Source organism: Dromaius novaehollandiae, chromosome 4, assembly GCF_036370855.1.
Source record: "Dromaius novaehollandiae isolate bDroNov1 chromosome 4, bDroNov1.hap1, whole genome shotgun sequence".
Classification (NCBI taxonomy): Eukaryota; Metazoa; Chordata; class Aves; order Casuariiformes; family Dromaiidae; genus Dromaius; species Dromaius novaehollandiae.
In genome coordinates this window covers 44948101-45236458 of record NC_088101.1, presented here as the reverse complement: position 1 = coordinate 45236458, position 288358 = coordinate 44948101, and the positions used below count along the sequence as shown (strand labels likewise).

General features: G+C 38.0%; 1 protein-coding gene across 2 annotated transcripts; it reads right to left on the bottom strand.

Annotated features, from left to right (window-relative positions):
* Nucleotides 1-127857: 127857 nt before the first annotated feature.
* TLL1 (tolloid like 1) lies at nucleotides 127858-270382 on the bottom strand. 2 transcript variants are annotated; one of them, XM_026122905.2, is made up of 22 exons: nucleotides 269580-270382; nucleotides 268701-268926; nucleotides 209315-209425; nucleotides 205169-205249; nucleotides 202610-202762; nucleotides 200133-200250; nucleotides 188614-188792; nucleotides 186694-186799; nucleotides 183454-183578; nucleotides 176605-176720; nucleotides 168996-169098; nucleotides 166989-167105; nucleotides 165766-165911; nucleotides 159196-159391; nucleotides 157625-157750; nucleotides 154465-154625; nucleotides 151144-151324; nucleotides 144558-144683; nucleotides 143006-143133; nucleotides 138057-138270; nucleotides 132055-132305; nucleotides 127858-129854 (listed from the first exon to the last, which is right to left on the bottom strand). In XM_026122905.2, exons 2-22 carry the CDS (start codon nucleotides 268855-268857, stop codon nucleotides 129720-129722), a joined length of 3030 nt encoding a protein of 1009 aa, XP_025978690.1. In that variant the 5' UTR covers nucleotides 268858-268926; nucleotides 269580-270382; the 3' UTR covers nucleotides 127858-129719. The 2 variants fall into 2 exon arrangements, with proteins under 2 accessions (XP_025978690.1, XP_025978691.1); XM_026122906.2 differs by having other exon boundaries at nucleotides 269616-270382.
* Between the last annotated feature and the right edge of the window lie 17976 nt (nucleotides 270383-288358).

Here is a 288358-nt window from a genome sequence, read left to right as displayed (position 1 = left end):
ATCATTAGTGCATGTGAACAGAAGAGGGCTCTTGTCCTAGATATTGTGAACTTGTTTACACTTCACATAGACCCCGTTAGTTTGGACGTACGCTTCTTATGTTTCTGCCCCATGAAACTTGACCCTGTGACCTACCTTGTACACTCCATTTAAGGGTTTATGCTGCAGCCCTTTGGTGGCTGCTCCAATGTTGCTGAGAGACAATTGCCCGTTGAGTCAGGTAAGGTCTTCGTCTCGGAGAAAACCTTCCCCCCATGCCAGCATCCACATTCAGGAAGCAAGGAGTCAAACAAAGGTACAGTTCTCTCTATAGCTGCTGTCTGCCCTATTCACAATATTGTCTCCCTTCCCTTAAACAGCAGGTTGGAGGAAGAAACCTATGCTCTCCTGGAGGCTCCACACATTATCATTTTTCCCTTCACACAATGGTGAGTGCAAAACTGTCAGGGTCTTGAGCAGTCCAACAGGCTCTAATTGCCCTGAGCAGTCTATAATCCTCTTTCCTCCATTTCTCTTACCCTCTCCTGGGTGTTTAGCTGCCTGTGTTCAAGATCTACTTTGATATGGCAGAGCTGTGTAAGCTTAGATCCAACTGCTGTTGTGGATCAGGTTCAGGCCCTAGCCCTTGGGCCTTGCCTGAGCTGCAACGTTGGTGTGCTCTGCCTGGTGTCCTACTTCCCCAGTCTTGACCTTGCCTTGCTGACTTGACATCCTGGCCTGACCTCAGACCTGCCTCATCACTACAGATGTGCCTGGTGATCACAGGACTGTTAACTGAACCCAGTTACTATCACCAGCCCTTCTCTGCTTTTTTTGTGTACTGTAGGCCTGCGCCCTGAGGGAGAGGGCACTGCCCTGCTGGCCTGGCTGCTGCCCTCAGGTCCCAGCTTGCCCTCGCTTGCAGAGCAGCCTGACAAAACCCTTCAGGGCAAGAGGGCCATCTGCGATGCCCTGAGACAGGTGTTGTTTCGTTTGTGCGTGCCACACTGCAGTGACATCCCACATCCGTCAGTCTGTTCTGGTACCCAGATGGGCTCCACCCTTTGCAGCATGAGCTTTGAAGCATGAAGCATGAGGTGGCTTTGTAAAGCTATGTAACATCCCAGTTTTATCCACAGCTTTGCCATCTATTGAACTCCTCAGAAATCCATGACCTGCTGCTTCTCTGTGAGGTCAGGAGGGATTTGTTTCACCAGGACTGGGTGTAGCAGGACACTATTACAAGCAAACACTATTTGTGCTTTGACCAATACAGTTAGAGAAAAGTAGACCCAGACCCCACAGAGAAAAAGCAGTCCAAAACTGTGCTCATTAGATTTTAGGGATATGAAATCAGAGATTCATCAGTACTGGTACTGTGTGGAATTTTTCACTCAATATTTTCTAAGTGACTAACTGTTTTGGAACTTACTTTGACTTTTAATCTTTATGGCATTGAAAATTGCAAATGTACAAAAAGAATTTCTTTTAAAAAACTCATAAGGAATATTTTTTACCTTTTCAGTTGTGCAAATTATTTTTAGTATATTCTGATAAATCTTTAACATTTTTAACTGAAATGGTGGTGAGCTAAAAAAAAGATATTTACTTAGCTATTACTCATTAAGTCTCACTACATCCCATGGATATATAAAATATAGTTTCTGATACAACTGAAACCTTTGATCCTTTGACAGAGAATGGAACTGTTATTAATATAAAGATAACAGTTCAGAAAGCAGAGTAAAATTGTTTAATCTGCAAAGTACCACACATATTAGAACTACAAAGACATTTTCAAGAGAAAAAAATATTAAGAATTCAGTGAAAGAAAAGCCTCCTCACACAGTATTTCCACCCATGCATAAGCAGGTGAGGCTATATATACATATATATTTCAGAACTGCCTTAATGTATTTGTATGGGAAAGACAAAGAACTGCTGCAGGAAATAATGAACCCTTTTCAAAAACATTTTTCCACGGAGCAGTTTTTGCCATAATGATTCAGTTTAAATGAACAAATCTGAATCAATCTGTATCAGCTTGGTGTTCAATTACAATTTTTTGCTATCTTTATGTTTGAGAATATCATAATGAACTTAATGAAGAAATAAGCTCCATTTTACATTAACAATTATGAAAACTTGCCACTGGATGTGGCAGTTTTATTAATCAATGCTTGTAATGATCTACATTCTAGGGCTATATACTTGCTAATGGGGGATAACAGTTTCTAAAATGTAAAGAAAGCAGCATATAGTCCTGGGGGAAGATAATTAAGTTACCAGCTGAGAAATGAGATACCCACGAAGACCAAAAACCTAGGGATTACTAAATTATGGCCTATGACTGAAAATTCAAACACTGAAAATACAACTGTGATGTAGGATAAGATGTCGGAACATTTTGCTCAGTCTTGATCTTTCATTGCAAAGCCTGTCTCCTTATGTCAGGCATGGGATTATAGAGCTTGCCTGAATAGAGATGTATTTAATTGCTCTTCTGAAATGGTGCCAAAGAGAAACATAAAATTACAGAGAACTGTTGAAGAGCTATAGAATTTGAGAAACTAATCATTTTATAAAGCAGTTTATTCATAAATGTGCCATTTGTAACTTTAAAAAAATACAGTTAAAGCCTGTCTCTTCTTTTGGGTTATAACCCTATCTTGTTGTCCGGCAATATGCAAGGTATAGATTACTGATTTTGAGTGAAAGCATTGAGCATAACCTAATTTATTTTATTTTAATTTGTTCTGTTCTTGATAAAAATATAAAGCATATTTGTTTGAGATGGTATTAACTAATGTAAAAGAGATTTATTCATTTTTCTTGGGTGATTGATACTTCACTTACCTCTAAGGCTGCTTCAAGTTATATTCAGGTATAGCAACACACCTGGAGTTGAAAAGCTTTTGCAATTATGTAGATGGTATTAATTAATGATATTGTTTACTGTGGAAGCCAATGCTACATTTCAGCAAGGGACATCTTTTGGCCTTCCTCATACTCTGTGGCTGAAAATTGTTTATTTGACTGGAAAGCTAAATACTAATTCTATATTAAATACATTTTCCTCATTCACCTTCTGAAGTGCAAATCAAAAAAAAAATCAAAAAAGTGTGTACTGTCTTCTGCTGGCAAACTGTCAAAATGTCCACTTCTTTCTTCCCACTCCCCAGACTTCCAGTGTTTACTATCTGTGCCAAGGAAGAAATAACAAAACTTCTCTTTTTTCTTTTAAAAGTGGTATTTAGAAATTGCAAGGCCCAGCCCTTTGAAGGTCCCTTACTAAACAGTCTGAAAACCATTTCTGGACTAAAACTCTTTCTGGAGAATTTTGTGTCTTCATCACATAAATTTATTTAAACTGAAAACACAAGCATCAGCAAGCAAGCTGGGGGAAAAAAGTCAACCAAAAGGTGCATAATTTGTCTTAGTTACTTAAGAAAACAAGTAAAAGATAGTTGACATGATAGGCCAGCCCAAAGGTCTGTCTAACACAAGATGTTGTCTTCAGCAATGGCTTGTAACAGATGTTTAGAAAAAAATATAAGAAAAAGTATGCATTCGTGAATCTTTCCTAGCACACCTTGCCAGTTTATTGTGGTTTGTGCTTTGCTGAAGAGAATGTTAAAAATGTCCTCTGTAGGTTGGAATCCAAAGTACAAACCTACTGTTGTTCTTGAAAGGGTGGGATTTCTTGCTTTTGAAAAAGATATCCCTAGATTTATTCCACAAAGGCCCTGGGGCATCTGTATTTTGCAGGTAGACATGAACTTGATCTGAATGGATGAAAACTTTCCTTGCTATACTTAGAGAAGACCAGAAGCCTACTGAGAAGGAGGGTATATTGGCACAGACAGGATCAATGCCAGAATAACTGCATTCGCATGGCTCCCTGCTGGTTTGGACTGTGAACAGAGTGACTGCAGTCTGGCTGTAAGACACCATGTAAAGATGGACTTTTCTGTTTGATTTAAAGACAGATTCTTACCTTTGAAAAGATTGGGGGGGTGGGGTGGGGGGGAAAAGCTACTCTCTGAAATATAAGGCACAAACCCCAAAAACTCCAGACTCTAACAGTGAAGCTCGGATATCAGGCGATTAACACTAGGAAAAGAAGGTTTTACATTTTAGAGGGTAAAAATTCTGCTAGCATTCTTCTTAGATACCAAGGACAAATAGCTTGCTCAAGGACAAAGAAGAAATCTGTGGCAACACCACCAGAATAATCAAGATATTTATCCAGGTTCTCAGCTTTAACAGCAGACAGTCTTCCATGTCTCATTTAGTGTGACTAAAGTATTATTTTAGAGCTTTCTAGCTGACCTCTTCTGAAACCCTGTAGATTTTAATAATTTATTTGCAGTAAATGCAATGCACTACTGAATTTATTCAAACATCATCAAGAAATTGGTTAATACGTAGTTTGGTCTGGCTATAAGTCAGATTATATAGAGAACAAAGGTGTTCCAAAGCATCTTCTCTCTCCCGTGCTTAACTACCAAAAATGCTGCACAATGAGAAAAGCAAAATGATAGGAGTGAGTCCTTAACTCTGGCCCATATGTAAGCGTTGAAAATCTTCAGAGAGCTATTGGCTCAGTAATGGGTACTTTCTTGTTTAGTGTAGGGCAAAGCAAGCAGGCAGATTGTGGATTCTTAATCTTTCATGTGGCTGTCTTTGTTTGGGGCAGCAAAGCAGCAGTTCTTTGCTTAGGGCAAAGCCACAGTTGAGTCCAAATCCAACAAAGTCCATCTGTCTTATGTGTAACAGATTGGCCAAGTATTGTAGTGCAGATTTACTCCATGGGCTACAACAGTAAAGAGACACTGAAATATAATGCTATTCATTAGTTTAAAATTGCAACTCTAAAATAAACACGCTAAAATATTTTTTTCAGTTTTGGAAATATTAATTCAGGTACCAATGATTCAAGAATCAATGGACAGGTTGCAAAAGTTGTCAGACTGGCATATGATTTTCACATTTAACCACTTGCCTACATAGTCCTGCTGATTCTTACTCTATTTTTGCCCGGAATAGAGATAGTACCAACTTATCTCTTGTGATCAACTCCAGAATAACCAGTGGAACTCCAAGGACGGGGGAATTGGAGTTAAAATGTATCAGAAGAAGGGGGCAACCGAATCAGGGCATCTCATGGCCTGGGTGAATAATTTAAACACTTTGCTACAGAGTCAAAGGAGTTTGTCCATTTCTCTGCCATGTGAGTTTCAAGAGGAAAGGTCACTCCCGCTTTGGAGCCCCTCTGAAGAAGTGGAGTTTTAGGAGACTCTCACTGCAGTCTTGAAGTCATACCTCCCCTCTAGAAAGCAGCAATTTGAAGTCAGGTTCTTGTCGTTAGCAGTTCTTCCTGGCAAGCCTAATTGCTCTAAAAAAAACATGCTAATTTTAGGTAGCTCCTTATCCAGTCTAACATCCGCCCTGAAACACCTAACCTTCCCCATTTACTGAGTGGCATATACAAAAAGGTTTTGGAATTAATCACTCTTGTGATTGTTTTTTGTATTTTATATTTTTGTAAGTGGGGAAAGGGATCATTATTTTTTATTATGCTTAATATTATTTTCAGTCCCCATAGTTTCTACTTGATCCAGGCAATCAGAACTTTGTTTTATTTCCTGTATCTGCTCTATTGCCAAGCCTGTCAATTTTTCTTAATAATTGCCAGCTGCAAAGACCTAAATATAGATGGCATTCCTTTGCTTCTCTAGCACTCTGCTTTTTCCTCTTCTTTCTCATGACCTCTCATGAAGGCCAGAGTTCTATAAAGAAAAAGATGAGAAAGTGGGAGAAATTATATCGAAGTCCTGATACCAGTTGCTACCATTCAAAGAGAGGGGTTGCAGCAGACAGTTGCAGAGGGTACTACGAGCAGCTTCAGATGGATGTACATGGAGTCTAAGGCCGTGGAGACTCAAGAAGGGACCAAAGTGTCTCTGCATTTATCTGCTTTATTTCTCTGCAAATTTTCATCTCTTTGCCTCTTCTCTTTCCCACAGGATCAGCTGCCCTTCTCTGCTTCCTTGTGAGTTTGTGTGATATTTCTGTGTTTACCATCCTCTTCCTGCAATGTAGTAAGTCCATTTCTCTTCTGCATTACTAGCAAACCTTTTGCCTTGACTCTGTGTATTTCTTTCTGCTATGGTAAGATTGACCCTGCAGGTCTACTTCTTCCAAGAATATCTGCCAATGTTGAAATGCTTGAGCAATATTTTACCCTCATTCTCCATCATATCCCTTTTTGTCCCATAAGCAGTATCTGTTGAACAAGTGACCTGTTCTTCTATGAGATCTCCCAGGTCACACTTTATGTATTAATACCGGCTGTTAGATATCACCCAAAGATAGCATACCTTCAGCATTTTGTGCATGCAGGCATCCTTCTGGTCTCTGTGCTCTGTGCTCCCTTTGGTTGCTGTTGTTGTCTCAGTTGCCAACGCTGTCTTCTATTTTATGTACCTAATTTAAAAGAAAAAAGAAAAACCTGAAAACACTCCTTGTTACTGCACCCCTAGTGCTGGTCACAGTGACTTTGAAACTTTCCGCCTAGGTCAGGCTTTGTTCAATTAACTGTCCGTCAGCTACGACTGCAACTACTTGTCCTCTGTCCTGTCCGAAAACACACACTCAACAAGCCTCAACCAAACACTGTCATCCTGTAGACAGTCAATTTACTTCACTCCAGGAAGAGTGAAGCTCCATCCGCATCGGGGACAAGATGCCAAAATGCTAATTCCTTTAAAAGGTTTTTCCTCAAGGCAGGCTTTTCCCTTTATTTAGGCTGTTGACTATCAGATCCTGTAAGTCCTTGAGCAAAGTCAGGAATTCTGTTTACTGTCACATGAACTGTACTGAGCTTGACAGACTTTGTCAGAGTCTGACAGGCTCTGCAATGGCAAGTATTACAAACTGCAACCACAAAAATCTAGCAAAGCAGTAGACAAACAAACAACACACACAAGTCCTTTCTCCCCTTCCTTAATCTGGACTTGTAGATAGTGTTTCCATTTCCACTGAGTTGCAGCTTGGCCCCACACGGGCCTTAACTGTATCATCCATCACCCATGCCTGAGTGGGGATGGGGGTGTGTACAGTCACCACAACATGACCTGTAACTCGTTTGGTGTCCTGCAAAACCCACACTGCAACCAAAAGCTGTTTTTTCCAGAAGTGTATAATTTGCTGTGGCCCCTTGCAAGGAATGGGACCTGAATCCTATACGTTCCCGCCTTGCATGTGCACATTGCTGCCACAACCTCCAAAACACCATTTCCTCCATAACCATTACCTCCAGCTCCAAGAGGCTGTCCCTCACATGGAATGAATAGTTCAGAATGTTGGACCACCGCCTCCTTGCACAGGTCAAAGGCTTGCTGCTGTTCTTTAGTCCAATGCCACTGGCTACTTGTTTTGGTCAAATGCTGTAGCGGTCACATTAAATAGGCTAAGTGGGGTAGAAACATCTGCCAGAACCCCAAAAGGCCCCAAAAAGCTTGTAGTTGTTTTACAGCAGTGGGAACAGGGTACTGTTGAATAGCTTTGCACACCTTCTCAGGGATAGTTTTCATCTCCCCCCTCCAGACTATCCCTAAGAATTGTACACTGATGTCCAGCCCCTGTAGCTTCTTATGGTTTAAGACCACCCCCTTAATAACTGGGTTTTCATCTGCCATGTTATTTCCACATCAACCAGTCCATCTCCATCTGCTAATCCAATTGCTACCCCTAGCTGCCACAACACGTTGATCCCTTCCTCAAAAGTACACTACGCTCCCACTGTAGCGGCTAACGCACCAGCAGATGGGTAAGCACCTACCACAGCGGCGCATAACCATTGATATAATGTTGGAGCTACAATAAAATTTCCTGCCCCATCCTGTGCAGAAGTTAATTGAGTAAAATAATACTGTATTTGAACATCGGTTGATAGGGGGCTCATTAAATTCAGCTCCTCTCCTATGAGAGTAAGCAGTCCAGCACCTGCATCCCATGCTCTCACTAACCAGGCTAACAAAGATTCCCTGGGCTGCTGCTGGAAAGTAGTTAAAAATTCATGCAATTCCTTTGGGGTATACGTCCTGGATTGCTCCACTGTATTCCCATCTACTTGCCTCTCCCCCTTCAATTGCACAAGAGGTCGGACCTGGGGAGTAGCCCCTTCTTCTCCTAATCCAAATTCAAGCTCTGAGTCAGATGACGTACTCCAAATATTACCGTCCCACTCCTCTGGGTGCCAGGAGGGTCTGGTTATTATTGCTCTCAGCTGGGCAACTGTAGCTAGGGCTTTACCATAGCATGCATGGTGTTTGTTAGCCACTCATAAAGCTAATTGCTCTACCCTATGGGTTAATTCCTGACTCTTTTCAGTTTGGGTTGTCATGAACTCCTGTGCTACCACCTCTGTGTCATGTAAATCTCCAGTCTCCTTCTCCAGGTCTTTTATTTGTTGCTGCAAAGACAATACTGCCTTATCTAAGGCTCAAATGCCTGTCAACAGTGCCCACCCTAATTGTCTGGCTAGCTTCTGAAGGGGTGTGGAAGGGCATAGCCTATAAAGCAGATTCAGCTGCCTTTGGGGTAACATTTTCCCCATGTGCTAACTCTGGCCAGTGCTCAGGGACTGCCAGAGTGGCAAGCAATGCAGCTACCAGCCCCCCACTGCTCAGCCTGGGGCCATCCTGACAGCTGCAGGTGAGCAGTCCCCTCTTGGCAGTCTCTTCTCTTCGCTCTCCTTGACCACGGCATTGTCATTTGTGTATCCTGCTGACTATGCCAATTGTAAGGGTGAGGGGGAGCACCACCTGGGCTCCCAGCAGGGACAGATACACAAACCCGAAGCACACTGTGATCGATATGGAGCGTTTATTACCTCTGCGTCTGAGCAGGGGTTCCCCAGCGATTTCCCGATCGAGGCAATAATGAAGTGAGAGATCCCTGGCACTGCTGAGCATTGGTCCAGGGTGAGAAACACTGGGGTGGGGGTGGGGGGATTAGATGAAGTTTTTATGTACTATACACATGCGCAGTAAGCGTATTGAGCTCGTCGTTATTCTGAATTCAAAGCCCAGGTTCAGCGCCACACTGGCACAGGCTCAACCATGTGACTATGGGTCAATGTGCCCTGTTGCTGCTCCTTTTCCCATGGAACGGTCTGGCTAGCTTCCATTGCCTATCTCCTCGATATTCTTCTGCATTTTCCCATACACTGTTATATTCCAGCAGATTAAAACACAAGCTATTGCTAAACATAGCTATAAAATTGAAAATATAACTCATTTCCTGGCCAGACTTGCAAGATGAAAAAGGAAAGAAAATGACAATAAGGTCCATATGAAATGGAATCCAAGCATGGATATTCCTCTAAAAAGAGGGCTTCAATGCTGTATACACCCATACTTTAGACAAAACTGAGCCAAAAGAGATACGTCAGAGAAGCCTATATTAAAAATGAAAGTCCTTCTTTTTCTACATGGCAGGAGCTCTGAGATACTTTATTAGAATTGTTTCAGTAGATCAGGGCAGGAGGAAACTCTAGTATCTCTGTTGTTACAGCAGGATACTGGCACATTATTAGTCTTCCTTTCTATTACCAGCGAGTATTTCTATACAAAAAAGAGGTTTCTCTTTTTGCTGGTGATGTGGCTGCTGCATTGTTTCACTTGCATATATTTTTCTCCAGCTTTAATGAATATATTTGACTCTTGGCAGGTGTATATGCATATTTTTGTTCTGAATATATGCTTGATAATTCTTTTTCCATTGGTATAAATTGAATGCTTGAGAGTGGATGTGGTAGTTTTCAGTCTGAGAGCCCAGGGAGTAAATGCTTTCTGACTGAGAAGTCTTGGTATCCCTTTGAAAAAAGCAGAAACAAAACGAAACCACAAAAACTATACATTTCAAATTATAAGACTGAAGTTTCAACTTTCAGCTCTATGTTGGATGTTTTAAAGGAACAAAAACCCTGCTTCCTAAAAGTGCTTAGATGCCTCTTTCTTGAGAACCATTATAAACATTAGTTAAAAAGACAGAGGAAGCAAAATGAAGGCAGTGTTGTTATTTCTCTTAACACACTGTGGTCATTATTTGGTCTACAAATCTGCAATCAAGTCCAGCCTCTTAAAATTAAAATTGTTCTGAAGAACTTTTGCAGTCCCTAGTCTTTGGATTCAGCTGAAATAACAAAAGAGACTGTTCAAAAAGCCATGACGTCTTAAAAGCATGAATTGTTCCTTCACTGAAATTTATGAGTTTTATTATTTGTTTCAGCTGAAGTAGGATCATATTGGAGGGGAAAAAAGCTTGTCACAGAGGTCAGAAGAGAAGGTAAAAAAGTAGTCACGAACCTGACCAGCTATTCCTTTAACATTTTATATAGCATAATTCAGTGCTATGTATACCTTATCTTATGCTAGAAACAGTTTCAAGGGTGCTTTCCTAGGGTGGCCTACTAGCCCACACTAACGCAGTTATACCATTCCTCATAGTTATATATCTCTGTATAGAGTGATAGAGTGCCATTTAAGCACACTGGCCCAAGTGTACTGAGTTGACCTTACTTTCCACAGGGAAAATAACACTATGAATGTTTCTGAGAGCAAAAACCCTCTCCAGATCTTAGAGAAGACTAGAGAAAGAAGCAGCTGCATGATAGACATCATAATGCATTTCTGAGAGAGTGTGATGGGCTTTCCAAATGCTGTCAGAAAGAGAAATAGTCAATGTGTCACCAATAGGCAGGCAAGGAAGGAACACAATTATAAGGGAAAAAAAGTGCTCGGGAGGATAGAGGTCATCAAAGGGGTTTAGGTGAAGCATATAGGAGAACACCATAAAAGAGGTGCAGGGACCTGCACTGATAAAGAGAAAGAAAATGGCACCTGCTGTATGATAAAATGGAAGGACTGTAGATAAAAGGACTGGAGTTTTTTGGAGGAACGGCCATAAGACCAGAGAGTCAAAACTAAAGCTTTGAGGAAATAGGAAACTTCACTAGAGAAGGCAAATACTGAAGGCCTCCATCTATTCAAATCTTATACTAGGAGTGGGATTTGCAAGTATCAGGAGTAACTCTTTTCTCTTCCCTCACATGTAGACTTCAGGGTATAGACAGAGAAAGAATGGAACTTTGGCTTAGAATTAGACCATCACTCTGGAGCTGCAACAGGCCTTGGAGAAAGTCTCAAAGGCTTTGAAGAGAGGCTCTGCTGCCTCAACAGCAACTGCTCCTGGAGACACACTTGAACCAGCAGCAACAGAAGTGACACACTGAAGCAGCTGAGCAACAGGAATGGGTTGGGTAATGCAAACACCGAAAATGAGCTTACTTATAAGCAAGGTGTGGGGCAGTGTAACTCCTTCTGTGGATGCTCTAGCAGAGGTGCAGTATGCAGTCTGGGATGGGAACAGTCCAGAAACAGCACTGCAGAAGACTTTGGAAGGAGAGAAGTATGTGAGCAGGAAGGCATTCAGAAGAGGAGAGAAAGACCAAAGGAGACCCACTAAGCAGGGGAGAAGAGAAAGAAGAAACTCTCCCTCACAGAGGTGGCAGAGGAGGGAACCTGAGCCTTGACAAAGAAAGATGCTTTGGCTTGAGACAGTACTGTGATAGACTACACCCCTGCCTTTGTAGGAGGGTGTCTCATTGGAGAAGAAGGCTTAATTTACTGAAGGGCTGCTACTGTTTTAAGATGTAATATGGTTACTAAAGAATCTAAGGTATAGGAGATGTCATTTTCATTACATGTAGAAACCAATAAAGTAATCTGCCACTAAAAGCATATGAGTGACAGAAGCATGGAAAGCAGACAGCAATAGCAGCTGCTACTACAAATGTACATGAGCTCACAGATTCTTGGCTTCATTAAAATCAATAACAAAATACTGATTTTATTAGTGTTGGATTTCCCAAGCGAAAATGTTTGCCCAGATCCTCAGTGCAAGGCCAGTCTAACCAGATAACATATAACTGGCTTGTGACACCACAGAAATGAGAGGTAAAGTAAATGGAAAGAAAAAACAAAACGAACAAAACCCTGAGCTTTACCAGACACAGACTTTCACATGACGTGACTCTCACTTCTATGAATATCAAGAGAACAATCAACGTTAGTACATGAAAATAATAGAAGTAATTGTTAATACTAATCTTTATGGCTTTATGGCAGGACTGTGAGGAGCAATAAATGGCTTTTGTAGGTGACTAACTGTTAATGTGCAGCTGACATTTAATAATCTCACATGTTCATTATAACTATACTCCAGTGCCATGAACATTCTTTCTCGTATCTGCTAAGACTGAAAAAAGGGCGCACAAGGAGATATTAACAAAGAAAAATATTTCTTCTGTTAAGATAATGGTGTTGCCTAATCTTAGTGATGATCTTCTTGAAATATTTAGCATATTTTGTAAAGCAGCATATGTCAAACTGTCCTCCAAAAGCCACTTCCACAGAGAGCACTTCCATTTCCATTCAAGTTTGCACTAGTCTAATTCAGTAAGTTGAAATATTAAATAAAATTTATGCTGTCACAATTTTGAAAAGACCCAAGATATTGAGTATAGAGACAAGTAATTTTATTTTTCTTCTTGAAAAGGTCCTGTCACCAGTTTAACATGCTGATGTTGATCAAATAAATCTTGTGGGGGTTTTTTGTCTTTTCACAGGTGTTTTACCGTACATCTATCCAGTTTTTTCTAAGCCTTTTCCTGAGGATTTGTGCCTTCTGTTATCTCAAGCATATGTTAAGAGGTAAGTTACTTGCCTTACAAAATCTTTTAGATCTTAATGTATCCATCTAACAGAGTGTATGGATTCTTGTAGAAGAAGCAGCAGTTGGATCTGTTCTATAAGACAAATAGGTTTAGATGTTGGGATCAGAGGTTTGATTTACAACTGGCTGATTTAAATAGGCTGCCACATATTTTTTCTTCAATACTCATTCAGCTAGCTGGCTTTAAGTATCCTAACCCAGAGACAGCAGCACAGTTTTGTTGCAGTCACTGGGCCTTTCTTTAACTAGAAATGATATTGGCTCTTTTTATCACAATCTTCCAGCCAAACATAACATAGCTGTTAATACTGGGAGTTGGATGGTCACACCTCAGAATGAGCTCTCATTCTTTGGCCTGCTCTGGCATAATTGAAGTGTTATGGTTGTCCACTGTCAGAAAACCCTGTTGTTAGAAATTCTGTGGCATTGCAACTGCATGCACTCAGCTCATTTTCACAGCTTTTCTGGGGCAGGTGGCGTGGGACACATCAGGTCCACCACTCCTGGGTCTGGTAGCGCTGGCCAGCTCTCAGTCTTTCCCACAGACTGTCATAGGCAAGACCCATGAACCACCTAGCGACAGGATAATGTTGATGCTCTACATAAATTAAGGTCAAAACTGTGTGTGATTTAGTTTAAGTCTTCCCTGTTACCACCTCCCCTAAAAGACAGGGAAATTAATTCAGGATGTTCTTTTAGTTAGAATTAAAACTACAATTATTTGATTAAAACTACAATTATTTCCTGAACGCAGCAATAAGAAATGGAATTAACATAATGGAAAGTAGTTTAACACATTAAAATAATAATACAAATAAAAACTGTTTCGCACACGTAAAGAGATGGGTAGTAAAAATGGGTTATAATTAAAACATAATTGAGATTCAGGAAGTCTGAATGTGACTTATTACAAGAAGTTTGTCTGACATTGGAGCATGTGTTTCAATTTAACAATCATCATCCATAATTGCACATGGCCATTAAAGTTCACATGAATTTAAGAAAAGAATCATGTTCTTAATTTAAAATTAGCTAAACTATGTGAAGGACCTTCATTTTGCAGTTTTGACTTCGGAACTGGCTGGAAAGAAAACGCGGCAAGGGTTTTGTGATTTTCAGAGATGCATTTAGCTCCAGGAGGTGCCTTTGTAAAATGTCAGCCACTGGGAACATGATAAATCCAAGGATTTACATAAAGAAAAGGAGGATGTAACATTTAGAGACTGTTGATAGAGAAAGTAACAAGGATATAAATAAAAATAGGGCCTTTCCATTCATGACTTTTGTCATGAAGGAAGTTTGAAGGGCAACATAACTTGCTGTGTTAAAAAGTCATAAAATCATTCTTCAGAGCACAAAAGCTACATTTTTGCTATTTAAAACTAACAGCACATTCTCCCCTGTCCACAAAGCTTCCTTACATCACCAGGAACACAACTTCAAGATTACATATGTGCTTTCTAGATCTGCAGAGAAATATTTTTTGGGAGGAAGATATGCTGATGTCCTTCCTCTTTATGCATCAAATCATTTTAATTTCATCATTTACTGAAATCACCTTTCTGGCATATCAGCCAAAATGAGCTTCCCAGAAAACACCTGACCAGAAAACATCATGCAAACAGAGAAAAAAAAGTGTAAGAAAATTTCCCTGAAAGAAAATATAAATGAACTGTATTTCTGCTATGCCTAGCTCAAAGTATGCCAATATGTGTAGTCCATTTAGAGGACATATTTCTGGATGTTAAACACCATCAGGTGAAAGAAAGAAAGAAAGAAAAAAAAAGAAGTACAGAATTACTATTTAAGGGAATGAGTTAATTCCAGATGAAAATATCTCCTTGAAAAATAGGATGTACACATACAGATGCCTAATCTGACAAATAGATTTATGGCAAACACATACAGGAAAGAATGTTTTTTTCCATGTTTTGTGAAAACATGAACAGCCTGGTGGAATCAGAATAAAAATGGAATTATTTTGCCAGGCAGATTGAAATATGAGAAATTCATTAACTATAGAAACCTGTCAGCACAGAAGTTCTTATCTACATCAAAAATATCAGAATAATGGTCTCTTTACTGTAAATATTTATCACAGTGATATTATAACACTGTTACAATGACTGCAATATAATCAAAGAAAAGTAAACTCCTAAACCCAGAGCTATTATTGATTTGATTTTATGGTACTTGGCAGAAAAAAAGAGCAAATATTACACAACAAATACCAATCTTTTTCCTCTCGAGTGCCAAAATGTAGTGATGACATAACTGAAGAAAACAGAAGAATGCCACACAGTTAACTTTAATGCTTTTCTAGTCTTAATGATAATAGGACCTAGCATTTTAAGGAATAAAGCAGATTTTGTAATGAAAGTAACAGTCATATATGGAATATCTGGAATATGGAATCTGACGAGATACAGAATCTCAGAGGCAGGAATGTGACAGCTCTATAGTGAAAATGTTCATTATCTTTTCTTTCTCCAAGTCAGGCCTTTATCTAAAGACTACTTAAAATTATAGGAATACCACAGTCATAGTCGTAGTCATAAATGCGTCTGTGCACAAGCACAGTTCTGTTATTCTCTAAAGACAATGAATATAATTGCTCATGCACATTGTACTTTCAGAATCTGTAATTTAGGATTTTTTTTTTCCCTTTCTGTATTCTCAAATTTATTTTGTTACTGGGTATTCAAAGTATTTAGACATCCACAGAGCAAAGACCAACCAAGGACTTAGATTTTCAAATCCCATTTAACTTGGACACTGGCCACCTAAATTCAAAACTGATTCTTGAAATCTTCTTTCAGCTGCAACATAGGCCAGAAGGCACTAAAGTCTAAGGTGCAGCTGTATTTGCCACTTAAATATGTCACATAACAAGACACAGTTCTGGGTGTGGGTCTTGAGTACCAAGTAGCAATGTAGGTAGTTTATGCCTAAAAAGTCAGAATCCGCAGAGGAATGCTGTTTGCCTATCTTTTCTCCAGCTGTTAAAGGTTCTTATACAACATGTGCAAGACCTGCATACATACAGTTATCCTTTCCCCCTGATGAAGTTCAAACCCATATTATTCATCTCTTGGAAGTGAGCCATAAAGACCTCTGTAGTGGAGTATTGAAGCTCAGACACTGACTGCTCAGACTAAATTTCATTTACATCCCACTATAGTACCTCAGTACTTTGGGGGCTCTTCAAATATATACCAAAGATCAAAGCCTTCATTTCCTGATGATCCATTCATGAACATGATGATCAGTTCATGATAAATATACATTACTGCATTTTAAACAGATTCTTATACTTCTGTGGCATATTTCAAGTTTAACTCACATTAAAACAAAAACCTTAGAACATCTGAAAGATAACTGTTGTAAGCAAATATAAGAATAGCTATTTTTCTTTAATCATTAAATAGTTCCTTACTAGTCAATTGGATTATACTAAACACAGCTTGATTACTTGATGAATAAAAGTGGTTCTCAAGATATATACATATGTGTATATATATATGTATATATATACACACACACACGAAAATAACTCCCACGCTGCAAATGAACATATGCAAAAGCAGTATTTAATGACTAAGTCAGATTAACTTGTTACCAGCATCCAGCCAAAAGATTCAAATCCTTGCACATTTGTAATTTTCTCATAATAGTCTTCTCAGATTTCAGTCAGTTCCTATATTTAATCATTGAGCTTTGTTGTGTTTGAATTATCAGTGATTCTTTCCTTGCTTCAACATGGAAAAAAAAAAAGATTTTTTTAAGTTTTGAATTTCATCATATTCCTTTTGGCAGAATTATACACTGGATACTTTCAATCCCTTAACATAATTACTGTTCTCATTTATCTTCTAGTTACGTAGGAAGTGAATCCATTGTCACTGCATTTGATCAGCTTCAAGGCAGTGCCTCTTCCAGACTACCTCACAAAAACATCACATTTAAAAGTGTGGAAGATTTAGATGCTTGAACCTGGGAGTATTTTCTTCCTCTCCTCCAAGGTGCATGGGGTCTCCAGTCAAGACTCAACCATAGTATAAATAATTCCAGCACTGTTTACCAGTACTTTATGGATTTGAGTATTGGAAAGACATATGTTTGTTCTCTTCTAATGGGCTTGGAAGAAATTTGGGCTCCAAACAAGGCTTGTAAAAACTCAGTTATGAACAGAATCATGCTGCCTCGTACATCCTCCACAGGAATGTCAGTTATTCACAAATTGGATCTCTGGCTGTGTTTTACACAACTTTCAGTTTTGTTGCATAACTTCTTAATTATGTTCCTCAGAGATAGGCAATATGCTTCACACAAAAGCCATACTGTCTTCTGTACGCCTGTTGTGCTCAAGCCAAATTTTTCATGCCATGTGTCTCTTGTGCACACCTGAACACTCATTTTTACATCCAAATTTTAGAACTATTTTTTTGCATTTCCACAGCTGACCTCTTCATGTATAACTGCTACAAAAATCGTGTCTTTTCATAGCAGTTTTTACTAGGAGGGATATGTTTGTTCTGTAATTGCTTTCTTAGCAGAAAGTTTGTTTGTGTGGTTGGGAGAGTTTGCTCTAGCTCCCAGACTTTTTCATGGCATGAATCTACATTTGATTGCTGGCATGTGTTAATCCCAGCCACTTTGATCAATCAGGTGAGATTTCATAACTAGCAATTCAGAAGCAGCAGCTTCTCAAAACATTTCTCAGTCATGATTACTTGTAGTCAAAGGTGGGTTGGAGGTGCCGCCTTCAGCAGTCAGTTCAGCTACTCAGTTCAACATTGCCCCCGAAATATAACAAGAGCTTTGCTAAGTCAGGTATGTATTTCAGTTGAGCACATGAAGCATAGGGTCAGTTACAGTAAGAATCACTGAGCCACATCTATCCCTCATTGCTCTGGAGTCTTAACTTCAGCCTAACTCTACGAACACATTTTCCTTGTAGATATGTGATGTATTAAAATGCTATTGTAGGCTTTAAACCATTTTATGCTATTGGAATAAACATACTCTATTTGCTTTTAAGATCATAAAGTTTTGAATACAGAAATTAAGTTTGCTTTCCATTAACTTAGCTTGACCTGAAAACATTGCACATGAAAATGTAATGGTCTTCATATTTAGTTCTCATTTATATAGGCCAATTAGATAAGATTTGTAAAGTGACAGCATCAGGGTCATTCTAATCAGTTAGGCCCAGCCTCAATAGGTGTTTCATGTGAGCAAACCCCAGGACTCAGTCAGCAAGCCCACAGATAAAACAGTTGCATGTGGTGAAACAACTGAAAAATGTGTTTGTGCTCAATTCCTTTAATAGGCACAACGGTGAATGGTAAAATAGCCTTTTGAAAGGCTATTTTGTGCTATTAATATTTTCTATAATCATTATTTCCTTGACCATTTATTAAAAAAAGCAAAGTTGAACTACAGCAAAACAGCTCTTCCATCTATATGTTGTCATTAATCTTGCTTTGGAACAACAATTGGCTTGCTTGGGTCTCATTTTTGACCGGGTCTGGACTTAAAGAGTTCACTAAATCACTGTATTCTTTTAAAAAAGATAAAAGTTTTTCAATGTAGTTTTAACACCTTTTGTAAAACATTGAGTTTTAAAAATCAAAATATTTGTAAATATTTATGCAAGCTAGAAAGGGAAACATGCAGGTTCTACTTGTTCATACAAATGAACTCATCCTCTCCCTTTGTATATCACATAGAACTTGAATTACATTCCTTGACACTTTGCAAGTCGTCGTCATATACAAGTCATTATACACAGCTTTATTGACTACATGTAGAACGCGACAGAAGCAGAACTTTTTCCCCCTCCCATTCTACATAGGTGTAAAATGACTCCCAGCAGAACCATGGTATCAGGCAGTGGAGAATTTACACAGAATGACCACAGGAAAAGAACCTTTGTAATGTTTTGTCAGAAGGAATTTAATCACCTACCACTCTGCATTGATCAAATGTGGCACTAAATAGCTCTACCATTTCTTTAGTTATTTCAGTTGGATCACATCATGAAAAATAACCTTTCTTACTCTCTACTACAGTTAGAATCAGGTCTTACTTAACTTCTGGCTCATCCGCATTTTTAATATTGTCTATAGTTGAGGTATAAAACTGTTATTCTAGCATTAAAAGTAAAAAGTTTTTTCTTCTGTTTTTCCAGATAAAGTTCCAGACTTTCTAATTCAGTTTTCAAAGAAGATGCATAGATTTGAACAGGTATACCCTTCAAGTACCCAAATCTGAACAACTGCTCACTTAAGAAAGAATAGAGGAAATATCTGAAACTCTCACAGCTGTCTAAAATCAATGCTTACAGCAGCTGTGTGGAGTGGGAGTGAGACAGTATGTGCTGCAGAAAGGGAGGTGTGTGGGTAAGCACATATCTCTATGCCACTAATAGAGCTGGATTCAAAGCAATCTCCTTCAAAATCATCTTATGCAGAGCAGGAAAGTGAATGTAGTGTCTCCTAGAGGCTGGAGGTTGGCCTTGAAATTCTGGAAAAAAAGATGGGGTTTGAGGCATTCACCAGTCCTCACTGCTCTTCTTTAGCTAGCTTACCTCCCCAGTTAGTGTGTGGTGTTTTGAGCACAATTTGGATGTCCTTTGGTCTTACTGCATAGTTAGTGAGGGGGCTAACTTGGATCTTGTGAAAGCTTCTGGGACCTGGTATTCAAACACCATTTCACCGGCATTGTGACAGCTAATTCCCATTTGTCAACTAGTCTGGCAGCTGACTAAGCATTAACCTTTTCTTCTGTATTGAGTGCACAGAGTGTGCTCATTCAGGATTTCTCTTCATCAAGAAAAACAGATTGGATGATGTCCTTGGCAATTCCCATGAAACAGGAAAAAACAAAACCAACAAAACCCAGAAAAATTTTGAACAATCTACTTCTGCCACAGGATGGGGCAATATTTTATAGAAAATGTGGGATTTGGTGTAGCAGAGTTTACAGATTATTAAACACTTACTAAACTGATCAGCCATCCTCTTCAATTTTTTTTGTTTCTATCTCAATACAGCTGCGATGAATTCCATTTCTTTCTTTTTTTCTTTTTTTCTCCTTCTTAATGACTTGGAATATGATTATCCCTCAGAGAAAAGCTTTCAACCAAACCAGCATCTTAGCAGAAGTGCTTTTATGTGGTGTCTACAAACTATTGCATGAGCATGTTAATGTGCTGCTGTAGCGACAGATAAGGATAGAAGCGTGTGGTCAGACAGGCCAGAGCTGTTTATAAAGACTCTTCGGGGACTAAGAAACAATCTGCTTGCTAATATAAATCATGAGCTGTTAAAGTAAAAAACAGTATCTCCTTCACAGAAATGAAGAAATCATCAGACATCAATGGAATTACATTTGGTACACTTATGTATAATGCAGTAGACAATAGGGAATACAGTAACTGATTTTGCAGAGGATCAGATTTGTCCACATGAATCTTCTGAAGACAGTTAAGTCCCTTTCACCCCATTAGTATCCCTAGCAGCAAAGCCACAATCACAGGAAAGTGCTCTAATGAAGGTAAGTTTAAAGACCCCTACTCAGGATGGTTTAGGACATTCATAGCAGTGCTGGTGTAGTATTTTCAATGTTTTTCTAGAGATAATAAAAAACTTTCTCACTCTTCTTAAGTGTTCTGTTTAATCACAATTGCCATAGTCATTCCGGGGAAAAATAAATAAATAAATATTTTCACTTGCCTTTCCTGGATATTAAGAAGACACCCCCACCCACAGATAGTATCCTTTTAGCTTACTTGCCTTCCTCCATAAAAGCTGGGATTTCTGAAATAAGACTCTATGTGTATTTGCTTCACTGTAAAATGAAATCTTCTCTCCCTTAAAGGGAAGATAGAAAAGATTATATTTTCTGACTCCCTTGTGAAAATATTCTATGGTGCTCAAACACCGTTACTCAGTATCAAAGAGATTAGCCGCCTCTCTCCACCCTTTCTAATCCAATTTATCAGATGCAATATTTTTCTGTCGTAATGAAAGCTAATACAAGACTGAAATCCACTTTTAAAACTTGCCAGTTTTAAAGAAAGTATATGAAAAGAAAAATCTACAAAGAAATTGACACCAAAGCCTGGCATGATAGATAAGTACTGTAGACTACTTATACCTGAGCTGGGACATACCAATTTCTTATTCCACTATTAGGTCCCAGAGAAGTATTTTTTTCCTCTTATGATTAATCTTTTTACTACCAAATATCTATTTCTCATTCTGAACCCATTTAGTGGAGAGGAAGCTACATTGCAGTGACTATGTATAAATGAAGCCCTCACTTCTTTGCAGAGGGAAATAGAGGCACTGAAATATGGTGTCTGCACAGCTATAGAACAGCCCAAATGGGCTGTTTAAGAAATGCTGAGGATATGGGTGTTTCCTATGTCTCATTTGTGAGAAGTATCTGAGAAAAATAACTATTTAGCTCTGCTTCTGATTCATAACTGCAACCATAGCTCATAATCCATTACTTTCCATATTCAGGCACCTCAGCTAAGACTACTTTTTCATTAAGAATAAAAGGTTAATTTTGCTTTTCCACTCAAGAGCAAAATTGTTTAGGAAACTCAGAGATTCTGAGATTTAAGGCATAAATCTTACTCTTTCTGAGGCTTGAACCAGTCTATAGAGTTGGACTATTCTCAGCTTTTCCTGTTTGAGCAACTCTGGGCTATGTGTAACTCAGTAAAATTTACTGTGGAACAACAAATACGCAAATCTTCTCTCTTTTAGGGTGGCCAGACAAACTGTTACTCTGGTTTAGTAACTATGTACTTATTTAATGCAAGTATAAAAGATTAAGACTCACACCTCAGAATATACCTGAACTCTATGATAAAGGCAATCTCAGAGGAGGAAGATGATGTGGGTTCAGGTCCACTGTGCTAGAAGAGGAGGTTGGATGTTGGTCTCCCATAGCCCAGACGAATTATTTGAAAATGCCTTCTTTTTTCCTCAGTTTTGAGAGGCCTGATTGAGCAGATATTTTTTAAAAGTATTTCCTAGACTGTCTTGCAGCCATGAGAAGAGCAGAAAAGAGTGATTCAAAACTAGGATTATTAACAAAAAAGACATTCCTCACCACTGCCAAGGCCGATGGATGTATTTCTGATGGTTAACAAGTGCACAGCTGTAGGTGCCTGGATTTAAACAGAGTAGACTTACAAGAGAATTTGGTTGCTTTTCTGGTACAAGGCAACAGCATTGGATTTATGTGACTAATATGGCAGCTAGTTACCATGATACTTTCCTGAGCACAGCCCAGCTTCTTCTCATCTAATCCATCTACTTCAGGCCACAACTGTCAAGCAACTACAAATCTAACAACCCTCTTGCTAATTTTGACTGGGATAAAAAGGCAACAGTGTGGGCCCACTGAGGTACATAAATTTGAAAGGATCTCTTATGACATACAGCTTTAGTAATTCTAATTTTATCACAACCTGTCTCATTCACCATTGTTATTGAAACCACCACAACAATCCTCAGCTGTGAACATGCAATCAATTTTGCATTTGATGGACCTGTGTTAAAAGAGAAGTGTTTTGCTGAACATTTTTTTTTCCCCCACTATCTTTTCCCTCTTCCGCAATGTCCTTCCAGATTTTTATCCATCATTCTTGCTTCTCAAAATACAACAGCTTTTGGAAATGTAGACCTGAGATTTTTCTCTCTCTCTTTTGTGCTAAAAAGATCAACGTGTTTGTAACACATCTGGCTTCATTGTCTATAGTCTTGCAAGCTCAAAGATTGGCTTTCATGAGTTTCTGTGAGTTTTATCTTTGAATCTTGCAGGCCAATTCTCCTGCCCTATGTAAGGCTACAGAACAGATTGTCTTATAGATAGAGTCACCTTGTAGCTGAAACTATAAGCCTTACAGATGAGACTACAGAACAGATAGGAACGAAGTGTTACACTTTTGAGTAAAGAATATTCACTGCAACACTTGGTGGAAATGTATGTTCTGCTATAAGATAGCTCAGTTTCCTAATAGGGCATTGCATTCCTGGCCTTTCTTGTGCACTGAAAACTAACTTTATCATAAGGGCTGTTTATGCCTAGATGATTCCATACATTAATCAGTACATAAGCTTTCCATAACTGAACTGGTTTTCCCCAGTTCTGATCACATACCATTGCTATTACAAGGAGTCATGCCTATAAAAAATGAATCCTGAAGCTGCAAGGTGAGATGACAATGTTCTGGAAGAATCTAAGGCAAGGCAATTTTTTTAAAAAAAATGCTGCTTGCTGTTAACAGTTTGACAATTACAGTAATGTTTATCAAACACAAAACAGTACACTCTCTACACTACAAACCAGAGAGCATGATAGGAAGGACGTGATTTCACTGGTAACAATAATGATCACATTGAAATTGGAACTATGTTAAATAACTATTTCCATATTAAAAACATATCAGGTATCCCTGACTTATAATTTCAGAAACACCTGGGAAAATTTAGCCTGTTACATAATGTAGAAATATTGTAATATGCTGTGTAAATAATTTTCAAAATAATCCCACTTGTGAACCAACTTCTTTACACATTCAATGAGTTTGTCTGCTAGAATGTAATAATAATTGCAGCTCAAGCAGCTTGCTTATTATGAAGTAAGTAATATCGTCTCCTGAACACCAAGTGCAATAAAAGAAGATTTAGCCTCAGGCTGGTACTGTATAATCATTATAGTTCTAACTCACAGTATACACATACTGTGAGGTTCCTAATTATCCTAATATACTATATTGTCCATTGTCTCCATGTGTTAAATTCTGTAGCATCTTAAATAAAAACAAAAAAAATTGGGGAGGGGGAATCCGAAGAAATAGGGAAAGAATATTTGCTTTCCAAGATGTTGACCTGCAAATTATTTTTAAAAACGAGTTGTGTCCTGTTTTCCCCCCCCCCACCTTTGATGTATAAATACAGCCTAAGCATTATATAGGCAAAAACAAACAAACAAACAAACAAAAAAAAAAAAACCAAAAAACCCCACACACCACCCACACACCTCTTGAAGATTTCTGGAAGTATTCTAAATATTTTTCCAGTGATTTTTCATATCTTGACTTAGGGTTTGACTGTGCTGAATCAAAGCTTTTTGCAATCCCCTTCTTTCTTACTATCTCAAATATCACTTCTTTTCCTTTTTTTAATCCTCCAAATTCACTAGTCTTTTTACCATAGATACAAAAATTTTGAATAGTGGAAAAAAGCAAATGAAGAAACAAGACTACATAGAATATGTTTGTGTAGCACAGATTAAGCAACACAAGCCCTCTCCTTTGGAAATGGTACTTTATTTTTTACATCAAGTCTTCTTAATTGTTAATGACAAGTACACTAGTTTTCATAACATAGAATTCTTTGAGATATGGAAAATTAAGATTTTAAGTTAATTTTGAACTGAAGGGTGATGTGGAGTTACAAGAAAATTATAACTTGTGCTTCGTAGTGTTTAAGATGATGGAACTGGTAAGAAAATTAGATAGAGACAGCAACAGAAATGGGGCAAAGCAGAGAGGAGAAGAACTAATAATTTCTCCTGACAGGGATGGGTTGGCAGCTGTTCATGATCATGATTATTCAGCACATCTCTAACTGTGATCCAGATTCAAGTGTTCATTTTTCCCTTTTGACCTATATAACACATTATTAATAAATACCCTCAAAAATTGGTATTCATTATTAATGATGTTATATTGCCTTGTATTTCTGAAGGTTTTGTTTTTAGAGATTAAGAAATAATGTAGTTTTCTATTATCTGCAATAAGAGATGAATACCCATGAACAAGTACCTAGTAAAATTTACTAGTATTTTTCATTAGAATTACTCACTATTGGAAATTCAGTTATGGATCCCCATAAGGTAATTTTAAAACTGTGATTTGAACTTCACATATTGAATATGGTAGAGAAAATAAGATCTCACTACTGTGCAATACCCTGGGACACATGACCCAGCAGAATCAGCTGCGAAATATTTTGTGTGTCAGATAGGCATATTATTGTCAGTTCTAGCATAGGAGGCATATTGGCACAGAAGGCATAAGCCAAGGTGCTCCATGAAAACCATCATAATAGGCTAAACTGAAGGTCCATCCTTCTCCAGCTCTGGATAATAACAGATACTTAAAGGATGAGCAGAGAAACATGTTGTAAATAATATCTTTCCCATATTGTACCTTCTTAGCTGCTTCTTATAGCTGTTCAGAGTATTCTTGAGCCAGATGTTGAATAGCCTCTACTTGGCCCATTGTATATGAGCTTTGTGTTCACTGACTCCATGAGGGAATACTGACTGATTTTTGACATTAAGATCTTCTACCAGTGACTCTTGCCACATGGACTCTTATCCAATATATTTAGTCAGATGTCTGCTAATTCTACTCTTTCTACTATACTACTTTCTAGCAATTCTCATTATAGTTCTTAAAGGAGCTCAGCCAGCTAGCGTAGCTTCTGCTGCTTCACGATTTAGAACAAAGGGTCAAGTCTGGACATACAGAAAGCTGTAAATAGTTCTGTCACCCCATCTCTTATCCTTCCTGGGCTGTGTCAGTGCACAGTCACCTAGTTAGCAATGCAAATTTGAAGCATCTTCTCACTCCCACTGAGATACTGCTCAAGCCTCTGCTTTCTGCTTATAGGCTCACCATATATTGGAGATGTTTCCAACCTGGAATCCTTTTAAGGTGTCTTTAGATGTCTTTTTAAAGCAGCACCTAATGACACACTTCAGAATTAGGCATTATGGTTCCCAGCATATCTAGTGAACTGTTCTGTGAGGAATCACTCCTTTCTTGTGTATCTGATTAGCACTGCATCTATCATTAACATAAAAGGAAAGAAAATGAATAAACTAATTCCAGAAGAGGAGTGAAATTAAAAATATGACTAAAGGAATAATATGTGGGTTTGGACAAGTTTAAGGTTACTAGTAAGTGCTGATTATTAAATGGATTTTCTAGCATTTTTCTCTCAATCCCTGGATTGCCTTAGGAGAATGATGGATGGTGGAAATAAAATGGCATTCCCTGAGATTTCTGTGATGCTTGCTGACTTGAACCAAAATCCTTTCTTCCTTTGTGGGTCCCTGAACCTCTCTGGCCTTTGTTTTCATCTACCTTGGCCTGGAGCTGCCCTGGTTTCTCAGCTGGTTCATAACAAAATGTACAAGCCTTGAACTTATCCTTTTTCTGGATCCTGGATCCTACAGTAATGGAGCTCCTGGATGGACCACACTTTCCCTTCAGGCGAGATTCTCCTGTCCTATTGTATTGTTCTCTTTGATTCACATATCCTACCTCTCCCTGTCAGGCTGCCTGTGCCTTCATTAATTCACTGGGCAGGACTCCACCACAGGAACTTATGTCAGCCCAGCCACTTGTGCACTGAGCTCAGAAGCTTCCTAATTAGCTCAGCTCAGGTTTCACCTTTTTTGCTCCCTGGAAGTCACACTAGACCTGCTAGAGGTGAAGTCAAAGGGCTTCCTGCGGTCATCCTCTGTGTTAGCCTTTAATAGCAACCCCTGGAAATTCTTATAGGAGCTAAAAGACTGTGAGTGTACAAATACTTACACTACAGTCTGACACACCTTAAAAATAACTTAAAATCATTCTGTGCTCCTATAAAATTACCTCAAGCCTTATCTGATTTAAGGACAGGAATGTAAATCACTTCTTACTTTTGGCTAGTAAAAAGTTCCAGGAATTGAATCTATTTTCACCCTAAACCACTATGATGGGACAAGTCTGCAGTTTATGTGAGAGAGAAAAGCAGTATTAGCAACAGGCAAGGTTTCTTGATGTGCTCTAATATATGTGGTGAATCTCCATAGCAGCAAGTATATAATACTTTTCAGGCAAAATAACATCAACATAACCACAGATGTTACCTCTACCACAGGGCTATCATCTACAATTCAAATATAGCATCCTTTACTTACATAAGCAGTGTTCTTGCCTTAGTGATGCTTACAGGAGGAGTATGGCAGTGTCAAAATCCTTGATCCTCAGCTGATAAAACTGATAAAGCTCAGCTCAGATCAACTTAAACTCATACCTGGTGAAGATTTGGTCTACAGTGGGCCACAGAAGGCCATTTAAAATTATCTTAATTAGAACGGGAAATACCTGTGGTGATTCCTGTAGTCAATCAGAAAATAAAAGACTTTGGCAACCCCAGCAGGATCAACCCCACACCTGCAGTCCTTTGGGTTCTCTGAGTGAGTTGCCCTGTTATCCTGACAGATTTGAGGGTCTGATTCTGTCTTCCTTCGGGTGATATTTACAAAACGATCAACTGCTTCAGTCCTCTAAGCAGGGGACAGCAACTCAGCAGGATGGAAGAATCAAAGAGAAGGGAAAACATCTAAGTCACTGGGACATGACAACACCTGTCAAGGTCATTTGCACGTACCTTAATTTCAAAAGATCTTTATGGTGTATAGAAATGGGAATAAAGAGTTTGTCCTTTCCTGCCTTAGAGAACTGTATGCATGTTCAGTGTGCCAGCCTGGGTGCACAGGCAGCTTGGGGGCCTGCATGCACATTCACCTCTTTGCTGTGAACACTGCAAAAAGACAAGTCCGTTTACACTCTTCATTGAGGCAATATGGTTTTTGGTACTGTTGTCTCTTTTCTATTTTCCTCTCCCCTTCTCTTTTGCATTTTCTCTAGAGTGCTGCCTTAGCAGAGTTTGTGTGTTGCAGTACAATGAAACTGTTCTTCCATCTTTTTCATGTAGTTTCCTTAAGATCTCCCTCTATATGCTACCATATACAGCCCTCAGGTTTTCATACATGGTACCATGCCCATCCAACTCAGTTATCTTTCTCAAAGAAATGATTTTTGTCATCTATATAACTGGAAGTGAAACGAGGATTAAAATCTGATGAAGACCACACAGAGAAAAATAGAACACAGATCAAATGTTTCAGCTGATCCAAAATCAGATGTTTTGTGTTTTTTTTCATTCATTACATTTTTAAAACTTAAAACTGCAGTAAATTTTGAAGTTAAATTTCAAACAGAAAACAAGATGTAGATCATGAATCTTTGCTAAGCTTCTGTTTTTACAATAGATCAACTCAATATTATGAATTAGCACAATATTTCAGTCAACCTGAATCTTATGATTTTTTGGCATTTACTGTCAACAGCATTCAGGTCAAAGACTATGCCCTGCTCTACAAGCAACCTCTATTTACTTTTCTAGCTTTCTAGACACTGACGTTACGGACTAAATTTTGCCTACCATATGCCCCAAATTTGAACAAACTGCATATAGAAGATAAACAAGAAAAACCTCTCTGAATTTCTATCTTTTTTTTTAATGCAAGTCGTTGCTTTAAACTGTTGCAAAAGTGAGGAGGTCAAAACCTGGTGAATGCAGTCAATCATACATATGGAGCTCCACAAATTATTAGGTACCCACACTGTATATTGTTAGGGAGGTATGTTGGAATAGGCACTTACATTTTCATATGAGTGTTTGTATGTATAGATGCACTGCCAAATAAATATCCTTTACTGACAATTGTAGTGCATATTTCCTTTTATATGTGTAGAATAAAGCTGCGTTTCAGTCAGCTACTACTCTGTAATAGGTGATGGGAACAGTTGATTTCTGAGTCACGTCAGTCAGTGTGTGCGTGCGTGCGTGCATGCACAGGTGTTTGAATGTGTCAAATTTTAATCTAAACTTTCTGCTTATTATTGCTGAATAGGAAAAAATGAGTCAGCAGTTTAGGTGTGGTACAAAGAAAGCCACTTTAGGAGATTATTTAAAAGAAACGTAGTCTACAGAGGAACCTGGAGGAGAAAAATGCCTTAAATCTTTGACCCTTTTCGTTTGTTTAGTTCTTTACAGGCTCTTTTAGGATCAGTAACATTTGATAAGACTGTATTCTGTTTCATGTACTGCTCTAGTATGAATATATGCATATGTTAATTTTCTTTATAACTGGTAGGTGACAAGTCAAGAAGACAGAAATATTTTACAATATAGAATCTTTTTTCTGTCTTCTAGAAGCTGCTCTTACCTTCTTGTAAACAAGGTACAAGGAATCTATTTTGAGAAATGCTTATCTTTCTCCATTACAAACATTAACTCACCTTTCTGTATACATAAGATGGCAATAACCAGACTTTTGCAATAAGCTTTTAAGAACAAAAACAACTTAAACACACCCTTGTCAAGACCAAGATAAGCTTTCAGGAAAAGAGAGGAATTTCAGTGTATATTGGTAATTTCAAAACCATTACTGACCTTTCAGACTGTTAGACAAACTGACTCTATAGAGGTATTCCAATTTATTTCATTAATATTAATCCAAAAACATGTCCTTTGAATTCCAATGCAGCTCAGGCTCAAGAAACAGGATCTGTAATAACAACACACAGTTTTATTAAATCAGACTGCCTGGACTTATAAACCTAAGTTTATAATTTGTCTATAACCAGTTTAATCTCTATAGGGTAGCATTTGATTATTCAACAAAACCAGACTATGTGAGGAAAATAGTTGTTTCAAAGGTCTCACCAGGAGTGATGAAGTCCCTTCTGTGTAGTCCCTCCAGGGTTTCCCAAAAGCCATCCTCATACAGGGAGGGGGAGCTCTCCAGAAGCGCACAGCCCTACCGGCCGCTCAGCTGTGCCCCTCTCTGCCCTGGTCCCTTTAGTTTGCTCAAAGATCCTAGTAGCAACCTGCCTGCAACCCACTGCAGCACTTTTAGAATGGAGCTCTTTGGAAAACTAAAAGCAGTACCAGTATTTCTTTTTCTACTACATAGTTTGCTTAGGAACATAGAAACGCACTTTTATTCTTCTGGCCTGAACTCTGTGGCCCATACACCTACCATGGACCCTGGATCATATTTAACTCAAGCCCTAATTTTTTATGTCAAATCAAAGACAACTTTATTCTTTCATATCCTTTTAAGTTCTGTTTTCCCTGAGTTTTACTCCCCATGCAGCTCAGTGCTTGGCATAAATGAATAAGGTGTTTAAGACCTTCCGCTTCAAAGAACACAGAGTTGCCAGACTGGCATCTGGATAAGGTTACAGATCTCAAGGACGCTTTCAAGTTGCATGAGATGAATGAACATCTAATGAGAGGTGATAATAGAATAATATGAGGCAGAAATGCCAAAATAATATTACAATCCTCATATGCTTTTTTTGTAAAATTTCAAGCACCTTGCACCTTTTTCCTTTCCCGTACTCAAAAAATTAAAAACACAATTTCAAAGGCAAGAAAACAATTAGAAACTACTTGGAGTATTAATATTTTATGTTTTTGTAACAGAATGTGTACCATAATAATCACTGCATTTTCAAATAGGAGTATATTGACTTCTTTATAATGGAGAGCTTTATAATTAACTCTGATAGAACTCTAAAAATGGAGAACAATGTAAAGTAACTGTTGTATTTAATGTAGGAATAGCCAGAAAATGATTTTTCTTTTCTGAAAAACACATTTTCTCTCAGAGTAACACACAAGAAAACAAACACGTATTTTAAGGAAAAAATCTCCAAGAAATTTTGACTTGGAGACTGAGCTGAAGCATCCTGGCCCACAGGTTACTCTTGGGAGAAGCAAATTATTCCTTCCTTTTCAGCAAAAAGGTGAACTAGCGACAGTCTTCACTTGTGGTCAGGTTGCCCTGAGCTGAATGCTCTGGCTCACTTTCATGCTAGCCTTACTGTCAGGCTTGCAAATGTATGGGGAAGTGGAGTATTTCATGCATCAGCTACTCCCAAATCAGGCTGTTTCACCACACAAACACTCACAGCCTGGCTGAGTCCTTCTTCCACAAGCCTAGGGAAAGAGACAACCCCAACCTGCAAAGTCTGTGAGTGCCAACAGGAGATTCCCTGGCTTCACCAAGGTTCCTACTGTCCTACAAGGCTTTGATTAGTCTAGTTCTGCTCCTACAAAAGAAAATAACCATCCTGAGGAAAACACAGAATATGACTGGAATTTGACTACTGTAGTGGAAAATGAGGCCTTTTATGACTGAAATTTTCCTACAGGGGGAATAAAAAAGATTCTGTGGAAAGATCATTTTGCTACCAGAAAATTGTTCCAGTGAGATGGTTTTAACTATCTTCTGTATATGTAAGGGATATTATAAAAACTTTCTCGCCTTTCCCAGAATAAACTTGATTAATGCTATGCAACACCTGTGATCAATAAATACACAAAATACTAAGTAAGGAGAAAAAATATCTTTGTTTTGCCATGGCCTGTTAAAATGAGTAGTGATTTTACATAAAGAAAGGCATCAAGGTTTGCCCATAATTGTTCTTTAATGCAAAACTCGTATGATCTATGATTCACCCTGTAGCATCGTATGAGAGGTCGACATGGAAAGTGAAGGGAAAAAAAACCTTGGGGTTACATTGCCCTACACATGGGCTCCAGAGTACACCTCAGTCCTGCTAATTTCTCACCGGTTTGCCCAGCCAGCTAACCCAAAGCACTATTCACTGTCTTTGCAAATAAACTACAGGAAACCCTTCGTATTACTGAAGCGTCCACTTTAACATAGAAACAACAGGGCTCCTACCACCAAGGAGATTTCCACTAGAACAAGTAAATCTTATTTAAGATTCCTACTAGGAAACCATTATGAGAGAGGGCATGAATGGAGCCAAACTTTGCCTTATCCCATAGAAGTAAAAGCCGAGAAGGCACCTTTTGATAGGCAGACCAAACTACAGTAGATTAATTCCCTGACTTTTGGAGCAGTAAGACACTGGTCTCTCTTCGACCAGCGTCACTGTCTCCTCTAATGGGGAACCACAAACAAATATCCAGTTCCGCCTAACAACCAGCATGACATTGATCAGCCCCATACCAAGCGTTGCGTATCTCTGTAGCATTTGAGTATCTGCTCAGTTTACCAACAAGCAAAGGAGGCTGCTGCAGGCTGTGGCACCGCTGCTGAGCACTTCCCACAGTCAAGCTGGAGGTTGTACAGATCCAGCATTACCATGCCCTCACCCTCACGCTGCTGTATCCCCTCTTCTCCCGTCCCCAACAGGCAGTGCAGGCGTAGCAGGACAACCCAATTCCATGTGCTCCTGCATGGGGCTGCCTTGCCTGCGTGTTGGCACTGTGTAGCCTTACCTGGGAGCACAAATTGAGGACACTGTTCAAGGCCGCTATCCCATAGCCCTCTCTCAGGCAGGCAGCACAGGATACTCATGGCCCTTGCTTAAAAATCTGCATTGTGCCAAAGCTAACAGAGAAGTAGAAAAAGAATCCACTGACTTGTTATTTTCACCATAGGATCTGGTTTCCATTTAAAATCAATAGCAAAACTTATATTGATATTTGTGGAAACTGAATTACATCTCAAGTATTACCCTGGGAATCATGGGCAAAGAATTCAAAATAAGAACAACTATAACAGCATTTTTGAACTCATTAATATCTACTTCTATTTCCTTTGTAATTTTACCCTTTTCTTTCCTTCTGTTATTTGGTCTTCCTTAAGACAGATGTTACAAATTTACAAAGCAAGTTACGATTTTACAGTGAAAACACATTTTAATCAGTAACATCAGAATCCTTTGTAGTTCTGTGTTTATCATTAACACTATACCATTTATTAGTAATGGCTGGATAAATATTTTTAACTAAAATTTTTTTAGCACTTCTTAAAAACCAAAGAATTTCAAGATAAATGTCATTATTTTGTTCTTACTTAGAGGAGTATTCTCAGATATTTATTTTCTGTATAAAAATCTAGGAAGAAAAATAAAGACTTAGAAATACTAGATCCCATATATACGTACAACATAAAGCTTTTGTCTTTATTGTATTTTGGCATGTGGCTATACTTTTTCAGCAAGGAAAGAGAGTACCCTTCTAGAAGGCAGAAGGCCTTGTATGGTTAAAAATACAATAATCAATGTTTTCTCAGTGATATTCAATTTGAATTTGTATCCACACTTCTCCTGTTATTTGCTTCAGGAATGTTTAACACACCAGGCATAAGCTCTGAACCATATGTTTTAAAATGTTTATACCAGGAAATTATAGTGGATTGTTTCATGACTGTGAAAAGCAAACAGTCTGGCTTTGGTGCAAAGAGAAAAGCAAATAGTCAAATTAGGAGAGTAACTTTTAATAAAGAAGGAGGCCCTTTTTTCCTCTTTGGTCACAAAGCAGCCTGTTTGCTTTTGCAAACAGGTCAGGAAAAATTATTAACAGACTATTGTATAATGTAAGTAGTCATTGAGCAGCTATTCCAGCAGTGGTTCCATACACTGCTTTCTTGCTCTCAGAAACTGCAGAAAGATGTGCTATTACATAACTTGTGGTTGGCAAGCTCACTCAGGGTTAGAGTTACATAAGGCACATGTGTCTATTACTTTCCATAACACATCTGTGACAAATACAGGTTTTTAAAGCTGAGGGTGCAACTGCTGGTTTTCTTTGCTTGGAAAAAATTAATGAGCAAAGTGAACATAATCTGGATTATAAGCATAAGTACAGATACCTTAATCAACAACATAGAGGTAATAAAGAAAGTAACAGACAGTAAATCTTTCTTCATGTGGAAGAGTATGCAGTTTTTAAACTATATTGTTTCTCTTACCTCTAAACACATTTCCTGCAAGTTTTATTAACTACATAAAAGTAAATGGTTTTTTTCACCATCTATCTACTCATTAGTTATTTCTTGGATGATTACGAGAAATTTAAAGATAGTTTTGCAGAAAGCAAGCAAGTGGCTTTGTATTTTATTATCAAGATGGTCTCCCAGCTATAAAGGACAGCATGGGAGAAAGAATAAAAGTAACTACCGGGCAAGTAAAATTGTTAGCTAGCAACTAAGTAAATGTTGCGAGGGCAGATAATAAAAGGCAAGAAGGAAAGGTGGCATTTGGTGTAGTGAAGGAAATTCAAAGGGAAGAAATGACAAGATCAGAGGAAGGAGCAATAAATTCTTCTGACAACTTCAAAGTGAACAGAGTTAAGAGGAAGATGTACAAATGAGTTTTCATTTTACTGCAATGTAATAATTTTCACAGTCTTTTTCAGTTATGCCCTTCTTAATTGCTATCTGTAAATGCATTACCAGCATGGAGATTCCAATCGCTATGGGAACTTGTTAAAATTTACTTTTTTACATACATTCCTATGATGCTGAGACACTTTAGTCTCCAAATAGAGTAGAACCCTAAGGTTGGAAATGGTGTGGACCATTTTTGGGATTCAGGCCACTTACATGCACACGTGGTATCACATTGATACTGAACATCAATCTGCTTTATTATGTGCTATTTTGGAGAAAGAAAATATATGGATAGGTTATTCTAAGGTGTAGTCTTCAAGCTAGATAGTGAATCAGTAAAACAGATGATAGGATGTTTTTTTCCTCTCTGTAGAAGGTGGAAAGAGTGGGTTTGGAAAAAACAGTGACCATGCTTGTCTTTCCCCCTCTACTTTCCATAACATTTGGAGAAAACCTTGTAAAAAAATATTCATACAATATCCTAGTTTCTGTGCAGATTTTTACATAAGATTTAAACAACAGATGTTAAATGGAGGCTTTCCTGGCAAGTGCAGGAAGAGAGAATGTATTCTACATTATTTAAATGCTGTTGAATAAAAAATGTATGATTTATGCTGAAACAGATAAGATGATACAGGTCAGACTCCCTCGTGTGACTTCCCATGCCTGCACAGGAACCTTTCCACATTTGATGCCTCAAATGTATCTATGCTGCTGTCCAACTGCCTGCCAGAAAAAGCCCGTGGGACAGAACTAAGGGAAATGATCTGTAACTTTCCTTTTGCATATCAAATGGTTGTAGATCTTTCTCTAAGAAACGTAATGAAACTGAGCAGCCCGCTGACTGGCAAAATGGATAAAGAAGAGATGATAATAGGGAGGAAAAAGAAAAATTAGACATACATATGTTTATAAAATAAATTACAAATACTCTTATAAATTACATATATATATATCTCTAATTGTATACATATGTACAAGTAGCTGGGCAGTTGCTTAGAATAAGATGCAATGAAAGGTAGGATTTTAGGGGAGAATTCCACTGTTAAATTTATGGAAAACAGGTAATTTGGTAACGGAAACACAGCTAGGGCAGTAAGTTGCATTACTTTCATATTTTTTAAGCTATGCACAAGAAAAAGGTTGAACATTCAATATACAAGGAGCTCATGCAGTGAGTACAGAACTAGCAGCTTACCTTAGTACTTACAATTATTGTTGACATACAGATGGTGACTATGTTAATTCTTGTGTCAGAGGTGCCTCAAACTGAGCTTGCATTGAGTAGACATATGAGTCAGCCTGAAAGTAACAGACTGAATCCAATGGGCTATAAAAGTATGGTCATTCCTGTTTGATGAGCTACAGAGATCACTTAAGTTTTTCCCTTTGCTATGTTGGCAGAAATTTACATGTTGCAAACACTCACATGTAAATCCTATCACCCAATAAACACACCTACACAGGAACAGGCCTGAACTATTGGTGACACATAAATTCAGTAGGATATTTGACGATGATTTTGTACCAGGATAAGGATAAAATTACTCCCATCTATTTTTCAGGAAGAAACATGCATTGTAAGTTTGATTCTATTCCTTCATTTCAATACTGAAACAGTTAGACTATTTTCTCTCCGTACCATTCACAGGGAGAAAACAAAGAAAAACAGACTTACAGCATATCTAATATTTTGCTTTCTTTCCAGCTATGTCATCTCCTTTCAGTTCAATATAGTATATAAAAATGGGTCCAGATAACTGAAGAAGAATGGGAAGTGGAGAACTTAGAGAATCACTTTGTCAGTCTTGATTCTGTCCTCAAGACTGCACTATCCTTAGTGTTTGTCTGAACAGCAACATCACTGTCTCACAGCAAACTAAGGCTAAATCTAATACCTTTTCTTAAAACTGTGTGTCAATTCTCAAGACCTCATTAGCAACAAAGGCATACCAAAAAAAAAAAAAAAAAAAAAAAAAAAAAAAAGTAGTTGTTCCACAACAGCAACCCTTGGTATTATTCCTGATATCAGATCTCACCTTTTGGTGGTGGTGGTGAGCTCATTTCTTCATTGTGGTCATTGTTTAACTTTTTAAATATGTATAACAGTATATTATTATTATTCCTCATATTTTAAAAGTAAGTTTTGTGCTCTTTCGGCAAAACATTTAACACTGGAAACTGAAGCTTTACTTAGAAAAAAGTATTACTTGCAAGTTTTATCGAGGCTGGTTTGTCAATGTGTTCTAACATAGAAAAATCACTAGGAGTACAGAAACACTGGAAAATGTACTTTTCATCTTTCTCTCCAGTTATAACTTCCTTTCCCTTTTTCTGTACTTACAATTTTAAATTTTTGATACTAAATACCATAAAAGTCAGGGAGAACATTTAGGACCATATAGGAAATATCAACTTTCCCAGGGACCCCAGTGAACATATTATGAATCTCTGAGGTCTTCTATTCTCTTTAGAAAGCTACTATTATATATTTCACCTGCCAAATGCTTTGAACTGACAACTTGCTAAAGTGAGTTATATCTCAGCTATGTTTATAAGATTTTTGTGATTACAAAACAATCATTTCCACTGTCAGCAGGAAGCCTGTATGACAGTCTCACTTGAAAACCCAGAAAATGAATCAGCATTGCAACTGAACTATCCACTGCAACATGGAAAAAAACTGCATTGCCAGTATAACGTCTGTTATAAACAGTGAAATTCAGTCTTCAGTATTAGCTATAGTGCAACTGTCTACTGCCCACAATGTATTTTTAAACTCTCAAAAACATAGCAGTATGGAATTGCATTTAATAAAGAATCTAGAGACCACATTGGAAAGCTGGCTCAACAACAGAAGCTCAAAAGGGGAAGATTTTAAAAGAAAAACAATATTGAAGATCACAGGTACTGATTTTTTTAAAATCTGCATTGATTTTTCTCATTTCTATTACTTTATCTAATAAACCCTTCATCTGGAATGAGAAGTCAAAAAAGACTTACAGTCTTACAGTACTGTTTCATCTAATTCCACTTAAGAGAAAGAGGTAGGTGGTTTTCACAAATATCTCTGTATCATAATGAAAAGATGGTTTCTCTTAAAGGGACATCAGCCTGTACCTAAATACCAACAATCACGATTTATGTCAACATTTAGTAACAGCCTTGTTAAGTCTTTTTTGTAATATAAAGATGACATACATAGAAGATCAATAAATCAGAGAAAAATCCACAAATCCTGTACCACCATAATTCCTTCTCCAATGCTTTTTTGGGGGGAAAATCTGCCACATGAAAGACTATCGATGTTTTAGGAGAGTAAGCAACATGAAAATTTGCCACGACATAGTTATATGTTCTTTATCATGTCATGTCAGCAGTTTTCTGACAAAATGCGAATCGCAGTTGCAAGTCTTATTAGGGGTGTTTGGGGCCTTAGAAGTACTGGCAGTTCTCAAAATGAGTGAATTTCTGAAATGCCAAACCTGAAATACTGTTATTTAGTCCATAAAAGTCAATGAAACTAGGAGACAAAGACATAGATCAGGTTCAAGCAGAACATTAGGTCTTTACACATGTAAATTATTACTATCATAAATATTTTTGTTGCCATGCATGACATAGTTATTCAATTCTTCTGCATCAAAATTTTTCAATGGCTGGACTTGTGCAAAGTTTGGAGAAGAGAGAAGTAAATGGTTCCTTTTTTAAAATATGTATGGAAAGGTATTATTGTAAAAGAAAAGTTTAAAATCTGAATTTTTGGGGAAAATTACTATTTAAGCAGGTTTGGGTAAAAAAATTTTTTATTTGCTTAATTTTTGTATAATCTGTTCATAAATATGAATCAAATTTATCTTAAATTTCATGTAAATAAAATTTTATGTTTTTTTCTACTGGTGCAAAGGACTATGCATTAAAACCCACAGCTGGCTCATAAGTTTGTTTTATGAGGCTGACATAGCTAACTTTAATCACTACTTAGTAAACAATCAATCAGTCTCACTGCCTTTTATCACAATATGCAAGTATATCAAATATGCCTGCCTCTAAACTTTGGTTATTGTGGTGGAACATGAATTACACACACCAGGAACTTCCAATAGCTACACACTGACTTTTTTACTGGTAACAGAACATCTAACTTTTAAGAAGCAGAAATGTGAGAGCAATGTATTCTGACCAGTTAAAAGATTTTAAAAATAACATTAATAGAGAAAAAATATATTTCTTAATCAAATTTTTAGTATATTTATAAATATGATATAATGGGGAAAATGATAGCAGAAAGTGATACCAGATGAATATGTTAAATATGGTGGGGCTACAGTATGCTTTTAATTTGCTCTGTTAAAAGCCTGTATTCATGTTACTTGGTAAATGGCAATTAAAGAAAATAGAAATATTTTGACAATTACAAACCATATTTTAACCATTTTTGTTAAATTTGTTGTGGTTTCCAGTTAGTGCTTAAAATCACAAGCAGGCTGAAAATCACTATATAAAGAAAGGTATTAATTTTGAACAGATGGCTAATTTTGAATAGATAGTTAAACGAGATTCTTAGAAGAAAACAGTGAAAAATATGTTATAAGAAATACGTTATGGCAGTAGGAGTACAGTGGACATGTACAGGATGTCTTCTTCCTATTCTTAATAGCCTTGCCAACGTGGCTTTTCCAGGTACACAAAGCAAATGTGGTTCTCTCTCCCAGATGCTTAAGAGAATATAAAACCATTTTCTCTTACATTTAGACTAAAAAATATACTGAAATCAATTTGAAAAATCGTGTTTAACTCACTAACAATCCTAGAAGCTCATCACAGATAGTATAAGATATTGATGAATATGACTTTTTGTAGTCTACTGCCACAAAGTCCAGAGGATAATTATCAAGGAGATGTGTATAAATACCTGTGATTTGTCAGCCATCACTAAAGGTAACTTACTGTGTAGGAAATAAAATAAGGATCCATCTTCAGCTGATTGGTACTTCCCTTCTGTCTCCATACTTCATCAGTGAAATGAGCTGGGCACATATGAAGGTCTCTAAAGAATGATCTGGAAAGAGGTCGGATCCCTGTTAATACCTGTTCACTGTCCTCACAGCTCAGCTACTGCATTACCCAAGCCACATAAAATTATGGTGGAAAAGTAGCAAAAAGGAAAGCATACAAAAATTTTACTGTTAGGAACAAACAGTACCAGATAATCAAAGTGGTCCTTTCCAAAAGATCTGCAGGATAGTTTCTCAGTCTGTGAGAACTGTCTTTTCTCTGCTGATGTCAAAGTAAATGCCGATTAGAACACTGCCATGGAGCAGTGCTGCTGTGCATTTGCGTGATGGTTGTGACCCCCCTCCCCGCCCCCAGCAGGGTTATGAATCTGTGAAATCATTTAAAGGGGAACTTTTATACAAAATCAGGAATTATTAAACCATATAAACATTTTTAATCTAAGCCTTTTCTCTTCACTACACAGTATTTTATTATTACCTCTAAGCATTAAAAAGAAATCATAAATGGACTCAGTGCTCAATTTCAGATCAGATGGGTTCCTGCACAGATACTCGTGGCGAGGAATTAGTAGGGGCTGTGATTCACAGAGGTCTTTCTTGGTGGCCGTTCCCAAGGTTCAATCATTGATTTTCTTACCAGATAGAAGATACCTTCCTGGAGAATATATACAAAATTTTACTATTGCAAAATAATACTTAAGAATAAATTTGGTATGATTCTGCTACAATTTTTGCTATCTAGAGAGATAACTCAGTATATCTGAAGAATTCCTACAGTATTTAATTTGATGACAGTATCTTGTAGCACATTTTCTTTCTAAGGCTCCATTTCAGAAAGAGTCTTAAAAAGCTTTGAGTAAATTTCCATTCATGACAGTATACTCATGTGCCAATACAGATTAATTACAATTAAAGTATAATGGGGAAAAACTAAGTTGCCCTTCCAAACATGACAAGGGTTTTTTTGTTCCTCACAGCAAAAAAAAAAAGCCCAAGAAAACAGAGAGACTGACAAGCAACAAGCCAATGGCAGATTCTTTGCTGATACAAAGCGTGGCAGAAATAGAGAGAATTGAGGACTGATATTCTACATTACTTTTATAGTCATTTCTAATCTTCTCGACTTCAACATTTTTATTAATACACTTGTGTTAATTTCATCAGCTTCCAATTACCTTAAGTTGTATAACATCCTAAAAAAGTTAGGCAACTCTTCTCTAAAGAGCTTGAAAATAACTTCGTAATTGGTATCTTTATTACATTTCTTTTACATTGTGTTGGCTCAGCAAGTTGGTGATCTCAGCTAAAGCATTATTGGAAGTCTTCTGTTTGCTTTATGAAAACAGCAAGTTATTGAACAATGGGAATGACTTTCAGAGTATCTCTTACTGAGAAGTTAAAATGGACAACCATCTTTCATTAAATACTTTATCCTTTTGGAGGTCTCACAGGTGGGCTTACTCTCTTACTTTATACTGGTAGCACTGAACTTTTTTCACTTATGAGGGTGTAAACTAAAAGATACTATAGTAAGTTTTGTAGTAAACATAGGCATTGCTTTACTTTCTTGATACATTCTCCAGTGAGGTTAATAGGAGAATTGCTACTGAATTAGTAAAAATCAGAGCAGTTACCAAGCAGGGATCAGGCCTAGATAATTCACCAAGATGTGCAAAAATCTCCCCATATTGATAACATGCAAGGTGATCTACTGCCATTTAACCTCAAATACTTAAGAGTTTGATGAAAAACCTTTATCAAAAAAACAAAGCATGGGAAGTCATTTCTCAGGACATGTGGGTTGGTTTTATGACAAAGTCTCTCTTCTCTACCACTTGGTTTTTGTGACTGCTCTTATTGTAGTTTTTAGCTTCTCTTTAATGAGGGAACGCAGTAATAACTAAACTTACTGCTATAAAATTCTTTTGTCCCTGGACATACACATATTATCTATAATCGTATCTATTTGTATTAATAATTGACTGAACATCATATTAAATATGTAAGTAATAAAATGATACACATATTTATATATTCACGTGTTTTTAAACGTAAATGTGAGGAGAAGGAAGCATTCTGGAAGAAGAAAACCCTTAGTTTTAACTCACTTGAAAACTCTTAGAACAACTTTCATTTTAAAAACACCATATTAAAATAAGCACATTGTTTGTTCTGTGATTAGTTTATAACCTGAGTTGCACAGCAGCAGGGAATATGTTATGCTTTTGCACAAAACTGTGCTTTGGAGGAGGGTTGCTTTCTCTGTCTGTGTCCCCACTGATTATTCAGGACGCCTACAGAGACTAGTGTCCTAGATGAGGGGCTTAGTCTGTGTGGTTATACATCTGTCTGCTTCCTCCCATCAGATTTCCTGCCTATCCTGTGCAGGAACCAGAGCACTCTGAAGACTGGGGCCCAGTCAGAGGGCTCCTCCCTCTCCTTTCACTTCCAACAACTTTTGCTTGCATATGCACGTTCTTTTTCCCTTAAAATTACCCTGCACTCTGCAGTAATTATGAGATAGAAATACAAAAAGGTGAGAAGCACTGTGTATTATCTGAAATACACAGAAAGTGTTTGTCTATTCTAAATAGTCCCCTCTAAGCAAGGAGAAGACAGCACTCTGCTGCCAGCCTCTAGACACTGTGAGTGACAACAGTTTCTCAATGTAAATACTGCTTTCTGTCCATTCTCAGCCTGTCTATAGTTAGAGCATGAGCCCTTTGAGTCATGTACATTTCTGATCAAGTCCTCAGCAGTAACAGAATCTGAGATTTAGATGGGATTCTGGTGAGATACTTTTGCCGTGCATTTTTATTTAATGAATAATTTGTAAAGATATAGCTGCAAAAAAAAATACTTATCTTTTAGGACTTCAGAGTTGTGTCATATTTAAGCAAATCTAGAGAATTTCTTGTGTTTACAGAGCACAATGGGTAAACAAGCTGCAGAAAGTTACAAGGGAAGTGTGTTTTTACTGAAGCAGATTAAAAAAAAAACATACCTACATAAATGCCTGAATTTCATCATATAGCGCACACCTTTCACTAGCTTCAGATTAGCCCCATTTAGGAGACTCATGAGACAGCACTGAAAAGCATAAACATGCAAGCTACAGGCAGAGACACAGAGAGATAGATAACCCACAACAGTGTCTTCTAAAGAAACTACATAGCAACAGCCTCAATTATCACACAGAGAGGCAGAAAATAGAACATGAGAAACAGAAGCTACTGTGAACCATTTATCTCTGATATAGCTAAAGAAATTAGAAAATGTGAACTCAAGGTATTACAATCACTGATTTCCATAGAATCATGTATGAAAAATTTCAAAGGCTCTATGGTAAGGGATGAATATCCCACAGTAAGTCAGAGCTCCCACTCTACTCTGTGGGAAAAAAAGTGAGGTGTGGCAGATTCAGGAAGAGAACAACCTGCAGGAATTTTAAAAAATGCTATTTAAAAAATGCTCTGCTTGGGGGGTGTTTTTGGTCAACCTGTGTCTCCATATTCCTTTTGTGGTTGTAGATTATTGCTTTTATCTTAGATACCCTACAATACTTACCACTGTAATAAGTTATTTACTTAGTAAATAGTCAGAGCAGACATTATGAAGGACAGTTATTCCATCTGTTTCTGCATTGCTTTCTCTACTGCTTCCAGAGCCTTGTAATGACTCTCTCCACATCCATGATGCAGATGAAATTTTGTGTATTTCGTATTTTTTCATGTCACTGCATTTGATCATTGTAACATAACAAATAATACCTTATGCATTCAAAAGGCACAGCAAAAGTACTCATCTCTTCCTCAAAATACTTTAAATCTGTTCTAACATAGTCATACCAAGCCATACCAAGTTATTTGGAACAGGCATCTCATAAATATATCACAGCCCCTTTAAACAGATGTGTAGAAAGTCACATCTACCCCACAGTAAATGTATTCATATTCTTGCTATGTCTTTCAGACTACCTGAATTATGGAGAAATGCTACTTGTTTGCGCTCTCTTCCTAACATCCTCCTTACACAACATATGTCAATAACTACTAAGACTATTATCAGCACTTTTTTTCCAGGACCAACATAGCATACTATTTGCATTTGTCCTTTCACATTACAATACTCACATTCTATAAAATACCAGGCTGTGTTTTTCAAAAAACATATTGCCCCAATGTAATACAGCCCAAAGTATTGAATACATTTCAGCCATTAGAGCATGTAAACTGTGGGGCCTACAAGATTCCTAATAATCACAAACATGGCAATCAGATAAAGGGTTTATTTAAAAAGGTCAACAGAAATCACAAATTGTTAATACCTGTGGGAATTACAGACACAGGTATTTGGGCATAATCGAGTTATAATCAATCATAATATTGTGCCTGTTTCTGCACACTGATCGGTTAAAATCCACTGACTGATGCTGGCCTCTGCAAGTGATTGTTTTTGAGCAATCATTTTAAGATATTCTAAGATTTCAGAATGATTTGATTTGCCATTTATCTTAACAGCAACTCTGCAGGGCAACCCTTTTTTTGTTTATATTGTATACTTAATTAACATCAAACCTCTGTAACAATAGACTAGACCTTGGAAGTATGTAGAGCGAATGACACATTGTTCATGACTGTACCAAATCATTGTCTTTTGATTACATTTATACTCTTGATTAATAGGAGTACAATAAAGAACCATCAAAAGAGACTTTGTTAAACCTAAATACCACCCCCCAAATGCCTCCAAATGCAGAACTTCTCTTGAATAGGAAGATTTCTGTATGGACCATAAATGGGATTGAACAAAGTTGTCCCTTAGTCTGCTCTGAAATATTTGTCTTGTTTGGACATTTTACTTTATTTGCTTCCCAATGATAAAATGAGGATAGTAATATTTGCATACTGCACAGAATCCTCATTAAGCGAGAAGTGCTCAAATATGATGCTGTATGTGCTACAGAAAAGTCTATCTGCATCTGAAAGTCTTGTCCTGTGTAAGAGACAACAGCATCCTTGGCTAATGATCCTTTTCATAGACAGCATGGAACAAGCAATTACTTTGAGCTCCGTTATCTGAATTATGGTCGAGATAGTAAATTTGTATTAATAATGTATATTTCCCATCTATAAATTTCTCAACACACTATAAAATGAGTTTGAAATGGCAAGGGGAAGCACAGAAGGAAATCTGACTCTTAACTAATTAGTCTTTATAACACTCCCACAAGACATTTCTTACTTATTAAAGTGGGATTGGAGGCATGCTGCTCATCTTGATGTTAATTGGAGCTGTAGATGCTCAGAACCCTGAAAACTAGATCACTACTTCTGGTGCCTCAACTAGGTCTGAGTACAAATATTGGTCATCTCTGCTGAGCAAATTGGCCTTAGTGCCTATCCCTGAGTCATATATTGAGTTAGTGGCAGAAGTGTGTGTGGTTGGGCGGGGGGGGGCGGGGAGAGGAATCCTCTATTTTCCTATCACTGTTCCAAACTGAAAGATTCTGTTCCTGGGAGGAAGGGCAGAAGCCAAGGCATCCTCTGCCAGCTGGTCCACAAAGATGCAGTAATGTCAACTCATTTGGGAGCCAAATGGCCAGATGGTGAGGGAGACCAGATCTTTGAGTAGATTCCCATTCTCATTGCTTTAATTGCTTTACAGCAGTAGTGGGGCCGAGCCAGCTCATTTCTGTCCATCTTTCCAAGTGCAACTGGTCAGCCCATTACTACTACTTGGAAATAAAACTGAATGATGAGCTACTAAAATTTATGAAGTGAAATCTCAGTGTTTCTCCTTGGCATTTTTGGATCCAGTAATCTTGTGTATTCATACCACTCAACCAGTATTTCAGCTTACTGTTTACAACTCTGTTCTCTTCTCTCTATTTCCTTTCCAAAGCAGCTGTATGCAGCCCCACTTCTAATTAGCTTAGTGCCCACCTGCTTCTCATTGTGGCTGACAATAAAGCCTTGCTCTGGATGAGAGGGTAAGGAAAGATCCAGTTACAGTTTCTCCCTATATGAAACTCAATGCTTTTTTCCACCACAATGGTCCACATTCACCATAACAGTAGGTATGAATTGCATCATTGCCCAGCTCCACCAAGAGCAGGGCTCCTAAAAACAGTGGCCATAAGAAAAAAACTGAGATATCGCATAGTTTAAATTACAACGTACATATTGCTATTATCATTGAAAAGCTTCATCTTTTCTTCATCCTATTGTCTTTCTCACTGCTGACAACAATCCTCAGGAAACTTTTTCACTTTAAAATATCTTGCATTTGTTCTCATGATATTGTTATGTTCCTGTAACTGCAGTGTCCACTGCGTAAGTTTTATAATACTGTTCTCCTTTCTGAGGAGTATACAGCAGCCTGGAGAAATATATGGACCATTGTAACAGGACAAGCACCTCCCTTGCACTGGACTCAGACAACTTCTGTCACAGACAAGCACATCATATATTGCCATTTGTAAATTTATTCAACTCCTCAGCAGGAAATAGATGTTTTGGCCCTGCTTCTATTATTTGGAACTATAACCTCTCTCTGAGGGTTAGAAACTTGATGCAATTTTCAGCCTAACTGTATTCACATGCATGTTATGCCTATTTGTTTTGATGCAGGCTTTGTTCTTAGCTTATGTAATTCTCTTACCTCCAGCGTGTTTATCAGTTTCCAGTACTCACAGGAAGCAATGATACCTCCCTTTAGACTTTCGCAAACTGTGTTCTCCAGTGCTTTGAATTCCAACCTAGAATCCAGGCTGATTTCTTTCTGTCTTGTTAAGTACTACACTGTACACTGAAATTATGAATTCTTTATTTAATAGATGTAATACTCCCAGTCTTCAATGGAGATACTTCACTTGATATATCCTAGGGTCACACTTGCCTTTTTCAGACTAGATTTAATGTAACTGTGAGTCAGTGATTTAGAAGCACAGACTTTCTCTTTCCTTCTTGATGAGCTGTTTCCTCTTAAAGAAATTTTTGTTCTTTGTCTTATATTTAAGTTGTGAGATTTTATTCCATCAACCACCATTCTGACCTAGTTCCTCCTTAAGTATATTCTGTCCCTCCTCAGTATTAATGATATGTGCTCAGTACAGAAAATACAAAGAGAAGCTAAAACTGAGGCCTTTCTTCAAGCAGCTGCACTACTGGCACAACCTGCTGCTGTCTTGCCTGTAACCAGTTTCGTAGCTAGAGGTCTTATACTCACTCCACCTCTCTCAGTCTGAGTATTTTGCAAATGGAGCTATACCAAATCTTGGACTCATAAAATAGCTTTATATCATTTTCTTGGTTAAAAAAATTCAAGAACGCTATCAGATTGTTCTGGTATAACTTATCTTTTGTAAAAACATGTTACAGTTCACAGCATTTTCAATTTACTTCATCTCACCTGGAGTTATGGCAAAGAAACCAACAGCTCTAATACTTAATCTCTTGCTCTCTCTATTAAGTCGCATTGCATAGGATGGATTTCTGGAACATAAAAGAAACTGGTTCAAAAATTAGTCTCATGTTTCAGTAAAACAGAAGAGAAAAAAAAACTTTTTAAGGTCTCTATAAGCTGTCATGCAGATTTTTGTTGTCAGAGATTTCTTAATTCCAAATGACAACAAAATGGTTAAAAGAAACTCCATAGCATTGATGCTTTTTTTCCTGACTTAGGATGTGACATTTCTCCATCTAATATTATACACCCTAGTTTTTATCCAGTGCACACAGGTGTTCCATTATGTTTAGCATAAATTAAATCAGGTTTACTCATGAGAAATGCAAAAGAGCTAACATTAAAGTGCTGTTTTATATTCAGAGAAGAATGAACTCATTAAAAAAAAGTTTGTTCTTAGAACTATATTCAAAACATTTACATTCACCTGTTTCCAAAAGAGGCAGTCCAGGGAAACAGAGTTTCTAATGCCTCTTGAAACACAGGAATCAATTTCAAAAGCCTGCAGACAGAAATAATGAGCCCCCTTAGTTAAAGAAAAGCAAAGATCTTAAAATAAAAGGACTTTTACATGCTGATGCAAGAATTCTGCGCAGACTATAAGGACAAAACAAAGATTGGGAACATGTTATTGAAACAAGAAGCTAGGAAAGCTTTGCAGGCTCTGCAGCACACCAGGCATATCCCTGAGTCCTTTATCTATTCACTGCCAATGTAACAGAAATGCAACTTGAACCTCTGAAATGCAGTATCTGCATTTAAATATTAATACCAAAGAGCGTGTAATGCTTTTCTGAGCTATCAGAGCTAAAGGCATAGCTTTGGTTCACAAACTCACTAATTTAAAGAAGTTCCTTATAACAATGAGGGCAATCATTGTTAATCTGTTTGAAATATAGAAATCCAAATATCCCTAAAATGAAAAACTTACATCAATGTAAACACCTACAGTATGTTTGTACCACTGTGATACTGTCAATCCAGGGCAATACATAAAAATAAGAAAAAACTGTCCTGCAATATCATTATAAATAAAGGTCTGGATTTTTGTATCTTTATTTTCCAAACAAAATAAAACAGATCTCACTACTGGTAATGTCTAATAGTTTCAATCTTTCAGCGTTAATGAACATTGACTTAGATAAACTCATGAGTGATTATCAAGAAGATGGACATGTAAGAAATGATTTCTCATTTGTTCAATCAGCGTATTTGAAGCTAATCCCTGTATCTGGGGGAAAAAAAAGAGCAACTGAATTCCCATTGTTCTCCACTGAACTGGAACTTTTACATTTCCTTTAAATATATTATTTCTGAATACAATTTGAAAAACAACAAAATATGTAGTGCTTGATCATATGTTAGAGAAGCAATTTATTGTATGGCCATTTTGGCCAATATTATTAAAAGATATCCACCAACATTCATCAGAAATCTAGGTATCTATGGCAGTACAGGAGATCTGATTTCTCCTGGTAACATTCCCATGAACAAATCAAAGACGACTAGCAAATCTGAAAGCTGCTAGATGACTGGTTTGTGTTTGTTTAGCTTAGGAGTTAGTTACGGACAAGTTTTAACATTAACTAACAGTTCATTAGATTTTTTTCATCCTTACAATGTGAGTGGACATAGGTTTCTTCTGACATGAGAATACTTACTTTTGCTCAAAAACAAATTTAATCCCAAGCCGCCTAACTCGCTTCCACTAAATAAAACTTCAAGAATTACAACATCAGAGTCTGATGTGACGGCAATAATTAGACTGTTGGAAACACAAATATACTGGAGATCTCCTTTCAAGTTAGGCATATTTCAGGAGTTTAGATAGTACTATTCTTTAAAAATTGCTGTGGATCAAAGGAAGTGAGTGCAAAAATTCAGCTTCAGATGGGTGAATCCAAAAACCTTACCTTAGTGTTTTAGAAAACACGTTAATTGAAAAGTTAAGGCAGAAGTCAGGGAGCTGAATCTTTCTTACAAAATCAGAAAGAGTTTAGGAATAGGCTTTATTAAGTTCTAAAAAATTAACTTTTATAGCAAACAAACAGCTGGCGTGATAAGCCTGCTGGAAGGGTGGCAGGATAGCCTTTTTAATATCTGAAAAACACCACATCTGAAGAGCCTGTTCCTGTGCAAGGAAACAAACCTGAATATAAATACTGTGGTACTAAACAAAACCAGTGACAATCCTTGTGGTGGTACGACCCTGTAAGCACAAACAGGGAATAATATTGCTCCAACAGAAAGCAAGAGCTTTCAGCAAACAACACAGGAGAATCCCAGAGGCTCCGAAGTCCAGAGGTTTGCGCTTCTCCGACAATCACATATTTTTATTCCCCAACCATATCAGTCCTACACAAAGTTTTGAAAAGCCCATAATAAATCTTCAGCCACTGTTATCAGGGCTTCTTTGGGGTTACTCTGTGCTATTTTGACAGGTTAGCTCTGGGTACATGGTGACAGTAACACATCATCAGGCTTTCTCCCCCTCAAAGTCAGCAACATCTTTTCCCTCAAAAATTCAATCACCAGAGGTAGAAGGTGAGATGCAAGAGAAATGCTTTCTTTTCCCCTGTTATTTCTTTACTCTTACCTCCCTCAGTACACTTGGAAATAAAAGATATGCGTGCATTTCAATCCTTAGAACTAAAAAAAATGTATCTCAGATATTTATACATTTGTGTATATATATACACACATGTATCGTGTGTGTATATGTGTGTGTGTGTATATATATATACAGACAAGGAAATACAAAATACATATATAGTCATTTATCAGTTCAATTCTCTTAAATAAATCATTTTTTCTCCCAGTGGGAAAGAGGAGAGAAGAAATATCTGAAACAGTGCAAATAGCCTCATAAAACCTTTTCTAGAGTTCCATTCTATGGCATACCAAAACTTCCCTCAAGGGAAGATCACCACCATGACTTTTATAAATCAAGCATCATTAATAAGGATACCTGGGAAAGGGAAATTGTGTTACTTCAAATTTGAAACTTCTGAATTAAAAGTTTCAGTCGAAGAGTACTGTTATTACTTAAGAATAAACAGGATAGAGAGTTAAGCTAGAGTGAGTTAATGAGAGAAAAAATGAACAATAAAAGAAGGGAAATATTTTAAAATTTATAATATTTATGTTATAAAATGTATGTATTTTATCAAATAAAATTTGAAAAAATTCAAGCATGAGATCATTGAATAATTAATCTATCAATCAACTTATTTAATTATCTAGTTATAAATTTGCAATGTGCTCATTCCTAGGGAGCAGAGCATCTGAAAATCTGAAACCACATATCCAAGATTAAAGTCTGATTTAGGTCCATTCATATTAAACCATTCTTCTGCAGAACTATGCAAAATCAAAATCATTATTTCAGTTTTCATAAGATATATTCAATGTCTGTGTCCTTATGCTAGCTTGTGTTTTACTAATATCACTGCTTTTACATTTTTCTCCTATGGACCTCAGGATCTCTTATGATCAAAAACTCTTCAAAATCAACAATTTCAAAGTGATTTAGATCTGCCATATTCCCTTCCTTCCACACCTTTGGTAATACTGTTTCAATTTAATAAGCAACAAGAAAACCTATACTTTGCACAGATGCAAAAATGTTTTTAAAAAGTTAAGAGATGTACCTGGGGAGATGATGAAATCTGTGAGAAACTGAAAACTTTTGAAGAGTGGAGGACTGGCTAAAATTACAGAGTAGGTAAACAAAACTGAAACAAAGACAACCACAAATGTTGTCCCTTCTGAACTAAGGAGGAAAAAAACCCCCATACATTGAAGAACAAGGCCTGGAACTACTTGCTGTGGAACTTAAAAACAATGAGCCTTGGAATGAGAAAGGAGCTATCCCACACTGGTTTTTGTCTTCTCCATATCTCAGTTTTGCTGAAAAGTGAAACTGGGTTGGGGGTATTTAGCAGTTTTTATGGGGCTTGGTTACTTTTTGGAAACTTTGCTACCAACTTGTACGCATATGGAATGAAGAGGGGGAAGAGAAGCAGGGAAATCAGCTGAACCTTTCCAAGTAATTAGTTATGCATAAGATAAGTTGTTTTCTACAGCTGCATAACTGAACTTCTTTCTTGATTTGAGATTCAAATGAACTCATAAATATTGAAAGTATAAGCTTAAGGAAATGGTACTATTTAATGCATGGCCTATTTCTAAGAATTAGTCTAATGAAGAAATCATGGCTGAAGTGTTACCACTCTAGTATGGCCGTACTTCTGCTATTCTACTAAAACTTGACAGACCCTCTTAATAGAAGACCCATGTTGTGATTATGGTGCAACTGTGCACTACTGCCTTCATGCTACTCTTGTACAGTTCACAGCAGTGCATTAGGATGGATTTTCAGACAGAAATGTTTTGTTTGCTGTTAACTACTGGAGTGCTAAAGCACCTAATGTCGGTGATAGTTGGTCTGTTTCACAAGACACTTGAAACAGAATATATAATACTGGTTCTGAATATTTTAGGGTTTTTTACCATTATGGACAGGAAACAAGCTGTGTAATTCAGTCTTCCTTTTACAGTCCACTTTTCTGTTTACCTCTGCAGCTACTTGAAGACAGACCCCTTTTATGTACATCATAATTAATTTTCCCTTTTCCTCAGAGCATATTATTCCCAGAGCACAGTGGTTATATCTTTAGGAAAAATCACAGTCTCTTTCAGCAGCCACAGCTTGTGTCCAAGATGCTGCAGAGTTAAACAGAATCGAACCGCAACAGACTTCTTCCATCTCCAGACTATAAGTTGTGGTCTGTTGATTCCACATGTGTATTACTGCAGTAATAAAAATAATCAAAGGATGATGATTCTATTTCCTGATGAATTTTGAAAACTTGAAATTTGGTTTCATTTCATTTTAGAACAAATCCATTGAAAAATTTTAGTATAAGTAATACTGAAATTCAATCTTTCCATTAAGAATAAGCTGGAGGGTAGTGCTGTGTAGCCTTATTTAGGATACTGGAATCTAAAGGTCAGGTATCTTCCCCACCCTGTTTCCAGTATTGCTTTACGTGGTAGGTGACAAAGCAAGGACTTTAATTTCCATCTGTCATTCAATCCAAAGCCAATTCTCATGCTGTCAAATCTCTGTGTATCCTTACTACTTCCTACCAAAAACTCCACTAACCAGTAATATCACTGTGAAATACTCAAAGTGAAAATTCAGTCCAAAAATATCTTAACCTGTTTTTTCTCACAGTCAAACATTCCAGTTGCTTCTACTGGACCCCCTTGCTAATGAGATTCCCAGTTTTATGGCATTCATGGAAGCACAGAGGCTCTGTTTATGTGTTTAATTCCACATATTCTATGGAGAAAATCTTACACTATGTGAATAATTTGCTACCAAGCTATCTCACAGCTAGTGTTCATATCAACATTACCTTTCGTAGAGGCACTCAGTAACATTTTGTTGAGCTTCTAGCAGTCTAGAACCATGATCTATGGCATGCACCAAATTTAATTATGATTCAGATTGTAATACAGAGTTAGCTCTCCTTTTCTATGATCTGCTTTAACGACACCTTATTTCTTACTCCTGCCATTCCAGATCACTTCTGCCTCTTGACCCTGAGAATGAAGGGCTCCATTAACATGTTTCTGCAGATCTTTCTAGCACTGCTTTTATTAACTGTTTTTCTATCTGGTTGGTTTGTCTGAGCTACTTATTTTTTTAACCCACAGCATGCCAGCCCATGCCAGTGTTCCTGCTAATGGGTAACAGTTCTCATCTATCAAGGTTTTCAAACTCTCATCACTGCTGAACATCTAATTCTCAGGCACGTTCACTGTTCTCATTGATCTTTGCATATCCTTTGCTCTGTGCCATCAACCTGCCTCCATGAAACCTGCTTATAGACATGTATCACATATTATAACACCGTTAAGAGTAGAATCTGATTAAGGACACCACCATTTCCCCATCTCATCTCTTTGTTCTGAGCTGTCTGATCTTTCTACCTATGTTAAAAGTTCGATTGTTACTGTGACTCTCTCTTTTGATCATATCTGCTCATTACCAAGCGTTTTCTTTCACCATTGTTGATAACTGGTATCTGAAAAAGGCATTGCAGCAGATGCTAGAGCTTGTTAAAATACATGTTTCACAATGTTCCTGAAAAAAATAACCGTTAGTATATTACAACTTGTAGTAAATGTTACTGCTACCAGAATCGTAACTCTCAAAACTAATTCAGTATGTTCCTTTCCACCCAGAGAATGTTAAAACACTAGCATCCTGCTAATCAACTGTTTAAAAAATTACCTTAATGACTTTTAAAACTGTTCTGGGAACAGCATCAGAGCTGTCATACGAGATCATAAAAGTCAGTTGCATTAAAGTAGATCATCTAACGCAGAATTGTTCCCTGAAGAATTTTGTCAGGAGTCTAACGATTACTGGGAGACTTTAGACTACTGAAAGTATGATTATAACACTGAGGCACAGGTAACCAGCCAAAGTGGAGGTTTGCAAGCCAGGTTTGGGTGTACTGAGTCCTCCTCTTCTAAGCCGCCTCTTTCCAGGCACTGTTCATAGGACCAGTGCCAGTCAAGCTGTCACCCAGACAGGCAGATAGCTCTGTGGCTGGTGCATTACAAAAATGTCTGGCCATTGCACTGCTTTTAAAGGTGCACATCACTTTTAAAGATTACCAGTAAAACTGCTGCACAGTGCCTTAGGTGCCTTAATTTTTTTGCATTCCTAAGGGCCTTCTGTAGCTTACCTTCCACTTGCAGCTCTGAACCCAGGCTCCTGCAGTAGTGGTTTGCAGAGCCTCTGGATCAGTTTTTTTCATTTGTTCTCTGTTACAACCGACCCAAGGTCTTAAGAGATCCAGGTTTTGTGATTAGCTTGGGCTAAATTAAGGTGAAATGACACCAAAGTGTCAGTCACACCCTTTATTCATTAACATGGACTTAGAAACAACATTAACTTGGAGGCAACCTGAACCTGAAAAGCATAAATGGTTGGCAATGGGTTCTACTGAAATGTCTATAAGAAGAAACAAAGAGAGAAAAGGAGTGAAAGATAGAGAAAGAGATAGTCACCACTCTTGGATCCAGCAGTGTCAATGACTGGCGTGGCAATCCTCCACTGGTGGGCGTACACGTGCTTCATGGAGTCTGCGGTTTTTATAGGCTCTTGGCCTGCCTCTGGGAGGGCGCTTCCTTGCTTCTCAAATTAGCTGTCATGCGCAGTCGGCCCTCCTGGAACCTTCCAGAAACGGTCCAGGGGCTTCTCAGGGTCTCTGGTGGTCTCTGCTCCCACGGTTGCGATGTCAGGGCCAATCAGAAAGCGGGCTGTGCGCCCTCCGGCGCACCTCCCCCCCGTCCTGTGTTGCCCAACAGCACTGCGCTACCGGGTTCTAGAAGCTTCTGCGGGGCGTGGGCAGCCGTGTGCTGTGTTTTTTTGCATGCTTCCTTTATGGTTTGCCACTGCCATGCAGAACTTGTTTGCAAAAATTTGCCTTGTGACAATGTTTGAGACATTAACAGCTCGTATGCCCTTAATGGTCTCTTACACCACCCCATGGCTGAAACATTGTCTAAATAATCTTAGTCCAAGGTGGTGATTTTAACATAGCAGATAGAGAGGATAAAAGTTGAGAGATCATACATCTCACAATAGCAATGCCAACTATCAGAAACAGGAACCCACAGCCTAAAATCAGAGCAATATTTACAAGCCATTTTCCCCAATTGGTAAGTCCCAACGAATCCAAGAGGGAGCTAAGCCATGATCCAGGACTCTAGCCATCAAACCAGTCCTTCAGCTGCATCACCTGGAAAAGCTCTCCAGTCTGCTCCGATACCTCTCTCATCTTCTTTCACGCTTCTTCTATTGTGGTAGCTGCGTTATGTATGGTAAGAAAACACTCCAATCTAGGTGAGATTTAACATTTCACATACTCCTTGCTCTTTTAACAATATCATATCTAAAGGCAGGCGGTTTTGTAAAGCCATCTTAGACACCTGTTGCACTGGTAGGTTTAATTCGCCAAAGGCATACCTAGTCCAATTGCTTAACACATGTAATTGCCAAGTAATGTTTTCTAAGTCAAATTAGTGTCTTTTAAGGGTTACATATGGGGCAAATATATTTTCTAACATCAGGGATGTTGTCATGCCCCAGGTGTAATAATCAGGTATTTGGACTCCATGTACTGCCCACTCGGGTTGTGCCTGAGGTTTATCACTTTATCTGTGCCTTCTTTTATGTTCTAGAGTAAAGGTGAAGATCCTCTCAGGACACAGGGTGGGAATACCTATTCCACACTTCAATCCAGCATGGTCATACACATTTAGGTGGGAATATAGTTTTCCATCCAAACATCCCCACACTGTACCAGCCAGAGGTGGATACCTTGTCGTGGAGCAGGTTTCACCCCTGTGGGAGATTGGTATTGCACATCCCCCCTACTTCAGTTCTATACCCGGTTTGATTTACAATTTCATTGCAATCATGGTATGTGTTGCAGAAACCACGGGAAGGGTATCCCTAACAAGTACACATAACTTGTAAAAAGGTTCGGAGTTCAGGGATATACCATGTTTTGATCGGATTACCTGGTCTGGTGGTACAGTTTACAATGTGGGTATAATTAAAAAACGGGGATCTTTCCTTATCACGGTTTAATACTTCTCTTTTTTCTAAGTCATCTGGATTTTCCTTTTCAATACCTGGAATGTGTCTCCATGACCAGGCCCAATTGTGATATGAGTGGTTTCTCACACTGCTATTACCCCGTTGATTTGGGATCTCCAAGCACCATGATGGGGTCTATGGCACATTATACCCCAGCTCAAAACAGTTATTTTCAATGGGTGAATCTCCTGATTTTATATGGGTACAGGAGACACACTTTGGGTCTGGCGCACTAGTGATATTTAAACAAATATTTTCCCAGGTACTGTTAGAGATCATCCAAGGAATCCTAGATACGTTACACTTAGAGGAGTTTGCGTGTTTTTTTCCACCAGTTTACTACAGTGTCATTATACTCCCCCCATAGACAATTCCCATTATTTGGGAGCTGATACTGGTTCCCGGTGTGATCCACCACTGTATTATTTTTATCTATTTCCTTTATCAGGAATTTTGTGAAATTCAGGCTAATTAACGCCATTTTGAATCATCCTTTGGCGGAGCCAGGGAGAGTAATACATATTCCTTGGTCAGTATGGTTCCAAATGTGCATAAAGGTATATTGCACCCCTTCCCAGGTAAAGGCAAAACAATCTCTATCTGTAGCTGGCATCTGGGCTCCTGTGTCTACTAAGAATGTGCCTAGAGTCTTGAAGGGGCCCAGAGGAAATGTAATTAACAAGTCTCCCTTATTATTTTCTGTGAGCCTTCTTAAATAGATCCACCAGCCATCCCCGCACTCACTTACTGGGGACGGTGGAGGTGGTTTCCCAACTCAGGGACATTCAAATCAATCAACTCAGTCTCCCCTGGTGCAGATGGGGTTATTGTTTCGGGCTTCCAGCCTAGGAGAGAAAGGTCCTTGGGGCTCAAGGGGGATGGAGTTTCCTTTATTTTGTCCCAGTCTTTCACCAAATTCTCCAGTTTGGGAGTGGGTAATCTGTCCATGACCTGCTGTGGGATTCCTTTTGAAACGCCCTCTGTCCATAGTGTGTATCTTCTATTAGCGGCTCATGTTGGTCTCCCTGGGGGGGAGGGGGGGAGGTTGAGGATTGCGTGAGGGCGTAGCTTTTGTCCCCCCATCTCCTTCCACCCTTCTAATGTCTTCCTTGGATTTTCTCTCTCCGTGACCGGTAAAACCCATTCGTCTCCCGTAATTAATCAACTCTTGTGCTACTTCTCCCCATGTCATGTCCAGAAGACCTCCCCTTCTACGGGGTCGGGGTGCCCTCAACCAATCTTGTAGTTGCACTGTGTATAATTTTAAGGCCTCAGGTAGTCCTCTAATAAGAGGATGCATTCTGTCGGGTTCTGCTACATATTGCATGGGAGAGGGCTGTTGCGGAACCAGTAATCAGTCATACATCAGCTGGAGACACGCAGTTTTCTCTATGCTCTCTAAAATGTGACATGCCATAGGTGTTTTAATCAAAAAAAAAAAAAAAAAGAAAAAGAAAAGAAAAATCAAAAAGGGGTCTCCCCTTTCCATAGGATCCAGTTCACCTGCCCAAAACGCTACTCTTTGGGTCAGGGACCAGGGTTCTCTATTGTCATTTGTGGTTATGAAAACCCCCGGTCCCCAATATCCTCTTGCCTTATGCTCACTCAGCAAAATGTGGTCGCCCCCCCGCCCCCCCCAAAACAGATACTATCCATACATATTCAGTTTCCGTTTCTTGGAGTCCTTGAGAATATTTTGCCTGAATTTTAGCCAAATCAATGGGGGAATAGGGTTGAGAGCAGGAGAAAGCCTGGAGGTGCCCTTGGCATGGGTGTGGGAAGGGGCTGCCCAAAGAAGGCATTTGCTGCCAGCAGAGCTGCCCAGTGAGGAGCTCCTCGTCTATGTCAGAAACGGGGGTCTATGTCCCAGCTTGGGTCTGCAAAACGCTCCTACCATTAGGGTCAGGGTTAGGGTTGAGAGCAGGAGAAAGCCTGGAGGCACCGTTCACATGGGAGTGGAAAGGGGCTGCCCAAAGAAGGCATTTGCTGCCAGGAGAGCTGCCCTGTGAGGGGTTCATCTTCCAGGTCAGAAATGGGGCTCTACATCCCAGCCTGGGACTGCAAAACGCTTCTATGATTAGGGTTAGGGCTAGGGCTGAGAGAAGGAGATAGCCTGGAGGTACCCTTGGCATGGGTGTGGGAAGGGGCTGCCCAAAGAAGGCGTTTGCTGCCAGCAGAGCTGCCCTGTGAGGAGTTCCTTGCCTGTGCCAAAAATGGGATCTATGTCCCAGCCTGGGCCTGCAAAAACCTCCTCCGATTAGGGTTAGGGTTAGGGTTGAGAGCAGGAGAAAGCCTAGAACCAAGGTTGGCATGTTATGGAAAGGGGCTGCCCAAAGAAGGCATTTGCTGCCAGCAGAGCTGCCCTGTGAGGAGTTCCTCATCTGTGCTAGAGACGGGCTTCTACGTCCCAGTCTGGGCCTGCAAAATGCTCCTCCGATTAGGGTAAGAGATGAGAGCAGGAGAAAGCCTAGAACCAAGGTTGGCATGTTCAGGGAAGGGGCTGCCCAAAGAAGGCATTTGCTGCCAGCAGAGCTGCCCTGTGAGGAGTTCCTTGCCTGTGCCAGAAATGGGGCTCTACGTCCCAGCCTGGGCCTGCAAAAAGCTCCTGGTGTTAGGGTTAGGGTTAGGGTTGAGAGAAGGAGAGATCCTGGAGGTACCGTCGGCATGGGTGTGGGAAGGGGCTGCCCAAAGAAGGCATTTGCTGCCAGCAGAGCTGCTCTGTGAGGAGTTCCTTGTCTATGTCAGAAATGGGGGCCTGTGTCTCAGTCTGGGCCTGCAAAAAGCTCCTCCGATTAGGTTTAGGGTTAGGGTTGAGAGCAGGAGAAAGCCTGGAGGTGCCCTTGGCATGGGTGTGGGAAGAGGCTGCCCAAAGAAGGCATTTGCTGCCAGCAGAGCTGCCCTGTGAGGAGTTCCTTGTCTTTGCCAGAAACGTTTCTCATCTATGTCTGAAATGCAGCTCTACATCCCAGCCTGGGCCTGCAAAACGCTCCTATGATTAGGGTAAGGGTTAGGGTTGAGAGCAGGAGAAAGCCTAGAACCAAGGTTGGCATGGGTGTGGGAAGGGGCTGCCCAAAGAAGGCGTTTGTTGCCAGGAGAGCTGCCCTGTGAGGAGTTCCGCATCTGTGCTAGAAATATGGTTGTATGACACAGCGCTGGCCTGCTAAAGGCTCTTAGGGTTACGATTAGGATTAAGGCCAGGGTTGAGAGCAGGAGAAAGCCTGGAGGTGCCATTGGCATGGGGGTGGGAAGGGGCTACCCAAAGAAGGCATTTTCTGCCAGGAGAGCTGCCCTGTGAGGAGTTCCTTGTCTGTGCCAGGAATGAGGCTGTACGTCTTAGCCTAGGCGTGCCAAAAGCTCCTGCGGTTAGGGTTAGGTTTAGGGCTGAGAGAAGGAGAAAGCCTAGAAGCACCGTTGGCATGGGTGTGGAATGAGGCTGCCCAAAGAAGGCATTTGCTGCCAGGAGAGCTGCCCTGTGAGGAGTTCCTTGCCTGTGCCAGAAATGGGGCTCTATGTCCTAGCCTGGATCTGCAAAAAGCTTTTAGGATTAGGGTTAGTGTTGAGAGGAGAGAGCTTGGAGGTGATCTTGGCATTCCTGAGGTACTGTATATATGTATGTATTTATATTTGAATGGTTACATACCAAATACCCATATTTAAGAATTGAAGGAAGGATGCATTTTAGAAAAACAGGCTTTTTAAACCTCAGGTGCTGAGAGCCTTAACATTAGACCAGTTTTGGGCACTTACCACTTCTGAAATAATATGATATGCGTTTACTTATGTCTGTTCTCTTTCCTTAAGATTCACTCTTAGTTCTTAACATGTACTACACATTGCTTATACTACTATTTTGAGAGATGAAGCTTAAATTTTCATCCTATTACAGTATTATTAGTCTAGACACTGACATGCTGTTTTCAGAAAGGAACAATTCTGATCCTGACTGGAAACACTGAGAAGATGAGAAGGGAAGTGGGATCTCTCAACTATCTTTGCATGGTAGAGTCCTTTGAGTGTTATGAAAAACTAGCACCTTTGAAGACAAAGAATTGTAGAGCTAGGATCATATAAGTTACCTTTTTGTAATTGGACTGTGTTAAACACTTGAGGGATATAGGGTGGATATGCACTTCTCTCAAAGACAAGCAGCTAGAGAGAGACAGCTCTCTAAAACTAGACAGAAAGTTTCTGGCTAAAAATGATTCAAGTTGGATCTGAGTTAGTTTATTCAGAGTTTAAAGACTAGATACACTGCATATAATTTTTCTTTTGTTTCAACAGTCTTTTTCCTGTATTCAAAAAGATCTTTGAGAAATCTAAATTTAAACTAACTTCTGTAATATAGACAATTCTTAGGCAATTTCATGCAGACTTCGGAGGAAGGAAAAAGCCTTATGGTAATGGTTACAGAAAAAAAGATAGGTACTTAATATGCACTCAACAGCCTCAGGAAAAAGATAAAGTAGGAAAATGGCTTCTGCTAAAGCCTTCTGGCTGCCTGAGAAATGCCTAATGCTCAGGGAAGAGAAGCAGTTTCATGAAATGGTACTCCAAAACCCTTCCGAACACGTTACCATCCACTTTCAGATCTACTAGCAGAAAACCAGCAAATAGATATTAGTTTCCTGACCAAAGTGCAAGCTGACTCATGTCTATCCTGGTAAAGTCTCAGAGCCTTGCAGTGGGCATACGCACTGCTTTTTGGCAAAATTCTCTGACAGAAGCACAGTACTGTAACCTTTTGCATCTGGACAGCAAGGTGCCTCCAGTACACAAACTCCCCTGTCTCACTTGCCTAATACATAACATGTGATCACACCAGCATGCTCTTTATAAGACTTTAGGCTTGATAAAAGTCCCTGAGGAAGGGAAAGGAACAGGGAAGAGGGGGATGCTCAGGAGAGTTTCCCCTGCATCCTGGCCACTATATCAAGTTCACATACCCTAAACACAGCCCATGAATTTGCCTTAACCTCTCCTTCTATCCCTACTGATACGTATATTCACATTAAGACATAGTCCTTGCAAGTGTTTACCAAGGCAGAGTCTATTTTCCTGAGCAAGTATTATAACTTCATAAGGACACATGCAAGCAAAACATATCATATATCAACATACCGTAGCGCAATATCACAGCAGGCTGAGAGCTTTGGGGTAGGGAAAAATATGTAAAGCCATGAGACTTTGTGAAATACGTCCTGCATAGACTACATGGTCTAGAAAAGCCAAACGTAGTGCAAGCCTTATTCATACTGTAAGCAGGGGCAAGAGCATATACTTTATCACTTAGTCTATGCCCAGATTTTCTTGGCCAATGAACTATTTAGTCCACCCCAAAATGCATATTAGCAAGAATTCGGTATGGATGATCAGGAACCATAGTATCCACTGAGAGAAATACCAGAATAAATTTACCAATAGTGAGCTTTTTGCTTGGCATTCATCTGCTTAAAACTGGTGTGGGTTTCCAGACCAAGACAGACAGAGGTGAGGAAAATGCATGAAGAAGTTTCTATCCAGTAACTATGATGCTCCCACTTTTCTATGACAGGTGGAAAGGGAACAGATCTTCAGAACATTAGCTGCCTAAGGATAGAAAGAATATGAAATAGTTCATCAATTGTTTTGAAATGTAGGTTGAAAGGGATTAGGGTATTATAAAAGGCTGTTAATTCTAAAATATCTGAATACTTTAATGTGAATCTGAGTGCTTTCAAGCCTGCACATCTGCATCATAAACTTTTGAAAATGGTTCATAACAGCAATAATCCCAGAGAGATTTACCATTACTGCAGTTCCTCCCTACTTTAGAAGAACATTCTCTACTCTCAGTCTTGCCTCAGGCCATTAAATAATAAACCAATAATTACTAGCAAATTCCTTGGGAACTGTTGCTTCATTATTAAAGTGGAATATGGTTAAAAAAATGTGGAATTTCAAAAATGACTTCACATTAAAAAAAACAAGCAGAAGTTGATTTCTTTCCAATGCAAATCTTGTGTTTGCAAGTCAACTCATGCACTGCAAAGGCCAAATAACCTCAAACGTAACGGGTCATATTAAAGCAAGGGTTGCAGCCTAAGGGAAAAACAGCCTGCAACGAAATTCCTAGATCAGTCAGAGACTACAATGTGGATGAAGCATACAGTGTGCAGGTAATGAATGGAGGTCCACAATTGCTAGGTTTTAGCTAAGTACAGCCTAGCAGAGTCTGTTTTTCCTTTTGTCCCTTCAGCTGCTCGTTTATTTGCCTTGCCGCGAATTCTCTTCCTACACATTTCTCAAAGATATGCTATATGGGATTCAGCTACCGTCAAATAAGTATATAGGGCCAGCTGAGGTGCTGTGGTGCATTCTGCTAGGCAGCCAGCTAGCATCTGGAAAGGTGCAGCCCTCTGCTATTCCTGTATCTGCCTGCTCTTGCTGATATTTCAGCTGTCCTGAGCACCCTAAATGTTACTATATGTCTCTGTTTAGGCATCTGAACCCTTCCCAAGTTGTCTGGTCCTCAATTCTTCAATGAGGCAAGGGGTCCCAAAAGTGAATGAGGCAGCTGGATAGCTGAATATAGCTGAACTGTTCTGACACCATGTCAGAAAGAACAACGAGGCTGCTTTGAGATGACTGTTCCTGATATTACGCAGTCTCACAAGTACTCTTCAGATGGCTGCTTGACCATTCCAAGCACAGGAGGAGTGTGGGTATGTTTCTGATTTTCTTTTAGCTGAAAATCAAATATTTTTAATCATAGAAAATATAGAAAGACCTGCTAGATGAGTCAAAATACAATCTAACAGCAGAGTGTATAGGCACTTTTATTTGAAGAGAAGCCTGCTGTAGACAAGAGTCTCAAGTTTACCTTTGCGAATTAGGTGAGCTCTTGGAAGATACAAATTATGTATTGACTCTGAGAAAATGCAAGCCAGCTAAAGGTAAATAAAATTGGCTAGACATAAGTTAAGACAGGAACATTTTCTTTTAAAGGCTGCAAATGAAAAAAAGATGAAAGATAATATTTTCAGCAGTTTTGCACAATGGACCAGCTCTGATCTCTTAAATTCCATACAAATGTTATCGTTTACTTGTTGTAAACATGATACTGCAAACTATTAAATGCTGGGGAATCACAGATTTGTTTCTAAGTAAATGTAATGAGAAGCAAAATATTAAGGATGTCTAATTGCATTACTGCATTAGGATTGTTTATTTATTCAGTAACAAAAACCTAAACTTTTTGGTTTAGACTACTAAAAAAATTCTTTCTCTTCCTTCTCATTGAGCTTGTAGCTTAAAACGCACAACATAAGGTGGTACCAGTAAAATAATCTGGAGTTCATTGAGGATAACTAATCAAATATTCCACAGTAGAATTAGGACTAAATACCTACTGATGTCATATCCTACTACATGTTCTATGCCTATGTGTATTCATAAACATATCATACGGAAAAAATGAAGTTTAGTATCTTTTCAGTATACACACAAAAATATCACTGGTCTCCTCATATATAATCTGGTGAAAGTACTCCATAAAAATATGATGGCAAAGGAATGTTGCCCCAGCATAAAAAATGTCCAGAAACAGTTTATTAGATAAATAACCATAGTCATCTGAGTTTTTTTTGCCAAAGAATACTCACCCATGTCAGAAATTGTTCTAACATGTTCTAAGGTTTATGAATGAGCTCTCTATGTAGCATTCATTGCACTACACAATTAAATCTATTACTGTAAAATGCAGGAAGTTGCATTCATGCACAATTCATGAACTTAGACAAAGTGTGGGCTTGGTAAATATGGGAAATTTCTCAATCAACTCAAGTAGAATAAAAAAGGAAAATGTACTATTGTTGAAGTTCTATATAGAAAATAAACACTGAGTGGAGGAATGCTTTTTTTAAAAATTCTCATTTAATGTTGTGGGAAAAGCAGTCATGCATACTATAAAAATAAACCAGAACTACCTGGATGTTTTTGTTTTCCTGTTATGGTGGAGCTGGAAATATTCAAAGATTTCAACTAGTTGTTCAATCTAGTGTTGATTAGCTTGACTTACAAAGCACCTAACTGAAAAAGTTGATAGCACTGTACACTCATTTACATTGTCATTACTTTTGATAGGAGCAAGACATGAAATAGGAATAAGTAACCATCTCTGAGGTACGAATGTCTTTGAATGGTTAGAATTCAATATTAAATAGAATATACAAGTCTGAGCCGTTAAACTGCTTTTGTAACATTTCCTCTATCTTTCCAAATTATGTACAAGCTGATCATATATAAACACAGAAAGAAATAAATCTTCATTCAAAAGACAAAGAAATATTTTAGCAATATACTAGTGATCTTTCCAGGCTTGGTCATTTAAGCACTACGGTATAACCTTATGGCTATTACTGGTGGGAAACCAATATTCATTTAGGATGCTTAAAACTTCTATTACAGAAGGTGGTGGGTTTTTTAACCTTCTGGAAGGGAACTAAAGAACACCACTATTGTTTACAGCAAGCTTTTAATCCAAACAAAAGGAAAACTTTCAAGATAGGCAAATGCTTTGTCTGTATTCACATTTTGTTCACACTTTTGCTGCCATTTCCCTTTCACATCTGGATTTATCAGGAATGTGCTGGTAGCCAGCCAAAACAAAGCACAAACATGAATATTCTAAGAGGCTGACTTCATACTTGTGCCAAAGCACAGCCAACACGTTACAGGTATCAATCTCCAGAAATAATGGAACATCTGCAGGACAGCTGGGCTGCAGTCTTGGGGAGAAAGCTAGTGCTCATCCACCTCTCTGTAACCTTCAAAATGCAATTCAAACTTCATAGAAGAACATAAGAGATGGTAGTAATCCGCTGCTGAGCCTCACAATAAATGTGAATTACAAATCATAGCATGTGTGACAGAGTTGCCACATAAGGAATACAATAGTGTTTATTACTGTTAATGGTTCCAAGAATCTATTCTGCAGATAATGCAATATTCTGTAACAGACATGAAGACTTCAAAAAATTGGTCAAAAACTTTCTTAGCTTAACAGTTTCCTAGTCTAACAATATCAAATTCTGACTGTTATCAGTATGATGCAGCAAACTGCACAATCGCTGGTTTTACCAGCTGTTCTGATCAACTTTCAGAGCTCCTGGTAAGTATGCTAGTAGAGTTTCTAGCACAATGAGTTATAAATGCAAAATATTGAAAAACAGTAGGAAACGAAAGATTTCATTTTGCTTTATAAAATACCATTGACTAAGAATGAAGGCCAGGTCTTTCAGCAACCAGAATACCCTCACTTCATTTTTTAAAAAGAATGGTAAAACATAATAAACAGAATTTTGCAACAATAAAACTAGTAACTGTGAAAGAGAGACTAACAGTCCTCAATGACATTAGAGCATCCATTAATAAAATGACACACATTTAAGGAATTTGGAAAATTGGGCAATAAAAAAAAGTGAATATCCCCCAAAAGTGCCAAAAAAAAAATAAATTCGCTCAAGAGACAACTTACTGGTTCAACACATTACAAAAACTGAGTTTTTCCTTTTCTGTTCAGCCCGAGTCCCACATTCTGTCAGACAATGCCTCTGTCTGGACAAGAGAAAAAAAGCAATTTACCCTTTCCTGGAGAAAAAAAAAATCACAGTTGGGAATGACAGTTTTCTGCTTTTTCAGATTTGCTTACCTGGAATTTCCATGCTGAAGGTTTGAAGGAATTTTTCTTGTTAACCTCTAACCACTGAAGGTGTTGTCATGTCCTTTCCTAATAGCTGTGGCAGCAATGGCTTCATAAGAAGTTGTACACAGCTTGCGATTCAACAAAATTTTGTTGTTCTCTTCTAGGTCCTTATTATCTGCCAAAACAACTGCCTGTTCAGTGCCACTGAAGACATAAAATGAAAACTGCCCTGATATAAAGGTTTTCCAGTCTAAAATTGTTAATGCAAGCCCAATGCATAATCATTCTGTAAATAATGTAAAATCCTGCCAGGGACCCTCAACTGTGAAATGAGCCTTAGGTATTCTATGGAGAATGTAATTATAGGTAATATAGTCAGAGACTTAGAGCTGACATTGTGGAAGAATACATTTATATGGAAAGGCCAGAGACAGGATTAACAGAGCCTTAGGTTTTATTCATTTGTAACAGCACAGGATAGAATAAGGCAAGGTAGAAACAAGATATTCAAAATAGTGTTTAAGGCAAATGAGAGTAGGAAAAGATGAGATGTTGGGATGGGAGGGAGGAAAAGATAGTAGCTAAACTAAAGGCCACAAAAACACAGATCAGAGTTGTAGCTAATAAAGTAAAGAACAGCTTTTTAATAATCGTGCATAGAAAGAAAAGACTTATAGGACTTTAAACAGAGGACTGAACTAAATCAATAACTGGAGGTAATTTAAAATTAACTTTAAAGTAGGCTTAATATTTGTTGTATTAAATCTGGCATCTAAAACACAATCTATATATTTTATAAAACATGTTGTTAATGTTAACATGTTACCAAGCCTAATACTATTTCAGAACAGTTCTAATTTTAGCATTCTCCCTAATTCATATAGTGTGGTATAAAACCGTAACTAAACTCTGTATTTGAAAACTTAAGGGAGTTGCACTGCATAAATCTTTACCTCATGTAAAAACGGAAACATAAATAAACTGAATATAATCTACAGACAGGTGAACATCTGAAGCTAACGTACTTGAAAGAGATTAACGGTTTGAAAAACAGAACTGTGTTACTTACCAGGACATCAAATGGTAACCCTCCAAATGAAATGCAAATAAATTGTTATTTCAAATGCATTTTATACAAATGAAGCAAAGACTAAAGTTCAGTGTTAACTGCTAAAATCCTGGAAACAGCTATCAAGCCAAAGTTCATCATATAAATGACAAGTCCTGCAATTTCTCTTTAACAAGACATAATGAGTTTACATCTGGAAGTTCCTCCTGAGAACAGAAAACTTATCCTTTTGTGAGTTATCTGCCATTTTATGTCTCATGAATCCACAATTAATTCCTCCAAAAGTTAACTTTTCAATGGAACTTCACACTTTGCTCTGCTTTGTCTCTTGCTATAGAATAACTAGCATACAATTTTAAAACTCTGTGTATTTCATGACAGTAAAAACTGATTATTCTCAATGGGAATTTTTATGTATTCACTATGCTTGAAATTAAATAATAACCATCATTTTTACATGACTCATCAGAGAACTCAGGACTAACCAGTACTTAAGCCATCTTTTTATTATTAAAAGACAGGATTAAACAAAGGTTTCTTCACAGAAACAAGCAAACAATGTGGACAATATGCACATGCAGATATAAACCTAAACAATGTTCAGTGTTTTTAAATGAAGGGATTATATGCAAAAACATGTGCAAGGCATGACTGAAGCATGATGCTTGCATACACATAAAAAGTAATTGAAATATTTCAAAAATTCTGGGCCACGGTATAGCTGGTAGAGTTGTTTTGAGACCCATGGCTACATTCTGGTCAGTGATACTCTACATTTTGGTGGCAATTGTATGTGTTTATCAGCAGAAAGAATTTTATCATTTAACAAAGAAGGGAAAAGTTGTATTGACAAATGACATGATTCCATTACATACCAACTAAAGCACTAAATAAAGAGGCCAGTCTTTTTTTTCTCCTGCCTGTTCCTCCAGATGTTTCCCTGCAACCTATTCTCAATCCTATTGTTGATGTTTGGGCTCAGCCATACTTATAACACTTTTACCACTTTTCATATTGATCTTCATCCTCTATTTTCTTTCAAAATGAACTTAAGTGGATATGTTGCTCCTGGCAGGCAAGCACGTTCAGTGCTTCAGCCTATTGTCTGGCAGTAACAAAGTGATATACCAAGAATTAAGTATCACTCAGAAACCCTTTATCTGAACTTTCATCTTGGCAGAATCCTTCTAATTGGTGATTTGGGAATTTTCTTTTCTTTTTTTCCATTTACATTTCCACAGAGTTAAGAATGTATGAAGATCTCCTCCAACTCATAGCAAAAGGCCATGATAAAGGTGGCTGTTAAAGTACTTTAGAAACCGTGGAGCAGTTCTTGGGAAAAACATGCACATGAGCTATTGTCAAGAGCAAGGTATCTTGACATATGACCATAAAAATAAGATGTCGTCTTCCAAGAGCAAACCTCCACATTCAAAATTGTTGCTCTGAGTTGTAATTATGGGAACTCCGAAAATCAGAACTCAGGCTAAATTAGTTTTTGCCACAATTTCTGTGGAAATAGGAGAAGATATAAGTTTTTACTTATAACTGATTTAATTTCAGGGAAGGCTTCTATAACATATAATCATTATGATTTTTCTTCCTTTGCAAGGTGAAAATTGGGACCCTTGTAATTCTACCATTTAAATGCTGTTTCCCAAGCCATGTTGCATATTCCAAACCATTAAAGAAATTGGCTTATTATTGTGCTAGTGGACATCACTATGCCTACACCCATGCCAGTGACATTGGTGTTTCCATAGTAACTACTGTACTTCAGATGGAAAACAGCAAAGGAAAACTGAAAAAGAGGCAACTGAAAAATAGCTAGAATAAATCAGATTTCTGTTATTATGGCATGCTCCAGCAAAATGTTCATTATGCCCCTGGCTCAGGAAAAAGCTTCATCTCTCACCAGACTCCCTGAAAATCAAAAGCAATGCTAACTCTTCCTATTCTTGAGAATAAGCTGTTCCTGATGCATGTTCTATTGCCTAGTGAGAAAACTTATTGTGGAGTGGAAAGCTACTGCACTGTCAGTCACTAAAGACAGTTAAGGTCCTGTCTGTGCTTTCTAGAAGAGCGACATGACCAAAGTCTGTCACAGTTAGTGTCTCCACAGTTCCACTTCCATATTTATAATCTGAAATAAGAAGGGACTCACTACTATTTCACAAAGGCCTCCGTGATGGAGAGTTAAACCATTTAGCTTGGGTACTACAGCAGTCCAGATGCAGTAACGCAAATTTGAGTCCAGGCTAATGCATGTGTCTCTTCAGCCTATTTGGCTTCCTCCCTCCATACTTTGGCACCTAAAAGCCAAGCACATAGTCTAAACCAATCTTTGCCTGTGATCAGCAAAGGGGCCCCAGTTACCATTGCTGTGAAAATGTTATTCTTGGCAGTCATGGAAAGGAAAGAAAGGAAATCCACTTTCCACATCCATTTATTTCAGTGCTGCAGACTGCAAGGCGATCTGCAACACAGATAGTACAGAGGAGCCTGCTGACAAGGCATGTTAGTTTAGATAGATACTGCATTAGCTTGCCAGTCCTGAGCAGAAATCAATTTGTCTCTGATCAGGGCAGAAGGAACAAGTACCTGTCTGAGCACCTGGGCAAACATAACCCAAGTAGGCTTCTGGATTCCCTTCTGGGGGTCAAAGACCAAGGCTCCTACATCTCTTATTTTATGCAGTCCTACTTCCTTAGCTCCATCTAAAGCTATGTTGTTCTGTTCCTGTCTGTTGCAGACAGGCAGAACTGAAGGCAGGTAGAAGTCTCTACTGACAGAAACTTAAGCATTGAAAGACTTCAGAATCTGAAAATTAAACTTAGGTGGCAGCTTCATGGAGATTATGCAAATACCAGAAGTAACTGTATGGTGAAAGCAAGCCTGTAGAGTCCCAGTTAAAAGCCAAGTCCTCTTTGTAAATATACCCGTTAAGTTGGTCTTAAGCTCATCTTAATGAGTTGCACTGATTTAGTTATGCCTTAATAACATCAGAATTAAATCTCTGGTAGAAGCTTTACCACAACAGTTTCTTAACCATGTAGTGGTGGTGTTACAAAAACTGAGGTGATACCAGTCTTTAAGAATTTTGACATTTTACCTAGAGATTTTAAAGGTTTATGATGAGGGAAAGATAATTCAAAGGTGATTACGACATTGAAATGGGAAATGAAGAAAAAAATCCTGGAGAAGGAGAATGAACAGGGAAAAGGAAGAAAAAAAGTAAAAAATGGCTTAATTCAGAGTTGAAGAAAACTTTAAGAATCTTACATGTGGAACAGATTCATCTATCCCTGATTGTTTTGCCCAGAGAACTTTGATTAAATTTTATACATGTTAAATCAGAGCTGTAAGGGCAGCTGGCAAGTACAGCTGCTATGGAGGAGCTGAACAGACCATGTTCCCTCTTAAATAATTTTCCATAAGTCATGTCAACTTTCCTTAGCTAAAATAAACACTACAAGTGTTTCCAACAGAACAATCAGAGTAATGACAATTGTTTGTGTTCCCACATTCCAAGAAGCTTGAACATCAGAAAGCAATAGATTTACATACATTTCCAGTAGTATCCCTCCAGAAGGAAAAAGAAATCCTGTGTTCACTGAGTTGAAAGTGAATGTAAATCAAAATGAAACTTTAAGAAAAAAGGGAAAAATCAGAAATGGTTAGTACTCATACACAATGTTATTTACTCTCCTGAATCTTTCTGCTAGGGTTCCAATAAAGATGTAATGCCTTTGACACAAATACTAACTACCATAATGACATTCCTTTTACCATCAAGCTACAGTTTTTCTTGCCTACAAGATTAAGTTAGCTGAAAACTGTAATTCCATAAATCATGCAAAAAACATGACATTATTTCCATACAAATAATAAATACTAAAATAATGGTTAAGGAACATATATTCCTAGTTTGTTTGTCAAGAGCACACCCATGCATTTCAAAGTGCTTATGCAGTATTCTGCAAAGATACTCTGGTCTATGTCATTGGACTTCCTTATCTAGTAGGTCATTTTCATTAAATATGTTTACTGAAGAATGATTACAAAAGAATGACTAATTTCAGAAGTATCTGCTTCCATCCGTGTGATGACATACCTATACATGGATAGCTATAAGAAGAAAAGAGATTGTTCATCTTCTACAACAGTATATTCAAAACCACTGACCTCCTCCCATATATTGCCTTTTATGGCAACTCTTTAAAGGCTCATCAGCAATAGTTTAACAAATAAATTTCTACCATTTTTACAGCACTTTACACATTAACCACACCTTTAAGTAGCTACATGCAGTCCTAAAAGATGCATTAGAAACCTCACTTGTTTGATCATTGGCTGCATAGCTTCACTGAAAAACAATGGTGTCAAATATAAACATCAGAGCTTGTCAAAAATGAGCAAAGAATGAGCACCAATGTTGTTTATTAAATGCCAGCTTGCTATCAAGCAGTAATGAGCACAGATCTAGTAAGTTTTTATTTTTTCTATCTAGAACCAGATGAAATAATCAAAGTGCACACTGAAGATACTTACACATGCCAGAGCAAAGAATCCTTGAGAAAATGAGTATCATGTGAAATGTAAGATAGTCAACATATACAGCTGATGTCCCTGTCCAGTGAGTTTTACAAGAACATTTTGAAGGACTGCGAGACACATATTTCTCTGGGCATGAGAAAATATCTGAATTATAGTTTCCAAAGTTTTATCCTTAACATGATGATTGAAGAGACTTAATGTCAATAATGGAAATTTTTTTATATAAGATTGGAAATGAAAGACTGGCTATTAGACAATTCATGCTGCATGTTACTACTAGTTTCTGTGCTTCAGCAACTTGATAACTCATGCATGCTCTTCAAAAATACTATCAGTACTAGCCTCACCTTTACTCCATTGTACATCTTGACTTTGAAGTACTTCCATTTGATCAAATATATCATAGCCACTACTAAAAAACCAGAAAGTATATTTTGTGAACTTTTGTTGCAAATGATTTTTCAAGGCTCAAAGAAAAAAAACACTTCAGCAAAATAATCAAATCATAAGCATGCAAAACAGAATGTCTGTTCTCCATCAAGGACATACATAAGTTAATGCATAAGCTTTTCCATAAGCTTTTCTTTTGATTTACACTATTTTGCATTCTCCACTATAACTGCCTCTTAAAAGTTTTAATGTATGGAGTACCTGATTATGGAAAAATCACATTCAGAATTCTGACTCTAACTTGGTTCCAGCAGCTAAAAGTTGATGCAAATATTGCTATTGTTTTATATGGACCCTGTGACTGCAAAGAAAAGTCATTAGAAACAGATTCCATAAAGGCAGCTCACAGTTTTTCTGATATTTATATCAGGTTTGACTTCTAAAGGTGTATATATTCTATAATTTACTCACCATTCTTAGAAAGTAAACATCCTTGTCTTAACTTCATTATTTTCTTTCTTCTCCGCATTACACATCAGTGTACCATTCCCAGTTTACTTACCCTTTCCTGCAGCAACATAAATATGCATTTAGCAAATTGCTTTTTTTTTGCTGATACTCTAGATAATGGCAAGCACAAAACAATAAATCAGATACATTATTGAAGTGCCCCTACCAGTTCTAAGAGGATTAATCCAAAAGACTAGCAATATTTATAGGAACGCAGTAGGAATATGATCCAGTTTGCACAGAATCAGTGGGAATCTTTTAATTTGAATCTTATTAGCCACATGGCTCTTAGAAGATTTACCATTTTATAATCAATCCTGGCTCAGCTGCAAAGAATGGTGTAACTGCTTTCTAACAGTGTAGCTTTCCTGCTCAGTAGATTTTTGTCACCGGAGGCTTGTCTTTTGTCTGAGCTTTCTAAAATGCAGGATGAATGAAGTCTCCTGACTGCTTGGTATTTTTTCTAATGGAAAAAAAAAAAGAAAAAAAAGCTTTGTTGAAGAATTCATGTCCAGCTCCACCACAAAGTCAGATCCTTAATATGAAATACTAAATACAACTCTGATCTTATCTTCTACATAACAGAATATAGAATTTAAGTCTATATTAAAATTATGATCTACGGATCCTGCAAACTATTATCTGTGGATTTAGCAGATCATGTAACGTATTTCTGAAAGGGCTTTCACCTCCATTGTTGCTTCAAACATTTGTTTTAGCGCTACATAGAACTCAGAACTTGCTGCGTTCAGCACAATTACTGCCTACATAGTGTACATTGCTGAGCTATTCGTCTGAAAAAGGGCATTTAAATATGTTCAGTTTTTTCCCTATTGTATTTCAACTATAATTATATGATCCACTAGCTTTTATAGTTTGTCTGTTTTACAGTAAGGTGCAATGGCCTGGCACAAATACTGAAATAAAGGGTCATCATTTATTTTCTACATTAGGAATGCATTTTCATTGTTCGGATAGTTAACTGTACAAAAGTCAGAATTCAATGCCTTCATGATGTTTCAGCCAGAATAACGATGAGTACTTTAAGAAACTGAATGGCTGGTGTTTCTTAACCTATCCATTTGCAAATGAATGATAGTAAAATGTGCAATGAAATGTTTCCATTAACAGGAATGTAGATAGAAACAAATATTGATGTGGGTGTAAAATTGTGGATTCATAGTATCTGCCCACTGAAGAAAGGCTGAAACATACTGCTAGTTAATGGTGGTTACCATGTTATTTAGTAATGGCTTTAGATGGTAATTTATGCCAAACATTAGTTAAGTTGTACCATAAATTATCATGACTAACATGTTTAATATTATAGCAAGATGTGATGCATCTTCACTCATTTATTTTGTCAGCTGATTTCATGGTTGGAATACTGGCTTGTCATTATCCCCCATGCGTACCTGAACTAATTTTTATAATGCAGCTTGCTAAATATCTGAGGCCTGACCATATGTCATCTAATAGCAGTGGAGATAGCCTTTGGACCCAAAAGTCCACCATAAAGGTATAGAAACCTTGGAAAAGAAGAATTTTTAAAAGTATCAGTATTAAATGTGTGGGAAGCCAAAGCTTAGGTCAATAATAAATAAATGTGCATCTTTGAACACCTTACTCAAATTTACCTCCATGAGAAAACCAGAGCATAGTTGGGGCAGTGTGAGGTATCTCATAAAAGACCCGCAGAAAACTTCCCCTTCCAAAAATAGTGAATTTTATCTGAACCCAGAAAACAAATTAACCCTTGAATAACCCTTTCTTCACCACAAGGTTTCTGCCTTTTCTGTTTTTCATTATTTACTGGCTGGTTTACTATTATAGACTGAAAAAAATCTTTGTCCCACACAGATGAGATGTGGCTAAATACTCAACAAAATGCCAGATTAATAGAGTCTCTATTTGAAGGCAAATCTTTGAAACAGTTTTCAGAGAAGTATATATGTGTTACAGATACATTACTTTTATAAGACTCTTCCATGAAGATTGATACAGAAACGGTATTTCTGTCTTAATAACAAAACATTGGTATCATAGATCTAGAATAATTACGGTAATGATTTCTCACTAAAAATTCCCCTATCTCTAGACTAAAATAGTCCTTCATCATGGTCACAGATTGTTTCCAAAACACTCATGTTGGAAATGCTGTTCTCTCCTGAGTAATGGTGATATGATATATCAAGTTTTCCACTGAAACAGAGCAATTAAACCTTGAGAAAATCCTACATCCCTTATTTCAGCAAACTAATCATTTCTACACATTAACTGGTGCTCGCAATAACAATATTTTCAGCAGGCCTTCCTAATAGCATCTGAGTTGGTTATGAATTAAATTGCTATGCAAATTTCAGTTTGTGAAAGCAGTTCTATGAACGGTGAACACTTTCGACTCAGCTAATCAATTTAAAAATACTTTGCCCACAGAACTCTTTATGCACTGAATACTGTAAAAGTGGCTAGGATGTACATTCAGTTGCAAGCCATGGTTAATAGAGGTGATAAAGTATCAAGCAAAAGGAGTTCACTGACCAAAAGACAAACAGAAGGAATTACCATTGAAAAGATACAATTAGTGTTAGTCAGATGGTCAAATTCATGTTTTCAAACTATAGGTGTTATATATATATTATTTGGGAACACTATTCTTCTCTGTTGACCAACTTAATCTTATATTCTGTGGCTCTAGGTGTCACCCAAGAAGTCATGGCAGATGTGAAAAAGTCTTCCATCCATTAAAGTTGATGTAACCTTTGTCCCACCTATAAATGAGAATGTAGAAAGATAAACTAACTCTCCACTATCTGTCTATAACTGATGTATCAAGACTGGCTAACCAAACATAATATTTCTGTTTTCTATGAATAATAAAGAATCCACTTCTAAGTATTAATTTTGCTCATGTTTAAAACTCCTGACAATCTGCCCAGTTTTTCAAACAGGTAGTTCCATCTACGTTTCGAAATCTTGAATATAATCACATAAACAAGAATACAGAAAGAATGTTGCTTATACCTATAGAAAAAAATTAAATTGCAGTTTATCATTTGCAATGATCTCTTCATTCTATTAAAAAGCGGCAACCTGTAGCACATTTTAACAGTTACTTTAAAAGTTTTTCTTAGCAAGCAAATATTCTTTTAACAGCTCCATATTTAGCCTAGCTTAGCTTTAAAAGTATGGCTAAATACATGAGTAAAGTTTAAGTATAACCTTAAATTCTTTATGAAGTGAGATTGGACTTCAGCATGTAATCAAATGCATAGCTGAATGCCTACCTGAAGTAAAGATAAAAGAGGGCAACAGAGAGAAATACCTTTGTAAAGCTGCTCCTATGATATTTCGTAGCACAGGCACAAAAGCAGTTTTCAAAACTATTTGAAAGGAAAAAAATTAAGAAATCAACTTGTCTAAAACGTACTAGGTAAAATGATGATGGCTCAGATATTATGCTATAAGGGAACTAATACACTAAAGTACTCTAAGGTTCATTTTTCTTCCTGCTGGGATAGCAGACATTTGTTTCTTTCCTGACAGAAGATTGCGCAATAAATAAAAACTCATCTTCAGTGTAAAATTGAGAACTAGCCCTTCTAATATATCTCCCAGATGAGCTTCGCAGGAGAATATCGAACTGAGGACTTGATCAGTTATGGAGGTATTGGTTGGGTGAGATTATCTGAAAGAAACTTGTCCCCAACTGATTTGTCATGCTGCCTTAGTCTATGTAAGTGCCTTCCTGGATAACAGTTGAGTACTTTAGTATTATTATGCCTGCATTTCAAAAAAGCATATTTCCTCTGAAAGAATACTTCTAAGCTGCTGAATGTGAAGATTTGCTGGTATCATATAAGAGAATCCATTAATGCAAATACTTTTTATGATAATCTCAGTATTTCATCATTAGCATTGATGGAGAGTTGTCATTCGCCAAATATTTCCTCGTTTCTGACAAAATGATGACAACTATAGGTGGGTTTTGTTAGGAGGGGAATGATCTTTTTGAAGCAGGCACCGTGGTTTTCTTTTTATATGCGCAGAACTGACGCAGAGAGGCCAAGCATTTCACTGTCCTAAAATGCACGTTTGGTTGGCCTACTTTCTGCACCAAGGTCTCAGCACAGCCAGACAAGAGAATTGCACCAACTCAGCAACCGAGAAGGCAGCATCACTATGACATGTAAACGAGAAATTAGTCTGAGCTATACTATGATGACTTTCAGGATAGGGACTTCTAACTTTATTTTCGTTACACCCTAAGTTTCTTAATTACTATACATCTTAATGGGGCGGCGGGTGGATAGTTAATGTATTTAAAGTAGGTGGTCATTCTCTTTGTTTTGCTCTCTCTCTTCTTTTTGTGTTTTGTCTGTTTTCTGAAGGAAAGCAAGGAGAAAGAATAAGATATAATGGTGCTCCTCCGGTCCATTTCCTTTTGCTGAAGTAGAAGGAGAAGCCTTCTAGATTCATTTTCCCAGAAAGCAGTTTCTAGTATGGGGAAGCTCCCAACTGCAGAAATGCTAGCCAGAAGGTAAGGAGAGTGACATCTACCTCATTCCACTTATTCAAGGCTGACAGTCCTTTATTATCTGTTATTATCAGCTTCAGAGCAAGTATCAATCACATGTATTTTCTCTCTCAGCCTCTGGACTACTGAGTTCACTTTAGTGCAACAGAAAATCCTGGTTTTGTGACACCTGAAGTATTTCAGAATACCCAAAGTGTTAAAAATCGAAAGACTAGTAAAAAATACATCCATTCTGACATGCTAGTCACTTTTGATCACTACCCAGCAGCAACTGCTAATGCATGAAACTGTCAGAGCTACTGGTTCCTGCTCACATACCCTAAAAGACCGTCCTTTTTACTATATATAGATATATATATATGTATATATACACACACAGCACACCCCCACTTGCAACTGCTCAAACTGGACACTTTAATATCTAGCAACTGGTTGCTCAAATGGAAACTACCTGGATTTTTACATAGGCAGGAGAGAATGGATCCTACCTTTCCACATAAAGATAGTATCTAGGAAGGTAACTGCAGTATATTAATAAATGTTCATCCTCAAATTAATTAAAACAACAAAGGCTCGGTGTTGTACATCCTTTTTGTCTCATCCACTGTATGCTACTGACATTTATAACCTCTCTATCAGAGCTTTTGTATCAACAACATATATCAGTGAGAGTCTTTGCATTACAGCAAAAGGAAATATAAACTCTTTGGGGAAGAGATTTCTTATATTTAATTTGAAGATGACTGGGCACTCTGGTCGCTGCTGTAAGAGAAATCATAAGCAATAGGAGACAGCAGCAATAAACAAGGGTCTGACTCTAAGTTCAGACAAATGAAAACGAGGAGCGACTCAAAATTCATTGACATAAAAGGCTTATACATTCTGTTAAAAAGGAACCATTCTGTTTACAGGGAACCTGCAAAATTTTCTCAAAAGGATTTTATGTTTTCTTCCTACCATCTTTGCTCTTGCACCTTCTCTGAAGGTACTCTGCTCTAAAGCACCAAGTGCTGATGTGACCACAAAATTCCTTCCAGAGATCAATAGATAACTGTCCTTCTAGCCATAAGAACTCAGGCTGGTTAATGATTTTTTTTCCTTCTCCCAAACTTTAAGGAAATTATCTCAGAGGAAAAGGCTCCCCCAGATACATCTTTTACCTTCCCCTCGCCCTTGAACAAGAGTATAGAAATGGATAGCCCCATCAGTGATACAATCCCTGCCCCAGGGCTCACAGGCCAGAGTTCTCCAGCTGCTAGACTATGCAGATGGCAGAAGCCAGTGTCCAGGATTGCTGAGCAGGGAACAACATTTAACTCCTTGCACCAGAGCCCATTTTTACCTGTGCTATGCCACTATATCTAAATGCAATCATTATTAAAGCGCTCATCATTAAAGTGTTCCTAAATGCAATGAGCAACTACAAACTCTACAAATTTGCCACTACCACTAAAACTACAAAATCAGATTTGTATTTGAAAACTAAAGGTTCAAATCAGTCAGGGGAAAAAAAATGTAATGCTCCCCATTTCCAAACTGTTTCAGACTGTTTTCCTACAAAAGCATCAGATTTGGATTAAATTTAATCTTATAAATAGTAAATAAGCATTAAAAATGTCTTTTCATATTTTCAAAACTCCAATTAAATGACCTTTTTCAACAAGAAGTATAAGATGGATGGGGGGAGAAGGAAGAGAAATTGTGCAACATTACTAGAGAAACATTTAAAGAGAAACTATAACATTTCAAGGTAAGAATATAGAAGACACTTCAGCTGAATTCATGCTCTGTATGCTCTTTACAAGCGCAAAGAAAAAATTTGTTAACAAAGAATGGGGGTTAACGAAGAATACTATGACATAAATCACCATGGTAAAAAATAGACAGATGATAAACTGAAACACTGGTGATTGTGAAACTGAGATTAGCTATATTGAGATATAAGGTTTAACTCATCACAGAAAAGGCTTTCAGGAGACCACCAGTGACAGGGCATACCTTATATATAGTAGCACTTTTCATAAGGGAGTATCTCAACACACTCTGCTGTGCAAAACAGTGACTTAGATTAGCATAATTCAGTGGGAGATGTAGAGAAATGCAATCTCATGGTTAATATCATACAGCCCAAGACACTATATCCAGTTTGACAAGACAGAGTATATTGACAATGATTCAGAAGTTATTGCTTTCTGGTATAGTATGGCTCTCCCTTGACAATAGCCAGGAACGGGAGTACCTGAATTTTAAAATTTTGGCCAGAGGTCAATGTGCCTGAAAGTATAGAGCATTTGCTAGCAGAGCTTTTTGAAGTACATATAAGTCTTGAACCAATATGGTTTGGGTTTCTAAATGAACAGAATGACCATCACTAGAGTATATAAAATGTGAGTCATATGAAAAGTACATTTCTTGCATTCCTCAGTGAATTATAGTACTTGGAATAATGTCCAGTTAACACACTTGTGTATCACTGCCCTCTACTAGACAGAACATCAGATGTTCTCATATGTGTTATTTGTAGGCATGGTGAAGATAACCAGTTTTTTTTATAACTAAAAATGTGCTATCAAAGTCATGAATATATGCTGAACTAAAGATATGGTAATTATTATTCTTTATATACCATATTTGTTCTTAGAACTGAGATACTGGTGAGATTCCTCCTCCTGAAAATCTATGTTCACCAAATTTCAGGAATTTTCTTTAAAATATACCCATTCAAACAGAGGTTAGCCAGGACAAATATGGTCTCTTCAAAAACTCTTGGGAAGGAGTATGTTTGTGCTTAACCCTACAAGTCAGTTTATTCTCAAGAGATATTCTGCAAAGCTCACACAGCCCCACTCTTAAACCTTAATTCTGTGCAGGCTAAATGAGATTCCATAGATCAAGGACTTGTACTCTTCTGAGAAAAATGTGTTAGCTTCTTCCACCAAAAGCAGAGAAAATTAGACTTCTAAAGGCAGGTTTGTTCACAAACTTGTAACAAAACAATGAATTTGAATTTAACTGACATATAGCTCTATTTCAAGTGTTTATGAAAATGCTCCTATCATCCTATTCCAAAAAAAAGTATCCTATTTTGATTCTAATTAGATATTAGGAAACCATTTTTTTGTGTATGATGTGAAACTTCATTAAAATTAAGAAATAAAGACAGTAACATTAAAGCCAAGTTGAAATATTAACAAAATAGAAGTTGGAAATGTATTCCAGAAGTAGTACTGAAAAATATGTATTTGTACATATTACAACAAACAAGCTCTTGCTTCTTCTGATGTCAGACCAAACATGCTTTCAAATTTCTACTTGTAGAAGTATTGTCTAAGTATGCTTCAGTACTAGAGAGGAAAATAAATTGGGCATTTTAATATTCTTATCTTATAGAATGAGTGATCATCACATTCTCAATGCTGCAACCATTGTTTGCAAAAATGTAAGGAAGTATTGCAAAAAAAAAATATATATATAAAAAAATTATAATAATTATATATAAACAAACATCTGAAGTAGCAAAGAGCCCACTAGCAACATATCTATTTCTTTTCTTCTGACAGAATCTGTTCTTTCATAATCCACATTTAAAGCCAAATTTGACGTCACAACAGCCTCCTAAAAATGTAAAACAAGACTTAGCTGACTTTACCAGCATTGAAGCAAACTGTATCAAGGCTGTAATGTTAGATATATAGCATTTCAGACAGAGACAGAGAGAAACAGAGAAAGAGCGAGCGAGCAATTTGGGAACTAATCAAGATAGTAGCTTACAAAACAAAAAAATTGTATTTTCTGGATTTGCATTAATGCATTTTTAATATGGCAAAAAACCCACAATGATTTGCAGTCTTCTAATTCCTTGGGCATTTCTATTTCATTTCAGTTTAAAAAGTCATTCTATTAATATCTAACATGTTGAGGCAGAGAAAGAGGGAAAGTCTGAAGTTGCTGCTTATTAACCCCTTTTGCCAGATTTTTTCTTTATTAAAAAAATAAGCAGCCACAGGATAAAAGAGCCTTCAGATAATGAATCAAAACCCTGTCTTCTTAAGACACAGTTCCGTCTTTATCCAGTCTGAGGTTTCAAACAGTCCCATTCTGAGCGAGTAGGGCTTGCATCCCATTTTTCCACTTCTTGGATAAAAGACAGGCGACAATTTCATGGGACACTCTAATCCTGCTCTGGTCTTGGAAAAAAAACAGATGCTCTTTACTTCTGGGAAGACTTCACTCCTGAAGCCTGATCATGTGAAAATGTATCCTGGGAGCCTTGACACCGTTACATCATTCTGACAGCTTGACGGTCAGCAGGATGATAATTTGGGAATCGCATCCTGGGAGGCAAGGTTCTGGAAGCCACTCCAAGAAGTAGGCGCCTAAGGTATTTTGGCCTAATGTCACTCTCTTAAATTGCAAAGTTTCTCTTTCAAAATCATATTTAAACAACTTTTTAGTGGGCAGAGTTGAGATTTCACAGCACCATCAAAAAATGAAGTAATTTATATTTGGTATACTAAACACAGGAATCAAGATTTAACATTTTGGTCAACAGATATTCCTGTGCGAAACCTGCTATAGAGATTAGAAAAACTTAGATGAACAAGATAAAACTTACTGTGGATTGATCCAGTCTTTGCTGAAGCAGTCTAGGAAGCCTGATACAAGACATGATCTCTTAGAAGATAGAATGTCCTTTTTCTCTCTATCTGTGTAAAAACTAATCCTGAGCTGATATCTCCAGATTTAGTATGCCTGGCCAGTCAGCTAAGTTCTTAATTACTCCTTCATTAACCTTTAGCTCTTAGTTTCCATCTTCTGAATGTCCCAAATGGTAGTGGTTGACTATCTAGTCATTACTGCCTAACAACGCAGGAGCCTTTAGAGAACATAGAACAACATTGCCTAATGACTGCGGAATGTGGATGGGTGAATTCAGTGCCATATTACTGCTATTCATGACACACAGGTTCCAATGACTACTCAAAATGTTATTAGCTTTTGAAGAAACTTCTGCTATCAAACTGCAGAAGATCCTGGGGTGGAAAGCTGTTCATGGCTTGGCAAGTTACTGGGCAGAACTAGAAACACTTCATTCTGCACCAGAACTTGAGAGGTATAAGCCTCTGGTTTCCTCATCCAAATTTATAAGTATTTCTAAAATGCAGAGAGATGAAGGAAATCAATCATATGTAACTATTGAATTTGTTTTGAATTATTTAATAAGGATAATGTTCTAATAAGCTCACTGACACCTCTTACTCAGGAAAGTACTTTGAAGTGTAAAGATAGATGAACCATTTTTTGCTTGAAATATTTAGTAATCATAGCACAGTGTATACAACCACATCTCATACAGAAATATTCAGGGGACTCTTCAGCTGCTGCTTACTAGTGTCTCTGAAAGAAGGTGGAACTCTGCTCTGTGTTTACATGTGTCTAACTCAGAAAGCTCAATGAACTCATCTGGAGTATAATTTAGTAATATTACTGCTTAGGGCCAGTTTGTTTTTTTTTTTTAACCTGTATAGATTTTTTTTAATACAAGTGGCTTATTGCAACTCATTTTAAAGCAAGAAAACACAGGATTTTAATGTAGCTTGTCTATACATAAAAATAGTCAATAAGTTATTTGGAACAGGTGTGTCTTATCCATATTTTAGTTTGATACACCTTCAAAGTAGTCCTGTAAGTGTCTCTGAATAACTCCAGGTGGGAACGGGGCCTTGGAGTTTGATACTAAAGCAATTTTTCTCTTGAAAGAACTGCACAATTAATTAAATCTCAGAATATTTCCACGAGTTAGATGCTGTATGCTTACCCATCCTGAACACAGAGATAAGAAATTTCAAGCACAGATAAAAACACATGGATTTTCACATGGCAAATCGCAAGCAGTGGCAGAATCACAATGGAGGGATTTTTAGCTTCCTGGCACTTGACTTCATTGCCCCTTTCAAGTGCATTTACCTGTAATATGGTCACTTGAAGGGGAGGAGGGAGAAATGGTCTGTAATGGAATTCTGAGGCTCTTAAATGTCCTATATATCAAAGGCTTGTTCAAATCATTCCAGCGTCTTCGCGCCACGCCCCTTGCAGCCGTGCGGTGCCAACCGCCGCCCAGCGCCAACAGCCAGCGGAGCGAGGAGCACCTCGCCCGGCACCCAGGTGATCCCGGCCGGGGGCGGGGGACACAGGCAGTACTGCGGCGGGAAGCGGGGGCTGGGGGAGCCGCAGCTCCTCGGGATGCACCCGGGTTCTCCTCAGCGGTTTGGATGGTTTTTGCAACATCTTCTGCCAGGCCAGAAGTACCACCGAAAGGTGTTCCCAGATTTCCAGAAAATTCTACCCATGTGGGGTGGCCTGAAGTGCTGCTGTGCTGCAGTGTATCCCCCTCAGCCCATGCACAGGGGGAAGGCTAGCTGCTGAGGGCCCTAATTTTAAAAGTATGGCATACAACACATCCATGAGTGACTATAAGCTATCTACTCCTATTCAGTTCAAAAATGTGTTTCTTCTACGCATCCCATGAGTGAAAGTTGTACCTAAACCTAAATGCATCCTCTAAGATGTATGGCACCCACAGACATCTTAGGTAAGAATTATGTATGAGCATGAGATCTCCGAAGGGTTCTAACTGGCTTTGAAAACAACAGTGCAGAGGCTATTAAGAGTAATGAAAGATGACAGAAATGGAAAGATGAGAATTGTGACATTGTTACTGATTTTGGCAAAAATTGAATAAAATAAAGCCAAGATCACCTAATCTAACCTTCACTGTTTAATTATAAACCACTTATGTTTCAAACAACTAAGAAACAGGGCTATTACCAAACTAGACAAAGCCCATGCTAAACATTTCATACTAAGAATGAAATGTTTACTTTCCTATAAAAACAGTACCTAAGACTGTCCATTATGTCCAATGTGTAAGACATTACTGTGCTCCTTCTTCAGCTGTTGTCTACCAGCCTTCTGCTGAAGAGTATATCCCTACTGCATTTGCATACTTCCTAACTTCTTCAGCCAAAATCAGCCAGGTTAGTCTTCACAATTTAAATAGGTGGTTTATGTTAATTCAGATTATTTTTCTTCAAGTGGTTAAGGAAATGCTCAGGAAGACTGCTCTGCATATCAGTATGTGAAGACAGTCATTTTGGCAGATGAGCACAAAGGAGCAGATCCCATCCATTGCCTAAAATAAACCGATTTGCCATAGCACAGATTAACTAATATCATCATACTGGTCCTAGCCTACCAGCCTCTATTATCGTGATACTACCCTATCTTAATCCTATATCAAAGTGAGAATTCTTGTTGTTTCACATCTATTTATTGGATTTATAAAGCTTTGATGACAATGTATACAAACTCAAAGGAAATAAAAGGCAAAGGAAGAAAAAAAAAACTTGCATTTTCTCAACTGTTTCTCAGCTTCAGTATGTCTTTAAATATATCCTAATCTAGATACCTTGGAAAACAAAACACAAATCAGAACACAGCTTCCCTCAAAGCCATAACAGATCACAGTTAAAACAACCTGATCACACAGGAACACTGAATGATTTAACATACATGGATTACATTAACTTATTTGAATCAAAGTATCATTAATTGTTAGTGTGCTGGCATAGCATAGGGAGAAACAGAAAGATTGATTCACTCTGGTAACCAGACAGCAAGTAAGACACACTTCAAATTCCATTTAGAATTGTAGAGAATTTTATGGGTGGGCCTTATAGAGAGGCTATTCTCTCTGGAAGGAAGTATATTCTGATAATTTTGTTTTGAAGTTATCAGAATAAAAATATTTGCTGTAAAGCCCAAGTTTGTATAGGAAATTTGCTTTGTTTTCACCAGCTGTGAATGGCAAAATATACTCATGTGCTAGCCAGGCTGTAGTCAGGCATGTGATGACCTGTATGCTCTGAACCTGTATTAAAATAGCACTTTCATTTCATCAATCACAGGAGCTAATAAAATGCTCTTCTGCTTTCTTTGTTTTTTTAATGTACCTGCTTTATGGAAATGTACTTTGGGTAGAGTCTCAGGCAATTAACCCTCACACAGATATTGATCCTATCCAGATACGACCTCACTCATTCCCTGTAAATTCAAGCAATGTCACCCTTAATAATCATCATAGTTATTCACAGTCATGTTGAACAGGCAAAGATGGGACACTTGTCCAGAAGCATTTTCTAGCACAGTGTTTCTTAACCTCTTTTAGTCCAAAGTCTACCTAACCTTTTTGAAAAAATCTGCAGCCCATCCTGCCATTATGCCAGCCCGTAGTGCTGCCGTAATGATTTTCACTGTTTTAGCTAAATATTTAGGCTAAATTTCAAATAGTTGTTTAGCATTATTTTTTCATGTGTGGAAATAGCTGTAGTGGTTGTTTTCTGACCTACCTTCTGATGTTGGATTCATCACCAGCACTTCATTGATCTAGAGCATTTTTCAGTCTCTCACTTTGCAACTCAATCTAGATTGCATAAGCTGCAGGCATGCCAGCAATAACCAGGTCTATATTAACAGGTACTGCAGCTTATTGGGATTGGATCTGAAGAACAAAAGATGGTGCCACCATTTTGGCTATGACTGTTTCAGCTCTGGGCCAGTCTTATGGACTGAATGCTTGTTAGCTCTCAGAGCGTGCTTGGTGTGCCCTTCAAACACTTCCAGGTTAGGTGCATAGGAAAAGCATCTAATTTGTGCAGTCCAAGACCTCTCACGGGTGTAATACCAAAGTGTGGGAAGAGGGGCTGATCAGCAGAATAGCTTTAAAAATGCAACCCTATTCTGAACTGGTACAGTGTTTCTTCATCAACAGTATTGGGGCAAATAATCTATTTGAAAGAGAAACTGAGAAACCCTGCTCCTGTCAGTACAGCCCTACCAGAGGACTACCATGGGGACAATGGGAGAGTCATAGCAAATATCAACTAAAATAACTATTTCAATAAATCTTAGTAAAATCTTCTGTAGAAAATCTCCATTTTGCATTGTAGACCCCCAAATGAATACACTAAGTCAAACTGCTATGCAGACAGCAACCATTTCAAAAGAAAAATTTCCAAGAAATATTCTCACTAGTCTTAGGAATGATAAAAAGGAAAAAAAGAACAGCTTTCTAGATGTCATAGAAGGGACTTGTGAGTCTGTAAATCTTAACCTTGTGCCTGGTTCCTTTATTACACAGCTGTGTAAGCTTATATAGCACCCATTTGTCTTTCAATTAATACATTTGGAAGCTATAGATTACTCTATACTTTCTGTTCCTTAATATTCCAGGTTAATTGAAAAACACCTATATGCTTTAAAGAAAACTGTATGAACCTTATTCACTCTGGCAGAAATACCTGTAAGAGTTTAGCTTTAGTGAAACTTAAAATTGAAAAACTTGAATTGTCTTAAATAGTCAAATGTTACTAGTTTTGTATGCAGAGAACTCTCAGAATTCCTTTGTGAAACTTGAAGAAGAATGTTAAGCATGATTAGGCTTAGAAGATACTTTACTTCATGGAGTAGACTTTCAAAAAGTATGGCCAGCATCATCTCTAAAATTTTATGGGAGCAACTGTTTCCATTCTACTTCTTAAACAGTGATCAGAGAATAGCACCAGGTGATGCAATGTTTCAGGAAGCCTGGGAATAAGTGAAGTGAGAACAGTATTTCTTCTCTTGTTGTTATTGTAATGAGGAATCTTTTTGTTGTGTTCAGCATAAGGGTTTTTTTGTTTATTTCTTTTAGGGAGGATGTGCAGATCTCTGATAAGCAATGATAGCTGGTTGAAGTATGTGTCACTCAGTACCCAAGTAACTACTGGAGGAGATACTTCTTGTAAACAAACTGGAGATCAGATTCCATGTAAGAAAAGGTCAGAACAGCATTGTTTACCATCCAAGTGTACTATAGACTAAATGAAATTGAACAGTGTCTCTAAAAACAAGCTATGTGGAGTCAATCAACATATCTGAGAAAACAGCTTTCATTAAAAGCAACTTTAACATAACTCTTTACTTTTAAAGTATCATGTATAAGTAAACCATAGAGATTCATTTTTATGCCTAAACATTGGGAATTTTTCCATCTTGGGGTTATGGATACTTTAGTCTTTTTCAAAGTCCCTCTGATTCTTTTGGCATCATTCTAAGAGGCTTACAAGGGGAAAATACTTTTTTCCTTCTCAAAATACAGTGAAAAAACATACATGAGTGATTGCTATACTTTTCTAAGTAGAAATCCTATTTATTATACAACGAGGCAGTGATACAAGGCAAAAACCTAGAGGAAGTAGCACACACAAATCCATACTTCGGTTAGCATCAATATTAAATAGGACTTAATGTGCAGCTGTTTCTTTCAGCTTTAATCTAATTTTATTTTGGTTAGAACAGACACTCCACAGTTGTAACCCCAAAATGCCATCTTTAATTATTCTCTGTTCATATTTTTCCCATTGTGGATGCCCAATTTCAACTCAGCACCTTTGCATTTTTGAAACAGCCATGGCATCTCCCCACCCCCACCGCTTTTCTCTCTGTTCTTTCTCCAGAATTCATGGCAGCTTTGGAGTGAGCTGACATGCTAAAGATTAATTATCTTTCACACACAGTCTGCATGAGGAATTAAGACATCATTGTCGATTGGAAATCCAGCACTAGCCTAACCATCAATTTGTGCCCAAGCACTTGGCCCAGCTGTAGTGTATGAAGATTAGACATGATATCCATTAGTGTTTTAGTTGGGCTGATTGACAGTCAGGCCTTTTGTGCATGAATCAGTGTTTGGGTACTGACAGATAGAGAACAATTACTCTTATTAATTGATATAATGTTAGTTAAAATGTTAGTTTGTAAAAAATAAAAGAAAGGAAGATAAAAGCAGGAGAGGAGGAGAAGTCTCCCATGTACTGTAATTTTTTGTGTGTGTCAAAGTGTCAAATGCAGGGGTTTTTTAGATATATTTACTTTTTCTAATTACCCTATTATTTCCTGAGTGATTGCGTGTTTAAACTTGCTTGAAAGAATTAAACCCTTTATTTTACTGCTCTTAAATCTATCTGGCTCATGGTGGCTGTTGACAATTGTCTTGCTTGAGATATTAGCCCCAAGACACCCTATAACAAGATACTAAGTGACACCACAGATAGCAGGAGAAGCCCTTACTACTCTGAAAACTGAAGGTGATTAATGATTGATGGGAATCATGCCTAACTATTCTAACAGAAGGAAGGAACAAATAGCTCTGCTAGAAAGGTATGCTTCATTTCAACAGCCTCCAACCTTACACAAAAACACAGTATCTTAGATAATTATCATATTATCTAAGCTCAGTTACTAGGATGGTGCATTCAGTCGACCTGTGATAATTCCCAGTCAAAAATTATGACCAGAGATACAAATCAGCCTTATTCAGGAGTTTGTTTTCTTCAATAAAAGAATCCCCAGCAAGACCTTTTAATGCTAAGTACAGATTGATAAAGATTCCTAAGTACTGACCATTACAAAACAAAAGGAATTGTCAAGTGAAAAGAGAAGAAAACCTTAGTGCTATGCCAAAGGAAATAAAGAAAAGTAATTTTAATTGATGTGATTGGGGTGAGGATTGCATCCAGAGGCTTTATCACTGAGCAGCTAGACAAGACGTCATAGCAGCCTTGCAGCACAGATGTTCACCATAGTAATAGGTATTAACTAAAAGTGACATAGACTGCTTGCAAACACACAAAACGTACAGCCAAAAAATATTTAATTACATCCTTTAACCAGCTATTCAAACTTGGCTGATATTCTGTGTGGGTAAATTATATTTTCCTTTGTGGAAAAAAGCAGCTAAAGGGTTCAGATAGCATAGGCCTGGAGATGAGACTCAGAACAAGACTGACTTTCACCCTTTTAGTCTAACAGCAGAGAAACAGAGTCCAAAACATCTTTAGTTTTCTGTGCTATATATTGACCAATGCATCATTATGATACTTAGTTAGAAACTCTACATCCTTATGCATCTTCTCATAGTCCAAACTTAAATACTGGTGACAATATTTTTCTGATTTTTTTTTTCTTTTGGCACTTCTGTGGACTTGGCTTATTATCCTACTGCTGACTTCCTCACATATAAAGCTGCAGATTTTGCAGTTTACTTACTTTCTCATGTATTAGCATCATCTAAAACTGACTTGGTTTGGAAAGGGGGTTGTTTAGGGTTTTCTTTGTCTTAATTTTTGAGATAAGACTAGCTGATGCAGCAATGTATTGTTTCACTACCAAAAGCAGATATTTGCCTTTTAGTTGTTGTTTTACAAGTGCCATAAGAAAAAAAGTTTCACAGTGTCTTTTCGGGTGCCACACAGATATGGGGAAGCATTAAGACATGGCTGGAGCACTCTACATATAGTAAAACCACAAATATAGCAGCACTGTCATAAAATATTTGCTAACAACCTTTTCTTCAAGTTTTTGATGTTTATGCTATGGAATAAAGGAAGAGGACATAATAATGAAAATGAAAATGCTTATGCTGCAGCAGACAGAAAGAAGCAATGTCCTGAAGACACCTAAAGCTTTTACAGGTATTTCCTTAACAGTAATAGGTAGAGGAAACATAATTATATTAAAGATTCAATATGTATTTGTCAGAAAGTCAGCATTCAGCAAATCTGATTCCTAGTAAATCCTGTATCTATAGGCATAATAAAAGATATGTGGTTTCCTACCAGGGAAATTCTTAATCATATATATGGCACATCATAAATAGTTCAGGCATCTGTCCAGAGAAGGCTGACAAAAAACAGACAATAATAAATCTATGGCTTTGGTACTCTAATGTAATCAAGAGTGGCTGTTCAGCCTAGGGCATAGCTTCTAATGACCTTGTGGCATGACATTAGGCAGCAGAGACTGTTTTCTTTGTCAGGAAACTAAAGAGCAGGAGAGCCATGGTTCACCTCCTACGCACTGTAAACTTCCCTTCCTATTAATTATGATCTAAATGGACAGTGTTTCATTCTTTACTACACAGTAACCTCTCCAAACTCTTAATCTTCAAAAAACTAATAACTAAGAATGCTCTGTATTTGTATATATGTACATAAAACGCAAGATGTCATAGTGATGAAGAGCATGGAAGTGACAAGATATATAAATTTACTGTATGTCCAACATGCAGCAAGCTGAATTTGCTGGGTTGGAACTGAATATTTAAAGAATGAGTATTATGTGGCTAATGGACACCTACCAGCTAGATTTTTATCAGATTCTACTTTATTAATAAAAGACAAACAGACTAAACTAACCAAAAGATTTGTAATTAGAAGTACCAGCCAAGTAGATTAATATCATCTAGCAATTGGTTAATCCCTTAGGGCTTGAAAAAGACCTTGAAGGGCACTGTGAGGAGAAACAAAAACTAACCCTCGGTTCTTTGAGCTCACTGGAACTTAGGGAGAGCTCCTTTTCTTAGGGGATCTTTTCCATTTCCATGCCTTGCTCTCTTTTCATGAAGTGTCTTATTTTCCCTTGTCCCCCCAGGGTCAAAACTAAAGTGTGACAAACAGCGTATAGCAAAAGCTAAAACTGAGGGCAGAGCAGAAATGTCAAGGCACTTGTTTCATCTAACAGATAACACTAAAGCTTCCTGCTTGCGGGAATAGGCCCTATTTCAGTGGGAGAGCTGTGACTAGCAAAAGTACCGGACAGCGTAGTGTGGCATATGGACCATTTTAGTTCTAGGTCACTTAGTTCTAGGTCACTGGGTTCAAATCTGACCTAGCTTTTAGTAACCAGTAGTAATTACCATCTGTTGACTATTAGTGGATATGTGAATTGGTCCTCTGTCTAAATAGTAGTAAAGCTATTTCCTTTTACAGATAAAGACAATATCCCCAGTTTCATTAAGTACCCCTCCTCCCTTTCATCCACCTGTAGGATGGCCACCTCTCAAGAAATCATCCTCTTTTCCATGGAACTGGGCCCTGAAGGAAGGAGTCAGGCTTATTAGAGAGGATGTGTGCACTGGTGCTTATCATGTGGTACCTGCTGTGCAGATAAAGAGAAACTTTCATGCTCCAGGGCTGCCAATCTGGGCACCCTTCATAAAATCTGAATTTTAAGGCTAAAGAAGAGCACAAAAATCATCTTACCAAACCTCATTCATTTCACAAGCCGTAGAGCACAGTCCAGTATGTCCTGCACTCCTCAATATTGTTTTGAACTATAGCATTCCTATCACTCCTGTTTTGTCCCCTTCCACTCTTAGTGATCCAAGAGAGTATAAAAAAAACAGTACTTTCCTAAGTAAAATGATAAATGAATTAGTGTCACCACTGATATTAATTTGAGTCTCATTTTCTCTAACTTCAGCTTTCAACCAGGTAATTTTTTTTTATAAAGAGACAAACAGCATCAGAGATTTCTTCTTCAGGTAGGTATTGCATGCCATAATCAACTCCCTATTTAATTCTTAGCTTCTGAAATTGGGTGCCTTTCAAATCATAAAGCATTCCTGGATGCTTTGAAAAGCATTTTAATGAATCAAGGAAAATTTTCAACTTTTATTCTGCAGACAGATTTCTGTCTGCTGGGATTTCTCTTGCTGTGAACAGAGAAAATGTCATCTCCTTACTTGATGTCTCCTGGCTTTCTTTTTGGGACTGATATTTGAGTATTTTAGTAACATCAATGCACTAGAAATTAATTTCACATTATCTTAAAACCTGCAAGACATTGTAATTCATGTTGTAAGGGAAACCTATGGTCTTCACTACCAGATACATTAATTTGCATTTGGCCTCTTTACATGTTCATCAGATGAGGTCCCCCTACAAAGAAATCCAAAAGAATGGACTTTGTCCAGCGCTATTGACCTGGCCACAGAAATCTTACCAGGATTACAGCTTTTTAAAGGATTCTTCCACTCTATGAGTGTGCCTACATCCATAATAGCATTCTTTGGGGCACAAAAATAGTAGTCTTTAGGACACAAAAAATCTTATGTTTCTTATTCTTTACATTTTATTCCTAACATTTCCATTATTTATACCACAATTATTTTCTGAGATATGTTGATTAACCAGCTTTTCAGCCACTTAATGGTTCCTTTGAAATGGTTCCTCTGATTCTATATGGTTCTATCAGAACATCTTCTGGGATTATAACAGATATCATTAAAATTATAATTCTCTACATTGACACAATTACTTTTATCAGGCAGACTTAGAGCCTTCTCATAATTTGTTTGACATGACTTTTTCCATATAACCATATAGATAAGAATTGTTTCATTGTCCTTTACTTCCTTTATGTTGCATGTGTCATATGAGCCTGCAATTTTCCTATAACAGTATTTGTACTTATTGCCTCACTACTTTTTAGTTTTATATATAAACATACACACATGCACACACACATAGCTGCTATTTTTACTTACAGAGTTTAGTCAGAATGTTTGTTAGTAGAAGGCTGCTTCCTATCTGATTGTAAAGTTTTCCCTTCATTTAATGAAGTATTTTGAACAGTCGAAGGTTCTTATACTTAAGGATTTCAAGCTTAAGAATTATATCAAATGTACTTTTTTTCAGGATTGCATTTTTTTCTTTTTTGCATTCTAACTTTATGTGTGTGTATATATTTATATATTTATCTACAATACCTGTTAGACTATGTTCAGTTTATGGCTAAATAGAGTTGAAATCAGGGGGTGATAACTTGCAAATACCATGACTTTTAAAATTAATTGTAAATTAATCTTTTTCTATGACAATGAGACAAGTAATTAGTACAATCAGTGTAATTAATAGGATTAGATCAGACCAGACCCACCCCCACAGTATCTAGGACTAGCACCACACATGATTCTCTCTGAGTCAGTGGCAACTTAGGTTTGGAACAACACAAAACCTTTCAGTGCAGGCCAGAGACAGACTTTCCCACTGCAATGGCTCTAGACAGGATCAGTTGCCTGTGGAGACTGTGCTGCTGAAAGGTCTCCTCCAGCATCAGGGGAGTGGAGGGTAAGCCTCCAGGGACTCACGTGACCAGAGCTACCAGCCAGCTGAGCAGAAAGTTTGTGCTATAGGGATCCACAAATACCTATGCCAGATCCTGCCTGCTCCCCAGCCTCCCTACTGATGCACAGACAGAAGTACTTCAGAGTCTTTTCCTAGACCATTGTCACTAAGGTCGGGGTGGCTTGTGCTGGCCTGTCCTCTTATTCCAGGTGTTTCGTCCCTTACTGACCCTCTGTTGAACACATCTTTGGGAACCTCTGACCTAGTGTGTTACCCAGAAAAATGGTCCAGCACAAGCCATTCTTCTCCCCCATAGTGAAAGGAGACACCATAGCCTGACGTAAAAGCTTCCATCCTCTTTTCCAGATTAAACTCTACTTTTACACAGTCTTCTGATGCCTAGCTACTTCTTATGGGACAGGTGAAATCCCTAAGAAAATCACAAGCATTTACCTTTCCTTGTCTCCCTTCGGAAAGGCTCTGAAGCCTTTGATGGTCTCTGAATCAAGTTAATTTGTGCCAGGGCTTCCGATCACCAATGGCACTTTTATCCACAGTATTCAGACTCCTATCAGCCCTCTCTGTGATGTAAGTTTTTATTGCTCCGGGAAAACACTGCGCAGACCTTCTGTCCCTCTGCTGAATGTTTTGTCTGCTGCTCTTAATGTCAGGAGTGCTGAATTCATGAAAAGAAAAGAAAAAGAAAAAAGCCCATAAGCCCTATGAATGCAGTTACATAGTGTTCCAGAGAAATGGTGATGTGCTCTCCTAACTGATACCTTTTAACTATCAAATACCTTCACACATGAAATTACCTCTATGCTTGCTTTCATGTTCATTTGGAGACAACATTGCTTTGAAGTGTTTTAAAAGACCTGTGATTTAGTTCATCCCAGTATCAAAAATACGGAGCCTTAACTTTAAAGGGTTAGGACAACTTTCCGAAAACTGTCTGGGGGCTTAGGAGGTATTTGTATTTACAGGGACTGTTCCTGCAATGCCTGATGACAGCTAGGTATTTTCTACAGCGACTTTCACAACCAGAATCAATCAGGTAGCAGCATGAATACACAACAGTACGTATGCAGCCATAAATTGATTTACAGGGTCATTAGTTTTCTCCCCAAGTTAAAGGAGTAGTTCCTGCTAGTGACAGCAAGAGATGCTTGACATTCAACTGTTCATAAAATAGTAAGATACGGAAAGATGACTGAATCTTTCAAACTGACCTTAGTAGCTAGTGGAAAATTCTATTTAAAGCTAAGCAGCTATAATAATTCAAGATTCCAGTGTGGCCCTGATAAAACAGCACAAATAATCTAACAATGTGAAGCCTGTATTTTATGATTAAACTTTCAATGCCCCGGAATTACTGTGGAATTACTTCACATTTATGCATGAGTATCTGAAAAAAATTTAGGAAAAAAAAGGAATTTCTTTTGGCAAACTTTCTTACTATACATAGCTTATATGAGACAGCAATTTCCATTAAAATTTCCAACCACTTTTATAATACTGAGATATTATTTAATTTCTGTTTTAATTGCTGAAAATTTTCATGACAAACTTGCTTCTGATAAATATAAATAAAACTATAAATATCAGCTCTGTGTTCCAAGATACGTAAGCCAAAGTGCAAGTGTTTAATTGATCTTTCACTGTTCAACAAGATTTATGCAGCTTAATATATGTCATCACCTCCCTCAGACTGCTGGTTTTCAGTGTTCTACCACCCAGTGTACATTCTGTACTTGGACTTGAAAGGTGAGAGTCTGTCTCCTGAACATCAAAGGCTGACACTTCAGAGCTTTTATGTTGTCGCATATTCTCCTCCTGACACAGCTGAATAAAGACATTGTACTCGCAGCTCACCTGCATCAGCTTTAATACTGTAACTCTGTAATAACAGCTTTCCTCTCTCTTGCTGTCCCAGCTCCAGCATCTCTTCTCCCATTTTGCCATTGCTTTTGGCGTTCCTTGCTTAATTCCATCTAGGCTTGGCCACTGCCACCAGAGCCATGGGATGGAAATTGTAGCGCCACATCAAGGTGGCACATTCTCTCTTGTTGGATTAACTTTTTGTTCAGTAACTTCTTGTGGTAGACAGGAAGTAACCTAGATCACACTGCCTGAATGCTCAAGTCTCATTCCTGGGAGCAAAAATGTATTTTTGAAAAAAATAATCCTCTCCTCCTCCAGGACTGAATTGATTCAGGACTTGAATGGATTTTCGAAACACATTGTCATTTATGATGTGAATCATAAATAAGGATCCTTACACTAAGATAAGGAATCCTTTAGTTGGCACTTTTCTCACCACTGACACATCACAAATACATTAGGATACTGAGCAAGAGAGTATCATCTCCCCGGTATCAACATGCTCTAGGTTACTAGATAAGTCCAGACATTTTATGAAAATCCTACGTGTAGTTGCTGTAAAAAGAGGTAGAGAAGGTTGTATGACAGGTTCTTTCTGTTTGGATTTTCCTCTAAAATGTCAAGTTTAAAACAGAACCACATACTAAACTGTATGTTCAAGACTAGAGGGGATGACTTGACTGAAGAAGTTGAAGGCTTTGTGTGTTTACAGGCCCCCATTATACATACAGTTTCTTCCATTTCTGCTTTTGTGCCAGGACCCTTTTCTTTTTTTTTTTTTTTTTTCCTCTCTCGCTGTTCTCCATCTTCAGGTCTTGCCCTGTCCTAGCTCTTTATTCTGTGCTTAGATAACATCTTTATAGCTTGTGTTTTCTTTTCAAAGACAGGCTTGTCCTTTACCTCAGTCACATTTGCTGGAAGGTTTTGGATAGCTCTGTAGGCATTAAAATCACTAAGATTTCACTGTGTGAACTCTGAAATAGAGAGCCTGCGTGAGCTTGTATTGTATATTGGAGTAGCACTGCGGCAGAAAGGTTAATGCAAAAAGCTAGAAAAACTGAATTTGAGTCCCACCTTTGTTATTATTTTGCTTAATGTAAAATGACTTTTTCCCCCTGTGCATCAGGTTCATTAGTGGTAAAACAGGGGCAAAATATCTGCCAGGTGTTTTAAAGCCTTTGGAAGCTTTATGAAAGGCACTATGGAAAGAGAAAGTACTTTAAGACCATCTGAGTACCTCAGAGTTAATAAACAGATAGAAAACAAGAGCTGCCAGAACAAAGAAACATTATTATTTTCTTATTTAGAACATATTTTGTCTTTATGAATAGGATCCTTCATAAAGAACCAGCTCACTAATGCACTAGATGCTGTGCAAACACAAACTAGAAAAACAATTTCTGGCACTGAGATCCCACAACCTAAATAAAAGACGAGAGACAACAGGTGGATACTGACAGGGAAACAGAAAAGACATTTCAGGAATTTGAACTTTCTGTTTCCTGATTAGAGATAGAAATGATTCCTGGATGAAATATAAATGGAATTTTATTGAGCAGTATTAAATATAATGGTCCTTCTGTATCAGCAGCATACATTTTTTCAAGGTTTTCTGTGAATAGCATAGTTAAGGGGCATTTTAAGGAAGATAAAGCAGCAGCTTTATGGGTATTTATGACACAGTTCTCCAAAGTAGAGGGGGCATCATGGGTCAAGGCATAAAGGTACCTTATGAAAACTTAACAAGTGGGCAGTGAAGGCTGTTGCCACAATATGGTTGACACTGATGAAAGAGAAGTCTCTTGTTTGCACTGAATACTTCTGCTACAAGGAAAATATGATTTTTCAGGGGACTCTGCTTTTTGTCAAAAAACAGAAAGTTTCTGCTTGAGAAAATCTATCTCCCTGCTGTGTATTGTTCCTATTTCCACAAATAAACAAGAACGTTTCTTATCCCAGTTAAATGTTCTTGCTACAAGACTACATGTGCTTAACAGCATGCACTACATGTTACCAGTTCATCAGAAATATGCCTACCTTTTATGTGAATCATTTTTAGAGAGCAGAATCTCTTTTCAGTTTAAAGCATACAGCCCAGGATTTTTTTGTTTGTTTTCAGCTTCTTAGTTCCTCATTTCTGCTACTTGTTAAGGAAAGTACTGGCTCTCTTCTATAAGACTTCTTCTTTCTCCACCCCATGCCCAAGCTTAGCAAACAGCATATTTCTCCCGAGAATGCAGTTTAATAGGCAAAACGTACGGAGTGCCACTTTTGAGCCCCCCTCCCCAGCCGCCAGAAATGGCTTGTGCTTAGACAATATTGTTGTTATCAATTAGCACTTTCAAAATTAGCCAAGCACAGGACCTGGGCCTCCTGCAGCAGGTGATGCAGAACTTTCAATTAAATCTTTCTATTTCCCACAGCTCAGCACTGAATTAATAATTCACTTAGGGAACTCTGGTAGCAGGCTGATAGAAATGAAGATATGGACTAACTTCAGTAATAAAAGCAAAGGGAGAACTTTAGAAGAGCAGTGAAAGAGCCTTAAATGGGTATATCCTGTGAGACAACAGTAAGGTATAGGTACGTACTCTTTCTTAGAGTAGAATACATTGGATATTATTTATCCGTGTACTTTGTAAAGTCTCATAGCTAGACTTTTAGAGCATTCATGTAGTTCATGAGTCCTGTGTTACTGGTATGTACACATAGCATGTACCCATTTTCTAATTTAGCATATACCTGGTTCTCTGAGCCCACTTTTCCATGACCTCATTCTCTGCTTTTATGGTAGAGCCAGCTTTGATTCCTCAGTCTTCAAGGCCTTGCTAGCCTTCAAGATTTCTGCAGTTTAACCTATCAGACATAAAGGATTAGCTAGAGAAAGGACACCTTTGAACTGTAGCTTTTAGATGTTACTAGTTTGTATACTATATGGGGAATTCATGCAGAACCTTACCTTCTTACAAAGAGGAGACTGGTGGAGCCCCATGGGAAAAACTACACAGAAATGGCAAATCTTATCAGGGCACATCTGAGTGCACTGCTTTTGTCATAGGATCTCTCCTGGCACTGCTTGCAGCCCTCTCACTGTATCTGCAACCATGAGAGGCAGAACTGCTGATGGAAAAGAAACAAATTCAGGAAAAAACGGCTCAGAACTTGTGAAAAATGTCACAATGTGCTTATTAAAGTGTCATTTAAAGGCAGTTTTTTTGAAGGCAAGATGGATATTTGAAAAGGGAAAGCCATGTGTTGTGAAGGACACTTCTTCCTAAAGATACTTGAGGAGACTAACAGCTAAAGGAGGGGAAAAAAAGAAAATAAAGGGAAATCATTTAGTGTTCCTGGGGAAAAAAAATATAGGTATTTTTCTTCTTTACCCTCTCCATAATTCGAAAGGTCCAGGTTTGCCAGGCTTTTCTGATTCTGAGAGATCTAAATATGACAATGCATTTCCTAACATCTGCAAACTTATATTGTCACTGATACCTCCAGCCTGGAATGGGTTTGAATTTTCAGTTTCAAGCATCATACTACACCTACTAAGATATTTATTGCTCCACCATGCTGTTATGGAGCTGGGGAAGAGAGGAGGAGATGAAAAGTATGGAAATGCATTTTTTGTATGTGCTAAATTAATCTAGCTCACAGACAGATGCGTTTGCTGCAGCATTTTTTGGTAGTTAGAGAATATTAGGTTTAGATTATGTTCTAGGCTAAGACTGAAGCAACGCAGTCTGGACCTATCTCTACTTCCTCATGTAAATCCAAAGTTGGTCACCATTCCACTCTCGCACCTCTTTGTAAAGTAGAGATGTATTTTCCATCCTCACCTTGTTTTCCTTGTTTGTGTAATCTGTATGACAATGGGAGAAAAGACCATCTTTAGCTACTCTTCTGTGGCACAGTTAGCACAGCAAAGCCCCAAGAACGGCTGGGTGTCTTGGCATCACTGCAATATGGCTAATAGCGTATCCATATTTTTTTTCCTTATATGGTCTCATCTATTTCATAAAAGATGGTTTTCATTCAAGTAATCACAGCTGGCTATAGAAAGTAACCTCCCACCTTTGCCTGGTAATGTAGAATGTGAAACAGCAAATGGCATATGTGAAATGGAAACAATGGGTAATTTAGTAGAACAAAGAAAGAACTACTTCCCTGTTTGCAATGCTGCCTCTGCTGTCTCTACAACTACCCACTTCAGCTACAAGACAAAAATGTGCTACTGCATAACCTTGTCATTTTGATTTTTCATACACTTTGCATGTGTTCCATATCTCAGCACTGATTTCATCTCTTCAGTCTTCTGCCACAGGCATTAGCTTGTAACAAATTCTTGTATCAAAAATGTCAAACATAATGAAAAAGATAAAAGGGGATCACTAAAGAGAAAACTGGCCACTGATGTTTTTCTGGGTCCCATTTTCATTTTCTTTGTAGGCAGTTTTGGATTATCCACCAAACCTGACTAAAAGTCGTAGAATTCTTTCCTGCCATTTATCGCTGTTGTGTCCTTTGTGTGGACAGATCCTGCTATGAAAAATAAATGGACGTTGCCCAGATAAAGCATAAACAAACAAAACGTAAATTATTAAGTGCCAAAGAAACTACTCAAATAACAATAAACAGCAACAGCTGTTGCTGTACTTATTCCATTTCTAAATGTTTTCTGGTATACTGATAGTTTTGGTAAACAGCTCTTCCATCCAGAATAGACCAGAATTGTCAAAGCAAAGATCAATCCCTCTTAGAATTGGTAACGTCATATAAAGCTACTCCAAAAAAATGTGTGTTCAAGAAGAGACCTCTGTCTTTCCAGGCACATCTGTACAATCCTCAGCAGTGTGGCGTGTGATTCTCGACTCTGCCGTCTTGTAGCTAATCCTAGCAGAGATATATTTAATATGAAACTCAAGTTAAACTCCATGACTGCTAAGGAAACCCTGCACTTCGGGACCTAGGACACCCCTTCTCCACAGCCCACCCTGGCTAAATCCTGGGCACTCGCACACCCAGGAACTTTCTCCCATCCCAGCCTGGTGGATGCAGCTGCTGCCGTTCCCGTCTACAGGCGCAGCCAGCAGCAAGATGCAGACACAAAAACGCACACAGAGGACTGAAGTGACACAGCCCCAGGCTCTCCAGCTGCAGGCACCCAGACTGAAAGGCACCTGTAATCCATGGCACCTTCTCCAGTTGCTGGCATTTGGACCTCTACGCACACACACATGCCACACACACACACCGCACAGAGAATGGAGAGCAAAATCGTAGAGAAAATAGTTAGGAACAGGATTTAATATGAGGAAGGACAGACTGCAGTGACCAGGTGCCGGGCTCAGTGTCACAAGTGTACTGCCCATCAGCTTGCTTACAAGTGACTGGCCTCTTTCACCCCCCTTCTCTCCACTTCCCCGACTTGTTCTTCCCCCATCTACCTTGATCCCTCCCTAGGTCACCTCAGCTTTACATGGTATTACTGATAAGGCTGCCTAGGTGCTGCTGGCCTTGCAAGATTGTACTCCCCAAAAGGTCTACAGTGCTCTCCTAAAATGTGTGAAGCTTGGCTGTCTCTCACCCAACTCCCCCTTAACCACCTGTGAAATCCTTTCATTCCTCTTGGTGCAATCCATAACTTTTTTCAGCCTCTCATTCTGTTATTTGTTTTGTTCAGCAATTTCTCCTGTTGCATCTGGTGGTTTCTCAAGGTGTGCTCAGCTAGCTAAACCCCATGCCAGGGCCTGGTCATCTGCTTGCATACCTTAGCAATGACCATCTCTATTTGGCAAGGTCTTTACCTTGAGTACTGTAGGTACTTACGCATGAGTATTAACTACATGCCTAAGTTTCACAGAATTCCTAAGCAACTATTTTCTGTTTAAGAGGAAGAATTAAAATGGTATGTATGCTTTAACCTTTACAGCAACTTTGCAAGATGATTGTAATTAATCATAATTCCACTAAAAAAAAAAAACTTCTATGTTCCTGTTCCCTGTCTCTATGTAGGGATACTATTTTACCAATGTTACAAATGCTTAACCTCTTCTATAATATTAAGCACCTGTAATACAATGCTGATATAGCCTTTTATAAATTTCAATTGTTTGATTATTGGTGGTACTCTCACATCTGAAAATGCCCAAAGATCTCACTAGGAAGGCATCTAAGAAGATAACTAAGAAGTTCTCATACTGAACTTAAGATTTACCTAAAAATAAATATATATCTGCATATATATGTATATATATATTTAATTTAGCCAAAGGCATCTGTTTATAGCAAACTTCATGTTTCCTAACACTTTCCTAAGAGCTGTTTTAAATGCTGCATAAAAATAACCCTGCACTGCTTTAAAAGTACACTATAGATTGGCAAGAAGATATTACCACCTCTTTCTATAGCGGAATTTCTGTTATGGTTTTGGGAAGTTCTGTTTTCTATTTAACATCTTGTGACACAGAGAGCTTTGTACCACAAATCTGGAAATAATTTTACTATAACCTGCAATACATTTACTTTCCTTCTTCAGCAATATTCAACAGCATATTCTGTTTATTTTTCCTGTCCTCTTCAATCTATTCTAAATATGACTAAGATTACTGAACTGCTTCAATCACCTGCTGCATGAGCCATCTGGTATCTGGGCATAAAGAAGGAATAAACATAAATAGGGATATACACAGCCTACAGCAGCATGCACAACTCCCAGGGACAGCCAGCTTGTTTCCCTCAGTGGGGCTAGGGTAAGAGAGGACTTAAATAAGAACCTACAGTTTGTATGATATTTGGGATGAAAACGCACCTTTACAACATTTATCAAGGCATAGCAGTCTCTAAATCTTGCAGTGGCTCAGGCACAAACCAACACAAAAGAAAACTTTCGGGCAGCACCATGTTATTAAAATGCTCTCCTAGTTGCACCTTCTCATACAAAACAGCCTTTAAGCATTTCAGAACACGAGGTAGTATTGCAGTAAAATATGGCCACTCTATTTTGAGAAGTACAACAGTGTCATCTAGTGTGATAAAACTGCATGGCAGGGCTCAGAAATTTCTTCTGTAACCTAATTTCATTTCTTCCAGTACTGAGGCAAAAATCATTGCTGGCAATTTTCTGCAAAATAAACTTACTAAGTGATCTTTGATGTTAGATTTTAGCAGATTGAAATAGTTTCTTAAATGTTATACTAAGCCTGTATACACAATACAAAGAGCTGAAAAGTGTAATGGCCTACTAATGGAATACTGAATATTCTTTGGTTTTACATGGTATGATTTCAAGTACAAATTGCTGATCATTGCAAAATTCACCCATGGAAGATGTTACTTTCTGATTAATATTTTAAGAAAAAAAGGTACTTCAAAATACTATGCTATCATTGCTGGTGAGACAAAAGTAACCAAAATTACATACAGAAAAGGAAAAACTTATAATACAAGGACAGATATGACTACTAACGAATCTACCCAGCCATTTTTTGGCAGAGTTGTCTGACATTACTTAATGTGTCTGAGAAAACTTTTTTGATGTATGTTTTGTAACAAAGATGAAGGTGAGATTCACAAATTCTAGCAGGAATGTCATCAGGACAAACAGGGGCAAATTATGCTAAAGGGAGAAAGGAAAAAAGGTGACAGAAGACACACACATACATGTAGTCTACAGCTAAATAGTTCTAATCAAAAATCCAGATCAGAGATGTTATCATAGACTGTCTATGCTGAAGGACTGGTGATGCACACTTCTGTCCTGTGTCTGGGTGCATACCCAGCATACCTGCCCCACAGGCTGCCGACTCAGCCTGTATTTTCATCACGCAGATAGTAGATAAAAATCTACTGTCTTTAGTCTTTTCATATCTTCTTAGCCTATTTCTTTAATCTGGTGGGGGGGGGGGGGGGGGGAGGAGTTCCTAGGCCTGAGAATACCAGTAAGACAACATACTGTACTTTACCAGACTATATTAGGCATGTCTGGTGTGGAAAGCTACCTTCTGTGAGGCATATGAAGACAAGTGAGACTACTGCCAGTCCCTTGCAACTCAGCAGAAAAAGGAGAAGCTCCAGTCAAATAACAGGAATTAAAAGGAAAATCTTACTTACAATATTTCAAACACGGAGCCTTTTAAGGAGTTTAAAAATTACACAGGATGAAGAAAAAAGAAAACATGAAGCTGGATGCTTTTGAGATTCTTAAGACTCTCAAAAATTTCTTAAGAGTTGGTCAGACAAAATTAGGTAAACATTTATGATGTCGGACAGGAATAAACAGCAAAACAAACAAATGCAACTTCTGTCTGGTTCCTGAAGACAGACAGACTCAACATGCTGTCCTGGCAGCCTTCTCAGGTAAGCAGTTACGTCACTGATTTCAGGCACCTCTCAGAACGCTTAGGCAAAGGAAATGGGGGAGGCTAAATGGAAAGCTGTGTGGGTGGAGTAGTGGGGGTATTGTGCCTGGAAATGAAAAATAGAAAAGGGTATCTGGAGAGTGGCTCAGGAAAAAAATAAAAAACTGAGAAAGAAAAGGAGGAATAAAAGGAATAAATACAAGCCAGCTCAGGATGGTTTAAAAAAAAAAGAGAGAGAGAGAGAGAGAGAGAGAGAGAGAGAGAGAGAGAGAGAGAAATGGCAAGTCTAATTAAATGGAAACAGAGAAGAGAAATATAGGAGATAAAATGAAGTGAGTTGTGATAATTCCAGTCATTTTATACCCAAAATATTACATTAAAATATTCAAAATCTGTGTTCCTTATTGGTCATGGCCACTTCATGCTGCTTGAAGGGGCTGGCACAAAGTTAAGGGTACCTAAATTTCAGACACTGCAGAGTTTTCAGAAAGACCTCCCACCAAGCACTGCAAAAACTAAGACTGTACTGTTGGATTCTGAGCCAAACTAAGACACACTTGCTCAGATGTATTTAGCCATTCTGTTAGAATAAGGAGAGCAGAAAATGGCAAGACTTTTTTTTTTTTTTTTTTTTTAAGCTAATTGCTGTGACAATTGAATGGAAGGGAGAAGAATAGAGTTGACATGTCGAGACAGTATAATCCTACTGGAGCAGAAGATTAAATGTTCTGATGACATTTGTATAGTTTCTATTGACTAATAAATATCTGAAAACTGGTTGAACCCTTAAGCCATTAAGCATCTGGGAAGTTCCAACTCTATCAACATTTTACTTGCACAAAGTAAAATTTTCACTGAATTTGCTGACACAGAATCATGTATTTTCTATCTTGGTAGCAGAGACAAGGCACTTCAGTTTTATTGCAAGGTAAACCATGGGTATAAAACTGATCTTGTCTTGTTACTCAGAAGTAAACACCATAGCTGCCTTGTCTCACTTATGATTTTACAGCGTTTTAGTCACCTCACGCTGTGACCACTTTGTCAGGGAAGACAGTCTAGCTCAAAGTGCATTAAGCGTGTTGGAAAGATTTGCATTTGCTTGCAGTCTCCCAGGTTGTCTACAATTGTTAGTTCTGATTGCCAAAGATCCTTTTAGATCCTCATGGCTCAAGGAAGGAGGTCACTTAACATATGAGAGGTAGCATACTTATTTAGAAAGAGAAAGTTAAGGCTGCTCTATTTCTTTCAAGGAATTCCCAGAAGGAAAATATAAGTATGTTCTGTGTTGCATATGTGCAGTAAACCCAAAGCCTTGAGGATATATTGCATGAGTGAATATACTGTGCAATGTGTGCACAGTAAACCCAACATTTCCCAGAAGTGTTGTACTTTGTGCATGTGCACTATGGAAATTTCTAGGATTTCCAGACTCACAGTCACCCCGTCAGAGCTACTGTACAGTAGCTTTGACAGGGCTGGCAAATAGCCAGGAATCCTGGTCCAGGATACACATTTTCGAATTCTCTTATATTATTCGGAAGTATACTGAGCAATCCTTCAAAATTGGAAAACAAGACAAGAGGGTCTGATGCATTTCTTATCTGTTGCTGTCTTTTTGAACACCATATAAGTTAAAGCAAAGCAGCCTGTAAGACCTGTATGCAAACCACTGGGACTAAGGAGCAAAGGAGACAGGCTTGCTCCTGCAGAGCTTGTCACAAGCAAGGATTCAGCGTGCTAGAGATCAACCTTTGCCAGAGAAACACAGCAAAAATAGAAGAGCCCAAAGGACAAAGAAAAAATTATTCAGAGACATCAGGAACTTTCTAGCTGAAAATATTAAAAATGCTAAATTTGGAGGGGAAATTAAATAAAGGGAGATGAGGGAAGTATACCAGTTAACACAAGTAAAGAGGAATCAGATGCTTCATCACCTCAGAGTACAAAAAGGCTATTACAAAGTACAAGAGCATATTAATCAGAGCTGCCTTGAAAAATCCCAGCTAACTACAACTGACCAGATATTTTGACTAAAAGGATCATATTACCATGCTGACAAGTTTGCCACTTGAGTTATTAAAATCCTGTGTCCAAAGCCAAACCAAAAACAGATCCCAAGTTTTCAGTGGAGCAAGAAGTAGTAAATCACAGGGCAGTTGCAACAAACTTGCCATACATGTTCACTTCAGCTAAAGGCAGGTTCTACCCACACGTGCTGGCCAGCTGGGCAGTAACCTTTCTCCTCAACCAGAACCTTCCCGCTTAATAGATTTTTAAATTAAACCCTAAGTGTCCTCTCACTGAATGCACCACAGCAGCTGCCTTTCCCTGCTCGTGACTCATTAAAGCTCCTCTCAGCAGGAAGCAAGTAACCTTGCATGGGCCCCTCAATTTTTTATGTCTGAAGCTTTCACTTTTTTCCTTTTATAATTGATTGTTTAAAGCTTTCACTCTTAAGTCCTGCTGTGCCTGAAATTCTTATGATTTTTAAAAGGTAGACCCTTCTATCCAGTATAGTGTTTTCTAATGGTTAAGGCTATAAACTTGACTATGTTAAAAACAGACAAAACTGTTCTTCATGTCATCTTTTCCAGTCTCTAACATGGTCCTACACTGCAGCCACAATCTCTTCATTTCACTTCTACAGTCTTGTTACACACTGATTTTTCAGCCATCTCTGTAAGCTCTCTCAGTTCTCTCCCTGGCACAAATCTATTTTCTACATCATCATCTCCTGCCACAGTTACAGCCTCCTCAAGTCTTGCCACCATCTCATATCGGCTTCTTGTGTGCCAATAGGTTCAGGTACAAGTAACTATATTCAGACTTCTCCTTTATTATCCTGGTATTACTGGTACCTGCCTGAGATGCTCACCTCCTAATTCAAGTTAAAGATTCTACTCATATCCTTGAAAAAGATCTGAACGTCTGCTTTTTCCTTGTACTGCACTTACAGACCTTTCTGTTTTTTCTGCTTCTTGTACCCCTTTCATCCTCACATATTCTTTAAAGATATCTTCCATCACTGAATAGTCATCATCTTCTTAGACATCTACTGACCTCCCTTGCTTTTCATCCATTCTTCTCTTATAAAATGTACTTGTTTCATTACGTTTTAAGAGTTTGTGGAAAACGCACTCCCCAAGGCTTCCTGTGCTGTGGAGCATCACTGGGATCCACTGCACTCACAATAGAAAAATTACTTCCATGACTGACAGGATTTAGGTCACTTAATTAAGATGTTTTTGTCGCATTTCTGAGCCAGTCAGAAAACAAGAACTTTTGTGAGTATTTGTTCTTAGCATAAGCTGGGAGCTCTGTGTATGTTACAGTGCTGTAACACGGTTCTGGGAGTTGCTGCACAAACCTCTAACAAACTCTTATGTGAATTCTGCTCTTGGTCAAGAGGATGGGGAATAGATAAGAGCACCAGACCTAGGTGAGTGCCAGCATGATTCTTGTTTATCTAAGACTTAAACTATGTTTCAAAGGAGTCCAGTTCTGCCTGTAGTTCTCCTGTATAACACTGGGCAAATCACACCAGGCTTAATGAATGCTATACTTATATGCTCAGAGGCAATGTGAAAGGTGGTTTACGTACAAAGTCTGTGGTGGAGCTGGAGCTGTTTTCATAAAGAAAATTTCTTGGAAGTAGAAAGGCAAAAGCATTTCATGGCTCCTGCTATGTGCTTGATCTTGGCCTACAAATTTGCCATCTGGGATCTGAAATACTCTACCAAATCTCAAGCAATTGTTTTGGCTTTTCTGCCCTACACAAGAGTTACATGCCTTCAGATGTTTTAGATGCCTGCAATCTGTTTCTGAAATAGAGTTTCATTTTTTCATTTTTTTCTGAAATAGAGTTTCATTTTTACATGGCTTTTTAACAGACCATTAACTTAGAATAAGAAATTGTTTCTAAATACATCCAAGCTGTCACTTAAAAGTGGTTGGCTCTAATCTCACCACTATGATCTCTAATAAAAAACTTTTAAAGGTTTTTCAGTATAAGAAGTTCTGCTGAGCTCTTTGATTTGCAGCACATATGTAATTAGAATATGCAGCATACCATACTTCACATTCTTTTACAGCCTCTCGGCATACAGAAGTCATAGCCACAATAGATTTAAATTTTATACTGCCCAGTGGAACGGGGTGTGTAGATACAGGAGCTTATAGCAACCCCAGCTGGTAAGTCTAAATCATAAAACTGAATTCTGTATGCATGGCTTGGATCTAGAAGCATTATGGCACCATTCATAACATCACTACACCATAGCTAATAATCCCAGACTATTTAGTTTTCTTGTCACTGCCTTTCTAACGCTTCCTGTTCTACAAAACAACTTGAGAACCTCTGCATTGGCATGACTGGTGGAAGCACAGTTGCCTATAATATCAATGAAGTTCAATGCTATATTCAAATATTCAGAGATGTCTGGGGTTACAGTGAAGAAACTAGCTTTAGGTAAGGGATAGTTATCACAAGCAAACTGGTAATATGGAAGCCAGTTTCTGTTACTAAGTAGGTTAAATTAGCCCCTTGTTTAGCTCTCTTTGCTATACCTACCTTCTATGCTCAAGTTTTTACTGTCATTTTAAGTTTCATCATAGGGTTTTTAACTAGAAAGTCTTGTAGGAGATATTTAATTTGGGAGTATAGTCCAAATAATTTATACTCGGGTGCTCTTGGAAGCTCTAAAACTTTAATCCCTCTTCCAGTACAATGGCTGTAGAAATAAAATACACACTCACCTTCTGCAGAAGTGTTTACACTTACCAACTATAGCAAAGAAGAATCTCCATTAGTTGCTGGCAGTGATGTTCAGACTTTGAGCTTTCATTCCCTTCTGTGTTGTACTTCATATGCCAGTGGAGGAGCTTTGTTCATTTAAGGCAATCCCACTCCATCACCTTAAAAAGTGTGCTGCTTTTTCACATGCAGCACAACACTGAAAAGATATGGGGAGATGCAGAAATAAATGAAGAATAAGACAATTCCTCATTAACAATTTTGCATAGCTTTTCACACCTGACTGCTCCTTGACACTGCACTGTGTATACAAAGATCCCCAAAAGGTTGTGAAATATATTGAGGTGCAAACTTGAATAATCTAAGAACACAGTTTAAAGGTTGGTTTAAGATGTCAGAGGAGGCTTATCTGAAAAATGCGTTGAAGCTGTACATGTACCATATCAATAACAAACCAAGCGCACTTATGTTTTCACACTGCATTCATTTATGACTTTATACTGACAGTAAGGATATAAATCTAACCTTTCTGCTCCAACAACTGAACTTTCTACAGTCCGAGATGTAACAGTAGTTATAAGGAATAAAGATTATGAGACGCATTGCTGAGCACCCCTATTCAACAGAGGACAGTGGTACAAAAATCACATTACTCATTTCATTACTTGAAATGTATACCAATTTCTCTTTGGATCAGAAATCATTTTGGAGCCTTTCTTAAACTATTTTTCTCCCTCACGATTCAGTTAGTTGCATTTGAAGTGATATCAAAGAACCCTGGTTTTAAAAGACCCTTTTTAAAAGTCATATTTCTAAATGACTGCTAAAAGCCCATAAGCATTTATCTCAGGGCTATTGTAAAGATGGGTTCATGGTTGCAGCATTCATGAGTTATGATCTTTATCCAGCAAGTCTGAAAAGAATGAAGGGGGGAAAGAATACAGAAAATAGAATAATCTGAATAATGCCTGTGGTAACCAATAATTCTGACACATTTGGTTGTGTTCTGTTCTCATCTGTCCATAAGGAACTTGAATACATCTCATTTCACTTAATAGGAGCAGATGGATGCAGCACTCCCGAGCATCATCCGCAACAAGTAATTGTATTGCCATCTCATTGACATACAGTCTGCATCAGTTTTATTTTGTTTGGCATGCACATATTTTACAAAAATGCCCCAAAGAAGCAGCAGTAGCGATTTAAGAGGTACTACAGGGAGAGGTCAGATATTCCCACTTGTTCCAGCTTTTATGGGTGTTCTCAGTCTCTCAAAGCCTTTGGAGTACCTTCCTGAAGCCCTGCAGAATAGACAAATGTTTCAGTGTTGCAAAGCTGAGAACATGTTTGGGTGCCTTAGTGATTTGCTCTGCTCCATTTGCTTTTAAATCAAATCAGGAAGGTCACTATCAGCATGAAAAATATGAACAAACCCTCACTTCCCAAACAAACAAAGAGCAGAAAAGCCAAAAAGAATCCAAATTTGCATCAGCTTTTTAATACACATTTTAGCTCAGTATTCACAGAAGTAACACCTGTATAAGGTGTCTTTTTCTTTCATTACATGTTCTGTGTATTTTGGATTTTATTGCAAAATGATTTACAGTACCATGGTCATGAGAAAAAAACCCATCTCAAAATGATGAATTTCTTCCAAACTGGAAACATAGGATCGAAGTTTGGCTGCGCTGAAGTCAGTGAAAAGGGAACAGTGGTCTTTAACATAGCCAGGAATTCAATCCTGAGTCCTATATGGCACCAGAAGTCATGGTTATGGCACAGGACTGGAACAGAGGATCTAAGTTGCACCCAGTGTGGCTGCTAAGACCATGAAATGAACTGATGGCCTCTTCCCTTCTTTGAAAAGTAAAAATACTTCTTTTAAATTTTCCTGTCTCTCATCACAATGACCTGCCTCTGCTTATTTGTCCAGGAAGAACAGAAAGAGAATACAATTGCTGCCCATGCCTGCTTAGACCAGCCAAAGGACTGCTAGCTACCTTTAATTACTAACAGAAACTCAAATGTTCAAGAAAACTCTATGACACACATATCACAGTTGGTTTTCACTTCCCTTTTATAATTAAATTTTGTTTCCTGTCGAAGGAGAATGCACTAAGGTAGATGTGCCCAAAAGCAAGTCACCCTTACACCTACTAAAATGATGAAATGGAATTAATAGATTGCAAAGAAACTGGTAAGTCTTTTCAGAGAACAACTGAATACTGCACAGTAAATAAGTGTTGGGCCACACAAAGAAAACAAAATAGTTCTGTGCACACACGGGGTGAGCACTTTCTGTTCTTTGCACTGGATAGGAAGGGGTCTGTAATCACAATAATTACAGGCTTTAGCAGAAAGCATATGCAAGTGGAGTGGGGAAAGTGGCAATTCAATACTATTGAAGCAAACATCAAGTCTAATGCTTTCTAATTTTCCTTTGCATCTTCCTGCTGCACTCTTAATGACATTCTTCTGATATATGCACATGTACATATATTTATGCTATATATATGAAGAGGGTATCCATAAATATTTAGAATTATGTGGACACTTTAGAACACTTTTATAATTCTTAATTGCCTTTCTACTTTCAAAATGAGATTCAGATCAAATCCTAGATATTTAGCCAATCATACAGAATTCAATGAGAAAATTATTGGCAACGATTTTGGAAATCTCCAGTACTTTCTACATCGACAATGTGGTCCGTATTTTAAGGTTGTGTGTACTGGAAACTTCCAAGAAACAGAACTTCACTACGTGCTGCATCAGTGGAAGAAGAGAGGGCATAGACTTCCTCCAAGTTGTGCCCGTGACACTACATCCTTAATATTCTCACTGCTTTAGGGCTTACGTTGTCTGTCATGGTGTGTTTATTAACGTAATTTTGAGAAAGATAACATTTAATAGATGAGGTCAAAGGAAGAGGAAACATTTCTATGAGTTAAAGGATGAAGACAGTTTGTGGTTAAAATAGGGACTTCTATTATACCTGTTCCAACTAGATTTATACAAATCTAATGGAGTAAATTAATTGCAAATATAGTCAGAAGTATAGAAGGGCCTGAAGACAATTTGAAACTTTAACATGGAAGTGCAGGATAAAATTCTGCTCTCTATTACTACTTTGTAAAGTAGCAGGAAAAAAATTGGAATTTGGCCCATGACTGTTTTTTAAAAACAAATAGTTAATTATTTTCTTTAACAAGCAACAAAATTAGGAAGTGACCAACACAGGAGCTTCTTTATTATTTGCCCAGTTACGGAATTTTCTGATGAATGACTCCTTCAGCTGAAATTTGGAAGTGAATGAAGGAATCTTTTAATAGGCAGATACATGATTTACATAGGGGTATACATTATACTTGGATGACCATATTTAGTAAAACATACATACCATAAAAATAAAGAACACATTGCAATGGTGTGAGCTGTTGTACTACACAGAACTGTCAAATAGCTATTAATTCATTAAAAAATGAACTGATAGCAACCCTTTCTTTATGGCAATATGCAGAGCAAACAGATGCTCCCTTTATGATGAATGAAGCATCATAAATAAATCTGTTTCATTGTTTTAAGAAAAAATGTTTTTCCGGGTATTTTGTGGCTACCTTTAATTGTATACCACCAAGAATCGACAGTTCAGATCAAAATTATGCCATCCCAAATTACTACAGTGAACTGAATTTCAGGGTATGCTTCTGTTTCACAGGTATAGGTTTCACTAGAGCCCAGCTCATACCGTACACTGCTCAAATAAAAGCTTTGCTGAAGCGTTGATCAAAAGAGATCTCATAGAGCTGTGATTGACGGATGAGCTGTTTACACAAGATTAAAGTACTAACAAGGTCAGGAGAATGTTACAAGATACACAGTCCTGTCAGAAGTAAGTAACGGAGATAAATTTATTAAGCACAGGATGGCGCACTGCTAAATGATAAGGCTGGAATGTGAACACGCAGACTGGGGCACAGGCCAGGCGCAACGGACAGGGCGGGCTGGGATGCAGGTGGCATCTCGGGCAGTTTCCATCAGTGTCTGCCATCCTGATCGCTCTACAAAAGGAGTAAGAAATCACATAACTCTGTATTGGCCAAGGGAGCACGGATTTCTGCCAGTGCCTTCCTGCAGGCAAGCATACGCTGACACCTTGGCAGAGCAACCACGTAAGGACCATCCTTATAATAATAAACCTTGCCAAGCCGCCGTCAAACTTGTGGTCATTCTTTATAAGAGAAGAGCAACACTGAAGTCTTCTGGCAACAAACATGCTAGCTGTGAGGTCCTGACAGACCATACAGCACTGACAAAAATTATTACCAACAATAGACGACAGCAGCTATTACAACACTTAAAAGTTAACAAGCTAAAACAAAAGGAACAAGAAGTAGACTTTTTTAATGCATGTGTTTTCTATTTAAAAGACAACATTGAAAAACTGAAGTTATAGCAAATCTCATAAAATCCAAGGTTGCCATCATGTATTAAAAACATTTACGTGTGCAACAGCACTTTGCTGCTGCTTAGAAAGAAGCAGAGCTACTCAACTGAAGGAAGTCACCATCTAATCACCCTAAAGCAGAATTTGTTGAAGTGCTAAACTAGCTTTTGGCCCTATATTTTTTTTCTGCTATCCAATTATTTCAGTTCAGTAACTCACTAGCTCAAAGTTGAAAAACCAATTGGGAGGTGAAAAAAAGAGCAAAATTAGTTTTCTTGATAGAATTTCTAGAATAGAAATGAAGTGATAGCTGGTGAGGTCTATGACTTCCAAAATGTTGTGAATGTATTAATCAGAAATAACCAGTCTGGTTCATTAATTGCAGGTATCATCGTATTAAATTCTTCATTTGATATTCTTATTTATCTTAAGTATCGGGCATGTTTTAGGGTAGATTTAGTTAGTTAGCTAATAAAAACAATTTCTAATTTGTCAGCCCTTCATCCCACTTTTAAGTTCTGTCCAAATGCAATCTCAAGCAGAATACCAAAAATAAGCATTTAAATAAAAATGCCATTCAGCACTTTCTAATAACTGAGAGATGCAAAGGAAAACTAACACTGTAATCATGATTAAAATAGGTGATGTATACCAATTCATTTTAGTAGAGATGCTTGCTGCTTTTTTTCTAATCCCTAAATATGTCAGATTTAAAAAGTTAAAAAATACTAATGAAATTTATGAGAAACCATTTTTATCAGGGATATTTTTGGGGGCTTTTTTTCCCCTTTTTCTCAACATCCCTCATATCTTTACCATTCCTGCAGGAACTGATCACAGTATTTAGTAATTCTTAATCCAGTGAGCACTGCCAGCTTGCCTGTACTCTGCCTAGTGTGAAACTCATTGAGCCACTGGCCCAGCTACTGGCTCCTCTTTCCTGAAATGCCCTCGGTAAGCTCCCTCCGCCATAGAAAACAATTAGGCTGAACAGCAGGGCAGTCAGGCTGTTTGGAGCTTATTCAAGACAGCCTCGCATGCAGAAGCGGGAAGTTACCATACTCATTTTAATGCCAGCTACTTCAGAGATGACAACAAAATGCTTATTATCTGAAAGCTGTCAGCATACCTAATGAAGAGAAATAGGAAGCTGCAGCTCCTTATGTGTTTTATAAGCTGCATTCACTGTTAGTGGAGAAATACATTCCTAAGTTATTTAAACAGCAAATGCAGCTCAAGCCTGAAGCGATTATTTACGTATTTGTAATAGCATTACACATAGGATTATGAGTTAAGTGGTTAACAGACAGGAGGACTGCAATTCCCAAGTTCTTTTGTTAAAAGCACCTTGCTTATTACTTCTCCGCTAGCCAGAGACATTTGTAAAAAAAGAAAATGACTTACCTCAGGCCTACCCTGCATTTCCTCAATCAGTCAAAAAGATCTAAGTTTATAAACTTGCCCTTCAGTCTATTGCCCTGTTTAAATGATACATGAGATAAACTTTAGGAGATTGTAGCCATCTGAGGATTGCTTGCAAGTATGTTCTCACTGATGTTTATTCAGAACTTGATGCAAATAATTTGCACTGATTCAATGGCAAAATTTACAGAAGGTAAAAACAAGAGGGACACCAATATCACTGTCATGGAGAGACCTAAATCCCGTCTAAGGTTTCCATATTAATGCAGTATATTGATTTATATTCTAGAATGGACTTCAACAGCTCTGACTTCATGGATGATCTCTGAAAGTAACCCACAAGGCTTATTTGTATGAGAGCTAATTGTAAAGTTGCTTCATTGTCTAGTTTTAACTTAACACAGAAAAAAACCACAAAAAACAAACTAATTTATGCAAGAATGGTGTCCTCTTTAACCAACCCTTTTCATAGAATAGTAAAGAATTAGTAGTAAAAGAATGTGTAGAAAGAAGCATTTGGGAGATGCAAACATTATTTCTTGGAAGCTGACTGTAAGCCATTAGTGGATTTGTTTTCATCTATTTGGCTCACACAGCTTATGTTGGCATACAGTCCACTAATTATAACTCCCCTGCTGAATTCCATATATGTGTTTTGCACCCTAATACAACTTTTCTGCAAACGCAGAACAGAGCACTGAAAGACTATTCCAAACTAAAGCTCAGCATAAATGGATAAAGTGAGTCCACAGTGGTTTAAACAGTTGTATGGGCCAGATGGTTCCTGTAGAGCTCCTGCAATGATCTGAGCCAAGACGTCACTACAATGGATCCAGAAGCCTGGAAGCAAAAGCCTTAGAGTTTAGTATTCAATTGCTTGGAAAGTTTTTGAGGATCCTTCCCCTTTTCTGGAGAAGGGATAATTGAAATAAAATTGATAGAATTTGAAAAATAGAAGTTCTGTCAGAAAAAAAAAAAGGTTTTGGTTACTTATATTAAAATACTTACATTTTTGTTATTTCTTTATTGTCTTCATATAAATAGTATGGGTGAAAAGATAACAGATAACCTCTCAAAAATAAGTGTGCTAAGGAAAAAGCAAATAAATGAGTTTTGAGATATGCACTTCAAAAAAGCATGTAGCTAAGTATTGCCGTAATTCTGCACTAATAACCTCCTCCTTGACAAAGTGAAAGCTGCAGCTTCTTATCCTTCCTTGATTGCAAATGCTACCCAAAGTATTGCTAGATTTCAACTTAATGTTCATAAACCACTGTCAGATCCACAGACAATATTTGCTCTAGAAATATCATCTGCAATTACGATAGGTTACCAGTGTAGCTAGAAGATCAGACCTAAAAGATAATAGCTACAAAAAGCTTTTTATGACAGAAGTGTTTTCTTTTCAGGCCAAAATATCATAAGTGCTCCTTTTTCTGCCATCCTTCTGCTTTATTTTAATACACGTTTTCAGATTTGGGTCAGGTACCTGATTTTGGTTGAAAAGTCTACAGTGAAATGGTAAGAGCAGGAGGTTCAGTTAGGTGGTATTTGCTCATCTAGCAAATACCATACATAGAATGATTAGATTGACAGGAACTCAGTCATTGCTGCCACCAGTGGTTTGCGAGGTTGTCTCCTTTGCAGTTGACTCTAAGCAGCAAGGAAATGTGCCCAGGGTAACAGTATCAAAAGGTTCAGTCACTGCCCAGGTTCCTAATTGAGGTACTGGAGTGTGAGACTGATAGAAAAATAGCCTCTGTTCAACAAGAAAATCAAATGCAAAGACCAAAGCAACAAACCCAAAAGGTCCACTTTCATCTTCAAGCTTTTTCTCTGCCAGTGAGCTTGCTCTTTCTACCTCATAGACAGGAGAGAGACAAATTATTAGTTGTTATGATGGGGACTGATGGCCAAACATGAATGGGTCTCTCCTCTAGCCATAAAAAAACACCAATGCTTGCATCCTTTTGAACACCAATATGGAAAATATTAGATTGTGGCTTCATCACAGCTCTACTCTTTTGGTCCCTGTTGACCAATACTGTTTTTAGCCATGTTGTGTTTGTCCCCATATTCTGTAAAGATGAACTGGCTGAAAGTCTTTTGGACTGTGGTTCTCTTTCTTTCCATTTGTAGGAATCCTAAACATTTTCACTGGATATTCCTAAAAGAATTCCCATGGAGTCCAGGTTCTGGCAACTTCATATATGTGCTGACCAGCAAACTACATATGAACTCATTTTACTTAGTTGCCCTCAGTAACACCTGTGACGTAGTCCATGTACCACAAATTGTACATTAGTGTTTGAAGAATAAGGTTGTCAAAGCACATACAGAATCTACATACAAAAGCTCTCTCTTGTATCTTGTTTCAAAAAGCTGCAAAATATGAATTTCTTCCTTACTAAGTATCTGCCCAGTGACTTGAATCAGTGTGGGAACATATTATACATTGCCAAGGTACTGCATGTGGAGCGCAGCCTCAGGAATCTTGTGCAAAAGCTGACAAACAGCACTGCTGTCACATAATAACATAAGCAAAAGCAGCCACTTCCAGAAATACTGCCTATTAAAGGATGGTTGCTCGCAACAGAAAAGAGGAGTGAAAAAGCTAGTGCAGAAAACTGGGTATTTCAGGATGACAAACTTTACTTGCAGCTCCCTGAATTAATCTGGTGAGGGATGCAGGAGTTTACAGGCACAAGCACAGTAGGCTGACCATGTCATCTGAAGCATTATATTAGAATTAGGCAAGCTGGATGGGACTGTGTCCAGATGCCATGGTGTTGCTGGCTGTCTTTAATACCACCTGGTCAAGAAGCATGCAGTGATGTTGGCCATCACTGTACTGCAGAGTGTGAAGGTAATATTTTGGTATTTGCTTGTTATTAGCAGAGTACACTGGAAGAGGGAAGATTTGCAAAGTCCGTTGTTATTGAAGTTATGTGACTGCTTTGCAGAGGCAAACAGTGACTCAGTTCTCATGACAGAATTCTTATATTCTAAGAGTGACCTGCAGCTGAAACAGGAGCAGCAGTTGTTGCCGAGTTAATATTGGCTCTTCGTGGCAGCTCTGCAACTGCACAGTCATCAACCCAGTTCAGAAGGAAAATAATCTCAATCAGATATTAGTCTTGATGGTAGCACAGGCAGAAAAAAAAAGTATCAGTTTCTGAAAAGGATTTCCCCATAATGAGTGGTAGCACAGGATGCTCTGAGGCACCAAAGAAGGGAAGATACCAAAAAGAGGTGAGGAATACTCCATTAGGATGCCAAAAACAATTTGGCTAATAAGGCAGCAAAAGGGCAGGAAGGTTTAGCTTGCGCATCAATTCTTGAGTTCCTTCAGAATGAGGAACACTCTTGAACTGCTTAATTCCTGCTTTACACCCTTTTTTTTCCCCAGCAAGGCTTGTCCCCTCTATCTTCCCAGCCTCCAAACAAAATGTTTGGCCAGAACACTATTTCTGTGCCTGTGTGCGTGCGCTTGTTCATCTCATGCTCAGGGAGAAAATCATCAGCTGTCTTCCCACCCTGACCCTGTCTGAACATGAGCCAAGGTTGCTGCTTTGTGTGTAGGTGTGAACAGATATTTAACTCAGTAACTAGTGTCCTTGAGTCTTGTAATTGATTTGCCTCTTCCTGTGGGGATGTGATTTGTGATAGCCTCTTTCATATTCATCCAAAAACATCAGAGCAGAAGCAGCCCCAGAGGCGCACCAGCCCGCAGAATTGAGGCCCCCTCCCACTCCTAGCCATGAGTCCAAAGGAGAAGGTGGAAATGAGACAAAAATGAGGGTTAATCCATTTGAGCTCTCACCATCATCTTCCCAACTGTCAAAAGAAAACTGAGTCATCTCTTGAAGCAGGAATGTGGGGACAAAAACTCCTCTTTCAATACTTGGCACCTACCCCACAATATAACCCTAAAGAGAAAAGCAAGTATTTTCACACTGGGCTAACAACACCTGGAAAACAGCAGAAAACTCAGTCCACCTACCACTTCACATAACGGCAAACCCCAGTTCATTACAGAAGATTCGTTATCCCAGCATAGGTAAGATACAATCACAAATGCCTCTAGGGATTAAAATTCCTTACCTGGGAGCACAGTGCCCATGTCAATGGCCTGGACGACAAGAGCAACGTTGTTGGCCTCTGCTTTCTTTTGGTAAAGGCTCTTGACTGAAACTGCCAATTCTCTGAGGGGATTCAGCTACTAAACCAGAAGCGAGATAGGTTTTGTGTCCTCTACTCTCTGCCCGACACAGTGCTGAGACTCATGCATGCATAGAGTATGCAAGTACATGATTTCATGTGCCAGATGCAGGAAGACAGCAAGAAATTGAGTCACTCCCCAGTAACCAAGCAGTGCAAAGCCTCTTTTCCTTTTTCAGTTTTGTGTTATGGCCCGCACCTCAGAGGAGCAGGAAGAGAAGGGGAGCTCAGAGCTGCATCAACCCCATTCACTTCTTGCATCCAGCATAATACTTGCCCTCGAATAGGTATCTGTAGCAGGACAGCCTATAAACAAAGGGGACATCCGAACAAGAAAGAAGTCCAACCTGTTGCAGCTGTGCAAATGAGAACTTCTCACTTCCCTGTCAAAGATGGGGGGCTTTAAACAACCCTTCCCACCTCAGTCTTATTCTTCCATCCCCAATGCCTAGAGACCACTTCAACACCCTGTCAGCATGTAGCCAGCGACTCTCTCAACACTTCTGTAAGGAACTGTAAGGGAATGAGATAGAGGAGGTGAAGAGTTCCTTTAAACAAAAGAAAGAAGAATATTTTCTCAGTTAAGAATATATTTTACTTTGATTCTATTAATGTATTTGCAAGAGCTTCCTGCAAATGACTTGCCATCTTTTTCCTTTAGCACTTAAAGGTTATACTAAATTTCAAAGATGTCTTATACTAGCTTTGATCTGGGTGTTAAAAAAAAGTAGATAAATGGTGCTGAAGCCTTTTAATTCCAGAAGGATGTTGAATGATAAACTGCAAGGGTCAAATTCTGACCTGCACAACCCCAGTGCAGAACTTCATTACTTCAGCTGTACAGAGAACTAAAAAGAACTGATTTTCTAGTCATCCCATAGACATAGAATGGTTGAATGGCAGATAAATAAGGAAATAGAGTTCTAAGAAATATGGACTATCTTTGAATTAGAGGAAATGAGAAAAGCAGAAGAATGGCCTTCGCAGTCTGAGCGAAGTGCAAACTTGAGAATAAAAGGAATAATAGTAATAAATCTTCAGATTAAATAAATATTTAAGGCAGGAGAAAAGTAAATTACTAAATCATAGTTTTCTGCAAATCTTGATTACAAAAGATTGCTTTTCAGATAAAAATATACATCTTCCATGAAAACCGAGTTTCAGTAAAATTGGAGAAAGAGATCAGCTGTCAGTAATATAAATATTTCATTTTTCCTTCTGATGATGATAATGGGGATAAACTCAATTTTGGGAAAAAGGAAGAGTGAAGTGATAGGCTTGAACATAGAAAACCAGAGGAAACATTCCTGAAAATTTGCCTGCTAGTACTTAAAAAGAAAAAAACATCCACAGATGACTATTTGTTTATTTATGTAGATTTCTCTGAATATGCCTAAAAATACTTATTTTTACCTCTAATAGGAGCTTTAAAGACAATGTGGAATGCTAAGAAAATACATAAAGCAATTTCTTGTTAAGTATTTCTCAAAATAAATTGCAAAGGAAAATTTTCTACTATTGATTTCTTTCATAATAGATATAACAACTATGAAAAACCAATGGAAAGTATTTTTTTCATTTCTTAATGGCACAGATGTCCCAATGATTTTATTGCCCCATTTATACATGTGTATCTTTTTCTATGTGAGATTTGTCTTCTGAAGGGAGAAGGACAAGACAAGGAAAGACAAAAAATATATCAAAGATCCATAGGATCTGTGGGCTAATTCCATCAAATAAGGAACTAAGAGCTAAAAATATTTCTGCACACAATATCTTTGTTATTTACATATTTGCAGCACACAGACAGGTAATCTAAAGTAATAGTGTTAGGCCATTAATTAAAAATGGAAAAGATCTGTTGCCTCAAGGAGTCACTATCTCTTTTCAGAGCTTTTGTTGTGTTATGGATATTTTGGATAGGGTTGTAAGATGAAAAACAGACCTGTGAAAAACAGAGATTGGCTGTGAATAAGGCCATTAGGACCAGCTACAGCATACAGCAATAAAGATGCTGTTGAAACCCCATGCTTATTAATAGCAATCATCAGCTGTATAAATCAGACTAGAACTTACCCGCTTGTTCCTAAATGACTGACACATGGTCCTGGCACAGATCATCAGAAAGAGTGTGATACTCTGTTGGCTCCATAAAATAAAGTAGAAAGAGCTGAATCCATTCTATATGGAGCAAAAATGAACAAAGTATGTGACGATAAAGTTTGATTTAAATCTGGCAGGCTATTCATCCACCCATCCAAGCCAAAGGCAGTTAGAGAAAGGTGATATATACTGAATGGCTCAGGAACAAAATAGGGAAAAAATAGCATCCCTGCTATCTGAAGAAACCTCAAAGAAACTGTTCTCCCTCTAAAAAAGTTACTGCAGCTTTGTGGGAAAAGAATCTCTCCTAGCCACAACTACCATTGCTAGCTCCACTTTCACTGGAACACTCTGTTGTTGCAGAATTACTTAGTTATTCCTCGTGGCCAGAGTTCACCAATCTTCCAGCACAGGAGCTGTTTCTTCCAGACTCTATGGCAACACAGTCAACTACTTTTATAGAGCTGCTGAAGTACGCAACATTTGAAGAAGATGGACCCTGCAATCATTCTGCTCATGATTTAATTGCTATGGTTCTTTAGTCATATATAGATCTAGACAAAACAATAAAACACCTTTATGCATTTCTCAGCCTCAGTTATCCCACCGTTCACATGCTGATTGGTGCTTGAGAGTGCCAGTTTGAGAAACTGTAGGTCCTAACTGTCTGTTTCCTTCTGGAATTGCTAGATTTCTCTCACTTCTGTAATTCATTTTCTGTTTCTAGACCTGGTCTGATCCTCTTTTTCTCTCAAAAAGCCAGTGAAAGACCCTCTTTTTTAATCCTGTTTTTTTGTTTTCCTTTTTCCAGTTATTCTCTCGTGATCAAAGCCTCTGCATGTCAAGACCTATTGTTTGATTAATCAGCTTGCCCAGAATATTTGTCTCAGGGGTGATCCTCTTCTGCACAACTGCACCCCATTTGAGCGGGTAATCCTCAGTATATATGCACTTTCTATTGATAGTCTGGAGGTAGAAACTCCTTCTCTAAAGAGCATGAGCACAGAAATCAGTAGAGAAAGCAAACATATTCAAGATGCAGTCTGTAGTTTGACATAAACATGATGGAGTTCTCAGAATTCAACTGAAGCAAACAACTGTAAAAAGTCCAAAGTTAATGCTATGTTCAATTTTGTTTTCATTTTATAAACATTTTCCAAAGGTATGCAAGTGCCTCTAATAATTTTGATGTTACTTTGGCCAGGTTAAATTGCCCATTAAATTCCACAAGGAACAGCCTGGTATGTTATTTACCTGCAGTACTTGTTGAGCATGTCTAGAAGAATATTATTTCTTTTTGCAGATTTATCTATTAAGTGGATTTAAAATAGCAGTTAAAATCCCTTAATGCATTTTAGCATTTAAAATAAAAAGTGTTCCCTCTGAAGAAAATTTCTCCGCCTTGCTAATACGGACTATTAGAAAAAGTCAAGATAAGCAGACAGGTTTTGTGTTACAATCCAAAGTTATACAAATCTGAGTTCTTGAACAGAAAGGCCTAGTAGAAATTGTCCTCCTCTATCTTCAAGAAAAAGCAAGAGTCTCCGGTAATCTAGACTATAAAGGCAAGTACTCGATGAAAGTGAGGAAGAAAGTATTTAAAGCACACTGATGCAGATCATACTGTGGCACTCTAGGATCTTCAAATGATTTATTTGGGCATTTATTCTGCAAACAAGCTCATGGGGTTGCTCACTTGCAACATGTCCTGCTGCGTTTGCAAAGGCAGGGCATGCTGCAGAATGAAATACGGTCAGTCAGGCACCCTTCTGCTGAAACGTGTTTGAGACATATAGAAATAGAACAGAAATTTCTATGTGATGTTCATGAAATGAGAAGTCAGCTAACCAGCATAAAACTCATTCGTATTCCATGAATCTGTTCCAAAATACCCTCTTCGAAACACTCATGATTTGTTTCAGAGTCCATAAGGGAATAATCAAAAGAAACAATGCCAAAACCCATGCCATGTTACCCACTAAAATTTAGTGTAAATGAGCATAAACAAAGTCTCTCAGTTCCTCATGTCTGCTGAAGCGTGGTTAAGTACAGCTGTCTAGAAGAGATCATTTCACTCAAAAAGTGTTTCCTGTGGGAAAGATGAAACCAAGTTAGAAAATCATCATGATAAATGATTTTCTTGATGAAGTTTTAATTCAGTCAAAAAATAAAACAACACACAAAGCAATCAAGATGTGAATGTAGTCTGGGGTAACCGTAGACATCTTTCAGAACTATATTATTCATGCCAAGGATCTGTTTCATTATGCAATCCTGATGTTAATTTATAATAAATTTTACTATGATCTCCTGTCTGATTTCCACTATTTTTCGTCTATATCTGAAGAAATGAACCAGGAAACTGAACAACAAATTCTTAAGTATTCCTCAGGTAACATATATCAGAACAACGAACATTTAATGAAGTGCCATAACAGGCAACCATAGCCCTCCTTTTTGGAGAGGCATCAAGCACTGAGGGTGTTGGCAATAGTGTACATTTTTCATTCGAACACTATTTCCAGAGATTATTTTTACACTTAAAACAATCCATCTCATTTAGGATGCAAACAGCTGTTCTTCATTCAACAGCTTCACCCAAAGAAGGGATTTTAAGGAACACATTGGGGATATTTTCTATGATCTTAAAGCAATGAAGTGATCCACCAAAAATAAAAACAAAAAATAAAGTTTCTGTCTTTTCTTGCAGAAGCAATGACAATGTCATATTTAATCACAACTGTTTCATTCTTCTGTTCTCTCTCAGCGGTTCTTCTGTTTTCAGACTCAGGAGTTGCTTATGAAGATGTACTGTGGCTATTCCAAATCCATTCTAACAGTGCAAGGTTAAATATTCAGAAACTGTTTCTCTCCCACTTGCTTTTTCAAGGTTGGTTGTTTTCAGATTTCAAATAACATCAGTGAATATGTAGCTTCCCCTAGCAGATAAAATATATTACTATGCTCAAGAAAAGGAAGAGAGGCAATTTCTGATTTACAATCTTATTTCTGAAAAATCTTTTCGTTACCAGTTGTCTTCAATTCAGTAGTCTTCAGCATAAAATGAACAAACTTAAATCCAATTTATATTTTTAAATTTTTAATTGTTTTCAGTAATATCCATCAAAAGCACTAAACAATCCCAGTTCCTTGGGTAAAAACCAGCCTATGCAGAGATCGCCAAAACTCTCTCTTCAGTGAGAAGATAATTTAACTCCTCTTCAAGAAGGAGCTAATCACATTGCTTGCCTAACAATCTAGGAAGGGAAACCCTATGGCCAAGGACCACCAAATACAGGGCAGAAAGAAGAACATGGGTGCCCAGGTAGCTCAACGTGCTGTGTTCGTTCAAGGCCCTCTGTGTGCCCATCTGATCTCAGCAGCTTCAGGCTCCCAGAGGCCACCGGAGCTGCCTGCCACAGCATATCTGGCCCCTCATCCTTTTGTCCCCATCCCCACACCCTGCATCAACCACAGGCATGGTGTGGACCACAGGATACACACACAGAGCACAGAACTGTGTTCTTACTCTGTTATTCTTGCAACATTATTTTTACCCAGAATCTCTTTAGGGGCACACACTGACGGTCTGGCAAAGGACAGCTTGGGCTTTTCATAGGTAAGCAGCCTTAAAGTTTTTTTTTTTTTTTTAGTGTTTCAAATAAGTATTGCTTTTCTCTGCTCCCGTTAACTTGAGAAAATGGGACACCTGTAACACTAATCAATATACATTTTTTTTTGAATTCTGAATACAAATGTAATACTGATGTGTTTCAGAGTAAAATCAGCCTATGGCTAAATAGCTGATTGACTGTTCAAGTCTGAAATGCCATTTTGTGCAAAATCTACAAGCAGAAAGTAAAAAGTCCTTGTATCTTCCAATACAGAGGTATGTTTCAACTGCATTCATAAATATATGTTTAGCATTCTGCATTTACCATGTTGTTCATCTTGCTAATAGTATTTTTACTTCTGGCAATAACAGTTGTGATTCCAGGTCTTTCTTGGTATCTGTTTGGCAGAACTAGGAGTGAGAGATTATTGAGTTTGCCCTTCCAAAATCATTTAAAGCTGCTACTCAGCATAAATAATGCTTCTCCTAAAATAAAACAAAATCAAAATAAACCAGTTTTTCTTATTCATAATAGTCTTATTAGAATATATTCACTAGTTTTCCTGAAACTTTTATCCTAGGCATTATTTCATACGGCAAAACTATGCCTCTTAGTGATCTGAAATCTAACATTAAATTCCTCCCAACAAATTTAGCATTCCTTCAGTTCTATTTGCAAGTCTTGTGTACATTCTTCATTTTAATTAATGATAATCCTAAAAACAAGTGTGGAAAGCTTTTCTTTACTTCCTAATAGTGTTAGTTCTCAATAAAGGCTTTCAGCTTGAAACTATTATGTTTAGTGAGTGATATCATACATGCCTTGAAGTCTTTACGATCTCTTCCAAATTAAAGTTAATGCCCAAACTGTCCTCGAATTTGAAACAGTTGTTGTATTGACAATTTTGCCCTAAGTACAAGATTCTACAGACAGCAAAATTAGCAAGATATAATGGCACAGTTAGCATGCAAATAAAGATATCTTAAAAGACAAAGGCACCACTAATTTAAAAGATAAACTGCTGTGGAAAATTTTGTGTTAAAGCAGACTATAGCATATTATTAATGGAAAGCTTTTGGACAGCAACTAGTTAAAAGAATTTCATGCCTTATAGCATTTAATTTGTACTGTTCAACCCAAAGATTTCATTGAGCTTTAGCGACATTTTTCACAGGCAAATTCAGGGGAGAATAGAAGTATTGTGAGACAGTCTCAGCAAAGCTTTCATTGTGCCTATAGATAAACACAATACAAGCATGCCCTTTGTAATACAGAGATTTGAGTCAGATTTTCTGTAAACGACATTGGGAGTTGCCCCTCCCTCCCCATCATTAATAGGCATTATAGTAAGTTAGCACACACTAAGTTCATTTGACACTCACTAAATTTCCCTAATATTGAGATCCTCCTTTATAACATACAAAAAAAAAAAAAAGAAATCCTTTCAACACTGTAACTCAACAGCCAATTCTTTAAACAGTTGTGAACTCAGATTAACCCTAAAACATTTTCGTGTCTCTAAAAGTCAAACTGATCAAGAAAATCCAGGATTTATTAATCTCTTCTGAAATACTCATCTTTTTAATATTATGCCAATGATGCAGCACCCTCAGGGAAGGTTTGCATTGCAGGTGTCAAAACTTGATTTACTAGTTAGACTATCCAGAAATGTCCCAAAGATCATTTATTCAGTGTCTTCACTATATCATTGCTTTTGCTGGTATCGTAACAGCAATAAGAATTTTTAGGTAACTAACTACTTCAGTGGTTAACGTGATATCTCAGTATGATCTTCCTATATAGCATAGTCAACATTAAGGATTTTACTAATGAAAACAGTTTCTATCATTATCATCCAAAGACACTATCAATAAAAAAAGGCAAGCATATTACTGTTACCCTAAGAAGTCTCAAGGAAATCAAATGATTGGCTATGCACACAGCTCTTCAGACTATGAATTTAGTAAAGACAGTTCGACAACAGTCAGTACCAGCTATACACAAAGATCCTATTTTGAATCTTGGCAAGAATTGTCCAGCTTATAGCTATAAGGCCATTTATGGTACCTAACACATGGCAATCACCATCTATATATATGTACACATAGAGTCAATGATCCTTTCAAGAAGACCCAACAATACAGGAAGAATATCTACATCTAAAGGTTGGGGGGGGGGGGGGGAAAGCTTACTTATATATCATTTGTTCTTGAATTAGGATGGGATCTGATAGGCTGTCTACAAGACAAGTAGAAATCAGCATGAGAAAACACTTGCAGAGCTGGTATCGAAAGAGACCTAAGGCTTGCTAGCGTTTTCTTTCACCTTTCACCCAATACCACCGTACTTTAAATATTTTTTGCAACTGCTACACCTTGCTTCTGTTGTGAACTCGGAGTGCATAACCCACAGAAATGAGAAAATCTGCTACAGAGAAAAACATGAAAATTTTAATTTCCTTTGCTCTTTTTGCTTTTAAAGGACTTCTTTCAGCCAGATTCTTTGTAACAAGGGTATTTAGCAGCTGTCTATTATTTTGATTAATTTAATCAGCTCATAAGGAATCATAAGTGTTGCCCTATCTACTCGACTCAGAGGAACAAAGCTGGAGACTGCTGGGAGATGAGGGGAAACACCCCAGAAGAGCTACAACCCTGTGTTAATACCTCTCAGAAGCAGGCAGTTACTCAGGATATGCACCAGCAGGAACTTAAAGCAAGACTTTCTTCAGGTTGCCTAGAGTTCATCTTCTGTTTTCTGGTCAAAAAATGCAGTGACCAATCTAATTAACCATCTAACTTTTCCTTCAATAAGTGAAAGCAATACAGCATAAAGCATACTAAACGAGTATGAAAGATGTATTACAGAATTAACACAGCTCTGCAACAGTTTTGACTTTGGAGACTACATGTACTTATTTTTTCAGTGTAATGTAATAGTATCTTTAGTATCTTTTTGTTTTCCTTTTCAGGAAGAGGTGGGTTTTTTGGTTTTGCTCCTTTTTTTAAATCTGATCAACTGAAAGCAATAATAAAATCAAAATAACAGAAGAGCAACCCTTTAGATAAGGTGGTGCCAATCTGTACGATTACATATGTTACTGTGATAACACTCATCCCCTCTTGTTACTCATTTGAGCCCAATTTAAGACCTGGAGTGAAAGGAAAATTTCCTTCTGGATATTGGTCAGGTCTATTTTAAGTCTGAGTACTTTCTTAGAATTACTTATTACCAGGTCCATAACCAGCTCTGAGATCTGTAAATTTTACAATTAAATGTTTATGCTTTGGTTAAACAAAATTCTAGCATGTCTCAGCCGTGACCACAGTCCATGGTGGCACAGCACCCAGCTACGGCTAGCATAGCGCACACCCTGCGAGGTCAACAACACTTTCCTCCATTATAAAAAATTAGGTGTGCCACTGGCACTTCTGGCAGCATAGCAAAATTGCAAAGACTGACCCCTCAGATGGATAAAGTTTACACCCAATTAATCTTGTTCTTTTTTTTTCTGTTTACAACCATTCAAAAGGCAAGCTGTCTTCACTGAAGGAGAAACGCTGCAGTAACGTTAAGGATCTGCTCTGGCTCTTACCCATGTTCAGGTCAGTGCAGACTGCTTCGCTATTTCACAGTTTCACCATTCTCAGAGCAAAGCAGGATTACTCAGATATGCTGCAGTTTACAACAGAGGCCCAGCAAAGAACAGAATATCTGCTTTGCGTACCTTGCTTTTTTCAGTTCAGCTGTGCCTTCAGCTCTCACACAGGCAGCTGTTTTATTGGCGCACACACGCGCATGTGTGTTTTTAAGGATGAAAGAAAAGCCTTTCATGAATATATCTTCCCTCTTATCTGAGCATGGTATTGATCAAGGAATCTGGTCTGCTACATGCTTAAATTCTTCAAGAGTCAGCCAGCAAAACAAGTCCAATAGACAGCATATTCCACCAACCTGACACTTCTATGCTGAATTTAAAAACATTAAAGAATAACACTCTGCACACATCAGATCTTTACATAACTGAGAAAAAATATTTATCATCATTACAAAGAAATTAATTCAGCTCCAGCAGCTTGCCCAAGGTCATGAAGAAAGCTGTGGTAAAAAGGAATGAGAATATGTTAGTAATATTCTGACCCTGCTGGGAGTTTTGCCAAGAAATATATTACAACTAGGTCTCAAAGGTGGTTCTCCAGCCTGTCAGATTTTGTGTCTTGTTTTGTGGACTACTCAACAGGTAAGAACTTAAGACAATGCATTATGAACAAACTTCCCCATTTCAAAGATTTTTTGGGAAACCACATTTTTTACACTGTTTCCTCAGCATAAATCATTTTTTGAATTGTTCTAATATTGTTCTGCTAGTTGTATGAGATTTACTTTCTCTAAGGTATATTCCATTAAACTAGGAGTTCACTGAATATGAGAGTTTCATTATTTCAAGAAAAAACTCTTAGAATTTAGAAATAACTACACTTTTAATAGCATGTGACAGTACCATATGACCCCAAACAATTACCTTCCACTGGGTCCTGGAAGTACACTACATGGTGTGCTTGTCTTCAGCTTGCTCAGTCTAACTTTTCTCCCCAACTACTCCAGTTGCACTATTTTATATAGCACAGTAAGATTTATACACAAAGCAGCCTGTAAGAATAAACAAGAAAAACCCTTCCAGAAACAACAATCTTGGCTCAATCTCATGGTCAGATAAAAATAACGCTGAGGGGAATAAAACCCCCAAATTTGGAGAAGAGGAAGACTTGAATACTTGGTTAAGCAAATGGTAGGAAGATCATATTCAGAGAAGGCTGAACAGAAAAGTCAAGGGGAAAAAGATTACATCGAAACATACTCTTGCTCCCGTCCTCAGACTCTCCCAGCTCCTTTAACTACCGATGCTAGGGAGATGCTGCTGCTGCTGGTTCTTGCTCTTCTCTCAAAATTGCAGCACAGGAATCCAATGCTGCTGATAAATTATGTATTACTGTTAAGAGTAGATTTTGTTTTGCTTTTTTAACTACTGTAAGTTTTGTGACAGAATTTAGTAACAAAAGGCCTTGGAGAAAATGCATGCTGTTCACTTCTTGTGCAAATGCCCTGAAAAATGAACCAAACAAAAAGGGCAGTGGAGCAGTGTTATAAAAATACAAAAATGATTTGGTTTTTGAACTTCACACACAGAAGCTGTCAGGAAAGGAAAATGGCAATATATTAACAGTAATGCAGGTGCTAACACAGTCAGTGACACCTATACAGACTTTTTGCTTTTATTTTTGTAAAAAAAATCAGATTTATTAGTGCCAACGTATGTTCATAGTAAGGTAACAGAAACTAAGCTAATCTGAGTAGCAACTTACATCAGAGGATACCAAAATAATATTTTTTGTAAGTGAAACATAATACTTCATTTTAGCTTGATTCTTGCCAACTACAAGTCCTCATTATCTGTCTATGAAGCCTTTAAAGAAAAGTTGCTACAGTCAAACAGGGTCCTGATAGAACTTGGCACATAAAGAAACAATTCAGTTTTCACCCATACAGTAACTCTCATTCTCCCAGAGCACTCATTCATACAATAATTACAGAATGCATATACATTATGACTAAAGCCACGTATGGCCTAAAGCACATAGAATATTTCAGTTCTAAACGTAACATATTTCTACATCAAAAGCAGGTCACTATTTACAGCAGATGATCTTGCTCTGCAGATGGGGTTTTTGCTCAAAGATTCTTTTGTTAGCATATGTTAAAACATCCAAGTCATCAAATTATTTATCAAATTAAAGGTGTATCTACAGGAAGATCTGTTTGATCATGTGCGAGATTTCTAAGGCAATAATAGTAGTTGTTCCACAGGACTAGTGCTGCTGTTGCAATGAGCTCTTCGTTGGAGCAGTAAGTCTTCATTCTTCAGATGCAGCCAGGCATAGTGAGACATTCATGATCTGCAAGATGTTGGCTCAAAAGTCTAAAACTTCTTGGTTTGTTTTTGTTTTTAATGTTCATGGAATAGCACCATAGGAATTCACTCTTGATAACAAATCCTGGGTCTGTTGTGTTGGTTTTTTTGCCATCACAAATACTCTTATTCCCAGGAAACAAATGCTCCTGTTCTCTCAACTCTTTGGGAAACCTCTCTCTTGGATACTACTGTAGCTTCATTTCTGATCAGCTAAAACAGACAATTAACTCATTCAACAAAGAGGTCTGAAGAAATAAAGCTTAGTAGCAGTTCCAAAATTACTGCTGAAAACAAAATCAGTAGGAGGAGTTTCAGATGATTCTTGATTGTTTCTCATGGATACAGGTTTTTATCTCAGTCTCTTTCTTTGTTCAGTGCAAAATAAGAGCACATCATCAGAGATAGCTTACTTAATCAGTAAACCTAACATTTTCAGACGCTTACATTATTCAAATTGAGTCTTCAGCTAGTGATGACCACTGTAACAGTTCAGACTTAACCGTTAGTAAAACAAAATGCTCTAAAATCATTTATGTTTCAGAAATACCATTTTCCAGTTTCAAAACACTGATAACCTGATATGACAGATGAATCCATAAAAAACACAGAAAAACATAGGAAGACCGCCCCATTTCATATCTTCTTACATGTCTTTGTACACATTGTATCCAAGATACAAAATCAAAGGAACCAGAATGAAATATAAAGACAGTATTTTGAGTGTGTGACCTGAAAGAGCTTTTTTTCTCCTGGACACCATACAATTATCAGAAGGAAAAACAGTCTGCAGGGTCACTTCCCCTGAATTTAACTGACTGATTCCACAGACATCCATGACAAGCGTCAAGCCATGAACAAAAGCTTTTATATTCTCCCTGGAAGCATGCAAAGTCCTTTCACCAGCTTTGCAAAGACAGTCAAGTATGGAGGCTGCACATTGTCATCATATCTATTCCACTGGGATAGGTAAACTTTTTTTTTCTGGTCTTATAAGTCGTCATTCCAACTGAACTCATAAAAAAATTTGTGCTAATAATTTCAGTTAAAAAAAAAAAAAAGAAAAAAAAGGCAAGCCTTCCTTCCTTCCTTCCTTCCCACTGTGCGTTCTTTCTTCCTTGCTCTCATTTTCTGGCAGAGAGGTTCTTGTGTTATTTTTTGGTCTGCATGCTATCTGGATATTTTATACTTCTGTATCGTATATGAAATCCTTTCTTGTTGATTGTATCATCAGTATGAAAGTGGAGTAAAATGGCTTCCCCCGCTGAATAAATTTCTTCTGGTGGCTAAAATAAATGAACAAACAAATAAATGAATGATCTGTCCACACTAATGTCTACTTATCCCATTCATTCAGGTTGTTTTTCTTCTGGGTATTTCTCTCTTTTATACTTTGCTGTGTAATTCCACTGGGTCTCATATACTGCCATCTGTAACTAACAGACTACTTCTACCCATTCAGCTCTAAATTGCAGGCTTGCATTGTTGGATTTTTGGAAAATAATGCAGACTAGAAGAACAATGAGAACGCACAAATTTCCACATTGGAAGTGTCCATACTACCTTTGCATGATAGGTATTATGTACTTATGTCCTTTCTTTGACGTGAGCTAGACCCTGAAAGTAAGAGGATGAAGACACTCTGCCAGGCAAATTTTTAGGTGGACTCTCAGGAAGTTACAACTCAAATTCCTCCAAGCTGGAGGTCAGCTTAAATCATGAAGTTTCAATTTTTATCTGCTGGCCAAAGTATTGAACTTATCCATTACAACTTTTTACTTTTGTATAAATCTCCAGTCACTCTTTCAGTCTCAAGCTCTGGGCCTGGAGAGCACCTCTTGCAGAATCTAAATAAATGTTGCATAATACTTTCTGAATCTGTTTTAAATTCTCCAGTTTGTATGGAATCTCTCTTTCATCTTTACTTATGAGATATAGAAAAACTAAACTTCTGTCTTTTCTGTCCTCCTTCCCAGATCTCTGTGATAGTTCTGTTCCAGTCATGCAAGTGACCAGGCAGGACTGTGTATAGTATTCTAAATTAAGACAAACAACCGACTCAGGTAATCACATATTATTCTTCATGGCCTGTTTTATTACTGAAGATGCGCATTGATGCAGAAGTACAAATTCAACTACCAAGTTCAAAAGTTGAAAAGGTGGTAAAGTATACTTACAGTGCCTTTTTTCTCCTTCAGCTCAGATTATTTTGCTTTTAATAGGAAACATGGGATTAAGTAGAAAAGTTATGTGCTGTGTTCTGAAGTCATTCATCCAAATCAAATCAAGAAAAAAAATGTAGAGAGAAAAATTGTCAGCCAGAAGCTGGGCCAATGCTCCAACGTGCTGCACTCCTACTTGCAAAATAGGCATACTAGCAAAGAAAAATGTTGTCGTTCGTAGAGTAGTAGATGCTGGCATCAGTTGTAGTATTTCTCTTTGAATATTGCCTACCGTTCTGTGGTAGCACCTTTCCTTTTTCCTTAAGTGTCCTAAAAGTGCCCTAAAGGTTTTAAATTGGCTTCACCTACAGTCAACTAGTCTGAATGACTGAGATGTCTGATCCAGCACAATGGATGAATCCAAAAAGTGGCATGTGGTTAATTAAGAGCTCCTACCATCTCATGTAGAGCCTTTCAGACTTTTTATCTAGGCAAAGAGCATATGTATGAGTGTGTGCTTGGATTCATACACATGTGAAGAACTGATGAGGACTCTTGAGACCATGTCACCAGCTTTCACAAGCAAAGCAGACAACAGAACAATGCAACTATGAAAAGACAAATAAGATACACCCCTTTCCAGGATGTCACCTAGCCAATTTCCTCCATGTCTCACAACTAACGTGACAGAGATGCTTTTGGGAAGATAGGCCCAAAGTACTCTCTCAGTTTAAGAGCTTCCCCCCCCCCCCCCCCCCGAAGTAGGTTTAAATAATAGATGAACATATTATAAATGCTTGCCTCTCATAAAATATGACTAGTTCATTCAGACTGAAACAATTCTAACGTGGTACCTTCCAGAACCAATGCAATTCTGCCTCCTTAATAGAAAATGCTGCTAACTTTTCTTTAAGGATGTTAACTGATACGCAGTCCACTGTCAGCTCCCTAAAACGTAACATAACATTACAACGCTTTGGGCCAAAAAACCCACCACCACACAAAAAACAACAAACACTCAACCTGCTCCCCTCTCCCCTTCCCCCAAAGAACAGAGAAGAAAATTTACTGGTTGAAAATACTTAAAATACTTAAAGGGAATGTCTTTAGAAATGAAAGAAATTTTGAAATCTGTAATTTAAAGAAATTTTAGAAATCTTTAATTTTGCTTAAAAAATACAGTACATTCTGAAGCATATAATCTGGTATCTTCATTATATGGGGTAGTAACCCATTCCTGCTCGTCCCTTCTCTGTCTTTCTTTTTATTTTTAGCATTTATTGGAGAAGAAAAAAAGAGTAAGTTTTAGCACCTAGTTACTTACCCCAGACCCACAAAATCGACCAAGTCTCATAGCTGACTTATCATGACCATCAAAGAGCTCCACGTAGTCATAACCACAATCTGCCTCCTCTTCAACCTCAAAAGTCTGAAACGATAACTCGACCCGACAGCCGCGCTCTGCCACCAGCAGCCAGTCGCAGTCCGCCTGAACCGGGTAGTTGTTATCGCCAAACTGAGCATGAGAGTACAGATCTTTGGGCTTGGTTTCAGCTTTCAGCCGACCACCACACTCTGTATAGAGGGAAAAAAAAAATACAGACTAAGAAGCTCGTTCAGTGCAGACGAGCATTTTCTTTCTGTAGATGCCTGGCCTGATTCAGGCTGAGTGGATTTTTACTTCACAAACAGATCAACCGAAGAATGTGTAATGTGAAGCAGTGTGAATACAGAAGGCTGAAACTGATCCCTGTTTTTAAGTGGTTTTGGACAGTATTTTGGACTGAGTTCTAAACAAAAACTTACTGTTGCATTGTGACCATTTGTCAAGTAACGGGCTAAAGATGAGTACGGGACACTCCCAAACTGATGAAGCCCAATTGTGGATAAAACAAACCAGAAAAAAAATGAGACACCAAGAAGAAGTGTCAATGGAGGAAGCCCGGGATAATATATCATTCCGAGTTTTCCCTACATAAATGCTTTTTTATAACTACAAAGACTTGAGTATATTTTATAAATAATTTTCAAGTAAAAGACAAAGAGACAGGGAACACCAAGGTTGTAGGAAAAGTCGTTCAAAGGACAGTAAATTCTTCAGACAGACATTCGAGAGGTACCTAAGGTCAGCAAGGCAAATGCTGCAAGGGGGGCATCCACATTTCAGGAGTGCCAGCCTTTCCGTGTGGGTGACCGACACCGTTTGGTCAAGTGCGTGAGCAGGATGCAACCAGCGGGAGCACCCGCAGCAGCCCAGCGTTTTGCAGTAGCATCAGCGCCGTTGTCCACGCTGTGCCTGGAGAGCCAGCTCGACACCGGGCACCGCTGCTGAGCCTGCTAGCGCATTTGCTGCATCGTTCATGGGCACCGATAGGCATTTCCCTGCAAAAGACAGCGGCTGGGAGAAAGCTGCTGCTACCAGAGCGCTCCTGAGGGAAGTCCTAAAGACAAGATTGTTGCCCTATGCCATAGCAATATTTCCATTACAAATCTCTATTTGTACTCTTCAGTAAAACGTGTTGCTTGAGAGCCTGTTTGCATCTGCTCTAAAAGTTCATAATTCAAATATGAACGAACTTACTGTCTAGTCTAATAAACTGTCCTTTAGCCAGTTTGCCCAAGGAGAACAGAAACTACTGAAAATGCACGGAACAAAAAAAATAGTTTTTCTGTTCTAAGAATTTTCAGTAGTTATAATTAAAATTTGTATTGTATTCCAAATTTCCAGTGAGCTGAGATTTTACAATAACTTAAATGTATAGCTGCTCTGCATCTGCCAAATAAAAGTGCTATTACAAGGCAGATGGAAAATTATATTCAAAATAAAAAATGCATTGCTTATTATGCTTCCAGGAGATTGGTGGAGACTTACTTTCTTTACAACTATGAAGATTTCAACAAAAATGGCATAATTTAGTTTTGGCCTTGGTTTCTTATCGAGAATAAGCCAACCCTTACAGCAACAGATAAAACTATCAAGTGCAAATGAGCTTTAACCAAAATCTGACATTCACAAGTTTTTATTCTATTTTTATGAATAAATGAATAGACAATTTATCTACATTTTGATCAAATGTACATTGATCATTTTATAATAATCCAAAACAAATTACTGAACTCATACACTTCTAAATTTGGGTGAAGAGAGAATTTGAATAAGACCGCAGTAGCAATGACTCCACCTGCACTAAACATGACCAACTGCAATGTTATATTATGCAGAGTCATATTTCATGTAGGAATTGGTGACTATAATGAGCAAATCCATATTTTTGAAAAAGGCATGTATTTTTTATTAATAAGGAAATTAAGGAAAACAAACAGGAAACAAATTATGTAAGTGGAGTAATCCATTTATGCATGATCTGTTGTTCAATCTGAAATTTTTAAGTCTTTTAGAAGACAGAGAAGAGCATATGATAAAATTGGGATTCTTCACAGATTTCTTCCTCATTGTTACACTAATTTACTGATAACTTTAAAAAAAATCATGAAAAAGAAAGACTGGAATGTTGCCAGCATTAAAAAAAAATCCTCCCTGCTTCAGACACAAAACAGCTGCTAAAGGATAAAATGTTTAATGAACTGTCCGCATTGTTTCCCTGTGCTTGCTGCAGTGTATATGAGCTTAAAGAAATGGTGTAGGCATACTAGCAGCTGCAGAAAATTTAAGCTTGTATGGCAATTCCCTTTCCTCCACTCTCCTCCCAAGGAATATAGCCTTAGATTTTTAAAAAAAGTATTGATTTTGGAAATTAGAAGTCAAATTTTCAATTCCTTTGGTACTTAACTGTAGTTTGAGAAGTCTACGTCTAGCCTGCACAATGCAGCTCTGTATTGGCATCGCACAAATGGCGATGGGTCTGCACAGAACAGGGCAGCACCATGCAGCAATATTTAGGGTTGATACCAGAATTAACCTAACTGCACTGACTGCTGCTTTCCATTTTACAGGTATATCTGCTCTGCTGTAGATATAGTGTATATATCTCACTGCAAACAAATATGACTGACTTCCAAAGTGCTATTGATCTGACAGCTTCAGATGGAAGATTTTTTTTTTCTTCAACTAAGGAACAAAAACTATTAGGCATCTCTTGTTTCCTCCCTTTTTTAGGGGTTCTCAGGCCTCTCACAGCCTTAAGGATAAAAATGACATAGTCTCTTGGCTGTTTGATAAGCTGGACGGATGGGAAGAGCTTAAACCTACCAGCTCCCACTCTACCTGAACTAATGAAACTGATTTTACGTTTGATACAGCATTGCCATACTGAACTATCACAGCCATTTAGGGAGCGATTCAGGAGTGTGAACATGCATCTAGGGCCACCTGGGATGCCCAGGTCTGCCAGAGGCATCCCCACCGGTCTGGCAGACAGGATAGGACCTACAGCAGACCTGCGACCTTCTGCAGCAGCAGCTGAGGGTAGGCATGACAGACAAGGGGGTCTAGAAGGAAACCAGATGCCGGTGTTCAGGCGTCTGAACCACTCCCTGGGCAACATTTTTCAATGTTCTGTTGGAAGCATTTTTCTAAATTCCTTCTAAATGGGCTACACCTTTTCTGACAGGGAAAATATAACAGAAATGCTTTCCAAAAGTACATGGCACTTTAAAAACCACATTTTATAGGTTTTGCTTTGTCCAAGAAAGCCTTTCTAACCAATCTATTTTTTGAAACCTTAGGGCCCTGCTACTGCAGATTTATGCTATGGTCTGAAATGTTCGATTCATTCACATTTGGAATTTTTGAAGCTAGGATCTTAAGCCAAAAAGTGTCACATGAGAGGAATCAACATCACTGATAGGACCTACAAGACAAAGAGGTCATTAAATCATGAAGATGGTGATTTAGCAGACAAAATAGACTCCCTGATTCATATTTTAAAATAATATTTAAAACATTTTATGTAGATTATGATACAGAACTCTAAACATGAGATGTATGAATTTTATGTTAAATTTTCATTTTTTTGTGTGAGAGTTTCTTGTGCACATGGAACCATATACTCATTTAATAAATTCAAAGCTTTAACCTGCTGAAGAAATAGAACTGTATATTCTTATTAATTATCACATATTACATATTTATCCTTTGAAGTGTTCTCGAGGTAACCTCAAAAGTCTGACAAGTGCAAAATTTTTATATCAAGATTAGAAAAAAGACAGTGATCAAAAACTTTGTACAGGTTGTACACATCAACCCAAAACATTGCTAGAAATACAAGAGCACAGACACCTTTGGGCATAGGATCCAGGGACTGCTTCATAGCTGTTGTATGACAAGTCCTTCCACTGAGCGAGTTCCACCCAGAAGTGAAGGGAGCAGCTTCCTCCGCTCCCCTTGTCTACCCTTGCACAGCTAGACAGGATTAAAAGCAATCTTGCCTACTTCATTGCATACTGCCTATTATTATTTGCTAGAGAAAATAAAATAAGAAAATATAACAGATGCTTTAAACACTTGTCAGATATCTATTCATTAATGCGTGTGTTCAAAAGCACATAGGTAAAATTCCTGCTGAATGCCTGTGTTTGGCTCAAGACGGCAGGAAAAGGCTACAAATTCTGTGCTCTCATTCAAATCGTTCTGTGGTGCCTCTCGCAGCACATGCTCATAGTTAACTTAATGAATGTTTTGTGCAAAAACAGCCTACAGAAATATAAGCCCAATCTTAAGGGAGCCAAATTTCATAATTTTTACAGCATTCTTAAAAACTGGGCAGATTTTATTCTTCAACTTTTCTCAGAAACGCACTAGTATATATGCTCAGAAAGTTTTTACAGTTAAGGCATATAAAACTGCAAGTAAGCATACATGAGGGAAATTCCATCAAGTCATAATGTAACTAGAGTCAGAGAATATAAATTTGAAATTCTTTCATATAATGACTGCTTCAACTCTGCAAATTGAAAGTGAGAAAATAAGTAAGACAGTAGTTTTACAACACCTGTTCCCCCAAAAGAGTTCTGACCTTCATTTACCTCATGGTAATAAAATAAATACCATTATTACCATTCCTGGCTAATTTTGTATCTATAGCAAGGGATTATTGTGGTAAGGAAAGCAAATGTAGTGCCATTTTTGTAAAACAGGATCTTCAATAAGAAAAATAAATTGAATGACAGGTTAACACCCCTCCCCCCCCCCCACACACACACTGTTCGCTTTTGAGGCCAAGAACATGAAGTGAAAAGCTGTTGAAATTCTGTTGCCTACTGGTTTTCTCTGAAAGCGAAATTAAATTAATAAAGTTTTAGAACTGCTCTTAACAAAGCAGAAGAAAAAAAAGAGAAAAGTGTGCTTATATTAATGTATTAGGACTTGTTAGCTGAGCATTACACATCAGCTTTATGAATTCTGGGGATAATATCAAATGGTATGGTTAAGAAGAGTGACTAATCAGTTTGCCTACTATCTTCTAATAATAACTGCTACCTGCCAAGTAAAGCTTACTGTACTCGCAGAGAGTGTTATAAATCCTTTCATCAGTAATATTTATTTCCAATATATCGCCTGAATGAGAATGGACTGCGGAAAGCAAAGACAGACATTACAGCTGAAAAAGAAAAAGAAAAAGCCTTCAGAGGGGGTGCTGGAGGTTCACAGATTTAGCACTAGGAGTCAGTGTGCACCAAGCAGCCTCAGGAAAGTGCTGTGCATGCTACGAAAATGTCTCAAGAAATGTATTAATGCAACTGCGAAAACTACTTTAAGTTTCAGTATTTTCCTCAGAACACAAAATTAAATGGCAAATGTGAAGAATATTATATTTTTAAGGTGTTAAGACAGTCTTCAGTATTGTTTTTCCTATTCTATTTTGACTTGCCTTTTCAGCTCTACAGAAAAGTAATAGCTGTTTATACAAAGCCCAGATCTTTGTTTAAGTTAGAACAGGAAAGTAAGAGGTACATCACATGCCACAGTAAAGTATTGCCATTACAAATGCAATGAGAAGCCATTGAAACTTCTGTAAACTGGTTGCGTGAATTCTAAGAAACATGTCTTAGACTGTCTATGCCATAGTCTTTTATTGGATCTTGTTTCAAAGTCTTTTAATCACTTACCTATAAAATTAAAATTACCATAATTTTAATTAAAGCGAAATCTGAGAGTGATCAAGTAAGCAAAAGAATGGGAGCAAAAGAGAGAGAGAAAGACATGCCTAAATTATAGAGAATATTTTCTCCAATCTCAGACTTTTCCTACTGCTCTTAAGGTTTTGTTACATATAGTTGTAACACTGTGTTGTCCAATAAATCATCCCAGTTCCTTCCGCAGAAGGAAGGGGAAATTATTAGTAAACCACATCCTAATTTTCTGACCTGTGGAGTGTGTTGCTTGGAAGCCTTTTCTTTGAACCGATGCATCAGAAATAAATCGGATGAACATTTTATTTCCAGTAGCAATAAGAGGATCCGGTAACTTATTGCCACATAAGCGTCCCAGAATTGGTGATTTTTCGGTTTCACCATCAAACACTTCCAAGTGGTCATAAGCACATTCTTGGTGTTGTTCTATCTCAAATTCATTAAAAGTCTGGAAAAAAGAGATTCAATGTATTATTATATTTACTGTATTTGTAAGGTAAATATTTACCACAAACATGTTTCAAAATGCAATGTACATACAGTTAAATGAGCTTTTCTGCTCCTGCGGGCCTGCAGCTTTGAATAACGTACTGATTTTAATAAAGTGGAATAATAATTAAGACAGTGAATTTTAAAAAATTGGCAAGGCATCCTTCTTACAAGAGAGATTAGTATCCATAACATAATAGCAAATCTGGAACACTACTGCCTATTGAATTTGTACTGATATTTTGTATGGTTATTCCAAATTTCACTTTACCTTCAAACAAACCAGAAAGCAGGAAATCTATTTGTTCCTCCAATAGTTGAGGCCTTGAAACATTCATGAAAAATAATGCCCTTTTCTAGATATTTACTTCACACCAGTTTACATAGCTGAGAATGACCTTTCTATGTCATTGTGTATAGGTAAAGCATATACAACACAACTCCTTGAAAATTATATTGTCTAACCTATCTAGAAACCTAACTTCTGTAACAACAACAATATTTCTGGCTGTACCCAGCATATTAAGATCACATTTTTGCTAGTGAAATCATTGTGAAAAATAGCAAAAGAATTTTTACTTTATTAAAAAAACTCCATCAGACTTGCTTTTGCCCTCCTGATCTCTCCAAAGATGATGCAAATTGTGATCACTGTGTTCAAGCCATTGCAACAAATTTAACTTCATTTCAAGCTTGTGATGTTTCTCCTACAATTGAAAACTTTTTACATTAGCTTTTCAGTTCCTGGAGATTCTCACAATTGCTCCCAGAGCTCATGGAGGCTTGTGAGGACAAATTCAGTGCTATTAAAAATTGTAAATTGTGAGTCCTTAGGGGTAGAGCCTGGGCAGCTACCTTTTAAAGACTCTCAGAACTGAGATTACTCAAATGTAGAGTATGCAACTGCAGACATTTCCCCAATTTGTATGTCTTACCCTACAGAAACTGCTAAAAACACATCAAACTAATACCTGCTTTTCAAATAAGGAAGCTTATCTTCTAAGCTTTGACTGGTATCAACAAATTTATTTCAAAGTAGGCATCTAAGAGACTTCAGTTGCAACTTTTTGACCAAGGCCAAATTTGAACCAGAAACCTTAGAATTAAAAAGCTAGTACTTTCCTCCCACATAAACACTGAGAAGGTCTTATAAACATACACTTCTTTGTGAATTTTCACAAGTAACCTAAAATTCAAGGCAAAATTCAGAAATCTGCTTCAGGCAATAAAAGCTCATAAAAACACTACGTATAAATGTTCCTAATAAGTAACCAGACACCTGAGTTTTTAATGGAAAAAAATAAGAGATTAAGAAACAACATTTAAAAGGAAAAAACTGTCAAATACTGAAGATACATCATAATTGCACATTCTACCTGGTACACCAAAGCAAGTCTAATCTACTGACTCCCTTGTGGAAGCCAGCCAACGTGAAATGTGATGGCGCTTAATATTAACAGCTGACCTAAAGGAAATAGGAACAGTGAACGTATAAACCTCTTTGCCAGAAGAGCCAGAATAGCACTTTTGGCTTGTGAAAACGGGACAGTTACATGATACAATGGATATAGGTTCACTGCACAAGAAAATTTGGGTTTTATATTAAGGGAAGGAAACTGCAGAAGCAGTAAAAACAGCTGTGCAGCAGTTCCTTCCTCTTGCTGCTCTTAAATTGCAGTCAGCCATCTTATTTTTATGATGCCAAGTATATGCTGTCATTGATAACCAAATAAAATCTGATGAATTAAAAAAACCAAAAGGCTGAGAAACTAACTGTAAGGAAGTTAGTTAAATATAGAATTGAGTCAAGCCAATTTGGAATCAATAGGAGTAATAGATGCGGTCAAGAGCAGCCTGTAGAACTTAGTTTTCTTTTAAAGGAAAATTACATTAATATTTTTTCACTTCCTAAACCTATAAGAGAGATGTTACCTTGATAAGTGGTATGTGCTATATTAGGTCCCATTGAAGAAGAACAGAAGAAAGTCCTAAATACATTGTGAATTTAACAATTGATTCTAGCAATTATAAATGGAACCAAAGGATTTTCTAAAAGGAAAAGCAAATTTTAATATTAGATCTTTTAAAAGGTCAAAACAAGTCATCTTCTAAAACACACAGAAATAATCTCCCCTTTTAAGGAAAAGCAGTCAGTTCCCAGCAGTGGACTATGAGCAGGCTTGAAAGACAAGAACTGACACCATCTTTCTTCAAAGTTGAATATAATAAAGGAGTTGCTACTAACTTTCTCTGTACTGTTTAGTGACAAATGTTTACTGATAAGCTGTAGTATGATTAAATCACACTTCATCTTCCTGGGACAAATACTTCTGAAAATCTAGCCCAACTTGACTACGATCCCCACTTTGATGGTCTCATTAGTGGGAAGGCTGTTCAGGAGCGTTACGTATAGCTTCTGAACATCCAACCCTTTCTATCTATAGCACTGTGAGTAGATATGCTGGTGGCACTTCTGGATAGCTGCCTGCATGGGATACTTAAGTCTGTCTCTTATAAACATCCGGCTGATTAGCTTATGAAAATCTCTCCCCCTTTCTGTGGTACATGCATTTTCAAAGTCATCTTTATCTGCACATTTCATTTAAAAATTCCAAAGTGCATATCCATTTTTTTCATAGGCTTCTTAATTACACAGAATGCTTAACTTTACCCTTTTCAGGGAGGGACTTCAATGATTATCACTGTGAGAGCAATTACAAGAAAAGATTAGTTTCTGTATACCAACCCCCTCATAAAATGAAGCACAGACTCACAATTCCTGTGCTTTTGTTAGCATGGAGAGATCAATTCTCTCCTTGTTTGATTTGGCTAAGTAAACTGTGAGGAGTAAACTTAAATTTGGTTTGAAAGTCCAAGAAGAAATATTTATCTACAGTGGAAGTACCGTATAACTATTAATAATACAGTAACTTGCTGTACCAGACAGATTTTGAAGATCTTGTAAGGTAGGAGATTGACCCTACTAGCTTTCACAGAAAAGTGGATTTCAGACTCCAAATCATGTCGGTATTTTTGAAAATTCTATGTAGAAAAATTCTGTCCAATTTCTCCAATTTCACTGGAGAAAGCCAATTTAAAAACATTTTCTTTTAAAGCAGACACACGCAATATTTCCTTAAATAAATCTTTATGCGTGAGCTTTGCCTGCTGAATTTAAAAGCACTGAAAAGTCTTTTACAGAAACATGCCCATGCCTGTGATGACCTTTGGTTTACACACACACACGATGAAGTTCACTTGTTCAGATGTGCCAGTAGGAAGGCCTTCTGCCTTGAAAACCTGTTTCTCACCCTTTGAATGGACAGAGCCACTACTCACCATCCTCTTCCCCTCTCTCAGCAGGAAGAGTTTAACTATTTTACTTCTGGAGAACAGAGGTCAATGCATGATCCCATATCACCATCAGCAGTAGGAGTTTTGGTTTTGGCTATGCCTTTTATCCATACATTAGTGTAGACTATTGCTTCTACTACTTCTAAGCAGAGATGTTTTTTCTTCAGCTTATTTGCTCCCAAGCATTTGTAAAATCACTTTATCAGTTTTTTAAGATATGCAGACAACTTCTGTCATAAAGAGAGCTCATTGCTCTCTTCCTTTTTGCAGTCTTTCTGTGTGGACAACAATCCTTTCTTTCCCCTTCCAATTGTATGGCTAGTGTTTTGATTATGTGCTTCAGAACAAGGACTCTGCATGTGTGTGCATACCTCAGTTGTGCTGTGTTTCTCCACAGGTGGTATTGTAACATTTTATTATTATTATTATTATTATTATTATTTTACCTTTTACCCATCAGGAGGGATTTTGTGTGTAAATTCATAGTACCATTTTCTCAGCATCCGAAACTTCCTCTGCAGATGACTGAGAGATCTGGAACAGTGTGTGGAATTCCCTCACCGCCTAAAGAAGGAGTAGTTAGCCACTGGTACTGCAGCGACAGCCATATAGCTCCTCTCCTAGAGCCAAAAGGTACATTGGGGCTGAATGCAGAGCAGAAAAAAACCTGGACAGGCCTGTGCCCATTGGCTTTGTACAGAGGCTGCATAACTTCAAGAAGTCTGGGGGCTCCCTAAGCTTTGCTGGCCCTTATTTAGCCACCTGGACACAAAGGTCCCTCAACTCTACTTAGGTTACTCATCTATTTAGGCTAAAATTTCATGCAGTGTTTAAGTCCACATTCTTGTTTTCTGTGTCTTCTTCCCCTCCTTGAAAAGTACAGTTAAAAGAAAGAGAGAGAATAAAAATGCTGAAAACATGTAGAGAGGATTGTTTGTAAGCTGTAATTTTGCCTATTGTATGCATTAAAGTTCAAGTAAATGTTTTCTGCCATGTTTGACAAAACTGCAATTTTTATGCATTACTACACTGATACAGTAAAGTCTGACCAGAGGAAAGTATTCTTCTTGCCCTTTGCTATCCAGAGTACTTTTAATAATCACAAGTTTAAATTCACAGCTTCATGATATTAAGTAGCTCCAGCTGGTCAGGAAAGGACAGGAGTCAGCAGTTGTTGTTGTTGTTTTGGTGTGGGGTTTTTTCGTTGTTGTTTTTCAAGAGATTTACCTTTGACCGCAAATTGATAGTAAAGTTTAGCAACAGTTTCCTATCATTGAGTAGTCAGTTGAGAAGCAGGTTTGGGTGAAGAAAAGAGAAGGGTAGGGTAGGCAGAAACTTACTAATTTGACTCTCTGCCCAGGGGTGGCACTGATTTCCCACGTGCACTCCTTTCTGCTGGGATATTTGTCAGGCCAGTTAGGACTCGTGATGATCCCGTTAGGACTATGGATCCTCTGCTCACACTCAGCTGTGCCAATAACAATAGCATTGGTTAGTCTGGAAATCTCCATTCAGCTGTAGCCAGAAAAGTACGCTTTTCTCTTAGGGACCCACTTTACAGAAAGGATCTTTAGGAAGACAGCTAAGTACCCACTTCAGTGTGCATGATCATGCTCATCCGCTTTGGCAAACGCTTTACGGCAACTAATCCAGCATGCTTGGTAACTGATTGTCATGAAACATATGCTGTTGTTTACAATCGATTGCCATCTTTTTGAAACAAATAATATAAAAGAATATTAAAAAACCTAAGTATTAAAATATAATCAAATATTTTGCTATTCCTTCCACTCTTTCCTCACTAATAAGCATGAAAATCCACACGAGAAATCTTGCCAATCCAATAGGTATTTTTAAACATTTTAAAAACATTTCATTTTGTTTCATCTCTTCCCACTAACACCCATATTGCAGCCCCATAGCAATTATTTTGATTTCTAAACCATAGTGTCTAGACATACATTAAACTGGAAAACAGCTAAGATCAAGTCGCAAGTATCTACTGAGAACAACTTAGTCATTCACATCCTGTTACACCATAACTGAATCACCAGAAGTGCCTCTCTACAAATAAATACAACAACTAAAATAAGGAAGGCAGGAAGTAAAAATATGTTTCACCTCCTTTTGCATTTAAATTTTTAACAAAGTACTTTATAAGCATCAGAGAACTATTCAACAAAAATCTTCTAGAGGCGGCAAATATTATTCCAACTTTAGTGACAATGCAAGTGAGTCACAAAGGGCATATCTTTACCAGCAAATTACACCCGTGCTGGAATACATCCTGGAGAAATTACAGTAGTTAACATGATATTGCATACTTAAGGTTTCATTTGCAGATGGCCTAAATTCTGCTTCAGCCCCAGAGGCTACTGTTTTCTTGGAGCTACACACAATTTGAGACTGCAAATAGGAAGAAGGGACTTGACTGGAATTTAGACCTTTGAATATGTCCCCTAAACCAAACCCAGAAAGTAGTCTCTTAAGGGTAGATACAGTTTCAGCCTGGCTGTGGGGAAACTGAATGGAGAGAGCTCTAATGACAACTTTACCAGGCTTTCCCGCAGAAAATCTAGCCCTGTGTTTAATACTGTATTAGATGAATATTCTATCATAGCTCTGAAATTTTACAATTAACAGTACTATTAAAAGTGCTTAAACTGAGTGGCCAATAGTCACAAGTTTTCCCAACTGGGTTTCTCATGGTGCCTCAAACTTGACCACACAGAAACATGCTGGAGTGAGGAGAAAAGTTTAGGCCCAAATGTCTAACCCATCAGCAAGATGCCTTTTCTCCCCCCCCCCGCTTCTTTTCCTTAGAGGGAGGGCTGCAGAGAGCTTTCCAAAAGACAGCTGTATTACCTACTGCTCAGATACGCTACTACTCACCCTCCTTGCAGTCGTGTCTGTTCTCATGCAGCACGAACCCATTGCGGCACTGACAAACGTAGCTTCCCACCGTGTTGATGCACTCGTGCTGGCAGCCGCCGTTGTCCTTCGAACACTCATCCTTGTCTAAGAAATACACGAGGATGTGTGAGCACCACAGGCAAGCAACAGTGTTTGGTACCAAAAAGAGGAAGGGTTGTAACAGTGTCCAGTCCAGAAAAGGATAAACTAAGGCACAGATATTCTTCTCAGTATGACAGTTTTATAGTACCTTAGTTCTACCCATTCATTGCTCAGCCTGCAACCTTGCACCATGGCACAAATATTTTGTTTCATGCTAAGAAGTGGGGGGATTTTTTTTTTTTTTTTGAGAGAGGAACACTAGTAAAACAAGCAAGCTGAAAAAAAGGAGGTAAGACAGTTACCAGTGTTTACCCTTTCAGCTAGTCTTGCTGGTAAAGATTTCATAAATATCTCATTTGAAGTTTTATTTCAGTAAACAACAGGAGCTTAATTCATGGACAAAGTATTTCAACTTTATGCATATTCCACAATGTAATGGTCATATGTTGAAAGGAACATTTAGGCCAAACAAGGTTTCAAGCTCTGCACATAAAAAAATCTAGAAAAGAGTGACTTAACATAAACTTTTCCAATAAGTTTTTTTTTTTTTTTCCTAGCAGAGTGACAATATGCTTTACTTTTAATGAATCTGGACATTAAAGAACCTCTCAAAAAGGCAAATATTTCATTGAAAAACATACAAAAGAAACTGGCATTAATTATTTCAGGAGATCTACAATACGGCATGCAGTTCTGTTTATTAACATAAAATCCTTTAAAAGAGCTTTTAGTGTGTTAGAAGTAAAGCAGGGAATAGGGGAGGAAATATGACCTGCATTAAACAGCTACAAATTCATTGCATGGAGAAAAGCCAAACTAGATTAACAGGCTGTCATTTTAGCAAGAGGCCTCAGCTGCCACCCTTCTATGTCATTCGGCTGTTGTCATGTTAGGTAAGTCCGGTCCATTAAAACTGGTAGACTGCTCCTGACATATAAACATATACATATATATGTATATACATATATGCATATATACAAATCCAGACATGTGTATATATATACACCTATACCCACAAATTTTTACAAAAATGTATCTTACAAACTTGCCATTTTAACATGCAAAAGAAAGAGGAGAAAAAAAAGCAAAGAAATTATGGTCATCCCAGAGGTCCAATTGTTACAGTGCTGGAATGTAGAGCACGTGTCTCCTTCAACCGCACGTATCTTGAAAAGCAGTAATGAGCGTCATCTCCGAATGAGGTTACATGCAGTGTTTCAGGCTTTAGTAGGCACAGTAAGAATTTCTACGGATTACAGGCCAGTGTGGATAATTTACGTCTCTTCTTGTCGTTTTACTTACGTGTTTTTTCTCCCTGCCTTTGTTGAAGCTTCTATTCAATAGCACAAAGGTACTCTGCATTACAATCACATGCACAGAAGTACTTAATCTGCCAAAATGTATGTGACATTTTGCTCATTGACTTGCAGGTCTTCCAGTAAAAATCAGTGTAATACAGGATGATGACGTATTTTTACAGAAAAACCCTGCAACTCAAACTCAAGCATCCACTGCATTTTTTGGTGTGCTGTAAATCTCAAATCTGTTTGCACTGAAAGTGCTTGGAAGCATTCCACAGATGTGAACAGATTTGAAGGCTAAGAAACAGTCAAAGGCACATGTAGCTCCCAGAGTCATCCACAGGCTCATATTAGTTATTGCCATGATGATGAAAGAAGCATAAAAGCTCTCCAGTACACTATTTATGCACCTTGAAATACAAGTCCAAAGCTGAGATAGTAAATCTATTTAATTTCAAACAAAAGTTTTAATCTCTTATCTTTTCAAAAGCAAGCACTACTGTAAATTCCATGTTGCAAGTGAAGAATAGTAATAAGCAGATGAGAAATTATATGTAATATGAACAAAACTCTTCAATATTTCCCCTCCTAAATATTAGTTTGCAGTTTTCTACTAAAATAACAAAATAAATGGAAGGCAAGCTCAAAATGCATTCAAGTTGGACATTCAAGTACAGTTTAGGTACACAGATTCTAAATAAGCGCCCTCTCCGTTTTCACCTTCCAAACTGTGTGAAAATAGAGAAAAGTATTCCAACATTAAATATGTTTGTATTCTGTAAAATAATCTCTTAAGAGACAAGTGGATAAGCAAACAGACCTGCACTGGATCTCTTAAAGGTAAGATTTATATAAAACAACAGACAGAAGGTAGAAGAGAGAAGCTTTGAAACATACTTAAACTACGATAATTACTTGTACGTGGTTAATCAAGGATGCAACTGTTGAACAAGCCTTCCTCACACTTCATAAGTCAGAACAGACTTTCTGTCAGATTGGTTGACCAGTTTCAAAACTCATGAAAAAACAATTAGTCTGTATTAGTTATAGAAACAAATGTTTTGCCATGTAAAAACAAAGCCATTTGTTATGCTGACAGATGGAAATGAGTCTCTCAGTTTTGAATGGATACTTTCTTTTCTTATTTCAGTAGTCAGAACAGGGAAAGATCCATTCTGAACAAAATGTTAGATTTTAACCATTCAGAGTACAAATGGTCGTACCTCTGAAACCCTCAGAGGCCACCAGTCTGTGAATAATACGTACTCGGCCTGAAGGGACCTGTATCAAGTCCTTGCAAGATTCAAAAACAAAAATTTTCTCTTTGCAGGCAGCTTTCTTGTCTGTGGAAAAAAACGTACCAGGATGGCACCAGAGATGAGTTTGTGCTCCAACACAAATCTGCTCAAGGCTAGAAACATGTTAACGTTCTTTTTTAACTGCTCAAAGAATCATCACCCCAGAAGAAGCGTCCCAACAAAATTCATTTCCACATTACATCAGACACCATGCCTGTTTTGAACGACCAAAGAATCACATTTATTTAAAACACAAAAATAACTCTAAAGCTCATGATAAATGCAAGCAGTTTAATGACATGTTGCTACCGGGTATTAATCATACCACTATCTAAAAGACTGATTAAAAGAAATGATTAGGGCTACTTTTTTGAAAATACCACAAAGAGAGGGAGAGAGGGAGAGAAGTATGAGGGAGAGAGGGAGAGAACAAAATATTCTTCTGTAAGCTTCCAGTTTAGAAGCTCAAAATGCAATTCACAGTTTTAACAAAAATATTAAATAAAAGAAAAAAAGAAAAAAAAAGAAGATATCATTCCTCCCTAGTTCCTCCTCCTTGCTAACGGAACTGAATTATATTCATACAACATTCTCTCACAACAGAGCTTTCTTGAGATTTGTCCCATCAAATGTAAATTTAACAGAATGTTAAAAAAACACAACACACTTTTTTTTCCACTTTCCAATAGCACCTGGATGGCTGTTAACACCATTTTACAGCCAAAAATGCAGTCATGTGTTTTCTTATATCAATGCAAATGCCTTCTTAATGCAGGTCATCTGTTGCCCTGTGTCACTGTTTGCATTCACAGTTTATCACAGTGGGTTCCAATCACCAAAAAACTGTGTTCACTCATGTGAGCTGGAGCTGGGCCATACTTTCGCAACTGTAGCCCTGGCCATGGAATTCACAACCAAAAAAGTCACCAAAAAAGTTCCTTGGTTGTGCTTAAGGAACATATTACACTTTTTAATCTTCATGCCAATATGACTAATCTACCACCTGCATCCTGAGCACTTCATATGACTTTTACTGGCGAACAGACTGCAACATGCAGCATTTTCCTCACTGCTGATTTTTCTCATGACATGCATCTATACAGCTAAATGTTTAAAAATTTTTCTATTGGGCTTTAATTTACAAAATGCTTAAATCCCTTCTAGCAAGTATCTTATACATTGAGAACTAAGTATTTCTCAGGGTACACAACACTAAAAATACTGGATTCTAAAGACAAACATAGAAAGAGGCAAAAAAGAACACATGATCAGCTGAACACGGATCAGTTATCAACTCCCAAAAGCCAAACAATATATGGTGAAGACTCAAGTCCATTTGTTGTTTTTAACTGATGGACAAATAGCATATTATGTTCATATTAAAATGTGTTCTTATGTGTTTTCTAATAGTAATGAGATTTGTGGCTGATGAACTATTCAGGGATAACAATCTGTCTTTATGTACATTAAGTTCAAAAGTTTGATTTGGTTTCAAGCATTGTAAAATTTGTTTTGATCAGGTAGCACTGTCAAAAGGGAAAAGCCTGATAATACAGAAGAAAAATATCTGCTAAAAACGGTAACAACTAGAAGAGAAACCAGAAAGAATAAAATTAAAATGCACGGTAGCTAAACTCATATGAAATGAGAGATGAGATTATGGCAGAAATACATTATGAAGCATACAGTACATTTATATACTTGTAGACAGACACTATTTGCATCAAATTAGCTTTGTTTGAAAGGAATTAGAAACAGATTATTCCATATCCAAGACACATCGCACATTTCTGTTCATTAAAAAAAAATTAGTTCAGACTTATCCCTGACTAATTAATTTATTCTGGTGATCAATGGAGTCATTAAAAAATTTGTCTTTTTTAAACGACCAGAAAAAACTTTTCACTAAGGAGAAATAAATTTAAAAAAGAACATTTCATTCAGAAATGAATAAGAGAAGGGAAATAATGGTTCTGAAGGATTACAACCCAATTCTCTGAACTCCATGAATTATAGCTGAGTCCTTCTCCAACATACAGAATTGGCCTGATTTCTTTCCAGAACATGTTCATAACAGTAATAGATTATTTCAACAATCACTTAAAGACCAAGAAAAATAAAGTATCACTTCAGAGAAAATCAGAATTTAACTGAATTTAAATGTATAAATATTTAGCAGGTCCATAAACCATAATTTCTGAACTAAGAACTTACAAATTACAATATTACTATTGCCAACCTTATCTGGTAAAGCTTTATAGATACTGAAAATATATATTTAAAAAACCCTTAATTTGCAGGACATTTTTTGAAATGGAACATTTCAATAGTTATTCTTGTAAAAAATTATATTATGTGACAATTCCTCCTGGCACTACTAAGCCTACATGAAATGATGAGTCATATAAGTGTTTCTAAGAGGAAGCTCATCAGTTGCACGTGTGTAGTTATTTACTGCAAATACTGAGTAAACCTCGAAAGCTTCTTGCTAATTCAAAACATGATTTTACAAGTAAAATAAAATTTCTATGAGTTAATGGCATCAGTATATGTAAAAACAGATCTGAAAAATTATGCCCAAGGAAATGTGATTCCCAAGGGGGGAAAAAAGCTTTAGAGGAGATAAATGTTTGTTAATTTCTTTGCATGAGATAAATCACTGACTTTCACCTTTTTTTTTTTTTTGAAGTGACGTAACAAGAAAAAATTGCAAGTTGAAAATTCCAAATTGCTTGCCTTCACGTTTTCCTCACTCTCTAAGAAACATTACTTACTGATTCTTGTTACTTTACTTTGTCAAAGCCAATATATCAGTTAAGCTATTTAATGAAATATCATTTTCATTTTAGCTTTGCTAACAAAACATTTAAGCAAATGAGCACTAATAACGGTGCATAGTAATACATTTTGCTACATGCTAAACATAACTGAGATTCTCCCGATTCAGATTCTTAACTGCTATCAGGAAACTTGAGGCAAAACTCAAATCCCAAATGCTTCTGAATGGCTTCCAGACCTCGTGGGAGAGTTGTTTTGTTTGATGCAAGATAACATACCTATGCACATGTGTGTGTGCAAACACACAAGAAAAACACTAAGAAAAATGCCACTGCTAACACCAGGTGGTATCCTGCCACAGACAGATTATTGTAATCTATTCTCAGATGGTAATCGCAAAAACCATTATCTTGCAAGTATTTCCTCACATCTTCGGCTTTTTTGTGCCTGACTTCAGTCATTGATACCTGTCCTCAGAGGATATACACTGCCGCAGATCTGATCTGCCTCAGTGCGATTACACTTTTAATTAAAGATATACACAAATTTTTACAGAAGCAAGGTCTTAAGCTCTTTCCTTCTGCAAAACATTAAGAGCAAAGTTTGGCAAAAAGGATCCCATAATGCTAAACAAATGTTACAGTAGAAAGTGGTAGTTCATAACGAATGCAATATATTAAAGAGACCGGAGTGAAAAAGAAAGTACATGTGTACACAGTATGTAATTCATGTCATATTACAACTGGGATTTGAAAAAACAGAAACAAAACTTGGGAAAAAAAGAAGTCTAATAGAAATTTAGGAATGTGTAGTAAATTTACTTTTTTTCCTTATCTCGCACAGTATATTTGGCTCTGCTGTTATTTAAAAATATACATGTGTTCCATATATTTTCTACTGTATAGAGGCACTTCAATTCAGAATGGTATTTTAAGAGTGGCTTATGCTTTTATAAATGAAACGAAGTGAAAGCTACAAGCAAACCTATAAGGGAAAAGGCCACTCACTCTCATGACCAGGATGTGCTGAATCTAGACAGTCTGTGCTCAGAGGCACTCACAGGTGAACAAGAGTGATATTCGATACCTGAAAAGAAGTGAGCCTTGAAGCCTTTTTTTGACACAGTGTTGTCAGATCTGAACTCAATTCGCATGTTGTTGTACTGTGAGGTGATAACTTCAGGCACTTCTGTACCGCAGAATTTACCATGTAGTTTGGAATCAGAAGAAAGGCCACTACGAATCTCCACATAATCGTATTTACAAACCTGAGGGGGGGGAAAGAAAGATTTTTCCTAGCTGACCAAAAAAGATTAAATCATTCACAAATGCAAGAACTTTGATTGATATATGCTGCTTAATAATATTTTCTTCACTTTTTCCTGAGCCCCTGAAAACATTTGTAAATGCTTACAGATGCTCACCGACTTTGTGTAAGCATATTTTAAGGTCACTAAAGCATATCTACAATACATTTTAAGGTTCAAAATTATATTTTTTTCAAAATCTTTTTTTATTACCTAATTTTTAAAATGCTTAATAACTTACCCATTTAAGTTAAAAAGTAAAATTCCAGTGACATTTGACTAAAAATCTAAAAATATTCACCTTGAAGAATTATACCTATCTTTGCATTACAAACTGAGTATCCAGAACCTATAAATATTTTACTGTTTGCACCTGACAGCTTAAACAAAATTTATTAGTTTTCATTTAGAAACTTACAAGCTAGTTTTTTACAATAACGTAAGACATAAACATTTACTTATGAATATATACATCTGCACTATTAACACAGCCACATCTTTAATAGTAGCATAGCTGTAATTTGGAGGGCTAAAGCATCTCATTTTCATTAAAAGGTTAAAAATAAAATGAAATAAAATAATGTAATAAAAGAGCCTTATGCAAGGCCACCAGCCATGATAATACTTTCAGTGTATAATCCCTTGGTCAACATAAAGCCATCTACCCCCAAAACTTCTAAGCTTCTTAGGCTCAACTATCAATCATTTAATCAAAAATGTCCCAGTTGTCTGCAATTAATAGCTTAAGAAAAAACAGTGGCCAGGAGGATTCATACAGAGCTTAGATTGTCCATTAAATCCAAGTCATATTTGATAAATCACAGTTTTTATTTATAGTCATAAAAGAAATGCCAGGGGAGCTGGAAGGGAACTATATAAAATGATATTTTGGCATTTGTTGCTCTATCTCCCTATGAATTATTAAATGATCTTCAATGTTTCCTATTTTTTTTTTTTAGAATATAATACATTCTAGATGAAGATGATTAAATTTTTATCATTACTGGAATTGTTTTCATATTCTGCAGAATTGGGAAGTGGCAATTCATTGAAACTACATTTATATAATATAAAAAATATAAAAATTTATATAAAACTTGAGTTACTTCCACACATTGATTTATATTAATTGTGAGATAATTTCATCTAAATGCATGCAGTGTTCAAATATAACTTGCAATAAAGTTAATAAATGCCAATATCCATTTCAGCAATACATCAAGGGTAAGTTTTGATGTTTTTATAGGTTTTGAATAAGAAATGAAACAGTATTTGAGATAGAGTTTTGTAGAGTTTTTCCTACAACATTATATAACACAAAATTGTAAGTCTATTAAAACTGCAACATTGGGCAAGACATTACAGTTATTTGTAAATATATCCTAAAGTCTTTAAAAATACTGATTAAGCTTGGTACTAAATGGAGCTCCTATAACAAAAGATGTTCAGAACATTTGCTACATGTACACAGATGCAACTTATGCCTGCATTTTTGGACAATGCATTAGATTGTTTCAGATATTATATAAGCTTCTTCTGATGTTCATAGGTACCTTTTTTAGTACTAACATTCAATAATATAAAGGTGAAGCTAACTTAGTAACACAGGACAGGAAAAGAGTTCTATGGTCAAACCAAAATCTTAAACTCTGGAAAATACGTATTTATGTATTTTTTTTGTATCTGCTGAAGTTGTGTATCTTGCATGACCTTAGAAAACTGATTTAACTTCCTTATATCTCAGGTGCCTACTTGCAAATCTGACTTAGATACTAAGAAAGTGCAGTTTTATAATTTGGTCTAATGGTAATTCAGTTTCAATTCTGTGGGATTTTTAAGATTTATTTCTTAATATCTGTGAAAGATTTTGCAATTCTCACAAGTAATTTAACAGGACATGAATGTAATGTATTATAATTCATTACAAGAAAGCTGGAATTTCAAGGACTTCAGGACACACTGTGAATAACAAAAGAAACCCTCACACATTTCTGTCCCTGCAAGTACTTTTGGCATGCGTTTGGTGAAGCCACCATGGCTGTGTTGTTTTATTTATAAACTCCAGCTTTTGCCACTTAAGGTCTCAAGCTCAAAACAGTGCACATCCTTAGATCAAATACATTCTACCAATTTATGTAGTTGGAAATAACGTCACAGGAACTGAGTTCTTTATGCTATCCAGCATTTGACTGTGAAGAACACCCATGTTAACTCTATGGCTACAGCACATTGCAGCTATTGTACAGCAAGAGAACTCAGCAGCATGACACGTCTGCGCCTAGGAAGCAGAACAGAGGCTGCAAAGTTCATGGCGAAACATATTTTATCAATGCACACACAAGAAGCACTGTAATCCCAGCGCCCCTGTTTAAAGCCCGAGGGAGCAGACCTTACCACCTCGCAGGGCTTTGCCTGCCTCCCTCCCCTCCGTGGGGCTGGCTGTCCTCCAGGCACAAGGTCCCAGTTGCCCGGGTCCAAGGCAGGCTGGCCCGACAGCGGTGGGAACCGCCTCCGGTGTGAGTTACAGACTCTCAGCGTCTGCTGATGAGCTGCAGAGAAAGTCTGGGCCCCGTGGTGGGAGCCCGCGTGTAACCTGCTCCTCACGGAGACTTTGGCAGAGGCACTGCAGGGTGTGGGGTTTGGGGTTCTGTGCTATGTAATAGTTTTTAAGTGTGCATATGATACATCCACTGAACCCAGTCCAAACGGGTACTTTTATGTATTCTTTGTAGTCATACTCTTTAAATATGATTCGGTTCTTCCAGATTTTCTTCTCCTAAATTCTTTCCAGTATGTCTCAGCCATTTGTTCTGTTTTACTTTGTTGATAAAAAAAGTCAGCTGAGACTCAGCAGAGAACATTTCTTTTAAATTTCTTGTAATACATCTATACGTATCATCTAAATGTATAAGAGAGCTATTCATTTCATATTTATTTTGAAAGAATCCAGAAACTCCCAAAATGAAAACAAGAATTTCCATGGAAATTGTCAGTATATGAACAGAGAGCAAGGGTTTTATAAAACAACATCTATTTTTGAACACTCATGGAACTGTTCAGTGTATAACAGACCATACAGCTCTTTGCCCATGGTTACTTACTTCATTCCCTTCTAACTCAAAAAACTCAAACTTCATTGAAATTCGGTACTGCGTCGGGGCAACCACCTGCCACACACAGTTTTTGTTTGGAGGATATTCTTTGGGCCACCCTGGTGTGGTTATAGTCCCATTTAGCTTTGTCAGAAGTCCTCCGCAAGCAGCTGTAAAATTAACAGAGAGCATCATTTCTTGACTGAAACTGTATTTTACTATAAACAGAAGCATACTGAAGAGATTCAATTCTCTCATTACTTGTATTGCTGTAATACCCAGACAGACTACCCAGAATCTTGCTTTATCATGCTTGGTGCAAACAAAAAGAAAGAGACAGCGCCTGTCTCAAACAGCTTGCAGGTTTGTGGACAGAGATAAGTTTCAGGACTGCACAAGACGTTATCATATCCATTCTTCTCTCTCCTCTCCAGAGACTCTGGTTATTCTCCAACCACCTTTCCCAAGCAAGTCCTCTGACCTCACCGCCCGCCCAAGGACCTTGACCACCCCATGTTCTGGCAGACAGCCTGCTTAAGATGCATTTCTCATTTCCCCAGCTTCTTTTCTTGGATATTGATCCGGAATCAGCTCTACCTGTCTCAGCTCATGTTGTTACATATGCCTCCCAATAACTACTAGATAGGGTCACTTTTCTGGGATAGCCACCACCTATTATTCAGCCACAATTACTTTTGTTGAAGTATGGATGTCCAAATAATAGAGGAAACATACATTCGGCATAAATTTGGAAATAATAGTCATTGCCATACAACAGAATAATAGTGTGCTTTGTGTGTGAATGCACTTCAGATAGCAAAGGATAAACATTAATCTTTTGCACCTGTGGAAAAAATCTTTTTGCACAGGGAGTGGGGGATGAGGAAGTAATGAGATTTGCAGGGATGCTCAGTTATGCTCTGCTCCATTCATACCATTAGGGTACTGTGACAGTAGTGGAAATCTTACACAAATCTCTTTCCGAGGAGCCGATCATCGGAGGCAGAGCCACCTCCTTCTTGCAGTGGCTAAGTATCAAAGCTGAATGCTTACTTGAACCTACTAAAAAATGGCTATTTCCACCTAGCTGGCAGTCTCGTATGCCGCACCTATGCAAACACACATGGGAGAACTCACCAGTTCCTGTGTCGGGGCACACTTGGCCCAGTCAGACATACCAGACTTCCTTCTGGTGCCCTGCTTCCCATGCAGAGCACTTCTTTGCATACATGTAAACAATCCGACTGGGATCACATCGCAGTGTGTCAAAAGAGACTGGGCACAGGTCTTGAGACCACACTCAGATGACGCAAGTTGGTCCCCAAATGGTCAAACATGAGTAAAGACTACAACCAGCTTCTGGTTTTCAGTTTCTGTTTTTCAATGTTGCTCCATTGTTCCTTGGGAGCAGGAACACTGGGAAACATGGAAGCTCTGAAAAATTCTTAAGGCCTCTCCCTCTACTATGCTGCAAGCAAGGGAGATTGGTCAGACCAGCATGAAGGGGGGATAGAAATTTCCAGTGCCTGCCAACACTGCAATGAACTATGGAGCAGAGTTTTTGAGTTAGAGGCTTCCACTCTGGCACCATGTGTGAAATAAAACAGCTAAGCCACCTCTCAGATTCCCAAACCACAACTTGACTATAATGGCATCTGTGACAACATAGTAATTTTAATTCAGGAATCCAAGTTAATATCTACGTATAGTGCTACATCATGTGAAACAAATGCACTTTCAGGGACAGTTCAGGGTTTTTGCTCCATGCTGCACTGCACAACTAGACATGTCCTTAGAATGACTCCTCCCTTTGCCAGAGCTGCTTTTCTGTTTGAGTCCTGGGAACGTATGCCTTCTCTATTTTGGGGAGGCAGAGGGAAGAGTTTTCTGAAAGACTTCTGATCTTCCCTAATATTCTGACTCATATCATCAGACAGACTAAACCAAATTCCTTACATAAACTTGGGCTGATGATCAAAGGACCTACCTCTGCCTGCTGGCCCCTATTAGATTAGCCTCATTTTCTGCACACTGCCTTCTATGCAGACATCTAATGCCACAGACTTTCTATAATACATTGTTTTTTCAATGTGCTTGCTATTAAAGTTGGGGGGGGGGGGACAAAGGGCTTGATGAGAGCTGCAGTCTATCACGCCAAAAATTTCAGACTATTGGCACCCCGCCTCCTCAAAACACAATCAAACTAAAAAAAGCCAAACCTGCAATGAAACAAAGCAAAGATATCTCAAATTGTGACAAACCATGATGGCAAAGCCAGAGACTTTTTTGGGGGGGAGGGGAATCTAACAGATAACATCTAAAGAATACCAAACTACAGAATACCATAATACACAGCACTTCACTTTTCAAACTCCATTTACTACTGAAGCACAACCAGATGAACTGAGATAAGAGTAATTTGTGCTATCTCTGAATTTACTGATGTTTAGGAAATAAAAATCAAACAATTATTGCTACGCAATGATCAAGAGCTTTTGCTTCTTTCCTTTGATATGAAATACGTATAGCACACAAAAGCTTATCTCTGTCCAATCCTATGTTTGCTGAGGCTTCCATTCGTGAGGATTTTATTTCTCTAAACTATTACTCGAGTAAATTTTGCTCAACCTGAAATTTAGAATTTGTTTCCTGCAAGAGAAGTCCACGATCTCACTGGGACTGGGGAGGATTTTACTGATTTTTGAGCTAGAATAAAGGAATCTGCTTGTCAAACCAGCAAGCTCCCCAGTCACAGCACTACAGTCAGAAGTAATCAGAGGGATAATTAAATATTCTAGTTATGAAATAGCAGCACATTGCTATGCCAATAATTCTCTCCTTACATATGGAGGGAGACTGCACTTTAATTAGGATGAATAATGTAATAAGTGGTTTGGGAAAATATGAAGTAACAAAGTCCTGCTTTGCACTATTTCCAATTGACTAACAGCAAAACTTGAAAAGTTAATTCAGTGATAAACATTAAATGAAGATGACTTGTGGATAGACGGTGCCCTAGTATCACTACTTAAAAGGGAGCATCTCTCTTCCAGGCTGGGTTCCACAGATCTCATACTGTTAGCATATAGCGTATGAAAGGTGTCTTGTTTCATTCAAGTGATAACACTCTATGAGCTTTAAGATCTTGTAAATTGGCAATGTACTGTACCTTCACAACTCTTTTTGTCAGGACCAAGTTCATAGCCAGGATCACAGGCGCACTGGTAACTGCCCAGAGTATTTACACAACGCTGCTCACAACCACCATTGTCAGGTTTGGCACATTCATCTTCCTCTGCCAAGACAGGGAAGAATGCAAAATGCGTTAAATAATTACCTTCCCAGCTGTAATTGCTGAATCAATATTAACCCAGCAAGCTGTATGCATGCCATTATAAGGTGCACTACATAATACATTGTGGTTGCTGACTAGAGTGTTTTCAAATGCTAAGGAGATCTGCAATGGAGAAAATAAAACTTATGTTCTTTTTTACAACAAAACCTACTGACAGCTGCAGACCTAATTTATAAGCACTTTGTGGCCAACATACAATAATTTAGGCAGCAGCAATCTAAAGGTTGTATAAAGTACTGAAAGAAAGATTGAAAATCCACAGCAGGGTCACTTGAAGGGCACTTCATCTCCTACAGAATCAATTCGTGCATTATCCTGAATTCATACTCAAAAACGGATTAACAGAATCCTCAAATCCCAGGTTTTCATTCTACTGATATTAAAGTCCACAAGATGCATTGGAGATGGGGGAGGGAAAGGAATAATTTATTATCTCTACTAGCTGTAACGTATGCCCATGAGAGTCATTGTTGAAATATTCCTAAGATTTTAAAATCTGTTTCCTTGCACCAGGATGAGTAATTTCTTAAGAATAAAACAGCGCTCCCACTATTACACGTACAGCTTTCAAGGTTTTAATTTGGCTATAGCAAGAACTGACAATTAGGGCGAGAAAACCCCTAACAATTAGGGTGAGACAACCCTTAGCTTGTGGCTCTGTAAGAGAGCCACTGGATTCTGGTGGTGACCTGCATCTCAAGGGCAACACAGGGGCCACATCGCTGCTACTGGCTGTGACCATGCAGCAGGCAGGACAGGTAGGAATTAGACGGAGCAACTGCTGCAGATGACATGACACACCCTTGCAGTCTATTTCCTCTCTGGAATAGGCAGAGCCTAGAGGAAGACTGTGGTCACTATATGATTTCTCGCCTATGTTTTTTTTTGTTTGTTTTAATCTTGCTCACAGAAAATAATAAATGGATAATGAGCTTAATTCAGCAGAGTGATTAGAAAAACATGACCAATTTTCAATGTAGGCAAAAAGAAAAAAAATCTTAATAGCAAAGACCTGGTTGTCTCTATTGTGATTATACTATTTCATTTTATGTTTGACAACATAATAAACCCTGAAAACATTTTGTGAGATTAGATCTGTTTCAAAGGTGATTCAAAACTAAACTGATTATTTGAACCTGAAGAGAGTAAGAAGATGCATTAAATATGATCCTTCACTGAATGTGCTTTTTCTGGACGTATTTTACAAGGAGGTTGAAATACCTCCACCCTTTTGATTTGATAAAATTGCATGCCTTGAAGACAGTACAGGACTGATTTTAGTAAGAATACAATACAAAAAATTTTTTTTATTTTATCATAATTCTTCTACTACAAACCCAAATGATAAGAAGTTCACAACTCCCAAAATATGCTTTACCATCTACCTTTAAAAAAGTTAGCAGCAAACCCTGCTTTGTTAACTGTTCCATCAGAAACAAACTTCATCCACAGGGTATTAGAGGTAGATCTAATGTCTTCTGGCTTGTCATAGCCACAAAAGTGGCCAATCAAAGGGCTGTTCTCATTCATTCCATCTCGAATTTCCAAGTAGTCATATGCACAGTTGTCATGTCTTTCAATCTGTAAAAAAAATATTTTAAAAGTGTTCTGTTTAAACTTGACCGTTAATTTCAAATAGTAATCAGCTGAAAAACAGAACAGAAATTTTTGGAAGTTCTCATCTCTGGTTACAGTTGATAAAACTGGATGGTGAAAAGAAATAAGATGCATCACTGGACTGGTTTTTACTACACTTGTATTTTTAGAAGAAGAAAAATTTTCTTAGATGTTTACACAGGATACAACAGTCTAACTGAAAGAAAGTAACTACAAAATGTAAGCTCACCTCTAAGCTTCCCAATATTCTAATTCCTGCCCTGAATTCAAGTAAAGCCTTTTTTTCTCATGTACATCCTAGCATACAAGATTAATGGATCACCAACAAATCAGGTCAGAAATATTAATCGGTTTTGAAATAATTAAAAAGCTTAATTTTGATTGTATGAATAAGATTTTTAGACAGCATTAGCTTGTATTGTTTCAGATGATGATTAATTCTATTTTATTTTCTCCTTTTATCTTCAGTATAGGGTAAAATTTTGCATTTATCAGGACCCACTGATGCCGCAGGGTAACTGTTAACACTAGCAGTGCATTAAGAATTTGCAGCATCTGAAGAGTTAGAGAGGCAGAAATGATCCAAACCTACTTCTAAAATTATCATCTGTTAAGCAGTGACCAGAGGATGAAAAATGTTATCATTGTTTTTGCACAGCTGAAGTGTCTGGTTTCTGTTGCATGACTCCTCATTTCAGGTGTTGTCTTCTAACTTTCTGGGTCAATGAGTGAGTCTCTGCATATTGTCAGAGAAGCATACTGAAAGCAGAACAACCGAAAACGTGCATCTCATTTAAGCTTCCTGCTAGATGACATCCAAGCGCAGACTAGCACGTGAGTGCACATGTGCACATTTCTAATTGCATAGCAAGTCTTAAGCTCTCTTCCTAATAGCATTTGGAGAGTCAGTCAGAGCAGGCGCTGCACCAAAGGGGACAGCAGTAGCACCTTGAGTACGATCCTGTCCAGAGCCCAGGTAATTATGTCCGTCTTTACGGAGAGAGAATCTTTCACAACAGAATTAAAAACCTTTTGATTTACGTCATTTTACTGCAGAATTACTTCACGTTCCTTAAGTAATATAGCATCTCAGCTATAAAAGAATCAACTAAATCCAAGCATTCAGAACAAATCCTCTAAGAAAACTATTTTCAAGTAAGTGGCTGAAATGTGGGGTAGGTTTGATTTTGTGATAGGGGAAACTGTTGGAGAAGGCTCAAATTCAATACAGCACATCCAAATTCTGTTAAAACAACAAGTCAAAACCAGACCAAACCCCTCAAAATTCACATCTTGTCCTTGGACAGAATTTTTCTTGTACAGAAGCTGCACAGCTAGTGCAACAGGCTGCCGACACTGTGCCTGATTGTGTATTATGACCAACACTAAGCTTGGTAAGCACTACAGACTAAGAAGCTTTCATTTAGCACATTAGGATTTCTGCTGCTTTTATGCAAGAGGGAAAACTTGGGGGAAGGGCTGTTTGATTTTGTTTCATTTTGATGCCATCAAAATATTACACTTGCACACAAAATTTGTCCATCTTCTCTCCAACTTTCCAATTCTTCAACCACTTATATATGCAATTTTCTCACACTCACTTCCCTGGCACAATTCATATTGCCATTTACCGTAGTACCTCAGCTATTTGCTCACAAACAGCACTCATTCAGAGCTAGGGAGATGAGGGAGTAAGGCCATGAAGACAGGGCATGCATGCTATCTATTACTGACTTCAGCAGCAGCCGCATGGTCGGGCATGTATCTGAGCACTGACAAATCTTTGGCACACTAACACTGATACCAGATTTTCATTAACCTAAAGAGTAAAGTTTAAATACATCACATCATATTTCAACTTGAAACAAACAAAACCCACTAGTGATCTCAGCAAAAATAATACTGCACTCATAGAAAGAAGTGAACTGGTCCAGAGTCCACTGACAGCAGAGAAAGAATTGTGTATTTTCCCAACACAAGTTTGTGGTCATTTCCCAACTCAAGATTTTTAATTTAACACTTGTTTTTGCCATGTTTCCCATGTTCTGTAGGAGAGTGTGGAAACTATTACTTTTTAGAGGCCAAGTGCAGCTCTAAGTTATATGTGCCCAACTCCCATTGAAGTGGAATGCTAGTTTCTTTTCTGAGAATCACCTTCTATTTCTGGCAGAAGACAACAGATAAAAATCTATTATAGATAATGGTAAGTTGCTAAACTTTCAAAGACTATGAAAATCAACCAACTTATAAAGTGCTATTGATTTCCAATAAAACAATTCAAAAAGGTGACCATTTCACCACAGTGTGTGCTACTACTCCCAGTGATGCCATTACTATATTGAGCGATTAAATAGTTACAGCTACATATAAACTAGCAGATAAGTAGAGGGTTTTTTTTGAGAAATGGTAACTGCTGTTAAGGTCTTTGGTAACCAATGAATAACAATGAATTTAAAATGTGTTTTGCTCATCTGAACCTCAGGTTTTAGGATGTCATGGTACCATCATGTGGGAACACTGCCATATAAAGATCTATTACATTTGCGGTCTCTTATTCTTCCTATTACAAAGATAGAAAATCTCCCCAAGTTAATGAAAGGACTCCCACTGACTTTAGTGGTAACTGGACTGGTCCCACAAACCTTATTTACTGAAGCATTAAAACTTCACTAGTTTGATGTTACATGTGGAGAGGAAATATGGAAATTGTTAGCAGAAGCAAAAATGCATAAACAAACAAGTTTTGCAGAAAAATATGGCACTAAGTACAATGACCTGAGGGCTTAGAAGAAACCTAGTATTTGAATTGCATGGGAAAACTGAGTTGAAAAAAATGACAGCAAAATTCTTAAGACAGGTACATAAGTAACAGAAGGCGGAGGCCGGGGGGAGGAACTCTCATGGTGAAATAAATGGAAAGCCAGAGAAAATCGCTGCATGTCTCTAAAATACTTAAAATTTTGTGGGATAAAATTTTTACACCTCTGATTACGCATATATACTGTTCCACATCTTGACGAGAATCTCACAGAGGGAGCACATGAAAGTGTTTCTCTAAAACATGCGAGTGTGTTTCTGGAGACCTGAAGGGTCCTGAAGGAGGGGCAAGCAGGCAAAGATGCACAGCTCAAACATTTATACATGTGTTTATCTGGAAGAAATAAAAAGGGAGGGAGCCCAGGACCCTGAATCAATGAGTCAAGTCTATGCTCAACTAGATTCATTCTGATATGGAAAAAGCAGGAACACTGCAATTGCACTGTTCACTAGGCTATTAATTAGTGGACATGATATCCATACTCACTTAACCCAAGCAACCTTCTGAGTGTTCATTTTCACAAGAAAATGAAAATTCTTTGGACATAGTTCCAGGAATGAAAATAAAAAATATGTATATAATAAAACTGAGACTTTAGACTAAAACATATTTGGTTAAAACTTCCAGACTACCTTTATTTAGTAGCGCTCCCCAAGAGAAAAGAGGGTTGGGGTGTGTGTGTGTACACACACACATCTAACAGGAGAAGAGGGTCTGAGGAGCAAATCGAGGAGCAATCACACATTTCAGAAGAAAGCTTCAAATGAATTTTTGCCATTATTAATTTCTTTGTTGATACAGTCAAACCCCAGTTTGGTTTATAGACTAGTTAGAGAAGGTGGGAAATGTGCCTAGTGGAATCTTTAATACTAATCCTTCAGAAGATCAGATAAACCCTGGTCCCTGACTTATGTAAAAAATAATTTAAATGAACATAATCTACACTGAGATTAACAGGGCTACTCAAATGAGGAAGATTAATACAGTTTGGCACTATATAACCTCTGGATTGTCTACACACCCTCTGGACTGCCTGGTGAGACTGGCTGCTGATAAAAGCTTTTTTAAAAAATAAACACAAAGACCAATAGCTTTTTTTAAAAAAACAATATAATAAAGGTGACTAACAACAATAAATCAAAAAGATGGAGTTACCAGTCCCAACATCTTTTCTGCTGTCATCTAGATACTGTAAAGTGTAGCTCCCCATCAAGCAGCCAAGTAAGAAAGGGCAGTCCTGCACTCAGTGGAAAATGCATTGCCCACAGCAGGCAAAACAAGATGACTCATTGATACAGTTTGAAATTCTCAGCTTTTCTGGTGCTTTCATTTCAGAGCGGAGGTTATTCATACAGTTATTTTTTCTAGCATTACATATGGATAATGAGAATTCCTCATATTTAAACATACCTTTCAAAGGACAGAGAAGTAATTTTCTCTCAAACACACTGCAATAACTCTTTGGCCTGACATTTACAATTTTTGATCTAAGTTGGCATGAAGAACTGATTTTTAAACAAGTTTTTGTTTTACTGGGCAATGCACCAAAGATTCAGTCCAGAAAGGGACTTAGTACCAAAACACAGAGCACTGCAACACCTACATTCAGCCACTTGGACCTGAAATGGAAATCGGACCCTATGGTAAATGTCTAGGCAGGGCACTTCACAGCAGTTTCCAAAACAACTCTCATTCTCAGTAGGGAGTCGTGTGGACTAGCCAACAAGAAACACTGCGAAGACAGATATAAGAGAAGCCTTGTGCCTTTCTGGAGCACTTCATCCAATGCTCAAGGGCAGCACTCTCACCACAGTTCAGACTCTCCCTGGAGAAGTCTTTGCCTTTCAAGTCCCTACCGTTAGTGACTCTTTTTTCCCTTCAAAACACATCTAGCAGAGATGCTAACTCCCACTTCTTTTTAGTTGAGACTACCACTCAACCATATTCCTGTTCAGTTTCCTCTTGCTTCTTGGGAGATGTCAGTCCACACATTTCACCTCTAGAGAGTGCCCTAATACTAAACAGTCTGTGGGAAGAACTGGAGCACAAAATTTCTTACTCTTACAGCCTGAACCATTAACCTACCAATTCATGCTCTCATTTCCTGGTCTGATGGCTTTAACTCTTTCTGCTGGTGAGGCATGAATGTACCATCTTCACACTTGCAAAGAGCCTATAATTCTGTGATTAGTGAAAAGTCCCCAAAAATAAGAAATGGGAGGAGTTTGAGTCTTCTGAGGCCAAGGTGAAACCGAGTCAGTTCAAGAGATAACATAGTATGCATGTAGAACAATACTGAACATCTGCATGGAGGACACCTACTATGGCAAGTCTCTTTTGCAGGGGAAATATGCAGAGGCATAACACCCTCTGTCCTGGGACAGCACTGAACAATTCTGAGCAACAATGGCAAATTAGAAAAGCTCCATATCTAGCCAATAAGTTATATAAAGTGAGGGAAAACATTGTCCATTTTCAACACTGCTTGAAAAGAGGTACTAATATCCTGTTTTAAGTAACCTTGAGCCAAGACAAGCAAAAAGGCTCTCTGGGCAGAGAAAGTAGATTTTGTCTAGTCTAGTGTGGACAGTAATTCAGGATATGAAAAAGTTAAATTGAAGTAGAATCTGTGAAATTATAAAAATTTCAGATTTCAAAATTTCAAATTTCCAAAATTTCAGTCTTTATATTCATAACTGCTCCCAAATATTTGTTCTCATGCTCAGAACTTTCATTAATCATACAAAAATGTGCCATACACCTGAAGTCTGCCTATAAGACTAAAATTACAGGTTGAAAAATACAAATTTATGATACCTGTGATTATTATATAAGTATACCATAAAACTGGAAAATTTAGATAAAATATATATACAGTCTTTTTCATGTCATTACTATTGGGACATACTCAAAACAATTAAACTCTATGTATGTTACTAAATTTATACAGGAACAAGTCAGTGTATACTGTATGTATAAAAAAAGACATATGAAATATTATTCTTCTTTGTCATAGACTAGTTTACCGTTCTTTAGCAATGTTTACATGGAGATGTATGCTAGAGACACTCAAATATGACTCACCACAGTGTTTTCCCCCCCTCTTTAAATATAGGTTCGTAGACTGAATTTTTTTCCCCCCCCCTCTCAGAAGCCAAAAACCCCCCAGTGGTTTCTTTTTGGATAGACTTTGTTTTTTAGCACTAAAGTACAACCAGCCTATTATTTAACAGAGTACTAAAGCAGCCTTGCTGAACTGGATTATGTATTTGTTAAAGAGCAACATTTTGTCAGTACTTCATACTTTCCAATTCAGATAGCACAGATAATATAAAAACCTTTAATCTTCTTGAAAATTTCTGCAAAAAGGAAGGTCTCATGAAGAGTAAAATTCAATTCTGGAGGTTATTTTTTACACAGAATTCTTAAATTCCTTCATAGGTTTAATGAGGATTCCTTTAAATGTCACTAAATGTCACATCCACTAGATGGTTTTCTAGGCTCAGTTAAAAAGCTTTACCTCAAATGCTTGAAAGGTTAATCCAACATTGTAGTTTTCTGACACTGTTATTTTCCACACACATTCCTTCATTGGTCTGTAGTCATCAGGATAATTGGGAGACTGGATCTGGCCTTCATTTTTGTGGATTTCACCTCCACAGATAGCTGATAAAAGCATAAAATTTGAAGCATATTGTCAACAACAACATTTTCCGTCCCCATGCCCAAACTGACATTTTTATGCCTCTTAAAAACAAACAATCAAACAAAAAACCACAAACCCAATGAGGAGTTTATTCTGGAAAAGACTTAAAGCCTATCAAGGACAAAATATTAAAATCAAAGTTCATTTAAACCACTACATATTTTTCAGTTTACAAACATAATTCATCCTTTCTAATAGCTCTATCATTTTTATTTTTTAATGTTAAGGATGACTTTGGCATCACTGATAATCTGGATCTATACATTTTTCAGAATACATTTAAAAGGTCAAAATAATTAGATTTTTTTTATTCACCTTTGCAATATATCTAGTATATGTCCTAATTAAAATTTACTAACCTTTAGAAAGAGATAATTGAGACTGAAAGTTCCTCTTTTATAATCTATACATACATTTTTTTACCTACAGGTTATCAGTTCAAGCTTACACTGAATTTGAAGAAACAGCTATGTAAATAAATATTTTCATGAAGACTAATAAAAGTAAATGTATGTTTACATGATCAGAACAGATAATCATGTAAAGACTTGTGAATATCAATTATATCATACGGTTTATTACCACAGATTCAATCTTTAAGAAACAAGGCTGTATTTTAATTTAAACAGGTGAATGCTGACTTGCTAATGTACTCAGTCTGTGGGAGGATCTCTTTATTAGGTAAATCCTAGAGCATATGGAAAACTCAAATCAGATTTTGCAAAGAATAAACAGAAAGTACTCAAGAATTATTTCCCTACCTGGAGCAAAAGAAAATGCACATTTAGGTTAATCACAGAACAAGCAAAAAATGCTTATGATCATCATCAGTGGGGTGCCTGGAAAAAGATCACCTAAAGTCTGACCACATAAAGAGTAGCAAAATGTTGTATCTAGTAAATTTATCCCTTCAACTGTCTCTTTTAGTAATAAAATATCAATTTTATATTAAGTTATTTCTGACTTCTTTTAAAAATATTAAAAGGTTAACATTTTCCCCCAGAATCAAGTCATTTCTAATATTCTAAGCATCTTACCTTCATAAACTGCTGCAAAACCTTTTCCAACCCAATTACTGCTGCTGCGGAACTCGATCCACATTCTGCTGTCCGTAGACGCGAGGACTTCTGGCAGTTTGTCACCACAAAACCTGCCTAAAAACATGCAATCAGTAACTGCATTTTCTGTCGCCTCTGAAGCCAAATGCTGCAAACATTTACACGTGTTTAACATTACAAACAGGAGTAGCTTAACCAACTCACTGGAACTATTCACATGCTTACAGTCAAGCACATGTGTTTTTGCAGATCAGGACCTACACACACAAAGATTATAAAGCTCTCAGTACTTCTCACTGCTCTCAGACTCAGGAGTCCGGTATAAAACTTTAGCAGAATCAGGGAGAAAATAGATTATTATGGATTGTTTCTATACGTACACATCCAGGCATTTTAAAGGGGTAAAGCAAGTGCTAATCTTAAGGGAGGAAAGTAATCTAGGTCACAATAACACTGCCCAACACCACTGTGTCTCTTCAGACACCGAAGAGATTTTAAAAACTAACATCCAAATAACCCTAGACTATATAATCTTCTTAAATTCATCCTAAGTGGATGAAATTTCTGTTTGTCTGGGCAGTAGAGGGGGAAAGGGAGAAAAAAAGTAGTTACTGTATGTCTGTCTTCTCTTTTTCATTTCTTTTTAATGCTAAAACTAAAAAAGCACTGTTAAAAAAAATCTATCCTCTGTATCCACTTCCTCTTTTTTTATTGTTGTTGATTTTTAATTGTGGTAGTGAGGACGCTAATAAATAGTTTTAGTCTTCATTCAAAAAAACAAACAAACAAAACAACTGACCAAGAAGCTGAAGAATCCTGTTTCCTGTGGTCTGAAATCTCTAGTTTCAATCATAGCAGATCACAGGATGTCAAACTTAGCCTCTGGACTAGAACAGTGCTATTCATTTTGAGCCCATGGAGCTAACAAAAAGTCCCAGTTTTTAGGAAGCAAAAAGTTAACCTTCTTTAGCATTGTTTAAATATAAAGGTTTTGCTTTTTGAGGTCGTATTTCCCCAAGAAAATGTATAGTATGTAAGTTACAGGTGAGGTGGTCACAGATGCACATATCACTTGGACAACGTAGGATGTATACTTTTGTGTTTGTACAAAAGTTTACAGAATTATATACATTGAAATACATTAAAAAACAAATAATTAAGTCCAATATTGGTATCTCATCCTTTAGAAGAACTTTCTTCTAGACTTTTTTAGTTTAAGTATTGAAATCCAAAAATGTAGAACTTGAGATTTTAGGCTATTTAAAAACAACAACAAAAAAGTCAGTATTGTTTTAGCATACACTGCCTGCAATCTGGAGCTAGAATTAACCAATTGCTGTCCTTTTTCTTCAATAGTAAAGTACAAAGAAGCCATGGACACAGTATGCCAAGGTATAACAGTGGTGCGATGGGATCTGAAATCTCCCCACCCGTCCTCTGCATTAAGTATGGCTGCAGTTTCCGGCATATGAGTTGCAGCTCTAAGACTTAATTCATTATTGCTTTGCATGTCCTTCATATAGAGCATAAAGTTTTTCCTCTTCACTCATAATTTAAAAAATACAGAAACAGAACTGGTAAGCACAACTCTACAGTGGGAGCTCTCACCCTCTGTGCATCACATCACATGCTCTACAAATTTCTTATTACATGCTCTACAGATTTGACTGTGTATTGTTTCCACGTTTCTATGAATAAAACTACGGCAACTTCCTATCTTAATACCCATAAGTAAAGCAAAAAGTTGCACATTTTGTAGATTTCATCTTTCCATATGGAAAATTGAATAACAGTTGGTTGCAATGAAATGAAGGCTTGTTTATGTGAGGCCACATAAGGTTTTTTCCCACCTTAGTTTAGCTACATCATAGAAACCTAACAAACCAAAAGTACTGTGGGTAGCAAGCAAGGTCCAAATCCTGTGGTCCCCTGAACTGAATGAGTATATGGTAACTATGGACAGTGCAGCGTTCAACAGTTGCATACCAAGCAGAGGTGATTTTCTCCAGTAGCCATCTCTTACTTCAATATAGTCGTACCAACAGAGACTGCTCTTGTAAAGGTCCATCGTGGTGAAGTTTAAAACAATCTGCAATCAGAGGAGAATAGCATGCCACTTGATTAAATCATCTGTGGTTAGTACTAGAAAATTACCCCAACAGCATTCTGCAGAACCTTTGGGAAGACACAGTGTCCACCTGTAAAAGGCTTCCAACTGCCTAAATACTGAATTAACTGCTCTTCAATTATTCCGACAGCACGTGAAAAGTTGTATGGGAATACTAAAAGTATTTATTTAACCTTACATATTTAAGGAAGGTTTAAGATGAACTACGCAATTTTAACTGCTTACAAGGCGCTTTTAACTGAGAAATACATGTATGAGAATGATGATGTAGTAAAATAGTTGCTCTAATATAATTTTAAGTATGGTATTTGATAATTCTGCCAATTCCTTTTCCTTTTCATTCCAAAACTATCAGGATCACTGACAGCTGTACAATTTTTTTGTTTGTTTTGGTTTGTGTACTACTGTTTTGAGAGGATAATTTACTTTCAGACAAGTAATATACTGACAGTATATGTGGACAGTAATGCTGAAAGCAATACTGTTAGAAAGGTGGTACACTGTCCCTTTCCACACAGAACCTTAATGTAATTGTAAAAAAGCTTTTTAATACAGAAATCCAAGTTCTGTGCATTCCTTGAACTTTTGAACTTAGATTCCCAGTTTTACTGAGTGCATCCATAAATAGGCGTATTTTCAATACATAATACCAGGACTTTTGTAGACCATTACATGAACCCACTTCGTTTTAGAAATACTAATCTTAAACTGCCATAAACTTGCTCTTGCACAGGAGTAGGATTGAGCTTGGATCAGTTTCACCATAGCTACAGGCTGGACTCTGACTGGCTGGGACAGTCTTAGCATTATGCTCTGCAGTTTCAGGGATGAGTCAAAACAAGAAGATTAATTCATATTTTGTATTATAAAGCAATTTCCAATTCATATCCTTTCATTGAATTAAGCATATTTGGAAAGAGAAAGCATCCTCCTCCAAATCAGTTTCTCGATATACATTAATAAATATTTCAGATTAACTAAAAACCTTCTTTACTCACATAAGAACATACAAATGGTTTTACTTTTAGCTTTGATCCCATGAACTCACAATTGAAACCTGCTATTAGAAAGGAAAACACAAATTGCTGCACAGTACCAAGTACTTCACACTGCAAAAATATATCTCCATGGCAGCCTCTGAAGCAGCTGTGAGTGTCAGTTAGAAGGACAGGAATTTATCCTTAGTCCAGCTGCAATGAGGAAATATAACACTAAAGCAATGGGCCAGTCAGATAGGACAGTTTACTTCCATCTTTTCTGAAGGCACCACGTTTCTCTAAAGAAAACGTAGTACAATATTAAATATTAAATCAGAAAGGCAGAAATTTTTCAGGCTGTTCAGTTTTTAAACTCAGTTTTAAAACTGTTCTCAAATCTCTCTCATTCTCAGGAGAAAATGAGAAATTTTATTTATTTATTTAATAGTAAAACCATTCTTATCTGTTCCTGTCACTCAGTGCTGACAAGCCATTGACTGTGTGGAAAATCCAGCTCATGGATGATTCTATCAGCTTTCACCTTTACTGCCATGATCTCAGAGGAAACAGAAAACATCTGTAAGGTAGCACATAAAGCCCAACAGCCAGAAGTCCTTTACAGTAAGGCACGTTATGCTGGCAGCCACATCCTTGTGGGATGAAGGTATGGGACAGGAAGCATGCCAAGGACCATCAGGATGGCACTAAATAAAAGGTTACCTGTTCTGATGCTTGAGTTAGGCCAAATATTTATACCCACAAGCTGCTACCACAACCACAAAAGCAGCAAAAGGGCTGCTTAAACTGCAGTCTATCTCTAGCACTGCATTCTCCGCAGACACATCCTGCAAACCACTGTGGAACGTTTTCAATGTCGAGATGCAACGAATACAGCCCGCCTCTCCATCTTTTGGCCCCTTCCTACTATCATTTTAGGCCCACAAAGGGAAGTGATAATCTAATCTCAGATCCACATGCAAAGGACATATGCTTTAATGTTAGTTTGATACTTCAGAAATTCCACAACATTTAGATAATATTTAGTCATGTCCAGAATTGGTATTGGTACTCTGGAACATAAAGTTCTGTAATGATGAATAGTCATCAAGTTATATGGTAGGCTTCCATCCTGAGCTCAAAGATCAAAATGGACTAATCTGAAATCAGACACAATGACTACGCAATCCCCTCTCTTTCTTGCAATAGAAATAAGAGAAATAAAGATATTTAAAAACAAACATGTGCATCCTTTATATTAAAAGATTTGCAATAGTAGATATTCTATTACCTTAAGCTATTTTTCAATATTCATATTACCTGGCTCTGGGTATAGATTCCTTTTCCCTGAACTTTGAAAATCAAAGCAGATAAAGTCCTAATTAAAAAAAGTTTCAAATAATAACAAATAATACTTTGCATTATATGTAGATAGTAGATGCATTCACAAGCTGTAATTTAAGAAGGTAATGGAATGTTCCCATGTTTAATCATTCAGTGAATGAGAGCAATTAGAGTTTTTTTTTTTTTTTTTTTTTTTTTTAAATGGGAAATACCAAATCTGTGCCTTTAAAACTAGAGCAGATGGGGGGGTGGGGGGTGGGAACAACTGTTGGGGTGTTTTTTGTTTGTTTTTAATGAAACTGAATCTCTTCATAGGAGCATGCTACTTTTAGTGGAAATTTTCGGTGGAAAAAGTTGCTATAGGAGATGAAAAGTGCACGTAACAGCCAATAACCAGATCATCAGGATAGTCCACTTTCAACTCCAAGGATTTGAACTTCCACCCCTTAGACACTCAAGATTTATTCCAGATCTTCTATACCTCTGCAAGTTCTGCAAACTAGACTAAGTATAATCAATTTCAACTGCAGAGAGGCAATTCCAAATATTCAGGTAAGCATGACATAGGCTTTGGATGCACTCTGACTCCAGCAGAGCAAGCATTAGAACCTGGTTTTCTAACTAGCAACCTCTGTCTTGCCCTCCAGCTGCATAGCTACATTCTCTCTTTGGATGGCTCTCATTCTCCCATGACCAGCTTTTCACCAAGGTCCTGATGAAAAAATTTTTTTTTTTTTTTTAATTTTCACAAAATAAGGTGACAGTTTTCTTTCCAGTGTAAAGGAGAAAATTGAAAGAAATCCTTCAATACCGTACTACTCAGTTTCAAAATTATTGCACTACTGATCTAAAAATGTCAAGTGTTAAAGCATTAGTTGTACTTCCTCAGCTGGCATTCACGGTTGGGTCCATCCACATGCTCTTGTGTTTCTTTTGGTCCCAGTAAACTGCAGCACCTTCTGTTTCATCAGCTTGAACCCTGTCTTACTTCCCGGACGCAGACTTCCCCCACCATATATTCCCAGAAAGGGAACCTCACAACTCACTGCTTTGCTTTTGCTTACTCCTACACCCCCCAAACTTCCCTTAGCTTACATGCACCCTTTCCCAGATGCCCAACCCACAGGGCACTGTGCCTTAACAATTCAGGGACTCCTTCAGGGATGTGTACTGAAGAAGTAAATAAGCAAATATTATCAGGATCCTCAAACCACCTACTTTTCTTTTTAGCCTGATAAGAAATGTGCAGATCTGGCTAAAAGTGTGACCACCCACATGCTTGTCTCTGCTCCAGTGTTCTTTACATTTCTGAGCACTATTTGAGTCTACCTCAGAAGACAGCAGAGGGGTCCTGTATATTCTACTCTGTCATGTGGCAAGTTTGTCTATCCTTTGCAGACTTTCTCTGTTCTTCAACCTGTCCTTCAAACAGGACTCGCCTACTATAAAATTTCTGTTCCTCTCCTGAACTCATGCATTTTGTAGTTCAGACACCTTCTAAAGGCTTGCTCTCTTTTTCTGCTGAGTTTCTCAAACTACAGGTCAGTATCTCCTTTCGTATCTCGCTATAATACTTGAAAACCCTACTGCCCTCAGTTGCCTAACAAGAATTTACTTCTCTCACTCATGCCCATCTCACCCTGCTGTGCAGGCAGAGGGGTTCACGAGGGAGCTGCCGCCTTCATGCCGTGTGTGAGAGACGGACATCCAGGTTACAGGCAGGCTACCTTCTCTGGCTGCTGAAGTTGACCCAGCTGGCTCTCTTGGCATCAGACTACGGAAGCCACATCCCTGCAGGTCTCTCTCCAGTCTAAGCCACAAGTTTTCCATTTTCTAAGACTCAGCTGAAATATCAGAATCCTCTGTTTTCTGTTTGGAAATTTGCCTTTCTCCAAATCCTAGTCACCAGGACAGAGTTGAAAAAAAGCTGGTTTTACTTAAGTGTGATATTGTCATTATCCCAAAGTGCTGATATCTAAATGGAAGTCATTAAAATTTGATGAGTCTCCTCAATGGCCCCTGCCTTTGAAACTATATGAAATAACCTTCACAGCTTTTTCTGACTCTGATGCGCCAAGGTATTCAATGATACAGCAACTCCTCAACGTTGACTGGAATTCATGAGCTTGCCGTACATAGACAGAACCCCCAATCTATCACAGCGTGATTTCTGGTCAGGAACTGAACAAGAATAAATATATTTAAGATTCTGTTTTGCAATTCTGCAAAGTATTAAATAGAGCTAAAGACAAGGCAGAGCAAGAGGTCAAGGGGACAGGATGGCTGAAAGGCTTCATAGGAAAAACAATCAATGGGTGTTTGTCAGCACAGTTAAGAAATTATTGATTACACAGATTCAGTTGTGCCACTGCAGCTTCAGAGAGAATATACCGCATCTCCCACTGCCTGGGATAAGAAAGCACAAAATACAGAGCAAAGCCCGGGAGACACTAACTAAATTTTCTGTAAGTGATTTTTTTTCCTGTATCAACCAAGGATTTACCTGTTCTGTTTAAGCATTCATGTAAAAAGTTATGAAAAAATAGAAAATAATGTAACCTATTCAAAAAGGTAGAGCTAAAAAAAACACTGGCAAGGTTGCAACTCTCTGTGCCAGCAAAACTCTTCACACATCAGAAGGAGGGATTTGCCCTGGCAGAGGGCATACAGTGCTACTGACACCATCCTCCTATTTCTGTGTATAGATACACTGTGTACAGCTATTTACCATATGGTCCTAAATCTTGAGTGGAAGTAAAAGGTGAATGAACTGCCTTGTTTTAGCAGTAAGGATGCACATATTTTAGGCTGGGCTGGCAATTTATGATCCCTATCAATAAATGATGGCTGCAGCCACTACGTACTACTGCAGTCTTGTCCTTCACTGCATTTCCTGCCAAAGTTCACAAGTGTCTGTACTTGTAAAAAGCAGCATCAATAGAATAAAAGCTCTTCAAATTGTGCTCATACAGTACTATGTGAAATCTCAACAAACAAGAGCTAGACAATCTGGACTGATGCTTTCGCAGTATATTTTTAGGTGGCTAAAGTGTTTGCTGAAGTTTCAGAACACAATGTGATGTACTTCTACGTACTGTAATCTCCATACAACATTTGAGATCTATCAGGGTCGAAACAGCAAACAAAAAAAGAGTAAATTTAAAGCTTTGTTGTCCCTTTATAAAGTGTACACGTTACCATCATTCACTGAGGAAACTTGGGATCAAGCATATCTGTACATGAGGTACCAACTCTTAGACTTCGTTTCTGCTGTCTCCTACTCACATCAAGTAGTTGCTGCAAATAGGGCCCCCTATCTCAAGGGAGATACTATCCTGTGAGAATAGCATCGATGAAAAAAGCCTTTGGCATTAGCACAAGTATTTACTCATTTCTTCCTGAATTCTGTGGAGACAGACAAGCAAGTCAGAACAGTCCTCTATAGAGACTATGCATCATGTCAAATTAAATTCAGAAAATCGTGTTCAGCCTTTTTCTCCATTTTTTGAAGGGTAGGGTCAGAAGGGAATTGGTCGTCTTACATTGCTGACTTCAAGACAGGGGCTTTCTCCTACTAAGCTTTTGTACAACGCGCAGTATAAAATAGCTGCAATGGTGGTTACCATCTCAGGACATTTTAATGGTATTGCAAATATATTATGGTGACACTAAAGTCCACAGATATGCTTACAAAAAGTTGTCAGTATGCTACCAGTTCTTAAACACAATCATTTTACAACTTATACATTGTTTTCAAAACCCATTAACAAGTGTAGATGAGCGCTACACTTTAATTTTAACTGAGAAATAGAAAGAAACCTATGCCATTTTTGTTGTTATCATAGCATTATCTAAGCAGCAAAACAGGCAGTGGGGACAAAATTACCTATCTAGATTAATTTGTGTCTTTTGTGCAAACCTCCTTTTACTCATCTGTTTTCATTTGTTATCGCCTGCCAACCTGCAGAACCACCCATGTCCTCCAAGCGCCGAGTGTATTTATTTTTCCTCCTGTTCCTCGCTCTTGCCAACAGCAGGGCTAACACACTCCAAACGACTTTGCTTTTATCCATAATAGTGGCAACTGCTCTTACAGCTCCTCAAGGTCTATTAGCATATCATGATCAAATATTCTTAGTGCCTACCTGAATTAAAAGAAACAAGGAATAAAGTAATCCTATTGAGAGAAAATCAAATCCAATACTGACCAGGAGAACACTGACAAAACTGACTGAAATGTGCGGTGGTGAATGCTGGGTTTTCTTCTTTGGACTCTCCTGTGATACTGAGGATGGTCTGGGGGTTGTCCATTTCAATCTTGAAATTTTTTTTTTTTTTTTACTGCTTAATATTGCCCACTGCTTCTTGTAAAGAAACTTGCACCTATTTTTCCTGCACATTTTGTGATACTTCTGATAGCTCTATCCATCCTTATTTATTTTGAAGTAGGTTAATATTTGGGACAGTAATTTAAAACAAGACACAACTAGCATGTTTTGAAAGTATAGCAACACACTTCAAAAGATGGGCAGGTTTTGCCTGCACCAGAATGTCACACTTCTCTCTCTCCTAGCTGCTCTCCAACCAATCTTTTTTCCCCGCACAGTCTTCCCCTAAAATTGATGTCCACAAAAAAAAGTATACGCACTAGAATGATACCAGGGAACAATTAAAATGATGCTCTCTCTACCCCACTGTGTACCGTTTCACTCAAGACACAAAATCTTACTGAACGCGCTAGGGATTTCCCTAGGCAGAGCAGAGGTCCCAGCTCCAGCCCCCTTCTGCAGAGACTGCCGAGGAGCCGGCGGGGTGCTGGGAAACACAGGGCCTTGCACCTTGGCGCCACACCGTCAGCTGGACTGGATTCCCCTTTGAAGGCACTTCACGATGTGAACACGGAGCAGACTGAAATCATGGCTTCGTTTCACATGGACGGCCACCAGTGGTAATGATATTGAGGTTCAAATACCATAGGTCTAAGTCAAGTCAATGATACACAGTTCTTAGTCCATCCAAGACACTTTTATGGCATGCGATTGTTTTCAATTACTATAGAAGCTTTAAAAACAAAAGTAAATGAAAAGCCAACACACACAAAGATGTATTTTAAAAATAGTATCTATTATCTGAGGCAATGTTAAAATACCTTTTCCCCTGGGGTCACGGAAATCCGCCATATACAGTGTGTGTAGGAAGGATAACCATTCGGAAATCCTGGAGAAGAAAAGTTGCCCATAGATTCCTGCAGTGTTTCTCCACAGGCTGAAAGAAACAAAATACAGTAAAAATATAAAATTGAATGTGCCTAACAGAGAAAAATGTGTCTTTCCAATATCTGTTTAGAATGCATTTAACTCACTGCAGATGCAGAATGAAAACCAGACTAGTTATTTTATGATTTATTCAAAACAATGACTTTAAGCCAGTCTGACATTCATTCCATTTTACACAGGATGTTTTTATTACATGAACTGTTTCACTTGTGTGCTGTCTGCTGACATAACCAAAATTACAGCAGTCTTAAAAATGTCACTGCTGTCAATCAGTTGCAAAATTATACACACTATTTTATTTTGGAAAAAAAAGATTTGGTCACACCCTTAGTCACAGCCTTTAAGAACAACATACAACTAAAACAAAAGCTGGCACAGAGTGATTGGCACAGCACTGTAATTTTGTCAGTGGTTTCATTTAATATAGTACATTGCCCACATAAGGAACTGATCTGACCCATTGTCACCCATTTATATTTGTATAGAAAACTTAAATCCTATATTCAACAGAACCTCTTTCAACAACAATTTGTAGAGATATCAGTAATAAAGCAAAGTAAATGTAAAAGTCTAAAATACCAAAGGCTTTGATATTCTTTATTACTGAAGCTTTTATCACCCATATCTCACCTGTCAATCATGCTACTAGCTGCTGGCTGACTGATTAGTAATTCTTCTTCACTATAAAAACAACATTGGAAGCTCCTGCCATTCTCCACCATTAAAACTGATTCTAGTAGGGTGTCACACCTCAGTCAGTCATCTTTTTGACCTTCAATCAAATTGTTCCACCTGCTGATTTTGCAGGTGTGATATGACAGATGTGAATTTGAGAATATTATCCTGTGACTGACAGCGTAATCAGATCTGCAGTACTTTCAAATTACAGAGCTACGGCTGCCAGCAGGTGAACCATTGTATCATCAAAATCTCAATGAATTATAAATGACCTGGAAAATCTTTAAATAAAAGGAGACAAAGGAAGAGATTGTTTATGACAAAGACAGACAATACAGCTGTAAAGGCTGTCTTGTTAAAATGAGTCTAAGATGTAATATGACAACTACACTGTAATATCAGACATAAGTGACATTCCAGGCATTAAATATGCTCTCTGACATTGAAATGGTTATTGTGAGGAAGAGAGAAAAGAGATGGGAGCAACCCAAAAAATTTTCACAGCCAAAGTAACATGTCACTGTGTCCTTTGAAATGAAACAAAAAAAAAAAAAAAAAAAAAAAAAAAACCACTTTTCCTCCCTTTACTTAAAAAAATTGTTTCTATGTTTAAAAAATTGTAGGCAATCACAGCAAATGACACATACACAAAAGCTGTTCAGTTCTAAATAATTATTTCTGTACAAACCATTTTCAGTGAAAATGCTATATCCATAATTAACCATAATTTATTTCTAACCCAGCAATGAATGAAAACGTCAATAAATTGCAGAGTACTCTACTGGATTCCCCCAGTACTGACTATCGAGCTGTATCATAGCTTACAATGCAGATGTAAATCATCAAAAGGAAGCCCAAGAGCAGAATAATACTCCACAGGAGTACAGTAAAGCAGGACCAGAAGTTGCCTGAGTTGTCTGCAGAATTCAGGAGATCCGTGATCACCCAAGTATTCATCCACCACTTTCAGAGCTCTCTCTTGCTGGTCTTCTCCCTCATGTATGGCTTCAGTGGGACTACACTGCATCCAGGTACTCTCACAGGGCGTAAAAATACTGTTCCAGCTTTAGTGCTGCTTCTGTCTGCTCTAGCTACGTCACCATTTCACCCACATTTCTGTAACTGAGCATCCCTTCAGCAGACAACACATGCATATGACAGTACAACGCTGTCTGCCCAATCTTTTCTGCTCACAATGCATTTCTTTCAATGAACTCTAACTTTGACTAACGAATATTCATTATATGCAGGAATAAAATCACAAAAAACAATTTGTGGAAAGCAAACAATCAAACATCTGGGTCATAAGAGAAGTCAGTTCAAATGCAGCCCTGCAAGTAATAAGAGGGAAGGCAGACTCTTACATAACTACCCTTTACTCTATTAAAACCCTAAATTACCCCATCATAAAAGCAGGTTAACAGATCAATCGCTTTAAGCATAATAGCTTTACACTGTCAAAACATTTCAGCATTTATCTGTCTCATATGTAATGCTGGATAATTTTCTTCAATATTAATAACATTCCATGTCCCATATGTGGAAGTTATATGTAGTCATAAAACTATGGACTATAAGTGATGAGTAGTTGCCCCAGAACATTTTCTTTTTCTAGCAATTAAAGAATAAAGCTATATAGTGTAAAGCTGACTACGCCCTACAGTTTTAACTTAAATCCATACTAAATGCCTATGAGCTTTCTATTGAACCAAATTTTCATAAATATTTCTGAACTTTAGAGAAGTAAAAGAAAAGTTTTAATTGGATAACTTCTACTAAGAATTAATATAACTAGTATTTATAAAACATGTTTTGGCTTTACATATTTCACAATATTTACCACAGTGTAAAATTCGTGGTTACTCAAGGGAAATGCAACTAGAACAGCTTATACTACTCAATACTTGAATTAATGATCGGTGGGATCCAATTGGCTTTCTTTAAGAATTCAGAAACAGATTTCTTAATTCACAATAGTAAAAAGACTCATCTGCTCCTCCTTGTAAAGATTAGCAGTGGAAGCAGATAGCAGGCAGATTATATGCCTATACAAAGCAATTTCTACCAGTGAAATCCGCCAGCGTTTAATTACATAGCCCATATATAACACCTCTCTGGTTTGGCCTACGTACACAGTCAAGTTCTATTAACTTGATTAACAGATTACAGGGAAATCTGTAAACACAGCCCAGAGCCACCCACGCATTTAGGCAGCCAACTCATTTTTTGTCCACAGCAGCAGTAAATACATACTGTAATATACAGATAATTTTAACTTACCCATTTCCAAAGAGAATTAAGATCTTTAATACTTTTGACTGGGACCCAAGTCCATACATCTACACATATATGGCACCTATAACACATACAGCAGTCATAGAGCCCTAAAAATACCTGGTGGTGATAATGCACTCATTGCCAAAATTAAAAAGTAAATCAGTATTTGCTACACATCCATATCTTTGTTAACTTGATTCCCCTTTACAGTTATGGGGAAAAGGTCTTAATTTAAAAGTCTTAATCCTGCTTATGTAGTAAATGAAGGCTGGCTTTCAAAGGTGAACACCTTTCTGTTCTAACTGTAACGTGAGCAAGTTAAGCTTCAAGATTACTAGCGAAAACTGCACATAAAAGAACCAAACTAAGTAATATTCACCTGCTCCTTTCCTCACATACCCATACCAAATCCTGGCAATATGGAAATGTGCTGAACTTCATCAACCCCCCCCCCCCACTTCCCCATGTAACCTTCTACTGCCAGCTTGACACTCCTTTCCCATCTGTTATTTAGGCCCTCTCTCCCTACTTTTTTTTCCTCATCCTCTCTCTGCCCAACAGTATCCTCCCCATCATTTCCCTTGCCTGCCCTCTTGCTCCTATAAAACTATATGTACATTTTAAATCAGCTACAACTCCTATATAGAACTATAATGGTAGACCTGCATTAGTTTTAGCAGCTACACCAAAAGAAAACACCTTCTATTACCTTATTAGACAGATTGGAAACCTTGTAATACATCCAGGCTTGAAGTTCAAGGATCTGTTCTCAAATGCCAAAACACTCAAAGTCCAAAATATGGTTGACAAGGAAGGGTTCTCAACTTATTTGCTTGCTTTCCCTTTATTATACAGTGGTGTAATAACATAACTCAGTATTAAAATGTAACAGATCCCTATCGGTGGCTATGCTTTCCTTTGATAAAAATCCTAAGAAAAATGCAAAAATAACTCAAAATTGCTATTCATAAAGTCTTGAGTCCTGGCACTTACTCAGCTGATAAAAGACAGGTTATCCAATCTCATGCCCCAGCTTCACCTAGCTCAAATTATTTCTTGATCACTGAGCCCTCTCCTGAATAATGGCACAACTATTCTGAATAGAAAAAACAATCTGTGAGGCAGCCTTGCACTGATTAACTGTATTCTCCAGGAGCCCTGAGCTCAAGTTCATGCATCTCAGAAAAATGCAGCAGAATTCTTGGACCAGTAACTGCTGGTAGAAATTGCTAGAACTTTGCTTTGAATGTTAAACTCTGAATGAAATGTGTGCAATACCGTAAAATTCTTTATCAAGCCCCAAAAGAAAGGGTGCATTTATCAAACCTACTAATTCATTTAAGTTACTATTTTATGTATTTTCATTGTATATAAGGTAATAAAAATGAACACAAGAAACAACGCAATTATTGTTTGTAATATTCACTGCTATTCTATCACAAGCATAGCAATCAACATTTTTAATCTGAAATAGGAAATAGAGCACACCGCTAAAAACAGCTCTGTATCAGCGATCTTGTTGCCTGAAATACTACGATGATCACATGATTTTTTTCATAAAATGGAATGCTTAGTTTCTCAATTTTCAGTCTCACTAGTTGCTTAAAACTTATTAGATAACAAATCACATGCAACTTCGAGAGTTGTGTTCTTTATTAGATGTTTATTTTTAAGTCTTTGTCATGTGTTATGCAGTTCCTACTGAAAAGATCAACTGAAAAAAAAAAAGCATATTAGGTAGTATGGTATTAGAAATTTGTAGCCAAACCTTCAGCCTAATTCTACACTTAAAACTCACTTTCTTTATATGGGCTGGCTCACGTATGTAAGGCCAGAAAACCAGCATCTTTTATCCCAAAGTTTGCTGAAGTGTAGCACCAGAAAAGGAGCATGATCCTGCAAGCACTGCTCATATTTATTATCCCTCTGAAGTATGTTCATCAGTGCTGCAAGAAATAACTGTTATTTTTACAGTGCACACTACTGCAGAACAACTGTGGTTTTACAACAGTATGAAACTAACTTTCAACAAGACTTGGAAAACATTGGAAGAAATTATCACTCATATTCATACCTTTTTATGAATTCTATAAAAAGGTCGTTTTTGACAAACAATCATTTGAATATCAGCTCAAAAAGTACATTATATCCTTCTCAGCTGACTGAAAGTACATGTTAGAGTATTGCCTACACATTCAACCACCTAATCTGCAAGTACATGTTAGAGTATTGCCTACACATTCAACCACCTAATCTGCCTTAAAAAAAAAAAAAAAAAAAAAACTTAAATCAATGTGATCATAAGATTCTAGCTATGTGGTTTTGATTCTCACAGGCTATTTCTGCTTTCAAAATTTGTCTTTTATCAAAATATGTATGTAATTTCTCTGTGCTTATGAAATGGTTGCTCTCTGTACACTCCTGTTAGAAATAATGCTGCCAGCAAGAATGCTATTATTGAAGTACTTTCTATATCAAAAGAACTGAATAAAAATTGTTCCAAAAGGAATAGCTGTTAAAAACCCACATATTTTAATGTGGTTTCTCCTCTGGTAGGCCCAGAAACTCTGTGCTTGTTCTCTACCTACAGAAGATCAGAATTCAGTGTACTTACAGCACAAATTAAAAGCACATTTCAGATGTACATTGTACATTGAATGCACATCAGATGCCCCAGATCTTCAGTTGATCCCACCGATGCTGATATGAATCTGAAGCAGCTCCATCACCTCTGTCCTGATCCCTCTTTTTAGGCCTTCTGTATTGATCAGGTGGTAAAAAATAGCCGTATTTCTGGCTAACAATAGTTACTGAGACTTCATTAATTCCTATGAGGAGCAGGAGAGTTATAAAACCCATGTGGCAGAGAACTGGTATGTCTACCCTTTCACAAGGATCTTCCTGGCAAATTCTGGCTGATATATGGCACTTCTGAACTGCTTCAATTTACACTAAAGGTTAAAACTGGTCTCAGCTATGACTAGAGCAAGGAAAGTAAAATCCTCTTCTTCAAGACTACCACCATTCTGCCAGCACTTAGAGAAGAACTCGTTCCACAGGGTAACTTTGGGTTAATCCAGACACGCTACCCCTGTCTCTGAGACAGATCATAACTCTACCTCAAAACTATTTTGAAGTAAAACGCCAACACATATTTAAACTTATACGATGATATGATTAGGCAGAACACATTCAAATACCAAATGTAACTGTTGTATCTATATGAACTCTGTAAGAGGATCTAGCCAGTTCATCCATAAACATCGTTGACAACTTTGTTGTCCTGGCTTATAATTCCTCAGATTTTGAAGAGTCTTGTTCAGAGCCAATTGCAATAATTTCACTTGCATCTTTTGCACTGCACTCTACTCAAGTTCAAATAAAAAAGGACTTGAGTTCTGAAACACATTAAAAGCAACTCTTCCATCTAACTGTACAGCTCAAGTTTTTAAGTGCAAATATGCAAACCAAAAATGACATTAAAGATCAAGTTTTTTCTAGTCATTGAACAGCTAAGGAAAACAAAGACTGAAATGTCATGAAATTAAATGACCTTTCAAGCAGTTTATCTAGTCTTCAGTGCTTTGCATTCCAGAGATTTTACCTACATGATTTTTTTATGATTCAGTTCTTGAACTGCCTATGTCCATTGCCAACATGGAAACAGACTACCAAGAGGCGAACTCAAAAAATTTATCATTCTTCTCAACAACAAAGTCAAACAGTTGCTATATGTGTTTTTCGATTGTTTTTTTGTGGTGCAATACCTGGACATCTATACAGCTTTCTTGCCTGTGCAATATCTCCTTTACTTAGGCGAGTACGCTGGCCAATGGCAGGTCGTATACCATTGTCATCACGGGAAGGGAGAATGGTATCCAGAAACATGCCCCTAAAAAAAATAAAAATAAAAAATAGACCCCAAAAAACCCTATCAGTTTTCTGTCATAAAACTGTCCGAGTTTTATGAATGTATAATACTGTTTTTTAAAACTCGAATTTACATTTGGCTTAAGAAAGAGGGTAGAATGCAGAACTTCAAATATAGAAAACAAGTCAGCAAAATTTCGCAGGCTGGAAAACCTTATCCAAATCCTTATCCAATATTATCCAAAAAGAGTCCTCCTCCAATATATCAATTAACATATCAACTTTTATATTTGTTAGACAACAGCAGAGAAATCTCTTACTACAATTTAGATTACACTAGGAAAAGGCACTGCTGCAGCTCAGAGCTTCGTACATTGAAAAAATGAATCATAAAATTATATAAAAATGAACATTTAAATAAGAACCTATCATGAAATTCTTAATGACAAAGTTCCTGTTTCTAACAAAGTTTTAAGGAAGTCTCAGAATCTGATTTACGTGTGTGAAAGCAGGTAAATTCAGTTATGTTTGCCAATTCCCTGTGAAGTCATCCAACAGCGTTAAGGCATTTCCACATTACTTGTGGAAATATTTTTAACATAAAATCATTCTTCCTTCAGAAGTTATAATAGGTCTAACCCTATTCTAGCCACAGCTGCTTTTGAAAAATAAATGTCCTCTTGCCAATCTCCACTTGCTTTGCAACAATATACATCAACTTACCGTCACTTCTGTGAGTTCAGAAACATTTACTCTGAATGACCAGGTGTAATAAACTTTTTCCAAATGTACAGTATTATTCAAAATTTCCCCAACTTGAAATATGATTTAAAATATTTTGATAGTCTCAAATTAATTTTAGAACAATGTACTAAAGAGTTCTAATAGCATGCTACAGTCTGAAAACCCTTGAAAACCAATAAAATGCCAGTTAACAGATGAATGTGGTTCTATATTCTCGTGATCTTTTTCTTTAATTTTTTGATACTCATTTTTATACTTGTAGGGCTTATACTGAAAACAAAATTGCTATTTTCAGTATGGAAAGGATAATGTGGGTCCAAAATAATGAATGAGAAGCAAGGATCTTTGTAGCTGGAGATACTTTTTATTAACAGAGACTTTTAAAAAATGATAATAAATGGACTATTTTGATTATCAATGATATACACTACTCTCTGTATCCAGTTAAATTTCTTGTGACTTCACTAGAAATTTTGCAAAAATGAATGATCTTAAGATGTTCCCCTAACCTAAACAGCAAAGTAAACTTTAGCAATTTTTAATTTCTAGAAATAAGGCACATTAGTGTTTCAGAAAAAGGGATTGTACCAGTAAAGTATAATTTTATTTTCCACTAAGTTTTGGTATAACCTGAAACTGATGTTATTTATACTTTGAAAAATGTGAAACCAATCCTCTCTTAAATCCTTTAACACCATTTTGGTATGTCCTTTAATAAGGGAACAATTTGTAACAGTTTTAATACAGCATGAACAACATTATTGTGTGTGACTAGAACTTTATGATGTTGTGATTACTGTGACTTATCCTGGTGAGCAAAGTCTAACAACTAACAGTTGGCAATATTCCATACTGAACTTGACTCATGTTTTCAAGATAAATCAATGCAAATCAATACATGATCTCAAGGGATTGCTGGTTGTTTGTAAACAGCATTAAGCAACAACCTCTTGTACCTTGGGGCAGGGCATGCCCACTCATGGCACTATCAGTTTTTGCCAGCTTGGAAAGTGGTGAGATCAGGGCCCAAAAACCAAATAATCCTGCTGTTGTTATTGCCTTAGGACTCTGGGAGGTTCCAGCTTGTTAAGTCACTCTATTTTATATAGGTTTTTATAATCTCTTCTTTAAGGTAATGTGTCTATAAATAGATTAAGTGATGTGACTAACATCTGTCTCATGTGGCTCACTCCCATGCGCTTCCAAGGGTGAATTGTGTGTATGCTGAGTGTATTTTTTGGTAGGATTTATTTCTTTAATAATAGCGATTTATATTAGAGAGAAAAAGCTTAAGATATATGTTTTATGATTATAACAAAGGCTGTTGAGACTTCTGGTGGTCCTTAGTTTATTTCAGAGTCTCAGATTGGACATAAAATAGACTTTCTGTGGACAAACTTACAGTTCCTGTACAATACACGACTTACATCACCATAGCATTTTTTCCTTAAAAATGTAAAATCTGACAAGAAGCTAAGCACATCACTTTCCAGACAAGCTCTACTCTTTTTTTTTAATACGTTTTTGAATTTACATTACTCTAGTGATATTTTTATAGAGTAATTAGCTGCACTGCCACTTGGTATGAAATATAATAGGAGCACTGTATGAAAGACTCCTGCTTCACTTGCTGCCCAGAGCAGGGCTAGCCTAGGGGAACAGCTGGTTGTACAGCCCCCCACACCCTTTCAAAGTTTCAGAGCAAGCCCTGTGTGGGCTAATACAGAGATGAGAATGGGTGAGCCTAAAACAGGCCAGAGAAAAAACAGCAGAACTCTTTATTATATGGTTTTGATGACAGCAACAACCTGCACAAGCAATACAGAAGTGGCTACAGTCTCTGTCCTAAATGTTGACCACAGTCTCTGTCCTAAATGTTGACCACAGTCCTTTGCAAATGCTGTGGTTTAAATGGTAGATTTTCTTAATAGCATAACCTGTTCTACCCATATAAACTATAGTTACTCAAACTTTATGCAAAGTAGATTTTTCTCTAAGAGAACAGATCATATTACACACAAAATGCCTAACCATTTCACTCATTTTTCTAAATTCTGATTTTTGCAGAATATAAAGTATTGCCCAAAAAAGTAATTATTATGAAATGTTTCCAAATTATCTTGACTTAAAATCTAAGGAATTGAAGCAAAATTAAAAGGTTACATTGGAACTGAGCACTATAAGGAGAAAAGTAAGCAATGTCTTGAGAAAAGTAATTAAATTATTCTGCAAGGTCTGACTTAAAATAAGCTGTGCTTTGATGGCTGTAAAAATACTGTGTAGCAAGAGATAATATTTTAAAGATATTCTGGAATAGTTAAAAAAGTATCTTTTTTTGTATTCACAGAGAAGAATAGAATTAAAAGTCAAAAGGTATAACCTGAGACTCCAACCTTGAGAAGGTGTTCCTGGCATAGTGCATAATGCTGTCAAAGTCATATGGTTCCCCAAGGGAGTTCACCTCTCCAGGCTCCATCTTCAAGAAGTTGTATTCCTGACCTACGGATGATTGATATTCAGAGTTTCTGTCACGTCTCTTTTTAAGATCAAAAACCAAACAGAAAAAGAAAAAAAAAATCAAATATCCTAAAATAATCGCTCACTGACATTCATAAATCTTAGTCATTTGGGAGTAATTGTGTGCTTTTATTAACCAGCAGAGCAGAGACATGTTTTCCAGAACCCACATCAAACACCTATATTTGGCATTCGGAAAGACCATTTTTACTCACCTAGCCCATGTGAAGGCCCCACAGCTTACACTGTGTTTCATGCAGAATCCACAAAATTTACTGGCTTATTCCTTAATCTAGCAGCAGGGGAAAATCCGTCCCACAGCAAACACTCCAGAAGAAGCCTGCTCGGTGCAGGCTGGATACTAAAGGGACTTTGCTTCAAAGGCGACTCTCAGAGCCCCCCCATATTAACAACCACTGGTAAGTCACATATTCAAGAGCCCAGCTGTTGTAACTTAATGAGAGGATAAGAGGAACAAAGAATGATACTTCATAATTCCCATTGAAAAGTCCTTTGCCCTAGCCAGTGTATATACAGATGCAAAGCGCCCCTTATTCCAACTCATATTCATGCTGGTGTCTCGCAAAAAAAACCCTGCACTGGCATTATTAAGCAGTGTTATTTGTACAATACAAGTGAACAAAAACCAGGTACCATGGTGGTCACGACTTCCTGATCCCATTTAGTGACCCTCAAGCTGACACCACACCCCAGGAAGCAATTTTAGCCAGAAACTAGAGAGAAGACTGAAAGGAGGGAGCAGGAAGCAGAGAATGGCACGCCAGCTGATTTCCCCCATGGCAGGAAAAGCCTAGGGGCAGAGCACACGTAGCACCAGCCTGCGCCTCAACACAGCACGGCAACACTAGAGCAAATGCTTGGAGGAACGGGCCCTTCGGGCTAGACGGGTCATGCGAGTGTTTATCAGCTGCCAGTCTTCTTTAAAGCCCTGCTTGGGGTGGCAAAAATTCATTGCCTCTCCAATCTATTTTGCTTTAAAACTTTTTCAGTACAAACAAATAAATACTCCAAACTGTAGTAGGCCATTTTCTGACTTTATCCCTTCCTGAACAGACAATGCCCATAAGTCAAAATCAGCATTTCACAAAGGCCATGTGCGTTTGAGTGTTGCAAATGAAACATGCCTCCTTTCCTGCCAGCTTGCCCACAGGAGACAAGGATGGGCACAACTTCTAGACTGACAAAAAGACAACAGTCACAGTTTCAAGCTCTCAAGTTCCTCAGATGCTTTGTCTTGACAAAGTAAAATGTCACTGGCTAAAACTGCAAGCTCTACAGGGAATCAGTGATTTGGAAACCTTGGGAATGGTGCCCATCCTTGTTACAGCTTCAAAGCGTTCAGCTTCCCTTCCAGACCTAAACCTCTTGGGCGACTAAACAGGTATGTACATGTTTCTACTCACCATTCAGTAAAGACCAAGAAAGAAAGGCGTTCTCTAAACCACATGAACATGACTTTGAAAGGGCTTTACTTTTAAGAGTAACGGTTTCCTTCAGTTCTTGAATATGACAACTATTTCTCTCCTTCCAGCCAATACTACTTATTGGTTGACTACCTGGCCAGATTTTTTCCCTTCTGAAAAGACTATTTTAGTTGTAGTATTTCATTTGTGAATCAGCTTGAGATTGGTCTAGGTAACAGAAATGATAAACACAAACAAATGTTCATTTCAGCTATCATTATACAGGGTTGAGTCTTAAGAAACTCGAGGAGACAAAAGAAACACCAAATAGAAATGGACATGTTTTCCAAAGTATTTGTCAGAATATCTCACCAGGCTGGATGTTTTCTCTGATGATGGTGACATGGTCATCTCGGTCTGGCCGTGTATGTTCATGCCAAAAACCTATCACATGACCTAGTTCATGGACAACTATACCAAATTTATCACAGTTTTTGCCAATGGATATAGCTTGAGGACCATTTCCTCTTCGACCCACATAAGAACAGCATCTGTAATTAAAACACAAACACAGATAAACCTTTTCATAAACACCACTATAAACCATATATGAAATTCAGTTAAAACTTGTTGGAGGACAAAGCTTTTAAAAAAACAATCAGCAGAATAAGACATCATACAATATATTCAGTCCCTCAAACTCTAGATCTAGTGTTGGAACAATTACTTAATAGTTCTAATTAATATCTAATGAAGGACAGATGCATAATAAATTGACTTTTTTTGAGCCAAGGACTTTCTATGAGCTGCTAGTTATGATCAATAGAATTGTCACTTGTGGCCTTGTGTTTCAGAATGACAGAGGAACTTTTCTTCACCCCAAGAATCAATAAAACTAAAGTTAACTGCAATTATCATTTCTTCGCTGTATGCACATTGCTGCTTTCTTGCATGGCTGCCTGGCACGTTCAATAGATGCATGCAGGGGAAAGTGGAAGAGGCAAGCAGAGACATGGCTTCTTTGTGCCACACTTCTGTTGTAGGTCTTGACAGAACTCAGACTCATTGTGACTCTATTCTGATTGCTGATTAGATATTTGCTTTATTTTGATCTGAAAAGTCACCCTACTTCATTAATTCTATTTATAAAATTAGTAGAAGTAATGCAAGGGAAAGGGCAGCCCTTTAAAAGATCCACTTTGCATAGGGTAGCATAGAGCTGAAAATAGAGAAAAAAGATAACCTGAATGAGATGTAAAATCCTGTGACACCACCGCGCAATCCCTCCTCATTCTCTGTTTTTCTGGCTATGGGTGATAAACAATGTAATCTGCAACAACTGCAGTTTTAATATTAGGAGGCTAAATTGCTCTGCAGATCAGTGAACCATTCCTTCTCCCACTCTTACTTTCTTGCAATAGGAACCTTAGTCCCAGAAAGTCATATTTTCACAAGAGGAAAAAAAGAAAAAAGGAAAAAAAGAAAGAAAAAGACTGCCTCACACAAGACTGCTCTCATGTTTCGTTCCTGTTTCGCTGTACTTTCATGATTCCAAAATAAACTTATGGAACATAGATGCCCTTTTCAGCATTCATACCATCAGCATTTATCTGAGATGTCTACTTTTTGATTAGGAAAAAGTCTGCTGACAATGCTAGCAGAAGGGGAGAAGGGCAAGTAAAGCAAATCCTAGAGAAATGGAAAACAATTTTAAATTTAATAAACTGATTCTCTGTAACCTCTGAAGATCTTAAGAATTTCAAGTCAGCATTATATTCCCTAGTAAGAGACTGATTTCCCATCTCTGCTCTGTAATTCTGCCGTCTGTCAGATGGAGCACAATAATACCATTCCCTTTTACTCTATCCCCCTCACTTTTTCTTTTTTCTTAGGATACCTATCCTTAGTAAGCACACACTGCTTTTGCACTGATAGTTAAAACCATGGAAGCACATGCCAGAAAAATGATAGCAATATCTTAAAATTATAAAGGCCACACAATTTATTTTATAGAGAAAATATTATTTTAACAACGTGGGAGGGTTGTATCAAAAATTTTGAAACTGTCTTGAAAACACTGTCAGGAAAATTACTGTTCACATTACAATCATTCCTCACTATCTCTACTGGTTCTCAAACATTCCTGCCCTCAAAACAAGTTAACTCTTCCCTTTCTTTAGGTATGTTCGTGGATAAGTGTTAATCACCATTCCTTAGGTCACGGTACAGAACTAGGCTCAGTGCTCCAGCTCTGGTTGTGCAATGCTGTGTTTTTCACACTTAAGATTAGTTTCTGTAACCGTCTTCTAATGATTTCCCGTGATAGTTCTCTTCAAAGGAGGCACATAAGAAGAAAGGCAACCTAGACTCCCTGCTACAATTGTGTGCCATTCTCCATGTTCCAGGTTTATGTGCTACCACACCACACTGGAGCAAAAGAAACTAAAGAACACCTGTATATTTCCTCCACAATATACAAACCATATTAATACATAAGTATTTACAATATTGATACTGCAGAAATATTGTTATAAGCACTGATATAAATAATATTAATGGAAATACTACCATAAGGTGTGTCCTAAAAATACAGCATAGATGACGAAAAGGGGCAACAGATAGCAGAAATTAAATTAAAATAAAATTTTAGAGTAGTAATACCATTTTATCTCACGATTCCACAGTGGATCTCACCTTTGCACCTGACATGCTGACATGGCTGTGCTTAACATATTTTTCAGACTGCTTGTTTGCAGAATAAATATTATGTCTACAGTGAATATGTAAACATAGTTAAAGCACTACGGATATTTCCAACGTCCTTTTTACCTAGGTGTTTATCTTTTATTAGTCACTCAACTATTTGAATATCTTTCTAATGTGCAATAAAGAAATTAGCATGGTCCATATTCTCTCTTATTCATTCATTCTCAGCTTGGGTAGAAAAACGTTTGTAAAAGAATGGTTTGGATCTGTAAGGAGTTTTTTTGTTTGTTTTTTAAAAAAACGTGTGCACAATGTTACTTAATGTCCTACCATATTAGGGTGGGAAGGCTGAGGCATCACACTTTGTATTCTGAGCCAAAGTCAGTGAAATTTGCAGTAGCTCTTCATTCTCAGAAATGTTCATTCATCTAAAAGGCCCTGCAAGGAAATTCTGCCCCTCGTACAGAACTCCTGATTCTTTGTGATAAGCCATTATGTATAAGGAATAAAGTTGTCAAGCACAGTGCTAGGTCCCAAACTTTAAATCTTTTAGAAAACCTTGGTCCTTATCCTTGAACGCTTTGAGGAAAGGACGAACACGTGGAATTTGCCTCGGCTCTCTACAGGAAGCCATGGTAGAAAACACAGAAATTGATCAGATGAAGGAATCTACATTTTTGAAAACATGTTGCCATTTCCATACTAGTTGGACTTAATTAATGAGTTAGGGCTCTGTACCTATGTTAAGGTCATGTACATTATAGTAATTATGCTATAATGGCCTGAACTTGTGCAAAGAAACAAAATGTACTGTCAATACATTGTGGTACTTTTAAGAATAGAAAAGCGTAAGATTCATACAATCAGTGAAAATGCACAGTATGGACTACTAAATGTGGATAAAATTCTATTGATTTTTCAAAAAAATTTTTGTAAATCCCATGAGACACTGCAGAATCATAAGATCATGGGATAACTCACACCAGAGGAGACCTTGGGAGGTGTCTAGCCCAACCTCCTGCTCAAAGCAGGGTCAGATACAAGGTCAGACAAGGCTGCTCAGGGCTTTATCCAGTCAGGTCTTGAAAACTTCCAAGGACAGCAACTGCACAACCTCTCTGGGCAACCTGCTCCACTGCTCAGCTGTCCCCATGGTGAAAGAATTCCTTATATCCAGTCTGAACCTCTTATTTCAGCTTATACCCATTGCCTTGTGTCATCTGACCATGCATCGCTAGGAAGAGCCTGTCTCCATCTTCTTAATCTCAGTGACCCCTCCACAGGTAGTGTCAGGGGGCTGCTGCTTTTTGGTCACCCCAAAACTGCCTCTTCCCCTGGCTGAACAAACCCTTGTCCCACAGCTCACCCTCACAGGACAAGTGCTCCAGCTCCCAATCATCCTGGTGACCCTCTGCTGAAGTCACTCCAAGTTATGGATGCCTTCTTGTACTGGGAGCCCAAGATCAGACACAGTATCTAGACATGATCTAATCAGTGCTGAGTAAAGGGGGACCATCACTTCCCATGACCGTTGCACTGCGCTCCTGTTCATACAGCCCCAGATGCTGTCGGACACCTTCGCTGCCAGGGCACACTGCCAGCTCACACTCAGCTCACTGCCCCCCAGGTCCTGCTCCGCAGAGCTGCTTCCCAGCTCACCTGTTCCTAGCCTGTCTAGCTGCCAGGGGTCCTTTCTTCCCCGGGGCAGGGCTTTGCATTTGCCCTTGCTGAATTTCATAGGGTTCCTGCTGGCCCTTTCCTCTAGCCCATCCAGGTTGTCCTAGATGGCAGCCCTGCCCTGCCTATCGGCCAGTCCCCCCAGTTTGGTGTCATCTGCAAACTTGACAAAAGTGCATGTCGTCATCTCCTCCAAGGTCATTGATAAGGATGTTAAACAGGATAGGTCCCAAGACAGACAAGTGGTACTCCACTTGTCACTGCCATCCCGGCAGGGTCCAACCCATTAACCATGACCCAAGTCCAACCATCCAACCACTTTTTTTTTGTTTTTTTTTTTAAACCTCACTGTTTATCCATCCAGAATCCTGAAAATGTTTCTAAAAATTCAAAACCTTTAACCTTCAAAATGATCTGAATACAACACACATGGCTGCAGCACAACAGGCTGAGAGAATACAGTGATAACTACACATAATTATTAAAAGTGAGAACAAATCTTTTAGTTTATAACAGGTTAAACACTTTTGCTGAGTCTTCAAGTTTACAACCATATTGAAACACTACAAAGAATAATTGCAATGCAGAACTAAAGACTGTCAATCAATATTTATGGTTTAAAGCAAATCAACAGAGTACTAAGACTGTAGGTTTTAAAATATTTAAGTACATTAAAACTATTGAAAATGTATTATGTTATTCACTTCATATGCATTACACATTTTAATTAGCAAAGATACAGTTGGTGGCTTAAAAATGTCCATAGGTTTTCAAAAAATTTTTTTTTGCACAGTTATACTTTGGAGAAATGAGATGGAGAAAAATGAAAAAGTGAAAAAGAATAAACAATTGTTCAGTTACCCACTATAATGTCTATAGCTCTGCTTTCCTTGACACTTTTCACTACAAAAGCAAAAACAAAGCAAGAATTTAACTACAGTCTGTCTCCTCCTTTCCTTTTTTACTTTATTTTGGCCAAAAGGACTTGTACAACCTTTTAAAATTATGCACTGCCACTTTGAAAAGGTCAGGCAATAGCTGTACAGTGATGGCAGAATGACAAAATGGCTAGTACAGCACATTCAGTTACTATGAAACACAATTTCTTGTTATGAAAGTATGTAAATTTGTTAAACAAATACCAAATTATCCAATTTACAAAATGCCAAATACCAAAAAGTTAATTAAAAAAAAAAACAAACAGAGATGCAAAAGATCACCTTTGGAAGCTTTAGGTAGTATTTCATAAATCAGATTTTTAGGTGTTTTTAAAGATCATTTGACATTTTACTTTCGTACTCACAAAAACAAGAAAAATTGGGCATTTTCAAACCTGGGTAGTGATTTGGGGTACGTTATCTGGCATGTTTAAAGAATGTTTTATTTTTGGAAGAAAAAACTAACTACAATCTTTTAAAGAGGTATCTCTTTAGGGTGTCTGACACTGAACACCTAAAACCCAACACATTTAGAATTACTAATCATTTTTTAAATGCTGGCTTGAATGTTACTCTCCCTCTTGTCTATACTCACAGACATATATGCATACTGACAGAATGCTCAAATATGCTAGCATAATTTCAGAAGATAATTTTATATTTGCATGTGAAGTTAAACCGTAAATCATTATGTTTAGAAAGAATACAGGCATATTTTAAAACAAGCAAACAAATGCCCAGCTGAATATGACAGTTCCCTTACATTGGTTACTTGCTTTCAAGTACTTCACCGAAATTATAAACAAATTCCTTGACTATTCGTTATACTTCAATGAAAATTAGAAGCCATCAGCAAACACTGAGTCTTAAAATAGCAGCAGTATGCACTGGTAGACGGTCATTGGGATTTGCTAGGTTGAGTGTCCTGCCAAGCACATCAGATTCATCCAATTAAGCTACAAGATTCAAATCACTTCAACAACTGCCCTGAGTCAAAGGGTAAGGAAGACTGAAATAAATAAATGAATGTATGAAATAAATTAATTTGTAGTATCTTGGGTTTGACAATATTCCCAGGTGTGTTTGGCACAAGGCCAAGACTTCTCTGTGCTGCGTGAGCACTTGTCATGCTCCTTAAATTGAGTCAACTCACAGACTTAAAGCTCCTGATCTCTTTAATCTTTATTGTACTGGACAGCAGTTGGAGACTAACTATTTATGAATCTCTAATTCCATTTAATCAGTCCAGCTGATCGATGATGTTGAGCAAAAAGAAACAACAGGCAGGGAAAAAGTGAAATGACTAGAACAATACATTCCTCCTTTTAAGTAATAATATTTCACAGCTACTGTCTAAAAGCCTCTTAAATCAATATGAAGGAAAAGAGAATCAGGTGGGGTCAATGCTGCACATTTTTAAAAAGCTGCACTCTTCAAAATGTGAATACAATACAAAGTTTCTTACAGAACAACATTATCAGCTTGCCACAGCAGTAACTGCATGCAGTTGTGGATGAAAAACTGCAGAACTTTATAAACCTACTAGGACCAAGTATTGTCACCTCCAGGTTACACGAAAGAAGAGAAAACAACTCACAAAACTCATGAACAAAATCTCACTGAAGAAGCAAGTTTTAAAAAGCTTTTTCCTTGCGAGAAAACGCCTTTCAACCACAAACTTAACTCCTTCTGTATAAAAATAGATTTTTGGCCTATAACCCAGGTTGGTGAATTTGCTTATTGTCAGGAATCAATACAGTGGCCAAATATTACAATTTGCTGTCCTGAAAGGACCTGCCTATGATGGCAGCTATTGCTTCTTCACGGGCTCGCTAGAGACAACCATCTCAGTATTACAAAGAACACAGCCAATGAATCCATTCCTCAGTTGACAGTTCCCCGTTCCAGTGTATTAACATAAATCACACTCACAAATTTCAGTTTATGTTAATACCTTGGACTGTAGACCATGGCCGCTGAACAGGAGACGTGTCACCCATGCTGCAGGCCATGCCACCACCAGCAGTGGCAGTGCTGACTGGCAAGGGCAGTAAGAACATCAGCAGCTACCACCTGACAGCATGAATCAGCTCTAATGCCACAAATTAATACAACTCTCAACTTCTTTCCATTCCATAAAATTGAGCACCTTTTGAAACAGGTAATCCTTTTTTAAAGCTAAACACTACTACAAAAGTATACCTTGGGCAAGGAATTTACCTTTTTCACTGACTTCAAGAACCTGTCTGTGATGTCTACTTAATGTACTAGTAAGTTCAAAAAATGTTAAAATGTTCAGAAGCTGTTCAGTCTACAATGTTTGGAGAAGCACATGAAAGAGATTTGACTTTTCTTTATCTCAGACAGCTTTGTCAAATACTCATGCAAGTGGAAATCAGCAGTGATTGTAATAAATCATGTAAAGTTTGTCATAAAAAGTACTCGTCTTCTGGTGAAGAACAAAAATTGCCACGAAGTCAGATCAAAGGCATGCTGAGATGCCAGAACAATATGACTAATTGTTCTTTTTTAGTCTTGCTATATAAAAAGAGTTTGATCTTTCACTCAGTAACATTTTTAAGAGCATGTGATTAAAGGCCATTGTAGTTTGCTGACCCCTTTTTTGGCTTTCCATACAGAGAAATATACTGACTATGTCATCAGGCACTTTTGATGTGATAGGAAGAGATATAAGCATAAAGAAGCAGTAGCATGCAAAGGACATTTTGAACCTGTTTACAGATTAAAGTTTTTCTTGTCCTAATCAGCTAGCTGCATAAATATTTGCTGTAGTAGATGCTAATGGCAATGCACACTGCTTTGGTAAAAGAATCATAAATGCTATTCTCTTAATACTGTATTCTCACATCCGCAGCTGATGGGTGCAAATGACTATCAGTAACTATAAAGTTTCAAACTGCATAGTTAGTGCTTCAGCTGCACTAAGAAACAATATTTTAAAAGTTCTCAAAACCAGGTTAAATAAACAAGAGCTGATGAAAAATAATTATGGTTTAAAACTGCAGCTGATTAAATCATTCTGATGGGAAGGAGGGATCCAGCTGTAGATGTAAAGCTTTTGGCATTCTTTCACATGAACTCCCCACAAGCAAACTAGAGAAGCCTGACACAAAGTGGGATATAAAGCTCATTGAAATATTATATACAAAGTGAAAAATCACTGTTAAAATAAAAGCAGATAATGAGTAGGGTTCTGCAGGAGTTTGTCCCAGGTACAAAGCTTTTCTTAATAATCTGGATGATAGAGAATGATTAAATTTGCAGCCCTAGAACAGACTGCTAAGTACTGTGAAGACAGGCTTAGAATTGAAAACTATCCTTACAGACTGGAGATGAGATCTGATACGGGAAATACGGCATTGTTCAGTGTCCTCAGGTGTGTAAAATATTGCACATGCAGGACAGGGAACTACTGACTGGGTAGCAGTACTGCAGAAGGAATTTTGGAGCTTATTATGAATAATAATGAACTGACCAACCATGAGCTGAAAATAGCAGACTTGAGAAACAGCAAGACATCATGTTTATGCACGTAAGTGGAAGGATACATGAATTTGCTCCAGCACTGGCTCAGCACAGGTAATGATTCATGTCAACACATATGCTCTAGTTTTGGGTTTTCAGTTTAAAGATGTGGAATAGCTGGGAATCTTGAGGAGAACAACAGTGATGAACAGCCTAGAAGACGTGACTTCCAGGAAAGATTAAATGAATTAGGGGTTGTCCAGCCTAAAAGACAACAAAACCAAGGGTGTAATAACACAATAACAGCCTCAAAGAATATATTGGACTCCTTCAGAAAAGAAAGGGAGTAATTTATTTTCCATGCCCATGCTAAACAGGACAAGAAGTTAATGTGCTTCAACTGCAGCAAGAAATATCTGTTTTAGTTATTACCTAACATAATTCCCCACTTCTCTTACATTAAGGATATTGAAAGAATATATTTCCTAGGAGACTGAAGTATCCATTTTTGCAGATTTTTAGAATCAAATTAGACAAGTAAATAACAGCAATTACATAGGTATAGCTGTTTCAGTCTTAGTCATAAGAGATTCCTTCTGAGATCCCTTGCAGTCCTATGAGTCTATGATAATCAAAACTTATCCCTCATTCATTGCTGATATGTAAACTCTCAGCATTACTAAACCCATGTGTCTATCTCTGATAACCAGCTGCTGTATTTCAGAAATGTTTTTTTCACCACTGCCTTTCCGAGATGAGCTTCCCATGAACCGCTACAAGTAGTAATGCATTATGCTCCTCCAAAATATCCTTAATGTTTACAAAGGCTCAATAACACTTCACATGCTGGTGTGTTAATGCTGTCATCTGAGACATTTGCAGATATTGCCACCTGAATTTCCACATGTATGGCTGTATCCACTTTCTGTTTCTTCTGATGCATTATGTTTTGACTGGGTGCTCTTTGGGGCAGGGTTTATCTTTTTGTTTTTAATTTGAACAGTGCTAAGTACAATAGAGTCTCCCTCATGTGTGACTGTTAGCTGCCATGGTACTGCAAACAATGTGCTAACAAACCAGCACAGCAGGGTGCTATGGGAAAGAACTGAGATTAATTTCACTGTGACTGGCCATGTGTTAGAAAGTGTTTGCAGATGGTTTGGTGTCACTTTTGTCTGTGCTCTTTCCATGGAAAATCCTGCATCAGCACTGTATGTAAGTGGTTAGTGCATAGTAGTCCTTATTCACACAGAGAAGATACTATTTATCTGGCACTTGCTGAAACAGCTCATGGATACAGAACCACCCTCCCTAAAAAAAACCATTCAATTGCCCCTTCAACTTAGCCTGGCTTTGTAATCACCGGCAGACTGTTCACTGCCACACTTTTCCTTGCTCTCAATCTTAAACCTGTTACATTCCTCCCAAATTATTTGTAATGTGTAAATTATCCACCAATAAAACAACAATATTAACTGTAAAAGGATGACGACGACTCTGGAGGTATATACTGAGTGTATTTTAACCTTCCGGTTAGCACAGGTTATAATCTATTCTTCATCCTAAGGTGACTTGATCTCATAAAGCATCAACCAACCTTAGGAATACTGCTTTGGCTGGAGAGTTTTTCTGCAGCTTGGTTCTGGGAGCTTTGAAGTTGCAGAACCTTTCATGAAACTGAGGTCTCTGCAGATATCCTCACCTTTTTCCAAAAGCACGTAAAACCATTTATAACTTTCACAGGCTTTTACTTACATGTGCACTGCTTTCTACATCTGTGACTGCAGGGAACCATCATTATTATCTTCTGCTTCTCATTTCTCTTCCAACTATTTGTTAAAGTCCCTGAAATTTATCTTATGGGTTGCATAGTTAACTATGGCCATGCTGGGCCTAAAGAGAAGCCCGTAAACTTGTCACTCTGCTTCTAACAGGGGTCTTCAGCAGATGCTTGCGGGAGCACAGGAACACGGCAGGCATGTGCACGTGAGCTCCCCCAGAACACGCTCCCAGATTCCAAGGATCTATGGTTCAGACGCTTTCCAAGGCAAAGGTGATGCATTTCTTAAAATATTCTAGAAACTGCTTTTATTACATTGTCCTGTGCCTTCAGAAGAAGGCCATGAGTATTTTAAAGATATGCCTACACGTAATCTTATGGGCTATAAGAACATTCAGTTTCATACCTACAACGCAAGGAAGTTACAATGCTGCTTTGCATAATCCCATTCCGTAAAAATTAAGAAATAGGCATGCAAAGTGCTCATTGATCAGAAAGTCAGCAAGAAAAAGAGCTGCTCACTGCAGAGTATACATTCTCAACAGAAGGTAACTACCACAAGAGAAATATTTCCACACATTCTTGGAAAATGAAGATGGCACACACAGCAAGTTCATTGACTACTGTACAAAATTAAGAACTCCTGGTGGAATAAATTATGAGGATAGCTGATTGGGGCATTTGTGAGCAGAAATATTTGAGGATGGAATGCAGTGATAGACGGAAAACTGCACTAATGAATGAGAAAAACTGTTGTGTCCACTTTTACACATCAGTGACCTGGAAAAAGGAATGTGCAAAAAGGTCATGAATTTGCTGATTAAACAAATATGGACAAGGACAGTCAATATAAAATAAGAGTTAAAATTCAGAACAATTAAGCTGGAAAAGGAATATGGGATACAGGTCCACATGTAATTCAACAGTCAGCACGTGACTTGGAGAAAGCTAAGAATAAACTATAAGCCTGAAATACTTTTAAATCAAGACTTATAAATACTAAAAGCATGATAAAAAAGACAAATATGAAGAATCTCATATATATATATACATATACACACACATATGTGTATATTGCAAGACAATTTTATCTAGCAACATAGGAAAGGAGAACTTCAAAAACCTTCTTTACATACTGCATCTCCTAAAAGGCCAAAGACAGATACTGACTGCTAATAAAGCCAAGCTGAACAAAGATATGATTTAAATATGGTAACTATCTATTCACTTTCTTCAATGCCTGCAAAGAAGAGAAACATGGCCAAACAGTGAAAGTGCAAATATCTGTTAACATACATACTTACCCACAGGGTCTGTATGTAAATACGATATAACTTTCTTCATCGCTTCGTTCAATAAATGTAACACATGTATACTTTTCCCAGTGCCGCATAGCCTGTTTGAACATTGCACGCTGGCTGCCTGAAAGAATTGTATGACATGAAATAAAAGATTTTTTTTAAAAAAAACTGCACCTTGTTCCTTATGATCAGATTTTAATATTGGGAATATGGGTCTGGAAGGAGTCGCTAGATCATGAAGTCCTGTCGCCCTGCAGTCCCATATGTCATGGAGCATGCTTTTATCCTTTTATATCCCGTATAAAGGGATACTCAGATCATCAGCTTGCCAGAGCATCTTCCCCTGCAAGGGACCAATACCGCCTGACCCTCTCTAGCAAACATAAAACCAGCAATAAAGAGCACAGCTATGTTACACCAGAGGAAGGCAGCAGAAGAAATCAAAAGTGTTGCCTAAGTCTCCGCATTAGCATAATACTTGTTAAGCAGTTTTCTCAGGCTGAAGTTAAAGTGGACTACACTTTATAGAAAAAAAGCAATTTGAGAATCCCTGGTTCCTACCTATTGAGCCTGAAAAGAAAAAAAAAATCCTCTAGTTTTCAAATCTGGAGATCGTTTTAACCTTAGGCATGTAATCAGGCATACCTGCTGAGGCATCTGAATTCAATAATGCTGTCTTGAATAAGGACAAATCTCCACTTCTTGAGGTCAAAACCATTCAGAAATCGAACAATTTTCCAAGAGGGAGAAATTCTTCATTTAACAGAATATTAACCATACATAAATATTTGTTTTAAAAACGGGAAGCATACTCAAAACCAAACAAAACTGTATGCTAGATGCAGAAACAGGCAGGCCAGCTCTCACCCCAAAACCTAAAGCTAGTGAGGTACCTGATGTGCAGCCAGCATGCCTAAAGTACTGTAGCAATGTAATTTTATTGTCTGGCCAAAGACAAGGCATGTTAACTTGGAGGCAGCACCTGAGAATATAGCTATATTGCTTCTGAGCTGGAAATCCACAAAGAGCTGTACTACTTTGCATGAACTTGCCAGCAGAGGTACATCTGCCGTGCACTCCTTTGCACGCTGTAGACATGTTTCAGCAGGGGGTAGAGAGTCTACTGACACTCTAAACAGCTACTGCAAGTCCTGGAGACCAAAGATAGATTTTGAAAAGTTCTCAGTACCAGCTTAAGTTTTCTCCCATTGGAAATGGGAAAAGTACTTCTCCACAGGGAGAAAAGTCAGCCATATGCACAACATTTTGGAAAATTCCACCCTTAGGCTCCCTTGCAGGAGGACCTGGTGCCCTTTCTCATATCATGTCCAGACCCTGATCAAAGGGAACCAGCTGTATGAGGTGAACAGGCAAATCATTGTCCATACCACTAGACTCAGTTTTTCTGAAAAGCTGCCAAAAAAATGAACACCAGTGTCAGTTATGGTAATATTCTTTTAGACTTAAAGAAAAAAAAGCTTCAAAGTTCATAAAAGGTAGCGAGTTAGAATCACATCAGGATCCTAAGAATTAAAGGTTATTTCATCCTATCTTGCCCATTTCTTTTATCTTCTAGTAATATTTGCCAAGCTTTAGAATTTATCTTTCATTATGAAAAAGGTAAAAATGCTTAACATGATTTACTTTAATTTAGTTTACTGCCATTATTCCAAAAGATGGTAATCCCAGAGCAAAGGTCACATTCGGAATAGTACTATATAAATACTGAAACTAGAAGTTTACGAGTAACTAAGTTTGGAAGCAATGACTCTGGTTTCTCTGTGTGTGTACACAGATGCATATAATGTGCGAAGGAGTGTTTGAGCATTTCTTCTGGTTTCCTGTATCATTCCAGTGCATGATAAGAAAGATGTTATTGCCTATTTTTTCCCCATCTGTCTTTGCTTTTTTCTCTTTTTGTTTTAAGTTACCCCTGCCATCCACATTGATCCATTTACATTTTTCAGGGATAACTAGCAAAAGTATAAACCATTTGTTTTCAGCTAAAAATTACATCCATTCTGAAGTCAGTCTTTCCTCATATCATATATAACATTTGTGTACACCCATGTGAAAACAAAAGTGAGGAATTACAAAACACATTTGGGTCAGTTTGTTGACTGAAATCAGTTTAGCAGAGTACATGTCACAGCAGTCAAATAAGTTATAGTCTTATACTTAATACCCTCATTTTTTTTAAAACAGATTTCATGACATTCTGTTACTTGGGCTCTTGAAAATAAACATGCAACAAGAAACATTAGACAATGAAAAACAGCCTCCCCTCTCTAAAACATAGTTATATATTTTTATTATTAGAGCTTGCCTTTGGGAACAATTTCCTAAAGTATGACTAATATTTTCTGAACAGATGTACTTTTCAGGCCTGATCCAACAGAAATCTTTCTATTGACTTCCACAGATTCTGCTCAAATTTAAAAAATCATCATCCTTCCTCCTTTCCAAAGCACAAAGCTTACCAGTAAAATTTCCACCTATTACATATGGAATGACACCCCCTGGCCATATTCTTTCTGTTCGTGATGTAGCAGCTCTGGGAAATCGGTTTTTCTCATTTTTCCCTGAGAATTTTACAGTTGCTCTTCCTTTAGATGTATTATTTTGCTCAAAGCCTGTAATGATATTTAAAACACTGAATGAGATCACAAAAATAAAATAGAGAGAACAATTATTTTCCAACAAGTCAAAGTCAGATTATTTCTTTATATCCTTTAAAAATAGAACACTGCTGTTGCACAAAGCCTACTACTACTTGCTTTTCTTAGTACTCCTTGAAATGGAGTCTAAATCTTCCTTTTCCAAATGTATATGCAGTGACCATTTCTATATAAACTTATTATCTTAAGGAGACATTTGTCTGCCTAACTGCCTCTAATTTTTCTGATTTAATAAAAAAAGAAAAAACAGTCTTTAAATTTCCATATACATACTATAGATGACATTTCCTGTTTTGTCTGGGGATTTTTTGTGTGTTTTTTATTTGCCTTTTTTTTTTTTTTTTTTTTTTAAACAAATTAGGACTTTGATTTTCCAGCAAAGAAGAAAAGGACTTTGGACAGACCCAAACTAACGCAGTCAAGGCACTCACTGTCCCTTTCATTTTTATTGCAGGATTTGGGAAAAACACAAGTGCATAACCATCCTCTAAGAAATGGACAACAAAGAGGTCCTGAAACTATTAGATAGTCTTGTAAGTTAAATTGATTATCAGGAAAAAAGAGAAATTATTTGCAAAAGTAGGTTGCATAAATATAGATAAGTCAGAAAAGTCATTTCTCCTGCTGATCTCCTTCATCTGTAGCTGTTAACATAGATACAGCATTTTCAGACAAAAATGTGACTGTCAATTTGATAGTAACCCTACAACACTGGGATGCAGATGATGCATTTTTCAGAAATGAGCTTTTGGAACTCTATTATACATGGCTTGAATTTCCTTACAGGACCTAAAAAATGTACTATTTTGAGAGATATTACCCACTATTCTTCCCATTACAGGTAAATCTCTCCATAGTCAGCTGAAATTGACTGTGACAACAGAAGAGGGTAAAGACAGATGGGCAAGGACCTGCATACCATGACATGGTTAGCTGTCTTCTTCTGAAACAATTGCTAAATTAGCCTGAACAATCACGGCAGCCGATGCAAACGGATCACTTGCAAAGGCAGTCAACAAGTCTTACTCAGAAGGGCTGAACCCTTATTCGTCTTTGAAGACTACCTTCCCCCTATAATTATCCCCGACACTAATTCAACTTAAGTGTTAATGGGCATGTCAGGCTATGCTGTAAGGAGCAGGGAGGATTCCAGGGCAGGAACATGGCACGATATCTTGGCCCACGTTCATGGCTGGGAGAGAAGCAGAAAGAAGAAATGGAAGAAGCTACAGAAAAAGACAGGGAAAAAGTTTGTGATGCACAGGAGGAAAAGCCTAACTTGGTACCAATTAATTTAATGTATAATTTAAGTGACATCAGGAATGGTATAGAAAATTACAAGGTTTAAAAAAATAGATTGGCCAAAACATACACATTCAGGTAAAGCAAATAACTTACCCTGGCATTAAACAAATACGTAAATGAGAATTACACAACACTTGACAACACAGCTAGAAACTTAAACAGAAGAAAAACTATTGTTACACTTAGTATACAGGCATTACTGAACCACTGAACATTATAATATGGAAGTTTTACCATTTCAACTTCTTATCAGCTTTGTTTTGAGCTAAGAGTAAGGAATTTATGCCAAATTGCATAATAAAAGCAGGCAGACATTTATGGAATAAAAAAATTGTAATCCTTATATCAAGAATGAAGATTATCTGTCAGGACACATCTGCAAAGGTAGTTACTGTGCCATAGTTAATCTTACAAGAGATGTAGTGATGCACTTAGACATAATGTTGTGTGATTAAAATAGAGTTTTACATATTTTCTTTTTTGAGGTTTGAGGATTCATGAAATTAAAGTGACATCTTCTTGCATCAAATATGGTGAATGAACTCAACCAGATATTAATGGGGATTTCACTGATGTAGCCCACTGAATTCAGCTAACATACTGACAAAAGTATGATTATTCTAAAAATGTGTTTGTCCAGTTAAACACAGCACAAACACTTCAAATGCAGTGTGACTTATCACAATGCCCCAGCTGAATCCAACAAAACATACCATAAGCAGCGATGTACCAGTCAGGCCATGGGCTATATGCAGCATACTCTAACTGTACTGAAAATACGTTGTATTGATACCAGGTGAATTAGTAACTGTGAACACTACCCTACCATATTACAAAAGCTAAAGAATTTTTAATAAGCTCTGTATTTTAAGCTCCTAGATTTGATGCAGTAAGTAGAGCTCTTAGAAAATGCAACAAAGGGCTAATAGCTTCATTACTCTTACTTTAATAGTCTGTTTATGGCAAGAGTAATACAGAAAGTGTTAAAGCACTATTATCATTAAAGTTAATGATACATCACATCAAGCAGCCTGCTAATATAAACAGTCAAAATACCAGAGCCAAATCTTCGTATCCTCTCTATAAGTTGATAGAGGGCACCTCGTTTTTTTGATATCCCACGTTCTCCAAAGCCACCTTTAAAAAAAAGAAAGAAAAAATAAATAAGAAAGAAAAATGGTTTTTATGAAGTTAAAAACACAGAATAACTAGAGCGACTATGTTGCCGGGAGAGATTAGGAAATATCCTCTAAAAACTACAATATGTCTTTAAGGAAGTTTAACATTCTTCAATGACTGTCATACAAATTCTTCATGTATTCTTGACAATGAAACAAAAACATATTTTTAGCTTAAAAATATTCTAATATGCATTCCAGAATGAAAGCCAAAATGTCTTTGTTATTCAGACAAGTCATGACAATTACATCATCTAATTATTATTTGAAGCTTTTTCTTCCTGGTGACCCTGACATCCTCAGAGTCACATTGAGTGACAGCTAGAAGCCCTACACTCTCAGAAATTTCCTGAATGCATACCATAATCTTCCCACTTCAAGCAAAGGGAAGGAGGGAAAGCAAACACCCGAAAGTTTAAGCAAAAAAACGACAAAAAATGATAAAAACATAATATGGCATATTTCACCCCGAAAGGTATGAGTTTCCTTGTCAGCATGCAAATGGATGTTCAATGCACTTTAAAAGCTTCTGATCATACAGAAGCACATCTTGCAATAAAATCTCTAAGGCATGTACATCTGTGTTGTCCCAATGACAGATAAGCAAGAAAAATTAAGGTAATAAACAACTGATCTTAACATATGCCATACCACTTACAGAAATGCCTCACGTCTAGAACTAGTGTGTATGTTTGATGCATTTGCCACATACTCCTTTTAAAATTTTAATCCTTTTGTGACTGCAAGCACCTCTGAAAACATTAGTAAGCCAAAGAAACACTGATAATGCTGCACTATTCATGAATTATCAGAATTTTTCAGGAAGTTTCATGGTTTTTAGAAGTTTGTAGCCGCAGGTTATATTTTAAGACACAATATCTGCTGTGGGACTTCAGAATTTTCAAACTGCTGTTACTGCAGCAAGAGTAAAGGGATAGGAATAAAAGGATCCTTGAAACCTCTAACCCCCATAGAGAAGACCCTCCCCAATTTCCTACAACAACTTTCAACATATATATATATTTATATATATTTATATATATATATATAAAGAGCATATTTACTAAATGGCAACTTGAAATCATATCACAGATGAGACAATTCCATATAAGGCAAGTGAGTTTGTGTGGTGGCTCAGTGAATAAAAACATGTCTAATTATTTGGATTACACTGTCACATAGTTGCTGGCTCCCTTGAGAAAAATATTCCAAATTTTTTAAAACATTTTAGATAGATGAGGTAATTCTTCAACACATTCCTTCACAAGAAGTTATTTGGTTAGCTATAATACCCATTACAGAGTATATAAGCATTCTGTTGCTTATATTGATTAACATAATTATCTCGCATGTTGACATTTATCTTGTAAAAAAGACAAACAGAAAAAGAATCCCAACAAAAATGAGAAAAAATGTCCTTAAAAAACAGCAACTGCAAAGAACAGGAAAAACTGAAAAACCCATTATTTAACCAATCTAAGAAACTATTACACCTTTATTATTTCTAGAAAAAGTTATTAAGCCATCAGTGCTGTGTTAGCACAGCCTATGTTTTCTAGTTAGTGAAAAACTGAAAAAAGAATAAGTATCTCACATAATTAATCTGACTTATTTTATGTGAATAATTTACAGCCTTGCCAAGCCACAATCTACAAGAGTTTTAAGAAAACAGATCTGCTCCCTCTTTCCATACTTTGGGCAGGAGAAAAAAGAATAATTTTGGCAGTTTGCATTGGTATACACAAATCAATTTTATCATCAGTTCTGTTGTTTCTATTTACAGCAGTTATGTGTATGGCTTACACAAAACAGACCAATAAAATGATAGGCCCATGCTCTAGAGAAGCTTGCAGTGCGAGTATCTGATCCTACAAATCCATGCAGATAATCCTCACTGAAGTGAGTAGTCACACAATGTGAATCAGAGCCTGTGAACTCAGGATTTTTCACTAGCAGCTGCAGTGAAAAAGCTAACTCTGCAACTCTGCCTTGATAGTTTACTCCCAGGTATCCAGCTACTCCACCTGAAGTCAGTCTTGTGCAAAGGTCAACATAAGACCAACCAGTAGGCATGTAAAGTGCTTCAAAAATCAAGCATGTAACTAATTGTCACTGTATAAGTAAACTACTCTATTATTTAAGTTTCCTACTTAATAACTATTTTACCTTCTTTTTCCAGTTGCTACCTAATATCAATTAGTTGCTGGTGATATCCTCTTTTGACAACTTGAGGCAAAAAAAGGCTGTAATTAAGCAAAGCACACTAGAATGGGCAGTTTGCAAAAATGAGCCAAAGTCCTACATCAAAATATTGTAAACATAGGAAAATAATTACACAAAGTGTAAAAAGTCTGAATTTGTTTCCAACTCTATTTTTAGTAAAATCAAGAACACCAAAATGTTCAGTGAGGACCAGAACAAAACCATGAACTTCAGTAAAATTTCTTCCACAGAGTCCAGTTCTACTGAGCAGTCCCACTGATTCCTCTTACTTCTGCTGTAAGAGTGGACAAATGCGATCCAAATGCATCAGTCTTTCCCTCAATAAGATACTCTCCATAGGCAAAGATAATGCACAAATCTCAAGACAGGTACAGAGACAAAATTAAATAACTGAACATAAATTTTAAAAAAACAGCTTAGAAACATATATTGCCTTTCTGTGGCAACAAAAAAGGTCTTTGTCCGTTATGAAAATAGAAAAGCAAAAAGAAAAGTCAGAAGGCCAAAGAAATCACTCGACTGCATCCACTTTAAGGGGAATGACTGACCCTGCTCTCTACATTTTGTCAGCTAAACTAGGGCCTGAAATACTTCAAATCCAATTAAAACTGTTCATGAAGAAAACCACTGATTCTATTAAGATTTTAACATCCAGTCTTGATCTAAAAAAGATCAAAGATGCTTCTGCCTTGAAAAAATGGTGGCTTTAGGAGGAGATAAAAGAACATCTCAAGTTATTATACAGTCTAATCACAACACTTAATTGCAAGGTAGAGTAAAAATATTTTAAATATAACAATACTGAAAGATCAAACTGAAAACTGCTACTTTTGTCTGGAATGTTCCTTTCTGACCATTCCTCAAAATGATCTTTTTTTCCCCACACAGCAGGAATCATCCAGTTAATACTAGCTAAGCTGAGCAACAAATACAACATGCTTAATGGAAAATAAATTTCAATTATTCATCTATACATTTTCTAACAGCACTCCTCCACACAATTCCTAAGTAATTTGTCTTCTTGGTACCATATCCTAAAAGCTTACTGCTTTTCAATCCTGAGTTTACAAATCAGAGTCTAAAAGAATATACTTTTTTTTAGACATACATTTGCACAGGCATATATGTGCATATCTATCTATATACACGTGTGATTAATATCTCTTTAGCTGTCTAGCTGAATGTCTAACTACCTGTTAATAGGATTGCAGCTTCTGTCACTAATGCACTCTGTGTTAATAGCAGCAAACAAATATGTACTAGAATTTGTCCGATAATCAGATATATCTTAGACTAACACGGTGAATTCTAGCAAGGATAACACGTTCTTGTGCTGCTCCTAGGCTGGTGTGCAGATCTGGACGTAAAGGAGACAAGAGCAGAGGAGCTGCAATTCAAGAATCACAACCTCGCCCCCAGGATGGCGTGCATCTCCTCCGCAGGCCGTCTTGGCTGTGCTTTCTAGAACTTCAGAGACAAAAGCAAAGCTTTGTCCAGCCTCCTTCCCCCCATAGCCACTTGCAGAGAGGACTATCAGTTCCTGCCAGCTTCCGTTCTTAAGTTCTACAAGTTTTGTTTGTTTTTATTTTTTAATCAGAAATGCAGGAATAAAATTAAAATTTTAGCTCTTCTCTTTGTTTTACTATACAAATATATACTCATTGTTGAATAACTTTTAAAACTGTAAACTAGTATTACACATAAAGTTAAACTGATTTTGAACATTTAAAGCAGACTGACTTTTACGTAGAAATAAATAAGAGGAAAATAAGTTAAAAAAATCAAACTTGAAATACCATACCTGTGTTATGGCCAAGTCTTTCTTTGGAGTGCTGCGTAAGGTCAATTGTCCTGTCAATTTGAAAGATTTTTAAGTCTTCATCATCTAAGGCAATATCTCCCCAAAAGACAGCTTTAAATAAAAAAGAGCTCAATTTAATTAAAGAATTTACTTAAACATTAAAACCAATCTGAAGACTATAAAGTGATGCTACAACCCATGGGAAAATATGTAACAAATATCTATATCACATATTTGCTTACTGATCTATATTTCTAGACAAAAAAGAGAACAATCTCAGAAAAGATACATCATTTGTTCCAACTTTCTCCTAAACTCATACAGGCTTTTAAATTTCTTTATACATTGCATAAATGTAATCATATAAATGTAATGGCAATTTACTAATAATTCTTCAGCATACCTGTTATCTTTTCTACATGTAAATATAAGAGAAGAACAAAACACACTGAAACATGTTAGCATTTGAACTATGAAGTCAAAAAAATGTACAGTACACAGAAATTATAATCTAAGTTTCCTAGCATTTTCTCCTGAAAAAGAGAAATTTCATGTCACCATTAGTATGTTCCAATCAATTTCCATGTTACATTATGTTTGCCTCAGAGAATTTATCTGTTTATGTTTCCTGTTTCATCTGTGGAAAGCTTTTTTCATTATTCTTTTGTGTTATTATGTTACCCTTTCATAGTTAATCATGCTATTAGGATTCCTTCAAATACTTTGTTTTGCAAAGCACTGTTCACTTTTTTTTTTTTTTTAATCCATTCTTTAGCCTTTCTGTTGGGTTGTTTCTTCTTTTCCTGTTCTCTTTCAGACTTTCTCAGGTTCTTTTTGTGGTTACTTCTTTTTCATTTGACTTTTTCATATTTTAACTCATCTTCCCTAATCCGCCATCACAAATCTACGCTAAGATATAGGTCCATTTGGAAAAAGTTAGGGGTCTAGGACTCCAGCCTTTCATCTCAGCCTACTTTTTTTTGATATTTTACCCTGCAATCTCCCTGCCAACTCAAACTTACTGCTAAAGGTGAACTCAGGCTGCATGCTCAACCTGGTGTGAATGAGGCCAGCAGAGCATTACCAATTAACACAAGCTGTGGTGACTGTTTACTATTCTTATCCAAATTCTCCTTCCTCCCTCCTGCCACTATTTCTGTCAATAGCTGCATTATCCATCCCTGCAAGGCTGCACAATCCCTGGATTCAGCCTCTGTGTCACCTTCAACTCTCACCTCTCTGCCCCCTCCAGGAAGACATCACCAGTTCTGCTCAGCTCTTCGTAGTTCTGCAGCAAAATACTTCTTTTGCTTCCATAAAGCTAACACTTTGTCCTGATTTCAGCCATTACCAGATCATTCCCTCTGGTCCATTCAAATTGATCCTGATTTTTAGCTAGTCATCATCTTCTGCCATTTTGTCTGTTCATTACATAATATCGTAGATACCATTCATCAGATCATATTTTCAGTAGTTTCCTGACTAGTGAGGGGAGGAATTCTTAGTCTGACTCTTGAGTTTTAATATTAATTATTACTACTTATTATGCTATCTTTAGAGATTCTTGCTGCATCCCATTCATAGTAGGACCCACTGTATAAGCACAATGAAAGATTATAAACTTTAATAGACAGGACAGAAAAATGGTAAGATGAAACAACTACTAACATTTCAGTTTACAAAGAGATGATGTGCATCAACTGAAGCCACACCAGTTGTCCACACCAGACCTGAGGTGAATTACTATAACTTAATAGCAAGCCCATTTTTATTTCCTGGAAATATTGAGAATTAACAAAATGAAAGCTCTGAACCAACAGAACAAGTTCCAAAAATAACATTAGGAGAAATCACTTTGTTTCCAGCATGTCATACTGATGTGGATATAAATACAAAATAAAAACTCAAGGCAAATTGAGCTTTAGAAAAAGATTATAATGTAGGAAAAAAAAAAACTTGGTGGAAAATGTATCCTCCTAGGGCCTGATGAGCTGTCATTGGTGCTTTACTGTTTACTGTTACTTTAGCCACAAAAATACAAATAGAGAAGATTCAAGCACTATACATGTCTGACATAAATGCATTGAATTCGGGTGCAAAGACATAAAAAAAACCTTATTGTTCAGGCAAGCTACGCCAACTTTATTAGTTGGGTTAGAAAGGAAAACAAAGCTATGTTATTCTTGTTGAACATTTGGTCTGCTAGCTAGAAGTGTTTTAGTTAGTAACCTACTACAAGGTTAAGTTTAATAATAATAATATAACCATGGTAATATAACAGTAAGTGCTGATGCAAGTGTGACACAAAGGTAAATGAGTAACCTATGTTACCAATAGAATCTAGGTTCCCTAATGTATCAACCAAATAGGAGTTAACATTTAAGAAAAATATGAAATTGTTTAAAAGTAGAATGGAAAGTTTGGAGCTTTCTCCAGGCCAGTATTTATTGACACCAGGCAATTCTGTTTAGCAGGTCATGTAAAAGACAGAGCAATAGGCAGAAGCCTTGATGGAAATAACTCATTTAATGTTGGTGACAAATTAGTAACTGCCACTTTACTTTTAATGAAGTAAACCTGTGATTTTCTGAATTAATTTCAGTGTAACTAGGAAGATATAAACAAAATAAGAGTTAATTAGATTCTATTTAATTTCAGTCTAATCTAACAATCAACAACTGAGATAAAGGGATCAACTTTCTGATAACTGTTTAAAAAAAAACAAAACATGCAGCTGTTTTCCAGCGTCTGTGTTGAACAGAAATTCTACTCTCCAGCAAAACCTGAAGCAGAACTCCACCTCAACTTTATCCAAAAAGTAAGAGATGTCTCCCCTAATTATTACAACCTTTGTTTCTTAGAATGTAAGTGTCAAAAGTACTAGAGAGCTCTACATTCTAGAGAACCCTGTCTTAAAATTTTTATGGTTGGAAAGTATCTGAAAAAGTCACTGTGTATACTTTGTCTTGTAGCATGCCAACCTTAACCTTACAGAAAGCAAGCAGAGGACTGTTTGGGTATGGAAGGCACGGCGCTATAAACTACGCTAACAGCAGGGTTAGGAATTGTATCAGCTCCCTTTACCCAACTTCTGACAGAACTGACCTCTTGAGATACGAGCCTCCCTTATTCTTCACCGAGGCTGCTTTGATAAGTTTGTTCCAGAAAGTGAACACAGATTTGATAACCACTACACTTAGCATGCCACAAATTTAAAACTGAAAGAAAAGGGTGGAAGAACTTTCAAAATGATCCAAACAACACTTTAAATGTACCTGAATTTCTCTCACATTGCTTCGCTCTTGTTCTTCCTATCTGCCCACTGATCAGAAAAACCTGATGTTTTCAGGCAGCTTTTTCACTTTATTTGAAAATGCAAGTTTTGTTGAAAACTACCACATCTGGGACAACATTAGAGGAAAAGGGGAAAATATTTCAAATATCTTTTCTTACAAATAGATTCTTAACGAAAAAGAAAATAGATATTTTTGTCCAAAACATGGTAAAGAGATGTATCCTGTTATGCTAGATTTCATGCAACTTCTTTACTTTTTGTGTGTTTTTTATAGCTATTACTCTCATTATGCACCTGCAGAAATTCAAGTGACAGTGACCACACATGCATCAACTTCATACAGACAGGCACATACAAATAGATTACCCACTAAAATTTATATTTTTCTGTAACAGAAGAGAAGGATTTATGTGGAGCTGCTAATACAGAAAATCTTCTTCAGCAGTACGTGCAGTTCTACTCTCATACAACTCAAAACCCTCAGCCAAACATCACCTTCAAAAAGGCCTTATGTAATCAAAACACAAAACTCTGCTCTGTGAATCAGCTAAGCTTGCTACACACAAACAGGCTCACAAGCATAAAAAAGACAAAAATATACGTTAGAAAAAATATTTGCCATCCAGGGAAACACACCTTAATATTATCACATTATTAACGTGACTACAAAGGAAAAATAATGTGATTTATTAAATTCAGATGAAGCAAAGGAACTACAGCTATGTTCTACTTGTCATAACAGGGACTATTCTATCATAAATCATTAAGACATCTGCAAAGCTCTCTTTGCTAACCTATCCTCTTCCAACAAGACCAGCCACTACATCAAATATCTGCTAGCCTACAGGAAGAAAATGTTAGTAAGCATATGAACAAAAAAGAAAAAAAAAGAAAAAGATGAAAACTATTTTAAGTATATGTATAGACACACACACACACACATAACATCAGCCAGCATACAGAATTGGGAGAAAAAAAATTTCTGTAACCTTCTATAAGATGGTCAGAAATCATGGATACAGAAAAGAAATCAAGTATTAAAGTTCATGGGGCTGTGATATGCAGTAGGATGGCTCTTCCTGGGATTAAGAATATCAGTTAGCATAGAATGCTGCAAAATATATGCATGCGTGTGTTTACTGTAATTCTAATAAAAAATCTATAAACTTTTTATGATTTGTTCTACAATTATTACATGAATTTTTAAAACAAATCATGAAGAGACATTCTATGATAAAAATATATTGCTGATAGTAGTAATACTGATGTTAGTAACATAGTATAAAATGTAACTAAGTAAATATTGCTAGTGTTGCCCCTTAATCATAGCAGTTTAAGGCAAGAAAACTAACTCAAAGAAACCTTGGCGTAGCACACTTGCTGTCCAGCTACCAAGGACAGCTCTAAGAGTGACATTGTAATACACCATCATGATCCAACAGACATTTCCTAGCGTGTTTTGCTGTCTTTCTAAAACTAGAAAGAAATTAGGCAAATTGGCAAGAGAACCGTGCCTATCCCCACAGGTGGTCCCTTGTTCTGAGAATGTATGCAGAATTAAGACGGGGAGATGGCTCCTAATTGCACAGAAAAGATGTCAACAATAGGATTAAGGAAATTTTAGAGGTTATTTTAAAAGCACAACCTCAAATTCTGGAATACTACTGGGAATCGAAAGCACAGGAAATGTATCCTTCCTCCCCTCAGCAAAAGCTGCCAAAAACCATCAACGAAAATATTAGAGTTAACTGAAAGACAAAATTTAAATCTGGAGAGCTTTTAGCTCTTTTCATTCCCTTCAACAGGAGGTTGGGCACCCAGTGCTTTTCAAAATCTGACCAGTAATTCATAAAGCAAGAGATGCCAAAAAGTGTGTTGGCCCAGGCTCAGGGTAGATATTCCTCTAAACCTCTATGGGCAGCGGCTTCAATTAGCAGCTTCTTCTATAGCTGAGTCATTGAGTACTTTCTCTGTACCAACACAGCTACTTACATTATAGTGTGTCTTGGTGAGTCATTTTACCCTGTACAATCCATTTTGTGGCTTACATAAGTGTCCCCTGGAACGCCAAAGAGCAAAAGGAAGATTTTGAACTACATAAGTAAAACCTCATTATGAGGAATACAGCATATGCTATTATAATTAACTTGATTGTGTTTCCACTGTGCTCAGATCAGTTGTCTTTTCAGATTTTCAGGTGCAATAAGCCTTTTTTTTTTTTTTTTTAAGAAATCATTGAAATGAGAGCAAGATAGGGCAAATAAACTGAAAAAGATCTTACATGCAATCATGGAGGGCAAAATAAACAAGCTTAAGATGGTATGCCGTATTCTGAACTGCTTCCATTACTGTTTGTCGTGAGTGTTACCTTCACCCATAGCAACGTAGTAAGTGTTACTATTCAGAGCTCAGAATTTTCAGAAGAAATTTAGGAACTGAAATTAATTTTCCCATGTGGTTCATAATTACCAAAATTTTGATTTTTTTATTAAAAAAAAGACAGCAAAGACAATAACTTGGTCATTAAATAGAAGACCATCGCAGCCTACTTTCACGGATGCATCAAAACCCTCTTAACTCAAAATTAGTAATTTCATGAATTTCAGCAAGCAGCATTTTCAAATCTGTACATGAGTGTTTAGGGAAACCTCTAATTTACTTGAAGAAGATGATGTCCATGCACCTGAAAAGGGATACAATACCTCTCACTGACAGCTTCCACTGTCCCATTTACTGTAAAAGACTTACAATAGCAACCTTTATATTGATTTTGTTCCATGATGCAGGTGAACTTACCATTCAAAAGTTCCAATAATAATATTAACCATCTAATAAGTTCCATGCAATATATACATTATAAAACAAAATAATTTTCCCTAGGAAGCTGGATTAGTTCTCCAGTCCCTCTATCTATCACCTATTTGTCTCCCCAGATCCTGTTTGCCTACCCACAAATTTTACAAGTGGTATAACAAAATGGTATCCCAAAACAGTTATTTCAACTGGAAAAAGAGTAAAATATTAGTCTCAGGAAATCACTAAAAATACTCAGAATTATAGGGCAATATTGCTAGTGGTTCACTTACATACATTAACAGAAGTGAGACAAAGAATGAAAGAATACTAAAAGCTATAGGCAGAAAGTTTTATTAAAAAGCATAGCTCCCCTATTTTCCTGAAAACAAATGAGACTAAATCTTGAACTTACATCACAACCAATTCACAGTTATCAGGAATTTACCACTGCAGGATGAAACAGCCTTTGGAAACTATGAAATAGTGCTAAATAAAAAAAAAAATGTTGACAGCTCCATGCACTGAGTAAGAACACAAACTTTCTGAATGCAAAAATTTGTGTCAGCTTTTTGTCTGCCACAAAACAAGATCATGAACAGAAATAAGGACCTGGACAGTGATCTGGCAGTGGCTTAGGAGAGCGCACTGTCTTCTCAGAACATTTTGCTGCTACTACCTGCAAGTTTAGGAGTGATTCTCCGTAAACTTGGATCATCTCTTTTGGATATATTCACAGCCGTATCACTAAGCTCCAAAGTATTTAACTTTAAATATATTGAAAAAGGTGCCAAAAAAATAGTCCATCAGCACAGGAATATTTTGTGTCTCTGGAATTCAGAAAAGAAGAGGAGTTTGTATGTTAAAACATACAAAACCATTGCACATTTGGAGAAGTCATAACAATGTCAGTATTGGACCAAGATTTCCTAAGTGTATTCAAATTATAAATATTTTTACTTGTCACTTTGGTGACATAACCATTAAAATCTTAAACCAACTGATGTAGGTTTTATAGCTTAGCTTTCAGTAAAATGAGTTTTCCTGCAATAATATTAAGGGAAGAATATCAGGAAAGTCAAACAAAAATCTGAAGTTGAGTCAAAGCTATTTTAGTTCTTAAAATTACAGTATTCAACATCACATCTATAATTTTCCTCTCAAGACTGTCTTTCATGGTAAAATCCATTTGAACAGTTCTTACAAATATCTGTGAAACAAGACTATGCAGTATAAAAATTAGTTGTGTCTTGTGATCCTATTCGCACTTTCTTCATCCTACAAATGTATATATATACGCACACACTAATATACGTTTATTAAAAGCAGCTTAAAACACTTCAAAATCTGAACGAGTCTTCCCCCCCCCCAAAAAAGCAATCTGAGTTTTCTGAACTGCAGAGCCAGAGACAGGAGAACACAAGTGTTAGACATCCTGTACTATAGAGCCCAGCACATTTCAGAAATCCTTTCTTGGCTCAGAGGAATCAGATCATAGCATAAATGGATTATTTTTAGTAGTATGCAACACTGAGGTATGTTCCACGATTTGAAAAACAAAAAAGGTCTCCAAAACTAAGAATTACTCTCAAGAAAAATGGAGTATTTGTGACATCCTCTATCAGTCAGGGTAAAAATTTCACCTACCAAGAGAGGCATTTATAGAGCTCGATCTCTACGAAAGGACATAACATTTTGCCAGAGATACTCCTCCATGACCCAACACAGATGTTGATTTACAGATGTCCATTCCTACCAAGTTAACTATAGCTTGTCTTTTGTTCTTCATTTGAAAGTAGTGAATTTTTTTTCATTTTTTGTTTCCTTTTTTGAGGGACATATTCCTTTAAAATCAGTACAAAACAAAACAAGATCTTCAAGAAAACAAAGGCTATTTTGACCAGAGCCGCAAGGTTAGATAAAAGGACAAGCTTCACTCCTAAACTTGAACAGTGTTTTGAGGAGAGGCTCTTTAGCAACGCAACATCTCCTTGCTCAGAGCTTCTGTTCTTGGTTGAACGTTTCAACCTGACAAGCTTCCTGAAGGTCCTGACTTCCAGCAACTGTTTTCTTTTTGGTGAAAGATCTACATCAACACTCATACTCTGGAACTGGTAAAATCTATTCCTCACGTAACATGTTAACCATCAAGCTGAATGCAGGGAGCATTACTGAACAAACAGTAAAGCTGTCTGCACGCTGTATTAGCAAAGCAGCTACTGAAAGAACCTCCTGCATCCCTGATTGCTGCCTCACTACAGATACCGACAAATCAAACACTCCCAAAGAGAGAGTTTGCCCTACCCACCCTTTTATTAACTTTTTAAAAATTGTCTACTATTTATAGTTTCTAATCTAGATTTGAATAAAAAAAGAGAGAGAGAAACATGACAGGAGCAGTATCAACCACTCTGGAAGAAGAGCAACACCAGACTTAACCAATGGTTCTCAAAAAGATCAATGGTCACTGAAAGTATGGGGGAATCGCAGCCAATTTTCCTTACCATAACAAACACTAAAACCTGCTTTATATGAAAACAAATGCAAAATTATACCATCATTTCCTGGGTCTGCTACTCCTTATACTACCAGGATAATGGTAACAATGAGGAAAATACTTCCTCCTCTTCCTGGGAACAGTACATGTCACCCCTAGCAGAAGCCACTGTCCTCGTATTTGCTGATCTTTCATTTAGCAGGAGCAGGCTGTGGTTTTCCAGGATTCTGACACAGGAAAAGAGGGCTGACAGGCCCTGTACCTTTTTTTTTTTTTTTTTTTTTTTTTTTTGCTGTCCCTGGCGCCCCCTGCAAATGCTGACATTTCCTGCTACAGCTGGCTTTATCAAGGAGGCTAGAAACAAAACATCGCAAGGGAAAATTACAGTCTATAACATCACAGTAGTCATAATTACCCCAGCTAGCCCTATATAGCACTGTGATGCTATGACATTAATTTTCATTTTACTTTGAAACTCCATTATCCTGTGAAAAGCCTTAGGGTCAAGATCTACATAGTTAATTATAAGCATACGCTTTCTTTTTGTAGAAAGAGCAGGCCCCATGAAGCAAAATTATTTTTAAAGTGAAATCTTCATAAAATATATAATGTAAGCATACCTGTAATAAAACTAAAAGGAAAGCCCAACACTGATTTTTTTTTTTAATCAAGAATAGATACTAGGAACAGAATGGAATAAAGGATGGAAAAGCCAAAAACTTTAAAATTAAGCTGTAAATTAAAGAAAGGGAAATGGTGGGAAAAACATCACCATGGACAGAAAGTTTTTAGTTTGAGTATGCCACCTACATGAAACAGCTGTTAAGGCTGAGAGACAGACACAGCAGCTGCTACAAGGCCCCCACAAAGCTGCAAGCCTCAGACTTTTTCATTTGAGTACTGGAATACTCAAAACGGAAATAGCTCCACCAAATGAAGTGAATTAGCAAGCCAATTAATATCACATGGTGCAAGCTAAGGGATTAAATAAATTATTTTGTTCTTTGTCATTGCGCCCATAATCAATCAGCTCTGTCTACTATTTACAGAAATTAGTGCATCACAGCTGATGCGTTGCAGCTTTTTTCTCCTCATATGGCCTAAAATTCAAGTCAGACAGCTTCAGAGCTTCTCAGAGTTCACAAAATAAACTATAGATTATAACTGAAGTACCATACCCTTCATGTTTTTTTTTTCCAAATGATTAGCATCTTTTTGCTCAAGTGAGACTTATTTTTTAAATAAAAATAATACTTTAATCATCATGAAACAACTGTGTATCACTTCAGCACAGTACGATACTTTGTCCCCTAAACCGAACTCAGTCAGGTCAACATGGTTATGAAAGGAGGAATGACTTTTTTTTTTGGCAGTTTTCAAATGTTACATTCCTTCTAATCAGAAGGTAAAAACGAAACTATAAATTTACCTGTATAGATTCACCCACATTTGCATTTGGGGGCAAGGGAAGCGTGTAGTACTCCCTATTCAAACACAGCTCAATTTCTACGATGGTGAAATATAATGATTTCGAAACATAAAACAAGAAAAGGAGGAAGGTGACAGCACTGTCTGAAGAGAAGCAGCAGCTGTATGATATTACCAAACTAACAGACACTGGATACAAACTTTATTTTGTTTCCTGGGGCTCTTAAGTGTTGGGGTCTTTGGTACAACACATCTTTGTGGAACCTGGGAAGAGCAGTGAGGCTTTAATCTTGCTTAGTTGAATTAATCAAAAAAGCGCTGTGATTCAGTGAAGACCTCAGAAGGTCTCACAGGCCAGGCAGCTGCAAGCTAAAAACTTCCAAGTGTGGAGTTTGGTGCCTGCACTCTACCAGCCACAAGCATGCGAACTTCCACCAAGCGATTGTAACTGCGATACGGAACAGGTACCGAGCAGACAAACCAGCATCGAGCGGAAGTTGTGAAACGTCTGTTCTTGAACAAAGACCATCAGGGACTACGTTTGAATCTGGTGCATGCTTACTGCCCCATCTTTAAGGAAAGGCCTGTGGGTTCAAATGAAAGAACTAGAATGAAGCAAAAGAATCAGATTAAATGAAGCACAATTCAGACTATCACAACTGAAACAATGGAAGAGAGTTATGAAGAGAAGAAAAGGAGCTGAAAGGATGTGGCTACTAGGCAGACAGTCATCATGCAAAAGGCAAACTACAGAGTATTTCATTTTAGCCATCAATGAATATTTTATCAATCTGCCTCCCTTGCTGTCTCCCCAAAGAGAATTAACCAAATATATGCTAGATTATTACTCAGAGAAGCCAAGCAGACATGAACAAAAGGACACCACCAGCAAGGCAAATAAGCTCTATTGTGGACTCTCTTCTTATGAATCGGCAGGACAGGCAGAAACTTTTCTATGAAGTAAAGCATATCCAGTTTTTTTCTCCAATGCCAGGATTAATCATTTGGAAAAATGGTATAAACTGTGATCAAGCACACCAGGGAATTCCCTTTGATTTCTACATGAAAAATACTAATTTTGTCCAGTGAAGGAAAGCATGATATAATACAGAGTCACGTTACAGCTCAGGAAACGTATGTCATGGCTCCCCTAGTAAAACGAAAGCCAAGCAGAAGTTCCAGCGCTATGTTCCAACCCTGTCACTGGAATGGAGGTGTTAACAAACAGTACGGATTTCAGAGAATAAAAGCCATTCTGAGGATGAAGAATAAAAATACTGTAACACACAAAATTCAGCTAAATAGACTACAGAGGGTGTGGGCAAAGCTGCTTTGCTCATGAGCCCTGTATAACATCCCAGCCTCTTGGTGATAGGGTAAGTTACTGAGTCAAAATTATTGTTCCTGATAAATGGAAGGTGAAGGAAAAGACTTACAGCATTTTCTTTAGGGATTACATGTCCCAGAAGAGTATAAGCCGCCTATTTCAGAAAGAAAACTTAAAAAAATAAGAATCCTGTGAAAAATGAAACACTTTTATGGTAGCTTTCCTGGAAAACAAGGGCTCAAGCAAAGTAAATAAGAAGAAAAATGTAAATGAAGAGGCAAAAGTTGCTAAGAGAAAGTTTTAAGCTATGAAATCTACTGGCAATAATCAGTGGACCAGACTCAAAACAAGTTTATGGCATTCTTCACAATGCAAAGTCAGATGAAATTAAGAATTCATTACCCCAGAAGAGGATGTTTTAAGTGAATAGTTTTGAGGACTTGGGCCTTTGCAAGCATATTTTCCTGGGGCTTTGCTGACTTCCAGAGACACTCAGGCTAGCCAGATATGAGCGGTGCCACTGGCATGGTTCTGGACAGCACTGGTCTGCGTGATCTGGAGAGTCTGGTCTCAGCACCAGGACTGCTGGAGCCAGCAGAGCAAGAACACAGAGCACCAGCACTGAGGAGGAAGCAGCAGGAGCTGTCTGGAGATCTGACAGATGACCCAGGAGAAGGCCAATTTACAAAACAGATTGGGAATTACTGTTTAGCTAAGCGATCTTATTTTGGAAATACCAGTCTCCAAGAAAGTTCACAACCATCATGGCCTTCCACTATTGCTAAGCTGGACCAGCTTCTTACTATGAAACACAAGTGGATAACAAACTCAGTACTAACGGAGCTCACTTTGTAATTTTGCTATGCTATGACAGTAAAAAGCCACATACTTCATATAGTAACACTTTCTTTAAAACTTGGCGTTAGAATATAATAAACATGTCACACTAATATTACAGTGTAGCGGCACTGATCTATGTGGAAATCCTTTGCTTTTGAACCTTTTCCTAGCCTCGTGGAAATGAGAAATGTATTTCATTTTCTCACAGACAAATTCCAAGAAGTAGGCTAAAGTAGTACCTCTAAAACAGAAAATCCCTGAATAATCATTAAATGGAACCAAAGAATTATACAGAAAGCCAAACGGCACTGAATGGAAAGTGCATATCTGAGGGATTATCTGGCATTCAGGATCAGGGTTCTCATCATACCACATGAAATAAAATGTTGCTCCACTTGCACTGTATTAAATTTAGACATACAGAATTATTAAACTATATATAAAGAAAGCCATTTTTTGCCTTCAGAAGTGATTTCCATTATCAGCTGCAGCTTCCTGTTTCAGTAATTTTTGTCACAAACCTCACTTAAGTCACTCCATCTCAGTTTTCAGCACATCATTGTATGATCCTGGCTCTAGAGAAGGGACGAGGAAAGGGACTAAACAGCTCTTAATGTTGCTTTTTTTGGCACTGATCCTGTGCTTAATACAGCAAGTTCTGGGTGTTGGACAATGTAATTCTATACTCCTATCCACATATTCAACAGATGTCTTCTACCATGTTTTTTATTACTGGAGCACAAGACAGTCCATATAGTTAAAAAATTGAAGCATGATTGTTTTACTCTGTATCATCCAATTCACATTATGGTTTAAAACAGAAATGAGGAGTCCCATTCCTCAAAACTGTTTTGCTTGCTTGTTCCTGAATGCTGATGTTTTTTCAGCATTTGTAATTTAAGTGTGGGGGGGGGTTGTTTTTTTTTCCCCATGGAGACTCTGCACAGCTGCCGATTATTTTTTGGACATGGCAAGTAAAACAAACCGAAAAAAACACCCTCAGAGTTAGTGAGGCAGCAGTAAATGAACAGTGAAAGACCACTGCCATTATCTAATACCTAATACTAAGTTATTTACAATAGTTAAACTTAATGCTCCATATATCCTAGTCTTGCATAGATTGTATTTTTAGCCATGACAGTACTTGAGATATAATATAACCCTTCTAACATTTTGCCTCTTTTGACACATACAAACTGTGTTTCATTTTAGCATTTGCACCCTCTTAACAATCACTATATAAAAACTCAGTGCTGCACAGCTGCTGAAAGCTTTTTAAATCCTTGTTTCTAAACGGTATAGAGTACTAACCTCTGGTGAGAACTCTGCTGTAAACCAGTGGAAACTCCACCCGTTCTAAAAAGAATTATACATATTGCACAGAGTCCAAACTTACTCACTTCCTGGGTTTTGGCACTGTTGGTAACTCAAGTAACATGAAAAGAACTTAAAAAAAAAATAGCTTAAACTTTCACTGACATTTTTTCTTGTCCCTACAGTTTCTTTGCAAGACTGCCTTTATCCCAAACTTGTGACGCTTCAACCTCCATTGCCACTCCAACCTGTCACAGAATTGATTAGGTTAAATTGCATATATTTAGAATGGTATTTTACATAAGGACCTAGAGTCTGCGACTTGTTCTCAACTGATTATTGAAAGAAAGCCAAGTAAAAAGTAATTCAATAACCAAAACCACCTATGGATCCTACTGATTTTATTACAGACAATCTTGTGATGTATAATGCTATGTAGAAGTTCAAGAATTTCACAAATCTTAAAAGAAAGCAAATAGGTATACCTTGGTTAAGCTTCCCATTCCCAGAAAGTCAGTCAGTGCTGATCCTAGTTTCATAAGGCATTTTGATTTGTATGCCAAACAAAAAAAATAAAGGGACAATCCAAATAATAGATTCTATCTTTTTCTCCAAGTCTATTATTCTTCCTTTCCTGCCTTCACTAAGCCACCGCAGCCCCTTATGTACTGCCTGCCACCAGATTGCTTAAACTGTTTTATAATAGTGGCCCATATGCTAACAGAAACAGCATATCATGGTCCATTTGCCTTCCCGCTCATAATCACAGACATCACTTCTCCTATTGCCATTGTAATATTCTTAATTACAGCTGTTGTTTGCATGAATACAGAGAAGACGGATACTAAGTATTTAATCACTTTCAATGTCTTTGTGTTTTTATTAATAAAGACCTTACTGCCTAAATTAGTCTCAGTATTTTTTAACAGCTCAGCAGCTGGAACAAAGGAGGGGAGCCAAACGCGCTGCTTCCAGCCAGCGCTCCCCGGGCTAGCTTGGTCTGCTGGCCACGAGGGGTGTGCCTTACGACAGCACCACGGTGCTGGCCTCAAATGACCTCTCAGTATTTCTCTAGGAATAGGAATTACATGAGATAGGCAAATACTAAGCTTCCTCTAAGCTCAGAAAAAATACAAGTATTTGTGATAGCTAACATTCAGAACAAATATGCCAAATTAAATATTTTTAGAGGACTGATATTTTATGGTCCAGTCTATGGCATTTAGGGTCTAATATTTCAAAATTCCTTGTCTATTAAGATCTTACGAAACTGAAAACTAGATTATGGTTTTATTCTGTCAAGACAAGCTGTTCTTAAATAGGACGGAACTAGGAGAAAAATGCAGGAAAAGCATTTGCCCAAGTACAACAGTTTTAGCACTGAGAAAACACGCTGTTATATCACATGCCCCTTGAGGAGAGTGTTTGTAAGTGTTTACACACTGTGTTTATGAGACATTGTCTCTAGCACAACACCCAAACATTAAATGAAAAATCATATGTTAAAAATCATATCTAAAGGCACGCTGCTGTAAGTATTTGATAGGCTTCTGCTCTACAAGTTGCAGGGGGAAAAAGCCATGCAAAACATACACTCTTCTGCCTACTATCTCTTGTCATAAGAATCCTGGTCTCCAAGTCCTCGTCATAAATGTCATATTTTCTCATTTAAAAATCTGTGACGCTATACTTATTTTAAGCATTTCTCTCAGTTACTGCAAGACTAACTGAAAACAGAATTCCTAGAAAAGAACAAAATGAATCTGCCTATCCAATGCTATTAAGCACTGCGACTTTGACCAGCCCACTCGTTGGTCCTGGGATATAAGAATGGTCGTCTAATACAGTGCATTCTGACACAGGTGAGGTTTCAAGTGAACGACACTGGGATGCTCCCAAGGTTTTGAAAGGAATGCCTATCTAAATTCTGAATTTTCGGTTCACAGCAAAGTCAGCCACAAACTGTGATTTTACAGAACCGTATTTATTTGAAGCTATTGTAGGAAAGATTATATGACAATATTTCAGCCTGTGGAGCAGTTGCATGAATACTGCTTCAGGTATTAGAGAGCTATACTATACCCAACTGTGCAAGTGAGCTGCTTTCAATTATATGGTATTTCCCAAGACGACAAGCATGCTATCATAACTTTAACAGTAAGGATGTAAATACATCTAAGTGACGAATTCAAGCACCTTTATGAGTGGGAATATCACTGGCATTTATGGTTTATAAGTTAATGCACTTGTCTTGCTCCAAAACTACATTTCTTTCATCCCTTGAAGAGAAAAAAGCCCATATTTTAAAGATATTCAGCAGTTTAATCTGATCAGTAGAAATAGATCAATAGAACCTTTTAGAAATTGCAAGCTCATTTTCAAATATGGAACTGATATATTAGCCTTAGGCCTAACAAAGATCTGAAGAGGTAGAAGTATACAGTACTCTCATGTAATCCACAAAATCCATTAAAAACAGCCAAGGGGAAGAAAAAAATAGAGAATTCCTGTACTATAGGACTTAATAGCTTATCTTAATTTTTCTGCATGGCAGACAAAAGGAAGAAGCCTAGGCTCCAGCCAGAAAACTGTCCTTGTGGCATCCTTAAAAGTCTTTTAATTTGGGTGAACGTCTTACAAATTCATTAATGCACAAGGGAGACTTCAGAGTGCAGTAAATGACCTAACCCAAAGTTTGAGAACAGAAGACATCTTCATGTACTAAAATGACTTCATTTGTTTTTATAAAACATGGGAGGAACATCTGGCAGGACAGGAAAGGATTCTGGAGCTTTTTAAGGCATCAGAGCTGAAGTTAGCAGGAGGGGTTTGTGTTTTGTTTTGGTTTTTTTTTTCTCCCCCTGCCCACCCCCCCCCTTTTTTATTTTTTATTTTTTTTTTTTGCTTGCTTGGCTTTGGCAAATAGGTTCATCATATTTCTGAGACTTACAGAAAATGGCCTAAAACCTTAGGGTCCATAACAGCATGGAAAGGATTGCAAAGTTCCTACAAATCTAGAAAAGATATAATAGAGTATCTGTGGATTTTATAAGAATTTTAAACAAAAACCTGCATAGCAGGCAATACTATTATACCACCTGCAACAAAGTCAAAAAAGTCCCAGAGTCACTAAAAGAAATACTTCTAATCTCCATGCTATGTTTGAGCACCTGGACCGATGCTATTTGTGGTAACCTCTAATGTCTCAAAGGTTATTTATTGGATTTGCTCTTAAACAAATTATCTTGATAGTATGAGACAAACATTTGAGGGAAACAATGCACCCAGCTAACTCTGCAGAGCTGCTTTCAGTGCTACCGAAGATCCTGAAAAGCAAAATGCAGCTGGGAATCCCCTCATTCCACAGACTGTATTGAGCAAAGAGCAGTCTTAACCACTAGCGATAACCAGCCCGTAGTCGCTGACTTCCAGGACCTGAGCCGCATCTCCGCAGAGAGCTGCGCTGTACTGCACAGCATCTCCCCCGCCACCCCTTGCACAGCCACCGCGAGGGACCTCGCACGTGCTGGCGTGCTACAGTGAGCACCCCCAGCCTCAGGGGAGCTTCAGGTGCCAGCACGAGAATACAAAATTTGCATCCATGTTTTCTTCAGGTATGCAATCCAATATTATTAATTCCATCGTGAGAGCATGAAAGTAACTCTTCCTAATGATTGTTTTCCATTAGGCAAATGGCTATAGAATCAAAATTAAAATCACTGGGTTTTTTTAAATCTTATTGAGTTTTCCTTTGATTCAGCTCTCATAACAAACACTGAGTGGGTGAAGCACAAACTATAAAACAGGACAACATAACCTGCAAACTAATATACCTGTTATTTTTCCCATGTTAGTTCCCAACTCCTTTGCTTAATCATATCCTAATTCAGGTCAATCATACAAGCAATCAAAATTCTCACAGAATAACCAGAAGTTCATTATTTTAATAACACAGTACTTAGTAAATACAATGAAAAGATTTCACTCTGCAGTTTTGTTTAACGTAGGAACATATAAGTGGTTGAGTTACTGAATTTATAACCCTGCTGGCACATTCAACACTATCATATGCTACTTGTCATATTTTATCAGGATCCATTTTAAAAATAGTTAGACCACTCCCCTCTACTATTCCTACTGAAAGCTTTTTCTATCATGCTTTTAATTGCAAGCCTTAACTTCTTGAAGATTATGCTTACTTGGCTTTAGACTTTATTTATCAAAAAAAGGTAGTACAACTATTCAATTTTCATATACCAATACCACAACCATAAATGTAGAGGCTATTCCTATTAGGAGAGTTTAAAGTATATCAAGTTGTAGAACAGAATTTTCTGACAGTTTTACTGTAATTCCTACCATGCAATAAAATTCTGTAAGAGCATTTAACTGATAACATGCTTCATGCTACCAAATAATAATGTTAAATCAAAATGAGTAAGGTCCTACTGCACAGCAAGATACAGATAGCTATAGCTTAAAATTACAGCCAAAGAAATGAAGATAAGTGGATTCTTTCAGAAAGACATAGTGACAGCAGGAGTTAACTGATCAGACAACTTTACACTCAGAGATAAAAATGATTACTTTAAGGCATCTAAATCTCTAGTTTAATATAAGATTTTGATAAACTGACTTTGTCTTTAACTTGGTAGCCATGACACACTTCCATGTCAGAAACTGAAGGTTTCTTCCATGCACAATTAATGCACTATCTCCATATTATTAGCATTAGACAAAATCAGTTATATTATATGGATTAAAACAGCCTTTACAAATGAAGGCATAATTATGTATGAAGAATCATCATCCAGCTGTGTCATGTTTCTTGCAGAAATTAAATCTTAGCTTAAAGGTATACAAGTTTTTCAACTAGAAGAATATAGAACCCTTTGTGGAAAATGAGCGAATTACCTAGGACTGCTGGAGAGGCATGCAATGAGGATGACAGGTCACAAATGCAGAGCAATCTGGACTTTTTGCTAAACTGGGTCCACAGCAAGCCCAAACATTGAACACTGAAGGTGAAAGTTAAGCAGATTATGTGCATGCACACACACACAACAAACATAGGTCATTATGGTAAGTCAGACAGTATCCTAGAAAGCCTAGAGTCCCCTAAAGAGACATGATACGCAACCTCAAAACCAACGGTTTGGTCTCACAGCAGCCAGGAAGCAGCGCATGGCATTTGGCTCGGCTGGCAGCCGAGAGGCAGTGCCCGGCTGATGAGACTGCACATATCTCTGACTGCCTTGTCTTCAGGCACATGGATCAGATAAAGCCTGTTGGCTTCCTTATCCAGCTGGGAAGGCATGGAAAAGAGCATGGAACAGAGCTGGGGAAAAGCACAGGGTACACCAGCACATCTAGATATAAGCGACAAAACCAGTAATGACCCACTTATCAACCAGCCACTGAGTTAGCAGAATGATGAATAAGCAGGTAAACATGATTTTCAGTGCAACGCACCCCAAAAAACTACGCTATTTTAATGGAGGAATTGAGTATAAGTGCATAAATTATTTTACCTTGAATACAAACTTAACAGACCACTGGCAAGACAATTAGTTCAGCTTTTTGGTTTTTTTTTTTTGGTTTTTTTTTTTTTAAAGCTCTCTGTTAACAGAATGTTGAAAAACTGGAAAAGGTTCAGAAAAGATTCATACAAATGATTTCATGATTACAAAGACCTCAATGTACATAACAGAAGCAATCTTAAATAATTTGACCATTGATAAAATATTGTCAAGAGAAAGAGTTATTGACCACCTGAGGTTTCTTAGTCCAGCAGATAAAAGACTAGGGAAATCAAAGAAGTAGAATAGGAAAATTCAAACTAGAGACAGCACAACATTATTTCAAAGCAGATGCCAAAAATCACTTATAAATCGATTCTTTTAACTTAAAGTGGGTCCTTCCAGAAGGTATATCCTATTTCAACACAACTTGATGACCCTGATGCATGAACAAATGTACAGAATTCACTGGCTGTAGTTTTAAAGACTTCAAACTGAAATTCTAAAACAAATAAATAAATAACAGGACTAGTAAGGTATTTGCAAAACACCAATGACCATAAGCTAAGTTCTTTTCATTATCCTCTGTCCTTAGAATCTTTTTTAAAGGCAAGGTCTTTGAGAAGTGACTATCTTTCTTCAAAAAAGGCACATCTACTGAGCTATCCTGGATTATTATTGTTTTATTAATATCTATATTACTGTGCGGTTTCTAAACTTCAGCAAGAATGAGACTGCTCTGCACAGCGGGAACAAAACCTTGCAAATAGTCTCTGCACCACCTTAATAGATGAGACAACGCAATGGGAGGGAACGGACAGAATTTTTGTAGCACAGTTGAAAGAAAGAATAATTGGCTGATATGACAATCACAAAAAAGAACTGTCAATTAAAATTCCCCCTTTATGGTCTATTTAACTCCAGTACAAAATACTTCATTTGAAACAAACTCAGTCTCTAGATACGCAGGGAAGAGAAGCAACTGTTGTTGCTCTACAGACGGCCCCACAAGGCACAGAGGAACAAAGCCTCTCCTTGCACACAGGACATGAACCAAAGTAGGAAGAAGCCTATAGCCTGGAAGTGGACAGTGAAAAGAGAAAATGGTTCTTATATGAGTTTATCAGAAAGAGCAGCCTGCCAAAGTTAAGGGGTTTCTCAAAGAAAACATTACCTTTAGCATGTTCTGGAAGAACAACGTTTCATTGCAATTTCAAGAAAGCTGGAGGTGAAATACATACCTGGCAAAGGCAAATTGGAAGAACACATTGCTCTAGCCTTTTTCATCCCTGAAGACAATACTGAACCTTTCTCATTTCTTTCAGATGAGAAATTTGACCAAATGAAGAGGTCTGCTTTATATTACAATCAAATATACACTTTCCAGTGCTTCTAGGAAAACTCTTTCTTTACTACCCAGGGGATTTAAGCAAAAGTTTTGTTGTGAAATATCCTGCGATGCCTAACAAGTGTAGAAAAGTAATCACAACAATCACGCCAGACCGCTTCATAGGGTGATTCAATCCACACAGAAGCTGACAGAATATTTTCAATCTCACTGCTCAGTGCAAGGCCAGGACAAGCAAGAAAGCAGAGAGCCTACGCTCCACAGAACCAGCTTCCCTTGACTGTCCCCGGTGCCTGACGTTTAGCAGCAGAACCTAGCTTCATCCAAAAGCTTCTCAAGGTATTTGTGGCAATCTGCTACAGAGTCAGCGAGCGCACAACAGCTGACAATAAAAGCTGTCATCACAAGATGACTCTTGAGACCAGGCTTGGTACCAGCTGGAAGGAGTTTTACACTTTAACATCAACACAGTTCCCCCTGCTTCCTACTTCAAATCTCTGAAGTACCCCCCAAAACCCACCTATTTACACTGCAGAAAGTACTGAAAGCTATAAATCCTGAATCCAAAAGACAGGGGGCAAATTCTTAACACCTGGTTTTAAATGATCCTGATGTCTTGACATAAATACGTATTATTTTTCTGAATGGCATAGGAAACGCTGGTAAAGATTCACAGTAATCGTGTGATGTTTTGGTTTATGGTAATCACGAAGAAGAGGAATGCATAGCAAGATATGACTTGTAAAGTTACCTGAAAAGCAAAAATCTCTTGGGTATACTTGATCAGCAGATAAATGAACAGTTTGGATCTGCTCACTTGGGTTCCTCCCCTCAACCTATTTTTCTGCCAAACTCATCCATCAGTGAAGTAAAAGAAGCTTTGATGAATGGCATCTTTGGTATTTTTCACTGGGGCAGCACTAAACTTTTCAAGTAATTCCATATTATGATAATCAATGAGATGAAAGTTAACGTATGGCATTGCACAAATGGCATTAATAATGCACCCTTGAAGAAAGTACATACCAAAAATGCAACTCCCAGAAGCAACCTCTCTTCAGCAGAGAAATACTGCAACACAGCAAAAATCCCATGTCAGCACTCAGCAAGAAAAAGGGAAGCACAAGACTGGGACTTGTGTCTGCTTTGTTCAGAAGACAAGACAGGTTGGGTTTGGGAAGAAGAAAAAAAGAAAAGAAAATCCTAAACAGAAATCCTGCCATCAAAAAAGACACAAGAAAAATTGCTGATCAGGCTTTAAACGTAACAAATATTTAGTGATAAGTAGCTACCCAAGGTACACGATTAATCATTAATTACCAGTAAATATTAGCTAGTGCACACTGACCATCTTTTCCAAGGCGTGCATCTAGCACTGCTTGTTTCTGTAAGTCAATTGCACATCACTCCTACACTACTGAATGCAATGACTTTGACATTCTTTAGAATAATGTAAAGGCAGTTTTGAGAAACTGATATTTTTTTTCTCTTCTCCCGAGTGCTTGGAATTTCTTCTCTGCTGTGCAAGCAGTTTAAAAACTGCCTATCAGTTTAAGTAATGCTTTTTTCAAAAAAAATTTTTTTTAATCTGCATGCTGTCTTCTGCAAGGATGTGTAACAAGATCTTACTTGCAGTAAAAGGTTTTGATAAAAGCTGCACTCTCCTGGGGATGTATAGTAAAATATTCTGAAATATCAAGGAGGTGGTTTAATGGTGCATTTCAAACTATAATTTTAATCTGTCAGTAGATTACCCTTGCTATGAGATACTTAAAGAAATATTCTACAACCAGTTAAGTGGTAGGAACTTTGGCATTTCATATATTGACTTCTATTCCACTTCTACTATTTGTCCTCTCTTGTTTATTAAAGCAGAAATGGGCAGATTATATCTCAAAAATGGATGTCTCCTAGTAAAATACGAACGCTAAATTTAAGTATGTATTATGCAAATACAACGGGAAAGAACCTAGTCCACACTGAAATATGCTATAAATATTAGAGTAATTTTAAGAATCTTTTATAACCTGACACTTCTTACGCATCTTTTCCAACTTTTCTGCTTTCCAGACCATATTGAACCATCAACATGCACAACTTTTTTGTATTTTTCCCCCATGAAAGTTCCATGTCTATAATAAATTAATTCAGTTTTTCCTGTGCACAGATTTCTGTAATTCTGTATTTCTTCAGTAAAAATAAGTATTAGTAGGAAGCATGAATGAACAAGAGTGTGTGACATTTACAGCCAAGTGGCAGGATGCAGACTACCAGGAAGAGATAACCAAGTCAATGGTGAGCGCTTGCAAAATGTAAGCAAGTTTGGCAGAACCCAGCACTGTACTGTAGTCGGGAAGCTAGATAACAAGAGGTTGGCAATGTGCGTTCTGCTCTTTAATAGAAAAGATGATATGAAATAAGCAAACAGCCAAATAGCTGCATCATGTCTTTCCTCACAATAAAATAGACAGGAATCCCTGGCACTACTAAAATTTCATGGTATTTTCTTTGGAAGAAAAAGTTTATTTGAACATGTGTATACTAAAATGAACTTTAATTTAGATGAAATTGAATTTAAAAACTACTCCTTCTGCAAAGAAAAAAAGATGCACAATTCATTAAGAGAATTTTCTGTAAAACTGAAATATCTATCCATTGTTAGATGTCTCATCTCCATAAAATGTAAGACTATCCCACTAGTAAAATTTATACAGTTTTGTGACTAAGGTCTGCCAATAAAACTGAACTAATGAATTCAAGAAGCAGATAGAACAAGGTTGTTTTGCAATTACAGCAATATTCATGACAATGTTTAGTCTTCCTTTCAGTACTTATGCAAACTTTATTTTTTGTTTTCAGTGTAAATTTTAAACCAACCCTATGGCAGAGCTGTAGTCTACACCTTGATGTAGGCTCTCCTCTCAAATTTCTCCCATGATATTTTACTCAGGTTAATACCTCAAAAGAAAGGTAAGTGTTTGCACAGAATAAAATATTGCACTGTGCTCCTGACTTGGAGCACTGTATTTTGATACACTATGACTATATAAAATATACACATGTACTTTCCTACATTACTTATGCATGCATAAGCATAAAAAGAAGCTAAACGCAGAAATAAAATACACATTCCCCTTAATTCTTTCCTGTTGTAGGCCTATTTTGAAAGGCGAAGTAATTTAAGAGAACAGAACCGTATGACTACATCTTTAACCTCTGTGGCATGACACACTTTCACTGCTTAGCATTACAAACTAGCTAAAAGTTATTTTAAAGTGATTTTTCTAAGTAGCTTCCTAGCCTTCTCTTTAAAAAAGTGGAAAGTTAATTTCTAGTATGAACAGCAACAAGGACCCTTTGCAGCATACATCATCATTAGGGTTTGCAGTCTGAAACTGTGGCACAGACTTCGGTCAGATGAGAGGCAGGACATTAACTGGCAGCAGAAGAAAGCTTTTATCCCAGAGAGGGAAACGGCCTCTGGAACTAAGTGCTAACTCCAACGGTGGTCAGAGGAGTGAGCCCTGGCCCAATTTATCTCTCTCTCTTCTCCCACCCTGGAGGTGGGATTCGTGCCACATATTTGTGCCCCCAAAGGAGGGAGAAGGGTTGCTGAGACCATGGTTTTATGGAGTAAGCCTGGCCGGGCTGTCTGCCTCTCCAAGTTTCCCAGGAATTGTGAGAACTTTTTCTCCCAAGCGGTATTTTGGGAGGCTGTGGGGATGCGGTTAAGGACAGGAGGTAGGACTTAGCTAACTCACTTCCCTTCGACTAGCATTGCTCCATCTGCTCTGTCAGCTCCCAGCATAATGCGATCTGATGCTTCGGTGGCAGCAGGGGACCTGCTCCCTGCAACGTCCATGTTCAGCTATTATTTTGGCAGGCTGAAACAGTTTTCCTGAGAAAAATAAGCAAGCAAAGGGAAATGGTGAATCTGAACTGTTTAAACTCAACTAAATCCAAAAAAAAATTGCATGGGATTAAAAAAAGGTGTTTTTCCAGCCCTAAGGCCTTTTCTCTTCCAAATTTCAAAGGTTTCCAACATAATAGCTGCTCCCTATCCCACCGTCCCCCCAGAGTCATATGTATGGTAAAGTACTTGAACACAATAAATGATCTAAATACAGGTGTAGTGATCAGCTCCAATTATAAAATTATGGACAGCAACTTGCACACAGGATTGACACCCATTCTTTAAATACACAGTAAGGGATGGAGCAGAGATGGACAAATGATGTAACAGGCTAGGGCACTTGGCAGTGCCAGAGCCGCTCATCGTCTGCAGCAAAGCCCAATTTTGTTCTGAAAGCAGCAGCTGAAATCCTGTCTAGAACCTATTGCATGTAGCAGACATCTAACTGTGAGGAAACCTAGGTGCGGCACATCTGCGAAGCTCAGCCCACCGTGCAGCAAACGCGAGGTAACGCAATAAATAAACGTCAGTTTTATCGGCAGGTTCATCAGAGCCTTCAAAGCGACTGCAGCATCCTACAATTGCCAAGGAAGATACTTCACACTGTGCATCATTTCTTAATACCTATGTTCAAAAAACAATTTCTTTTTTCTACAGTTCTGTTTTGTATCCATGTATTTTGCATACCTGAAAAAATACTGGAATTTATATTTTATCAATGAGAAATTTTGTACAAAACTGCTCAGGAAAAGGAGTGGAGTTCATTAGTTCTCATCCTATTTTATGTACACGAGAGTAGGAAGAACTCTAAGCAGGTATAAATTCACATGTATTTGCCATTTACTTAAGCTACAAATCACACCATAAACATAATTCCCCCCTTTGGCTAGCTCTCCTCTAAATGTTAACTATAAATGTTGGAGATTTACATAGTGTTTGTAGATTCACGCAGGGTTTACAGATTTGTCTTTGTTGCCCAAAGTGGTTCTTGCATGCCAAATAAATGGATGGATGAACAGACGGATAGATATGTAGTTACAAATGCCCAGAGAAAGTGAAAGCAATAACATTCAAAGCCAAATTAGGACTGCAGCTGGCATGTTGCCCTCCCTCAACTCCCAGTATATCCTCACTCTTGTTTTTAGTATGATTTTAGTTATATGCTTCAGTTCTGTGCTTCCATCCATTCCCTATTCTGGACCTCTGGAAGTGAACATTAAGTTTCTTCAGTGCCTCAAAAACCATAAATATTCAGATATTTGATTAGCTATTGAAATAAACATCTTTCTTGAATTTAAAAAAAAATTCTAGCAAAACAGAAGTTACTTGCTGTTACACAAATCATCATTAAGTATGGGTTAAAAACTAACTTCCAAAAAGTACATACTGACACTACAGAAAAACAAAGTTCATGCAAAAAAATTTATCTGAAGTTTTCATACATATATTTGAGGAAGTGTACTCTGGAAATTCATTATTCTTTATATGTACAAAACTTGAGTGCTCACCAACCAAAAAAGCATTATATACAGTCTTATCTGTTACTTGTTTTCCATGATTTAGTAAAACAGTTTTTGGAACTACCATAATGATTTATACAATCCATCACTGCCACTGAGCTGACAGAATTAACAGTGGGAGGGTATATCACAATCCCTCACACCAGCCACATAACTGAACACCTAACAAACTAGAGAATTATTGACAGTTTCAAAGAGCTCTTTCCTTCCCATCTGTTTTTGAGGATGAGGAGGTAGCATCACTTTTAGAAGGTCTTGGTTTTGCTGGTCTTTGGCATGAAGCATTGATTACTTCTATGAAAAAGAGTTCTTGTTTTTAAGCCAGCCTTTCTTTGGAAGGAAGAATAATTGCAGAGTTTAGGTCTTGCCATTGCATGTTTACTTTTGTTAAGAGGATAAAGCTAGTGCCAGGTCCCAGAAGAAATACATAACATGAAGGACAATTACTGTGGAATAAATAGCAATCCTTTATTTTCTAACAGAATTACCTGTCTAGAAAGGAAGATATTTATTCTTTATAAATGAATGTAACTGCAGAGCCCATGAGCCATGCCTTCCCTCTACTGAGCTAAGAACATTTATTTAAAATGCCTCAGCAGCTATATTTGAAGATCTCCTTTTTGTTTGTACGGGATCCTTGCTTCCTAGTAACTGGACAAACTTCAAAGTACCTGTCTAGCTGTGCAATAGTTTCTCCAAGGATTAGATCGCTCAGCCATTGGTGAAGGACTTGACCCATGCAACAGACTTCTTACGTATCAGGAAATCATTGGAAACTGTCTCAGTACCATTTTTTCTTCTTGCAACCCATTTTTCACGGTTAAAATATGGAAGACTGCAAAGATCTATCGAGCATACAGAATGAAAGAACAGCGAAAGCCAGTAAAAAGGCTCACTAAGAGAAAACCAGCAGAGGTGAAGAAACATACAGTTCACAAACTATGCCTCCAACAGGCTGTCCCATAAAAGGAAGGCTCAGAAAAACCATATCCACCTGTACAGCATTAAAATCAATATTGCATATGTGAAATCACATGGTATACCAGCATTTGTACAACCAGTTTTAATGAAACAGAATACCTGATCACTTATATGGAAGTCTAAATATTTCCTCTGAACTCAAGAGGACCTACAGTGTACTTAATCTTAAGCCCCTAAAAGCTAAGCCTCTGTTCCCACCCCTCCTGGGAGGAGGGACTGGGAGGAGGGCACCTCGGGCCCAGCCCGGGCACCGGATCCTAGTGAAGGTGCCCAAAACCGGCAAATCCAGTGACCGACTGATCACACCACCTATCTCTTTCAAGTCACTACAGCAGGAGGAGAGATGACGAGCTTAATCTAATTAGATGGCTAAAGTTAAGGGAGATGATTGTTACCTTAAGCATTGCTAATGCTTTGGTACATTTTCCAGGATTTTTCAGATACAACATAGAAAGCGGATACACAACTTTGTGCTGTCTTTGTTTCAGCTGTCCTAAGTGAAGGCCCAAGAGGTAGTAACAGTGTAACTGATCTTGTGTACGTAGGTCAAGGGCAGCATATGCGCCTCTCAGAAAATACATGAGTATATATATACATGAACAGATGATAAGCAAAAAAAAAAAAAAAAAAAAAAAAAGATAAACATCCAAAAGCACCGTTACTGAGATAAAAAATAACATTGCATTAAGTTACTATTAAGTAAAGAATTTGCACTTTTTCACATACAATATTTACCTCTGTTTCCTCTATTTAGACATGTTTCTAGTATTTGAAATTTTAACATAAGGGTGATCTAAAAATGAGGAGGTAAATCAACAACTTCATGTGCCTTTCTGTTTTGTTTGTTTGCATGATGTGATTTAGTTACGGGTATGGCCTGAATACCAAAAGGTGCTTACCAAAATTGTGTCTTCAACTTTGTCAAAAGCTGCACAGTCTTCTGAAATAACTTTCGCGGGTAATTAGTAATTTTGGCAACAAAGTTACACATTGGATACCGGACAGATTCTTCCCTCTAGATTCTTAGACTAATTATATAAGGAATAAAAGACTAAACAATTACAAACTTGAAAAACTATTTGATCCAAAAAAAGCACAGTTAATTTCAGAATATAAAGTTTAAACTGAGAATCAAGACGTGGAACTAAAGTGAAAACTATACTAAACCTTGTCTAAATGCAATTACAGAAAATAGAATAAAAGCATTTGAACAAATCAAGCCACATATAAAGCTCCGTAAATTAGACTAGTTTATCCTAAGGCCCTATCCAGAGGTCTATCAATTACTCTTGTAGATTTGCAGATTATTTAAAAAAAAGCTCCCCTATGGACTTCCAGTCACACTGCTGAAGACAAGAATGACCAGCAAGCACAGCTGAGCACTAGACCCACAATCATCCGTACTACTCCAGCGTTAGTTCATTCCCTCCCTCGGTTTCAAACTGTTCCAACTAGCCGTTCAAGGCATGACCTAAGGGTAGATTTAGAGGCATTTCCATTTCCAGGCACCACCTCCTGACAAAAGCGCGCGGTGCTGAGGTCCCGCCGGCGCAGCTCGCCGTGCGGCCTCTCCCTGCACGCTGCAGCCCCGGGCCGCCCGCACTCTTCATCGCGGGCTGCTCAAACCCCGCGGCACTTTAGATACTGCGAACCGACACGAGCGCGCACCAAATCATAAATACATCCTAAGACGAAAGGCACAACATGGGGACTCTCCACGAAGCTCGAAGATGATGAAATTACAATGGCTTACGTACATTTTTCAGTTGCCAAGGTTTATGGAAAAAGGCTTGGAATTAGTGCTGTCTCAAAATTTAAGCAGGGGTTAAGATTCAAGAGTACTTCTTCCTGGTCTTAAATGCATCATTTAAGATCACTGAGCATTAGCTTACATTTCTGAAAAATGGAGAAATACACCCAAATGTTTTGGAGAAACATTTCGCAGCCTAATTCACACTTAGAAAGTGTTTTAAGGTCCTTGGATAAAAAGCAAGATCTCATGTAAATACAAATTAAATTATGATATCACATAAACTATCAGTTGGCAAAACTTCAATGCCTTCAGTTTAGAGAATAACTTAACCTACTTGCTAAGTTACTAATTTGCCTAAATACAAGGAAGAATCAGTCACCCTTCCATTAATGAAAGGCAGATTTTCAAATGACATACTCTTGTAGGTGAGAACAATTTAGTTTACATAGAAACCATCTCCTGAATTGCACTACTTCAAAGCAGACCATGAAAAACTAGCATATAAGGGTTTTCTTGGCTCCAGAAGAGTATTCTGAAATTAAGTGTAAAGGCCAGAAGCTAAAATGCTTAATCCTCTTACATCTTTATTAATCCATTTTATTAAGAACAATGAGGGTACCACAACATTTTTCCTTAAGCAAAGCAAGTAGGAAAAACCTAGAGCTTGACAAATAAAATACAAGCTCGCTAAAACTACATTTTCTACTACAAGGAGGAAAATAAAGCCCCCTTTAAAACACTGCCTTGGGGCAAGAGACTTAGAGACATTTACTTAATCAGCACTCTTAAATAAACTTACTTAACAGTTTTCCTCCACTACCATCTGTGAGAATCCTTAACTCAACAATATTGTAAATCCCTGAAAAGACACAGTCAAGATGAAAGGCAAATAGATGAATACATATCTGACAAAAGACCTCATGTTTAAAGAACCAATAACACAAAAATAAAGCAAGCTACATATCACCTTTAGCACCTTAAAGCAACAAAGCATCCTTAATGCTACAGACATTAGAGGAAAAAGAAAAAAAAACCCAAGAATTTACAAAAAGAGACATCTACATTCTAGCTAGTCAACACTGAGGAAGCACAAGATGTCATAAAGCTCAAGGAAAAAAAGGATCAACACCCCCACCCCCCACATTAGCAAAACACTCCCTAAGTTGCATTTCAGTGCAAGCGGACACGCATGCGGGGACAAGCTACAAAATCCTGTGCCAATCAGGTACACGTCCAAAGGGATGGCATAAACTCTCAGTGGTTTATTTCCCCTTTGATTGGGGTGATTAAGTCCCATTAACGTCACTGGGAGGAAGGCATGCATAGCGAGGGCTGGGGGGCTCCGTACACGACGGCCGCCGGTGGCACTCCAGCTGCCCCGCAATTAGCGCCCAACATTGGGATGGACACAGCAGCTGTGAGGGGGAAAAGTGCTTCGAAAAAATAATACACGTATCAGAGAGAAACGGCAGTTTCAAACATGAGGAAAGCCTGCCGTGTCTTTGGGATTTAATCATGCATTTTAAAGCAGGACAGAAGGGAGCACAGGGAAAAAGATGGGCTCTAACCCAAATACTATCACAAGCAATAAACAAAAGGGACTGGAAATCAGAAACTCTTCCATAGCAGGCAACAAGCTCTGCAAGCTTCCATCATTTCAAACTCAGCGTTGATAAGGGTCAAGAGGAAAATCCTTACTTTCAGGAATGTTTGCTGTAATCTTTTCTTTGAAAAAAATGACAACTATGGAATGAATCAAGTAACTGCTGTGAAAAATCATCTGTTCCACAAAAGGCAAGTGGCAACTTCTCTGCCAGCTGGTATTTAAGAGTCTATTTAAGAGACTATTTTATGTAAAGAAAAACAAAACATAGTTTACAGACATGTTCATCCAAATTGACAAAAATGTAAAATAAATTTATTTTCTTGCCAATAAAATATTAATAATTTCTCCTCTTAGAGCTGCAAAAAACCAATACCACAGCTGATAGGCAATTCTTAAACATGAAAAATATTCCTAGAAATCACGGGTGCAGATTATCGGTGCCAAAATCCATCATGTGGATCCATGAGAAAAAAAAATCATCCACTAGCCTGTTCCACAAGTAATCCTTTCACGTTTATCCCTCTGTGAATATATAATTAGTGCAGAGTACAGGAAGAGACACAGAAAGGGACAAATTCTTCCAAGACTGATACATGGTGGGATTTGAAAGATAAATATACACAATTTTAGGGGCATTTGTAGCTTCATATTTTAACTTAATAGTTCACTTCCTGTTCATTCAAGAATAGTAAATTTGTCTTTGTTCTAGGTATTGTAACATACATTTTATACATCAGTCACTGCATACATACAGTATAAGTACTGCATAAGTAACTCCCACCAACCTGGGGAGTTATTTACAGCTCATAACACCTGATATTGCAAATGGCTGCCTAGTCTCAACTAAAGGAACAGGATTGCAAGGGCAAAATTTGCATAAGTGCTCTGTATTTTTATCCTCTGAATATGCAGAAAAAGTGATCTCTATATACCTACATAGCACAATTTAAAAAATTTGGTCACATTAAAATTTATTTCACAGCTCAACTAACTCTAATGGTTTATTACACACACTAGTAATCACAGAGTCTGAAACAAAGATAACTTCAAGCCTGATCTCAGAAGCATAATGCAGAAAGCAATGTGTAATCTTTATTTGAACCTAATGCTGCACCTTCTACTAACGTATTAAGATAAATTCTGATCCTGCAAATATTTACTTACAAGAACATCCAATGGGACTTACAAAGGAAGTCAACAGAATTTGTATTTATTGACTTAAGTGCCCACAAGACAAGAATCTACCTATCGATAACACGATTAGAAATTCAGAGGAACTGGAACATGGCTGCCACCTCTACTTAACAGCATTTCCCAGGCCTACCTTCACTACTCAGACGGCGTGACTACAACTGCAGAGCAGGAGGAAGACAAGTTCGAGTAGTAAAAGTTATTTCTCCGCTTACCAAACAGAATGAACTTCATTTAAAAGAGCTTCTGAACTCAGTAATACATGAGAACAGGAACTTTTAGAGTATCTTATCTCACCAGCCCCCTATTGATAAGAATCACAGCAAAAAGAACTTCTGTTTTCTCAGTAAAACTGGATCAAATGTTAATAACAAAAGTCTTCACAGTAAAAATTAAACAGCTTATTGACAGTGCTCCTGTAATTTAAAGAATTATATTTATTTCTAATTGTCTACAGAATAGTAGATTTAACTTAAAGCATGTTCTTACAGTTTTTACAACATAGAGAGTGATGTTCTCATACTTTGCAAAAAGAAGCTGAAGTGAGATTTTTGTATCTTTCTCTAGCTGGATATAACCTTTTCGTACTTGTTAACATTTCGCATTCTACCTTATTCAGGTTTCCTCTTATTCCAGATACAGAGGCACAGCTGATAGAAATCAGATTCCTAGGCCGAAGCTCAGATCAGTGTTTAGTAAGCATGCCTTCATAATACCCCCATTTTGTGAAACACTCTTTATAAAGCAAGCTTTAATTCTATCTAATACTAAACCAATTTAAATTTCAGTAGAACTACAATTTGCATTAGCCTATTACCTACTCTACCAAATCAGGTCACTTCAATGGTAGCATTCAGTCAGTTTTTCCCTTGGCTTATTTTGCAAAAAAAACCCATTTGCGTTAAGTGGTAGGGAGTGCTGATTCTGAAACTCCTGAATATTTTCAAGCACACACAGGAACTATATTTCACAATCACACCACTACATAATGGTGGATGTATAATATGGATTTTATTGTTCATGTGTTCTAAAATTGAAAAATGTTATAAAACACTTGCAGTAAATAATATGTGAGAAAAATGCAATTATTCTCAGTTAGTAAGGGCTACTTTTGAACTAAACACCAATATAAAGGGGCAGACAAGTTGAATATATTCCTCCACAACTGCATTTTCATCCAAATTTCACCAAATCCTCCCAACCAGAAAAAAAATTCTGCTTACAATTTCACCCTGACTTCACTACATTGACTTTGTGATTCACATGAGTGCAAAGGGATACAGTGCCAATCTGAAAAGACTAAAATAAAACGTGATGACATCTTTTTTCATCTCTCAGTTGAAGCGATTCAGTGGTAACCAGTTTATTATCAACTTACCCACAATTTTGAAGATGCTTTGTCTGCCCGTTACCCTCATCAGAGCTTTCTGGTCCTCACAGCATAACAGCGCACAGATAGATACTGCATTCGGCACAACTGACAGGTGAGGGGGAGAAGGGAGGTACATTTTTTTCTTCCCATCCCAAATCTATTCTTTATCATACTATCAAGATAAAACAACACTGTTTTAATCTAAGTTTCTACTGGGCCTACAAGAAAGCATTAAGGAGAGGAAACTTCTTATAAGACCCTTTAATAGCATCTACCTGAGAGGGTTGTTTTAGAGACCGATTTGACTAATTAATACTGTTTACACATCCAGTTTACTTGAATTTCTTTTTTTTTTTTGCCTTAAGAATGCTTTATATTGATTTACCTTTAAATACATTAGCATAAGGTGCTCTTAAACTAAAGTAAGAATGTCTACAGAAGGCAACGCCCAGATTAAACTAAACTGATCTCTAAACCTACTTAATTTAATCACTATACTTTTCCTGTGTACACAAGGTGTTTGTGTTACTGCAGTCTCTTAAAAAGGTGTATGCTTCAGGGATACTGTGAGAAGAATGCTTCGCAGACCATGCACCCCAAATGAACTGCTGTTTAGGTACATAAGGCTTTGTTTGATTACTCCTCCTTATCCAGCTTGCCCTACACTAACAGCTCTTAGGGCAGTTACATTTGCACGACAAAGAAGAGGAGATTTTTAACTATGCCATGTGTAGAACAAGAAGAAAAGAAGCCCCTTTTACCACTACATCGAAATAATATATTATGACTTAGACAAGCTGGATAAATTTATATTTCTTCAAAACCTAGGCAGGTACACACATGCGTGCGCATAGCAAAAATAAAGGCATTACTCGGCCAAAAGTTGGTGTTCAAAAAGAGATTTCATTTTCCTAGGTCTATGGCTAAGCAGAATGAAGAGTATCTTTGTGAAAGCAAATTTCATGTAGGAGCAATCTGCATAACAAGCTTTTCTCCAGTAGCATTCTCCTTTCTCCATATAATAAAAGCCTATCTGCATGACAGTGCGCACGCTCCCTTTCTAATGCCTTCAGAGAAAAACATAGTTCACTGAGGTTGGGCCCCACCTTGCTCCCTTCACTGACAGGGGCCTGACGATCCTTGTGCCCAGGGCATGCAGCTGTGGCTTCCCCTCTCCTCATGAGACAGTTAACACTGTCCTTGCCAACCACTGGACAACCCATATGTCAGTTAAAGAAGTCTATACACCTCCTTTCTGTGTCATTTGTCTCTTGGGAGGTCTCCAATTTCTTTGCCTTTGGAATCCCAAAGCATTTTCTTTCAAGCTGCTCTATCCCCTTCTTTCTAAACCATTTTATAGTTTCCTCAGATTTTTATATTAGTATAAAACATGAGATACGGCTTCTTCCATCTATCAGTTTCTCCTCTGCTATTCTATTCCCTAACTTTTATTTTCACCTTCAGATCCGCAGATGTCTGCTTCCTCCTGCCTGGATTTTTCTTTTTTCATGTTCCATACCTCTGTGTCTGTGTCTATTCTCTCATTTTATTCTCTACTGCCTTTGATTTTTCTTTTCCTTTCACCTCACCTTCCTTGCATTATAATCAGTAACAACCATCTAGATTCCCTAACAGCAGAGTGGAACCTCCTTTCTTCATCCAGAAAATGGGACATTGGGTATGCATCTAAGGACACATATAAAATATGCTTAAGCACCTGCAGAAGTTTACATATAAGCACAAATCCCAATTCTTTGTACTATACACATGACACCAATTATCAAAGTATACTTCTGCCTGGCATGCCTCTTCTCTTTCCAACAGAGATTTTTCTAAGTGACACACCATTCCCCTTACTATATGCTTGTACTTTGCTGTACATGGAAACTGAAAATTGAAGAAAAAATTGGGCAAAAAAATTCTTCTGAAGTATTCATCAATAAAATACCTAGAGTGAAATCCCAATTTGTCTTTTTTCTAAAACTGACCTGCATCAGAAGAACAGAAGACACAGCCAAATAACAGAAAATGAACCAAGGTACCTTGGACAGTTGGGCAACATGTATAATTAAGTTATAGGTATGTAAATTAAACACATCTACAAATATATGTAAATTACATGCAGATACATGAATTAAACAAGACCTGGAACAGTCCCAAGGGATGGGATGTGTACTAGCAAACTGTTTGAATGCCTCCTGGTGTGAAACTGGTCCACTCCAATGAGCACTGTCCCTAAGCAATTCCTGGAAATGGATGGCAGCTAAAACAACCCACAGACTACATCCAGCAGGCAGTTAAGATGCAGCCACAACTGCCTGAGAGTAGGAAAATTTACTTGCACAGACACAAGCCATTCCACAGCAGCTGGCCTCAGCATCCAGGAACACTTCTAGGCATATTCTCTAATACAGACACAGAGATTCCCATAGGATTTGACATAACTTTTCCCAAGCTTTTCTATTTTGCTTCCTTACCCTGCATCAACTTGACCATGCAGGTGCTGTCACTGAGGTAGCTCAGAGAAATCATGCTACTAATATTTTCCTGCTGTGACCAGGAATTCTTCTCCTTGCTATCTCCAGATTGTCCTTTACAGTTAAGACAATCAGCTACTTCTGCAAAAAGATTAAAAGTCAGAAGTTTCATTATCTCCTGTGTGATTTTGTTTACAAAGCACATACACAAAATAATGTCCTTTTGCTAGGGGGAAAAATCCCAGTTCGGTTTTGGCTCTCTGAACTCCACACCCGCCTCTGGTGTCAGCCACGATCGTGGGCGTTCAGTTAGATCCAGGATTTGGCTTCAACCTTCTATAGCTCCTCAGTACTAGTATATTTTGGTAAGTATTTTCCATCGTCTAATTACTGGTCTGACATACTCATTTAGCTTTTTACATAAGCATACTCTCATTTACTTTAATTTACTGCCAGAGTAAAGAACTCTGAGTTTGGACTATTATTTATTTGACCTGATCCATTGCCATACATGGGCAAGGCACTTTACAGATAAGCACATCATGCCCTAAACGGGCCAAGGGACTAGTCAGTAACAGATTTTCTTGTTTTCACACTTGATTTCACACATGTGGCATGTTGTTTTCTTTTATGACAATATTTTGTGTCCACATGTAGTCAGAAGGCTTTTTGCTGGTAGGTTTGTGTGAAGCTGATTCCCAAGCAGGGTTCAGAGCTGAGGATGATTGTGAAAAGGTAGCTATGACAAATTAGGAAGAGGATAAGTGAGCTTTGAGCAAGTCAGAAAGAAGTTTTAAGAATATTGGGTAAATACTTACAGAAGGGCTAAAATAATGGGGGGGGGGGGAGGGGGGAATCCAAGCCCTGCTCTATAGTTTGCATGAAATATCTTGCTGAAGAGACAAACATATCAGAGCAGAAAAACACAGCACTTATCTGTGAGCTCTATTTATCTAGTGAAACTGAAAAGCTATTACTAACAGTAATTTTACAAAAACACATTGTTTTCAGACTGAGGCACCTGTTTTTCCTTTATTTTTCTCGGCTACCGCCTTCATCTGTAACACCAACATAACTGCTGGTTCTCTGCCCTGCCCTGGTGACCTGAGTGTCCGAGAAGTGAGCGTGAGGGTATATGCCATATTTCTGGCCAGCAATAGAAGTTTGGTTTTCAACCTAGAGCTAGTGCTGAAATGCTGCCATGAGAACTGTAAAAATTCTTTGTCCCTGTTCGACCAAATCTTCAAAAGCAGCTCCTGAATTAACACAGTCCCCAAAAGAAAGTTTGCACGTGTTGGAATTTCCATTTTTGTCAATAACAACGTATCAGCGTATGCACCAAGTATTAGCCGCAGACAACTACTTGATCTCCCACCCAGGTCAAACACATATGCGTACAAATACAGAATTTCCACAGGCACAGCTTGCAGGAGATGATTTCAGCTGGAGCGCAAGACGCATTGTATTTGAAGACCTCAAGTTCGTTAAAGACTTAATCATTTTAAAGGGATACCACTTTTATCCTCATTTCAGGGCGAGTAACATACAATAAATGAATTGGATAAGATTAAAAAGTACTTCACAGCAAGAACCGGGCCACGGGAAGGCTGTTTTTCTTTCTTTGAGCCCTCAGACCACAACCAAGCAAGCACCTTCATTTCAGTGTTATTCTTATACCTGCTAGACTGAATTTCTTGGACTGAAGCCAGATAATCTCAAAGTTATAAACAGCTGCTGTCCAACTGCAAAGTTAGTTAAAAACAAAAGAAAGAACACCAACCCCCCCCCCAACCCCACAGGTATACTTCCCCACCTGCCTAACGATGCCTTTTAAGCAGTGTTATATACGTATGCCTATAATGCCTATATAATTACACTGCAACCCAGTGACACTCGCTATCACAAACGCTGATGCTGACCACCATAAATCTTTACCCTGAGTCAGAGCAAAAGTATTTAGGACAATGATTCATTAGTTACAAGTGAATCAAGAGAGTCAAAGGACAAATTCTAGCTGCACAGAAGCCAATAGCAAGTTTTCTCCAAGCCTTTAAGGAGCAAAGAAAAAAGTAAAGTATTAAATGGACCTCTGACCAGAGCTCCTGCTCTGCCAGTCTATTTGTATAGCGTTACCGCACCAAGCTGTGGTACAAGCCAGTCCGCTTTTACATGAGTGCCTCCCTCAGAAACTTCTTCCTTTCTTGGAAATAGTTCTTTTCCCCAGAAACTCCAAGAAGTGTCACTTGCACACTTTCTTCAAGAACACGAAGCAGAACACGGTCTTTTAATTTCACTCATTCTTCGTCACTAACAGCTTGGAAAAGCTCCCCGCCTGTTGACTTCCCTACCTCCTCACAGCAACACCAAGAGCAGACCAGCCTCCATCCCTTACAGATGGTGACGCTGGCAGGGAGCGGTCCTGCAGGACCTACGGGCAGCAGAGCTGGGAAACACCTATCTACAAAACTCCAAATATTGCGAGATCTCCTTTCACTCTGCTCGTTCACGTAGACCTGCTGGCTGCTGCTGTGAGCCAGCCCTCTGCTACGCCGACATTGCAGTGCCCCCACCTGCACTCCTACTCAGCCTGCTGGGAGGCAAGATACGGAAATTTTCTTTCAACAGCTGCCCCAGGCACACTGGGCACAGGCACCTGGGAGAGCAACAACCAGCTGCGCTCAAATTTCAGAGTAGCTGGGAATGGCAAAAGCTGCCTTCGGCAGATTTGGGGGGTAAGTCAGTGCAATGCTTCCTCTCCCCAGATTTTGCCTGCCATGATCATACTGCTATGCCTGGCGCTCTTAAAACAGCTGATTTGCTAATATGTATTAGCAAAATATGGGGGGGTTGTTTCTTTTTGTTTTTAAAGTTTGAAAGGATTTTTAGGCTCCCTGTCCTTTCCCCACAGTAGAGGCAGCTGAACCTTGCATTCCAACCGTTTTAGTGATTGAAGGAAAACACTTAGGCATTCATGGTTACTTTTGAAAGGGAAAAGGAGACAAATTTAAAAAAACCCCATCCCTATATATGATTCTGCTCTAACTCTCTGCAGTTTACACAACAAGCAGGAGAGCACAAAAAATAATAGTGGAATATAAGAAACGGTTGTTTGGTATGTTCTCATTAAACATTATACACCTAAAACAATAGGTAAAGATTACTGTTTTTCAGCATCTTAAATGACTTTATTTGTTCAATAACTTTTTTCCTCTATTAAAGTTATAAAAAATGTTTACATGTTTAATTGTCAGCATTCTCTTCAGCAAAAAATGGCAAATTCAGTGGGAGACTTTCATAAATGTCAGCACCAGGCATACACTGGACCATTACACCCTTTTACCAGCATTAAGGTGAAAATTTATTAGAAAAACAGAGAATAAATGATTTCATTATGAATCCACTATCAGGTTCTTCCTTGTTCTATTACATTTGCCTTCTGAACCTTCAGGTTAAGCTTTGCATTTAGTCAGGTAAGCTCCCTCCCACAAGTAATAAATGCATTGTTTTCACCACCATTAGATAATGCCTTTCAATACAGAAGCATGACAACTATAATTACAATTTTGTCATTCAAATGATAAAGAAAATTGATATGATTGTGCTTGCTTTAAAAAAAAACTAAGAATAAGACATAAAAAGGAAAAAATGTGAAATTAAAAGCACATTTGAAAGTGAAATACACAAGTAAGCAGATGTGGTCAAGCATACACGTTATTTTTTTCGATACAACACAGTGGGCTGGTTAGCAGCATAAATCACCTGAGAGCAAATGACTATTCAGCACCAATAGTCACTACTGTATGAATTGTGAAAATTACCAGAAAACTGTGCTTAATTAAGAGGACAAGGATTAAATCGCTGCAGAAAAATTAGCAAGAGCTTTTGTAATCATTCCGATCCCACTACATGTTCATAAGCACTTTACAGGTTTTGTTCTGTAACTAAATGGACTTTAAAAGTTTATCAGGTAAAAGATAATTTCTTTAGTCCTTGTGACATAATTCATTTAATTTTATAGATCTGTTTTGTTTTGGTTTTAAGTAATGCATATAGTTCTAGGTTAAACCATTGGACACCTGTGAGCGAGGAAGAGCAAAGGAATACTCAGAGCCTCAGGGAACTGCCATACCCTTCATTTCAGTAATGAGATAAACTACTGGAAGATTCTGACCGAGATGCAAACTAGTATGTGCATCCAGTCCAGTACCCTCTGAAAATCTGAGACAGTTTTTCCACTTACTTGGAACTGTTGGTACTGAACTGGGCCTTAAAGAAGAAACTGCAGAATGAAAGAGCAGATGGAAACCCCAGAAGAGCAGATGAAGAACTGCCAAGAGTGACTGAGGTGAAACAGAGCCAAATATTTTTATAAACTCCTAAAACAAGATATTCTCAGTAGCGAGATCAGCAGCTGAGCAATCACACCAAATTGTGCTTCAACCTGAGATGAAAACTTTGCTTTAGTCCTCCTTCTGCCAATATAGAAATGAAAATAGAAGAAAACCGTAACACGAACCTTCTCAAAAGGACAAACGGACTTAGAAGTTCTGGAAGGAAATTCCATTTGAAAAACATACTGCCTGTAAAGGAGAGATGCTGCACAGCAATCTCAGTTCACAGCACGGGTTATAAGGTGAGAGTTAGTTATCTGCTTTCATTTTATGGGGCGTTTGTTGTGCTGATGCAAGGCAAAGGTCAGGCCCACTCCAAAGACACTTTAGCTCATTATTCAGAAGTCAGAGTTCACATTTTTATTGCTAGGGTTTCCATCCACAGTCCTGCGTTTTGGACAAACGGAAAGGTGATGTCCTATTCCAGGCCACTGATGCATGATAACTCCATAACATGCACTCTTGGGAAAGATGTCTGGGATGGGCTGATAGGTCGGGCAATAAAAACTTTCAGCGACTATTCAGGAACAAGCGTGCCCTATCAAAAAACTGTTCTCTCCAAATTCCCATTAACTAAATACAATAATAAAAGACTGAGTTGTGGAGATTTCCCCCTAGAAGAGGGTAAACAAAACTCCTGGGATCATTAAAGACCATTGCTGAGTATTTGAGCAGTGGAGTCTAAAAAAGTTCTCTACAAAGACCAAAAAAATTATATATTTTATATATTTATACATATATACACACATACATACACACACACACACGGATGTTTTCCTGAGTGGGAACAAGGAGAACTACATAAAGTTAGTTGGGGAAGACAAGACATGATCTTTAAAAGTGTGAAACTAATACTCCCTCTCTTGAACCTGAAACTATCTGGAAAAATGATCAAACAGTCAGGAGGGAACTATACATTTTAGAGTATGGAGTCTGTACCAAAACTTGTTCCTGGTATGCGAAAAGAACAACCAGTTCTGCAGGACACACTTTAATTAGGCTATAAGGAAATCTGGTATGCCTAGGAGTTACCAACACCACCACAGCAAAGGCATCGTTTCTTTTTTTGCCCCCTCACATCCAGCTCCTCACCCTTCTGCCCTCCCCTGCTCTTCCCTTGCCCAAACGCTGAGAGGCTGAATAGCAGGAATTGGCTTCCCTATTTGCCAAACATTAGGAGATCCCCACGAGCCCCAATTTTAGAGCGCTTCCTTCTTAGTCCATCTTAACTGCTGTTTATCAGGGAATCAGAGTCCCTCAGCAGGAGTATTTGCACGAGGCACTGGCAACAGGAGATGCTTGCTGCAGGTGAAAGCTAAGAATTGTGCAGCCAAATCTGGGAGCAAGACTAGGTGATGGATGTGACACAAACAACCAGTTGTTTCATTGCTTCATGCTGCATGACACAAAGCAACTGTAAAATGATTTTTCTATCAGAAGCAGAATGCTCAACTGGCTAGGATGGTCATCGGGCAGCCCAGAGTGAATATTCAACACGTGAGCACACAGGTTTTTGCGGAAAACAACCTCAACATTTCACTTGTATGTAATTCAATGCAGAAGCAAAAAAAATACACAAGTGCAATACTGTATACATACTTTAAAAGGCTGCGCTTTGTAATGTGTGCATAATGCAAGCAATGTGCTTTGGCAAATCAAAACAAAAATGAGTACACACCAAGTGCTTGCAAAATCTGGACTGGTGATTACAGCTTTGGGCAGGCAATTTGGCACAGATATTCCTACTGATAAATAAAACTGTCATTTTGAAGGCAGATGTATATTGCACTTTGCCTGAGAATTTGCCTTCATTCTCCCACAAAAGAGTCCATCAATGCATTAGCTCAATTCTAACCTTTTTTTTTTTTTTTTTTTTTTTTTTTAGTTACTAGACAGACGTATTTTATGTTTGGATGAGATATGGCTGACAGCTCGTTTTTCCCTTGCAGTCAATTTGATCTCATCCAAACTATGAATGTAGTTGCGTTCCAAGACAGATTTGCCAGTGGATGTTAAGTCAACTCCCACTGACTCAACTGAGGACAAAATTCAGCCCATAAGCAACAAAATAAATGTCAAGTGGTACAGCTATCAAGTGCAGAGAGCTGCTTTCTCACTGTAAGAAATGGGCATGAAGGCAATATATTTATGAGACCAAGCAATTTATGCAATGTCCTTGTAATTTTTAATCAACATTTCTACTACGTAGTTGCAATTCACTTCTGTATTGCTTGTTATAAAATGAGCTTCTATACCACAAACATTTTCGCAAGTACAGTAACTGGAACAAAATGAAGACATACTTTGTTTCCAGGAAAAATATGCTTAATACATACAGCAGTAAGCTTTTAAAGCAAGTCGTCTCCCAATAGGAGACAGAAAGTGTCCCCCAGGCAGATTTTACTAGTCTTACTTTAATAACATTAGGCTGTTTTGTAAACCAGGAAAATGGCTGGCAAACACTTCTGCAAGATTTTATCTAGACCAAATAATGACAGCAATCTCCCATTTTTCATTTCTATTCCCAAATTCCATAAAATCTTCACAATTAAAACTCAAGTTCATGCACTTCTTCAGGTCACAGTTTGTCTATCAAACTGTCTTTGTGTCAATATATACTACAACTAGATGTCCCAGCACCCCCAGTTTTAACTGACCCTAATGGGACTCATTGAAAGAGAATGAAGTTTCTCTTTGTAACAGAGTATGTTCATAGTATAAATTATATACAACCAAAACTTGCAAATATTTTAGTACACTAAGTACCCTAGGTCTAAGCTGATGATCTAGAAATGAAAAAAACAAACTGTCATTGTTATCCATAGACATAAAAGTGAAAATGCAATGTAATTTATATAAGCAACAACCAAAACGGTCATTTTAGAATTATCCAATTTCTCACCACTCTGTAAACTTCTATGTTGAATACAAGCTTGACAGCTCCAGTCAGGCCAGACTTCAACAATCTCCCTCAAATAGCCCTCCTTAGGGATATTTTTACCTCAGTTACACTTCCACAAGCCTGTAAGTTATTGATGGGCTTTCCTTAGACATACTATGTGCTATTTTTTAGTGCACTTTTTTTTTTCCCAAGTTATATTCCAAAAATCAAACACAATCAATCCACAGGCCAATATATATACAGATGCACTAATTCATTTCAGACTTAACAGTACTGTGTGTTTACTGAAGAGCTATGTATTTCTATATTATGTAAGAGAACTGACCTAAAGATACTCTGTGCAGGCTTTATTTCAGAGCATTAGCAACTGTTCTGAAAAAGGCATGAACATAGGAAAGCAAAAGCCTCCAAGTTTAACCACAGATATAATACAATATCATCAGAGAAATGTGACATATTGGATACAGAAATTAAAAAGCTAAATAATATGATCATGTGCAATATTGTTAAAACATAATAGGCCAATCATTTAGCATCTTTACAAATGTGGCTGAAAGGTAAACGTTCAATAATGGACTCAAATCCATGCTTTGACAGGATGAAAATAAATATTAAATATAGTTAAGCCAGATTTTGCTCTGTTTGTGCACCCAATGGCAGAATTTGTTAGCTTGTATTTTTCTTCCAGAAAGAACATCTATATTTAACTACAGGAATTCTTTTAAATGGCAACGAGAGGTGAGGAGAGCCTCTCTTACAAAACAATATACATGCAGAAAAGAGATGAGTCAAAGAACAGGGAAGCAATATAGTCTTTGCTACAAGAAAATGTATTACTAAATTCTCTATCAGATACCATTTAAGAAAAAAAATATACTATACTGATGTAATATGTTCATTAACCAAACCCAGTCCTTGGGTAAAATCAGGGACAGAACTACACTGAAGACAACAGAAATTGCATGGGATTATAACAGAGCTGAATTTGACCCTTCCTAGAAAGGCTGTTCTTGCTTCTGCAAGAAGCAAAGTGTGAACAACACAGCTACTTTGACTTTATAAACTTAAATCATATATACTTCAAGACAACATTTTGTATGCTGATCAGTTGGTTTATATTTGGTAAAAATATATTTTCATTTCTATAACCAAAAGCATAATTTTATTATTCTCCCCGAGCAATTCTAACTACATGATATAGTAATACCTATTTTATTGCTATGATTGATTAAAAGATGTATGGAAACTGATCTGACCATAAATATTCAAGCTCGCAATGCTTATTTACTCACTAAATTTACTGTCCAATGATGCAAGTATCCTTAAAATTTAGTTTCTATCTTTTTCTGACAGAGACTTTAAAAAACATATACCTATGTTTTATATGCACACCTATAATCATGTTGCCCTCCACACCATTTAATTCCCTCTCGTTGGAGCTCAAAAGTCTAATAAGGGAGATTCATTTCTTCATTTATTACATGGTGTTATTTGCCATATTTTTAAAATAACCACATATTTTTAACTGGGGACATTGACAATACTGCTGCATTAACAATACACACCAACATTCCTCCAATACATTAGTTATAGTCTTACAGCTTGTGCAACATTCCCAAAAGATGAGAAAGTCATTGGCTTCTCACCAGGGTCCCTCTTGAGGGTTGCGACCAGAGGAATAGGAGCCTCTTCTCCCTGTTCCTCTGAATGAAGAGGAAATACGGGAAAGCACAGCTAGCACAGAGCTGACTCTCGGCAGCAGTACAAAGGGCAAAATGGATTTGCTAGGGGGAAAGAGCACTGGGAGTAACTGGGACTTGCCAGCTTCCAGCTTTCCAAAACCAGGACCTAAATATCAAAAAGTTGCCCCCCCAAAACGACACTGCAGCATAGTCTCAGCCTCAGCCCCCTTTCTTCCTGCAGGCAGCTCGCAGAAACCACCACCTAGTCGGCCTCCCCGGTGCTGCGCCCCACGCTGGGCAGGGATCAGCGTGGGGAGCACTGGCCCGCTGCCGAGAGGAGCTCCTGTCCAAAAATGCTTAGTTGCCTTCGCGAGAAGGACTGAAGCAAGACGGCTACCAAAGTGCTAACAGTGGTGACCGTCTCCTGTCTCCCAGTGAATCGCAAACTGTTTTCATCTTGGATACATATGACAAAATAGGCCAAAAATTATTAAACACTGCCCAATATCTCTTCTATTATAGAGAAAGACTATGAGGAAATGCTGTAGAGAAGATTTTGCTCAGTTTCTTTTGAATCAGCTGTAAATTTCTTCCATGTCAAATGTAGCTAAAGAGAAAAACATAGAAGCTGACTATCATTTAATGAAGAGTTTGGTGCTGTGGCTTTAATTTAATTTGGAGCTAAGATAAGATTCTGAATGTTTTGTTTTTTAATAGATGTTAGGGAAAATATATGGGAGACAACAAAAAATAGAAAGGAAAGTGATTCTAGAATCCTCATCTGTACACAGAACAAGAAAGATGTATCATATATAGAATTACCACTTAATAGGATGTTTGTAACTTATGTTCCACCATATATATATATATTTTTTTTTAAAGAGGCATAGAAAAGTTCTTTATTACACTATTTTTATACTCTACAATAAAACTGTATTTAGAACTTCAGCACATATACCAACTCACATGATACACAGCTTTGCGGAAAAACAGAAAAATAGTTATTGAACTGAATGCTGGTTTAAATGTCCTCATTTTAAATATGCTTTGGTACTTTCTGTAAGGCACACTATACTATTTTTCATTGCATTAAAAGAATTTACACCTACATGAAAATCCTCTACCGTAACATACTCCAGTTCTTTAACACTCCTTAATTCGCACGGAAGTTTGCATTCACAAACGTCAATGCACCTCCCTCTGCTCTCTAGCATAAAAAGTGCTCAAATGCACCAAAGGATCCTGCATCACAGCTTTCAGCCTAACAGTGCAAAAGGCTGGGCCTGCCTCCCTGCTGCAGGGCTTTGACATCTGCTCCGCTGGCCCCTTGGAACTGTCACAAGTACCCTCCAGACTCAGGGGGGAGCTGCAGGATTTATTCCCAAGCACAACATGGCACGCGGCCAAAGGAGTAATTTAGCAGAGTTTTTGGCCAAGCAGGAAAGTGTTCCATTTCTTCTGCCATTCACTGAGACCCACAAGGAAACTGAGACAGGAAGTCAGACTTCCAGATAACAGGAGTGTTCCTAATGATGTACTTTGGCTCACAACTCACAACAGTTCCTCTATGCTCGCCCTTGTTACCACATCATCTTTCTATATAATTTCTCACTCTAGACAGGGAATAACAAAAAAAAAAAAAAAAAAAAAAAAAAAAAAAAAAGAAAACAAACTCATTTTAAATGAGTTTTCACTTGCATCCAATTCAAAACACCCAGCTAAAACTGCAAGAATTACTGTATCTGTTTCTGCATTGTTTATGAACAGCAACTAGTTAACTGTTTTATTCCTGAGGAAACATGTCAAGAAACACAAATCAATTAAAAAAAAGAGGACACTACTTTATCATAAAAGAAATACCTTCATTGGTTGCTGTGGTTCACTGCCCTGGGCATAGCTCCCTACTGCACAGTCCGCATCACAACCCAGCTAACACAGTCTAGAGCCAAAAACACTGGTGCAGGGTCTTCTGCATCTCACCTGCCTTACCCTGTGTGCCAGCAATGGAGATAAACATAGATGAATGAACATCCTCGATAGTGTTATTGTAGCTACAGTGGTCCCAAGAGATGAAGAAAATCAAGCTTTGCAAGAAAAGGCTATGTTTTCTTAGACCAACCTAACACAGAGAAAATAGAAATCTGACTTTGATATAGTCTTAATAAACCATAGCATTTTATTAGGCATTTTACAGCCAGCAAACAATCTAAAGCAGCATGCCAAAGTAAAAACAAATCATCTGTGTTAGGACAACTCATCCATATTTATCTGAATGACATGTTGTAACAAAATACCACCAGGAATTTTGATATGCCTATCATTGTTTTAATTAGAAGTTACTACCTTAGCAGTGTCTGAATACAGAGCGCGTTTTGATCTCCGGTCAAAATGCGCTCACAGAAGTTCATACTGGAAATGGCCTATCTACAGCTGCACAGAGCTAAGCACAGGATAATTTACATCTCTTCTGCATCTCAGTTTTTAACCTGGTTACTTGGGTAGACAACCCGTGCTGTGTGCTCTGATGCCTGCTTATTCCAGATGACTAGTTTGAGTACCTAGCAATTACAGGTACCAGCCTGAGACACAGGCACCTTTGTGGTTCTTCAGACAAACAGGAAGAACAACAAAATCCAAACCAGATTATGAAGACGGGAGGCAGGAGCGCTGCGCTGGCTGGCAGTGCCCTGGGGGCGCGACCGGTCCCGCACTGCAGCTGCGTCAGCGCAGGAGCACATCGGCACCTTCCTGAGATCCGGTCAGCACACACGCATGCTCCTTCGCAGCGGATGGCCAGCTGTTGAAAGCATTTATCTTGATATCAGAGCAGCCATAAAGAGCTAAATGCAATCAGAATTGATTAGCACAAAAGAATGGGGATGTTAATTTGTTTCTTTAGCACACGCAAGTGGATTCAGAATCTTATCTAGATCTTTGCCGATTTCTGTGGTATCTGCTCGTGGGAAGGAGAAAAGAACTTCACTGATATGACCAAAAACATTTTAGGTCAATGAAGCCAAAGCAGAGTGCATGAGGAAAAACTAAGGTTCAAATGACTTTTCTCCTCCTAAAAACTTATGTACTTAGAATTTTGTATTATTCTTTATATATTTTTTTTTCCTTAGGGTCTTTAGCTTGAGCTTGTTCATACTTAGGAAAGACACAGGAAAGGTTTAGATTTACGATCAGGTCTTCCCAAATAATTCAGGAAGCCTTTGACTTCCTATACATCCTTGGGCCTAGCATGACTAGACCAAAGAATTATCATAAATACAATATGTGTGAGAGAATTCTGTACCATACTCAAAAAAAATACCCACTAGTTATATTTGATCTCAAAAAATAACCAAGAAAATATCATTTTGTCCAAGTTGAAAAAAAATCGTTATGACTTTAGCTGGCTTTATGCACTATTGACTCTAATCACTGCAAAATAGCTTGCATTTCTTTCTAGCACAGTTTTGACTCCCTCAAGACTTGCATATCTCCATAAACACAGTATTTGATCAGGGAGGTGACTCCCTATTTTAGCTCTTTTCCGTAACACAAAAAGGGACCTACGTTACAAATTTTCTGACCCAAGTCTCGCTGCAATAGATATGACTGTGAACCTAGCACCATCGGTACTACAATTCACACTTAATTCAGCTACTTCCGAGATATTACGAATGAAAACTTCCAAAGAGCCTCAACTGAATCTCTGTATTTTCACCTGTACTCCATGTGCATTTTTAAGGATGGAACCTTTTCACACATAAAGAATGGAAAAGAAATACCTCTCCTACCCTCTCTCAGCTCAACCTCTCCCACACTTAAGCATATCAGGGATCAAGGGGATCTATGAACTGTAAAAGGAAAACCTTTTCATCACGGGCAAAGGTTTTTCTCCTTCATTCTCCTGCTAAATAACTCCAGAAAACTCCATGACTAAAGCCAAGTGAAGGACTTTCTTCAAACAAGACTCCTCAGTCTAGCCTCCTTTATCATCTGCAGTTTTCACACAGGACATGATTAAAGTTTAAGAAACACACTTAAACAGCAGCAGAAAGAGAGAAGTTTGAGAAATACAAAAGCAGCCCACTCTATGGTTAAATGCAGGTTTTGCATTGAGTTAGACTATTCCATAAGGATACTTATGCCTATACTGCAGTCTAGAGTTTTTGCACACAAGACAAACCACACGAAGTTTTAGGAAAGAATACACCTTTTCTGCTATTTTTAACTTAGTTAACTAATTCTTCCAGTTATTAAATCAATGGAAATATTAATATAGCTGTTCCTCCAAATTCCTTCCCCTGGTTTTCCAGGATCACCTTTGCTTCTAACGGCCTCTGCGTTACACTGAATTAGGAAATATTTTAATTTTCAGGTAAATTAAATTAGTAAAGAGAGATTCAGTGTTTGTCCTGGTGCATGATTTGGCTGATATCATTACAACTATATTGACACTAGTATCATATACCTGCAATATTTTGTCACAAATGGCTTATTTTTGACTTTCCATTTCTCAAAATTATACAGATAAGGAACTCCACATGCAGTTGCAACCATCATATTCATCAGTGTCTTTAGTTATTCATCACATCGAACAATTAATAACGTAGCCAGCTACGACAAGAAGAAACCTATCTCTAAAGATTGAGAAACAATTGCAGTAATGCAAATCCAATTTTATCCTGAGGCTTCTTATGAGGGGGGAGGGGAAAAAAAGAAAAAGAAATTAGATGCTCTTGCAAGCTGCTGGATTTTTTTCACACCGCAGTCCAGCAAGAAAGAACCTGCAATCACAAGGTCACTGAATGTAAGTTTTCATAATACTACTGTGATAGTGATGACAACTATAGAAATACTGGGGCAAAAATCCAACTGCCTTCATTAATGTGCCTGAAAAACATGTGAACACATGAATGCAAGTAAGCCATAGATGAAATAAAAAGGAGTAAATTAGTCAACTCTACACCTTATTACTTATTTACCTATAAATATTATCTCTAAAGTAACTGGAAGCTTCCTCACTGTGTTCAATGGACTTTAGATTAGGCTTAATACACAGATAAACATGGTGTTTCCCAGTGTAAACAAAAAAATACACACAATCAGTATATGCAACTTTAAAGATTCTATACCATATACTTCCACATACATCTGCTTTTCAGTAATGCTTCCTTAGGTATTCAGATGAGCATGTATCTTGCTGACCTCACACGTGTCTGAAGATAAGCATGTAAGTGCTCCATTGGACCCATATGAATCTGTGCATTAGGTAAACGCTTTCTCCTTTTTTTCATGCTTGCATGCATTCATCTTCATGAAATACAGTTGTTTGATGCATGTGTGGTCACGGTAGACTTTGAATTTCACTCACTTCCCAAAATAGCCAAATTGCATTTATCTTTGAGGCATGCTACAAGACATGAGTTTCTGAAGTAGCATTTGGGAAGGGCTGAGGAACAAAGGAACTGCAACCCTGGAGCACATCCAAGGTCCTGTCTCTGACAGCAGTCACTACCAGCTGCTTCAGAGAAAGAAGCAAGAATCTGCAGTAGGTGAACGAGGATAATCCTGCCACACATTAGGGCTCATCCTGGTTGCTAGCTACTAAAGACTGGTTTAAACTCTGAAGCTTGAGGTTTAATATCCACTTGAAAATGCTATCACTGTTAATTATAAGAGCTCTGGATATTCCAGCTATCTAAATGTCAAATCCCATATCTTAACACTGCCTCAATAACATCCTGTAGAAGACTTTCAATCTAAAAGTTATGTAAAAAAAAATACACATCTCAGTGTCTCAGTTCTGAATTCATCACTTTGCAATTGAACAAAACACAATGAGCAGAAGCAAAAATCTTATTCTTTCTCGTATAACTTTGTATATTGTATGTGTTTATCATGTCCTCTTTAATTTGTTTTCAGAGGTGGACTTTTTAAAAATCCTTTTCTATTAAACAGTTTTCCAATAACTTTAATTATTTCAGTGAACCTTTGTGGAATAAAACACATATCAGTATGAATCTGGTTCATTACTTATTTATGGGTTTAGGCTTTTTTGTCTGAGGGTGTGTGGGGGGGGTTAATATAAATTCCTTTTACAGCATGAAAGATTATATTGGTATTCAAAACACAATGTCATTAAGGCATATGAGTAACAACCAAATAAGGGTTCTAGAATTTAGTTCTGAATCCATTCTCTTTTATAGCTGCATGCTTAGAGGAAGGAGAAGCAGCTTTTATGATGACAAGATGGGGTAGACAGACAGATTAAAGATCTTGGTATTAAAATGAAGATGACCAAAAACATGTGTTGCATGTCTTTGTAATGATACTGGCAGTTCTGGACTGAAATGCTCTTAATCAGAAAAGGGCTAAGCAGATTGCCTGGACACAAAATACTTATCAATTATTTATCAATTATGTATATACACCTTTACAAGGGATGTACACAGTCAGTTATAAGTATGAAAACAGTTGTGAAGTAATTGAGCTTAAGCCTCCTACAAAAAAAAGGAAAAAGAGGCAAAAGCACAATGATAGGAGAAATGTTAAGGAGGAAAAAGTATATTTGGTGGGTACAAGTAAAAAACGAAGATGCATGCAAATTTGTTATAAATATAAAGACATTTTACCAGATGGAGAAATTGGGCAGTTCATCATCATGTTCTCACACCCGCAGAGTTGTTCTAAAACTACTCTTCATGAAAGCAAATATAATTGGCTGTGCAAGTTAAACTGTTTAAATAAATCTGGATATTATGTAAGGACCATCTGAAATGATTTTCCTCTTATCTGAGCACATCATCTGGAAAGATACAGAAAACTCTGTCTTGGACACTATTTCTAGAATTGTTGTGCCCTGTTAGGAATTCTTTCTACTTTATTGGGGAAAGTGGTAAAATTTTAGATCTTCAGCAGGACAAGATTCCCAGGACTTCAAGAATGCACCTAACTAACATCTATTGAAGTGTTAGACACCAACAAAATGTTCATTTTTGTTCGGTAACAGTTAGAGGTGCTACTAGAGAGATGTTTAACTATTGCTACTAGCATCAGAATAAAGTAATCCATACGTACAGCTCCTTAGATACATAACTCTCAGCTGATGTACATGCCCCATCATTTCTTCCAAGATATTTAAATTACACAACACATTTTCCAATACCCAAGGAGAACAATGTGGCTGGAGAGGTACTAGCACCTTCGAAGCACAGGAATCTCTCTGCCTTTTAAAGGTAGGAAGACACCTATTTTTTAAATCCAGATTCAGTTGCACTAAAAGTAAGTTTAAAAATAAACATAATTCCTTTACATTTTTGTGTCCTGACATTAATGTCCTGATTTTGTTGACTATTTGCTGATTAGATAAGAGTTTCAATATCATCATTCCTTACTGTAATATTAAAAATTCAATATTGTCAATGACATAGCAGAATACTAAACCAGAGACCTCTGTAAGTCTGAATCCTGATGAGATGTACCTTTAGACTGACAGTGACAGTCACAGCAGAGCTGAACTTTATTCTGCTGGATAGCACCAACATTTTAAGCATGATTTATCGCTACTTTAAAATTAAAACTCCCATGTAACTTGCATAAAAAAATACGCTTAAACTCCAAGTGTTTCAAGTAACAGGAATTGCTGATAAGAACATTCATGTGTTTAAAATGACTAAAAGGACCCCTCAGACCAGGGAATTGCATGAAATAAAATTCTGCAATTCTGCAATTCATCAATACCAACAAAACTTCAAAATCAGTTTATAGTCAGTTATTGGTCTTCTTGTTAATAGACTTCATCTCCATAAAGTATATATAGCAAAGAAGTTGGTTAAATACACACTACACATCCCCTTCTGCATTGTATTTCACATACCTCAAGAAAAGAAAATTAGGAGCTATTTTAGAAAAAAATTGATTTTTTTGCCGTTTAGGTCTTGACAGTCACTGTTTTAAAATATTGAAGGAAAAACCCACAAACCTACATTTTGGAGTATTATTGCACCATAAGAGCTGTAATAAGCTGCTCTGTTGAGCTCTGATTATGCTCAAATATTCTCAAGCACCTGATACCCACAGATTTATTGTCACTCAAAATTTGCACTTGCAGACCATTGCTTGGGCAGAAATCCCAATAAAACAATATGAGATTATCTGTATGAGTAAGAACTGCCTCCGCAGCAGTCTGCAAGAGCAGCCACTCACTTGGGTTGCACACCTGCACAGGGTTGCACACAGAAACTCCCCACGTGTCCCTGCCCAGCCTCTACATTTACATCCCCCATCTCAACCTGTTCTAGTCTATTATTATTTATACCAGCTTTATATTACAAGTACTTCTAGTACTGTTATTTCAGTTGTTCAGCAAGAACAGTTTCCACCATAGATCTTGATATTTAGGGACATGCATCCAACAGCAACAGAAGGTTCGTGTATGTGTTCCATACAAATATTTATAGTTTGATACTTCAGGGTTTGTCATGCACTGCTTAACTGATCTCCAACAGCCCACTAAGCATATAGATGCTATACCCCTGAGACATGCTGGTCATGTACAGCCCACTCTTCCTCATTTCCAGCTGTGGGCGTGGGTGCCTCATTTCTTTGCTTCAGAACTAGCAAATGGAAACGAGGTATACGAGCCAGCAGAACTTCCTGCAGCACAGGGTAATTCTACAGAAAGCCTGATGAGGAGCTAGAAGTTATGCTTGGAGAGAAATGTCAGCCTGCAAGCAAGAGAGGAGCATGTCAAGCAGAAGAGGACAAAGTAACTGGGCAGACAGCACAGGGAAAAGCTGAAGGTCCATTCAGTGGAGAAGAATAATCGAGCAACAAGGAAGATTTTCAGAGGAACAATGAAGTATGTGAAGAGATGATAGGGAAAGAAACAGAAGATGAGTACCGGACATGAAGAATAAACATACGTTAAAAGATTAACTATTACCATTTGCTTTCTTTAGCAAAGAAAAAAACATTATCCTAAGAAGAGAGCTAAAAGTACCCAAAGACTTCCCTAGTCACACTTGCAGTTGTTACAGCTTTGCAGGGAGGTAGTAGGATGGTGAACAGAGGCTGTTTGCAATCACGAATGGAAGGAATGGGCTTCCTTCAATAACAGCTAGAACAAAGCAGACTAGAGAGACCATAAGGAGGCTGAGAAAAGTCAGAAAAATATTATGAAATGCTGCCCATGCTACTGAAAGCTTTGAAATCCCAAAGCTTAGGTTAGGTTTGCTCTGGAATATTCTTAGAATCATCTACCCTTCAGATATGTTAAAAAAAACAGAATGCTGTATAACCATAACATTTTCAACATTTTGTAAACCTATTTTTCATTAGTCTAAAAAGCTAGACTATAAAACCCATTTCAGTTTAAGAATAAATATACGTTCTATAAACAAAGAATAGAGATTTCTCCCCTTGTTTAGCTTGTTCGTTGTTATAAAATTTAGAGTACTGCAACGCATCCAGAAGAGGGGGAGGGGGGCGAAGAGTCTGTTTTTCTCCACAACGTCCCCTGCGCCTGTGAAAGACAGAAATTGGCTCTTCCATTTTACAGCCCTTCTGTCAATACCCTGCACCACAGACATGACCCTTTCTCTCCAAAAAAGAAGTGAAAGGAATTATGTCATAAGCCTATCAGCCTTGTTTTCCGGAGGGGCAATAAGAATGACACAAGGCAGACATCCAGGTGTGGCGAACGTTTCCTAGCTTGCCTGGGGACCCGATTCCAAGCGCAATTAGATTTGTCAATTAGGCTTGTTCTGCCGTGATGTAATTCTGCTCCTTGCAGGTCACTCTTGTTTGACACGCTGGAAATATATTCAGAAACAGATCCGTATGGAAAGAGGTCTGGACATGAAACTGAGCCTTTTGTACGGAAGGATATTCACAAAGTCAGAATGTCAAATATATTTTTTCAGTATAGTTTTCCCACAGTTTCACTACTGAAATAATCTTTTCAGGAAAGAATTGAGGAGGAAAAGACCTTTATGTTCACACCAATCTGTTTTAAAAGTTGTTGAGATACCACATTAAAGGGCATCACATAACACTTAAAATAATGGTAAAGAACTCTAAAAAGAAATATGATTTAAAAACTACATTTTTCAGTAGTCTCATTCACTCTGGAAGTTCATCCACAGCAGGATAGATGCTGTTTGGGACAGACCATTTCAGAACGCCTGTTCCTGTTTCAGCTGCCAATACTGTACCCATTTACTACATGAATAGTCACAGCTTGGTCAATCTAGCAAGTGATAGTACATCCTCTATAGTAATAGTAAACTGCACAATGCCTTTCAGAATGCACTGTGTAACTGAAATATAAAGGCAAAAGATCTTAACTGCGTAAGTTGTGCAACAGATTCAAATGTATAATGAGAAGTTTTAAGAACTTCCATATTACCAGAGCGTGTATTGGTATGCTTACAGCTGAAAACACATGTATCCCAGGATACAGAACACAAACCAAAAAAAATCCTAGAGGTATACAAGTATGTTTTTACAACAGCAATGAACAAAAGTTAGATCGCAGTTACAGATAACACTATATAATAATTACACTTAACATTTACTTTCAGCTTTTTCACGTGCAGATACTTTACAAATACCATAACTAGGTTGCTCACCTCCGTGAAGTAAAAAGTACTAATATCTGTACAGACAATCAAAAAGTTTTAAAAAGGAGCAAAACCAAATGAGTTGCTTAGTCTCACAAGGGTGAGAAACAGAAGCAATGAGGAAGATCTTACTGCTCATACTCTTCATTTAGTCTCAAAATACACACACGTATATACAGAATTTGTTCGTAGTCAAAGAACAGCAAGCTAACCAACTGCCAAGTTATCAGCCTATAAAGATAATTGTTCACCTTTATTACTACTCTTCTGACACTTATTTCTAACTTTACTGAAAAAACAAAATGAAGAGCTTCTATTCCAAGGCAAGCAGTTCATGCATAATTTGAAAAAAATCCCAACTAAATGTGTGTTAAAAAAAATCCAAATTCTAACTACTATGAGAACATAAACATTTCAGTGAAGTTTTCCTCAGGAAAAGTTTCCCCAGTGCAAGACAGAATTTCTGGTCCAAAGACCAAGACCCACAACAGTGAAAAACAACAGATCAAGGAATTCAAATTCAAGCCTATTCTCCAAACATTTAATCATTTTTAGGAAGTGAAATGCCTCAAAGAAAGTAGTAAAAGAGACTAATGTCAGCATAGCCAGCAATCTGGCAGCTGGTCCAGTCCCCCAGTAATGTGAATATGCAACAAAGCTGAGATTTTGTTGTCTAATCTCCCACAGTTCAGGAGACTATCCTAACTGGGAAAAAAAATCCTCTCTTTTTCTTTAAAGCAAAGAAAACAAAAGCCTTCAAAAAACCTTTAATATCAGCTTAGTGTAAACTCCAAACAATTACTGCAGTATGGGAAATCCTTTTCCTACCCATCTCACTAAGTATCTCAACAGATATCTTTGGTACATTATAACCTGTGGTAAAAAACAGGGGGGTGCAGAGGAGACAAAGAACAGTCTCAGGAATCCAGAGACAAATGTGAGTGCTATATTCTGAAAAGCTCGACAGTACCCATTTAAAACTAAACTGGCATTTAATTTTTTGGAGCAATGCTTGATTTACACGAATGTTCATCTGTGCTCTTAGATTGTTTAAAGCCTAGCCTAACGTTGAAATGAATATGATATCCCCAGTTTCACATCTTCCAGAAAATTACATCTTGAAAGATGAACTAAGAATGCCTTATACTTGAACTCCACAATGGTAAACACTGAGGGCAATATCCTGCAGAGAGACACAAGGAAATATCTGAGACATCAGAAGCACAGAAACTGCGTTACATCACATCCCGCTGTTACAGCATGCCAGGATACTTGTTAGAAGGAGAAGTGGCATGACCAAAATTCATACACAGGTTAAAGGTCTGCAGACAAACACACAGGAAACCGCAAAGCTCATCAACTTAATCCGTGCAATGTTGATAGCTTCCTTACCAGCCCTCTTCTCCTGAGCATGGTCACAACAGCATTTCCCCAGGCTCTCCTTCCACCACGTCCCCTTGCTACCAGGCTCGAAAGGTGCCTGCCTTTAGGACTAAATGTTTGTTGCATAAAACAGCTGCAGTTTTAGGTGTAACAGAGACTCCAGTTCCAGAAACAACTCATAACCCTATTGTATCACATAGGAAAAGGTACTTTTCTGCCTCTATAGCATTTTGCACCACACTATTTTCAGAAATTTTGTAAGCCAAAGGAACATGATGATTCTAAGCACACTAGCTAGAAGCATCCCTTCCTGAATGTCTTATAAGCTGTAATTCTTGTGAGAATGTTAAAATGCACACAGAATACTTATAAATAATGTCTTACAGGTTATTTCTCTTTGTTTCTGGTAAGTTTATCCAGCTCTTCTAAAAGGCGGAGGGGAAGAGAGGGGAAAGGGACTTACCAAAAGATGTGGACACTGAAGATTATAAATATAGTCATAGTTTTGTTGAATCAAAGAGCTTTCTATATAGAATTATAACTATATGTAATCACAGATCTGAGGCCTGGTGTACTATGCTTTATGGCACAAGAACATCTTCTCATGTGGTCTGTGGAATAAAAAACTAAGCAGCAAGTACTAATGACTAGAGAAAAGCAGAATGCAAATTACTTTAAAAATACAGGTAAATCCATCTTGCATCAGCATATTTGGGGAACCTTAGTTGTGGTTGCTTTCAAAGCATTCGATTTGCTTACAAACTACAATAGGTTACACTATCCCAGAAGGTCTATAAAGCCAGCTACGCAGCTCCAGAGTTTTTGAAGTATGTTACTATGTAAAGCAATAACTGACTTTGGGTGTTCCCCCATTTTGCCAAGTTGCAGAAATTCACTTGTATTTGAGTCCTAACTGTTACCAACCTGAATAGCTACAAAAAATACTTTACGCCCTCAGCTGTAGGCCCTGGAGAGGCAGCAAAAGCAGGTGTTAATTATATCTAAGATACAAATTTTGCATAGAGTGAACACAATCTTGAAAGGATTATCTTATTTATCTTGTTAATTTACACACGTGACCATACAGATTTAAGCACGAACAACTCGCACTTCTAAATACGAAGTCTGACTCTGTCCTTCTTTAGGGCCTCACTATCAAAGTCATCCTAAGGGCAGATATCAATAAAATTACTCACAGGAGTCCTATACCCACTCCAGATGGTAAGACCTGACCTAACAAGAACACACAGCTCGGTTATGATCCTAAAAGAGACTGAGCACCCCCAATTCCCATCAATTTCGATGGGAACTGCAGTTACTCAATATACTTTCCAGGTCAAGACTAATGTAGCCTTTAAAGGAGGAAAAATAATTGGGAAATACTGTTGGAGGATCAGCTTTATTGATGTATAAGGCTTTCTAATTTTGATTTAAAATGATTAGTACATGGTACATACCCAGTCTGCAGCAGTGCATAACATGCAGTCTCATCCTGAACCAAAATTAATGAATGTGCTCTTTAGCAAACAGAAAACTCTGGAAGTGATTACTAATGGGAACTACACACAACTAAGCATCCATGCCAACCTGCCTCTCATCACAGTAGTATCTAAGCACCTCACAAAACAACAGCAAGAACTTTACAGCTCATGTTTTGTAAAATATTTAAATGAGCCAAAAAGATATCTCTTTTCTCCCAGCAAAGCCAAACGATGGCAGGGAATTGTCAACGCTAACCATATTCCACAGTCTCTTACAGTCATCTTTCTTTCATACATAAGCTTAAAACACTTACTGTCATGAATTATAATTTTTTAGTTACTTCCATTATGAAAAAGAAGCACGTAAAAAAAATCCCACAGCAGGCAAAGTAAATACAGGTATTTCTCATTAAATAAAATGACATATATGAATCTTCCTAAATTACAGACCAGAAAGAAGAGCTCAAGTTAATTACAGCAAGTTGCTTATGTACATTTGTGAGTGCTAATTGGAAAAAAATAACGTTTTGTTTGCAGTTGCTTCTGCTCGTTCTGAACTTGGGCATTCCTCAGCTGTAAGCAAGTAAGACCTAGCAATTCACACTTAGGAGCAAAATATTTTTGTGATTAGAAAAACAAAGTGTCTGCATATTTGGCATAAATGTTCACCACATTCTCCTCAATAAATTAAACAAAACCACACAGACACAGTGAACACAACCCTTGGCTGAACTAGCTTTCAGAATATGAAATAACTAATTAATGCAAAGGAGGCTGCTGGAAAACTTAAGCACTTATTTAACACCAGAGCTGTTGAGAATGGACCACCGCCGCCGTCGCTCATAACACGTTTCGGAAAAAGCAGAGCGCCGTGAGGAAGATGCACTTGTTTGCTGAACCAGCGGCGAGGCCGGCTCCCCGGAGGGCAGCGGGGACTGGCTGCGCGAGCTTCAGCGGACGGCCGCTGCGCCTGGCGTGAGGGAGGCTGCAGCCCCCCGCCAGTGACTACGCGCTGCGGGGAAGCGCAGCGCCTGCTCCGCAGCCCGACGCGGGGTAGCCCCGCTCCCGCTGCAGCACCTGGGCGGGACGCCCCCCGCAGCCGCCCCACGGGCAGGGGCGCAGCCGCCCCACGGGCAGGGGCGCGGGCGCGGGCCCAACCGCGACAAGCACGAGCGCGTTACCAAACGCGTCGGCACGAACTTGCGCGGCCGAAGACCCCGCAGCCCGTCCGCCCGCCCGCCCGGCCCTCCGGGTCCCGCGCGACAGAAACACGCGCGGGGGCAGGAGGCGCCGGGGTGCCCGGCCCGGGGGCGGCGGGCAGGGAGGGACCGACGGACGGGCAGGGCGCGGGGAGGAGCCGCACGGCCGCGGCGCCGCCCGCGGGGCGCTGCGAGGGGGGAGGCGGCGGCGCAGCCTGCGCGCCGGGCGGAGGTGCCGCGGGGGCTCGCGCGTCCCCGGCGAGTTGCTGCATCGGCCCCCTCGGCCCCGGCCCCGGCCCCGGCCCGGCAGCGGCGGGGCCGCCCGGCTCTGCCCGCACCGCACCGCGGAGGGGGTGGGGGGGCAGGATCCCTTCCTCGCTGGAAGCGGCGGGGGAGCGGGAAGCGCCCGGAGAGCAGGTCCCGGGCACCCTGCCCCGGTGTCCGGGGGAGCAGGTGAGCCCCGGGCTGCCGCACGCAGCCGCCGCCGGCAGAGCCGAGACAAAGTCACCGTCTGGGGAGGGGGTGGGGGGAGCTGCCTCGGGCGTGCAAGTCACTTACCGGCTTTGCAGGGATCCTTATAATCTATCGCCTCGGCTTTATCCTCCTCAGTGAAATCGTAAGTGTAGTCGTAATCGAGGCCAGAGCAGGAGGCAGGCTCCGCGCAGAAAGTCCACCCCGCCAGCCACAGTGCCATCCTCCAGCAAAGCATTTTCATCCTCCCTCGGGCAGAGGTGGCGGACGGGGTGCGGACGGGCTAGGAGGACGGCTCAGCTGTCCGCGCCGACTTGAAAAAGGAGGGTAAGGGATGGAGGAACCACAGTTTTCCTGTTGGTTTTTTCCCCCCCTCCTCCACCTAGAGGCTCCTCGGAGCGCCCGTGCTCTCTAGGTAGCCCCGGTCAGGCGGTGCAACGCAGAGGCAGGAGAGGGAACGCCGCTGCCCCTCCTCGCCCCCACCCCCGCCACCTCGCCGGGAGAAGTTGCCGGGTGTGTGGGTGGGCGCGGGGGAGGACTCCGGCCGGGAGATCCTGCCTGTCAGGGCGTCCCCGCGCCTCTGTCAAAGCCCGGCCAAACTTCCCGCGGAGGCGGCGGCGGCCGCTGCCCGCGCCCCGCTCCGCGCCCGGCCCCGCTCCGCTCCGCGCCCGCCTCCCGCCCGCCGCCGCCCCCGGTCCCGCTGCCGGAAGGTGGATCCGGGCTGCACATCAGCGGGCTGCCGCGGGGAGAGGGGGAAAGAGAAAGAGGGAAGGGAGGAAAGAAAGAAAAGGGAGCGGGGGGGCGATTCGCGGCAGAGCCCTGATGATGGGCGGCAGCAGCTATGCTGGGGGGAGCGGAGAGAAAGTGTCAGGGCTCCCCCCACCCCCCCGCGCAAACACTTACTCTAAGCTCTGGCCCTGGTCTGCCCCCCCGCCCCCCAGCCCCTTTAACTGACGAAAACCTTACAGGCAACTAACACACAGTCGTCAGCATCCTGCTTACTTATTCATACAGTCAGGGTCAGGATCCGGGCTGCTTCTGATCTGCTCCCTTGATAGTCGTATGGAAACACACGCGCATCCACTATACGCCTCTATCTCCATATAGCTTTCTCTCTAGATAAGCAGCGCACGGCATTTAAACAACAACAACAACAGAATCGAGATCAGATAAAGCAACGCACAGATCAGCCCTCGGCAGCCAAAGAGCTCGAGAGAATGGGTGATGAGGAGGAGGAGAATTAACTGCAAGTTAGGAGATGGGGAAGTAAATCAGTGGCTGTGTATTTCTCCCTCTGCTGCGGTTGCTTTGCAGCGTTAGCCCCATGAGCTGACGGGTGGGGGTTAAGGAGCGAGGGGGAGGGGGAAAGAGAAAAGTTTAAGCGTCCATAGTTTGTTTAAAACAGAGGAAGGCGATATAAAAGGTCCATAGCTCTCCAGAAGTTCAGCCGAGGAGCTGGGAACCGGTTCCAAAATGAAAGTAAGAACAAACAAAAAACAACAACAAAAAAAAATCAAGGCAAACGAAAAGTAAAATTGCAGCAGCAACGCTGGGATCTTGCAGTCGGGCTTTCCTGCTCTCACGTGGATCCCCAGGAAAGTGCTGGAGGTTTGTTTCCCGAGCGAAGTTTCCGCGGGCGCCGCCGCCGCGCTCCGCGCGCTCCTGCTTCGCCCCGTCCCGCCTCAGCGCCGCGGCGCCGGGTTTTGTTTTAAAGCCCGAGAGCGGATCAGCGCGCAAAGCCTCATTTCAGGCGATCGACCTGGGGGGGGGGGGGGGGGGGGGGAAGGAGGTGGAGGAGGGGTGGAGACACGCGCGGCTGGAATAAAAATAAGATCAAGCGAAAACAAAAATATATAGGTAGCAAAAGAGCTCGCTGCCTCCTCCCCTCCCCCGAGACGGGGCAGCTCCGACCCCGCAGAAACGCCTGAAACTGTTTCAGACCAAGGTGAGACTTTCCCGTAGCAGACTCCTCCTCCTCCTTTTACGAGTTTCCATGGAAAAGGGCTGGGGGGGGGGGGGGCGGCGGGCGAGGGGTGGTAGCTGGGAGTCTCTGCTGCTCCCCTTTCGGCGGGGTGTCACATTTAGCACGGGCTTTGGGAAGGACTGCGGCGGAGCAGCGGCTGCGCCCCTCGCACCGGAGCCCTCGCAGATGCACTCCTTCCGCAGCACTTCCCGCCCGCCTTCCCCCGTCGCGGGGGTGGAAATCCGGAGACGGTCCCTTCCCCCGGCTGTGCCAAGAGCGCGGCCAGGGCCGCCGCAGCTCCGCGCCCGCGGCCGGGCAGGGGCGCGAGCCGAGCGGGGCCGAGCGGAGCCGAGCGCGCCGCCGCTTCCCTGCCCTGCCCTGCCCTGCGCTGCCCTGCGCGGGCGCGGGCTGCCCCGGGTGCCCGGCGCGGGGAGCGGCGGCCACGCAAGCGCCGGGCAGGCACGGCTGGTTATTGCCGCCGTAGAGTGGGTCTGGGCCGTTTTTTGTTTTTGTTTTTAAAAAAAAAGCGGGGGGGGGGGTGTTAAGGGGAGACAAGCCCCGTGCCGTCGCATCCAGCACTCCGCTTCCCTAAAGTCGTTCTTTCTGCCCGTGTCTTCCTTAAAATGAGTGATTGCTGTTGCTGTAGGTAAGCACTCGCAGCAGTTCATACCATTAAAACTGGAAAGATGGGTTAAGATGAGAGCTAATAACTGGCTAATAACAGAGCGTGTTAAAGAGCCTAGCTTCAAGTGAGGCCAGTGCTTTCGAAGCACCCACGTGTTGTGCCTCCTTCCGTTTGGTGTCCAGGCTGCATCAGCATCACCCCCAACTCCATCATGTTGCTCCAAAGTGCAAAGCCAAAGAAAGAGCAGCTGCCGCTGGAAGCGTGGCAGCAGCCTTCAGCAATACCAGCTCTCTACTGCAGCAGTTCAGTTTGCTGTGTCGCAAGGCCTGCAAAGCACACCACGTAACAGATCACAGAAAAGCCTGAGAAACTTGTAGCCTTTTCCTTTCCCCTTCTCTATGATGTGATTTGCATGACCAACAGCTCTGACAGCTTGGAACCAACATGGAGGAAGTTACCAGAGACCCTTCCTGTCAAACCATCAGAGCAGGGCTGGGCTGGAATGACTGCCTTCACATGTGCAGTGTGCACATGTGTGCACTAACCAACACATTTTGCTAAAGAAGCTGGTTTGATCCAATCAGAAATACAGCTTCTGTTATTTGCAAAGTCTACAAATTAGATATTTAATCTTAAAATATCTTTAATTCCTCACTGCACGTGTTGGATTCCCCCAAGATGGTCAAACAGAACAGATTTTATTATTCTGTTGCTTGAATCTTGTTTCATGTAGATATTCCACATATACCTTTTAAAAGTTAGTTTTCTTTCCTGCAGCTGTGCACCTCAACAGAAAAAAGAAATGTTTCCCTCAACCTAACATACATGTCTGTCAATAAGTAATACTGACTTTGCTGATTGCGTTACAGCCACAGAAGAATGCACAATGTGTGACCCTAAACACGCCAGTCTCCCCAGTGAGACCATTATTAGACAGTCTCTCTCTCCCCCCCTCCAGCAGGAGATTAACTCTCCCGGCAAGGTACGGGCTGACGTCACCCTTAGCCTCCAGCCGGCAATCTGCCCCTGACCCCAGCATCACCAGAGCAGCACCAACTGCTAGCAGGCTTGAGGACAGCTGGCCTTGCAGAGCCCTGACTCACAGGAAGCAAACTCAAAAACACTAGATGGGAATGATGCAGAAGTCTGTGCTCAGAAGTGCTGTAACAAGTAAATGTGTGTATAGGTCAGGGTAAAAACTGTTTTCTGCTTGTAATCCAGAGCAGCTACACATTAAAATTGCTGCTTAGAATAAGTCTTGCAGATCTGCAGAAACTGTTCTGTATTGCTTAGGTACTCATATTCCCATCAGCCACCTTAATAAAAACCTTTCCTGATTAATAGAATTTTTCCTGGTAGCTAAATAAATTGATTGCAATGGGTTTCCCCCAGTAAACTTTTCCCAGGTAACCTTTTAAATATTCAATCTAGCTTCTTTCATGCTGCAAAATTTTAAAACATTTTAAATAAAAAATATTTTTTTCTTATCACACATTCCTGTCTACCATTCCAAAAAGCTCACAACTCTGACAATCCATCTGACAACACAGTCAATCAAAAATCCATCCTACAGCCGTTTCCAAAGAAACCAACACACAGCCAGAAAGACAGACTGCGTAAGCTGGAAGGAAACCAACCAAAGGAATACAACAGCAGCAGCAAACTCCAAGCATTTTCCCTTTTCCTTGAAACTTCCCCATTTTGGGGTATAGTACACAGGGACACAGATAAAGGAAAATGCAGTTATAGAAAAAAGCAAATGGCAGCTGGAGGCTTTTCTGCTTTGCCCACAGAAAAATAACTTTAAAAAAACAGAAGTATACAAGAAAGACACAATCACAGAACTAAAAACTTGCATCTGAAACATCACTGCTCACACCTCCTCCTCCTTCTTCGGCTGTCTCCTGCTTAGGCCTCAATCTTGTATGGAGTTTTAGGTGGGTGGACACAACGGGCTTATTCATAAACATCAAGTTAAGCACATGCCTAAGGCTTTGAAGGCTTGAGACCATGTTGGCAAGCCCCTTGGGGCAGGGACTTGGGGGATTTTTCAAGAGGTTAACACAGTGAAGTTCAGTGGCAGTTGGTTACCTTCCTACTTTAATCTCCTGAAAATCTTATTCCTTGTCAGTTAGGTACCTAGACCATTTCTGACACAAATAAAAGTATATTTAAGGAGTGATTCATGATTCCCCACATTGTTATTCATTAGTGAAGTACTGAGGCTGAAACTACATTGTGGCAAATACTCTGTCTACAGTAACAGGCAAACAGGCATATATGTAATCTTAGATATATACTGAGCAAACAACATAAACTAAACTTTTGAGGTTTAAAGTCGAGCAATCATGATCTTAAAAGCAATGAGCTCACCCGTGAAACCTGAAGTTTCTCCATTCTCCCCCACATCTACCCAATATTTTATGAAAGTTGTTCATTGTAGGTTCACATACTAATTTGTTTTTCCTACAGATTTCTGTGCTTAATTATCAAGAAACCCTTCAATATTATGTTTTCTATTTTTCAAAAGTGTGGCCCACACTTTACTCATTACACACTCATTCAGATCCTACTCTGAATAGAGCTGATTTCCTCATGGGCTTTTTAATGGAACTTCTTGCTACAGCATTCATGTGCTTCAAAAGTATTAGTTTAGTTTCATAATACACCCCTAAGATGAGGAGATATTGTGAGAGGATACGAGTATTACACATGGGAAACCATTCTAGATTGCCTGGTTTGGTGCACTGTAGACCTGTGAGGACCTGTGCATAAAGAGGATGGGGCCAGGCTCTTCTCAGTGCTGCCCAGCAACAGGATAAGAGGCAACGGGCACAAACTGGCACACAGGCAGCTCTGTCTGGACATGAGGAAAAACTGCTTTGTTGCGAGGGTAATGGAGCACTGGAACAGGTTGCCCAGAGAGTCTAGAGTCTCATTTCTCAGCAATATTCAAAAGCCATCTGGACACAATCCTGGGAAACGTGCTCCAGGTGACCCTGCTTGAGCAGGAGGGTTAGACTAGATCTCCAGAGGTCCCTTCCAACCTCAACCATTCTGTGACTTGGCATTATAGAAAACATTAACTCTTCAAAGGCCTGGTTTGCACTGGTTTCAGCTGCAGTGATTTTGCTCGCTGAGTATCCAGTACAACTTCTAATCAAACCCTGAAGTTTACAGACCCCTGAATATGAGAGGCAAATAATTAGTAAGAAGCATAATATAAAAGCCTGAAATAGCTTTATAAAGGAACTCTGTTGCACAGGCAAGGGGCAAGACTCAAATCTTAAAGTCGTTCAGCTCTCTGAAAAATTAAACCTCCATTTCTCTTCCTATTTTTCCTTTTTTTAAACACTTCTTTCAGTTTCTAGAATAAATGTGACTGGACTCCTGCCAACAACAGCCACCATCATTAATGACACTCACATAATTCACATACTGGTATAAATCTTCCGCTGCTTCATGCAGTATCTGCTCTTAAACTAACAGCACAACTGTTTGCAATAGTAGGTAGCCCTGTGTTTGGACTAGCAGTTGAAAAGGTCCAAGTCTCTTCATCACAGGATACATATTGCTGACAGAAGAGGGGCAGTAAATCTTGGGTCCCTATCCAACCTCTAGGAGAGGGTATTTTTTAATAGCAAAGTGCCATCTGCTTGTTTTCCATGTCCTTATTTTGCCTTATCTTGGCTTGTTCTTCCTAACCTGTCCTTCTCTTCACTCTCAGCTCTTCAACCTAATTTTTTTCTTATCTAGTTAAAGCTAGTGTCAGAGCCTCATCCCTGTTCCAGCCGTCCTAGTTGCAGCCTTCCTTAATCTCATTCCGAGACTCTTCACTCAGGCACTCCCAGATCCACCTTCGCCTGTCTTTTTTTTTGTTCTCACTCCTTTTGTCCAGCTAATCCTTTCCTTAAGCCTTCTCATCTGATTTTAACTTTGTTAGACTTCCTCCACTGTTCTTTAGGCCAGGTATACACCCCAAGGTTGATCTTGCTCCTTGACCATATTTCCCAATTTACAGTGATCCAAGTTGTTTGCCCCTACATCTCCGCCCTGGCAGTTACACGTCTTTGCAACCCTCCATCTTTCCTTCCACTGTTACTTCTCAGGCGCAATTTCCTTATACAACCATTTCATTTTCCTAAACCACACCAACTACTCCTACTGCTGATTTCTCCTAATCACTACCCACCTTACTTTTTCAGAAGCTCTGTGCCAGCTTTACCATCCTGCAAGATCTATTCTTCTTCCCTGTCTATTCAAGTTGGGCAGCCTCCTCCTCCCTGTCCCGTAGGCATTATGAGGTGCACTCAGCTCACAGAAGTATTGCTTCTCCTCAGTGAAGTCCCAGATCTGAGCAAGGCACAGCTCAAAATGGATCACAAAATGTTGCAGAAGATGAGATACTCAGGTAAAGCTGCTGCTAAAACACCATCATTTTTATATAGTAAACTCTTTTTCAAGGTTGGTTGTGGTGATGTTCAAGTTCATGGTAACTTGAAAAGGAAAAAAAGGACACATCCCTGGACATAGGGGCCAACAACTCCAGTTTTTTCCACTTAAGTTTCCTACAGGTTGAGCACACCAAAGTCCTTCCAAAAAAACACTGCTATAATTTTAATTAAGAGCAAATCCATGTCTTTCCAGTTTCATTTTCAAGTACCTGGAAAGTGTAAGCTAATATTCTAAAATAAGGTTTAAAGGACAAGAAAGAAAAACTAAAAGTTAGCTTGCAGCAGATACCCATCATGGAAAATTTCATACCAAATGCTTAAAATTAGGCAAAGGTATATAAGTAACTTAAAACGGTATCTAGCAATGACAGTGTCAGAGAATCATAGTAATAGATCCCCTGCCAGGCTCCATTTATAATGTTAAATAAGTTATCCTCTATTTTTAATACTTTAAGAATTGCAGAAGAGCAGCATAAAACTACATTGAGGATAAATGTTTGTTAAAACAAGCAAGCAATAACAAAAACAGTGGAGCAGTACTTAAATTAGTAACTGCTCTGTGTTTGCTCAGCATCCCCGATCCTCAACAGGCAATAAATCAATTTGCAGTAGCTGTGGACAGCTATTTAAACAGAGGGCCAGAAGAGCGTAATTGTTAAAGCAATGTTCAGAGTTAGAAGGTTCAGTATATGAGGCCATATTAAATATTCACTTGCCTGCAGACAGCTGCATTCCAAGTACGAGGAGGCATCCTGCTCTCCTCTTAATTAAAAAACAATGTCTGTGAGCTCTGAGCTTAGCGTAGCTTAGACTGTAGTTCTTCAGAAGGGAAGTACAGACTGTTAGAAGAACAACTGACATCAGACCATTTGCCATTTTTATTTAGTTTGGTTTACTTTATTATCTAACATGCAATACAGCTAAACAATTGCTGTTTGTTTTGAGATGTGTAGTTTATTTTTTACAAGTTGGTAAAGCGTTCAGGATTCAATTCTCAACTTTGTAAGAGACTGCTCCTTGTCAAAGGCTACAGAGAACTTGCATTCAACTTGCACAGGACCAAAACAGGATTGCTTATCAGTGATCGTTCTAGACCTTGGTAGCTGGTGAACATAGTTTTGGGGAATGAGATATGTAAGCATAAAACTATAATACTGATCTTATCCCCTTATAAGCCTTACTGTGATTCTTAAAAAATATTTTAATTGCTAGAAATATTAAGTTCTGTAATATGTTTTAAAATATAATTCTACTTCAGTTATTAATAATCACTTCCTCATTCTAAAAATGCTATTACTGGGACTAATGAGTGCCAAAACAGTCTTTTTATTAAACTTGAACTGAACAAACATTTAATTGTCATGTAATTTTATTATGTATGCATGATACGTCACCTTCAAACAAGTATTAAAAATAATCCAAAATAGTCACTGAAATCTTAGTAACATCAAGAAAAAAGCCAGCTTCACATTTGTTCTAATTTCTGTCTATAAATTATTAAAAGCATATGCTTAATGCAGGCTGTATTAGCCACAAAATACAGAGCCCTAAATAGTTTCTTCAATGAATGCCACAGTGAGACTTGCGATTGTTTCAACCAATATTAATTCCAGATCTTTTCAATCCAAGACACCTCTGCAGCCTTTATTTACAAGGAGTAAAACTAAGAGGTGTAATACCTTCGACATTACTGAGGTTTTTTTAAATGAATGAAGGTGACATTCTAGCAGGCAGCAAAAAGTGGTTTACTGCTTTGATGAAAAAGCATGCTTTTGAGAGTACCCATGGAAAATGATTCAAAGTTTGTTCACCATCTGTAAACATTGTTATTAAACTGACTAGTAGATATACGGGGTTAATCCTACCCCCTGGTATTCAGCATACTGTCACATAGCTGGAAGTCAGTGGCTGATTTTTGACAGAAGAAAGCCTGTAATGAGCCTGATCTTAAGTGAACACTGAGTGTTTTGATCTTCCATTCATTCGTAGAAGACGAAGCAGCTCAGCACCGTGCAGAACAGGATTCACTGTTTTGAGCAGTGTGCTGCTCTGACGAAAAAAATTTCTATTTTAGTTTACCTCATAGTTTAGCACTTATGATAACCTCTTTGGAGGTGACAGCAGTCAAGGTAATACTCTGAGAATGGAGGTAAGGCATCAAAGTAAACAGAGTAACTGTGCTGCAATTGGGTTTTCTAAATAGACACAATGTATTCTTTTTAACTCCGGATCACCAAAAATAAGGCATATCACCAACCCCTGGAAAAATGGCAATTGTCTTACAGAAAGCAGTGCCTGTGTCATGGTTTCTTACTATCCATGACCACAGTATTATGCTATGGTGATCAGCCTCATGTTGTTTGCAGTAATATTTACTTAGATTCTCTACATGGCAGAGAATCTGAGAGAGCTGGATAACTTGAATGCAGTTAAATTATTTGTACTACTCCTATTAATTCTCCTTTGCCACAATAGACCTTTTCCCTAGGCTGTGCAGCATAAGCTGCTTTTAAAAGATACCGATACACCATACAGAAATAATTAATAACGTCTGGAGGATTTAGGCATTATATTGCAGCTCAAAGATGGATGCTCTTTCACTCACCAAGGGATAGTTTTGTGCAACCACCAATCAATATTTGATGCAAATAATACATATTTTACAGTAATAATTGTGCATATATACATATACAACAAAATCTGAGCTTAACTTGCAGCCATTTTCATACTTCATGGAGTTTTCCTGCAGAACTGTTACAGAACTAAGCCCCTTTTTACCCCCCTGTACAAAGCTATACAAATTGCACTACTGGAGACAAAGATGCCTGACTACAGATGATTACTGCCAACTGTGTGTGCACACAGATGCATGCATACACATACACAGTATAAGTGACCCCAACCAAAACCTGAGATCAAAACACTTCCAAAATTCAACCTAAGTATGGGACAACTATTTTACATAAAGCTTCCATCCTTCCAAGAAGCCAAATGGAAAACATATCTATAGAGTAAAGGTAGAGCTGAGATGTCCCCAGCATCACTGACACATGAGCACTTCTGTATTGTATATGAAACGGTCTGGTCTCACTGTGAAGGCAGTATAGATTTGCTTTCTGCACGTGCAGCAAGTCTGAAGAGTCAGATTTAGTATCCAGGCACCCAGCTTTTGGTTTCCCGTTCTCTGGCAGGGCTGTCTTTTTCAGAATAGGAGCTGAAGCCTTTGCCTTATGAATACAGACTTAAAACAGCATTGCACATCTGAATGTCTCAGTATCTGTGGGTATGGAATACAAGAATCAGGGCACACATTGATTCTTGTTTGCTGTTATGTAGAACTGTGGCAACAATTAAGAGGATTTTTTTTTTTTTTTAAGGATACACAACTGTGTGCATATTTTATTTATTAAAATTTTCTGTACTCTCCAGCAACTAAAAAAAAAAAAATCCCCTTAGTCTACCATAAGCCAACTTGTATCTGTGTGGATACTGTTTTTCAGCAAGCAATATGAATTGCCAGTAGCAGCTTGCAGGACAAACGATGCAGGTAAATGGAACAAGACATCTCATCAAAACCTTTCTACTAAAAAAAGAAAATCTATAACAAGCATTTTTAAAAAGTTGCACAAAATATTTACTAAGAGTGAAAACAGTCAAATCTTCCTGGTTTTAAGAGGTAACTGTACTGAAATGATGGCTCAAGACTTCTAAATGATTCAAATTGTCTTCAATTTGTGAAAAGATCTACTACTGTTTCTGCTTCCCAAGCCTATGTTTTCTCTCTGTATATAGAGATGTATAAATACATATTTATATAAATATGCTAAAAAAATTTTTGCTCATGTCTCCTTAGCAATCACTGTCCATTCATTTTTATTCTTATAAGAAATGATTATTTCAATTGATAGCAAATGCCAAACTATACTAACTGAATACAGTTCTTGATATCTGCATATTTCAGTTAACTCGGGATAAGGCTGCTTGAGAGACTTGTAATGATTTCCCTTTTCTGCTCTAAATTCCCTTTACTTTAGTGAACAGATCATCTGCCAACAGTCTCTATCAATAAACTTGGATCTTGTTTCATTATAGCTTGTTCAATTTTTCTGTAATTTCTATCCTTACCACCACCACTGTAACAGAATATTTCTTTGTTTGGGATAATAAAGGCATGGGAGCCTACATGAAGTTTCATTTCAAAGGAGCAGCAAGCTAAATGAGAAGGCCCTCTTGAAACCTAACCAGTGATTATATTTTAATAGCAGAACTTTCACAAGAAAAATTATTAATGTAGTCCTTCAGATAGTGTAGGGATAATTATGTTAATCAGATAATTTGCTAGAGCAGTGCTGACACACCAGTAGCAGCTCCAGGAGTGACTTCACTGTAGAAAGAAACTGGCATTTGTGAATAAAATGTATTCATTTCCAACAGTGAGAATTTAATGAGCATAATATAGAACATAGTGTCTGGCCAAATCATCAGTTAATACCCAGATTAAATTAGGAACAAAAATAATCTCACCTGTACTAGCATTAGGCCTTTCTTGGGGCATACCTGCCACAATATATTTGATAATAATTTGGTGCTGTCTTCTTCCCAGACTTAAGCCCCATATTCTGAACAAATCTCATCTCCACAAGAACCCAGGGCCCCCAAGACGGAGGGCAGCATATGGCTTTAATGTCTTGCAAGTTGCATGTTTTCCCAAGGACTAACCTCAGCTGGCAAGTGATGCCATTGAAGCTCATCTGCAGAGAGGTTCGGCATCCTTGCCCTTGCCCTTGCTAGCAGATTTTGATTTTTTGACATCCTGCGACCCCTAGTGAGAGCCACAGGCTGTCAACAGCAGCCAGCTCAGCCCCTCCGGCCTCTGCTCCCACTGGCTCTGGGCACCTTGGCCCAGGAGCTGGCAAGCACACACAGGCTCTTGCAAGGCATCGGCCATTTCCAGGTCACAGGCGAAACGTACCTTTAGGGATTTCCCTTTCCCCACATTAAGTAGCTGAAAGGCTTCTGTAAAAGCATATTAACATGCTACATCTAGTAGTATTAAAATGCACTGATTATATTGCAACTTCATGAAAAGTTATTTTGTGTAAACTCTCGCCGCAAGAGAAGGAAAGGCAAGGGAACATCCATCTTCTATATACTACAAAAAATGAAGACATGAAATTGCAGGTTATGCTTCAGTGAGCTTTTCTACTTAGCTATGTGTATGCAAAATTGAAGGCCTATGCCTTTGCAAAGAAGGATATTCTTTATTATGGAAAAGATAGTTGTGTTCTTGGTGGTGTTAGGAAAACATGAGTGAGAAATTTGTCTCACAGCATTGAAAATTGCAAGCTAAGCTCTTTTACTATTGTAATCATGCGCAGGTCCACCAAATCAATAGAGTTCAGAACAATAAATTTGTTCCAAACAGGTACATGAATTAAAAAGCTCTGCCTGAAAATGTAAACATGCAAAAATAGAAGAGGAAAGGATATTTCTTATCTTGCTCCAATTCTCTTGATCAGTTTTAACTTGCTATTCCTATTTGTATGTAAAATTGTTTTATACGCTTAGCATACATGCATACTTTTAAAGTCACAGTTTTACTGTGAAAGGGATAAGTCTACTCTCTTCATTTCTACAATTTATTAACAAGAACAAACACTCAACATTCCATCTAGTGCTAAAATAAAGTAAACACCTGCCTGGATTTTAATATTGGTATTGTCTCTTATAGAAATGAAAATATTTGTTAACTAGACAAAACAGTTGACTGTTTTGGTGGAAAGATCTTGATAATCTGACTAGTAAAGCATTGTTATCTTCCAGGTGAAAGATTCTAGGGTATGAATTGCCTGGTCTTCAAAAGACACCTCTGAATATCTTCTGATATATTGGGTTCCAAAGTAGCAGTAGTGGCCTAAAATGAGGGCTTTTTATTCAGCCTTCTACATCAAAGTAGTTATGACTTGCCTCTAATGGATAGCATTTCCTCCTGATTTGTAGGTCTATATGGTAAAAACACTAAACTCAGAAGCCAGCTTTCCAGTCATTCACTCTTCCCAGTTTCCATTCTCTTATAATGGAGTTAGGTCCAAGCCATACTTGCACTCAAAACTAAATATTCAAAGACCTTCAAGAGTTAAGGTTTGGAAACCTACTCTTAACTTTCTCAAAATTACTTGGGAGTTGAAGTTCTCCTAGATGTTTGCATTATGGGGATATTGATAACATATTGGACAAGCACACTATTGCCATATCCCATTTTCCAAAGCTTCTTTTAGTCTGCTCGGTGCCTCCTGTCCCTCAGATGCATTGCTAAAGCCTCATTTTGAAAAGACATATTTCCCACTGTCAAGTCTATGAATTTCCCCTGAGGAAATGACAACTCTTCATTCTCTAGTGCAGAGAATTCATTGTTGGTTATACTTTTTCTATGTCTTAAATATCTATGCAGCTAGATGCTTTCTAATATCTTTGTACACTTTGAAGGAAGCAAGCAGCCCACCCTTTGCAGCACTGGAGCAAAGCGTGAAGCCCGTAGTAGTGCATTGGTGACAAATATGTCAATAAAGAAAGTGTCTCCTACATCATTTTTCCTTAATACATTTTTTTACCTTGCCCCACATATGGGCAAGCATTATTACATAGAGGTTTTTACTACAGTTCTGCTTGGTAGAGCACAGAAACTACAAAACCCTGCAATACTAATATGGTCCTGTTGCATCACAGCAATGGAGGAAAGGATAGAAGCAGGCTATGAATGGCAATAAACCAGATACTGCACACCAATGGACACCACACTGATGACTTGATTCATGGCTGTTGAATCAATGGCCACATGAATCAATTTGCAAAAACTCTTTGTGCAGGTGGAAGTGTATGTTATTACAGTCCCGCCAGCTACATGTAGCACACTGTTTCTCTCTGCTGCTGTTTCTGTTATTGAATCAAGTGGAGCACTCCATCCCACTACCCACAGCCTTAGACAAAGCACCCGTACAAATTCCATTTTTCTCCAACTGCTTCCTAGGGGACTCACATTTCTCTGTGCATATCTGCATGAAGGAGACTGAATGTCTGAAATCAAATGATGTAATTTTTAATGAATATGCTGTATGTTCAAAATTCTGCCTGCTTAACTAAGGGCTCACTGAAGTAGATGTAAAGATTTATTTTTTAATAGTTGTGAGTTTGCCTTAAGTTATTTGTTCTTATACCAAATAATTGTGGAAATTCTCACAGAAAAATGCAAATTCTAAGTTGATATTTACATACATTCTCTGTAGGTGTCAGCATTGCTTTATATTGTTGTGGAGAACTGTATTTTTTTCTTCTCAAAGGAAAAAAGAACAAACTCAGACTGGTCATATTTTCCAAATGAAAGGTAATTTTTGTTGTCAGTTTATTTTATATTAGCCATTTCAGACTGGGAGATTTTATACTGTAGGTGCAACTAAAGGAAACTTACAGAAAAAGCCTAAATTGTTTCTCCGTGTATCTGTTTTCTGGTTTAAAATCTTTATATTTCATTTATTTTCTGTATAAATATAATCCTATTGCTATAAAAAACAAAATTCATATTTCAGAAATATTTGCAAGTGTTGAGGAGAGTGCAGTTCAGTGATGCTGAATATACTGTGAATCTACCTTCTTTACACACACTGGAAAGGAAATACTGGACCAGAGGAAGTTCCTATTGGAGGTTTCTAGTAGCGTTCCTCAAAGATCCACTCCTAGGACAAATCTTAATACCTTCATTCAGAGCCTTACCATACACTAAGTACGCTGATGAGGTTTTTTGATAGCACATTGTTGAGAGGAATTATCTCAACAATTATCTCAGAAGGGGATCAGAATATCTTACTGGAAATGAATGATCTTGGGAGCCAAAGTTGTAGTAATAGGATGAAAATCAATTATATGGACTGCAAGGTCATAAATGAAGGCTAACAGCAAGAATTTCTCTTGAGATCTCAGTGATAAGAAGTGATTGATGAAGAGAGATATGGTGGGTTAAGCAGTCACACAAAATCATTATCAACCTCCTATATGATACAGCTATGAAAGACAAATACGATCCAAACATGTATGAGGCAAGACATTTCTAAAAAAGGGAGCAATACCAATGACAGCATGCAAGATTCTGTACACAGGAACATTATTTGAACTGGTACATATAGTCCTGACCATTCTTCTGATCAAGGGAATGAAGCAGCCTCCTTTACAGGAGGCTATGAAGAGAGGATTTAAAAAAAATGATGAGAAAAGGGGATATGTTAGCTTCCTATGAAAGTGGTGGGAGACAAATTAACAAAGATAGCATTGGCACAAGGGGGAAAAGAAAGGGCACAAGCTGTCCATGAACTAAATGAAAATTAGGAGAAAGATTCTGACCCATTTACCCAGGAGGAATAACAGAGAAAGAGATCCCATCTCATTTTAAAATGGATTTCAAGAGAGAAGACCTCATAACCTGCCTACTTGGTCTAAGTGTGCCAGAGCCCATTTTCCAGGGAGGTCCCAATAGCACAACTCTTTCATTTGCATGACAGGTTTGAACCAAGGTTTGTCCCTGATGCTATCTGGTTATTTACTGATAAAGTCAAATGCTACTTGCATCCATTGACTGCAGTTTTAGTAGGTCTATTTGAGTGGAGTAGAACGGAGAAAGATGTTTTGCAGTACTAGCCTCAGAATGTATTTATACTGGAATTATCCTTCTTTACTACAAATGACCAGCACCTTGACTACATAGAGACTTCTCAGTGTGGCTGGCTTACAACCAATGCTTTCAAGTTACTGCATTTTAATTTATACAGATGTCATTGTACATTTAAGTAAATTTTACCTGTGTAATCAAATACTTGCATAACATGCATTCTTTAGAAAGTGTTGTTTCTGAATATTTATGTATGAATCAGTTCTCTTCTCCCTCTTTCCCCATGTCTAATAAATTTGTCTATAAAATGTTAAGAGCTGCACCGATTTATTTTTAGATCATCTCAAAAGTACTTAGGAGCTCCTATTAATGGCACAGTAGAACACAGAGTTTTCTATAACTCTGCAACTGCAGAATCTTGTCTCCACAACAGATTTGCCCTTGGGCTGTAGAATAAACAAAGAGTATTTATAGCCCTTCTCATACAAACAGATTTGATCATTCAAAAAGAAGGCAATGAATTGCACAGTACTTTCTATATCTCTAGGGTTGATACTAACAATACCATTAAGGAAAAGCTGATATCACCTGACCTATCAGTCTGCTTTTGTACATCTCTGAGTAATACTAGGCCAAAAAGGTTAGGTGTTATTTTTGCATTTATTTATTTGAATGCATTTCTGTTGTCATGACAGATTTAGAAATACTCTCCTCCACCTGAATTACATAATTGATGTAGAAAATGGGAAAAGTTGAAGTAGCACTTTCACAGGGCAAGTCCAAAATAAAGTATTTTAAGGAAACAGAAAAAGCTCTGACAATTTCAAATCACTAGTTATTATTCTTACTAAATAAGAGAAGCTGAGATTACATAGACAAGCTCTAAGCTATCCCCCACCTTTTTTTTTTTAATTAAAAAGACTGAACTGGATTCTAACATAAGATTTATTAGCTTGAGAGGTTTAGAAGTAGCATATGCTTGCCCAGTAAGCCATAATCAAGACAGAACTTAAAATCACTTCATCAGCCTTCTCCAATTGATTCTCTGCTCTCTAGACCCAGTATTCTTGCTCTTGAGGAGACTGTGCTTTTTAGGCTACTTCATACACCACAGTATCCAGGGTGGCTGTACTTTTGCAAGAGTAGCCCCGGCTGGAAGTCTCACCGACTCAGCTCGATTTACTCCTCCGCTTCTCAGGGTACTCGCATTGCAGTGGCACTGACATTCCTCTTTCCATTTTGCTGAGTGTACACACTTCCACACTCACAATCACAGCCACATCCTGACCCTCATCAACCCCTTTGGTTATTTAGTACTAATGAGCTGCAGATAAGGAGAAATGTCTGCATGAGCTAGAAGGACTTTGACTCTTGAACAGGGGTTCAAAATGTCTCAGTTGTAATGTCTGTCGCCATACTCACGCCCTCTGGCACAGTCTCATAAAGCTGAGCTTTTATTATCCTGTACTAGGATTGATTGCTGTGAATAAAAGCTCAAGTAAAAACATCCGATATGAGCTTATGATTTTACCTAGCTTCTGTGATGAATGACTTCTTAAAAAGCAAGATAGCCTTTTATCGCTCTAAAAATACTAGAGTCCATGCAGAACCAGTAGACCACTGCCAGAGTGACTGCCCCTCTCCCTTTAGCATTTGCCAGAAGAAACACCAAATCCAAATGCTCACAAAAAAAGATTTTAATGTTCAAATCTTTAAGCAAACTGCTAAAACACACAATTAAATCACAAATTGGATAAGTTTACACATATAAAGAAAAATTTTTAAGACTACTAAGGTATTGCCATTACTTCTTACGGGATCATAGATGAAGCAAATGTGGGAGTATTTGCTAAGTGATCAGCCATTTAGAAAATAGAAGTAGAATTTTAGGAATCTCAAATTATATTTGCTCTGCTGTAAAACAGCACAATAATTTTCAGTTCAGTTACTTCAAAGCATGAGGACTAGACACTGGTAATATGATCCACTTTAAGAGTTGAGAATCCCTCCTGAGCTACGGTATAGAAACCATATTTGTATTACTGAACAGAGTTTGAAGAGGTCATGGATAAGAAAACCTGCCTTTTTTGGTTTTAATATACAAAGATTTAGGGAAAAGCATTCATAACTTAGCAATATTTCATCTAAGCAGACTGTCATTTGCTGTTCAAGTTCTGAGTACAGTGAGCATCTACCCTTCATTTATTAGGTTCTTACGAAGTAAAATTATGCAGGAACAGAGGCCAGTCTCTACCTTGTCTGGAATAAGGTAAAAACTAGCTCTAGGTACTTCACTGTAGCATTGGCTAGACTGATGCCTAAGACAAGAATGTCAGAGGAAAAGGAAAGGACCCCCATGCTGAGAATGTTCTAAACAGATTAGATGTGACTTAAGTATATGAAAGGCAATATACTGGTTTCATTTGGTCCCTGATAAAAAACACTTACAGCTCAATGTATGCTACATGGTTTGCAAAAGGTGGTTATTCTCAGACATGATTTGTGACTACTGTAGCAGAAAACAGCCAAGCAAAGAAACACACTGTCATCTTAAATTAGGAAACCCGTAATTATGATATCAGTTAGTTCAAACTATATTATTCCATACCCATATATAGTAAAGACTAATTTGTTATTTTTAGTCATTTTAGTTTTCTAAGTGACAACTAAATGCTAGATACATGCATACAGTGTAAGAACAGCTATGTTAACATTGTAATTCAATGTATTGGTGTAAGTATTCAGAATATGAAGTATTGAAAGCACAAGATACTTGTATACAACACCCTTACAAAACAGTTCTGAATTACATGATTACACACTGCATTTTCTCCAGAGTGCAAGAATGAACAGTGCTCAGTGAATTCAACATTGTTTGATACTGGTAGTACAATACACAGACTCATGCCCCCAGGTTTCTAAAAGTTAAGTGTCCACAGTGAATGGATACCTGAGAAAAGTTTTTCTTTTTTTTTTAAACCAGCACCTCATACAATCTTTGTGGCAAAGGCAGTGACATAATCTCATTCTCCAGAGCAACATACAGTTGCCTCAGCTACAAGACCATCCTTTCTTTTCTTGACATCCCAACTCATTCAATACACACGTCCCAACTTCCCCAACAACTGAGATGAGTCCTGCAAACAACAGACTCTTTCACTGTGTTGTGCCAATTCATTCCAAGCACTGTTCATCCTGCACACTGAATGAGGAAGGGTCCTGTGGGAAAATGAGAATGAGATCATGTAATTAAAGACCATTTCATAATGTACAGGGGTATTGAACTATAATGGCCTCAGCAGCCTTAATTCTATTTCTTAAATCTTGAATTAAGACCACAAGTTATTGTAATGTTGTTTTCTACATATACCAACAACAAGCAAAGAAATCTTTCAAAAATAACCAAAAACCCCCAAGGCCAAAACCATCACATGGAACCATACCAACTACTATATGGTACATAAGGACACATCAACAGGACCAACTGGAGGGCAAAATAATAACAGTGCTATTTTCATTGAACATTTTTCTATTCTCAGTTTGCCAATCCATTAAAGTTTAAGTGTCTCCCAGAGAGGTTTCAACTTAAACAAAATTTTGCCAGATTAAACTATTATCAAATCCTGCCTTGTGCTTCTTCTCACTAGTTCAAATGCTTGCTCACTCCAGCAGGCTACTGAGGAGCTCATCTATCCATGTTCCTGGTTCTTCAACAGCCTAGCTGGCAAAGTGGTAGAGAGCCTAGAAACTCTGCTGCCATCCTTGTGATTCCTCAGCTGTCTGAGCTTTCCAGCAAGGTAATTTCATTCTAAAAGAAGTTTTTAATAGCCCACATTTAAATGAGAGGATCTTCTAAATCTTTCACAGAATGGACACACCAGCCTCCATCCAGGCTGCCAGCACAAGTCTCTGGCACATGCACTATCCATTTTCAAGCCGAAAGTCTGAATCACACAATGCGCATTCATTCTTCTCTGATTCCTCCTATAAGCTGCAAATGCTGACAGTCTCATGAAAGGACCAGGGTAAAGGTGTTTTGAAAACAAC

What these genes read in the sequence shown, in the direction of transcription:
- TLL1 (XM_026122905.2), bottom strand. Translation starts at nt 268,857, where the DNA reads ATGAAAATGCTTTGCTGGAGGATGGCACTGTGGCTGGCGGGGTGGACT. An exon ending in TGCTGCTAACTTTTTTAAAG is followed by an intron (nt 157,751 to 159,195) that starts GTAGATGGTAAA and finishes CTGTCTTGGCAG; the next exon opens with AGGAAGATGAATGTGCCAAA. An exon ending in CAGACACGACTGCAAGGAGG is followed by an intron (nt 143,134 to 144,557) that starts GTGAGTAGTAGC and finishes TTATTGGCACAG; the next exon opens with CTGAGTGTGAGCAGAGGATC.